The sequence below is a fragment of the Schistocerca piceifrons genome, chromosome 4 (genome assembly GCF_021461385.2).
Source record: "Schistocerca piceifrons isolate TAMUIC-IGC-003096 chromosome 4, iqSchPice1.1, whole genome shotgun sequence".
NCBI lineage: Eukaryota > Metazoa > Arthropoda > Insecta > Orthoptera > Acrididae > Schistocerca > Schistocerca piceifrons.
This window is the reverse complement of record NC_060141.1, coordinates 581,692,050-581,925,885: the sequence shown is the minus strand read 5'-3', so window position 1 is coordinate 581,925,885 and position 233,836 is coordinate 581,692,050. Positions and strand designations below refer to the sequence as shown.

Sequence of the window (233,836 nt, the reverse complement as noted above, 5' to 3'; positions counted from 1 at the left end):
GCTGACTCCCTCCCGGTAGAGGAAATAAAAGTGTGTATCTTTTGGTACCGGACGTAACTGGTATTGCTTTACAAAAAGAAGGGAAGTGAGTTTTAGTATTGGTTCCCCACAGATTCAGGCTGTCAGAAGGTAATTTTTTGTTGTTGATGTTGTTTGGACAGTGTAGGGCAACAGCTGAAAAATATACACTGTAGTTAAACTTCCACTGAACGTTACGATGATTTAATAAGTGGTGTATGTGAGATTAGGAATCTACTAATTAATGATGAGGTTTTATGAGCGTTTTCGTTTTTCTGATAGAGGGATATCTGCAACCAAGTCAGTATTTGAGGAAGGAAGCAAAGAGAGTGCTGTTAACCTGCTATTAACAGAACATGAGCAGCCACATTGTGGCAGTAGCATTAAAGCAGGTAGGAGGACTTACAATTTATACACTACTGGCCATTAAAATTGCTACACCACGAAGATGACGTGCTACAGACGCGAAATTTAACAGACAGGAAGAAGATGCTGTGATATGCAAATGATTAGCTTTTCAGAGCATTCACACAAGGTTGGCACCGGTGGGGACACCTACAACGTGCTGACATGAGGAAAGTTTCCAACCGATTTCTCATACACAAACAGCAGTTGACCGGCATTGCCTGGTGAAACGTTGTTGTGATGCCTCGTGTAAGGAGGAGGAATGCGTAACATCACGTTTCCATCTTTGATAAAGGTCGGATTGTAGCCTATCGCGATTGCGGTTTATCGTATCGCGACATTGCTGCTCGCGTTGTTCGAGATCCAATGACTGTTAGCAGAATATGGAATCGGTGGGTTCAGGAGGGTAATACGGAACGCCGTGCTGGATCCCAACGGCCTCGTATCACTATCAGTCGAGATGACAGGCATTTTATCCGCATGGCTGTAACGGATCGTGCAGCCACGTCTCGATCCCTGAGTCAACAGATGGGGGCGTTTGCATGACAACAACCATCTGCACGAACAGTTCGACAACGTTTGCAGCAGCATGGACTATCAGTTCGGAAACCGTGGCTGCGGTTACCCTCGACGCTGCATCACAGACAGAAGTGCCTGTGATGGTGTACTCAACGACGAACCTGGTTGCACGAATGGCAAAACGTCATTTTTTCGGATGAATCCAGGTTCTGTTTACAGCATCATGATGGTCGCATCCGTGTTTGGCGACATCGCGGTGAACGCACATTGGAAGCGTGTATTCGTTCACCCGGAGTGATGGTATGGGGTGCCATTGGTTACACGTCTCGGTCACCTCTTGTTCGTATTGACGGAACTTTGAACAGTGGACGTTACATTTCAGATGTGTTACGACCCGTGGCTCTACCCTTCATTCGATCCCTGCGAAACCCTACATTTCAGCAGGATAATGCACGACCGCATGTTGCAGGTCCTGGATACAGAAAATGTTCTACTGCTGCCCTGGCTCCCTCAGGGGACTTCCAACGACTTGTTGGGTCCACAGCAGGTCGAGTTGCTGCACTACGCAGGGCAAAAGGAGGTCCGACATGTTATTTGGAGATATTCCATGACTTATCTCACCTCAGTGTATTTGCTGGCTGTCTTCCAATTTCTGTCTGCCTGTATAATTTTTACCCTCGACTGCTCCCTGTAGCATCGTGGAAGTGATTTCCCTAACGTCTTAGCAGATGTCCTATCATCACTGTCGCCAACCAATGTGCGCCCCCTATGCATGCTAACGTATCAGATATTACAGACACATAGTACTGAGACGGATTCAAGACGTGTTTTAAGTTACATTTGAAGAACAGGCCCCCTCTTCTGCATCTGAAATCTGCGTACAAAGACAGCCAAAGACGGTTCGATTTTACCTGACCCGACTTCTGACATAGTTCCCAATTGTATGAAGTCAATATTAGTGCTTGTAGATAGCTGGGATCTGATTATAATACTGATGCATTATCAAATACATGTCGTTTTAGGAGAAAGAGGTGACACGCGACTGTATGTCTGTGATCAAACAAGTGACTTCCACTGAGTGCGCTGCAGTTCCGCGATGCGTGAAAGGTAATCGTGACAAAATGGCCTTATTTAGTCACTTCCTCACTCATTTCTAAGAATGGTTCACCATGTTTTTCGCTGTACTTATAGCGTTAGACTTTCCTGTGATTTATTTCTTGTATATGCTCAATACAAACGAAATGATATTCACTACACAAAATAAAATAAGTAACGCATGGGAATATATTAATTTATTCATTGCTTGAATTACAGTTTCTATCTAACACTCACAGTTAATGAAAGACAAACTGTTCACTTTGCTGAAATAAAAGACCTGTCTCCTTACTCTTCTTTTCATAAAATCAAGTGTTTATGGTGTAGTAACAATCTTCAATGATACTTAACGTAGAGTGGCTTAAGTAATGACTCTCACTGTCTTGTTGCTCCTGACATGCAATAGACTGACCTAAAGAACACATTGAGAAGAGAGATACAAATCTGACTGAAATGTATTAAGCCACTGATTGTTTATTTAGATGTAGGAGAAGTGCCCTAGTGGTTGTGTAACGAACCATTTGTCTTTCAATTAGTACACAAAACACATTTTACCATAAAGCAACAGGTAAGATCTCCTATCAAGATGTACTTTTAACTTATCAATGCAGCTTTGAGTACGTATACAGAAACAAAATTTAACTGAGCTTCAGTTACAATCAAAATTAGTCCTGGTCCTACTAGCTTCTGTTTTAAACAAACGCAAAAATGAGATAACAGTCTGACATGAAATAGAAAAACTGTTTATGTTGTCACAAGCCACACGAATATCGTTCAGTACGTAAGAAGTGAGAAACAGTAAACCACACATCCACACAGACACTAATCGGATAGGACAGTGGGGGACTTTTCTTTGTTAGGGATGGCTTCAAACTCCGAAGGTGTCACTAATTATTGGAGTGTTTAAACATAGTCATTAGTGTATATAGTCGACATTTCCATATAACGTTTCAACTGTGATGGGCAAATAAAGCAAAATTCCACAATGTCTTTGGCTCCAAAATCTATTTTAGTATTCTTAATTTACAGTATCCCGCATACGTTCATCAGTCGATGTTGGGCGATGGATTATGGACAATAGAGATTATGGCCGCCAACAGTTGTTGAAGGACTCCAGGGCTTTCAGTTGTTATGTTGCCGATATGGAAACATACCCATTATGTACTGCGCCAGCAGTTGTGGGGCTGTCCATGTAATACATTGGTACATACACTCTTGTATGGCCTCACATCACACTTCCTGATTCTGTAACATACTCATTATAGCCAACTAGTGAACATCAGTTCACAGGTCACTATAGTGCGTTATCTCTGTGAGCATCATGGATAAGTGATGTGAACTGGATTGTGTCATCTGTTGCCGAATTTTGTACATCTGTCCATCCATCATATGCTGCACTTATTGTCATAATGTCACATTCATTTTGTTATGTATATTTTTCTTACATTTTATGTCCTATTTCTTTACAATTGACATTGTTAGTATTACTCCAAGAATTACTGAAGAACAGGTCATCATAGGTGACCAGGGTCTGAAATGTTGGAGAGGCACTGAGTGTGTATTGAGATAGTACTCTTGATCGTCTGTCAACGGTTATAGTGTTTCTTAGCCTAGCTTTGATTTGTCAATTTCCTCTCTTTTCGTCTTTTTGTTCTTCAGTGTGCAAAGCAAAAGACCATAAGACTTAAAGTTCCTAAACATTACATGATCAATGTCAACAACACCAAACTTTATAAAACACATGAAGACATACTAAAAATAGTCATTAGTGTATCTAGTCGACATTTCCATATAACGTTTCAGCTATGATGGGCAAATAAAGCAAAATTCTTCACTCTCTTTTGCTCGAAAATCTATTTAGTATTCTTAATCTACAGTATCCTGCGTTCAACAGTCTCTCCACTTCAATAGCGCTTTTGCTATACCATCAAGATTACTAATACCTTATAGTTCAACCACTACAATACTCTGTCATACTATTACCAGTAAACTACTTCCTCTACTCAATTACTTCTAAGGGCCCAATAAACTTCGATGATAATATGTTTAAAAAATGAGCATGACTAATAATGATGCATACATACATGCCTTATCCATAGTTATTATTTCGAACAAATGCAAAAGCAATGTACATCCATCATTTAGTGATTGATTCAATCTGCCGATACAGGGATTAAGGAAAAAATATGCCATTATTACAATACTTCTATGTACACCTTGCTCTGAACGGAGATCAGTGATAAACTCTTTCCTTCACTAACGGAAGATATCACATCATAATATCTTATCTCCTAGATTTTACACAAAACTGATAAACCGATGCACTCCCGCAAGATACAAAACACAGGATTGTTATTCACTATCTGACATCTCGAACGTTACACTTCTACGTTTCCAGCATCATTCCCAAGATTTCCCACAACGATAGTAAGCGACACTATCTGACATCTCGAACGTTACACTTCTACGTTTCCAGCATCATTCCCAAGATTTCCCACAACGATAGTAAGCGAATAAGAATTACTGCACAGCACTAAGCACATAAAAATGTACCTTTAAGGCACATGATCACAGCTCCAACTGCTACCTTCGGAAACACACACTCAGTGTCTCTCCAACATTTCAGACCCTGGTCACCTATGATGACCTGTTCTTCAGTAATTCTTGGAGTAATACTAACAATGTCAATTGTAAAGAAATAGGACATAAAATATAAGAAAAATATACATAACAAAATGAATGTGACATTATGACAATAATTGCAGCATATGTAGACCCACCTTTTGTTGCAGTAGCAAAGTATACTCAGTGACGTTGGCACACATCAGTACCACTTAGATTATACTACTCTTTGTTACACTCAATTCTTCTTCGATCATCTGAACTTATTTATTTCCTTTCTTAATCATGAGAGAACTTTTCCTATTTTGTACCAGTCGTCACACAAAAGAATTACATCTACATTTGTTGATTCCCCAAATTTAAAATGAATGAAAAGGATTCTGCTGTCCACATTTCATCTGAAACTGATTCCACACATTAACATGAGACCAGTATGACATCTGCTACACTTATTATGATCTCAAAACTGAAACCAGACGTTTTCAGTTGGTGAGAGATCTGGGTTCACGGCTTCGATGTGTCTGCGTCACATTCGAACCCTACCATCAGCTCTTACCAACTGAAATCTGGACTCATCTGACCAGGCCACGGTTTTCCAATCGTCTGCGGTCCAACCGATACGGTCACGAGTTCAGGATAGCCGCTGCAAGCGATTTCGTGCTGTTAATAAAGGCTCTCGCATCGGTCGTCTGTTTCCATAGCCCATTAGCGCCACATTTGGCCGCGCTGTCCTAACGGACACGCTCTTCGTACACCACACAGTGATTTTTGCGGTTTTTTCACGTTATGTTGCTTGTCTGTTGGTATTGACAACCCTACCCAATCGCCCCTCCTCCGGATCGTTAAGTGAAAGCTGTCGGCCACATCTTTTTCTGTGGCGAGAATTATTGGCTGGAATGTTGTATCCTCGACAAACTCTTCAGACAGTGAATCTCTTAATACTGAATTCTTTAAAGATTTCCGAAATGGAATATCCCATGTGACTAGCTCCAATAACCATTCCGCGTTCAAAGTCTGTGCATTCCCATTGAGCGGCCATAATCACGCCAGAAATCGTTTCACATGAATTACCTGAGTACAAATGACAGCTCCGCCAATTCACCGCCCTAATATACCTTGTGTACGGGCTACTACCGCCATCGTATATGATCATATCGCTGTCCCATTACTGTCTCAGCGAAATTAAGGTCCGCCCCTGGTAGCTGAGTGGTCATTGCGACGGAATGTCATACGTAATGGCCCGGGTTCGATTCCCGGCTGGATCGGGGATTTTCTCCGCTCAGGGACTGGATGTTGTGTTGTCCTTATCATCATCATTTCATCCCCATCGACACGCAAGTCGCCGAAATGGCGTCAAATCGAAAGACTTGCACCAGGCGAAGGGTCTACCCAACGGGAGGCCCTAGCCACACTGCAGCGTAATTGAGGACGTAGGCTGTAAGTGCTGCTCTAAGTCGAAAAGGGTGGCACAAAAGAAAAATTCGTAGCAGGCTGCATCAAATCAGTCAGAAAACTGACTACTCAAAAAAATCTCAAGGCAGTTAGTTTCTTATGTGTTCCGTACTTCATTTGAACGACTCTTACATCGAAATGGTTCTGAACGAGTCAGTCCACACAAGATATGCGCAGATGTTTAGTGTTAACATTAGTGAATACATTATTTCTTAGTGTTACTCATGCAATTACACTTAAAAATAAATGTTGTTTGTGCTTTTGCAGCCCTTCTGTGGCGTGTTCATAAGTGGGGGGCGGGGGGAGAGGGGTTGAGGAGGCGACATTGGCATATGTGTGAATAAAACGGCAAAGGTCCGTTTGAGATCCGCCCAGTCTGGCAACAGCCTTGGTGCCATCTGCGTACCGTTGCTGAGTACTTCGAATATGTACCTGTAAAAGGACAGCTGGCCACTCATTACTAGGCGCTGGAGTGGCAGGCAGCCATTTCGACACCTTGAACTCCGTGGCACTATGTTGCTCAGCTAGCTCCTGCTGACTGCCTGTCACGCCGACGCCTACTCATCAGTGACTGGCTGTCTCTGTACAGGTGCATTTTTAAAGCTCTGAACAAAAGTCTGCGGATGATAACGAGGGTCTTGTCTAAGTGGGGGGGGGGGGGGAGGATCGGCTGGATCCTTCGCCGTTTTATTCAGCCATGGTCCCCAGTGGTTCCACAGTAAAAATTGATGTCACACATTCACTGATGTTGCAGGCCCGTGGTGTTCTTAGTGAAGGGTAGAATAGTGCGGGTGGTGTCATCAGAGTTAAACTTTCTCAAGAACTTTGTCCCATTGCTCATCGCAATGGCAACTGTCGTTCTGGACCGCAAGATGTGTGAGCATCAGTGGTTTCTTGGACGCCATTTGTGCCACCCCCTGAGGCCCTTTCGTGCTTTACTGAGCCGCCGAGTGTCTGAAATTTGTCCTCAGCCAGCCATAAAAAGAACGTTGGGCTTCGCGGTTCTGACCTCCATCGCAGAGACGTCAAAAAGGGGTAAAATGTGAGTGAGAGGGCGTGAGAAACGTGCACGGTGGCTTTGAGGAGAATTATGGTGAAATTTGGTGCTAATGTGACATCATTAATCAGCCTTACATCTAATAGGAACTTCTGAGCGTCTATCCAAATACATGCAACCAAGTGTGATTACAATCAGTTTTAAATTAACCTTGTGTCGACTACTCTTTTGTAAATAAACTATCTGAGCTACGTCTAGTTGGAACCTCCAGACGACGGTCTGTGAGCTAACATCCCAAAGATGTTCGGGCTCACATGCGATTCCTCTTCGTCGAAATGTCTTGGCTCAAACTCGTCTGGGGGTTGAACCGAACATGTCGCATTACGGGCACTATATTAGACACTTGTGCCCCTTTGGTTAAATTGTCTGGCTGATGACAAGTTTGCGAAGTACAAAATTAACATAACATACAATAGCAGTAATAATAATATCGGGAACTAAATGAACCACCCATAAATGATGTAGGTCACACAATTACGATTTGGTTAGAATAGTGTTTATTCAGAAAGCAGACTAATAGCGAAAGTGGTCGTATTTTGACTTACTGTTACACTCGAGCGCATATCCATTTGACACAGTTTGATTATTCACAATCTCATCGCGAATAGTTACAGTTCACACCAGGCGCGTGGCTGCTCACCGCTCAGAGTCCCGCGATACCACACAAAGCGAAATTTTCTAAGCCGTTTCACTTGCTAGCTGCCTAAATACCGACTGTCCGCTTTCGCGTCTGCATCCCAACTGTACGCTTTGGTGTCTCCAGCCCAACTGTCCGTTTTCGCGTCTCCATCCGAACTGCCCCTTTGGTGTCTCGACCTCTGCCCGTCTTCGACAGCGTTTCCCGCGCGCCGAACATCTCCGCTCAACTGACTAGCGCAGTTCCCTTTCCTGAAGCCGTCCATCTGATTGGCTACAGCTTATTCTACATTACTTTACATTTTAACATATTTAAATAATCAAAGCTTGACCACTTTCACGTTCTAAATAAAGTAACAATAGTATCCATTACATAATAAACGTTAAATTCTTTTACAGAAAACCAATACAATTTCCTTCTTAACTTTGAATGTCACCGACAGTAGCCTGCACCAATGTGCTTTCTGATAAATAAATAAAGAACGAAAGCAACTATTATGCACTAAACTTTACAACAAATATTCTATTACCTAATGGTTCAAGGTGTCATGCTGTCATCGTTCAATGTGTTTTGTGTTGAGGAAATGATGATCTGATGCTTAACTGAAAATACTGATAATTTAAATCTGCTATATCTTTTAAACAAATGAAGTTATTGAGTTCATACATACGTCATTTGTCATTTTAATGATGCGCTTCTATATGAAATGTCGATCGTTAAGATCGACCAAAGGTTCATATTTTAGCATTCAGATCTCTGTGACAAAACCTGTTAATTTCACTTTAATAGTAAATCCTAAACTATTACAGATATGATGAATATTCAAGTTTTGGGATCACCATGAAAATTTATGGAGGATAGCAGATTAAAATTACTGTGGCTTCATTCCCTGAATTACTACAGAATTAAATAGTTTCCATAAATGTTTCCCTTTATGGCTGATCAAAGGTACGACATATTTAACACTGCTACGTATCCCTTGCCACAAAAACCTTCTACTGGATTTCCCTATGGCGTAAGTTCTCGTTTGTCTCACTCGCACTGTCAATAGACAATAGATGCCTTTGAGTGTCCCCATCTCGTGGTGAATCTGCGCCCTTTGTGGCACGCGGTCCTGGACGACAGGTTTCATTTCACAGTTCCTGAAGGCTGATTCTTTCGACCATATACATTAATGAGGGCGAAATGCTCGTTAACTCACACATCCCTTCGAACATCATGAACTTCCTTATAAGACAGCAATCAGTTTCATGTTTGAAATAGATAACTCCTTAGTTCTAATAATTGTAATTTCTGTGAACCTACTAACACGATTCTGAAGAATTAAATGTCGTTGAATTCGTGTCGTTTAGAACTACGATATTAGCAACAGAAATTAGTATAGCTACATTTGAAAAAAATTATCTCCAAGCCGATACTTCTGCAATTCACATAGTTGTGAATAGACGCTACACGTCGTTTAGTGATAACTTTTTCGTAATTCATTTGGTTGGAAACTGCATTGCAATACCTTCAACGGTTCAGGAAACATCTGAGTCGGCTAACAGCTTAGCCGATTCATCGTGTAAATATATTTTATTGCTTGTAGTTGCAGCTTGTAAACTATGGAATGCAAAAGTTGCGTGTGGCGTTGCAGAAAGGAGACATGCTGGACATTCATAGTTATTTTTAATAATGGAAATGAAGTCACATGCTTCTTGACAGAGCGTAGGGGAACGATGCAGGAGATCCGCAATGCTGTACTAAACAAGGTCCTAATGGAGGTGGTTTGCCGTTACCTTCCTCCGACCGTAATGGGGATGAATGATGATAATGAAGACGACACAGCAACACCCAGTCATCTCGGGACAGGTGAAAATCCCTAGCCCCGCCGGCAATCGAACCCAAGACCCCGAGCTCGGGAAGCGAGAACGCTACCGCGAGACCACGAGCGGAGGACGTTTTTAATAGTACTGACGAAACTTGAAGAAAAGCAGCGAGCGACAATACATCCAATGCTCATCGCTTCATTTTAGAAACATAACATTTCGGCTACGAGAAACTCACTCCTAAAATACCATTTGGCTTACAGTCTTAACTTGAATTGGTTCGTTTAACTACCTACAGTAACTTTTCAGCTGGATCATTGTTAATCTTATGTCTGCGACGGTTAGTTGCCGTGTGATGTTCGACACAGATATTTTCTAAATAATCACTCAAGAGTGCTATATTTACTGTGTAAGACAGTTCTGCCTAATCTCATTTTACTTCGTGAAAACAAAATTGATCAACAATGAAAGTAATAAGTAAAATCGAAAACTGGATCAGGCAGTTTCTTCAAAGACAAAATTTACCGTCAGGTAATTTCTTTCGGTAGAGATGATTGCTCTGTGACAATGAATATATTTGAAATAGAAGTTCCACATTTACACCTTATTATTTCTGTTTTATTTCCTCGTATATTTCACAGTTGGCGACTAGTTTCGCGGTCACAGCCCCAATCTCAAGCGATCCTGGTATGTGTATTGAATCACATTATTTTTTCTTTTTCTTCTTTTCTTATATGTAAGCTATATGTAAATTAAATGAGCTATAAACCAAAGATGCCGCTAAACAGTAAAGTAACTAGTTGTTTTGTGGCAAGGATAATGTTTTCATACATCTTTAAATACCTCTATGAAGAAATACGCTCTTCAATTTTTTTAATTCATGTATCTTCACCCTTTCCTTTCGGGAAGTGGTAGCGTACGGACGTTTGCTTGGATCCGTCGTACCAGCATTGTTAAGAATGTGTTTTTAACCGTTCATTAAAAGTATTAAAAAAAGTTATTAGAAAAGGAATATTTATTCGCACGGTTGTAAGTTCAATTGCTATCTGTTCATCATTTCGCTCACTGCCGCGATCCTGCAGCAAGAAGTTCGGTGCAGACAAGAATAATTAACGCCGTATCTGGAGGAGAGTCCCTGGATCGACATTTGCACCCTCAAGACTAAACACAATGGAATTAATGTCAAGGTAATGACTCAGACTTGATAGGCACCTATTGAACTTGGTTCATTTACACTAAAAGTATTGTGCTTCTTGTGTTTACGAATTTATAGACAGATCGACAGTTTCAATGGTTGCGGTGATTATTTGGTACCGCACACTACTGGAAGCAGCAGTACGTAATAATACAAATTCCAGCAGTACGTAATAATACAAATTATGTTTGTTGACCTTAAATGTAGTGATATTCAAAGTCTGTTGATGTTGGTATCAGTTAAAGTTCACCCAAGATTGTAGACAGATTCATAAATTACCTTCAAAATTTTCTCAACTATTCATTCCAATCAGTTATCCTAATTATTCGCGCAATTATTAATCTCTTTCCATTTCCACATACTTATTCATATGGCACATTTTCCATGATCTTTTCCATTATTTTTGAAGAAAAATTGTACTAGTCGGCACTTCTTACAAAATGTAGCTCTGCAATTTCTATTTCTAAGGAAGGAGAACTTCATTAGCTATGAACCAGCAAATAAAATTCGTCTTTGAAAATAATGAATGACGTAAAAGAAAGTCAGGCAAGTGTGAGTAGGACTAACGCTCTGAGGGCTCCGTACAAGCTTGATTGTGTATGTAGATGATAATTTCGCTTGGCCCAACGGCGTGAGGTCAGTCTTTCCATTTGGCGGCTTGCATGTGTCTAACCTATTCCATTTATCCAGCCGGGGAAACGAGAAAGGGGACCTACAGTTTAACGTGGAAACTGAATCTCGGGCTGTTTCCGGCGACTCTTCACAAAGTTGAGAATTAAAGGTAAGTTGAAACGAAGACTGGAAACCCGTAGTCCGGTCGAAATTTGATTAAGACCAGGCCCAACATATATTACGTAGACCGTTCATCCATATACTTAGTGAGTTTGTTTGCGAGCCGGACAAAAAGACAGACATATGGACAACGAAGTAATCCTATAAGGGCTCCGATCGAGGTGCGAAACACAAAAAAGTTTTCAATGAAGTTGTATTGGTGCTGATCATCTCCATACCAAGGTCAGACACGAATATGAATTCTACTTTACTATTCAATACTAGCCTAGTAAAATGTGTTTTTTTTCTGTTTAAGATAGTGAGACAACTCCAAACACTCTCAAATTTTGGTGCAATTCTACGGCCCATGGAAGCTTACGATCGTCGCTCAGTGTAATACGTAATGTGTTTAAATGTAAACTGCTCGCCCAACGAGACTCTCAAAGATAAGTCTATGCGGATTTGTCACGTTCTTTGTAGAGAAAAAAATGGCTCTGAGCACTATGGGACTTAACATCTGAGGTATCAATCCCTTACAACTTAGAACTACTTAAACCTAACTAACCTAAGGACATCACACACATCCATGCCCGAGGCAGGATTCGAACCTGCGACCGTAGCGGTCGTGCGGTTCCAGACTGAAGCACCTAGAACCGTTAAGCCACACCGGCTGGTCTTTGTAGAGAATCTGGTATTTATAATCCTGCAATAAGTAATTCATTGGTGATAATACATATTACATTTTAGGAGAGGGGATGGAGTTTACAAACGGTTTGCTATTCAGAATTGCACTAATAGTCATAAATGTAAATGCACAAAGCAATCTGTGTTTATTCCAGTGAAACATATATTATATAAAAATGATCAGCATTAGCGATTCTTTTTATCCTTCGTTTTATCCATAGTTATCAGCAATGTATTCCCCATAGACGCGTACGGCTTCAAAGAATGGCGTCACCAATTTGAGGATGTCTGACGCTGGAGGATCGAAACCGTCCAGGCCGCCATAGGGAAGTTCGATGGTGTAGGATAGGGCTACTCCGCCAACGCCTTTGGTCCAGTCATCACTGCCGCCGGCACCTGCGTCTGTAAAAACATCCTAACCTTAGTGTCATTCAATATCGAAACAAATATGGAACAATTTGCACCCAAGAAAGCAACGACGAAATTTTTCAATCTGAATACAACAGAGTATAACAGCCTGGCGACCGATTCATTTCAGAAGAAAATGATACAATGCCGGGGAAAAAAGTCGCAAATCCAAAAAATAATTTATGTAGAGTAATTTGTCTAGGTAACATACTTAGGTGATTAACACTGCAAGATACGCCACTGCAAATATAAAATGCTGGTACATTAATAACCGGTGTAACCGTCTGAACTTTGAACGCAAGCGTGTTTTACAGGTGCCGGATGTCAGTTCCGTGCCTGTTGCTCTTCGTCGGTCAATATGGAGGCGATAAATGCTGGAAGGAATGACGCAGGAGTTGTGGTCCGACGATGTCCCATATATGCTCGACAGGAGACAGATCTGCTGGTCGAGCAGGACAAATCAACACGTCGACACTCTGTAGAACATGTTCGGTTACAACAGCGGTATGAGGGCGACAGTTATCCTGTTGGAAAAAAACCTCTGGAATACGTTAAATGAATGTCAAAAAATGGTTCAAATGTCTCTGAGCACTATGGGACTTAACATCTGAGGTCGTCAGTCCCCTAGAACTTAGAACTACTTAAACCTAACTAATCTAAGGACATCACACGCATCCATGCCCGAGGCGGGATTCGAACCTGCGACTGTAGCGCCTAGAACCGCTAGGCCACACCTGCCGGCCATGAATGTCAGCACAACGGGTCGAATCACCAGGTTAATATACAAATTTGCAGTGGGGATACGTGGGATAAGTATGAGACTGTTCCTGCCGTCGTACGAAATTGCACCCAAGACCATAACACCAGGTGTAGGTCCAGTGTGTCTCGCACGCAGACAGGTTGGCTGCATGCCCTCAACTGGCCTCTTTCTAACCAACAGACGGCCATACTGGCACGGAGGCAGGTTCGACTTCTATTAGAAAACACAACAAACCCCCACCCTGCTCTCAAGTGAGCTCTCGTCTGACATCACTGAAGATGCAAAGGGCGCTGGTTTGGGGTCAGCGGACTGAGCGCAACAGGGCGTCTGGCTCGAAGTTGTCCTTGAAGTAACCGATTTGTAATAGCTTGTTGAGTCACTGTGGAGCCGACTGCTACTCACACTGCCGCTGCAGACACAGTATGATGCACGAGAACCAAACGCCGAACACAGTGGTCTTGCTCTCAACAGTGCCACGTGACCGTCCAGAGTCCGGTCTTCTTGCCACCGACCATTATCGTGATCAGCGTTGTCAGCAATCAGGTATAGTGGCTATAGTCCTTCCAAGTCTTTCTGCAATATCGCAAAAGGAACATTCGAATCCCTGTACCCGTATCAGATGACATCGTTCAAACATAGTGAGTTGTCCATAATGGCGTCTTGTCGCCTTAAAGGCATTCCTGACTAGCATTAACTCTCCATGTCTAGTCACAAAGCTAACTGACGTTCACGACCATTACAGCGTGAGCGAAAGCGAAGCTGATTTGCATCCTCATAGTGGCACTACAAGCGTCAATCTTACGCCACTGGCACGAAATTTAACAGACATCATCTTTCAGATGCAGAAACACGTCTACCGACTTTCCTTTATGTCGCACAACTCTTTTTTGTTGTTGCGACTTTTCTTCTGTCTGTGTACTTTCGATTGGCCCGACATTTATTTCGTTAACTCTCTAGAAGGAGTCAGTTGCACAAACGCAACTTTCGTATCATTTTTGTGAAAACACAAGTAGTATAAGTCAAAGTAATTCTAAGCTGACAAATGTTTCTTCATCCATTCTTCTTCTGCTCTTTGCTTGTATCTATAACATGCAGTGTTATTCATTAGTACCTCCAGGGTTTTAGAAGGATACTGCACGAAAACTACAAGGCACATAGAAAAGTAACTCACATCAGTGGATAGAACATCTCTCTAAGATTCGATTCGTAATAAACATCGTGGGGTACTTGCATTAGGGAGTAGGTATGTCAGTACACGTAGACTAATCATCCTGTCCGTACTGTTGCATCGAATTACTTCGCACCTGCAAACTGGAACCCGATGAACAGAATTCCAAGACGGGCTTCTGTGGTGCCTTCCCAGGCAGTTCATGTCAGTTGTAGCGAGTGGGTTGGTTGGGAGAATAGCTGTAGGTGTGGGTGCGGTCTCTGTAATATCTCCTCTTGTTAGTCTGAAGTAATTGACCAACTATCATTGTTCCCTAGAAGATCATTCACCTGATGATCTCCTGTCCCAGGCGTCGGACTTTGTTTCTTAAAACAGGTGTTTTGTCACCTCGTAAAGAACTGATTACAGATACAGCAGGGAAGCTAGCTATCGTCTAGCTATGCATCTATTCAGAAATGGACATGTAAACAAGAGACAGCCCCTTCACAAGTTTCCTAATGTATCACTCACAATAAAGCAGCCGCGAGTTTAGTAATGGACTTGATGTAGGACAACCTAAAAGAACAAAAGTGCACAGAAACAATAATGTCTTCTGTATGAAGACCATTCTGAGTCACTACAACAAAGAAGCTAGCCATGAATCAAGAAGAGTAACAATAAGAGGGGTCAGACTATTGAGCTTACCACGCTAAATGTCGATTTGCAGTGTCCGTATCTCGCGGTGGAAATATAACGACAGCAAAGTAGCAGCGTGCTTCGTAGCTCTAAGTATTACGAGCAACTCGCGGATGGTTAATACAAGGCTGCTCCCGAGGATATGGAAGACACTACTTGCCACATAATGGCGGTAACTGCTGCACGATGAACATCTCGATGTCGACACCTTTAGCAGCCGCAACGGAATGGTGTGGAGAGCTGCTCTCCGTCCTAGTTAAAAACTCGGTCGATGCACTACAATGCACCTCCGGTCCTTGACGCCAACCTAACAGAAGTTGGAGTTGCAACCGTCCCAGAGTTGACGCCGACTGGAGCGACCCAGTTATTGCATTCAAGTTGGGTGGCCCGAAATGGCGGGGATTCCCAGATCGCAGAAGACTTTGTATGTATCCACCACCGCATGGCTTCAACGACGATTCGAAATAATGGCCAGGGTATCAAGCTAGATTTCGTCATCTTCAGCGGGGAATGCCAAAACTATCCTCCTAATTCCAACCAACGATCCCCTTTGTAGATAATAAACTGAGGTGACAGAAGCCGTGGGGCAGCGATATGCAGGTACACACATAACGCTGGTATCGGGTACGCAACGTATAAACGGGCAGTGCTTTGGCCGAGCTGTCACTTGTACTCTGCTGAGTCACGTGATACTGTAGCGACGGGATTGTGACCGCACGACGGGAATTAACAGACTTTGAAGGCAGAACGGTAGTTGGAACTAGACGCATGGGACGTTCCATTACGGAATTCGTTAAGGAATACCGTATTATGAGATTCATAGTGTCAAGAATGTGTCGACGATAATATAATTCAGGCATTACCTCTCACCACGAACAACGCAGTGGTCAACAGCCTTCACTTAACGACCGATAGCAGCGGCGTTTGCGTAGTGTTGTCAGCACCAAGAGAAAAGCAACACAGCGTGAAATAGCCGCAGAAATCAATGTAGAATGTACGACGAACGTATCAGTTAGGAAATGTGTCGTTAATGAGCTATGGCAGCAAACAACCGACTTGAGTGCCTTTGCTAACAGCACGACATCTCCTGCAACGCCTATCCTGGGCTCGTGACCATATCGGTTGGACCCTAGACGATGTAAAACCGTGGCCTGATCAGGTGAGTCTCTATTTCAAGTGGTAAATGATAGTGGTAAGTTTCCTGAGTCGGGTAGAACCCATGAAACCATGGACCCGAGTTGTCACCAAGACACTGTGCAAGCTGGTGGTGGCTCCATAATGGGGTGGGCTGTGCATGTGGATTGTTCCCAAACAACGATGGAATTTTTATGGATGACAATGCGCCATGTCATCGTGTCACAGTTGTTCACGATTGGTTTCAAGAACATTCTCGACAATGCGAGCGAATAACCTGGCCACCCAAATGGCCCGACGTGAATCCCATCGAACATCTATGGGACATAATGGACAGGTCAGTTCATGCAAAAAATCCAGCACCGCCAACACTTCTGCAATTATGAACACCTATAAAGGCAGTATGGCTTGATATTTCTGCAGGGGGCTACCAACGACTAGTTGAGTCCACACCACGAAGATTCAGTGAAGGGCAAATGGACAGCGGGGGACGGGATTGCCGGACAACAATGCGACGACAATGGTTACATTTTCGTAGTACAAACAGCGAGTTGCAGATGATGCAGGAAAGATCATTTACCCACTTACAGCTCCCGTTTTAGGAGAGCAAGTGAACACCAGATCAGTACTTACACAAGACGTTTGTAGAGCTGCCAATGGTGTAGCTGGGACCGCCGGCTGCTTCCTGGGCGGCGTTCGCTTGTTGTGCCAAGGCGTCCTGAGGTGGCGTGGAAACAGAATCATTAGTAACATTGAACGCTTCCACCACTCAGAGTGATAGTACTACACAATGAAGATGACCTATGATTTAAAGAGATCGGCAAGTACAAAAGAGGGCTTACCAAAGTTTCCCAGTCGTCAGGCAGTTCGCTAGTGTAACCCCACGGGTAGAGTATATACTGGAAAGAGATTGCAGGCATGTTATTCACATCATACTTAATTTATTAACTGGCAATAGAACATGACACGGTTTTGATAGGAAAATCGTTCAGCAGTATATTTGTGCTCAGCACACATTATCGACAATCACGTCTAAAATCACGTGAACAAAACTAAAGTGAATTCAGCAGTATATTTGTGCTCAGCACATATTATATACAATCACATCTAAAATCACATGGATAAAACTAAAGTGAATTGTGATCTGAAAATACTAAAAAAAAGAAAAAAATAGCTGATAGTGAGGAAAAAATCACTTCACGAATAAAGGTACATATCACTTCCGTTCAAATCTTTTTAGCTTTTTGGGGGGTTAATATGAAAATACAAGTGCGCACCCATGGTCTAAAAATAGCGTCTTCGATCAGTAATAAAACGTGCTTGGATCCAGTTCGAAACCAGTCACCGCTTAAATTTTGAATAGCAATCACCACTGACGAGCGAAGGCTTCCGATATAAGAATTCACTCTCATTGTGCCAATGGCCTTGTCAAAGAGGACGGAGGAGCGGACAGAGTTTCAGAGCACTCTCTTACTCTTGGGGTGGGAAACTGATCTTAAAGGTGGAAGAATCAGCAATGATCAACGGCATTAGGATGCAGAAGGCAATGGAAACCACATCATGTGCATCCACAGAACATATGACCGGTAATTGAAAAAGTGCCAGAATGACCTCTATATTGGCGAAAGATTCTGTAATAGTCCCCCATTCGAATCTCTAGGAGGAGACTGCCACGGGGAAGGTGACCATGAGAAAAAGATTAAATAACCAACGAAAGGATAACATTCTGTCAGTTGGGGTGTTGAACGTCAGAAGCTTGAATGTGGTAGCGAAGATACAAAATTTGAAAAGGGAAATGCAAAGGCTCAAAGTAGATATAGTGGGGTTCAGTGATGTGAAATGGAAAGAAGATAAGGATTTCTGGTCAGATAAGTATAGGATAACTTCAGCAGCAGCAGAAAATGGTATAATGGGAGTACAATCCGTTATGTATAGGAAGGCAGGGCGGAAAGTGTGTTACTGTGACTTATCCAGTGATAGGGTTGTTCTCATCAGAATCGACAGCAAACCAACACCGACAACGATAGTTCAGGTATATATTCCGACGTCTCAAGCTGAAGCTGAAGAGACAGAGTAAGTGTATGGGGATAATGAACAGGTAATGCAGTACGTAAAGGGCGGAGAAAATCTAATAAACACGGGGGACTGGAATACGATTGCAAGGAAAGAAGTAGAAGAAAGGGTTAAAGGAGAACGTGGACTCAGTAATGGGAATGAGAGAGGAGAAAGACTGATTGAGTTCTGTAATGAATTTCAGCTAGTAATAGCGAATACTCTGTTCAAGAATCACAAGAGGAGAAGGTAAGCATGTAAAAGGCCGGTAGATACGGGAAGATTTCAGTTACATTGCATCATGGTCAGCCAGAGACTCATAAATCAGAAACTCGATTGTACGGCATACCCACGAGCAGGTACAGACTCATACCACAATGCAGTAGTGGTGAATAGTAGGCTGGAGTTTAAGAGATTAGTCAGGAAGAATCAATACGCAAAGAAGTGGGAGACGGAAATACTAACAAGTGATGAAATATGCTTGAAGTTCTCTAAGACTACAGATACTGCAATAAGGAATAGCTCAGTAAGCAGTACTGTTGAAGAGGAGTGGGTCTCTCTGAAAAGGACAATCACAGAAATTGGAAAGGAAAACATAGGGTAACGAAGGTAACTGTGAAGAAACCATGGGAAACAGAAGAAATTCTTCAGTAGATCGATGAAAGAGGGAAGTACAAAAAAATTCAAGAGTACAGAAATACAAGTCCCTGAGGAATGAAATAAACAGAAAGTGCAGGGAAGCTATGACGGAAAGGCTGCATCAGAAATGTGCAGAAATCGAATTAGAAATTATTGTCGGAAGAACTGACTCGGCATATAGGAAAGTCAAAACACCATTCGGTGAAATTAAAAGCAAGGGTGGTAACACTAAGACTGCAACAGGAATTCCTCCGTTAAATGCACAGGAGAGAGTGAATAGATGCAAAGAGTACACTGAACGCTTCCATGAAGGGGAGGATTTGTCTGATGTGATACAAGAAGAAATAGGAGTCGATTTAGAAGAGATAGGGGATCCAGTATCAGAATCAGAATTTAAAAGAACTTTAGAAGACTTAAGATCAAATAAGGCAGAAGGGATAGATAACATTCCATCAGAATTTCTAAAATCATTGGAGAAAGAGACAACAAAACGACTATTCACGTTGGTGTGTAGGATATGTGAGTCTGGCGACTTGCCATCTGACTTTCGGAAAAATATCACACACACAATTCCGAAGAGTGCAAGAGCTGACAAGTGCGAGAGTTATCGTGCAATCAGCTTAACAGCTCATGCATCCAAGTTGCTGATAAGAATGATAAACAGAAGAATAGAAAAGAAAATTAAGGGTGTGTTAGGTGACAATAAGTTTGGCTTTAGGAAAGGTAAAGGCACCAGAGAGGCAATTCTAATGTTGCAGCTGATAGTGAAAGCAAGGCTAAAGAAAAATCAAGACACATTCTTAGAATTTCTCGACATGGAACAAGCGAAAAATGGTGCAAGATGTTCGAAATTCTCAGGAAAATAGGGGTAAGCTATAGGGAGAGACGGGTAATATATATAACGTGTACAAGAACCAAGAGGGAATAATAAGAGTGGAATACCAAGAAAGGAGGGTTCCGATTAAAAATGATATGTAGTCTTTCGCCCATACTGTTCAGTCTGCATCTGTACATGGAAGAAGCAATGAAGAAAGTAAAAGTAAGGTTCAGCAGTGGAATTAAAATCCAAGTTGAAAAGTCATCAATGATACTATACGCTGTCGACATTCCTATCCTGAGTGAAATTACAGGATCTGGAGAATGGAATGAACAGTCTAATGAGTCCATAGTATGGATTGAGAGAAAATCGAAGACAGACGAAAATAATGAGAAGTAGCAGCAGTGAGAACAACGAGAAACTTAACATCGGGATAAATGGTCACGAAGTGGATGAAATTAAGGAATTCTATTAATTAGGTACTAAAATAAACAATGATGGGCGAACAAGGAGGACATCAAAAGCAAACTGGCACTGGCAGAAAGGAAATTCCTGGCCAAGAGAAATCTGCAAGTATCAAACATAGACGTCAATCTGAGGAAGAAATTCCTGTGAATGTACGTTTGGAGCACAGAATTGTACGGTAATGAGATATGGACTTATGGACAAACCGGAACAGAAGAGATTCGAAGAATTTGAGTGTGATGCCGCAGATGAATGCTGAAAATTTGGTGGACTGATAAGGTAAGGAATGAGCTGAGGAAAGGAATATGGGGAAAACACTGACAAGAAGAAGAGACAGGCTGCTAGGACATCTGTTTAGACATAATGGAATAACTTGCATGGTACTAGAGGGAACTGTAGATAATAAAAACTGTGGACGTTGAAAACTGTAGAGGAAAACAGACATTGGAATACATCCAGCAAATATTTGAGAACGTGGGTTGCAAATGCTACTCTGAGATGAAGGAATGGAGAGGAATGTGTGGTGGGTCGCATCAAACCAGTCAGAAGACTGGTGACTATAACACAAAAAAAAAAATGAAAATAGATGCAAGAAGCTTAATCTTCAGAAACTTTTAGCTAGTATCCAGTTGTTATTGTTGTTGTTGTTTTTGTTGTCATTGTGATTTTCAGTACGAAGACTGGTTAAATGCCACTTTCCACGCTAGTTTATCGCGCTTCTTCACCTCTGTCGGATATAGAGAGTGGAGCTGTGGTGTTCCAAGTGGAGAAATCGAAACATTTCCGACATATTCTTCTGTATGATTTCAGTAAAGAGGAGGTACCAGTGAAGACATCCAGGAACATACGCGTAGTATATGGGAATAATGTCATTCGACAGAGTTCGGTAAGAAAATGGTTTTCTTCTTTTAAGGATGATCGTTTTGATATTAGTGACTGTCAACATTCAGGGAGACCTTGGGGGTTTGATGGATATCGCTTAAAGGCATGAATCCACAATGAGCCAGGTCGGTGTACTCGAGAACTGACAGATGTGATGGTATGTTGCGACATTTGCATGCAATAGGGAAGGTTTAAAAATCTGGTGTTTGGGTACTGCATGGTCTAGCCAAAATAACAAAAAGCGGGTAATCATACGTGCGTCTCTGCTTGCCCGTCATCAGTTGGCTCGTGAACAACATCGACCATTCCTATCCAGTATCGTTACTGGTGACGAGAATGGAGCAATGGTTGAGCCTAAGCAAAGCAGCATCTCCATCATCCACGAATGGTAATGTTGTGCAACCGGTAGAACAGCGATGGTATGATATGCTACGAATTATCCTGAGGTGTAACCATCACTGTTGACAGAATGAAATTTTCACTCTACAGCGGAGTGTGCGCTGATATGAAACTTCCTGGCAGATTAAAACTGTGTGCCGGACCGAGACTCGAACTCGGGACTTGCACTTGAGCACTTGCCCGCGAAAGGCAAAGGTCCCGAGTTCGAGTCTCGGTCCGGCACACCCTTTTAATCTGCCAGGAAGTTTCATCACTGTTGACATTTACTGTCAGCACCAGAGACGTCTTGCTCATAAAAACCAAGAACAACAACTAGAAAAACTGCCTGAAGTGATGCTACTCCACAATAACGCACACCCACGTTCTATGATGGGAATTCATTTCGCGTCCACCTTATTCGCCTGATCTTACGTTCTCATATTTTCACCTTTTCCGTTCTCAATCGAACAAGCTTCAACGAACTTCCTTTCCGCATCAAAATGCGTTCGAACGTGGTTCGACGAGTTCTTCGCCTCAAAACCATGTGGTTTCCACATCGTGGAATCGAAAAGCTGCCCAAGCGTTGGTAGACTGTTGTAAACAGTGGAGGGGACTATAATTTGCTGACTAAAGTCTCTATTATGTGTATCTGTTGTGTTTATTAAGATTATGGAAAAAAGCTAGGACCGAAGCTACGAACTTAGGCACCGACCCAGTACAACAATACCTAAATAATACTGTATTATTTACTTACGGGTCCGTAGCTATGGAACGTTAGGTAAAGTTTGATGCGGTCGGCGTTGGCCAGGATGTAGTCTCTGAGAGCTTGCGTCTCAGGCTCCGAGAACGCCTGAGGACCAGCGTAAACATCAGAGCAGGGATAGCTGTCGGCGCCGGCCTCTGAAAAAAAAGGAACCCAACACCTGGTGAGAGTTCAAGGCCTTCCATATTGTCTTGTGAGTTGGTAAAGACTAAAGTTGCAGCCGTGTCCTTTCCACTTGTTGACGAGAATAAGTATCCGAAAAGTAAGCATATTTTTCCGCCTACCATTTTTGAGCACCATGATGTGCGCCAGTTCTTGGATCAACCCAAATGCGTCTCCACAGTCTATCAGGAGGTGGGTCAATCGACAGAAATTGATTAAGAACATTGTTTGCATCACCTGCATAGCTGCGAACGAATGCGTTCTTGCCCGCATCTCGTGGTCGTGCGGTAGCGTTCTCGCTTCCCACGCCCGGGTTCCCGGGTTCGATTCCCGGCGGGGTCAGGGATTTTCTCTGCCTCGTGATGGCTGGGTGTTGTGTAATGTCCTTAGGTTAGTTAGGTTTAAGTAGTTCTAAGTTCTAGGGGACTGATGACCATAGATGTTAAGTCCCATAGTGCTCAGAGCCATTTGAACCATTTTTTTGAATGCGTTCTTACTCTAAAAAGGAAAAGGGAAATCTTATGAAACTGAAGAATAAGGATTCCTATCATAACGAACGACAAGTCTTAGCTGGACCCATACAAAATCAGTTACGTCAGAGATACTGCACGCTATTCCATTCGGTTGATTGCTATCTTCTCCAGGAAGGTGTTCCCGAGGTGGAGACAGTACGCTGGGGTATGATCACCGTGAGAGATGAAGTCATCGCCGAATTTTCATGTATGGCTGGACACTATGTTGCAGAATGCTATAGAAGCATGTGCAGCCAGACCTCACATTACACTCGACAGCGAAGACATGTGTCTGATAGCCAAACACGACACCGATGAAAAGCATGACTAGCCCACTTCCATGTTGAGAGCGCACTCGGAATGTGTTCCCAGATACGTCACTGGCTCTAATACTTCTTAAATAGTAGAATTTTGTACCTTCCACTGGACGGCGAGCTATTCACCTAAGAGTATGATCAGGAGTGACGCGAAAATGTCGTCGCTGAGTGACTGCAGAAGGACACAGAATGGCTTATACAGAATTTATATTTGGTGCGGTGAATAGCGGCTTCCCTGAATGCAGCAAAATGTCACTTAATCTGAATGAGTACGAAAACTAATACCGTTATGTTAGAATGCAGTATTAGTGGTGTGCCTCTTGACACAGTCACGTCTATTAAATATCTGGGCGTAATGTAGTATAGCGATATAGCATTGAACAAGTAAGTAATGACGGTAGTAGGGAAGCCGAATGGTGGACTTCGGTTTATTGGGACAGTTTTAGGAAAGTGTAACTCATTTTTAAGGGAGACCGCGTGTTGAATACTATTGTGGGCCATTCTTGAGAACTGCTCGAGTGTTTGGGATCCCCGCCAGGTCGGATTAAAGCGATATATTGAAGCAATTCAGAGGAATGCTGCTAGCTTTGTTACCGATAGCTTTGATCAGCATCCGAATACTGGGGAAATCGTCTGTGAACTCAAATGATAGTTTCTGCAAGAGATGGAAAATTAGTGTTTAACGCCCAGTCGACATCACGGTCATGAAAACGGGAGCAAAAGCTTGGATTAGTTATGGACAGAAGAAAATTGGCCGTGACCTGTCAGGCGAACCATGCCGGTATTTGCCTTAAGCAATTTACGGAAATCTAGATTGCCGAATGGGGAACTGACCCCTAGTTATCCAGAATCGCAGTGCAGAGCACCAACCAATGCACCACCTCACTCGTTGAATACCTGGAGGGAACATGACGTTCTTTTCACGAAACACTGTTAAGAAAATTTAGAGAACCGGCAATTGTGACTCGCTGCATAACGATGCTGCTACCTCCAACGTACGTAGAAGAGAATTACGGCTTGTACAGAGGCGTGCAGACAGTAGTTTCTCCCTAAGCCCATGTACGAGTGGAACAGGAAAGGAAATGACTAGCACTGGTACAACATAGATATCCACCATGCACCACACCGTGGGCTGCTGAGAGGTATGTAAATGTTGATGCATATTGCATGCTTGAGACGAACCTTCGCACCTCGCTGTCTCCACACTTGTCTACCATGATCGTCACGCATCAGACAAATACTACACTTGCTGGTAAAGAGAATACACGTCACTAATCCAGATTCAATGCTACGTGTTCCCTTTCCAAACTTCTACTTGGCGCTCCACAATACTGAGAGGTTTGTACTGTTATATACTGTTCCATCATGGCCAGGGGACATCGGCTGCTTAAATAATTCTCAATATCAAAGAAATTCTCCAACTGCCGTGTCACTGAGATGTTATTTTATTCTGAAGGCTACCAGTTTCGGCAATCCACTATGCCGTCTTCAGGCCCCATATGCATCAGTCCAAATAAACGAATATGTCATATAATGCCATATATCTCTGGATGTCGTGAATGCAACTGCTTCACTAGTGCTTCATTCGAAGACCTGCTATCAACAGTTACATGGCTGTTGGAGAATTTCACTGATATTGACAAGTTTGTACTGTTGTTCGTTGTGGACTCCTACTGCACAAACTGAAGTGCCAACACAATCCTGCCAGAACCCTGCAAAAAAGAGGTAGTATGCAGTTATGTTACATTCTCCTCGGGGTACACTACCCGATCAAAAGTATCCGGACACCCATATGAAATTGAGCGCTAGATGTCACGAGAGGGGAACCGACCATAAAAAAGGTACGGTGTGTGGTGTCCCCGCACTCCAACCGCGTGCTGATATTGTCGACGCCGTGGAGCTGCTACTGCCACAGCTCTCGTAGTGGAGTTGAGGCACGATGAGCGATGACGTAGGTCCCCGTTGGTGAACGGGAGACAGAAATGCGAACTCGTACAATGGATGCTTCTTCTGATTTAAGATTGAATGATTCATTGGCCGGATATGCAGTAGTTGTTAAAGCTTATCTCTTCCGCATCGTACACACCACCAATTGCGAGGACACACTGTAATTATCAGTCTTCTCGTACGTTGTTGGCTCGTTGCTATGGAGTTGTTGAACCTGTATGAAGCGAGATCCGCAGATACTCTCTGATCACGTCTGAGTGAATCTACGCCGTAATGTTAAAAAAAATGTTCAAAAATTCTCTTTTCACTTTGCAAAAACAGACATAATGTCTTATGGGATAACAGCAATCAGTGATTTTATGTTACTTTAAATCCGTCTTGATTGCAAATTTTTTATTAAATTTGCAATCAAGACGGATTTAAAGTAACATTCTCTTTTCAGTTAATGAGGTAGGTATTTTGATATTCACATTAAATTGTTCCTGCTGAACAGTCGTTGGTTAACAATCATTGAATAAATCACTTAATAATGTAGTCCACGCTTGATATTTCACTTGGAACGAACAGTTTATTCTTCCTTGGCCACTAAATACTTTATAACTTTCGCACCACACGCACACGCAGTTGGTTGGTAAAGTCAGTTCTATTAAAATTAAGTTTCTTGACAATTACGACAACTTGACTCTTCAGCGTAATTGTATTATCTTCTTGAAGTCGTGTAATTGTGTCCTACTCGAGACTAATCGAGTGTAGACCTTTGATATACTATCCACTCTTCTTTTAGTTCCAACTATTTGAAAGCCAAGTCCAATATTCACTAGTTTCGTCAATAAAGTTCAATTAACCCGTTATGCACGGTTAAACGCGTCTATCAGTTCCTGTCTCTGCTTAAAAAATCAGTTTCCGAAGTTCGTGAATCACGTCACGGAAGAAACACTTCTGAACGCAAAACAATCTCGTCGCGTTCCGTACTCTCAATAACTAAGACAAGAATTGTTCTCGCACGTCTTGACAGGACGAGAGCCAGCAAGTGACTTCTTCTGTGAAAGAGTATTGTAGGCGCATTGCATTTCTTCGTTGCGCTTACAACTCTCTTCCACATAAAAGTTATCTCTGATTAACATCACCTTGGACTTAGCTTTCAAGATATTAATTGCAGTTATCACTTGGATATTTGTCCATTAATTAAATCTGAGGTTTCTTCCTCCTCTTTTCATAACAAAAATTCCCAGTGATGTATAATGTTGTTGTATCAAAACTTCTTGGTCTTAGCTTATCGGCAAAGATGTTGTATTTGCCAAGATAACTCTTCCCTATTTCATATTATGATATTCTCTCTTAATTCACTTTAAGGGGGTCGTTGGGGTGTTATAACGGGGAGTATTGAGTTGTCAGCAGAGAACCAGTAACAGCAGAATGTGGCGAGCTGCTTCCCCTGCAGCTAATCCTTCTTGCTGTGAAGTGACAATGAGCACTCAGTCTAAGTTTCAGGATATTTTGATGACACACTGGACGGAGTTTACAAAACACGTCGTCCGTTCACGTCTGTATTCGCCATGAAAGCAGATCGGCTGCACTGATGTGTTTCTGTTTTTTTTTTTTTCTTTATTGTATTTCGATTCCCCCCAAAGGGGGCGGGCTGGCAGCAGCTTATTACGCTGCTCTGCAGCCTACAGACTTTTTAAAATGTGAGAAGAAGATAATTACAATAAAAGCAGGCGGTAAAACGGTGACTGAAATTGCAAAACGGCGGAAAATTGTGGAAAGTTAAAACATAAAGCAAGGGGTTGGCAAAGCTAATAAAATACACAGGAAGCAGACAGGTAACATAGTAGACAGACAATTAAAAAACATGGCGACAGTCTGGTTTCTGTTCGCTAGAGATATAAAGAAACACCCAGCGACAGTATGATGTCCGTTTGCAACACTTCGGAGAAGACAACAACACAGAACACTCACTGTAAACACTGCACTAAAATGTCGGCACAAAGATAACACACCATAGCCGAGGGCAGATGGGGGGGGGGGGGACCTGGACAGATGGGGGGAAAACAAGGAGGGAGGAGAGGAAAAACGAAAGGACAGGGAACCAAAGAAGGGAGAGGACTCATAAGAAGGGGGGGGGGGAGGGGCAGGGCAGACACGAGAGGGAATGTGAAAAGGCAGAGGAGGGAAATGCAAAAGGACTCGGTGGAGAGAAAGGGGGGCAGAGAGAGGGTAGGTGGGGAAAAAAGAGGATGGAAGGGGGAGAGAGGGAGCCAAGGAAAAGGTCGGAGGAAAGGAGGGGGGAGGTGAGGATCAGAGTTGATAGGAGGGTTAAATGGAGGGACAGAGGGCATCATCTGGGAGGGGGAGTTGATGGAAGCCGCCTTGGGAAAGGAGATGAAGGGTGTAGAGATGGAGGGTAGGGGGGACGCAACAGTGAAGACGTGGCAGGGGGTAGGGATGGGAGAGGAGAGGAGCAACCAGGGAGTGAGGGGGATCAAGGCGGCGGAAGATGTGGAGGATGCGGATATGTTCGAGGAACAGGAGCAGATGGGGGAAAGGAATGAGGTCATAGAGGATCCACATGGGGGATGGGAGGCGTATATGGAAGGCGAGGCGGAGTGCATGACGCTCAAGAATCTGGAGGGACTTATAGAATTTGAGGGGGGGAGGGGGGGGGGCAGATATCCAGGCAAGACTGGCATAACAGAGGATAGGACGTATTAAGGATTTGTAGGTGTAGAGGATTTTGTTTCTGGTTCTATTGTCTATGTTATAAAGTCCACTGCCAAAGTTTCTGTTTGTATGTTTGAACCAGTCTCAGGAAATACTGTAGCGATTTTAATACCGTTTTCACTATCAGATAGCTTGATTCACGAAGAAGGTTTCTGTATATAATTTATTATCTCTAAGTCATTATGAGAGTGTAATGTATGTATTTTTATCTGTTCCATAATTAATTGGCGTTTCGAGAGACATCTCCTGGTGTCGACAGGAGTTACAAGCCCGTCAGCTGGAGAGGAGGCCGCATCCGGCTGGGAAAGAGCAAACTAACTGCCGCCGTAAATCCAGAGAGCAGCGAAACTTGACCAGAATTTATAACTATTCTAATCTAGCTGACAAGCGTGGTTTTGCCTGGGTATTGATTTCGTCAGTTTTCTATTATAAACGTAAACAAAAAAAGAAATTGAGCTTGTAATGAAGAATCGAAAAAAATTCATTTCCTCATATTTGCGAAAATACCTTTGAAATTATGAAACAGCCGTACAAGAAAATATGCATAACGCAGAAATCCTAAAGTGCAGTATCCAAATTAATAAACGTGATCCCGGAGAGCTTCTGCACGCTGACCGCAGCTGCTTTGCCTGTCTCCAATGTGATTTTGTAAACGTCTGTCTCCATGACAACGTCTTTTCATAGCTCTATAGACGGCTATTGCTTCCTACAGCCATTTGCGCTTCGCAGTTGAAAGCTGCCAAAAACACTGTCAGGTGTCACGGATTTCTTGACTGATTGTAGATGTGTCTTAACAATAAGGGATAAATGTATTAACATTTCACACGTAATACGGCATTATTTCACGTTTAGCACGTCATATCTCTTGTACGACGACTCGTACATTGATATAATTTTGTAGATACATTCAGCAGTATATGACGATACCGTCTGCGAGGTAGGTTGCGGATTAAGTTAATAGCAAAGAGGTAATAAATTTAAACGTCATGTATGATTCGGCAGTTTTCACGCATCTCAATGCTTACATCGCCGTATCTCCTGAACTGTGATAGGTAGGCAGTTATTATCCCCATAGCGATTGTTGCTTGACGGTAAAGGATATGTGTACCTAGTTTGGTTGAAATCGGTCGAGTGTTTGAGGAGGGCATGCGGAACACATATACATACACACATAACTACTTTTTTATTGTAGAGCGTTTCCCACATGAAACCAGTACGCTTCGTGTACTGGCTAACTATTTCTATTGTGAAGTGGCAACACTGTCTCGAAAGTTGACTCCACTGCACTTTAGCAGAAAATTAAGTGCAGGTAACTAAGTGTTTTTTTAGTTAGTTCGTTATTACTTGAATATCGGGCGTGAGGAGTACCGGGCTTACTTGGGGCATTTGTATGGATTAAAGTCCCCCGACACGTTTCTATGTCGCTAAGTGAAGGCTCGCTGTCGGGCCGTAGATACTTCATGCTACCCTTGCTAAGGCGGGGCGGATCTCTAGCTGTTATTATTAAAGTATTCTCCTTGTCGCTGGACGAGATATTGAATTTAATTTTCCAATTATCGAAGTACCACCGCTAACTGTTTCTGCTTGGTAATGCGGTTTTCCCAAAGGTAGCGTTGGAGTCGGAATTGTTTACTGGAGGGTTGTTGAGAGTTTTCGTGACTAAGAAAAACTATTCCTCCCAATTTAATTTCTCCCATAGATGTTTACAAATGATTGCGAAGTAACTGCAGTTTGAAAGTAGACATCAAACAAAACATCAGGAACGAATAATTTACAAGTGTATTTATTGTCGAGATGCATCTCCGAAACTCCTGTACGAAGTACGTTCGTAATGTTTCTTAGACTTTTTTGTCCAGCGTATTTGTGTAGATTCAGGCATGCCGTTAGAAAATTGTTTCGAAATTCAAAGAAGCTAGCAATCGATCAGCGTTTGCGCACGAATGACATCTACCTAATTAAATCTAATGCAGTTTGGTGAATAGGCGAAAAAAGCGATATCGCTTGGCTACACAATAGGCGATAGTTGACTGGATACACAGCCCTCAAGCATCTGAGAGTAGTTGTACGGTGCGACACAACACAAGATGTGAACACTGGCAAGTATATTTATTGGATCGTACAAAGAAAAAGGAAAACGTAGCGCAATTCCGTGATCAGTATGAGCAAACTGTTCAGCTGTTCGCTGTAAAGTCAGTGTTCAGTATGTACGAATCTAATAAAATGCAATCGACGTTTAGTATGTAAAAGACAACTAACTGCTTCCTTACCATTCCAGTGGAAGTCAAAGTTTCTGTTGCCGTCCACTCCTGGGCAATCAGGAGATGTTCTTGTTGATCGGGTCTTCCTCCACATACGCTCCTGCGAAAAACAAAAGTATATATCAGTAATGGTGTAACCTGTGGGTGTCTTCGCCTAAGTAAAAGTGCAGACGGCAAGGTTTTATGAGCTTCCACGTATCGACAGTATCATTACAACCAAATTTTAAAGCACTAGCCAGCGGCTTGTAATTGCTCCACAGATGTAAGGAAGAAAATATTTAGACCACCTTTGGTTAATTTTATATTAAAAACTGATTGTTACCAAAATTAAATGGAAATTACACTTACATAGTCTGAAAAAACATACTTTGGGGTAGGACACACCTACTGCCCATACAGGTGCGGGTGAGGATAAAAAGGAACTGACAAAGAAGATTAACTCAAGAACTTCTGTAGTAATTCCAAAAAAATTTGAATAGTCTTATTATTTGTATTATTTGTGCAAAAATACTGCGGAAGTACACCCGCAGCAGTGGAGTTGAGGGTGAGGGGCCATGTCATGCAGGTAAATTCGACAGCGACCCATATTAGTATCTAATCCATAGTTTTCGGGGTCACTGGGATCAATGGTGACAGGTCCCTAGGAGAGGGGGAGGGGTAGGGGTATAAAGATAGTCACGTATCAGCGTACCTCGGTAAAATCTGAAGAAACTTTTTTGCCACACTTACTATGTAGAAAAAATTATTTGACAGGAAGACACCCCTATCATCCCTACGGCTGAGGGTGAAGCTGAAAATGTGTGACACGGAAACGTAACACAGAAACTCCTGGAGCGTATTTAGTAAACATGGTGTCCCGCAAACGTAGTGACAAATTTCGAGGAGTTGTATAGGATGTCTTGAGGAATAAGTCCAGGATAGGAGCCCGTGTCTGGAAACGTCACCCAACGACGCTACAGAGCGGCGAAGTTACAGGCGTCTGGCACTGAGCAGAAAACGTCACTTGGTACGCTGGCGAACAGTATGCGGAACGTCTGCGTGATTACTCTTCTATTCACAATAAAGTGCCTGGCAGAGGGTTCAATGAACCCACTTCTAGCTCTCTCTACCATTCCACTCTCAAACAGCGCGTCGGAAAAACGAAAACTTAAATTTTTCTGTGCGAACCCTGATTTCTCTTACTTTATCGTGATGATCACATCTCCCTATGTAGATGGGTGCCAATAGAATGTTTTCACGATCGGAGAAGAAAACTAGGGATTGAAATTTCATGAGAAGATCCCGTCGCAACGAAAAACGCCTTTGTTTTAATGATTGCCACTCCAATTCACGTATCATGTCTGTGGCACTACCTCCCCTATTTCGCGACTGTACAAAACGAGTCGTCCTTCTTCTCCGTCAGCCCCACCTGATGCGGATCCCACACCGCGCATCAATATTCCAAAATAGGGCAGACACGCGTGGTGTAAGCACTCTCTTTAGTAGACCTGTTGCACCTTCTAAGTGTTCTGCCGGTGAATCGCAGTCTTTGGTTTGCCCTATCCACAACATTATCTGTGAGATCGTTCTACACTCCTGGAAATTGAAATAAGAACACCGTGAATTCATTATCCCAGGAAGGGGAAACTTTATTGACACATCCCTGGGGTCAGATACATCACATGATCACACTGACAGAACCACAGGCACATAGACACAGGCAACAGAGCATGCACAATGTCGGCACTATTACAGTGTATATCCACCTTTCGCAGCAATGCAGGCTGCTATTCTCCCATGGAGACGATCGTAGAGCTGCTGGATGTAGTCCTGTGGAACGGCTTGCCATGCCATTTCCACCTGGCGCCTCAGTTGGACCAGCGTTCGTGCTGGACTTGCAGACCGCGTGAGACGACGCTTCATCCAGTCCCAAACATGCTCAATGGGGGACAGATCCGGAGATCTTGCTGGCCAGGGTAGTTGACTTACACCTTCTAGAGCACGTTGGGTGGCACGGGATACATGCGGACGTGCATTGTCCTGTTGGAACAGCAAGTTCCCTTGCCGGTCTAGGAATGGTAGAACGATGGGTTCGATGACGGTTTGGATGTACCGTGCACTATTCAGTGTCCCCTCGACGATCACCAGTGGTGTACGGCCAGTGTAGGAGATCGCTCCCCACACCATGATGCCGGGTGTTGGCCCTGTGTGCCTCGGTCGTATGCAGTCCTGATTGTGGCGCTCACCTGCACGGCGCCAAACACGCATACGACCATCATTGGCACCAAGGCAGAAGCGACTCTCATCGCTGAAGACGACACGTCTCCATTCGTCCCTCCATTCACGCCTGTCGCGACACCACTGGAGGGGGGCTGCACGATGTTGGGGCGTGAGCGGAAGACGGCCTAACAGTGTGCGGGACCGTAGCCCAGCTTCATGGAGACGGTTGCGAATGGTCCTCGCCGATACCCCAGGAGCAACAGTGTCCCTAATTTGCTGGGAAGTGGCGGTGCGGTCCCCTACGGCACTGCGTAGGATCCTACGGTCTTGGCGTGCATCCGTGCGTCGCTGCGGTCCGGTCCCAGGTCGACGGGCACGTGCACCTTCCGCCGACCACTGGCGACAACATCGATGTACTGTGGAGACCTCACGCCCCACGTGTTGAGCAATTCGGCGGTACGTCCACCCGGCCTCCCGCATGCCCACTATACGCCCTCGCTCAAAGTCCGTCAACTGCAAATACGGTTCACGTCCACGCTGTCGCGGCATGCTACCAGTGTTAAAGACTGCGATGGAGCTCCGTATCCCACGGCAAACTGGCTGACACTGACGGCGGCGGTGCACAAATGCTGCGCAGCTAGCGCCATTCGACGGCCAACACCGCAGTTCCTGGTGTGTCCGCTGTGCCGTGCGTGTGATCATTGCTTGTACAGCCCTCTCGCAGTGTCCGGAGCAAGTATGGTGGGTCTGACACACCGGTGTCAATGTGTTCTTTTTTCCATTTCCAGGAGTGTATTTTAGGTTATTTGTAATTGTAATCCCTAAGTATTTAGTTAAATTTACAGCCTTCAGAATTGTGTGAGTTGACGCGTTATAGAAATTTGGCGGATTTCTTTTAGTACTCATGTGAATAACTTCACACTTTTCTTTATTCACGGTCAATTGCCACTTTTCGCACAATACCGATATCTTATCTAAATGATTTTGCAACTCGTTTTGGTCATCTGATGACTTTACAAGACGGTAAATGACAGCATAACCTGCAAATAATCTAAGACAGCTAATCAGATTGTCTCCTATGTCGTTAATATAGATCAGGAACAAAAGAGGGCCTAAAACACCTCCTTGGGGAACGCTGGATATTACTTCTGTTTTACTACATGGCTTTCCGTCTATTACTACGAACTGTGATCTTTCTGACAGGAAATCACAAATTCACTTGCACGACTGAAGCGATATTCCATAGGGCGTAGTTTGGTTAGAAGACGCTTGTAAGGAACGGTGTCGAAAGCCTTCTGGAAATCTAAATATATGGAACCAATTTGACATCACCTGTCGATATCACACATTACTTCATTAGTATAGAGAGCTAGTTGTGTTTCACAAGAACGATATCTTCTGAGTCCGTGCTGGCTATGTGTCAATAAATCATTTTCTTCGATGTACTTCATAATGTTCGAACACAGTATACATTCCAAAACTCTACTGCAAATCGACATTAATGACATGGGCCTGTAATTCAGGCCGAGCAGTTCTAGACGCTACAGTTTGGAACCGCGCGACCGCTACGGTCACAGGTTAGAATCTTGCCTCGGGCATGGATGTGTGTGATGTGCTTAGGTTAGTTAGGTTTAAGTAGTTCTAAGTTCTAGGGGACTGATGACCACAGCAGTTAAATCCCATAGCGCTCAGAGCCATTTGAACCATTTTGAAGGAGTGAAGACAGTCTCTTAAAAAGGTATTTAGAGCATTTTATCAGCTTTTTTAAATAGATATACTTGGCTCTTCTTTCTTGTGGTTGTAGATGTTACGGTATTCAGCCTAACAGCAACTGCCTTGTGGTCGCTAATCCCTGTATTCGTCACGCTACTCCCTATTTGTTCAGTATTATTTGTTGCTAAGAGGTCAAGTATGCATTCGCAACAATTTACACGCCGAGTCGGCTCATGAACTAATTGCCCAAAATAATTTTCTGAGAAAGCATTCAGTACAATTCCAGATAACGTTTTATGCTCGGGTAAGGGAAATACGGGGAAGGAAATCGGCCGTGCCCATTCAAAGGGGCCGTCCCGGCATTTGCCTGAAACGATTTAAGGAAATCATGGAAAGCCGAAACCTAATGGCCGGACGCGGGTTTGACCCGTCGTCCTCCCGAATGCTGTAGCGAACTGACGACTGATAATTGTAGCACTTCCGAAATGCCTCTGCCGCAGCCGCTTCACGGGCTCTGCAATGTGTGGAGGAGCGCCATCTTGGATAAAAATGATTCTACCCACATATGGACACTGTTTAAGAGACAAAGAGGGGAGGGAGGGGAGAAGGCGGGGTTGGCAAGGGGGGAGGGGGGGAGGCTGTCGGTGTGCAGAAGACTCTAACAGCGTCGGATCAACTGGTTTCCTCCCTCTGGCACACTGCACTTCAAAAAAACTTGTCGTTTCGAATTTTGTAATCATTTTCTCCAGACTCTTAGCATAAACGGGGCAAATGTCTTTTATCACGCCCTGGAGTGTCCGAAACTTCTGCAGCTTTATCAGGAGCGCACGATCCTTCATGGACACAGTCAGTTGGGCGTCTCAGAAGCAAAATGAGGAAAAGCCGCGTGCCGCGTGTCTGTTGGTGTGCGTATTCTGGCGCTTACAGCGCCATCTACTGGCCAAATTTTCGTTTTCTTTTTTTCCTTGACGTTTTTCTCTGCGTCAATAATATGCAGTTCAAATTTTACGTCATTCTGAGCAGTGGCTCTCATTCTACACTGCTTTGAAGCTGGCACTTTAATCATGGAAACCCTTTACATTAGGAATGTGTTGACATCAGATTTTGTTGTTTAGTTTCCAAGTTTTTACATCATGTGTACTCTGTGGCTGTCAACAGAAATGAGCCATAAGTCTATATTAACACACTGACGTAAAAAAAAATCGCAACCAAAAAAATGATTAATGAAGTTTCGGGAATACGTTTGTCTAGGCAACATATGTAAGTGGTTAACCTCGCAAAATCACAGGTTAATGTAAGCGCTAGATGAGCCATTGCAAATGTGAAAAGCTGGTACATTAAAAACCGGTGTAACCGCAATAATGTTCAATGCAAGCGTGCACACGTACATCCATTGTGTTTTACAGGTGCCAGATGTCAGTTTGGGGGATAGTGTCTTATGTCTGTTGTATTTGGTTGGTCTATACAGGGACAGTTAATGCTGTTTATGGATGACGCTGTAGTTGTCATGCGTGATGTCCCATATGTGCTCGGCTGGAGACAGATATGGTGATTGAACAGGTCAAGGCAACATGTCAACACTCTGTACAGCATGTTGGGTTAAAACAGCGGTACGTGGGCGAGCGCTATCTTGTTGGAAAATGCACTTGGTATGCTGTTTGTGAATGGCAGCAGAACAGGTCGAATCCCAGACTGACGTAAAAATTTGCAGTCAGGGTGTGTGGGATAACCACTAGAGTGCTCCTGCTGTCACACAAAATCGCACCCCAGACCACAACTCCAGATGGTCCAGTGTGTCTAGCAAGCAGACAGGTTGGTTGCAGGCCTTCAACTTGCCTCCTTCTAACCAACACACAGCCGTACTGGCACTGAGGCAGAACCACCCTCCTTCCAACAAGACCTCCACCCAGTCCTCCAGTGAGCTCTCGCTTGACATCACTGAAGTCGCAAATGGTGCTGGTTTGGGGGCAGCGGAACGCACGCTACAGGGCATCTGGCTCGGAGCTTTCCTTGAAATAAGCGATTTGTAACAGTTCGTTGTGCCACTGTAGTGACAACTGCTGCTTAAATTGCTGCTGAAGATGCAGTACGATGCGGCAAAGCCACGCACCGAATACGATGGTCCTCCCGTTCGGTAGTGCCACGTGTCCATCCGGAGCCCGGTCTTCTTGCGACCATACATTCTCTTGACCACCACTGTCAGCATCCACGTGCATTGGCTACAATTCTGTCAAGTATTTCTGCAGTATCGCAGAAGCAACATCCAGCCACTGGTAGAAACACGCCTGCCAACTTTCGTTTATGTCACACAAGTCCTTCCTGGTGTTGCGATCTTTTTTCCGCCAGTGTACATCCGTTCATACGCAACATTAGGATGTTAGGGCAAGATCCGAACCAAATAGTTGTTCAGAATGTATATTTTAAACTAAGTATTCCGGTAAAATGGTGGCCTATAACCCTTTATGCGCTTACCATTTCAATAGTTGCTATGACCTAAGTTGTACTTAGTTATTATAAGTCTGCTGAATGTGCCGGTATAATTGGTTTTATGCTTGAAATGACCTGTGGGCATCGCTAAAATTAGTGACGGTTTGGTTTGAAAAACTATTTGGCGGTGTTCCCTATTTATTGCTTGTGCTGCGGATTTACAATAGCCTTTACTTACGTTTTCTCGTTCTCATTGCTGAATCCAGAATGTTACCACATTGCTGTGGCTTTCACTCACTTTTCACTGACATTTACCTTTCAGGTAGGCTGCTGACAGTCGTTTGTTCTACTGTGTTGTTTTCGATTGACGGCCGCGAAATTCGCGTGCGCGCACTCGAGTTTATTCTCTGTTGTTTGTTTGTTAGTTTACAGCGTTGCAAAATACTGCACGATCAATGACGACTTTGTCGCCCCATATGATAGCTTTTATGATAATCTTTGCTATTCTTGATGAACGATAGACATGATTATCGTGTTTGTAAATCCCCAACACAATCTATGAATCGTAAACCACACCAAACTGTTTTCTAAATCCAACCCTCAACGAAATATTACTGATGCCCACGATTCACTTTACCCATAAAAACAAACCAATACATTCAGCAGGCAAATAATCAGAGCTCAAGACAGTTCAACTGCAGCAATGATAAACTTCAAAAAGGGGCATCTACCAATATTTCACCGTTTAGACGTTATATTCTCGACAAAAATTTAACTCACGTGTGGCTCAGAAGCTGTGGATCATTTTTGTTGAAAGTCACACCCCACCCACAGCATAAAAAAGGTAAACATTATTTGTGATCTAAACAACGTCAAAATCTGATGTCCACATGTCCCTACATTGGACTCGCATTCGGGAGGACGACGGTTCAATCCCGCGTCCGCCCATCTTGATTTAGGTTTTCCGTGATTTCCCCAAATCACTCCAGGCAAATGCCGGGATGGTTCCTCTGAAAGGGCACGGCCGACTTCCTTCCCCATCCTTCCCTAATCCGATGAGACCGATGACCACGCTGTCTGGTCTCCTTCCCCAAACAACCAACCAATCACATGCCCCAACCTGCGTAAAATTTGTATCTTTGTATTTCACAAGCATTAAAGAAAATACGCACTGAAGATGCCACAACTGCAGTGAAACATGTTTGGGGACTGAACAAAGCAATAATTCTGCTCTTCCAAGAAGGCACACCCTCTGTAGTTCATTAATAAAACGGTAATTAAACAGTGTCATTAGAACTGAGTGGCTTTGTTGGAATACAGTTCCTCTATAAATAGCAGCCCTAGGACAGATATGAAGATAGCCAAGCAGTCATTACGTTTGTGAAAGTGTACTCGTAACCATCGGGGTTGAGCACGGGTATGATGTGCCAGTCGACGCTGGCTGTGAGCGCGCCCTCGGCTGCGTTCTCGACCAGCTGGTTGATGACGTAGAGGGCGGCAGCTGGCGCGATCCACTCCCTGGCGTGGATGCCGGCGTCGATCAGGATGACCGGCCTGGAGCCGCCGCCTCCAGAGGATATCTGGATGATATCCAGAGGGCGACCCTCGGACGTCTGTCCGATGCTCTGCACAGTCACCGTACTGGGATAGCTTGATGCCAGCTGCGACAGGTATTGCCGAATCTGTGAAACCCAAGTCAGAATGTTAGACGGGCGCATTGGTAACCAACGGGATGGCAGGCTATGATGGATGCTTGTGCAGTGTACAGTTGTGAGGTTATGGCATTCTGCTTATTGAATGGAAGGGAGGGGGTGAAGCATGGTGCCGAGACGTATACAACTCGATACTCGCTAGGCTACCCGTTTCGAATATCACTAACTGAGCTGACAAGCTAAGTGTCTCAGACTGGAAGGACATACCAGAGTCAGCTGTGTCAGATACTCGTAATGTCGCCGCATAGAAGATGAATACACTATTGGCCATTAAAATTGCTACACCACGAAGATGTACTACAGACGCGAAATTTAACCGACAGGAAGAAGATGCTGTGATATGCAAATGATTAGCTTTTCAGAGCATTCACACAAGGTTGTCGCCGGTGGCGACACCTACAACGAGCTGACATGAGGAAAATTTCCAACCGATTTCTCATACACAAACAGCAGTTGACCGGCGTTGCCTGGTGAAACGTTGTTGTGATGCCTCGTGTAAGGAGGAGAAGTGCGTACCATCACGTATGCGACTTTGATAAAGGTCGGATTGTAGCTTATCGCCACTGCGGTTTATCGTATCGCGACATTGCTGCTCCAATGACTGTTAGCAGAATATGGAATCGGTGGGTTCAGGAGGGTAATACGGAACGCCGTGCTGGATCCCAACGGCCTCGTATCACTAGCAGTCGAGATGACAGGCATCTTATCCAAATGGCTGTAACTGATCGTGCAGCCATGTCTCGATTCCTGAGTCAACAGATGGGGACGTTTGCAAGACAACAACCATCTGCACGAACAGTTCGACGACGTTTGCAGCAGCATGGACTATCAGCTCAGAGACCATGGCTGCGGTTACCCTTGACGCTGCATCACAGACAGGAGCGCCTGCGATGGCGTACTCAACGACGAACCTGGGTGCATGAATGGTAAAACGTCATTTTTTCGGATGAATCCAGTTTCTACTTACAGCAATATGATGGTCGCATCCGTGTTTGGCGACATCGCGGTGAACGCACATTGGAAGCGTGTATTCGTCATCGCCATACTGGCTTATCACCCGGCGTGATGGTATGGGGTGCCATTGGTTACACGTCTCGGTCACCTCTTGTTCGCATTGACGGCACTTTTAACAAAGGACGTTACATTTCAGATGTTTTATGAGCCGTGGCTCTACCCTTCATTCGATCCCTGCAAAACCCTACATTTCAGCAGGATAATGCACGACCGCATGTTGCAGGTCCTGTACGGGTCTTTCTGGATACAGAAAATGTTCGACTGCTGCCCTGGCCAGCACTTTCTCAAGATCTCTCACCAATTGAAAACGTCTGTTCAGTGGTGGCCGAGCAACTGACTCGTCAAAATACGCCAGTCACTACTCTTGATGAACTGTGGTATCGTGCTGAAGCTGCATGGGCAGCTGTACCTGTACACGCCATCCAAGCTCTTTTTGACTCAATGCCCAGGCGTATCAAGGCCGTTGTTACGGCCAGAGGTGGTTATTCTGGGTTCTGATTTCTCAGGATATATGCACCCAAATTGCGTGAAAATGTAATCTCATGTCAGTTCTAGTATAACATATTTGTCCAATGAATACTTGTTTATCATCTGCATTTCTTCTTGGTATAGCAATTTTAATAGCCAGTAGTGTAATTAGGGTAAAACTTTGCTAAAAATTCTGTTGAACTGGAACTTTAGGTAACACTCTTCCACTGCTTTAAATGTTGATGGTGAAAATTTCCCCTTTCTTCTGCATTCTACTTGGTTGAATCTCGGTGGCGACATAATGATTTCAGCAACAAGGGCAGAATCGTCATTTTTTCTATAAACAGATTCGTCGTTTTTAAAATAACGATTGTGGTTTGCTGGGGTATTCAGTACTACGAGTAATAGCCGCAGCTAAATTTTTTACTGAATGGACGAGTCACTTTGAAAGCCATCTTAAACATCAACTATAATTAAACATAATACACAATCAACACATTGAATAAAAAAATCAAATTAATAATGATGTCATAGAACCATATGACGTGGTATTATAGTTAGTTTTGCTGAAGAAAACGTTAGGTAGGAGAGCAAAATAAATAAACACAACAATAATAATTGCCTAACATTGTTAAGTGTTGTTTGGCCCACTACATAAGTTTGAAATTTTCTTTTTATGTCTGCCGTGAATCGATATAGACTAATTCCAAACTCTGTTACATATATGCTCCATCCTCATAAACTGACCCTGTGACAAGATACTTCTCAAACAAAGTTCTGTCTGTACAGTATTCTTAGAAATTAAATCTATAGCTCTATACAAATCCATAATTTGTAATTTAAGCCACAATATTTCAATTAATAAGTGAATAATAACAAAATAAAGGCCATTTGGAAAGCTAAATGAAGTTTCAGAAACTGTAACGTCTCTGAAACTGAAAAGCTTTTAGTCACTGTGTTTTCTTTTATTAAGGGTTGTTTACACTTCTCCTATTGGGTGTAGGCTGGCAGCTAACAAATTAACACTCTGTAGCCATTGCATACTTTAATTTATAATTTAGGTAGGCAAAATACACTACCTAACACAAAAGTTAAGTACCAAAAAACGGAGGAAAAGACGAAATGATACTTCACGGGTTGAGAGAATATGTTATTTAATTTCACTTATTTCCAAGTCGAGGCGAATCTTCAAAGAACTTGGCACTACAAGTCCACATATCTGTATGATGTTGCGCTCCCTCTGGCTAGAATGCAGGCACTAATTCGGTTGGGGAAAGTGTTGTAAACCTGTTGTGTCCTGTTCTGAGGCAAAATAGCCCACAACTACTGTATCTGATCCATGATATCCTTTATACTGACACAGGAATGGAGTTGACGTCAGAACTGGTCTCCTGCATATTTTACTGTGGAGAGATCTGATGATCTTGCTGGCCACATGAGTACATCAACATCCCGATGATGGGTCACAGGGACACTCGCCATATGTGGACGAAAACTGTCTCGTCCAAAAATGGCACAACGGTACTGTCGCATGAGAGATTACACGTGATCACACAAGATGTTCCTGGCGTTGTGTTATTCTGTCAGAGTTTCCTCACTACTACCAGCCATGAGCTGAAGCTATACTCGGTAACGCCCCACAACACGAGTAACACCTCCGTGTCTCTCCAAAACATTGGATAAATGGCAGCTCTTCCCAGGCGCCCAGCAAACTCGCCCACGATGGTCATGCCCTTCATCAGTAGTCCATGCTTCCCTGTCGCGTCACCACTCCAAACGTAGTCGTTTGTGTCACGGTGTTAACGGCAGCCTACGCGTGGGACCGTAATTCTCTAGTCCGGCCGCTGCTGTTATCCTACTGATAGTATGGAATAACACAGAACGTTGCAGGAAGTCCATTACTTCATCTCGAATGGCAGGAGCTGATGTGAAGGGGTTACGATGTGCTTGGTACACAGTACGTTGATCCACTTTTGTGTTGGTCAGATGTGGTTGACTAGAATCTTGACAACATCTATGTCTGTACTCATCTTCTCGTGCAGACCAACAACGGGCTACTGTCAGGTTCGACTGCCCCACAAATCTTGCCCGATTCGACCAGCTGGTCAAACGGAAACCTCAATGAGGTCCCTTTCGAACTCTGTCAGGCGCTGACAATTCTGTCTCACATGAGTACATGATAACTCAGTGGTTTTCACAGTGATCATTCAACATCTAACGTCGTCCACGCCCTACCAGACTTGGTAACAGCACTAAACACAAACAACATCAGTCTAACTGTCACAGAGAATTGCAAATCTCATCATTAACATACGCGCCGATGCTGAGTATGTGTGCGAAGTTACATTGACAACCGACCATGTCTTCTGGAGGCTTCACGTTTTCTGTAAGGCAGTGTAGATTATTTTCATGACACAATGATGTGACGTAGATTATATTCCTTACGAGAACTTCTTGATGAAGGCTCCTAGTAATTGTGGGTAGGGATTGTGATGTGGCAATTATTGCAAAAGATGTTAGATAAAAAAATATGTAGGATGGCCATGTGGGAAGGAAGTGATATTAGGAGTGTAGGTGTCAGGAGAAGAATAGGATGTCAGCTGGGCGAGGAAAGCGTACTTTTTAAGATTACATTTGAGATGGGATGGGAGGAATAGATTTCAGCCACGAGTTCGTGATATGGAAGGGGATGGCGTTGGAAATTAAACTGGGAGAGGATATGGTGTGTTTTTATGATTAAAAAATGGTTCAAACGGCTCTGAGCACTATGGGACTTAACTTCTGAAGTCATCAGTCAGCTAGAACTTAGAACTACTTAAATCTAACTAACTTAAGGACATCTCACACCCATGCCCGAGGCAGGATTCGAACCTGCGACCGTATCGGTCGCGCTGTTCCAGACTGTAGCGCCTAGAACCGCTCGGCCACCTGGGCCGGCTTTTAAGATTAATTAGGTTGAGTCGACTGTTGTAGATTCTCAGGTAAAGGTCTTTGGTGCAGAATACTCGGGTGATACTTGCTGCAATTAGTGCCTGGGGTTTTTGCAGGATTGATGCAGAGGTATCACTGATTATTTCATGGGGTAAAGTTGTTGAGATGAAGTTTCAGATATGAATGTAGGATACTATTGATTGCAGGGAAGCTCATGTTCTCAGCATACTGTAGTAGGTATGCAGGAGGGATGAGTTTTGGGACCTCAGCTGTGTATAGGAGTTAAAGGAGTGGTAGTCACACTGCATTACCAGCTTAGGTTTATAACAGTGAGACATAGATTTTCGGTTCGAGAAACATTCAAGCATTGTGGGCTGCTCAGCGAGATATGGACAGGAGCATGATGAGTATTCCTAAGGGAGTCAATGGAACAAGCGTGCAGAGCAGGAAAAAGACTGGAGTGGAGACCTTAATTATAACCATAGTGAAAAAGAAATGGAGCTGGATGACCACGAACTCTCCACGATGGTCTCATTCTTAATAAATAAACCTGTAATGAACACGATACTCTTCTTTAGAGCTTCTCAGTTTCCTCTAGTGGCTCTATATGACACAGATCCCAAACTGACAAGCAATTTTATAGTATTGGTCGAACAAGGCCTTAAATCGGTCTGTAAGTAGGAGGACTCTTTTAGAGAGCTGCTGGAATGGTTGAAAATAATCCATCCCACAATTTGAAATAGTATTTAGGTATGATAACGCCCACCACATTCGAATAAGACCATACGTAATCGTTTTCGGTGGCCCTAATGGATTTATTGGGGTCCTCCCTACAGTCCCGACGTGCCTCGATGTGATGTTTATCTCAGTGAACGACAAAAAAAGCGCATGTGTGGTAAGCGTAGGCATTTAACAGCGTACAAATATGTCACTTCATTAAGAGCACACTGCAACCCCATTAGCACTTTCCAGTTTATTAACGCCATGACCAGTTACGAGATATCCAGCGCGATTATCAATATCACGTTGTAAATAAAGCTTTCTTCGCCCTTTCGTGACGTGGCAACATTAAATACATCGAGATATTTCCGAACAGGAATTTATGCCTTGCTGTAGCGGTGAACAGACGACTGACAGCAAGCACTGTAACCAAGATGAAACGCTTGGCGTACAACAACCATGGTCCATGTTCTCAGCTTATCGTCTAGCCGTACGTAATACTATAACATGAGAAACAGTGTATACGATATTGTAACAGTTTCAAGAGAAATGTTCATCGTAATTAGCAGACAGTCGCAAGCGAATGAGTAAGGATTTTAAAAATTATGTTTAGGTAGCTGTGTCCGGCTCATATGTTAATATTAATCGTACTTAGTCATATAAAATTGTTGTAAATTTTGAACTTCCATCTTTTGGCTGTTACAGGGAGCCAGACAATGTAATCTTAGCTCTGGCAGTACTCACATCATCGTAGCGTTGGTATTCGGTGAATGACATGCGATCCTCGGGGCTTTTGGGGATGGATCTCACTAGCGTCAGATTTCGCTCCTTTTCTAAGATCCTGAAAATCGACATTGGTAGTACCTGTTCATCATAGAAGTAATTCTATTTATAATATAACGCATCGTTCTCTCAACACAAATAATAATAATAAGAGTAGTAGTAATAGTAATAATAATAATTAATTTTATTATTATTATTAATGCAAAAACAAGACATTACAATACAATAACAAAGCCAGAATATCTATATGCAAGCGAATGTCTAGCATTAAACTACCTTCATTTTCTTTAGACGTTATCCCGTACTTAATGTTAGAGGGTGGCCAGGTGCTATTCGTGTCACCTTCCCTTCGCCCCTAGGACGGAATCTGTGTACCCCAACTGTCTGAATCAAGTCATGTGAAAATGTTGGAACGTTTTCTAAACGTATGCGAATCGTGTAATTGAGGGGGACTTGGGTACCAGCCCAATATTCGCCTAGTAAGATGTGGGAAACCACCTAAAAACCACAGCCACGATGGCCGACACATTGGATCCCGTCGTTAATCCGCTGGGCGAATTAGATCCGGGGCCGGCACGCCTGCCCTAATCCAAGTAGAGGAGTGTAAACAGACGCCGCTATCCGTGCGGCTTGTAGCATTAAAACATATTCTAGATAAATTAGAAATACTAGAAATCCAAATCATTAGGAAAAACTGTGGCATTTTGGAAATTACACAGTAGTGATGAACTTTATCGAAACATTTATATCGAATACAAGACGTTATATTAACCAAAAACGACCAAATAGTTGTGGGATAAGACGTCTATAAGTTGTATTCATTAAGTAAAAGAGCATTTCGAAAAAAATAATAATATAAAAGGTGAAGATGTGACAGACAGAGAAGCGTTTAGGAGAAAAGTAATGAATATGAAAGGATTCCAAGCTAGGTGAGTGTGAAAATTGGTGTGAAATGGTCAGAAGACAGGAAGAAAAAACGTAGTGAATAGAAGAAAGAGTGCAGAAAGAAAGAACCAGGAGTAAGGAACTGAAATAGCACGTAGTCCTTAGTTGGCACTTCGGAGAAGGAAATAATAGTAATAATTATTATTATTCGCCCGTACGTTTCTACTGAACCACGCGATGTACGACACAGCACATTTTGAGAGTTTCGTTTTAATTTTTCATTGTACCGATGTCAGTTTAAGACAGGGGTGACAGGAGAGATGGTGGCGAAAATCGTGGAACTCTAGTCCTTGAGCCAAAGTCCTTCATTAGAATCCATATTTGTCAGCAGTGTCTCGTGAAGTGTTGATGGTGATACAGTGGTCGGATGGGGAGGTTAAGCTGGGGCTTCGCCCTTGGTCCTCTTCGACAGGAGTAGGCTTTGTGACGGCACCGGGTTTCACCCTCCCCCTTGTCTCATCGTTTCTGCGCGAACACGAGGCTACACTACACGCATACCCATTAGTGTCCCCTACACTTAACATACACATTTCCGCACACAGCTCTCGTACTTCAGGAAGGAAAGATGGCTGTAGGCGTGGTTGCATAGAAAACAACTCTCCAATTAGAATGCTGAACCTGTCCTTCGTGGTCTCCCAACAATACATCCAATACGACTATACTTCATTTTCATTGTCTCAGAATCGGCTCTTTCCCGTCCGTCAGGCCCAGACGTTTCCATCTCCTTGGGTTTTTATTGCAGCTGGAGTGTCAGCATCACCTGCGGGCTAGGGGTAGCGTACAAATGTTAGTAATCAAGACGTCCTCGGTCCTGGGTTCGAAACGCGCCCTTGCTTAAACTTTGATTAATAATCACCGTTGGCGGCTGAAGACTTCTGGCAAATCACTCTCATTCTGCCAAGGGCTTTTTCAAAGAGGACGGTGGGGTGGACCGGGTTTCAGGGCACTCTCTAGCCCTTGGCGTGGGAAACTACCCCTAGAGGTGGAATAATCAAAGGCATGAGTAAGCAGAAGGCAATGGAAACCACTGCAGTAAAGACAAATAACGTGTACTCACAGGACATGTGGCCTGTAACTGAAAAAGTGACATGATGATCTTTCCATTCGCAAACGAGTCCGGAATAGTCCCCCACTCGGATCTCCGGGAGGGGACTGCCGACGGGAACGTGACCATAAGGAAAAGATTGAATAATCAACGAAAGTATAACGTTCTATAAATCGGGGCTTGGACTGTCAGAAGGTTCAACGTGGTGGGGAAGCTGAAACATCTGAAAAGGGAAATGCCAAAGCTTAATCTAGATATAGTAAATGAAAAAGAAGAGATAGAGAAAGTATGCGAGGAGACTGAAACGGTAATACAAAGCGTAAAGGTATATGAAATCTAACAGTCGTGGGGTACTGGAGTGCAGATGTAGGGGAAGGAGTAGAAGAAGTGGTTACAGGAGTATATGGGCTTTGGACAAGATATTAATAAATTTCAGCTAGTAACAGCGAATCAAGAATCACAAAAGGAGGAGGTATACTTGGAAAAGGCAGCGTGATACGAAAAAGTTTCTGTTGAATTACATCATGGTCAGAGAGACATTCCGAAATCAGATACTGAATTGTGATGCATACCTAGGAGAAGATATAGACTCAGATCGCAATAAGCAGTGATGAAGAGTAGGCTGAAGTTTAAGAGATTATTCGGGAAGAATCGATACGCAAAGAAGTGGGATACAGAAGTATTAAGGAGTGACGAGGTAGGCTTTAAGTTACCTAAAGCTGTAGATACTGCAATAGGGAATAGCATAATAGGCAGTACAGTTGAAGAGGAATGGACATCTCTATAAAGGGCAGTCACAAAAGTTGGAAACAAAAACATAGGTGCAAAGAAGGTAACTGCAAAGAAACCATGAGTAACAGAAGAAACATTTCATTTCATCGATAGAACAAGGAAATACAAAAACGTTCAGGGAAATTCAGGAATACAGAAATACGAGTCACTGAAGAATGAAATAAGTAGGAAGTGCTGAGAAACTAAGACGAAATAGCTGCATGAAAAATGTGAAGATATCGAGGAGGAAAAGATTGCCAGAAGGACTCACTCAGCATACAGCAAAGTCAAAACAACCTTCGGTGAAATTAAACTCAAGGGTGAAAAAATTACCAAATACTTTATGTCAAAATTATATGAAAACCTAAATAATGTTTTTAGAACCTGTGCCGCCAACCGCTCACCACGAAAGCTGGCACGCCCACTAGTGGGTGCGAGGGAGCACGTTGACTGCCACTGACCTGCAGGTTTTACTGTATTATTTAACCTCGCGGTCGGACACTCTTCCTAGAGCCACAGTCGTCGAGGGAGGGAATTTGTGTGAGCATTTGTCAGTGAACGGCTTACACTTTGTTGTGTGCATTATCGTATTTTCACTGTTTGTTTGCCGTATTCTCTCAATTGGAGTTTGGGGGACAGCCCAGCATTAGCGTAAGAGTGGAAAACTGAATAAAAACCACATTAAGGTTGGCCGGCGTACCAGCCCACGGTCGTTAACCGGCGGCACGAATTCGGATCGGTTCTGGTGCATCTCCCCGTCTCACAAGCTAGCGCACAGTGCGTTACGCTGTACGAGCATGTCCAAGTTTTTTGTAGTAGTCTGAGGGGAAAAGAAAACAAAACAAACGTAGACCCTTCTTGAAATTCTCCTGCCGAAGAACAAAGAGAAAAAGAGTCGAACAGAGAAATCAAAGAAGCCTATGAGAACGCTATAGCGTACGTACTGTGTTTTAGTACACTGTTTACCAAGCTTATTGCTAGAGAAATTACGGCCCAGTGTACTTTTTATCTCCTACCATTTTCAACCTGAACTTTACACTCCAAATTATTGCTGTTCTCAAAGCATCGTATTTAGCTTACTGAGTAAAACAGCACACCGGAACGAGCGCAAAAAAATAACGTATAGTAATTTTATCTACACATATGTTTCATGATATAGACACAAATCAAATTGAAAGTCAGCACCACTCCCTGGACTAGCTTAGTGTTCTAACTGCTTGTTTCAGAACCTGTTAACGAATCATGTCATAAACATTAACAATACCGTTTAACTATTGTTACTATTAGTGGCCACATATCACTGTTGCACATTGTTTGCCTCCTTTCGTACATAAAATTTATTCGCTATGAATTAATATTGTTTCTCAATTTTCCTTTGTTGCTTTAGAAATCATCGTGGGTACAAAGTTATTTCATTTGATGCATGAACGCGACGAGTGGACTCAGTGACGTTGTAGACACTCGAAAGTCATCTGTATACAACATAGTTGTGTACATTACGCATATCAAGAACTTTTTTTAAAATGATAAAGTATTTTATAGCTTCTGTGAATATCTCCACCACACCCGCATACTTTCCTGCATTACCAGGTTAACTCCTGATAAATCAAGATATGTCCTCTTAATGAATCCCTTCCTTTAGTTAAAGTTTTCCATAAATTTTGTTTTACCTCAATTTAATTCAGTACATCTTTATTATTTACTCGAGATACCCACCTGATATTCAGCATTCTTCTACAGCACCGAACAAAACAGTTTCTGTTCACCTTTTGTCTGCATCCATCTGAGTTCCTGAAGCATCTCCGCAATACTTGCGTGCTGGTAGAACCTAACGGGAATATATATAGCAACACGCCTCTGAACTGCTTCGATGTTTTGCTTTTAATTCGAATTGGATCTCAAACACTCGAGCAATACTCAAGAATGGATAGCATTGGCGTTCAGTACACTGGCTCCTTCATAGATGAGCTACATTTTCCTAAAGTTCTCCCAATGAACCAAAGTCTATCATTCGCTTTCCCTACCAACGTCCTTACGTGGTCGTTCTATGTGACACCGTTTTGCAACCTCGAAAGATTTAATCGACGTGTCTGTGTCAAGCAACACACTATTAATGTTACATTAAAACTTTACACAATCGATATTCCCACTGATCTGCATTAGTTAACGTTTTTTTACATTTAGACCACGCTGTCATTCGTCACACCAACTACACTGGTGTCCAAAATTAATGCAACAGACCGCTATTTCCCCGTCCTGTGTCTAATTTACGATATAATCACATAAACTGTCAACGGATATCTGTGTGTTCGAGTTGTGCACGGAAGATGGCATTTCGGTCGACGGAAAACCTCACCTATGATGAAGTCAGGGCACCTATCAAACGGACTAGTGTTTACCGGGTAGTCCCACATCCAAAATCGCTGTGTACATAGTCACAGACGGTGCAGTATGGCACAGAGAAGACGCCTGCCAGATTCTCTGCGTGGAGGGCCATAGCAAGAATGGAAACAGGACAGTCGCAAATTCATGTAGCCGATGGCTTAACGGGAATCGTTGTGATGTTTCTCGGATGTGGCGACAGTTTATAGAGACCTATGCTTTATCCCGAAGACGAGAGCAGGGTTGACACGTGTTTCATCAGAAGGAGAGCACGGTTACTTGGCTGTGAGGGCACGAGTCACTGCCTTAGTACTGCGCAGCAACTGGCCTCGCAGCATCCACATCGTGGCAAACGATGCAGAGAAGGTTTCAACAGGGTGGCCTTTATTGTCGTAGACCTGCTATATGTGTGCCTCTGACACGTCTTCACAGAAGAGACCATCAAATGGAGCCGTCTACATGCCATCTGGACAGTCGAACAGTAGGCCAATGTTCTTTTCACAGATGAGTACCGATTTGGTGCGGGGAGTGATTCTCGGCGGATTCGCATCTGAAGGGGAAGTGGAACATGATTTCGAAACCCGAACATTGTGAAAAAGAGACCGATATCGAGGAGGATCGCTAATGGTGTGAGCAGGGATTATGTTGACTACTGGATCACCACTTCATGAAATTTTACGGGTGAATCAGCAAGATTTAATAGCTAACAGTTAAAGTGACGAGACCTTGCAACCTCATGTACGGTTGTTGCGATGTAGTGTGTGTACAGACTTCGTACTGATGGACGGTAATGCTCGACTTCATAGAGCACGAGTGCTTGTTGTTTTCTTGGAAACTGAAGATATTGCACGCATGGAGTAGCCTGATCGCTCTCCCTATTGGAATTCCACAGAGAATGTCTGGGATACACTAGACGTCAGTACCCACCAACCACTCTCCAAGACTTGGGAGCTGCTCCGCAGGAAGAGTGGGCGTTATAACATGACATTGTCGACTTTATTCGTAGAATGCGCCGACGTTGCCAGGCCTGTATTTTTACCAGAGGTGGTCACACGCCACGGTGAGCACCTTAGCCAGTTGTCGGAATTTGTGCGCAAATCTGTTAAGTTGGAAAAAAACGAAGAATATTTTTGTCTACTGGTATGCATTTTGCAGTTGTTTACATTTTCTATGCTTTACGTTGTTTGCACTTCACTACCCCCTTTTTACACTGTTTTGTGGCAAAATAAATGCACCCTTTGAAAACTTCCTTTATCGCTTTAATTTTGGACAACAGTGCACACAGAAAGTAACAGCGTTTACATCACACTTTCTGGGGCATTCCAGACGATGCACCTGTCTCTGACGAGCACTGGCTGGCTCTGAGCACTATGGGATTTAACTTCTAAAGTCATCAGTCCCCTAGAACTTACAACTACTTAATTCTAACTAATCTAAGGACATGACACACATCCATGCCCGAGGCAGGATTCGAACCTGCGACCGTAGCGGTCGCGCGGTTCCAGACTGTATGAGCACTGGCGGTCGAGAATAACTGATCTGTTTACCGTCTCCGTTTCATTTCCATACAGGCCTACCTTCGAAACAATTTTCTTCAGTAAATGCTTCTTAACACTTAAATTTATAATCGATGACAACAAATTCCTCTTTTCCAGAAATGATTTCCTTGCAATAATCAGTCTACATTTTACACCCTCTCAATTTCGGTCATCAGCAGCTACTTTGCTGCCGAAATAGCGAAACCCGTCTATTACTTTTAGTGTATCACTCTTACCTAATTCCCCCAGTATATACGCCACGTGTAGGAGAGATGTGAAATGAAAGAGGACTATCAAAGAGATTTGAAACTTACTGTTCGAGGTCATCAATGAGGACGATGTGCAGCACTCCTTGGCGATCGAGGAATGCTCGGAAGTGGTCTTGCATGTGGGGCGGCACCCTCACGTCCACGGGGTGGCCGGCACGGTGAGCTCGCGACCAGAAGTCGAGCGCCGGGTGCTCCCGCAGCTGAGACAGCGCCTGCAGCTGCTCCTCCGTCGGCACCAGACGGTAAACTTTGTGTCTGCCACAGAAAGACGACAATTGCCTCGTTATTTTCTTACAAATATCTATTTAAACATATGCATAACTGCGGAGGAACTGCCATATAATAGCGTTTGTGAAGAATGAAGCACCGCAGACGAAATGTACACTGCCGGAAAAAAAATTTATGCGCCTGATGACGCCATATGCCAACTGGGGATAGCAGGTGTACTGATAATAGTTTCAACGTCATCCGCCAATAGACGGTATAGTGGCATGATTACCACAGCGACATCTGTATCTACCCTTTCACAGAGAATGGTCATTGCCAGTCTCAGTGCGGTGCAAAGGTGTGAAGGAAGCAGACAACTACACTACTGGTCATTAAAATTGCTGCACCACGAAGATGACGTGCTACAGACGCGAAATTTAACCGACGGGAAGAAGATGCTGCGATATGCAAATGATTACCTTTTCAGAGCATTCACGCAAGGTTGGCGCCGGTGGCGACACCTACAGCGTGCTGACATGAGGAAAGTTTCCAATCGATTTCTCATACACAAACAGCAGTTGACCGGCGTTGCCTGGTGAAACGTTGTTATGATGCCTCTTGTAAGGAGGAGAAATACGTACCATCACGTGTGCGACTTTGATAAAGGTCGGATTGTAGCCTATCGTGATTGCGGTTTATCGTATCGCGACATTGCTGCTCGCGTTGGTCGAGATCCAGTGATTGTTAGCAGAATATGGAATCGGTGGGTTCAGGAAGGTAATACGGAACGCCGTGCTGGATCCCAACGGCTTCGTATCACTAGCAGTCGAGATGACAGGCAGCTTATCCCCAAGGCTGTAACGGATCGTGCAGCCACGTCTCGATCCCTGAGTCAACAGATGTGGACGTTTCCAAACAACAACCATCTGCACCAACAGTTCGACAACGTTTGCAGCAGCATGGATTATCAGCTCGGGGACCACGGCTGCGGTTACCCTTGACGCTGCATCACAGACAGGAGCGCCTGCGATGGTGTACACAACAAAGAACCTGGGTGCACGAATGGCAAAACGTCATTTTTTCGGATGAATCCAGGTTCTTCTTACAGCAATATGATGGTCGCATCCGTGTTTGGCGACATCGCGGTTCTCGCACATTGGAATCGTGTATTCGTCATCGCCATACTGGCGTATCACCCGGCGTGATGGTATGGAGTGCCATTGGTTACACGTCTCGGTCACCTCTTGTTCGCATTGACGGCACTTCGAACAGTGGACGTTACATTTCAGATGTGTTAAGACCCGTGGCTCTACCCTTCATTCGATCCCTGCGAAACCCCACATTTCAGCAGGATAATGCACGACCGCATGTTGCAGGTCCTGTACGGGCCTTTCTGGTTACAGAAAATGTTCGTTGCTGCCCTGCCCAGCACGTTCTCCAGATCTCTCACAAACTGAAAACGTCTGGTCAATGGTGGCCGAGCAACTGGTTCGTCACAATACCCCAGTCACTGCTCCTGATGAACTGTCGTATCGTGTTGAAGCTGCATGGGCAGCTGTACCTGTACACGCCATCCAAGCTCTGTTTGAGTCAATTCCCAGTTATATCAAGGCCGTTATCACGGCCAGGGGTGGTTGTTATGATTTGATCTGCATTTCTTCTTGGTGTACCAATTTTAATGGCCGGTAGTCTACACCACGGGGAAGGACCTTTGCTTCCTACAGCGAACTGAAAGAGCTTTAAAGGAGTAAAATTGTGGCCTTCCAAATGGCGGGATTGTCCTTTCGGAGAATTGCCACACATGTTGATGTGTTACGTCAGTAGTGCAGCGATGCTGATATCAGTAGTCACGTGACCGTTCTCACACCCGTAGACGAGGTTCTGGACGTCCACACTGCCCAGCCGCCCGCCAGGATCATCATGTTATAAGGACTGCAGTTGCAGATCGTACAGCTACCACAGCTCAGACAAGAAGGCTTGTGAGTCCAGAAGCGTTAACACTAAGTGTTAACGAACCGGTTGTTATCAGTGGGCCTCCGGCCACGCACACCTCTAGCCCGTCTTCCACTCACGCCGCAGCATCGACTAGTGCCGTCAGAGGAGCAGTTGGAAGATGGAATGGCGCGCCGTGGTCTTCAGCAATGAAAGCAGATTCTGCCTGCATGCAAGTCATGGTTGTTTGCGCGTACGACATAGACCTGATGAACGCTATCTTGTTGAGTGAATTCCTCGAAGACACACTGGCCCCACCGCAATTTTAGTGGTGTGGGGCGCGATAAGCTATAGCGCTTGTTCACGTTTGGTGTTTCTGGTTCAAAAAAATGGCTCTGAGCACTATGGGACTCAACTGCTGTGGTCATAAGTCCCCTAGAACTTAGAACTACTTAAACCTAACTAACCTAAGGACATCACACACATCCATGCCCGGGGCAGGATTCGAACCTGCGACCGAAGTGGTCGTGCGGTTCCAGACTGTAGCGGCTTTAACCGCTCGGCCACTCCGGCCGGCAGGGTGTTTCTGGAAGAGACGCTAAGCAGCACTCGGTACGTGCAAAATGTTGTTAAACCCGTTCTTTTGCCGTTCTTGCAACACGAAGGTAACGCTCGCCCACACACTTCCTGCGAAACACAACGTGCTCTGCAAGACGTGCAGCAACTTCCCTGGTCAGCACCATCTTCGGACTCGTCTCCAGTCGAGGGGGTCGAGAAGTGGCTCCTGCGACCTGTCAAACAACGACACACACAGAGCTAAGAGAACAGGTCGAGCAGCCGTGGCGTAGTATATCCTAGGACAGTATTCGTCATCTGTACGATCGACTGGATGCCAGAGTCGGTTCCTGCAGAGCTGCCCAGGGAGGCTGCACCACCTAATAACATGGGCGTCTCAGCATTGATCAATACTTCGTACTTCTGAACCACTTGTGCAACTGATATGTAAATGTAATAATTACATGTACTCCATGTAAACTGTTACAGCAGTACATCTTGGGTGAGCTGGAATCCTCTAAATGGGTGGACAATATTTTTGCCAGCAGTGTACATCTGGAATAAATTATATACAGCCCATCTGACGATTGTACTGACTAAGCTTGGCGTTAAACACTGACCTCCCCCGTCACGCAAAACAGTCTACTGCTGAGCCTGCCCCGTTAGTCCAAGAAGTTTAGTGACTGGATTAACAAAAAGTTTAAAATATGGTTCATATAGTTCTAAGCCCTATGGGACTTAACATCTGAGGTCATCAGTCCCCTAGACTTCGTACTACTTAAACCTAGTTAACCTAAGGACATCACACACATCATTGCCCGAGGCAGGATTCGAAGGTGCGACCGTAGCAGCAGCGCGGTTCCGGACTGAAGCACCTACAATCCCTCGGCCATAGCGGCCGGCAATAAAAAGTTAATATTGTGGTTTTAATGTTTCAGGTGTTCTATATAGTCCCCCCTGACTTAAATAAAACGCGCAGCATGTCCATTCAGCCACCGGATTCTCTAAGAAAAATATTTCATTGGAATATTGTTCAACTCGCATTGGCTTGAATGTCGGTTTTGTCGTCAAAACATCGATCCTTTATGTGAATTTTTACGCTTTGTCGTTTTATGGCAGATTCGAACTGACAACACCAAGTCTCTTCACCCACGGTGAAGTCTTCCAAAACAAGTATCCAAGAGTTATTTTTGTTCGGGAGTCAAGTTGTGCGGGACAACTTTGTACACGTTATTTTTCGTAGAGTATAACTCTAAACAGATAAATCAGGCCGGCTGGAGTGGCCGATCAGTCCTAGGCGCTTCTGTCTGGAACCGCGTGACCGCTACGGTCGCAGATTCGAATCCTGCCTCGGGCATGGATGTGTGTGATGTCCTTAGGTTAGTTAGCTTCAATTAGTTCTAAGTTCTAGGCGACTGATGACCCCAGAAGTTAAGTAGCATAGTGCTCAGAGCCATTTGAACCATTTGAACTCAGAGCCATTTGAACCTGCAAGGAGCCATGGAGGACGAGCCTGATTACTGGGAAGTTATGATGCAGGTTCTGTTTACTTTACTTGTACATGAGGTGGTTCTGTTGTATCGTATTTACATTATCCAATGAAAGAACGCGTTATGAATCAACGACAGACTCATTCATTAGTCAATGCTGTTCAGAGACATACAGCACAATACGATGGGGCAGCACCGGTACAATACTTCCCGGTCGCTGGATTGGAAAGGGAGGCTCTATTCCATGCCCTGCGATGTCACATGACCTGAATGCCTTTGATTATTCCCTTTGGGGATATCTAAAGTAACATTTGGATACGGAGATGGAATTAGTTGCCAGAATTATATCTGCCTGTGATGTGATTCGGAGTACACTAGTGATGTTTGTCAGGGTGCATCAGAATCTTGCTCGCCGATTTCATGCTTGCATTGAGCTTGATGACCGCCATTTCAGCACATTTTGTAGGATACAGTCCAAATGGTACGTTCATTGTGTTAATGATGGTATCTGCAGTGAACTAATGTAAATAAAAAAGTACACAGTAACGTTATTTTATTCCTAATATTTCCTTAAGATGGCTTCGCCAGCACCAAGTTCCCTATCTCAAATTGTTCAGTGCAGCATCCTGTATGTACTGTTAAATCTTTGCTCGCTCTTACGGTAACAGCCTGCATATGGTTGCTGAAAGACAGCCATGCTCAAAAGTATAAGAAAAGTTAAAGATGTTGCTCCATTGCATTTTGTGACAATGAACAACGTTGACGTACTACGAACGCACTTCAGCTACTTAACGCTGTCTACTGTCTGCACACAACTTGCTGGCCGAATGCGCACCTGTTGTTTAGAGTTGTTAGTTCAAGCTGCCATCGTAATTACTGCGCTGACGTCGCTTATACGCCACGAATAAAATCAGTCCCGGAAATTTATGGACTGACGCTGTGTGTGCTGGCCATTGATGTGAATCATTTACTGCTTAAAAACTGTTCTATATATCCTCCAAGATTGTATTTATTCTAAAGATTTGCGCAAGGTGCTCCGGTTTTCACACCTTTAGTGCATACTGTGTTGTAAGATTTATTAACACTCGTAATTTGACACAAATATACCATATGGACATATAGTTTACATTGGGAGGGACCATCGTAGTATACAGAGATACGAGGACAATGGAACTAAAACAAACCTATAAATATATGTAAATGCTACACAAAAAGCGTTTGTCGAAATGGGAATATATGAAGCTTTCAACGAGTACTAGAGCAGAATATTATCGAAGACCTCTCAGCAAATCCAAAAAAATTCACATCATTTGTTCTGCCTGTCGTTGGCACCAAAGTGAGAAACTCGTAGAAGAAACAGATACCGAAAGTGAAGGAAGCATGCATATTCAGGTAGCGTGACCTATGTTTTCAAATGCACCTTTACGAAGAAAGATGCAGGATTATTGCCTCAGTTCATCCTTGTACCATTTCTAAATTGAGTAATTTAGATATTAGTGTCAGTTCCATTAGAAACAGTTGAAATACTTAGAAGTGCGCAAGACCATGGAGCCCGTTGAAATCCCTGCCAGACACAATTTGGAGCTGAGTTAGCCCTTTTTCAAACCACAGTACATCGTAGATCCTTTTCACAAAGAACTGTTTCCAATAATTGGACGAAAGCGAAGTTCTGACCTTTGTGGAAGAAGCGCAATAGAACTGATTCCAAAACTACCATTTAGTATTGCCTACATCCGTATTTTAAGCCGTTTGAGAGAGTATTCTGAGCTCAAACGTAAGGAGCTATATCGAAAAATAGTACCTTGCACATGCCAAAGAGTATAGATCCCATACACATCTGTCACACGAAAACCAATTCTTTCTTTGCTCACTTGACATTTGAAAACTATGGACAAGGGAAATCAGGTAGTGTAGTATTTTTTTACTTAAAAAAAGAAAGCCTTTGACACAATATCAGACCAACGCCCATTAATTTGTATACAATCATATGTGGAATCAAACGAAATTTGTGGGTGGACTCAGGATTTCTTGGTAGGGAGAACCCAGTACGTTATTTTGTGTGGAGTGTCATCGACAGACGTAGAAGTAACTCAGTGAACGCAGATGACTTCCCAACACCTCGATTCCTCATGAAGCACTTGCCAATACCAACAGGTAGGTGCCTTCGTTGCTATTTACATGTAGATCACTCCACTCATGCGCTGTCAACACTCTCAAGAGTCTCACAAACATTAAAAACTTGTGAAATAGTGAAGTATTTCACAATAAAAATAAATGTTGTAAATCTGACCTGAAGTCCTGGTAGAAGTGTGTAACCGTAATAATAGTAACTGCGAAAGTGAATTTAAAAGTGCTGGTTAATCACATAAGTAATACAGACCCCGATGGTGCTGAATCCTTTAATGTGCTCATGACGCGTTTCGGGCTTAACCTATCATCAGATGACCATTTAAGATGATAGCGCGGACATTATCCAATGTCCTCCTTGTCTATGCTTTTAATGATCTGAAATGGTCATCAGATGGTGGGCTACTCCCGAAATGCGGCATGAGCACATTAAAGGAATCAATACTATCTGGATCTGTGTTACTTAAGCGACTTACCAGCATTTCTAAATTCAGTTTCATAAAAATAAATAGTTTTCTTTGTTTCAAGAGCGCTCAGGCATACATTTTTTTCGTTGTTCCTTCTGACACCTGATAGGGGTCTTTGCTTCTTCAGAGTAAAAACAAGAATTTGGCAGAGACCTGTCGTTAATAGGGCCTAGCCTACATACGACATACTTACATACGTTAATTCCTCCAATCAATGTTAACTGGTAATGTTATGTGAACCTAGCGGCTCAAACTATTTTTTCATTGGATTGTAAGAGTTAATCTCACAGGTAGAGATGTATCTCAATTAGAACATACGGGTCATAGCTTTGGTCAAAACTCATTTATTTCCGTTTGAAACGTCCTTCATTTTCAAAATTTAACATATTATTAATTATTTTCTTTTTCAAAAGTTTTCACTACAGCTTCAGTGGTGCAATTGTCAGTTAACAGTCTATTTTTGATTACTTTGGTGCATGTTTATCGTAAGTAACATTACATCAACGATGATTTCTGCTGACTTAGTGTTGCTGTCATCTGCTTACTATCTAAGAGATTACTCTGATACGTTCGCTCAAAATGTGTCGTGAGTCAAATCACACTGTCTGACATAGTACAGAAATGAGTTTTGGAGTGATTTATTTAATTTGCAAAATCAGACAATGTGAGGGAATCAGTTTGGCTTTTAATATTAGTTCCTCAGTAATGTTGTTGTTGCAGTCTTCATTCAGAAGACTGGATATGTAATTGTCCTATATAAGGGCGTTATCTCATTTTCGTCTCAAAATTGCATTGCATTTCAGATGTGATCTACATTCGATCAAGAAAGTTGATCGTCAACATATCATGAGAAACTATTATCACGACTCATGACGCCTTTTATAGTATTATCTAGCAGAGCTTTCAGCAGCAATTCTGAAAAATTCTTTCAACCTATAAGAAAAAAAAGGATCGAAGCTGATGGTAGGGCAAGATATCACATATGAAAAAAAATTCGGATGGGGAGGGGAGGGGTCACGCGGGGGAGGGGCGGTGTTCGCACATTTCATAACATCAAGTATTAAGTGTCGAATTTGTAATAAGCGGTAAATTCCACCTGTCATCCGCAGCTACTTATGGGAAGCCACTGGTTTTGAGATGGTAAGAATCTCAGTGTCAGTTATCCCTCATATGAAGAAAGCTGATTGTGAATTCCAATTCTGATAAAACAATGGCATTTTAAATTATTTATTTTATCTCCATATTGCTAAGATGTACGCAGTGTGTTACCTTTTCTTGATTTCAGCTTTATTTGATGGCCTCACAATTTGCAACTAATATCCTCTATGTCAATCGTTGATACTTATTGGAATACTGAAACATTAGAAAGCATGAAGGTAAGCATCCTGTAGATGTAAGGAGGAGGTAAATTTACAGTTCGTGTTGCTAGGAAACGATTTAACAATGGTTAAATGTATTGATGATGCTGAGCTCCTGTCTCTAGTTCTTTCTCTTGATCAAATTATTGTTAGTTTCATGGAAGTGTTACAGTATCGAGCAGCGCAGACTACAATGTATACACTGACGAAATTTCAAAGTTTCGAAACATTTCAGACGCTTCATCGATTCCGTTCCGACTCAGTCCTTTTGCAACACTGACTTACTATAAGAAATGAATCTAGTGTTTGTAAAAGTAAAGAAACAGTTATTAGTTTATTCTATCTTGCGTTTTCCAGCAATGTTTGAGGGACATATGCAACTTCAAGTATGTAATGATCTAACTTTCTTTACCAAAACACTTTGTGAAAAAAAGATTTTTTTTCATATTTAACTACATGTTGGAGCAGACCAGTCTGGCAACAAACCTTTCAGTTCTCTAGTTAAGCGTTTCGTTTTTTTCGAGCTGTGAGAGACGTTTCTAACAGTTCAGTACGTTTTGTGTACTTAGAACTGGTACCAACGTGCCTGCTCCCACTAACAGTACAGTAGACTTTATTTTCCATATTGATTTCAGTCTTGACGTGTAAAAACACTAAACTTTTTCAGATATATTAACTGGGTTCAATGCTGCCTGAAGGAAACTAAACACTTCATCATTAAGTTGATATTTTGGTTCTTTTCTTCGTTATTCTCCTTTTATTTGGGCATTACGTCAATCTGTCGGTGTGTCTACTGGAGACTGTACATTACATCGTAAATCAGTCTAGCGTGTTTTCATTAACTTAAATATGTGCAGCTTTTATTGATTTACATTTTTGTATATAACGACATGACGTCCATCGTATGTCATAAGGCACATCGATTCCATAAGAAATTCTATTGATTCATTACACTCACAGTAAGGTTGAGCGAATTTCTGATCACTGAAAATAGTTCCATCTTTATGGATACCCATTTCATCTTCTGTGTAGTTCTTTTTCCGTTCAGAGGATTCGGAGCGGCGACAAAAACAAACATCTGTGTAGAAGTATGTCGAAATATACGAGAAATGCTCTTAGTTCTCTCCGTAGCAAGTTTTTTTTTCCGAGAGTGGGCGTTTTCACGTGCCACACATCTTCTGAACCTATATTGACACCACCTCCATGTATAACAGTTTTCTTATGCCTAGTAATGATTCGAGGAAAATTACATTTGTTCTCAAACATAGCACCCCCTTCTTTTAGGGGTCGGGTCAGAGCAGGCAGGGGGGGGGGGGGGAGGGGGGCAGGTGTCGTCTCGCAACTCCTGGTCACGTTGTCCCCTTCGCACCAAAAGGAAGAACGTAGGGAAGGAGGAATCGGGAAGGAAAAGAACATACAGAACGCTATACAGAAGCAGGACTTTTTTTTAACCAATCAATGTATACAACATCACGTCGTGCCATGAAGAAAAGTAAAGAAAAGGGTCCTTCGCCCTCCGATTGAAAGAAAACTAAACATTCACTCCACTAGTATGTCGAAATATACGAAATATAGGGTCCTAATGTTGCCATTTCATCCTAGTGTATCTCCTTGTATCTTTTGTTCTGTCACTGTTGCTAGTTCTAAAGTCATCTGCATTGCAACATGCTCATCGTCTGTCGGCATTGATGATCCAGCTGTGTGGTGGGTTGTGTAGCATTCCAGGGTCAGAAGAGTACTGTCTATATTTGGTATTTCTATGTATCGCGCAATGCTGTTCCTGCATGAAGTTCCAAACATCAAGTACGTCCTTTGGGCCATCCCTTAATGAGAAGAAGAAGGTGAAGTGATGAGTGCCGGCGTTATCTGCAGTAGGAAAACAAACATTTCTTTGATGAAGTACATTTAGGAGGAGCTGTAGTACACATGCTTGCACAAGACGGCCTGCTGTTGGAACAACTTTCAATGTATCACATATAGCGAAGTGCGAAAGGCAGCGATGGGCACTGGTCTACACTACCGACACAAAGGATAGTAGATGTCTCAACGAATAACATGATATAGCCAAGGCTTTTGATAACCATTATTCTCGACTGCATTCAGCGCAGAAAGCAGATCCAGCGATCATCGTGGACGTGTCAGGGTTGATCCACAGCCCCGTACCACAAAAATTAGAATTGGACTCGTCAGGAGACGTGACTGAAGACGAGGTATCTGATATCATTGACAGAGGAGCGGCCAACAATACCCCGGGACTAGATGGGGTTTTATCGGGCCTTCAATCACTTTTAGCTATCATGCTGGACAGATATATGCCGTGAAACGATGTTTCCAGATGTTCCACTTCCCATCACCTTCTTAGAAGGACTGATAGTGCCTACTCATAAACCAAATGGTGGCTACCGCATCCATGATTACCGACCTTGACGCTGCTGAATAGTGACATGAAAATCTTCACCAAATTGATGGCTATGCATTTCAGGGGTATGGTACAGTATGTACTTCCGCAGGATCCAGCATATGCACAGTTCTGAGCGGATATATGGACATGATAATCTGGCGAAGCTGTGGCATTTACCTGATAAGCTGCCATCCATCGACTTTAGTTAAGCAGTTGATCAAGTTGACCACATGGTAGAAACAATCTTTGCTGTGGCCAGTTGACATCTGTATGTCCGGTGAAAACAGCTGATCGAAACAGTCCCTAAGGATGTAAAGTAAAAGTCCGTTGTGTGTCTGTGCCATGCAGCTGCTTCTCTACTGCATGCTATGAAGATTCTTCTGAGGACCAGTTTCGTGCAATCAATCCATCATCTTAAGGCCGAGTGGCACAGACCATGGAGGCGAACACACATTCCATGTACCTTCCTCAGCTACTTGACAGATTGGGAAGATCAAGTGGGCAATATTTAGCTTCCGTGGGCTTGCGCTTCTCCATTCCCTGAGTGAACTGAGGGTTATGGGACAAATGAAGGCCAAGTGATCAGAAAAGAGTGTTGGCCATACGTCCGCTTTGCATATCGCTGTCTGTAACAAGCACATGACATAAATCCGAGTCGGCTGGAGGAGTGACTGGCGAAATGAGTATAGCTGTGTCTGTCGCCATGGATATGGCGCCAGATTCCCACCATTTGAAGATTGTGGATGTCAGACTCACTGTACAGGGAGTGACGTGAGAGCTAGTCTGAAGGTACTTGTGTGCAACTCAAGTCTCTCCAAACCACCATGTCAACTAGTCGACACTGACGGAGCAGCGCGATGTCTTTGGCAAAAAACCGAAGCGTTCTTGCTGTCGCTCTGTACCAGAAGGGGCATAGATATTGATGATTCGGACTTAGTTCACTGTGGCAGCCATGACCAATGCATTGAGGATATATCGCACGTCATCTTCTGCCAAGCTCTCTTGAAGTAAGACAGTGATGATGCTGCCCATGGGCGAAGCATGGGTGACATTAGCTGTGTAACCTAAGAGATGGGGAAAGCTGGCTATGTAGTTCTCTTGCAAAAGAGCGATGCTATGTCTGCAGCATGAAACATTTCCTGCAGCATGGAGAATTTACTGCGCCTTCTCAGAGTGATGAGGTTGTTCGCTACCAGCTGAAAAGTTTTTTGCCTTGTCTTCATCTCAGGTGGTGGTGTTATGGACGACAATAGATGGAATATCCTCATCAAAAAGTCATTGACTCACTGCCACTTACTTGGGCGCCGTAACAGTAATAGCACACTGGGTATCACCCCTACCTTCCTCCGTGTCTTCTGTTAGAGCGCCACATTCAATGTTGACTGCTCACTTGCCAGGAGGTGCATGCCATCGTTCATTGTGTTTGTGATGCAATCGGTGCTTACGGACGTACGTTTCTGTGTCAGAGTGTGGAAGTTGATCAGACGCCATTGCTCCCTCAGTAAGGGAGGCCGGTTTCGTCACGACCCTGTTGTTGACGTCCATCTTTTCTTTTGGTTCACCCAGTTATGGTGGTTGAGGATGTTGCAAGGTTGTCGTCGCCTGAGGAGGCGGCGTAACCTGGGTCACGTCCTCATTCGATTCACCGGATGTCAGCACCCGCAGGTAATCCAGGTAATCACTCCAAGAAGGACGTCTCTGCTGCTTTGACATAGGCGATTGAAGGATGATCCTCACCGCTGCTGGATCCGATTCTCCGATTTATGTTTGCGTCAGTCGGCTTTGAATACTCAACGACCTGACATGACCTTCCTGTCCACAGCCAAAACATATGCGATGGTTGGCCATAGTACTTCACTATGGCATGGCAGGACGGTATGGCAGTATGTGTTTCATCAGTGCAATTTTTATTTAGTAGACATCATACTACATTTCATATTTTCGAGTCGCTAGTTAATTTTTCTTTTTTTAAATGAAGAGTTGACTGAAGAACAAATATTTACATTTTTATGTATACTCACTGTGGCTATAATCTTATATTATGCTGTTTGAGAGAGATGTAGTGATGCCAGAGTCATCTACATTTCTGAGCCACATGGCTGATCATATTTCCTTAATGTCGAAAGGCCACAATTACGACATTGGCGGGCACCTCAGGGGGAAGTGCTTAATGGTTCACAAGTCCAGACTCATACGGTCCACTGTAACAATTTCAATGTGACCACTGGAGTGTTTGAAATTAAATGCCTTAGTAAAATTGGTCACCGCAGTTGGGGAAACTTCAGCATTTATCATCTTATTGTGAATGACGCTGGCTGTAATTGAAAAGTGGATGCCCATGACATCCAAGGGATTCACACATAGATCGTGCCGCAGGAATATTTCAACCTCATATGCACGTTGTCTGGCGTGATCATGTTAAAAAGTGATTTTTGATCATGGCCGATCTATAGGAGCGCTTGATATTTAGAACTTGTTTCTAATGCCTCGCAAAAGCTGGGAAGTAAACAACTCCACCTGCACAGCTCCGATGATAGGAGACAAACAAGACATGTGTGCATCATCACTGCCAAGAGCAGAATGCCACTCAGGGCAGATGAGAACAGCGTTGAGACGTCGCAATAGCTATTGATTTCACTTTTAATATTTAAATGTCTTAATATTTAAATGTTTTGTCTCTCATTGACTTGCTGTGAGAAGGAGATATGAGAGACCAGTCTGGTCTACAGATTTCAGTGGGTACCATATTTTCGAGTCGCTAGTTAATTTTTCTTTTTTTAAATGAAGAGTTGACTAAAGAACAAATATTTATATTTTTATGTATACTCACTGTGGCTATAATCTTATATTATGCTGTTTGAGAGAGATGTAGCGATGCCAGAGTCATCTACAAACAGCAACGTGGACCATAGTTGTTGTTGGACGTCAATGCTGAGGTGGCTGCTAAATTTGAAGGCCATTAGAATTACAACTAAGGTAAGCACTGCTATTTACCCGTTTGAGGGTCTATGGAAGATTTCTGGAGAGAGTTAAGTCTGAACCTGCACGTCGAGCACTGTGTATTATATTCTGAACTTTATGTTAATACGCCGTAAGGATAGCGTGCTTTGATTCTCAGACGTTTTTGTAGATGTTTGAGTAAATTTACAAAACCTCGTGAAAAGTAATAGTGTGAACGTAGCGCAGCCATGTGGGATTAGAACCGACTTCTTTTTCATTTTTTCCAGCAGGAAGCATAGGCTTGAAATTCTAGAGGATTAGTAGATTTATCAGGCTTGCCTAGGAATCAGGGCTGTACCAACCAGTGTACTGAGCTAGATAAGAAAAAAAAATCAGTGGTCCAGCATCCCATGGCCATTTTTGTAGTCGTAAAACCGTTGCAGTTTTTACCACCAATGCAATTTTAATGTCGAAATGTTTCTTCGAATGTGGCAAAGATTTAAATCGTAAAAAGGTCTAACAAAAACATTCAGTCAACATCATCAGAAGATACAAAAGAAGTGAAGTTCAGAAACATACTTGAAAGATTTTGTACGTTTTTTTTTTCGTGAAATAGTGAAAGCGTTTATTTCTGTGCAGTCGTCTACGCTGTGATATCTCTAAAGAAAAGACAGTGATTGGGCAGGCAGACGCACTTTAAAATTATTGTCAGACCATCTGTGATTAGACATTTCAGAAGTTAAAAATTATAAGCTATCCCCCTTTCCATATAGAATTCAGAGTTGATCACAGTTTAATGGCTTTAATCAATACAAGGACGCACTGGACTCAACCCGTGTCATTAAAGAAGTGATAGAAAAAATCCGATTGATTTATCGTAGTATGATTTAGCAAATATCACTAGATGGTTCTTAAGAAACGATCATTTTTCACCAGTTACTATTATATCAGTCCTACTATTATATCAGATACTACCTCTTTCAAATTATACTGGGCCAAGAATATTGCCAAGGCTAGTGCAATATCTTTAACAGTAGTCATCAATGCCACATTACGTAGCTGGGATAATTAAAACAAAAAAACGGCGGGCCTATCTGATAGAAAGTGAAGGAAGGGGAGGCGTTAAAGAAAGAACATACGTTTTTAACAAATATCTAACATACAAAATTTTCAGCGTTTTTTTTTTTTTGCCATAAAGAAGCGGACTATCTTGAGCAGTTGTGTGTGTCGATGAGTTCTGTCGTCATTGCTCGTCAGAAAAATTACGTATTTATGAATGACAGCATACACTGTGAACCTCTAAAAATTGATTGATTTTGTGAAAACGATTTTGGTTTCCAAACAATAGCTGACAATCGTCTCCAAAGAACAAACTGGCGGTAGCTGTACCACATAAACAAGAACGTAATTGGAGGTTGCAGAAATTTCCACACGTGCTGAGTAAACGTCATAGATACCAGGCGCGCAGATAACAGGCACAAAAAGTCCGAAAGCTGACTTAATATCCGTAAACATCTGACAGCCGACACTTAACATTAAACGATCAAACTTAGGTTAGGACTTTCCCGCTCTTGAACTTCACCTCATCCTCTCATTTCGCTAGATTACCCACTTGTTTAATTCGCCTGCTTACCTACTTTGTTAAGAATTTACTTTATTGATATTTTTAAGAAATTCTAAATTCTTTGATATTCTTCTGATTTACCAGGTGCACATCATTTCGGTAGTTATACCTATTTCTATAATGCCCCATTTTATGTATTACTTGTGACTTGTAGGTAATTTCCTTGTTACAAATTTTGATTTAGTTGAAACGCCTTTTGAACTTATAATTTAAAGAGAATTCACTCCGTGCAACGATGATGACTTTTCGCCTGTGAGTTTTGCAACAGACCATTCATAAGTAATGTCTTTACCAATGTTCTTCACCAGATTGCTATGTGGCAGCGATGTACTCGTTACTGTCTGGCGACAGCCCTCTAAATGGAAAACTACTTCACGAAACAAGTAAGTAATAAAGAACAACAACAAGTTTTGTTTTCATTGAGAAATATGTGTGGAATTACAGTTACCTAACTTACATCCTGTTAAAGCTTAACGGGGAGGGGGGGGCTGTCCGAGTCACGCTTGTAGCACAGCTTCGTCATCATGATCATCACCTTCATCACCTTCCTTTCAAGGATTATTCTATTTCCTGTTCTGGACTCACAACCGAAATCATTCCTATCTTTTCTGCAGTCTTCCAATATCTCTTTTCCCGTTTGGATTGTAGTTTGGGATATTCTGGGGAATTCCGTGACCTGATATTCTCCCATTTTCACTATACTTTCCAATTTTTTTACTCATGTTGAAAATATTTCATCCTGTTCTAATATCTTCGGTTCTAATCATGTCTCTTCTTGTCCAACGCTTCGTTCTTCTTAGAAACCTCATCTCTACTGTTTGAATTTAATTTCTTGTTGTTGTGGAAACCCGGTTTTTGCTTTCATAGAATAGCACAGGAACCACCATCATTTTATAGACTTTCGTGATGGCCTCCTTTTGTACTTTATGGCCCAGTGTTCTGAAAATGCTGCCATGGGCAGTTTGAAATTTGTTGAATTTTATTTTCGATACGAGAGTCGAAAGCAAAACTTAAAGCACAAGCTAAATAAGAGATTTGAGATAGACTTGTTCTAAAACTGAATTGTCTAAAACAATTTTTGATCTGATTGGACATTTTCCTCAGAAGGCCATTGATTTCATTTTATTACCATAAACTTTCACGTTTCCATTTATGAACAATGAATTCAATGTAAGTGCTAAAAAGGGTAGGTAATAACCCATCCCATGTCTTAAACTGTCGTTAGTAATTACTTCTTTTAACTGATTTCTAACTGTGTTTTATTACAATGTGTGTATTTTTGTATCGAATTCTCGCTATCTCACTGGTAGCAGTGAACATAGCTATAACACCGTTTAAAGATAAGTCGTTGTTTTTTAATTTTATAACCAAAAATCTCGAATAGATCTTAATCTGTTCACTTCAGATTTTTACGCGACACTTTAATAAACCTTCAAACCGACATAAGCTACATATTTTTAAATATATGTAAAGAGGAAATGTTGTAAAAATTTCGAAAAGATAGAATACGTATTTTCAATTTATGTAGTATATATATATATATATATATATATATATATATATATATATATATATATATACTACTGCATAAGTATAAAAAGTATAAGAAGTTATTTAATGTTATTATCAACATTCTCGAAATGTTCTTTACTGATTTACTTCTAATTTTTCACGATGCTCTAATAAATGTTTGGATGGATATAGGGTACATATTTTTTTAAAATATAAATCTACACATATTATAAAAATGGATATGTGTGTGTGTGTGTGTGTGTGTGTGTGTGTGTGTGTGTGTGTGTGTGTTCCACATCTCCTTCTAATCAACTTGACCGATTTCAACGAAACTTAGTATACAAATACCATACTATCAGGCAACAATAACCGTGAGAGTCTGAACCACCTATATGTCAACTGGATGTGGACGGGCGTGAAAAAGAAGCGAAGCCCGTGACGCATGAATTCCCAGACTTCATTCATCCATGACAGCGATTAGCGACTTACAACAAATTTTGCAACAATTTCAAACAATTAGGAAATGTTTTCTCGCTGACTACTCCCACAAAATGATCAAAAGAAAAATGTTTATCGCTTACAACTTTTCTGCTTACATGCAGTTAAATTACCGGATAAGGCATGACGTTATGATTTATTACTTATTTTATTACTTCTTTACTACTAACTGTATTTGCGACACATTTTACAGACAGTATGCACATGTACCACTGAATGTAAATACCAAATTACATCACTGTATGACTCATAGTTCAGCAGATATGACGTAATAAACAATGAGAAGCGTGAAAAACTGCCATATCATGAATGACATTTGAATTTATTACTTCTTTGTTACAAATGCTGTTTCCATTAAATTTCTCAGACAGTACCACATATGCCTCTGAATGTACCTGAAATATTGTATCATTGTATGACACATAGTTCAGGAGATATTGGGTCATGAACTGTGAGTTGCATTTAAAACTGCCGCATTGTGCATGAAGGTTAAATTTATTACTTTGTTGCTACTAACTCCATTCGCAACACAATTTTTCAGACAGCATTCACAGACGTCGCTGAATGTACCTACAAAATTATACCACTGTACGACAGAGTTCAGGAGATATATGTCACACAATAAGCACTACGCCATACGCTGCGTGGTATTGGTATAGACGCACAGCTATAAGGCACGCCTTTCTCCGCTAGTGTATTATATGTGGGGGGAAACATCGTTAGCAAAAATCTAGAAAATTTCTTCACCTATTTGCTTCAAATTTTTACACAATACTCAAATAAACACTCAGACAGACATAAGCCACAATTCAAGTTGCAGTTTCAATACACTGTAGGAAAAGAACCACTCCTCAGAATGAAATTTGAACAGCATATTATTGACACTGAGGGGAACGTCATGGAAGAAAAAAAATTGACGAGAACTCTACCAATTTATGGCGTAGTACGCGGCGTCTTCACGTAAATGAGGTCAGCTACAAATGACAGATAAATCGCAATACAACTGCTATGGTTTGAGTTGCACGATACATCGTCCGTACTGTTCAGTGTGCACGACTGCAGAAATTCAGTAGTCAACAGTTGTGGCACTGATAGTTAGGCACGCCTATCCACCACGACAAGGTGGTACCACATCGGAAGGGGAAAATCGGTTTTTAATTATCCTGAGACCGGAAGCCGCATTAAAAACAAATTCACATCGTTTTTTAATTGTCCTAGGGCCAAAAAGCGGTGTCTAAGTGTCGCGACACTGGTGCTAGACATGTTCAATATACTGTCCACCTTTTCCCGCCACAAGTTGAATTCCAGAAACAGCTTGTTCCACAACAGATCGCAATGTCTCGGGGGTCGCATTCAAAATAAATTGTCACTGTGCGCTTCAGTTCAGCTACGTTCGGAATTGGAGCGCTCAACACAACTTCTTTCAGATAAACCCACAGCCAGAAGTCACAATGATTTAGATCAGGTGATCTGGATGGCCAGGCTGTAGGGAAATGATGGCTGATAGTTCTAGCATTTCCTAAATGTCTCTGCAGTAGCCGCATCACTGACACAGTACGCGGAGGAGCGCCATCTTGCATAGAAATGATCCTACCCACGCATCCACACTGTTGAAGCGTTGGAATGACTTTGGTGCACAAAAGATTTTCATAGCGTTTACCAGTGACGGCACAGGTAACAGGACCCATAGGACTCATCTCGAAAAAGTACGGCCCTACGAAAAACGATGCTGTCAACCTGCATCACACATCCTTATTGAATGAAGTGATAGTGGGTGATGTGCGTACGGATTTTCTGTTGCCCATATTCTGCAGTTATGTGTATTGACATGTCCCTGGAGATGAACATGGGCATCGTCTGCCCACAGAATGCTCCATGGCGATTCATTGTCCACGTCCATGTAAACAAGAAATCCCAGAGCGAACCTTTGTCTTGCTGGCAGGTCAGCAGGGAGTATCTCTTGAACGGATAGCAATGCAGGATTTTTCGTGGAATTTATGCACCTTGCTCGCAGGCGTGTGCAACATTCAGGCAATTCCCCGTGCACTGCGTGTTTGCACACCACCGCTCGACTCCTACTGCAATTCTGTGGCCACATCTCCGACGGACGTCCCATCGACTACTTTCCTCCCTCCGCCAAATTTCACATCGAAAAAACCTCAGCTGGCCTCTGTAGCCGAGCGGTTCTAGGCGCTTCAGTCCGGAACTGCGCTGGTGCTACAGTCGCAGGTTCGAATCCAGCCTCGGGCATGGATGTGTGCGATGTCCTTAGGTTAGTTAGGTTTAAGTAGTTCCAAGTGTAGGGGCTGATGACCTCAGCAGTTAATTCCCATAGTGCTTAGAGCCATTTGAACCATTTGAAAAAGCCTCTCTTTTCGAATTTTGCAGTCATTTTCTGGAAACACTTAACAGACATCGGACCAATGCCTTTTTTCGTACCCTTGAGTGTCCCGAACGTCTGCAAGGCTGCTGGCCCACAATCATCATTCTTATAAAAGAGCATTATCGGCAGTGTGCAATCCTTCGTGGGAAAAGTTCATACTGGGTGTCTTGGACCCAAACCAAGGAACAGTCGTGTGCCGCGCGTTTGTTTGTGTGCATATTCTGACGCTTACAGTGCCATATAATGGTCAAATTTTCGTTAGTTTTTCTTTGTTCTATGACGTTTCCCCCTGCCTCAACAATATGCTGTTCAAATTTGACGTCATTCTGAGCATTGGTTCCCTTTCTACAGTGTTTTGAAACTGGGTCTTTTATGGACACCATGTATATCCAGATCCTGCAGATGGGGAGATCTCTCTCATACACCAAGTTAGCAACCATTTTCCGATTCATTTTAAGCGACTTCAATTCCCTGAATTATCAATAAACAAAGCTGAAGGTCAGGAGGAGATTGGAAAGAGGATGGACAGAGAGAAAGGGAAGAGAGATAGGATGAAGGATATTATGGACAGAGAGAGGGCGCAGACGGAAGTTAGGGCATATTTCTAATTCCCCTACATATTTAATAATTACGAAGCATTGCCGGGTTCGCTAGTTTCATAGAAACGTTAAGCAAACTGGAAGAGTGTGGATGCTGTGATAATTAGATTGACAGTCATCAGCGAAATGAAACATTTATTACATTGTCGAAATGTGTGAAGTTAAAAGTCCATTTCTATGAACGGTAAATGAAGGACACTTGTCAGATTCACTCACCCCCTGCCGGCCGCGGTGGTCTAGTGGTTCTGGCGCTGCAGTCCGGAACCGCGGGACTGCTACGGTCGCAGTTTCGAATCCTGCCTCGGGCATGGGTGTGTGTGATGTCCTTAGGTTAGTTAGGTTTAAGTAGTTCTAAGTTTTAGGGGACTTATGACCTAAGATGTTGAGTCCCATAGTGCTCAGAGCCATTAAACTCACCCCCTGTAGGACACGGCTGCCAGCGCAGACGCCAACAGTGTTGCCAACAGCAGCAGGCCCAATCCTGAGGAGCGCATCGTGACGTTTGCATCTGTGGCGCGCAGTCTTCGTATATATAAGCGCCCTTATCACGGTCTTGCGTGGGCCGCCGATGGGCATTGCAACACCACCTCTCATTGTCCACTTTCAACCAATAACTCATCAGCTCTTCATAAACCTGACGTAAATACGTATCCAATACTGGGGTCATTAGGGTCAAGAGCACATCTCTACTCCCCCACCCAATTCTCCTATTCTCCTCCTAAATAACAATATAGTTAAAACCTTTCTAACTGGCCGAACGGTTCTAGGCGGTACAGCCTGGAACCTCGCGACCGCTATGGTCGCAGGTTCGAATCCTGCCTCGGGTATGGATGTGTGTGATTTGCTTAGGTTTAAGTAGTTCTAAGTTCTAGGGGTCTGATGACCTTAGAAGTTAATTCCCATAGTGCTCGGAGCCATTTGAACCATTTGAACCTTTCTAACTTACTTAAGAATTTCTATGTTTACTTACAACATTCCTATGTTTATTTATATTTATTTCCAAGTATTTCAGCCAACGTCGTAGACTAAAGTGCCAAAAAAGCTATGGGTCTCGATAATGGCAATGAAAAAAATTCCTAGATATACACGGAAGGAGGCAAAGAAACTGTATAGCACTAGTCTGCAAACAGGTGCTCACAATATTAGTTCCAAGGGAGATGTTGATAATAGCAAGTGCACACTTCGATTTTATATTGTATAAATCATGACGTTGTGAAACATGCGACAGTTCATTGTAACTATAGTTCTTAAATAAGTTGCATTGCTGGGGCATGCTCTTTTGATTTACGTCGCCTGCGATACGAGACTGTGGCAGTCGGTTTAGGTGTGATACCGCAAAGTGAATCAAAGTTTATCTTTCGAATGAGGTAATTTATTTTTTAATGAAATAACTTCATCTGACTTCAAAAAAGTTGTATTGTCGGTCCCCTGTAGTTTTCCAGTAAGCTCGTTCAGATGAGACGTAACGTCTACAGTGAAATGAAATTTTTAGATACACTGATGATTCGTTAGTTCTGGATAGTCAACAACCTACTCAAGAAGAAATGTTTTAATTTTTTTTAACAAGGAAACGAAACGTTTCAAAACGTATCCTCTTGATTACCAATGTACCTTGTTATGGAGCAAAAAATGAGTGCACTCAGCCACCATTTCAGCTAAAGATTCTTTTAATTGGTGATGATTATGAGCTATATCCATAACGCAGTTAATAATCATAAATTCTGCAACTCTGAAAACTTCTTCTAGAAATATCTGCATACAAAGTGCTTCGTGAAGAATGATGCAACGATAAATAAATAACTCATGATTTTTTTATTTCAAAATAACAACAAACGCGTTTCTTACGCCATTCATAGTCTGCACACGGCTGTTGAAAATGAGACAGTTTTACCCATTGGAATATGAAGTTTCTCAGTGCACACAGTTACTACATTTGTTAAAACCTCTCGAAATGTTTTATCATTGAACGGCTATAGATCCTAATAGTTCTTCCTTAGAACCTGTTGATGAAATAAACTGCACAGAAAGTGAAACATGAAGTGTATCATTTATGTCACAAGATTCTTCAGCTGCTATTGAGAATGTTAAGACCAACAGAATATCTTCGATTTGCTGGTCGGTTGTATTTAAACACATTTTAACTGTTCAACCTTGCACTGTTTTAGCAGACAATGGTAACTCTCGATTTTTAAATATCTGCTTTGTTCTTAAAATCCTCAAACATATTTTTGTATATTCGCCGTATTAATACATGGTTTTCCTCTGTTACAAATCTCTTGACTAAGCACCATACTTGCAATAGACCATTGTTGGAAGATTTCATCCAGTAATCAATACAGAACATTTTTCTTGACTCTTCTCAATTTCCTCAACTACATTCTTCCTTGTATCACCGACAGGATACTGAGTACTAAATGACGCGTGTTCAGTTGGAAAGTACCTCTCCAAATTTGATTTCCTGTTATGAGCCAATTTTTCCTAAATAATAACAAGGATTGGAACGCTATTTAAGTTTTGAACAAACGCGAAAGTCTCGATCGATTCAGCTTTAAATTCAAAGTGGTGTCTACCGTTTTCTGTGCTTCTTCTTTGTAGATCTGTCAAACAGGGTGCCTATTTTTTTTTTTAAGCTGAGATGACAATAGTCATGGGATACTACTTAATCTCGTATTGGACCTCTGTTTTCCTGGCGTAGTGCAGCAAGTCAACGTGGCATGGCTCAAGAAGTCGTTGGAAGTACCCTACAGAAATGCTGAGCAATACTGCCTCTATAGCTGTCCATAAATGCAAAAGTGTTGCCGATGCATGATTTTATGCGCAAACTGACCTCTCGATTACGCCCAATAGAATTCACGTCGGGCGATCTGGTTAGCAAAATCATTCACTCGAAATGTCCAGAATGTATTTCAAACCAATCTGCTAACAATTGTGGTCCGGTGACATGGTGCATTGCCATCCATAAAAATTGCATCATTGTTTGGAAACACAAATGGCTGTAAATGGTCTACCAGTAGCCGAATGTAACCATTTCTAGTCAATGATTGGTTCACCTGGACCAGAGAACCGAGTCCATTCCATGTAAACACTGTCCACACCATTATGGAGCCACTATCAGCTTCCAGAGCGGCTTGTTGACAACTTGGGTCCATGTCTTGGTGTGGTCTGCGCGACATTCGAATTTTACCATCAGTTCTTACCAAGTGGAATCAGGACTCATCCGAGCTGGCCACAGTTTTCCAGTCGCCTACGGTCCAACCGATATGGTCACGAGTCCAGGGAAGGCCCTACAGACGATGTCGTGCTCTTAGCAAAGGCACTCGCGTCGGTCGCCTGATATCATAGCCCACGAACGCCACATTCCGCCGCACTGTCCTAACGGATGCATTGATTTCTGCAGTTATTTCAGGCAGTGTTGCTTGTCTATCAGCACTAACAACGCTACACAAATGCCGCTGCTTTCGGTCGCTAAGCGAAGGCCGTCGGCCACTGCATTGTTCGTGGTGACATGTAATGCCTGAAATTTGGCATTCTCGGGGCACTTTCGACACTGTGGACCTCGGGATATTGTATTCTCTAGCGATTTCCAAAATGGAATGTCCCATGCATCTAGTTCAAACTACAAATCCGCATTCAGTGTCTGTTAATTACGTCGTGCAGCTATAAGCACGTCGGAAATCTTTTCACATGAATAGTTTGTATACAAATGACAGTCAGCCAATACACTGGCCTTTTATCCTCGTACGTTGCGTACGTGACACTACCGGCATCTGTATATATCTGTATCGCTGTCCCATGAGTTTTGTCACCTCGTTGTATAATAATAAACCTACCGAATACAAAATAATTACAGTTTTAAAACTGATGACAAAAATACCTGTAAGTGGATGGAAAAATATAGTTAGCGTTATCCTTCAGGTACGTACTTCTCTCTTACGCGCTCAGTATTCGGACGCGGCTAACACTAACCACGGCACAATAAGACTGCTGACTGATTGGCTAACGCGACTTACGCAGTCGTGCATGAATCGCGCGCGCCGCAGAGCGAAATTTGTTGTTGTTTTGGCTTCAGTCTAAACACTGGTTTGATGCAGCTTTCCGCACTACTCCAATCTGTGCGAGCCTCTTCATCCGCGAGTAACTACTACAACCTACATCCTCCTGAATCTGCATAATGTATTCATCTCTTGGTCTCCCTCTACGATTTTTACCCTCCACGCTCCCCTCCAGTACTAAATTGGTGATCCCTTGATGCCTCAGAAGGTGTCCTACCAAGCGATCCCCTCTTCTAGTCAAGTTGTGCCGCAAATTCCTCATATCCCCAATTCCATTCAGTACCTCTTCGTTACTTACGTAATCTACCCATCTAATCTTCAGCATTCTTCTGTAGAACCACATTTCAAAAACTTCTATTCTCTTCCTGTCTAAAGTATTTATCGTTCATGTTTCACATCCATACATGGCTACGCACTATATGAATACTTCCAGAAAAGACTTTCTGATACTTAAATCTATAGTCGATGTTAACAAATTTCTCTTCTTCTGAAACGCCTTTCTTCCCATAGACAGTCTACATCTTATATCCTCTCTACTTCGACCATCCTCAGTTATTTTGCTGCCCAAATAGCGGAACCCGTATACTACTTTAAGTGTCTCATTTCTTAACTTAACTCCCTCAGCATCACCTGATTTAATTCGATTACATTCAATCATTTTCGTTTTGCTTTTGTTTATGTTCATCTTACATCCTCTTTTCAAGACACTGTCCATTCCGTTCAACTGTTCTTCCAAGTTCTTTGCTGTCTCTGACAGAATTACAGTGTCACTGACAAACCTCATAGTTTTTATTTCTTCTCCCTGGATTTTAATTCATACTCCAAATTTTTCTTTGGTTTCCTTTGTTGCTTGTTCAATGTACAGATTTAATAACATTGGGGGTAGGCTACAACCTTGTCTCATTCCTTTCTCAACCATTTCTTCCCTTTCGTGCCCGTCGACTCTTATCACTGTCTTCTGCTATCTGCACAAATTGTAAATAGTTAACATTTATAGATTAAATTCACAATGTATTAGGAGATTTGCATTGTACACAAATTACAAGTAGTACTTAAAAATGGCAGCTGTGCAACACAATGGTGGCCGGACTACAAACAGTTAATTAATTAAATAAACCTGTGACGGAACTCTGTCCCCGCAAATACACTGAAGCGCCAAAGAAACTGGTAAAGACATGAGTATTCAAATACAGAGATATGAAAGAGACAGAGTCTCGGTCCGGCACACAGTTTTTAATCTGCTAGGAAGTTTCATATCAGCGCACACTCTGCTGCAGAGTGAAAATCTCATACGGGATAATACTGCCCCGCTGCTCGTGTCTGCTAACAAGTTGTTCAGTATATCTCGGCGTACTTAGCACACCACGATTGACTGATGCACGTCGTAATCAGGTTGCACACTACGAGAGCCGCTCCTCTCCCACTAAATTCACCTATAATAACGGTGAACGCTGCAGGAAATTGCGGGCCCCCGCTGCCCAACTGTCGCCGGTGTTAACTCGCTGCAATCGCCAGGACGCCAAGTACTCTACCACGCCCGCGCAGCTCCGTGCCGGCACACCACTCACCACCACGCAGCCCCAGAGGAAACACACAAACCAGCAAAGATAATACGACGAGGGCCAGAGTCGATGGAAAGCACCTAATCGTGGAAGCCGCCACGGCTCATATACTACACAGACTGTCATAAACATTTACGAAAACTATCACTGGAAGAGGGTGTTGTGCTGGACGATAGTTTACATAGGAACACATTGTGTTTCCTTCCTGATCGGTGTTTCAATCTAGTGACTGATTTTAGAACCATTCGAAGAAATGTACACTGGTAACAGCCTTAAGCAGTTTCCATTGATTTCTACTTTCTTGTTGTTGTGAGGCGTGGTTGCAATTTGTGGCCGGCCGGAGTGGCCGTCCGGTTCTAGGCGCTACAGTCTGGAGCCGAGCTACCGCTACGGTCGCAGGTTCGAATCCTGCCTCGGGCATGGATGTGTGTGATGTCCTTAGGTTAGTTAGGTTTAATTAGTTCTAAGTTCTAGGCGACTGATGACCTCAGAAGTTAAGTCGCATAGTGCTCAGAGCCATTTTTTTTTTTTTTTTTTTTTTTTTTTTTGCATTTTGTGCTGCATATGCGTCGGCGAGTTACGACTGTAAACAGAACAGAAACAGTGAATGGTCGAAGCTCAAAATGTGTAATATAGAGGTACCCGTAGCTATCAGCTCGTCGTCGTTGTGTGGTCGTGGCGTTAGACTGACGAGCGAGAGATTCGAGTTCAAATCTCGCTCGTGCACCAGTCTTTTTTTCTTCAGAAAGTTATGAGCTTTCTGTCCCGACACTGACGTGTCAGTTCTCCTATAGTCTTGGCAATTGTCGCACTATACATTGCTTAAAGAATATGATTCATGTGGTAAGAACATATTACCGTCGCAAGTAAATGTGACGAATAATGAAAGCAGGCGAGATGGTGCATATACCTCTCACAGAAATTAAAAACAACAAATAAACGATTGTGAACTGTGTTACAACAAAGGAATTGAAAAGGCAAAATTCCTAAACGGAAACCAAGTCGTAACATGTGGTACTTGTATAGAACGAATAGGAGGTACGTACGTCTTGAGGTCCCTTCATTAAACCTCACTGTAGCAAACGGACGTTAAACCACGACACAGACACACATTTGCGTACAGGGAACGGACCAGTCAATGACCGGATGACCAGATCGACAGCTCATAATTCTGTAAAGAAAAAGATTTGGGGCACGACTGAGATAAGAACACAGATCTCAGTCCAACACCACACCCCCACAGCCATAACGCCGTGGCTACGAAAGTATACTCAATAATGCACATCTTTAGTTTGGGCCGTTCAGTGTTTCCATTTTGCTTCTTTTTTCACAGTTCAGTACATCTTCTTCCTGTTTTCATGCCTGACCTGTGTTCAAATTTTCACGGGGTATCCACTGGGCCGTGTTACGACTAAATCTGAGGATGCGATGGGTAGTTTCACTTGTAAGCTACATGGACGTTGCTTCTGTGCTGCTCTCAGTGCTCTAATGTTTGTATCAAGATACTGTTGAATAAGCGTGTGGTTGTAATACATAATATATGGTCACACGTACTGCTACCGAAGCAGAGCTTCATCACTCCCCCTGAACGCACGCCGCTGCTTTAGTACAAATATTTGCTGATACCGGTCTTGCCAACGCAGGGAGGGTGTTGTTAGCATAATTTATAAATTCAGTTTAATAACGGTGGCTCAAAAGTATTTTGCTTCTGCAAATAAATATTACGTTCATGCATAAGTTCGTAGCGTTTTTCCATAAGTTCAATGAAAACAGATACACACAACGGAGACGTCACTCATCACTGATATATTCTCCTTCACTATTTGTGGCAATGTTTCAACGCTGAGATAACTCTTCGATTCCGCAACTGTAGAAATTGCGTGGTTCTGAAACGAAGAACTCGTTTAGCCATGTTCGGAGCGCATTTTCATCTGGAAAGGAAGTTCCTTGAAGGTTGCTTGATAGAGAGCGGGAAAGGGGAATAAATGAGGGCGCATTATCAGGTAAATAAGGTGGGTGCGCAAATGATTTCCAGCAGCAGTGTTTCTGCAGTCTAGCAGAATGCGGGCGGCCGTTATCATGGATTAGCATCACTTCATGTAGTCTCTCTCCCTAGTCGTTGTTCTTGGACTATGTCTGCAAGATGTCTCAGCTGTTGACAATAAATGTCAGCAGTGATGGTTACTCCTCGGGGAAACAATTCGTAGTACACCACACCGTCGTCGTTCCACCAGATGCATAACATTATCTTTTGTGGAAGCGCGCAGGTGTTTGTATGGGGAGTTGCAGCTTTGTTTGGCAGTAACGATACAGGATAGGAACGGTCGATGTTGTTCACGAGGCAACTGAAGACGAGCGAGTTTTCTGTGATTTTGCCTTAGAGCATACGGTACCCATGCACGCGACTTTTGAACTTTCTCCATTACACGCAAATGTCGCACGATGGCGGAATGATCACATTTCATCACACCTGCCAGTTCTCGCGTATACTGATGTGGCTCATTCTGGATTACTGGGTTTAAACGATCTTCATCAAACACCGAACGTCTTCCTAAACGTGGAGAGTCACTAATGTAAAAACTATCCTCCTTAAAACGTGAAAACCATTTGCTTGACATGCTGTGTAGAGTGGCATTATCCGCATACACGGCGCAAATGCTTCTGACTGCCTTGCCGTCACCCCGCTACTGAAGCCAGAAAGACGAATACGTCGGAAATGTTCCGATTTCTCCACTTATCACTCCATTTTCTAGCGCCCACTGCTACATTCACTATCTAAAAACGACAAAATGACAATATGTAAACTGAAACAGCATCTGTGAGGTTCAAATAAAAAATGATAATCGATCAATAAACCCAGAGTAACCGGAATATCAACATGCAAAACAAAAACGCTACGAACTTACGCACCAAACTAATAGTTATGGCTAATGTCTTTAAATTCTTCCTGCTGACGCTCCTAATCATTTTACTAAATATGCTAATGCCTCACTCAAAAGCAATTCTATGTATATTTCAATGGTCTTAAAGTTTCTACCACTACATTAATTGGAACGCTCAATATCTTATTTTAAATGCCGATATATTGCTGCTTCGGGACATTGTTTTTCTTCATTATAGAAATTCTTGTTTAAAAGCAACTTAAAGTAACGAAATGGCATGGCAAGTAGTGCAAGTAGTTAGCAGAGATTTAAAACGGAATGAATGAGTGTGTACTGTACGCTATCTGAATGTAGTTATCATTTCAAGTAATGTTTCAATTGTAAGCTCCTGTGTTTCATTTACTGTATCATTTGTGTCGTCTGCCTGCGTTGCCTAGCTGCGTTGTATTGATCTTGTTGTTGTGTATCTTGAAGGAGGTTATTGTAAGTGTGTTTTTAGCTCGACAGAGTAGTGGAATTGACGAGAGAATGTAGCTGATTTTTTGATCTCAGTAATGAAATGAAGATGAATTCGGAAGAAACGAGGGTGGAAATTCAGTGTACAATGGGGACGTTAGAAAGAAATGTGACTGTGACTGAGACAGATCATAGTGAGAGAAGAGAAGTAAACAGCGAGGAAACAAGTCACTCGAAAAATTTATTGGAAAAGGACACGTTAATGCAGTTGTATGCGAAAGTTGAAGGACGATGCAGACAGCAGAAAGGTACGGCTAATACATTACATGAGTTCAGAACTTCAAGAGGCACAAAAAGCTTTGTCTAATGATTTCAAACCGATGCGGGAAGAATGTAAGCGTAAATAGATCAGTCGTTACCAAACTCTGGGACGCGACCCTACACAAATATATCATTGTGCGACGCATATTTCAAGATATGACGTCATAAACATGAGATTAGTGAAAAAATACTGCATCATCCGTGAACTTTTAACTGCTAAGACACTCTTACACTTGAGTTAGTTTAAGGAAATTCCCGATACCTGTCAGAGTTTTTGATAGCTTTCAACTGCGAAGCGCAACCATCTGTAGGCGAAAACAATGGCTGCCTGTAGGGCTATGAAGAGGCGTGGCGATAGAGATATTTGCTAAATCGTGTTGGAGCTGCACCCAATGTGCAGAAACTGTCCAGATTACTGGACTTATTCATTTGTACTTTATGCATATTTTTTGTACGTCTGTTTCGTGATTTTTTTCCTTCAAAAGTGTTCTCAGAATACATGGAAATGATTTTTTTTTTAATATTGCACTACAAACACAGTTCATTTTTTGTTTTCATTTCTAATAGAAAATTGGGAAAATGATTACCAGGGCAAAGCAGAATTTGTCAGCTGATAATTAATAAAAGGGACGGTGGAAAGCTATAGTAAATGTAAAGCCTTTAGTGAAGTTAAACATGAAATTGCATTGTAAACTATAAGGAACATTAATGTAGGTAGCCCTGTGACACAATTACATTTAACCATTCCCAGTTACAAGTGATTTCACGAGCTGCCTTCCTGCCGTAGGCTAGGTTCAAATGTTCAAATGTGTGTGACATCTTATGGGACTTAACTGCTAAGGCCATCAGTCCCTAAGCTTACACACTACTTAACGTAAATTATCCTAAGGACAAACACACACACCCATGCCCGAGGGAGGACTCGAACCTCCGCCGGGACCAGCCGCACAGTCCATGACTGCAGCGCCTGAGACCGCTCGGCTAATCCCGCGCGGCGGTAGGCTAGGTATTACACATAACCAACGCATCAAGAAGTTCAACAAACACAACTAAATTAAAAACCAGTCGCCAGAGAGAAAGCAAGAGATAACTGAGAGCTAAACCTAAGAAACAGAAAATGTGAGATAAGGGAATCGAGATGCCTTAGCAGAAACAGCGGTGGCCCACTGCAGCTTATTGCGTTACTGCTGTCAGACTCGTGGTGCTGAATGAAAGCGAAGCGTCCGGTGTGACTGTACGAAAACAGCTACAGTAGCCCAGCTGTGCGGCTCGGTCGTTTGAAGTTCAGGTTGTAGGACCTGTTGAGGTGCATGGGCAAATGGTATCCCTACGTTCCAGATTGCCCTCTGATAAAGCTTGAAAGTAACGGCTCCAACTATAAGACAACTCTGGGTTTGGTTTTAAAATCTATGTTCAAATCTCCAACAACAAGGAGAGAGAAAAATAATCGTTACCGTTATTATCGTATAAAACTGTTATCGTATAAAGCAGTCTCTATGCATTGTACTGTAAAACAACTTTGGTTAGACGTTGTGGCGACCTGCAAACAGCAGTCAGTCGGACCTCGAAAATTTCAAAATGTACACGCCTGCAACGCAGCAAATTGTTGCCAATTGTCATGTTACATTGATGGGGCCAGAAGGAGAGCAGATTTTGGTTCTCACGCTCGCACAGCTGACGATGGCTACTGGGCCGTGCGAGTAGTGTACTTGACTATTGCTGCGTGCTACACCGGTGCGGTACACATACTCTCTACGAATCTGAAGAAGTACTATTAAACGTTAATCGATCTTTTCATGCTTTGTATACCAAATTCCATCGATAACACAACCATACTGTTAAAATTTCAAATTGATAACTTCAGTACTCTCGGAGATATAAATTTTTACGTAAAACACATAATAACCGTGCCAGCATTGTGAAACTGAGTTCGGACTGTACTGTACTCATCCATTGTATCAACTTAAACTACTACAAAGAGGATAGGTTCATAGAATCTATTTTTTTGAAATTTTCTTTAGTTTCATCACCATAGATTTCTGACGTAGTTAAAAGTCCCATGGAAAACCATTATTTCATTGGGTTTTGGTTGTGTGAGTGCTTTGCAGAGACTGAGGGAGTGAATAGAGGACATACGTAAAGTGAGAATGTGGCATTTTATTAAAACTATGTAAATGTATGCTTGAGAAAGTTGTTGTGCAATAGGGGAAACTGTGATGTATGTCCGAGAGAGCTTGATTTTGTAAAAGGCAGCCAAAAAGAGGCGTTGAGTTTATTAAATTTATTAGTAATTTATTTCGTGGAAAGGCATCCTGCTTTGTTTTCATTAAATTTTATTTACTTTCGAAATTACAAGATTTCTGGTCTTTATTACTTGTGGTAATCTGATTGGCTGACATTAGAAATAACACGAGTATAAAGGTGCTCGAGATGATCTGACTGGCTTCTTAACATATTAGCCAATGAGAATTCAGCATTTCCCCTGCTGTTGAGTAGGGCTTTGTGCCTGAGATTTATGAGGCGAGAGAGTTGCTCGGGAGTCGTCTTCTGGTAAACATCTATGTTAAATCGCGCATATAAAATTTGTACTAAAATGAAATTCGAGCGTTTGATCAGTCGTCGTTGACGAAAAGATACTGTAGTATCGAGTATTTTGGGGAAGTTTGAGCTTTGTGAGAGGTTTATTTTAGGAGATATTCGCGCGTGAACATTCCATGTCGCACATAAACTCCGCTGGCGTGTTTCGTGCAGATTACGAGACATTATGGCGAGCACTTCCTTACAAGAAGTCTACTGAACGATTGAGTGTGTTAACTCGGAAATAGTCGTGGGTCAGTGACCGTTTGGGACGTTCAACATATGGAGTTGGACTAATTATCTTCTGGTTGCTTTCGTTGTGAACTTATAACAGAGACAGTCACTAACATTGCACATGTGATGTCGGGATATTAAATACGGACTTGATAGCCATTTTCGTGTTTTAAAAACAATAAACCAACTTAACGGAAGTTTTAGATTCATGAAAAAATCCCGAACGCTCGATAGTTGAACTAACTTTCAGGTATTGCCCATGGACTGGAGTTACAAGACTTTGCGTGGTAGGTATTTAGTCGAATTTTCGTCAACGCTGCTTTTGTCAGCTAAATCTGAAGGGGCAGAAACCTAAAACCTAACCAGACTGACGGTTTAAAGGATAGTGAGAGATCAACCCGCCGTGCCACACGGACACAATGGTCGTTTGCAACGCCCTGGTTATTTAAGCAATACTTGTACATGATTCATATGTCACAGAATCCCTTAGATAGAATATGAGCAGTAGATCCCAAGATTGGATCTGCATTAGCTGCTGTCGGACAATCTACTCCGTACACCTCATCAGAACTAAAAGATTAAAAGAATCGCTACGACATTTCCATGTTCCAACAAACAGTGCAGCATGGGAAGGACAGGATCTGCGATGATGTCCCTGGCAAAGGAACTGTAGACCTTAGTACGTGGCATAAATTTCACTTTGATACGTCTACCCGTCCCCGAAAGAAAAGGGGTCTCAGTAGACAACAAAAATTATTTTTCGTGTGATATAATTACAAACTAACAATTTTCGGGTTTTTTTCCCCTTACCTGTACTGTGAAACGTTGTTTCTTGCCAAATTTCGTGGTTCTAGGTCAGCAGGAAGTATCCCAAAGGTTTTGATGAATGAGTTTGCAAGTATCAAAATACGTGACATAAATAGCCCTATCTTTTGATTGCACTGACTTAGAAACTTGAAGTTTTTGCGCTGCCGAGGGACCGTAGACCTTAGTATGTGATGCAAATTTCAACTTGATACATCTTCACGGCCCTGACAAAAAGGAGTGTTAACAGTCGACCTTACAGATATACAGCACACAGACAAACTGAGAACAAAGTGATCCTACAAGGTTTCCGTTTTTACTACCAGAAGTACGGAATCCTAAAAGCACTCCAGATGAATATTTCCAAGTTTAGCCTAGAAATCAGGCGCTGACACTTTATAATCAGGTTTCATCACTTTGAAATTTCACATTGCTGAGGATTCAGCACAGAAGAGTCGTTTTTGTCAGAGATCTATGAGACTTCATTAATTACGCATCTTACCAGAATTTTAAGCAGTGTAAATCGTTAAGCGGTCTACAAATAATCATCATTTGCTGGCTCTCTCAATTGTCTCTCGGGTTACTTCGGCATTCAGCACACATTCCCAAATTTCAGCTTTACTTTTCGTGGAATGCAGGGTCTCAACAGCCCCATGCGTCTAGCACCCGAGATGACAGACATACACTATCTTATCAAAAGTATCCGGACACCCTAAGTAATATGGAATTCATGCCACGATTCGTGGATCCGACAGTGTAAAGTGACGCGAGGAGTACTGTGTTGTCAGTAGAGAAGCAGTAATTGCAGAACGGGTTCGGTGATGACCCAGCTGCTTAGCGCCCTCCACCATAAATCATTATAATAAAAAAATCAGAACGGCTCGCTCAAGAGATCTCAGTGTCTTCAAACATGAAGTAGTCATCGGATGCCGCCAGAGTAACAAATCCGTCAAGGACATTTCAACCTTTCTAAAGCTGCTGGTGATGTCACTGAGAATTGGAAACGCGAAGGAACACCACCACCTAAATCAAGACCAGGCAGACTTCATTTATCGCCGGACAGGAACTGTCGTGTAATTGCAGAGAGTGGTTGTAAAAACCGCATACAATCAATGGAAGGAATCACTCGCGGGTTCCAGCGTGCTATCAGCAGTCCAGCCACCACAATGACTGGGCATATGGAGTACAACGGTTGAACTAGCAATCAAAAGCCACTCTGTAGCCAATGTTAAGCGACGATAGACGTGATTTCAAGAATGATGCCACTGGACAGTGGATGACTGAAAAAGTGTGATTTGGAATGATTTGTAATCACGCTACACCTTGTGGCAATTCGATGGAATGATATGGATTAGGCGAATGCCTGGCGACCGTTACCTGTGTGCACTATGTGTAATGCCAGCAGTGGACTATGGTGAAGGTGGTGCCACGGTATGTTAGGGTATTTCGTGGTCAGGGTGTAGTCTACTTAAGAAACCGCTAAATGTGGAAGGATGTGGACACATTTTACGGTTTTGCGTCTTGTGTATAGTAGAGGAACCGTCTGATGTTGATGACTTTATCAGCATGACAGTGCGCCCTGTCGTAAATAACCCTCAATGAGGTAATGGACTGGCCAGCCTAGCCTTGACCTGAACCCAGAGGAACTCCTTTGGGATGAGTTAGGTCATCGACTTTGCTCCGGACCCCAGCATCCGACGTCACTGTGTTCTCTACTTACAGCTCTCGTGTATGAATGGACGACATTCCTCCACAGACATTCAAACACCTAACTGATAGTGTTCCCAGCAGAGATAAAGCTGTCATAAAGGTTAAGGGTGGATACAACCCATATTAATGTCCACTAATATATGTCCCCCCCTCCCCCCCCCCACACCTATGAACCATAGACCTTGCCGTTGGTGGGGAGGCTTGCGTGCTTCAGCGATACAGATAGCCGTACCGTAGGTGCAACCACAACGGAGGGGTATCTGTTGAGAGGCCAGACAAACGTATGGTTCCTGAAGAGGGGCAGCAGCCTTTTCAGTAGTTGCAGAGGCAACAGTCTGGATGATTGACTGATCTAGCCTTGTAACATTAACCAATACGGCCTTGCTGTGCTGGTACTGCGAACGGCTGAAAGCAAGCGGAAACTACGGCCGTAATTTTTCCCAAGGGCATGCAGCTTTACTGTATGGATAAATGATGATTGCGTCCTCTTGGGTAAAATATTCCGGAGGTAAAATAGTCCCCCATTCGGATCTCCGGGTAGGGGCTACTCAGGAGGACGTCGTTATCAGGAGAAAGAAAACTGACGTTCTACGGATCGGAGCGTGGAATGTCAGATCCCTTAATCGGGAAGGTAAATTAGAAAATTTAAAAAAGGGAAATGGATAGGTTAAAGTTAGATATAGTGGGAATTAGCGAAGTTCGGTGGCAGGAGGAACAAGACTTTTGGTCAGGTGAATACAGGATTATAAATACAAAATCAAATAGGGGTAATGCAGGAGTAGGTTTATTAATGAATAAAAAAATAGGAGTTCGGGTAAGCTACTACAAACAACATAGTGAACGCATTATTGTGACCAAGAAAGACACGAAGCCCACACCTACAACAGTAGTACAAGTCTATATGCCAACTATCTCTGCAGATGACGAAGAAATTGAAGAAATGTATGATGAGATAAAAGAAATTATTCAGAGAGTGAAGGGAGACGAAAATTTAATAGTCATGGGTGACTGGAATTCGATAGTAGGAAAAGGAAGAGAAGGAAACGTAGTAGGTGAGTATGGATTGGGGGTAAGAAATGAAAGAGGAAGCCGCCTGTTAGAATTTTGCACAGAGCACAACTTATTTATAGCTAATACTTGGTTCAAAAATCATAAAAGAGGTTGTATACATGGAAGAAGCCTGGAGATACTGACAGGTTTTAGATAGATTATATAATGGTAAGACAGACATTTAGGAACCAGGTTTTAAATTGTAAGACATTTCCAGGGGCAGAAATGACCACAATCTATTGGTTATGAACTGTAGATTAAAACTGAAGAAACTGCAAAAAGGTGGGAATTTGAGGAGATGGGACCTGGATAAACTGAAAGAACCAGAGGTTGTAGAGAGTTTCAGGAATAGCATAAAGGAACAATTGACAAGAATGGGGGAAAGGAATACAGAAGAAGAAGAATGGGTAGCTTTGAGGGATGAAGTAGTGAAGGCAGCAGAGGATCAAGTAGGTAAAAAGACGAGGGCTGGTAGAAATCCTTGGGTGACAGAAGAAATACTGAACTTAATTGATGAAAGGAGAAAATATAGAAATGCAGTAAGTGAAGCAGGCAAAAAAGAATACAAACGTCTCAAAAATGAGATCGACAGGAAGTGGAAAATGGCTAAGCAGGCATGGCTAGAGGACAAATGTAAAGATGTAGAGGCTTATCTCACTAGGGGTAAGATAGATACTGCCTACAGGAAAATTAAAGAGCTCTTTGGAGAAAAGAGAACCACTTGTATGAATATCAAGGGCTCAGATGGAAACCCAGTTCTAAGCAAATAAGGGAAAGCAGAAAAGTAGAAGGAGTATATAGAGGGACTATACAAGGGCGATGTTCTTGAGGACAATATTATGGAAATGGAAGAGGATGTAGATGAAGATGAAATGGGAGATATGATACTGCGTGAAGAATTTGATAGAGCACTGAAAGACCCAAGTCGAAACAAGGCCCCGGGAGTAGACAACATTCCATTAGAACTACTGATAGCCTTTGGAGAGCCAGTCCTGACAAAACTCTACCATCTGGTGAGCAAAATGTATGAGACAGGCGAAATACCCTCAGACTTCAAGAAGAATATAATAATTCCAATCCCAAAGAAAGCAGTGGTTCATGGTGTGGGTTCCTGGTATCATGTCCTAGTTCATGAACGACAGGCAACGTATGAGTGGGCAAGTAAGTGGTCCTGACAGTCGGGATACCAGTTACTTTGGAATAAGGCAGGGCATCTCGGACATATTCCGAGTCGTGACCACACTTTGTGCTCAGACGGTAAATACTAACAAATCCCCCGGTTAGTCCCTCAACCGTTTGGGGTAAAACTCAATGGGACCTGGGGCAAGTAAGGCTAGCAAGCTGCTTCCCTGGTACTATAAATATGATGCTGGCAACAATCAGAGCAAAATGCCTCGGACCTTTGGAGGTGACGGAATCCCACCTCTAATTGACAAACCAGGGACTCCTAAGATACGACTCGGCAAACGAATGGTAACGAGATGGGGAGCTATTAATATCAATGGGGTCTACTCTGGGAAGAAGGTAGAGCTGTCAGAGGCTGCAAGTAAGATGGGGTTGGACGTTTTAGCTGTCAGTGACATTCGGGTAAGGGGTGAGAAAGAAGAGGAAGTGGGAGAATACAAGGTCTACCAGTCAGGAGTCAAAGCAGGAATAGCACAATGGGGTGTAGGGCTTTACATCAGAAAAGAAATGGAACCCAGCGTAGTTGCAAAAAGGTATGTAAACGAACGACTGATGTGGATAGATTTGACAGTGTCTAGCAAGAAAATTAGGATTCTGTCAGTATATACGCATTGTGAAGGGACAGATCAAGATAAGATGGATAGTTTTTATGAGGCACTCAGTGATGTAGTTGTTAGAGTAAAGGACAAGGACTGTGTTCTGCTCATGGGTGATTTTAATGCCAGGATTGGAAATCGAGCAGAAGGGTATGAAAAGGTTATAGGTAAATTTGGAGAGGATATGGAGGCCAACAGGAACGGGAAACAACTCTTGGATTCCTGTGCCAGTATGGGCTTAGTAATCACAAACTCCTTTTTTAAACATAAGAACATTCACCGGTATACTTGGGACGGCAGGGGAACCAGATCTGTCATTGACTATATAATAACAGATCAGGAATTCAGGAAGGCTGTGAGGGACTTGCAGTGAAATTGGGATTGTGAGGCCGAAAGTGCAGGAGGTTACGTCCATATGTAGGAGGATAAGAGTGGAGAAACTTCAGGATAAGGAAATCAGGCACAAGTACATAACAACAATCTCAGAAAGGTACCAGTTAGTTGAATGTAGTCAAGTACAGTCATTGGAGAAGGAATGGACAGGGTACAGGGACACAGTTCTAGAAGTGACTAAAGAATGTCTCGGAACAGTAGTGTGTAAAAGTAGGATGAAGCAAACAGCTTGGTGGAATGACACAGTCAAGGCAGCCCGTAAAAGGAAAAAGAAGGCGTATCAAAAATGGCTACATACTAGAACTCAGGTAGACAGAGAAAGTTATGTTGAAGAAAGAAACAAAGCCAAACAGATAATTGCCGCATCCAAGAAGAAATTTTGGGAAGACTTTGGAAACAGGTCGGAGACTATGGGTCAAGCTGCTGGAAAACCATTCTGGAGTGTAATTAGCAGTCTTCGAAAGGGAGGTAAGAAGGAAATGACAAGTATTTTGGACAGGTCAGGAAAACTGCTGGTGAATCCTGTGGATGTCTTGGGCAGATGGAGGGAATATTTTGAAGAGTTGCTCAATGTAGGTGAAAATACGATCAGTAATGTTTCAGATTTCGAGGTAGAATGGAATAGGAATGATAAGGGAAGTAGGATCACATTTGAGGAAGTGGAAAAAATCGTCAATAGATTGCAGTGCAATAAAGCAGCTGGGGTGGATGAAATTAAGTCGGAACTCATCAAATACAGTGGAATGTCAGGTCTTAAATGGCTACACAGGATAATTGAAATGGCCTGGGAGTCGGGACAGGTTCCATCAGACTGGACAAAAGCAGTAATCACACCAATCTTAAAACATGGAAACAGAAAAGATTGTAACAACTACAGAGGTATCTCTTTAATCAGCATTGTGAGTAAAATCTTCTCAGGTATTGTTGAAAGGAAAGTGCGAGTATTAGTTGAGGACAAACTGGATGAAAATCAGTGTGGGTTTAGGCCTCTTAGAGGTTGTCAGGACCAGATCTTTAGCTTACGGCAAATAATGGAGAAGTGTTATGAGTGGAACAGGGAACTGTATCTATGCTTTATAGATCTAGAAAAGGCATATGACCAGGTTCCTGGGAGGAAGTTATTGTCTGTTCTACGAGGTTATGGAATAGGAGGCAAACTTTTGCAAGCAATTAAAGGTCTTTACATGGATAGTCAGGCAGCAGTTAGAGTTGACGCTAAATTGAGTTCATGGTTCAGAGTAGTTTCAGGAGTAAGACAAGGCTGCAACCTGTCTCCACTGTTGTTCATATTATTTATGGATCATATGTTGAAAACAATAGACTGGCTGGGTGAGATTAAGATATGTGAACACAAAATAAGCAGTCTTGTATATGCGGATGACTTAGTTGTGATGGCAGATTCGATTGAAAGTTTTCAAAGTAATATTTCAGAGCTAGATCAGAAATGTAAGGACTATGGTATGAAGATTAGCATCTCCAAAACGAAAGTAATGTCAGTGGGAAAGAAATATAAACGGACTGAGTGCCAAATAGGAGGAACAAAATTAGAACAGGTGGACGGTTTCAAGTACTTAGGATACATATTCTCACAGGATGGCAACATAGTGAAAGAACTGGAAGCGAGGTGTAGCAAAGCTAATGCAGTGAGCGCTCAGCTAGGATCTACTCTCTTCTGCAAGAAGGAAGTCAGTACCAAGACTAAGTTATCTGTGCGCCGTTCAAGCTTTCGACCAACTTTGTTGTATGGGAGCGAAAGCTGGGTGGATTCAGGTTACCTTATCAACAAGGTTGAGGTTACGGATATGAAAGTAGCTAGGATGATTGCAGGTACTAGTAGATGGGAACAATGGAAGGACGGTGTCCACAATGAGGAAATCAAAGAAAAACTGGGAATGAACTTTACAGATGTAGCAGTCAGGGCGAACAGGCTTAGATGGTGGGGTCATGTTACACGCATGGGAGAAGCAAGGTTACCCAAGAGACTCATGGGTTCAGCAGTAGAGGGTAGGAGGAGTCGGGGTAGACCAAGGAGAAGGTACCTGGATTCGGTTAAGAATGATTTTGAAGTAATAGGCTTAACACCAGAAGAGGCACCAATGTTAGCACTGAATAGGGGATCATGGAGGAATTTTATAAGGGGGACTATGCTCCAGACTGAACGCTGAAAGGCATAATCAGTCTTAAATACGATGATGATGAAAGAGAGCAAGCGTTGACAGATGTGGAAATTACCGAACTATCAGTTTAATAAGTCACGGCTGCAAAATACTAACGAGATTTCTGTACAGACGATGGAAAAACTGGTAGAAGCCGACCTACGTGAGGCAATACTGACCCTACGACTTATCTTAGAAGCTAGATTAAGAAAAGGCAAACCTACGTTTCTAGCATTTGTAGACTTGGAGAAAGCTTTTGACAATGTTGACTGGAATAATCTCTTTCAAATTCTGAACGTGGCAGGGGTAAAATACAGGGAGCGAAAGGCTATTTACAATTTGTACAGAAACCAGATGGCAGTTATAAGAGTCGAGGGACATGAAAGGGAAGCAGTGGTTGGGAAGGGAGTGAGACAGGGTTGTAGCCTCTCCCCGATGTTACTCAATCTGTATATTGAGCAAGCAGTAAAGGAAACAAAAGAAAAGTTCGGAGTAGGTATTAAAATCCATGGAGAAGAAATAAAAACATTGAGGTTCGCCGATGACATTGTAATTCTGTCAGAGACAGCAAAGGACTTGGAAGAGCAGTTGAACGGAATGGACAGTGTCTTGAAAGGAGGATATAAGATGAACATCAAAAAAAGCAAAACGAGGATAATGGAATGTAGTCTAATTAAGTCGGGCGATGCTGAGGGAATTAGATTAGGAAATGAGGCACTAAAGTAGTAAAGGAGTTTTGCTATTTGGGGAGCAAAGTAACTGATGATGGTCGAAGTAGAGAGGATATAAAATGTAGACTGGCAATGGCAAGAAAAGCGTTTCTGAAGAAGAGAAATTTGTTAACATCGAGTATAGATTTAAGTGTCAGGAAGTCATTTCTGAAAGTATTTGTATGGAGTGTAGCCATGTATGGAAGTGAAACATGGACAATAAATAGTTTAGAGAAGAAGAGAATAGAAACTTTCGAAACGTTGTGATACAGAAGAATGCTGAAGATTGAATGGGTAGATCACGTAACTAATGAGGAAGTATTGAATAGGATTGGGGAGAAGAGGAGTTTGTGGCACAACTTGACAAGAAGAAAGGATCGGTTGGTAGGACATGTTCTGAGGCATCAAGAGATCACCAGTTTAGTATTGGAGGGCAGCGTGGAGGGTGAAAATCGTAGAGGGAGACCAAGAGATGAATACACTAAACAGATTCAGAAGAATGTAGGCTGCAGTACGTATTGGGAGATGAAGAAGCTTGCACAGGATAGAGTAGCATGGAGAGCTGCATCAAACCAGTCTCAGGACTGAAGACCACAACAACAACAACAACAATATATGTCAAGATGCTTTTAACCACTGTACTGTTTGGTGGGCTATTTGGGATTCTATAGACATGTTACATACCATGAGACAGTAAATCGGATTGTTTTCAACAAGCATTTATCCACATGTACTTGTGTCAATGTTAGGAGCAAGATATTTTACACTATATGGTGTTCACTTGCACTCCCAAAGTGGAAGACAGCAGACACGAACACCCTCTAGTGAAATGAATACTGACACATTCAAGTTAGTGAACATTGCTACAAACATTTATAGAAATGAATTGAAAACGTTCAGAGTAGCTATTAGAAACAGAGGTTTGATGGAGATTAACAGTGGTAGGAGTTTAACTGTAAGAAAGAAAATGCGAGTGACCAAGCGAGATGGTGCAGTGGTTAGCACATGGGACTCGCATTCTGGAGGACAACAGTTCAAACCTGCATCTGGCCATACCGATTTAGGTTTTCTGTGACGTCCCTGAATCGCTTCAGGCAAATGCTGGGATGGTTCCTTTGAAAGGGGAAGGCTGATTTTCCTCCCCATCATTCCCTAATCCGAGCTTGTGTTTTGTCTCTAATGATCTCGTTGTCGATGGGACGTTAAACACTAATATCCTCCTCCAAATGCCAATGAGAGGAGAGATGCAGATAGACATCAGTATAGCCGATCGTGAGGGATTGAGCGACTTGACGTGAAACACACGACAAGTAAAATCGTGTTTATAAGTTAACAAGTGTAGAAAAAACGCATGATCTATGAAGCACTATGCTGTATCGCAGGCCTACACCTACTCTGCCAGCAACCCACACTACAGTCTCCCACAAGGGTAGCCATCTTTCTTTCAGGCGACACATATTAGCCACATTTCGTATGGCCGCCAGGTGGCAACCTTGCCGCCATCAGATGTCGACGGCCCCACAGGCCTATTCCTTACTCGGGCCACCTGCCTGCAAATAGAATTAGCTGCTTTCTGGTGCCCAGGGTTGTATTTAGGCCAGCGTATGGACGCTGAAGAGCCAATTTACTTTGAGTAGGAGACCTGGGCCATGTGCCGATCTCTGTCACTCACTCCAGATCTTCCAACGTGGTCGCACCTTGAAGAAGACGCGACCTTGGCGCAGTGACCGATCTTACGACTTGTAATATTTAATTTAGCTTCATAAATTTAGATTCTGGACCGAGACTTTGATAGTTCCTTCAAGACTTTGATGATGGCACTCTCACTGATTGCCAAGACTCTTAGTAGTGAACTCTCTGTGTTTATTGTGCCTGTGTTGGCCTTCTGCCACAGCTCTGCTCAGTGTTCATTATTAAGAAGACTTCTTTTGGCTTGATTACTGGTTGCAAAACCAGCTACTGTCAGAGAACGTTGTGTTGGTCTTGCCTCAAGAAAGTTTGAGTTCACTGTGTACCAGCCTTTATTTCCTTCGCAACATTCGGCAAACACATTCCATTGTGTCTGTTGTGTAGCAGCATATGTAATGGCAAGTTAGTTCAGTATAAATACATTAGTAACCAGCAACCAGTAATAGGATAGTGTGTTCAACAACAAAGTATTGCGATGAATCGATGTTCTGCCAAGTCGCTCAGTAACTGAACAATTAATTGTAATTACGATATTAGATATGCCAGAGAAGTAGTATCGAATATTGCTGTGTAGAGACATATTATGTTATTTCAATGAGTAACTGAGTTTTGTGTACGACCATGTTGGAAGATCTGGAGTGAGCGACAGAGATCGACACATGGCCCAGGCGACCTACTCAGAGTAAATTGGCTGTTCAGCGTCCATACACTGTCCCAAATGCAACCCTGGGCACCAGAAAGCAGCCAGTTCTATTTGCAGGCAGGTGGCCCAAGTAAGGAAAAGGCCTGTTGGGCCATCGACTTCTCATGGCGTCAGGGTGGCCATCTGGCGGCCATCCCAGATGTGGCTAATGTGTGTCGCCTGAAAGAAAGACGGCTACGCTTATGGGTCTTGCTGTCACAAGATACATTACTGGCCATTAAAATTGCTACACCAACAAGAAATGCAGATGATAAACGGGTATTCATTGGACAAATATACTATACTAGAACTGACATGTGATTACATTTTCATGCAACTTGGGTGCATAGATCCTGAGAAATCAGTACACAGAACAACTACCTCTGGCCGTAATAACGGCCTTGATACGCCTGGGCATTGTCAAACAGAGCTTGGATGGCGTGTACAGGTACAGCTGCCCATGGAGCTTCAACACGATACCACAGTTCATCAAGAGTAGTGACTGGCGTATTCTGATGAGCCAGTTGATCGGCCACCATTGGCCAGGCGTTTTCAATTGGTGAGAGATCTGGAGAATGTGCTGGCCAGGGCAGCAGTCGAACATTTTCTGTATCCAGAAAGGCTCGTACAGAACCTGCAACATGCGACCGTGCATTATCCTGCTGAAATGTAGAGTTTCGCAGGGGTTGAATTAAGGGTGGAGCCAACGGTCGTAACATGTGAAATGTAACGTCCACTGTTCTAAGTGCCGTCAATGCGACCAAGAGGTGACCGAGAAGTGTAACCAATGGCACCCCATACCATCACGCTGGGTGATACGCCAGTATGGCGATGACGAATACACGCTTCCAATGTGCGTTCACTGCGATGTCACCAAACACGGATGCGACCATCATATTGCTGTAAACAGAACCTGGATTCATCCGAAAAATGACGTTTTGCCATTCGTGCACCCAGGTTCGTCGTTGAGTCCACCATCGCAGGCGCTCCTGTCTGTGATGCAGCGTCAAGTGTAACCGCAGCCATGGTCTCCTAGCTGATAGCCTTGCTGCTGCAAACGTCGTCGGTCTGTTCGTACAGATGGCTATTGTCTTGCAAACGTCCCCATCTGCTGACTCAGGGGTCGAGACGTGGCTGCACGATCCGTTACAGCCATGCGGATAAGATGCGAGTCATCTCGACTGCTAGTGATACGAGGCCGTTGGGATTCAGCACGGCGTTTCGTATTAACCTTCTGAACCCACCGATTCCATATTCTGCTAACAGTCATTGGATCTCGACCAACGCGAGCAGCAATATCGCGATACGATAAATCGCAATTGCGATAGGCTACAATCCGACATTTATCAAAGTCGGAAACGTGATGGCACGCATTTCTCGTCCTTACGCGAGGTATCACAATAACGTTTCACCAGGCAACGCCGGTCAACTGCTGTTTATGAGAAATCGATCGGAAACTTTCCTCATGTCAGCACGTTGTAGGTCATGCCACACGCCTTGTGTGAATGCTCTGAAAAGCTAATCATTTGCATATCACAGCATCTTCTTCCTGTCGGTTAAATTTCGCGTCTGTAGCACGTCATCTTCGTGGTGTTGCTATTTTAATGGCCCGTAGTGTAGCATGGCTATAGCATATGTTGCTTTGTACGCACGACAACAGTTCCTGTCTGTACTTTAGAATTACTCGTATTACAAGTATGAGTTCGAAGCTGACATCCCCTTGCGTTCTTAATGGTCGACTGACAAAGCAGCCTCTTACGGTAAATATTGCACTGTATAATTTGATCTGAAGATGAGTGGTAAACGCCGAGAACAATTATCAGATTTCCTATATGCGAAGTGGTTAATATAAACTTTACAAAAAAAATGGCAAACATCTATTAGTATCAAATAGATTTTGCATGAAACCCGTAGGCAGCTGCGATGTCTTGAGACTCAGTAAGTGGAGGCCTACTCATAAAAGATGGTTATAGTTAAAGTACAGCTACCCACAAAGGACCAGTGTGGACTGTAATTATCGTATGGCAGCGAAACTTGGAAGATGTTCTAACGCGTTAATTTGGAACCGATTTATGCTGGAAAAACTAGTTTCCATTTTGGCCACCAGGCGCAGATCTGGCGCTCTGAATGAAAGGAAGACGTACAGAAATATTTCCATGTGTAATGGATTACGAGCGGGATATGGACAAAAAAGTTCGAAAAAATGAGAAAGGTCGGTACATATGCAAGTACGTTTTTTGTTTAGCAATCACTTGCCATGATTATGTAAAGAATTTTTTTCTATATGCCTCTTAAAATATATACTCAGTGGCTGAGACTCTAATGTCTTTAGCTATAGTTTACCATTGTTTAAATAACGTTACTCATCGCTACCACTACTATACACATGTGTTGTCAATATTCCTAAGAGCCAAATTTGAGTACTTGGTTGGTTATGCTGTTGTTATTTATTGCCCTCTCCTTCTTTATGATACTAGCATTACTGATATACTAGGCTTCCAATTAAACACTGCAATGAAACTTTATTTACAGGTGCAAGTTTCCTTTAAATACAATAATTGTTTCACTACTGTAACCTAGGTGCATATGAACACTGACCTGTTTCTGAGAATAGCATTTTAGCTTGTTTTAATGTTACAGGTGCAATTTCCATTATGTTTATGATATAATTGAAATTTGTTTATATATATTTCATCATATATATATAATGAATATCATAATGTGTAACATATGGGTTTTATAATGTTTTCTACCTTGTATTGTAACATCTATGTTATCTTAAGCTTGGAGATAGCAACTTCGTTTTCTGGTTACATGTGAAACTGTACCAAGGATCTTCACCAAAGATAGTCTAGTTCTCTACATTATCAGGTAACTTATCGAAATATTTTATACTATACGACGTAAATATTCTTTTAAAGATCTTTGACCAGCTTCTCAATATTTTGTATAAGTAACACTTACAGTCCTGATCTTCTCTTCAGTACTGCTCTGTATACATTTAGTATTCGTATGTTTTCTGTATCATATATTTACATTCATGGTATGCACTACACATTTTAACCCTGTAAGTATTCATGTTACTTTGCACTATCTTTTTAAAGAACTGTCAACATTTCCTGTATACTACATATAATTACTTGTATCTTCGGATAGCATCCGTGAAGATGGTCCTAGACCGAAACCGATAGATACTTGGGTTTAAAATAAAAACAGCTGATGGTGCAAATATACATTTTATACAGAAAGGTATGACGTTGATCTTATTATTAGCCACCACTTACACGGTTTGTTCAATATGAGCAACACAGACGTCGACGAGATGCTGTATCCGTGAGAGGGTGTAACCAACAGTTGCTTGCAGCAGTCCACCGGAATCTGAGCTACGTGCTCCTGTGTACTGGCCTTCAGATTATGTAGACGTAACATGTGCCTGGTAAACACGTTGTTTTAGGTCTCCTCGGAGCCAAAACTCACATGGATTCAGATCCGGTAATCTGGAGGTCATGCAGCCTCTGGAGATAGAACATTCGTGGAATGTTGCATTAAGTAGATATTTCAGTAGGCGAGCCTCTTTTTTCACGGAACCAGTGGTGCCTAAACAGTTGCGCTCTTGGCTCAAATGGTTCAAATGGCTCTGAGCACTATGGGACTTAACTTCTGTGGTCATCAGTCCCCTAGAACTTAGAACTACTTAAACCTAACTAACCTAAAGACATCACACACATCCATGCCCGAGGCAGGATTCGAACCTGCGACCGTAGCAGTCCCGCGGTTCCGGACTGCGCGCCTAGAACCACTAGACCACCGCGGCCGGCAGACAATACTTCCTAGTTGCGCTCTTGCAGAGCAGGAGTCACATGCTGTACAATGGGGTCTCGATAACATTCAGACGTCACGCTACACATTACAGGCCCAATAAGGGTATTCTCTTCAAATAAGAACGGACAGAGAATAAAGTTGCCTTTGAATCCACACCACACAGTAGTATACGAAAAGTGCAGTGTGTCTTCGTACGCAACACCCGGTTTAACAGTACCCCAAATTCGGCAGTTCTATGTATTCACTGCACTCTATAGTCAACTTCGAGTCGTACCACATACCGAAGAGCAAACCCAGAACGTTGCTGCGAAACATGAGGTTTCAGTTGCTACAATGTTTGGATCTTGTACAGGTACCTGTGTGAAATACACCACAAAACTTTCCGTACTCTTGACCATGGGACACTCAATTCTCGTGACACTGCACGATCACTAGCACTGACCAGGGAACGTGATGCATTGTCAGTTAAGTTACAGCAACAGCAAACACTTCAGTAATTTCCACCATGATAGGACGCCTTCCTCTTCCAGCTGTCACACAACAAGCTCATCCGTGTTTTCGAATTTCATATTATCATCTCACTTAAACCGATTAAAGGCATGGGGCCTCTCCTCAGAGCTTTCAGTTCGCGATACTCTCTCAATGCCACAAGGTAATTTCTGTCGTTCACATGAAACTACACTCCTGGAAATTGAAATAAGAACACCATGAATTCATTGTCCCAGGAAGGGGAAACTTTATTGACACATTCCTGGGGTCAGATACATCACATGATCACACTGACAGAACCACAGGCACATAGACACAGGCAACAGAGCATGCACAATGTCGGCACTAGTACAGTGTATATCCACCTTTCGCTGCAATGCAGGCTGCTATTCTCCCATGGAGACGATCGTAGAGATGCTGGATGTAGTCGTGTGGAACGGCTTGCCATGCCATTTCCACCTGGCGCCTCAGTTGGACCAGCGTTCGTGCTGGACGTGCAGACCGCGTGAGACGACGCTTCATCCAGTTCCAAACATGCTCAATGGGGGACAGATCCGGAGATCTTGCTGGCCAGGGTAGTTGACTTACACCTTCTAGAGCACGTTGGGTGGCACGGGATACATGCGGACGTGCATTGTCCTGTTGGAACAGCAAGTTCCCTTGCCGGTCTAGGAATGGTAGAACGATGGGTTCGGGGACGGTTTGGATGTACCGTGCACTATTCAGTGTCCCCTCGACGATCACCAGTGGTGTATGGCCAGTGTAGGAGATCGCTCCCCACACCATGATGCCGGGTGTTGGCCCTGTGTGCCTCGGTCGTATGCAGTCCTGATTGTGGCGCTCACCTGCACGGCGCCAAACATGCATACGACCATCATTGGCACCAAGGCAGAAGCGACTCTCATCGCTGAAGACGACACGTCTCCATTCGTCCCTCCATTCACGCCTGTCGCGACACCACTGGAGGCGGGCTGCACGATGTTGGGGCGTGAGCGGAAGACGGCCTAACGGTGTGCGGGACCGTAGCCCAGCTTCATGGAGACGGTTGCGAATGGTCCTCGCCGATACCCCAGGAGCAACAGTGTCCCTAATTTGCTGGGAAGTGGCGGTGCGGTCCTCTACGGCACTGCGTAGGATCCTACGGTCTTGGCGTGCATCCGTGCGTCGCTGCGGTCCGGTCCCAGGTCGACGGGCACGTGCACCTTCCGCCGACCACTGGCGACAACATCGATGTACTGTGGAGACCTCACGCCCCACGTGTTGAGCAATTCGGCGGTACGTCCACCCGGCCTCCCGCATGCCCACTATACGCCCTCGCTCAAAGTCCGTCAGCTGCACATACGGTTCACGTCCACGCTGGCGCGGCATGCTACCAGTGTTAAAGACTGCGATGGAGCACCGTATGCCACGGCAAACTGGCTGACACTGACGGCGGCGGTGCACAAATGCTGCGCAGCTAGCGCCATTCGACGGCCAACACCGCGGTTCCTGGTGTGTCCGCTGTGCCGTGCGTGTGATCATTGCTTGTACAGCCCTCTCGCAGTGTCCGGAGCAAGTATGGTGGGTCTGACACACCGGTGTCAATGTGTTCTTTTTTCCATTTCCAGGAGTGTAGTAGCGCCCAGTCTCTCTTCTTGATGCCGCACGGGATAGCCGCGTGGTCAGGGGTGCCTTGTCACGGCCGTGAGGCTCCCCTCCCCCCCCTCTTCGGAGGTTCGAGTCCTCCCTCGACGGTTCCCCTCCCCCTCCCCCCGTCGGAGGTTCGAATCCTCCCTCGGGCATGGGTGTGTGTGTTGTCCCTAGTGTAAGTTATTTTAAGTTAGACTAAGTAGTGCATAAGCTGACCGATGACCTCAGCAGTTTAGTCTCATAAGACCTTATCACAAATTTCCAGATTTTCTCGTCTTGATGACACACAGTTCAATCACGTTACGGCTTGTCAAATGACAACTTGGATGTCATACCATCACACAAACAGTGTACAGCGCCAGATTTGCATCCGACAGCCACAACTGGAGCTAATTTTTTTTCAGCTTAAAATAGTCCTGCATCAACACATTAGCACATCTACCTACTTTCGCTACTATACGATAATTACAGCACACACTGGACCTCTGTGAGTAGCTGCACTTTAATTATAAACAGCCGGTGTTACAGAACACAAATAGACCTTTTTGTCACCAGTCCCCTCACAGGTTTGCTGAGCTTATCACGATGATGATTATGATGATGATGTTTGGCTTGTGGGGCGCTCCACTGCGCGGTTATCAGCGCCCGTACAAATTTTCAACCTTGTTCAGTCCAATTTCGACAATTTCATGAATGATGATGAAATGATGAGGACAACACAAACACCCAGTCATCTCGAGGCAGGTGAGCTCACCACGATTTCCTCTCTCGTGCAAACATTTTCACCACAGAATAACATTCAAACCCAACGTGGTAATTATTTGTGGGATTGAAATCTCTGCCTAACACTGTATTTTGTACCTCCCATGATTCCTTTAGTACTGTGGAAATTATTCTTTGATGGCTTAACTCACGCCCTATCATCTTGTCCTTCTTCTTTTTTAATTCTACTGTCCTATATGGAGCTAATATTGGCAGAAAATGCACTTTAAGCTGTAAGTGTAGGTTATTTTCCTACTCGATGCAGGCAAAAGTTGAAGATGTACCAATGTAGCTGCAAAACGAAGGGCAGCGAGAGCAGTTCCCAGAAATCCACAGAAGATTAGCCACCCCGTCAAAAGGGTATACTGCTCACTTTGAAGCACGTTAGATTGTGTGAAACTGGTGCCTGGCGGGAGTGTGATTCTCCAACACGGATATAACTCATGGCTGTGAACTGGTGTGGATAACCGAATGAGGCAGCACCAGTTCAAAGAGAATGGAGGATCCAACCAGTATCTGGCCATTCGCGTATTCCATAAATAACTTCTGTCTAATAATAGGATGTTTCCTGGATCATTGATGATGTAGGCCGCACATGACGTCATTATAATGACACCAACACCTCGATCAGCTGACTGGTGGCGACATTCACTAGAAGGCAATTCTCGAATACTGTTCATTTTCTCTCTCTCTCTCTTAATTGTAGTATTTTTAGTAATGAATACTGCATTGCAACGATGATATCCTGTGAAGCATTTGGTTGCACCGAAAGATAATTGAAAAGAAGTAATATTTCATTCCACGGGTAAAGTTGTTTTAAAAATACGAAAAGTTACGAACACATTTTTCGAGTGGGGTCACTGAATTTACAGACTGAAGCTAACGAGTAATGTCGTTACCAAGGAGATGCATATAGCCTTCTACTTGAGCGTATTTATTTGCGGCTAGGTATTATTTGTGTCTAAGCATTACTGAATGATGCATTTTCTCATAAAAATACGTGCAGAGCGTAATATTAATTGTAAGGATTTTTTTTCCAACTTCATAACTTGCGTTTACATAGCCGCAAAACTCGTTACAGTTTTCCTCTGATGAAGTAAGGAACGTTTGGATCCTTCATATCAAAAGGGAGAGTTTTATGCCAAACAATTACACAAAGTTATGAAACAAATATATTTCAATATCTTTGCAGAAATATTTCCACAGATTGAGTGTTGGAACGTATGTTGGTCCTCGGATCTAATACTCGTTGAATGACGAAGGCATTTAAGATTCAACTTCCTGTAAGAGTTTTCTCTATAGTCAACTGAAACTTGACGATAAAAAGTAAGAGATAATGACAATGTCATACATAATGAAAGGCTGCCTGTTAACGTTGCATGCAATAAAAATTAACCCTTGGGGTGACTATATTAAAGTGATGATTGAATTCAGAAGGCAAACAAGATTTAGTTTACTGACAACATTTATATTTCCAAACACGCAAAAAAAAACAAAAGAAACAAAGACAGGTCTACTTAATCCTAAACTGATTATTTTCGAATAGCGTAAACAAGTAACAGGTGATTTAAGACCACAATGGACAAGGGTCCTGGGTGGGAAGGGTGAGTTAAATACACTGGCCCTAAAAAAAATGTGGATAGCGCGATATTTATTTGTTCTGACGCTGAGCAGACGTTGACTGTTCAATCTACATTAGGCAGCAAGGAGCAAGTGGCGATTGGGGCTTGTACGCCTAGACAAGGCCAGAGCAGCAGTCCTTTACCCTGTTTGCTTCGTGCAGCGATGTGTCTTGCAGCTGGCGAGTCGTGTGCGGCAGTGGTGAGACGTAAGGCGGCACCTGTGAGTCAATTGTGCCAAGAAAGAAATGAAAGCCGGCCGGTGTGGCCGAGCGGTTAAAGGCGCTACAGTCTGGAACCGCACGACCGCTACGGCCGCGGGTTCGAATCCTGCCTCGGGCATGGATGTTAGGTTTAAGTAGTTCTAAGTTCTAGGGGACTTATGACCACAGCAGTTGAGTCCCATAGTGCTCAGAGCCATTTGAACCAAAGAAATGAAAAATCCCACGAACTAGCGATCAGGCAGACGGATCGCAATTTACTACCTACTAGAGCCCTGAAATCACGGAAGATTTCGGTGTGTGATACACCCATTCGCTGGTCGTACCAAGGACCAATTCGGCTCACTTATACGACAGAAAGCACATGGATGCCAAACGTCGAGACTGGTAAACCATATCGAATCAGTGTGCCCTCAGCAGACGAGTAGTCCGAGACGTTTGAAGTCACACTGTCGGTACAGTGAAAACTTCACCACCGGCTCTCCAGTCTAACTTCTCGCAGGCTGAGTCAGTCTTTTTATGGGTCCCAAGTACCAACCACACCTGCCAGAGCTTCGACCAGAAATTGCTTCCAGACCGAAGGCAAGAGCCAGAGTGCTTCGCAGACCGAAGTCCTCAGCCCAAGAGTCTCGCACCTCCCCAGATAGAAACAAAATTCCTGTTTCTCGGCACAGTATACGAATGACAACGCCTTCCATTTCCACTTCAGCCAATCGCAGAGCTTTAGAGGCGCTAAATTTCCCCTCCTACACTCCGACACAAACTCACGACGAACCGGCGCAAGAATTAAGAGACCTGCATCTCTGAAAAAATAAGAAACCGCCAATTACAGCCATTTTTAAGATTCGAAGTGATAGAAGATGTTTTTACCCGAAGTCGCGTCGCTTCCCACGGCAGCAAGCGAACAGATACAATCTTACAGATTTTTATCTTAATTGCCCGTGCCTTGGAGCAAGTTAGTCCCAGCTATGTGGTGTAATAAAGATACTATCTCTAAACTTTTCCCAGACGCCAGCGTTTTCTTTACGACCAAGGTGGCCGATGGAAGTGGGTTTCCGGCCCATTTGCAGTTTTCGGTGAACACGAAAACTTGTAAATTTTTATTAGGCGTAGCGCAGTCCACAATGCCTTGTTTACGACCCCAGTGTGTGGACGCGTCCCTTCAGTCCGTTGCCCGCAGCAGAGCTTTGGTCTGGCGCCGATGCAGGTAAAGGGGACACTGATCTGCTGGAAACTCGTCTCAAATGGGGGATGCTCTCGTTCAAATGTTCAAATGTGTGTGAAATCTTATGGGACCTAACTGCTAAGGTCATCAACCCCTAAGCTTACGTACTACTTAACCTAAATTATCTTAAGGACATACACAGACACACCCATGCCCGAGGGAGGACTCGAACCTCCGCCGGGACCAGCCGCACAGTACATGACCGCAGCGCCTAAGACCGCTCGACTAATCCCACGCGGGTAGGGGACGCTCTGTCGGCACATTTGCAACCGTGGGACTGTCCGGCAAGGTCAACTAAGGGATGGCTCGCCGCCACTTGCATTCAACTTCAAACATGCTGTTTCTAAGAACTAATAACCATAAACATTCCTCATGCGTCTACCTCCATCAGGTTGTTAACCTCTGGGGTCTCGCACCGGTTGCGAAACGTTGGAACAACAATATTCATTTCAAACAAAATATTTATGAAAAATCGGTGAGAGAGATGGTTCAAATGGCTCTGAGCACTATGGGACTTAACTTCTGAGGTCATCAGTTCAAAAAATGGCTCTGAGTACTATGGGACTCAACTGCTGAGGTCATTAGTCCCCTAGAACTTAGAACTAGTTAAACCTAACTAACCTAAGGACATCACAAACATCCATGCCCGAGGCAGGATTCGGACCTGCGACCGTAGCGGTCTTGCGGTTCGACACTGCAGCGCCTTTAACCGCACGGCCACTTCGGCCGGCTGAGGTCATCAGTCCCCTAGAACTTGGAACTACTTAAACCTAACTAACCTAAAGACACACACATCCACGATTCGAACCTGCGACCGTAGCGGTCGCGCGGTTCCAGACTGTAGCGCCTAGAACCTCTCGGCCACCTGGGCCGGCGGTCAGAGAGAAACTTGTCCTCTCTCACAACGTTTTCTAATAAACTATGCTTCTTTTATTGACATTTTTTCGGTAACTGACTGAATTAAGCAGATGTCACGACACATAAATGCTTATCTTGTGTCACAACTGCGAGTCATAGATATAAAGGAATTTCACTTCTTACACGAAAAATACAAAACATTTCATAAGTAATGCTGAGGAATCGTTAGAAAACAAGATGTTTTCTACCAAAGTGACACTTAGTCATCTTCTCCTGTGGAAGTGGTGAACTAAATGACTCCCACTGTAACAAAAAACGTAATTCACCGACACAGTTCTTTCGTTTGCCAAAACAAATAACCGTCAACACAATGTTTCAAACTGTTTGTTGCCCTTTCACCCGGTCAAATGTAAAAACGACAACCACCGCGTTAGAACTGGGACAGGTGTACTACACAACGAGTCGTTTAGGTATTAAAACCTATGATTGACTTCAGTTATAAATGATAAAAAAAACTGTATCTGTCGGCTGCGCTTCACATAGTACGTGACAACATTTTTGCCCTCGTCACGTAACTAAGATGTTGGATTCAAACCTTTACATGGCAAAGATAAGTGCGTGTGCGGTATACACGTACGAGGTGTGATAAAAAGTATCGGAAATTTTGTTTTTGTTAATAATCTTTATTTAATCGTCAGCATCAGCTATTCCACATTCAAAGTAATCTCCCTGAGATATAACTCACTTGTGTCACCGTTTTTTTCCAATGTTGGATGCGCCTCTGGACTCACTTTTCGTTATGATGTTCAACCGCATCAGAGATTTTGTTTTTAACTAATCAATAGTCGCAAAACGACGTCCTTTCAGGGTTCTCTTCAGCCTCGAGAATAGAAAGAAATCGCAGTGGACCATTTGTAACTAACGGTTTCGACTTCTGCGAAAGAATCACCAACAAGCATTGACAATGAAACTCCTGTACTCATGATTTCATACACTACTGGCCAATAATACTGTTACACCAAGAAGAAATGCAAATAATAAACGGGTATTCATTGGACAAATATATTATACTAGAACTGACATGTGATTACATTTTCACGCAGTTTGGGTGCATAGATCCTGAGAAATCAGTACACAGAACAACCACCTCTGGCCGTAATAACGGCCTTGATACGCCTGGGCATTGAGTCAAACAGAGCTTGGATGGCGTGCACAGGTACAGCTGCCCATGCAGCTTCAACACGATACCACAGTTCATCAAGAGTAATGACTGGCGTATTGTGACGAGCCAGTTGCTCGGACACCATTGACCAGACGTTTTCAATTGGTGAGAGATCTGGAGAATGTGCTGGCCAGGTCAGCAGTCGAACATTTTCTGTATCCAGAAAGGCCCGTACAAGACCTGCAACATGCGGTCGTGCATTATCCTGCTGAAATGTAGGGTTTCGCACGGATCGAATGATGGGTAAGGCCACGGGTCGTAACACATCTGAAATGCAACGTCCACTGTTCAAAGTGCCGTCAATGCCAACAAGAGGTGACCGAGACGTGCAACCAATGGCACCCTATACCACCACGCCGGGTGATAGGTCAGTATGGCGATGACGAATACACGCTTCCAATGTGCGTTCACCGCAATGTCGCCAAACACGGATGCGACCATCTTGATGGTATAAACAGAACTTGGATTCATCCGAAAAATGACGTTTTGCCATTCGTGCACCCAGGTTCGTCGTTGAGTACACCATCGCAGGCGATCCTGTCTATGATGTAGCGTCAAGGGTAACCGCTGCCACCATGGTCTCCGAGCTGATAGTCCATGCTGCTGCAAACGTCGTCGAACTGTTGGTGCAGATGGTTGTTGTCTTGCAAACGTCCCCATCTGTTGACTCAGGAATCGAGACGTGGCTGCACGATTCGTTACTGCCAAGCGGATAAGATGCCTGTCATCTTGACTGCTAGTGATACGAGGCCGTTGGGATCCAGCACGGCGTTCCGTATTACCCTCCTGAACTCACCGATTCCATATTCTGCTAACAGTCATTTGATCTCGACCAACGCGAGCAGCAATGTCGCGATACGATAAACCGCAATCGCGATAGGCTACAATCCGACCTTTATCAAAGTCGAACACGAGATGGTACCCATTTCTCCTCCTTACACGAGGCATCACAACAACGTTTCATCAGGCAACGCCGGTCAACTGCTGTTTGTGTATGAGAAATCGGTTAGAAACTTTCCTCGTGTCAGCACGTTGTAGGTGTCGCCACCGGCGCCAACCTTGTGTGAATGCTCTGAAAAGCTAATCATTTGCATATCACAACATCTTCTTCCTGTCGGTTAAATTTCGCGTCTGTAAGACGTCATCTTTGTGGTGTAGCAGTTTTAATGGCCAGTAGTGTATTTATTTGGCTACTAGTTTCGACGTTGTGTCAACGCCATCTTCAGGCCCTAAGCTTCGATGATATCAGTTGTGTGTGGCTGAGTACTAGAAGCCCGTGGTGAGACCAATACGTGCTCCACATGGATGGCGGGCAGTAACTACTGTGACACACTGGTCTCGCCGCGGACTTCTAGTATTCAGCCACACACAATCGATATCATCAAAGGGTATGGGCCTGAAGATGGCGTTGGGGCAACGTCGAAACTAGCAGCCAAATAAATATGAAATCTTAAGTACAGCTGGAGGAGTTTCATTTTTAATAAAAATTATACCAGCTGATGTCCCACCATCATCCAATTTAAATATGGATGTACGAGAACAAGCACTGAAGTGCGAGCGGGAGAATTATCGGGTTGCAGTTTCTACAAGTGGTTTTGTCACAATTCTGGTCGTTTTCTTCGGAATGCTTCATGCAAACGGTGCATAGCTTCCAGGTAGTATTCCTTATTGACCGCACGACCGCAAGGCAGGAGTTCATGATGCACTATCCCATTGCAATTGAAGAAAACAGTGAGAAAAACCTTCACATATGATCGAACATACCGAATTTTTTTCCAGATTGCGCTCTTCAGGCAGTTTCCATTGTACAACTGGGTCTTGCTTTCGACGGCATACCCGTATATCCATGTTTCCTCACCTGCTATAACGTCCCCTAGAAGTTCTGGATCGTTGTCAACTTCATTCAGCAGTTTCTGCGCAATATCTAGGGGACGTCGTTTTTGGTCGAAATTCAACAATTTCGGAACAAACTTTGCTCCTACACGTTTCATTTCCAAAAATCGGAAAAAAATTCTTGGCATGAGTCAAAGGATATGCCGACATCATCAGCAACATCTTTGATGGGGGCTCAGCGATTTCGCAGAGCTATTTTCTTTACTTCTTGCACATTGTCATCAGTGACTGGTGTGCCACTGCGTTCAGAGCGGTAATCGTCTGATACGTCTTCTCCACCCTCTCTTCAAAGTCTTTAGCACTTGTGAACTCTTATCTAACTCATAGTAGATTCGCCAAAAGCCACAGTCGACATTTCGAATGCGGTGCTTCACTTTTTTCCATTTTTCAAACAACATTTGATGTAAATTTTTTGATCCACGTTTTCGAAAGTAAAAACTGACTGAGCACCCGCAAACACATACAACCTTTTCGACTGTCAATAATAAACTATGAATTCAAAATAGCTGAAAATGCAAACATACATCAGGAACGTGTGTGCCAACGAGACAAAAAAAAAAGAAATAGGATGTGTAAAGTTCGTATTTGTTGTTCGTAAATTGTAATATCATGACATGTCCAATTTCTTTGCGAAAATAATCAGTTGATGAATAAAACTACCACTACCAAGTGCCAGTCGGTCTATGGAATCAACGCATTAAAATAGGTCGATAGAACAAAATAATGGAGTTGTCGCATTTAAATGACCTCTCCTTGAATGAAGTTGCCCCATGTGTTGGCGTATCAAGTGAACTATCCTACGTGCTTTTTTGTTGTGAGTAAATCCGTTCAAGTTGTACTTTATAAAACGCTTATTAAGATAAAACTGTCCACACGAACTGTGTTTCAGGATGTAAATCCCATCTTCAAGCAGCACAGAATACAAGGGAAAATAAGGGGATAATATATTAAATTAATTAACATTAAAAGGAACCATACAAATGTGAGCATCAGGTCATACCTCGATTGCGTAAGAGAAAATCGTACCAGACTTGTAAAAATTCCAGAAAATTTATCAAATGGCATGTCAGATCCTGTGCAGCTAAGGCCTGAAAAGGTTCTCAGTGTCAGCCAATACCACACCGTGTAAACGGGGCCTAACCGAGAAAACCGTGACTGTAACAACAAATAAGTACTCATTGTCAGCGTAACGTAACCTGCGAACCAACTACGAACGACTAGACTTGTGGCATGCGCTTAAGAAAGTGAAATGAAGTCGTTCATGGCGTACAATGCCAATCTGTGAACATCAAAAGTAGCTTACCATGTAATTGCCTAGCCCGCTGCATGTCGTGAACGCCCAACAAGACCGGTCAACAGACTGCCCCATGAACCGCAACGATGCGCCTCGGTACACACGTGCGTCAGCGAGTGTCCGCCGCCAGAACTAATACCGAGGGAGGGGAACTAAGATAGGCCTGGTACAGAGTAAGCAACACGAAGTGCACAGGACTGGGCATCTATACTTCTAAGGTTCACAAATCGGCATTCTAGGGCGTCTACGCCTTGATTTTATTTTCTTAAGCCCATTCCATATGTCTAGACGGTTGCAGTTGGTTCATAGGTTACATTACGCTGACAATGAATGTTTATTTGCTGTTACATTCACGGTTTTTTCGATTAGGCCCCGTGTACCCGGTGTCATACTGGTTGACTCAAAGAACCTTTTCAGATCTCACCCGCAAGGGATCTCGCTTACTACTTAATAAATTTCCTGGGTTTTTACATGAGTAATACGATTTTCTCGTACGTCATGCTCACATTTGTATGGACACTTTTAATATTAATTAATTTTTTGCAGTATCCATCTCATTTCCATTGTTTTTTGTAATGCCTGAAGATGGGATTTACGTCCTGAAACCCGGGTAAGGTCTACAATTTTATCCAAATAAAGGTTCTATCCATTACAATTGGAGCGGATTTATTCACCACGAAAAAAAAAAATTCACCAACAGCTGTCCCCCAAAGAGTCTATCCCTCATGTCTACAAAGAAACGTATACCGCTCGCAGCATTGTAAAACTGCGTAAGAACAGTGGTTATAAGAAGATCCTATCAGGAACAAATGCGTTAAATCGGATTTCCACAGCAGTGAGAATTTGCCGCTATCCTTGGCCTTCTTCGCTTACATCCAATATTTCCCCGCGGAGGCTACTCGCGAATTACCACTTACCCCCCCCCCCCCCCCACCATCGTCCCCAAAGATGTTCAAATGGTTCAAATGGCTCTGAGCACAATGGGACTTAATATCTGAGGTCAACAGTCCCCTAGACTTAGAAGTACCTGAACCTAACTAACGTAAGGACACAACACACATCCATGACCGAGGAGGGATTCGAACCTGCGACCGTAGCAGCAGCGCGGTTCCGGACTGAAGCGCCTGGAACCGCTCGGCCATAGCGGCCGGCCCCAAAAAGGAACAACTTCTCATCGCCCTCAAGAGAGCACACCGTGGTCAGACCAGTAGGCGTGCTTCTGCGCAAGTTGAACTATTATTGGATTTCAGATACTTTGCATATGAGGTATTTGTCATAAAAGAAAAGGACGGCCAACGAGCTGTAGTTCGTAAAGATGTTAAGCATCACAGCGCGAGAGTAAAGAGACGAAATATTTTTTTTTTAATGTGCTCCTATACCAAGACGCGCGTCCATCGTTTAAATACTCTAAATAAGCACTATGACCCTCTGGGCGCAGATATTTAAAATCATTGTCGCAGCGCTTGACAGCAAGAAGCTGCGAAACAGAAGAAAGAACAACCTATCTTTTGTTAAGAAATATTCTAGAGACTTCATTATCCTTTGTACTTTTGGTCGCCGACATGTTAAGACGTACTACATAGCATTGCTACAAGTTGTATTTTTATTTTGTGTAGAAACTATGTGAAACGACGAACAAAGATTTCGGTAAATCTGGTGAGGATATAATGTACTTACGCACAGGCAAGTACATTTAATTTTACGAAGGAACGGACTGACAGAGCAGCGATCATTGGACTGCGCCAGGTACAAAAGAAATATCAGATGTAAGTCATGCATTTATTGCGTATTTGTCAATGTCTAGAAGTTTAAAGACAATTTGTACAAAATATATTAATGTTTTACGATGCAGTAATTTTCTTCTTATTCTTTTGTTTCACTAATCAAAAGTGATGTTCAAATTGTATATGAGCTTTGTTACAGGTTCGCTCTTTATCGCGGTGTCTCGATTGTATTTGGGACACTACTAATGTGTTCAACTTCCTATCTGTTAATCTTTCTCTTACGAAATTCCACTGATTTGCTTTCATTTCCATTTTTATATTCAAATAGGTCCCTTGGTACTTACATCGAAGATTCTGATTGCGTGAAGGCAATCCGGGTCAAAAGGTCATGTAAGAAAACCCCTTCACGTAATCAATCCGTACGTCTCCTGAACACAATCGAGAACCGATGCATCGGTGATCAATTAATAATCTCTCTCTTTTTAAGTCGTACTAAAAAACGGCTATACAGGACAGCTGTAAGTACCCAATCTAGCGTTATGTTGCATTTTGTCAGTAAATATTACCAACCAACAGTTACAGCATCACTATTATTATTTACTACTATGTCTTATACAGAATAAGCAAGCTCCTAACGTCAGAAAGAACAACACTACATGGCTAGTACGAACATAAAACTCTGTATTTCTAGAACTTCAACATTCCAGACGTGGTAGCATAAGTAAAGGCAGCTGTAGATTATTTAACGATCCTCCTACGTAACATATGGCCAGAGGGTAGGCACACTTTACAAAGATTTGTTTCATACTCCAGTGAGTAGTTTTACGAACTGGACGACGGGGGTAATGTTTTCGACGTTTGGTTCTCAATGTAGAGTAGTAGGACTTGAAAGCTATCCACCTATCCAGATTAAGGTTCCTTGTGGCTTCCTTCAGTTAGCTAGAGCGAATTCGCAATATTTAATTCCTCGACCACAGTCGGTAGCTTGATACACAGTGACGCTCGGCCTCCAATCTACTCTTCGTCAAAGAAGGTTAAATTCTAATCTCGCTTCCTTCTCTGGTGAAATTTGTGTTCGTATCAGGCTCAGTGAACATTGTTGTTGGCTAATGTTGTTATACACGCTCCAGTCACATTAATGTGACCACTGTCTATTTCGACGACAACTTTCAGTACCTACTCCCAGTTGGCAGGTGGCAGCACTAGCGGTCAAGGGTATACAAAGCGAGCTGAGGGGGGGGGGGGGGGGGGGGGTGAAAACAGCGCAGACGTTGTCGTAATGCGGAAACGGAATGATTTATCCCTCGTCCACAACGGCATGATTCTCGGTTTTCGGGTCAAGGATGGAAGAATTTCAAAAATGGCTAAGTTTTTGAACGGTTCGCATGCCGCCGTGGTTAAAGTATACCGTGTATGGCAAAATAGCGCTATCCAAAATCGGTGCCGTGGCAGTTGTGGTGCACCACGGGCCATAGATGACATGTGTGAACGACAGGTGCGGAGATGTGTACAGGCGAATAGACGTGCGACTGTTGAGCAGCTGACTGCCCATATAAATAAGGGGGCTATCAACAGTGTCGCCTGAAAGACCGTTCAGCTAACGTTGCTGCTTTCGGGCCTCCGCGGAAGGCACCTGGTATGCACCGATGCGACGAAGGGTTGGATTTGCTCTCCAATACTGCAGCTGGACATCCACTGATTAGCGACAGGTGACCTTTTCAAAGGAATCATGTTTTATGCTCCATCAGACACATGGCCTTTGGCATGTATGGCTTGAAACGTCTCAAAACAAACATCCTGCAACAACTGTCGAAATATTATGTTCTGGGAAATGGTTTGGTGGGTTTCTCTGGGTGATCCTGTGATTCTGGAAGACACAATGTATCAACACAAATATGTATCTACCCTTGGGGACCGTGTCACACCTACGAGCGCGATGGTATCTACAAGGAGGACGACGCATCGTGTCACGCAGCTCGCAGTGTACGTTCGTGGTTCGAAGAGCAGCGGGATGAGCTTGCCGAACTCCACTGGCCACCAGGCTTCCCGGACTGAGGCCCAGTGGAGAGTCTATGGGACCATCTCGATCGAGCTGTTCGCGCCATGGATCTTTCACCGAGAAACCTATACTATCTGGCCACGACACTGGAGTCGGCGTGGCTCCACATACCTTCATACCTGTCGGTGCCTTCCAGAACCTCACTGACTCTTTTCCCTGCACGTCTTGCAGCAGTCCGCGCTGAAAAACGCGTTTATTCAGGTTTCTGACAGGTGACTACATTAATGTGACTGGACATTATACTACTAATGGAATAGCAGGAATACAATTTACTGAACTAACGCTTCCTTTTATTTTTATCACCGCAAGAGAAATTGTTCCCTGGAATTTTCGTACTGGGTGAAATAGTGTAAGTTGCAGCTTTTATAACGTACAGCCCTGACCTCAGGAGACAGGAGGTCTCCTGGTTTGAGAATCCTTTATCAAGGGACTTGGAAATTGTCGATGGCCCCTGACGAACAAATCTCTTGACAAGCAAGTTGTGGTCCTGTTCACTGTGCGGAGACTGGCAGATCAGTGCTGAAGTGGAGGCCACTTGGGTGTAAGCCATTATCGCCGGGTGCACATGTCGCCATTTACTAATCAGTTCAAAAAATTTCGCTCGTTAGTGCTTGCGATTCTCCGCTGTGATTAAAATTTGGATGTAATCTTCTCAGCGTAGGGCACGATAAAATCTCCCAGTAGGGTAACGTGTCGGCCTCCGATGTCGTTGATAAAAACTTCCCATATTGCGTCACATCCAGTGGGCAAAGAGGGTGGGTATATGTCGATAAAAAAAAGTAGGTCTTGTATCTGTACTGCAGTTCTTTTACGTTTTGTACAAGCGGTAGCGTTTCGCACACAGTCCCTTCTTCGTATGAGTGCTGTCCTGATTTCACTCTCTATATTAATCACTAGTTCATCCCTCTTCGCGAGTAAATATTATTTAAAACTAAAGATATTTGCGTCAGGCACTATTTGCTTTACATTTAGAGTAGCTGCTAAGTATGTGTGTATCTTCGAGGCAGCCACACCGAAGTGTCACTACCCGCCGACAAAATTAGGTTTCCATCGTAATCAGAGAACTTTATTATTTCTATCGTTTCCTCAGTTCGATATTCCACGTTGGTACTGTCTGAAATACGATATTGGCCTTGACCATCCTCGAATCCGTATCCATTTTCCCTTTTTTTCTTCTAGTTATACTTGTTCGCCGATTTTGCCGTTTCCTTCCCTTTGTGTCTGGCTCGGTTTGTTTGTGACCGATTCGTTTGTTTCGATTCTGCAGCGCTTCAGGGCGACTGTATTTAAGTTTCAGATTCAAAACGCTTTAAAATAATTTACCGCTGCTCAGAATAACGTCAAATTTGAAGAAATACTATCGAAGAACGGATAAACGTTATGGAAACCAAAAAAAATTGAACGAAAATTTTTCCCTTAGATGACACTCTAAGCGCCATAACATAATAGATCTGCCTACAAATGGCAGACGAATCGCAGCGCGACGGCTATGTTGTGAGTTACAGATTAAACCAGCCATAATGTGCAATGTACATGACAAGTTTGGCAATCTTCAGTTGTGGCACTGGGTTAGCCCACCTACCACAGCGAGATCGTACCACATCGGATCGGAAAGTTGGTTTTTAATTGACCCTAGGCCAAAAACGACATTAAAAATAACAGTGACATCAGTTTCTAACTGCCATGAGACTAACAAAAGACATTTTCAATATGGTGCCCACCGTTTTCTGCCACAAGATGAAATCGAGAAACACCACACTCCACAACAGGTATGAGTGTCTCAAGGGCTACATTCAGAACGCGTTGCGCAATGCATTCCTTTAGTTCAGCTGCGTTTGTAATCGGCTCATTGAACATTGCATCTCTCAGATAACTCCACAGTCAGAAGTCACACGGATTAAGGCAGGTGATACGGATGGCCAGGCTGCAGGGAAGTGGCGGCCGATAATTCTAGCATTTCCAAAATGCCTCTGGAGCAGCTGCTTCACTGGCTGTGCAATGCGCAGAGGAGCTCCATTTTGCATAAAAATGATCCTACCCACACATTCACGCTGTTGAAGGTTTCAAATGAATTGGTGCGCAAAAGACTCCTATAGCGTTTACCAGTGACAGGACAGGTAACAGAACCTGCTGGACCCATCTGTTCGCAAAAAATGTGGTCCTACGACAAAAGATGCCGTCAACCCGCAGCGTATGAAGCAGCTGTGTAGAATGAAGTGGAACCAGTGGACATGCAATCCGATTTTCCTTTGCCCTTATCCTACAGTTCTGTGCACTGACATGTCCTTGGAGATGGAAATAGGCTTCGTCTCTCCACAGAATGTTGCATGGCCATCATTGTGCACTTCCATGCGAGCAAGAAATTCGAACGTTTATCTTACTGGCAGGTCAGTATGAAGTAACTCCTCCCTCGGGCATTGGTGTGTGTGCTGTCTCTAGGGTAAGTTAGTTTAAGTTAGATTAAGTAGTGTGTAATCTTAGGGACCAATCACCTCAGCAGTTTGGTCCCATAGGACTTACCACAAATTTCCAATTTTTTTTTTTTTTTTCTTTTGCTACCGGGTGCCATCACTGTGTGTAAAACTGCAGCCCTTTACGCGAATTACAGGATCTGAGCGTAAACATCTAGAGCCACATACCTCCACAAACCTACTAACAAACACTCATATCCCTGATACGCACACTCAGTGATGTATTTAGTTCCAAACTCGGGCAGACAAGCTATTAAGCAGGTGGTCGGAATGCTTTGGCTCATCAGTGTAGAGTTCGTTGTGTGGCGTAATACTAAGGATATTTCAGTGCCACTACTTCCACACAAAAACACATTTACAAAATTCCCCATCCAACGTTTCTTTATTTTTAGTAGTATCTGTTTCACTTCCACTGGTAGTGCCAATTGATTCACTGTCCATTTGCAGAATCAGCAATGTTTCCATCGCTCTCAGTGCCACTATTCCCACATTTATGATCATGTCCAGTGCTTGGTCCAGTAAATCTTCACTTGAAATATACGCGGTGATTATTATTAAACTTCCAAAACGCTGTATAAATAACACCACTGGTAAGAATGACGTCAAATTGCAACGGAATATTATCGGAGAAGGCGGGAAACGTATGGCAGAAGAAAAAAAGTTGTGTGAAAACTGATCAGTAGATGGCGCTCTATGTGTCAGAATATGTAAATTACGTAAATGAAAACACCTGTCATGTGCACAACCCATTGAAGTTGGTATAAATACGCAGGGTACACGGCTTCTCCTCTTGCACGCCCTGACGACGCTACTCTTTTCATCCCGCCTCCTCCCCTGCTGCACCTTGCTCTCTCGTCCTTTTTCATCCTTTCAGGCCTCTCCCTCGGCAGGTCCCTCCAGGCAGTTTTATTCTTCGTCGTGTGTGCTTCATCTCACCAAGTGGGTTTAAAGTGTCTTATTCTGGAGTGTTTTTAATACCGTGGCCACCTTTTAACCTGTATGTGCGACTTCGGAGTCTTTTTTGTGCTCTACGAATCGCTGGCTGTGTTTTTTTTTTCACTTTATGTCGACTTCTTTAATTTTCCTCCCATCTACATCTCCATGTCAGTGTTACCTCCATTATCTCCCCTTACTGTGTTTTTATGTCCCCCATTTTTATCGCCTTTCTATGTATCATTTTCTTCTCGTATTAGCTGTCATGTCACTCAGCTGAAGAGTGGCGGATTGTGCCGCTGACAGCCCTCCCATGCCCATATAGGTCAGGGGAAAGAAGTCACAATAAAGAAAAACAAAAGGCTTTTCCTCCTTTTTGCGTGTGCGACGTTCGCCATGACCATCTCAAAGCTAGATCATGCTCTGCTTGCAAAGCTGTATCACAAGAATGATGACTGTGCACACCTCGCTCTGCAGAAGTTCCAGACACTGCAGGGTTTAAAAAAGGCGTTGGTCCAATGACTTCCGTGGGTCTGGAGAAAATGATTCCGAAATTCGAAAAAGATGGGTTCTTTTGGTGTGCAACCTGGTAGAGGGAGGAAACGAATTGATTCGACGTCAGCGGAAGCAGAGGCCATAGCAATGCAGGAGGAGACGAATGGTGGTGTGCAAACGTGTAGTGCACGGAAAATTGCCCGAACATTGGACATACCTCTGAGCACTGTGAGTAAAATCCTACTAAACATCCTTCTTTGCTATTTTGCTATCCATTCAAAACTACCCATGAGCACGAGTTGCTTCCTGTTGACCAGCCAGCAACAGAGACCTTTACTTTAGAATTTCTTGCTCGCATGGAAGTGGATAATGATTAGCCATAGAAGATTTTGTAGACTGACGAAGCCCACTTCCATCTGACAGGAAACATCAATACACAGAAGTGTCGAATATGGGTGACGGAAAATCCACACGCAAGTCAAACAGTACCACTTCATTCTGAAAAGGTCACTGTGTGGTGCGGGTTTATTTTATCATGGGGCCATATTTTTTCGACGGGACAGGTGCTTCTGGTCCTGTTACCTGTGCCGTCACTGGTAAGTGCTATGAGTGGCTTTTGCACAACCTCGTCATTCTAGCTCTCCAACAGTGCGGATGTGTGGATGGGATTATTTTTATGTAAATCCTGTTAAGCAGCTGCTGAAACGCCATTTCAGAAATGCTAGAATTATCAGCCGCCATTTCCCTTCAGCCTGGCCGTCGCGATCACCTGATCTTAATCTGTGTGACTTCTGACTGTGGGATTGTCTGAAAGATGTTGTGTTCAGTATTCCGATTGCAAACTTAACCGCACTGAAGGCACGCACAGCGCAACACATTCTGAACGTGACTGCCAAAATACTTCGATCAGTTGTGGAACATGCTGTTTCTCGATTTCAACATGTTGCAGAAAATGGTGGATAGCATGTTGAATATATTTTGCGCCAGTCACACAGAAATTAATAATCCGAATTGATTTTGATTGATGCTTTTTATGCGGTTTTTGGCCTCAGGACAGTTAAAAACCGATGTGATTGATGCTTTATATGCGGTTTTTGGCCTCAGGAGAATTAAAAACCGATTTTGACCATCCGATGTGATATGACCTTGCCGTGGTGGTCGGGCTTACGTAACTAACAATATAACAACTATACACCCACGCACACTGAGTAGTACAGTTTGTTTAACGACAAACGTACACCTTCGGCACTGTTGTATGATTCATTTGTCATTTGTACTCGACCACTGTTAAATTATGATGCTTACAGCGCCATCTATTGCTACATTTTGTAACTATTTACTTTTCTTCTGTCATACGTTTTCCTCCTTCTCCGATAATATTGCGTTGCAACGTGACGTCGTTCTGACCAATGGTGTTATTTCTACAGCGGTTTGGAAGCGTAACTTCAATTATAATCACCCTGTACTGTTCTTCAATATTCTTTACGTGCTCACAGCATTTCTTCCACGTTTCTTTCCTTAGGAAGGCACTTTGATCATCAGTACGGCCATTCTGAATGTCGCATTACTTTCAGAAACGCCTTTCTTGACTCTTGCTCATATCAGCCCTATAAGACTCAATGCTGGGTAGTTTGGAGGAAGTCGTAGCACAGCGGTTAAAACACTGAATATATTGTAAAGGATGTTGCTCGGTTTGTTCCCTTTGATCAGTGAATACAATTGGCTTCTCAGCATGACCTTGTGATTGAGATCATATCTCTCCTTGTAGACTTTGAAGTTGAAACACATCTTAGCTCGTCACTGTGGTAAGTGGTGTTACCTACAACGAGGACAGTATTAGGTAGTAGATTACTTATTGATCATTCCCTGAGACACTTTTCATAGTTCGAGAAGCCTAAATCGTTACGATAATCCGCAGTTTTCTGGTCAGATTTAAACCTTACATAGGAATTACAAAACCGTTCTCCCCACCAGCATGGGTGTTGATAACTCTGCTTCCTTTCGAAACAAGTTTCAGCTGACTCTTTTGTTAACTGTCACTCTGTCCATATGCTTCTCTGTGACAAATGTGAACGTATTTCTCGACCATACAGACCGATGACTGACACTCACGTCTGTAGTCTCGGATGATTTTTCAGTTAGCATTTCGTTTTGCCCTGATACTAATTTGTCCCTCGAGAACTTTTCGGTCATTCGCCGCCTTCTTCCTCGTTAATCCTAGAGTGAAAAGAATTTTACGAAGTGTGTTTTTGCTTCTTTCAAAATTTATTATGCTCTGTAATATTTTATAAGTTTCCTTCGAACTGGGTCTCCTTTTGTCTGTAATGTATAAATTATTCACCTTGCGGCGGAAGATTTGCTCATTAAAATTGTCTAAACTGGCCTTCCACCGTCTTCCGGACCTTTCCTTATGAGATACAGAAGATATCGAGTATTCACCTGCCTCGACTCTTTCCAGTTCCCTATTGATTCGCCGAACGGAAGGAAACTATACACCGGTTGCTTCGGTCACTCTTTTCAGTGTGGATTGTAGTTTCAATGGAACACCTAGCACAGCTTCCTTCCTTGTAAACTGGTAGACATTTGCAACCACTCCGCAAGACTGACTATGAAGAACTTTGCCCTTTAATTTACTTTGTACTGGTGGCATTTTCAACTTCGTACGTCTTCTCCCAGAGCATTTATCAGTGGAGTGCTCCACGTAACTCGATGGTAACACGTCCGCCGGCCGCTGTGGTCGAGCGGTTCTAGGCGCTTCAGTCCGGAACCACGCGGCTGCTACGGTCGCAGATTCGAATCCTGCCTCGGACATAGATGTGTGTGATGTCCTTAGGTTCGTTAGGTTTAAGTAGTTCTAAGTTCTAGGGGACTGATGACCTCAGATGTTAAGTCCAATAGTGCATAGAGCCATGTGAATCATCTGTAACACATCCAGCGCCGGCGGTCGACTAAGAGGGGTTTACTGGGCACAGTCTTCACGGTGTTCACGTCTGTCTGCATGAACTGTGGCAGACGAAGGTTTTCTGCACTGCTAGTGCCTATCCGGAGAGGACGCGAACTTTCTTCGATGACTAGCTAAAAGAGAAACAACAACGGAATACTAGCGAAGGCGAATCTAACATGACCGAAGCTCACGCGCGCCTATTTTATATACCAGAGAGCAATCTCGTTCACCTTTCACTCGTGTTCATTTCGGTGTAAAATAGACTTCACTGATTCAAATACAGCGTACAGCCCGAGCGTAACGCGAATAATTCATAAAACATAGTCAGCAAACAAAAATTATCTTTGCTACTGGATACACATTAACCTGCTTCTGCATGATTATCGATACTCAATATGCAGCCAAACTAAAGGGTAGGCTTAAAAACTGCCAAAAATACTAAGTGATACTTGTGGAAATTCACACTGAAGCGCCAAAGAAATTGGTATAGGCATGCGTATTCAAATATAGAGATATGTGAACAGGCAGAATAGTGCGCTGCGGTCAGCAACACCTACATAAGACAACAAGTGTCTGGCGCAGTTGTTAGACAGGTTACTGCTGCTAAAATGGCAAGCCATCAAGATTTAAGTGAGTTTCAACGTGGTGTTACAGTCGGCGCATGAGAGATGAGATACAGCATCTCCGAGATAGCGCTGAAATGGGGATTTTCCCTTAAGAATATTTCACGAATGTAGCATGAATACCACGAATCCGGTAAATCATCAAATCTCCTACATCGCTGCGGTTGGTAAAAGATCCTGCACGAACGGGACCAACGACGACTGGGGAGAATCGTCCAACGTGACAGAAGTGCACCCATTCCACAAATTACTGCAGATTTCAATGCTGGGCCATCAACAAGTGTCAACGAGCGAGCCATTCAACGAAACATCATCGATACGGGCTTTCGAAGCCGAAGGCCCACTCTTGTACCCTTGATGACTGCACGACACAAAGCTTTACGCCTCGTCTGGGCCCACCAATACCGACATTGGACTGTTGATAACTGGAAACATGTTGCCAGGACTGACGAGTCTCGTTTTAAATTGTATCGAACGGATAGACGTGTACGGGTGTGGAGACAGCCTCATGAATCCATGGACCATGCATGTCAGCAGAGGTCTGTTCAAGCTGGTGGAGGCTCTGTAATTGTGTGGGGCGTGTGCAGTTGGATCGATATGGGGCCCCTGATACGCCTAGATACGACACGAACATAAGCATCCTGTCTGATCATCTGCATCCATTCACGCCTGTAGTGCATTCCGACGGACTTGGGCAATTCCAACCGGACAATGCAATACCCCATATGCCCCGAATTCCTACAGAGTGGCTCCAGGAACACTCTTCTGAGTTTCAACTCATCAGCTGACCACCAAACATCCCAGACATGAACATTATTGAGCTTATCCGGGATGCTCTGCAACGTGCTGTTCAGAAGAGATCAGAAGAGATCTCCACCCTCTCATACTCTTACGGATTTATGGAAGCCGTGTAGGGTATGTGTTGTCAGTTCCCTACAGCACTATTTCAGATGTTAGTCGAGTCCATGCCATGTCGTGTTGCGGCACTTCTGCGTGCTCGCAAGGGCCCTACAAGACATTAGGCAGGTGTACCAGTTTCTTTGGCTCTTCTCACAACCTAATTACTGTTTTGCAAACGATCTAGCATAGAATTAGGTGTATCAATTATAGCTTTTTCAATTGTACCCTGTGGCATAATTTGTTCTTTCAATTGTGAGCCATTGTAAAAATTGCTGTTTTGAAGAGCGCGCCGCAACACGTAGTGTGAAGCAGTCGCCCTCCATTTCTGGCGGTGGCAATCACAGCTTTGGTGTCTCCCTCTGGTGGGAAAGGGGAAAGGTTGCCTGTTCATGTGCATTTAAGGGGCGCTATGAGCTCGCCAGGGGTCCAGTACTTGGGCCACACACCACCATCTGAACTTAACACTCCCATCACTACAGAGGACATCAGCCTCACGCTCCGCACTAAACGCAACACTGCTCCCGGCCACGACTGCATTCCCTACCGCCACCTCAAACACTGCCCTCCCTCCTTCCTTTCAGTCCTTGCCACCCTCTACAATGTCATCCTGGCCACTGGCTTCTACCCTGACCAGTGGAAAACCTCCCGTATCCTGATGTTCTCCAAACCCAACAAGCCTCCATCTGATGCCTCTTCCTATCGTCCTATCTGTCTCACATCAGTGTTCAGCAAGATCTTGGAATCCATCCTTTCCCGGCGCATCCATCACCACCTCCACCAAAACCACCTCCTCCCCACCACCCAATGTGGCTTTCGACCCTCCTTCTCTGCTGATGACCAATTCCTCCGCCTCACTCATCTCCTCTCCCTCCAGCTTAACTCCCGTCGCTCTGCCATTTTAGTCTCCCTTGACCTCCAAAAGGCCTACGACCGTGTCTGGCATCCCGGTCTCCTGTTTAAACTCCAAACCTACGCCCTTCCTATCAACTACATCCGTCTGATGGCCTCCTTCCTTTCCCACCGCCCCTCCTATGTTACCATCCATCATGCCAATTCCCACACCTTCTACCCCTCTGCGGCTGTGCCCCAGGGCTCTGTCCTCTCCCCTCTCCTCTACCTCCTGTACATGGCAGATATGCCCCAACCCCCCCCCCCTCCAGTACACCTCTTGCAATATGCTGATGACATCGCATTCCTCGCCCTTGCTCCTAACCTCCAACGGTCCCAATGCCTTCTCCAGAATCACCTTGACCTTTTTGCTGCATGGTGCAATCAGTGGCTCCTGCAAATCAATCCTTCCAAGACCCAGGCAATCATCGTAGGTCGTACCACTCGCTCCTTCCGGCTCCTGGATTTCTCCCTTACTGTCTGTGCCCGTCCTGTCCACCTCACCCCCACCCTCACCCTCACCTACCTTGGCCTCACCATTGACCGTCATCTCACCTGGATCCCTCATCTCCGCTCCATCCAAACCAAAGCCCACAACCGCCTCCGACTCCGCAAACTCCTCTCTGGCCGGACATGGGGGTTGCACCCCTCTACCATCCTCCACACCTACAAATCCTTAATCCGTCCCATCCTCTGTTATGCCATTCCTGCCTGGATATCTGCCCCGCCCCCAAATTCTATAAGTCCCTCCATATCCTTGAGCATCATGCACTCCGCCTCGCCTTCTGTATATGCCTCCCGTCCCCCACGCGGATCCTCTATGATCTCATTCCTTTCCCCCATCTGATCCTCTTCCTCGAACATATCCGCATCCTCTACACCTCCCGCCGCCTTGAACCCCCTCACCCCCTGGTTGCTCCTCTCCTCTCCCATCCCTGCCCCCTGCCACGTCTTCACTGTAGTATCCCCCCTACCCTCCATCTCTACACCCTACATCTCCTTTCCCAAGGTGGCTTCCATCAACTCCCCATCCCGGATGGTGCCCTCTCTCCCTCCATTTATCCCTCCTATCAACTCTGATCCTCATACCCCTCCTTTCCTCCGTCCTTTCCCCGGGCTCCCTCTTCCTCCCCCCTTCCATCCTGTGTTTTCTCCCTGCCTACCCTCTCCCTATCTCCTTTCTCTCCCCCCCCCCCCCCACCCGAGTCCTTTTGTACTCCCCTCCTCTGCCTTCCCCACTCCCTGGCACGTCTGCTCAGCACCCCCCGCCCCCTCTTCTGGATCGTCCTCTTCCATTGGCTCCTTTCCCCCCTCCCACTTCACTTTTCCTCTCCTTCCCCCCTTTTTTCCCGTCATCTGACCAGTTTCCCCCACCTGCTCTCGGGTGTGGTATGTCATATTTGTGCCAACTTTTTAGTGCAGTGTTTAAGTGAGTGTTCAGTGTTGTGCGTCTTTCCACAGTGTTGCGAACGGAAATCATGCTGTCGCTGGGTGTGCATTTTATATCTCTTGCGAACAGAACCCAGACTGTCGCCGTGTTTTTTAATTGTCTGTCTATTATTTTTCTGCTTCCTGTGTATTTTATTAGCATCATCAACCCTGTGTTTTATGTTTTAAGCTCCAGCATTTTCTGCCATTTTACCTGCAAGTTACCGATTTTATCGCCAACTGTTATTATTTTTTCTTATCTTCATCTTTTTAAACTAAATTCTGTAGGCTGAATGGCGGCATAATAAGCTGCTGCCAGCCCGCCCCCTTTAGGGGTCTGTCTCTCGTCCACATTTGTTGGGTTGTTAGTGTCTGTCTGTCGTTCAGAGTGCTAGTATGTCTGTCGTTCGGATAAACCTTTAAATCCGGCAAAATGAGAGTCTTTCCACTCCGCCATTAAGAGAACTCAGCGAGTTGTCGCCCAGTGGGGGCTTAGTTCCTGCATCTGAGTCTGCGCGTTAGGCCGCCAGTCTGCTCGAGTTTGCTCAGGCAACGGTCATTGGCGGTTGGATCGATCGGTTGGTCGGTCGCGCAGTGAGACACAAGATGACTTGTCCGTCTTGAGCGTCGGCGCATGTGAGGTCGCCACGTGAGTCCAGTGGGCCGCGGCGTATAGCGACGGGTAGTGACTTCGCGGTCGACACGAGAGCAACAGGAGTCAACCCACGACATCAGTCTGGCCGGTGCGAGCTGCGACGCCCTGAGACGGGAGATCGGCGCGCCTTCCTGCGTCCGTTGAAGCGGCTGGCAGCGGACGGTTCGGGAGAGCGATTTGGGGGTGCTGCGCTAGGTCTTCTCGAGAAATCGCAGTTCATTAGAACTTAAGTGATTGGTGATATGTTGTTTGATTTACTCTTGTTAAATTCTACTTGTTTTCTTTGGTGAGGTCACCAGCCGTTTTGCTTTGGGGTCGTCCCACCACTCTTCTCCGTTTTTCCATCCGCAGGAAGGTGGTTGTTTATAAATCGGGTGGTCCGTTTTTCCCTTGTGGAGTTGGGGTGGGTTAGAGAAACCTACGGTTCGGGTTTTTAGGTAATCTTCCTATCAATCTACCGTACGTTAGTAGCTACCTCTGTCATGTTTGTCGGATTTGGTGTGTTAACGAATTTATTGCTTGGAGTGTAACGGCGTAATACCTGAAATATGTTTTGATCTTTGGAAACTTTGATATTATTGCCTATCATCTTGAGAGGCAGTATCCATCTACTGTAGAGCATCTTAACTTGTTTGGCCAACCTTGTAGAATTTTATGTAAGACTGCATTTCATGGGCTTTTGTTTAAATGATCATTTTAATATATAAAGTTGCTACCCCTTCACCGTAAGACTTTTCTTAGAAGTTAAAATCAAGTTGCACCTTCGATAGCAAGGTTAATATTGTAATTGTTAGTGTTTTGTACCATTTCCATCCCTCCTACAGGGGGTGCATAGTTTGTGTGCTTGTGTAAATTGTTAAAACTCTTAGTTAAAGTTATCTGGTGTGTTGCAGATTAGCACCAGCGTAGTCTTTCAGAGGCTGTTGTGAGCGGTCTAACTACGGCCGCGTCAAAAGGGAGCGGCAAGGTTCTCTGCCCAAAAGCTCATAGTCAAAACTTGTTTCTTTCTGCCTCTGAATAAATTGTAACTTTGATATTTAGAGGGTGCTATCTGATTATAATTTTAAATCTGTTTCTTTTAAAAAATGCTTTTAGGCACTATTAAAGTGAATAAAATTCCCATTTGTTAAAAGGAATTTGGTTATGATTTCATCAGTTACTCCCTGGCAACTACTTCCATGCTTACATAGTGTGATTAAATGTGTTAATGTTCTTGATGGATAATAAATTCTTAAGAATATTCTTTGAAAATAAATCACGGTTCAAATTGCAAGTCTGCCTACGCTCTCTGAATATGGAGGTACTTCTGTTGCATTTCCGTCGTTTGACCCTGTGCAGCTTCTTGTTGTTGTCTTGGATGTACTGGGAAACGACTAATCTGCTCATAGTGTGGCTGGGTTGTCTTTATCAGCTGCGTATTGTCGTGTCTTTGATACCTCTGGGCTGTTTACCGGTTGTGTACGGTTCATTTTATGCTCGTACATAATGGTGTTTTCTGCGCTGGATTGGATTCTCCCTCTTGAAGTGGTGCCGTGCTGCACTCGTTTCTAGTCGCAGGGACGCGGCTAACATTCATATTCCGTCGCTCCGTTATTTCTGGTAGTACAGGGCTTCATTCACATATGTAGTCAACTAATAAATGAAATTCCAATAAACGAAAACTTCACTTTCTTAATCTGTGTAAACTACGGCTTATAATTTCTTAAATTACGTGGCAAGACAGTGTTTTCTTAAATAAGATTGCAATGCTTAACACTGCCGTGTCTTTAATACTCGATCACAACATAATTGTTGGATTTCATTAATAATATTGTAACTCAGTACTTTGTGGGCTATCACTTCTGCTTTTAAAGTGCTTACAGATGCTCTTGCGAGTTAGCAACGACTATTGCGGTTTAGTTAGGCAGAGTTAGTTACCATAACTGCTTCAGCTTCTTTTTCAGACACTCTTTCGAATTCATTGTCATTCTCCCATTCCTTCCGTGGAGACCTCACGAATTCTCTAAGGGATAAGCTTTCGCGACTAAGGTGGTGTTTGAATGAGCAGTTAAATGAAGTTATTCCTTTGCAAGGTGACACTTGTGTTTTGAGTCATTATCTTGGAAAATATGAATGTAGATGACCTAAACTCCAACTTTTCTCTGTGCCTGTCCAAATTTTGTTACGAGTAGTTGAGGTATCTCTCCTCGTTTCACGTGCTGTCAATAAAAGTAATCTCTCCCACACCAGGTGACAAATCACAGTCCGATACCAAAATCCTCCCTCAGCCCCCACCCCTTGTATCTTGCAATAGGTGCAAATGTTTAGCCTGCAGCAAGTCAAATAGTTTTTCCACGTTATAGTTGTTCCATTTGTTGAAAATAAATTGTATTTGCTCTCATTAGCAAATATAACATCAGTCCATCACTCTGATCTTTTGCAAACACGGTGCAATAGCAAAATCCCGTATATCACTCATTGGTGTCTGGAAAATACGCCACACGTTAGACGGTTTGTAAACGAAAACAGTTACTGAATATTTCGTGAGTGAAACTGTTAATGTGGACAAGAAAAATTTTCGTATACCGTATACATCTAATTCTGCCTCTGCATCCACGATTATCGACCTCTAGTTTTAAAATGAAAATAATCCTAATGCAATACACACACACACACACACACACACACACACACACATACAGGGTTATTACAAATGATTGAAGCGATTTCACAGCTCTACAATAACTTTATTATTTGAGATATTTTCACAATGCTTTGCACACACATACAAAAACTCAAAAAGTTTTTTTAGGCATTCACAAATGTTCGATATGTGCCCGTTTAGTGATTCGGCAGACATCAAGCCGATAATCAAGTTCCTCCCACACTCGGCGCAGCATGTCCCTATCAATGAGTTCGAAAGCATCGTTGATGCGAGCTCGCAGTTCTGGCACGTTTCTTGGTAGAGGAGGTTTAAACACTGAATCTTTCACATAACCCCACAGAAAGAAATCGCATGGAATGAAGTCGGGAGAGCGAGGAGGCCATGACATGAATTGCTGATCATGATCTCCACCACGACCGATCCATCGGTTTTCCAATCTCCTGTTTAAGAAATGCCGAACATCATGATGGAAGTGCGGTGGAGCACCATCCTGTTGAAAGATGAAGTCGGCGCTGTCGGTCTCCAGTTGTGGCATGTCCAGATACACGTGTCCTGCAACTTTTTTTTCGCAGAAGAAAAAGGGGCCGTAAACTTTAAACCGTGAGATTGCACAAAACACGTTAACTTTTGGTCAATTGCGAATTTGCTGCACGAATGCGTGAGGATTCTCTACTGCCCAGATTCGCACATTGTGTCTGTTCACTTCACCATTAAGAAAAAATGTTGCTTCATCACTGAAAACAAGTTTCGCACTGAACGCATCCTCTTCCATGAGCTGTTGCAACCACGCCGAAAATTCAAAGCGTTTGACTTTGTCATCGGGTGCCAGGGCTTGTAGCAATTGTAAACGGTAAGGCTTCTGCTTTAGCCTTTTCCGTAAGGTTTTGCCAAACCGTCGGCTGTGGTACGTTTAGCTCCCTGCTTGCTTTATTCGTCGACTTCCACGGGCTACGCGTGAAACTTGCCCGCACGCGTTCAACCGTTTCCTCGCTCACTGCAGGCCGACCCGTTGATTTCCCCTTACAGAGGCATCCAGAAGCTTTAAACTGCGCATACCATCGCCGAATGGAGTTAGCAGTTGGTGGATCTTTGTTGAACTTCGTCCTGAACTGTCATTGCACTGTTATGACTGACTTATGTGAGTGCATTTCAAGCACGACATACGCTTTCTCGGCTCCTGTCGCCATTTTGTCTCACTGCGCTCACGAGGGCTCTGGCGGCAGAAACCTGAAGTGCGGCTTCAGCCGAACAAAACTTTATGAGTTTTTCTACGTATCTGTAGTGTGTCGTGACCATATGTCAATAAATGGAGCTACAGTGAATTTATGAAATCGCTTCAATCATTTGTAATAGCCCTATATATATATATATATATATATATATATATATATATATATATATATATATATATATATATATATATATATATATATGGGAACATCCAATTTGGATGTATATACATCACATAGAAATTATCCGAATTGGATGGAGATTTGTAGAAGTGTTGCACGTGTACAAATAAACAAATGATTATGGAAGTCAATAACGATTTGATCCAACTGTGGACCTTGTACTATGTATAAGTGCATGATGAAAGACAGCCAGGATGCCGCAAAGTTAATAATTATTAAAGAACAAAACAAATATAAAACACCGATCGACCAGAAGCATTAGTAAAGACGTTAATTATGAATGCGCGGTAAGGCGCAGACAAACGAAAATATTTTTTCATTCATTTTTTTACAGTTTTTTTGTTTTAGACACAGTCAGACTCTCTCGTATGTAGAAGGACGATGAGGATGTGCGATTTTAGATATGAAGTATTGCGATCTCGATGTATCTTATGTGTGCATGAATAATATGATGTTAAAAACAAGTATCAAGCATTTTATTAATTTAAATGAAGAAAAACTATGGGAAGAGGACTTTCGTGATTACGACAAGCGCCGGTGTTCCCGGAATCCTCTGCCAGGACCTTCAACTAAAGAGTAAGCGGTAAGCGGAGTCCGATCGCCAAGAAAAATTAAGATATAACTAGCATTTATTCACCATGGAACTGACGGACAGAGTTTCCATTTCTCTATGTCATTTATGGTTTAATTTAAGGGACAGTGTAAACTGATAACACAAAAATATCTTATTTGTCAAAAAATTATTGCGCAAAAAACTGAGACAGCCTGAGATTTCAATTTTTTTCAGTATCCATTGACTCATTTTCTCCGCACATTTAAGTTCTGTATACAATATAAACATACGTTTTAGATGGTTCAGTATAGTATAAACGTTAAATAGAAAATAACTTATAAAACAGCGATGGGATTTCATACATACTGCTTTTTTTTTTTTTAAACGTAACTAAGCTTGAATTTACTGACTCCTCAGCCGTGGGTAGAGTGAGATAAACCACTAGGCTGGAACTATGGAGATATGTTGACGTTTAAAACGTGGTAGCGGGATTCATTTGCTTATGAAGAATATAATCAGAAGTAAACGAGACGCTCTTTGTGCGTTAATAAACTGATAAACGTTTGATCTCTCAGGTTTTATCAGCGTGATTGATCAATGGTGTACTGGAAGATCGCAGTGTTCAGCCGAGTTATTATTTCCATTTTATGCATTAATAATGGAAATGACAGTTCCGCTGAACATACTAAACAACGCCATTAAGTGATGAAAGTGTTAAAGAAATGAAGGCGTCCCGGGTGTATTGGTTTAATAGACACAAGAACAACACATACGTGAATTTTATACATAATGGATGCAACTGAACCCCGTGACTGTTCCTTTGTAGGGTGTAGAATAATAACCGCTACCAGTCACGATAGAAAGTGGTTTTATTTTATGCCCATCTTTGGGTGGTTTACATTCAGTTATATGTTTCATTGTTTAATGTTGGAGATCACTGTTTAAATAAAAAATAATGATCATTAAATAGGCCCAAGCGAAACAATTGGAGTTTGCCAACCGACCTATGTTGTAAAGTATTATAGTATTTACATTCAGCTGGAGCGTTCATGTCGTTTCCGCATTACATTCATAACATTTTCTACAAAAATATCTCGATTTTTTACAATTTAATTCTATTTATACATCACGGAAAATATTGGAACTTCCAAGTCATGTCTTTGACCTAGTAGATGTTAATAACTTGAGAAAAACATTCACTCACAACCCCTGACGTGCTTACATAGATCTAAGCTTTTTGACCATACCGTAACCTCTGTTTTTCTATGTAAATACGTTATATATTGTGAAAGTATGTGTTCCTGAAGTTATTAACATCTGCTGTATCAAATTCATAACATATCAGTACAGATATTTACCACTATGTATAATATACGGTTAAAGTGTAAAAAATCGAGATATTTTTGTAAAAAACGTGACGTAGTGTGTAAACGACGTGGATACTCCAGCTGTACGTAAGTACTGTTCTACACTGTTTTACAACACTTACCCCTAAGCAAGTTCCAGTTGTTTCTTCAACTTATCAATATCCAGTTGTTTCTGTCGCGCCTGTTTAGTCATAATCACATTATTTGCTTTTTATTTAAACAGCGATCTTCAACACTGAGCATTGAAATAAGTGACTGAATATATATCACTTCAAGAGGGACACAAACCCGAAACCGACCGCGCATTAAATAAAATCACCTTCTGTAGTGACTGGCAGCGATCATTATTTTACCCTATAACAGTAAATGTACGGTGTATCAAAAAGAATCATCCGGATTTAAAAAAATCATAACTATTACGTTATCTGAGATATATACACGAACAACGTACTGTTAGAAAGAGCAAACTCTCGCGTTTTACGTGGTTCCCGCTAGACAGCAGCAGTGTACGCTCACTTCAGTTCTAGTAAAATAGTGTCGAGACAACAGAAAGAGTTTTGTGTTCTACGTATTGCGCGGTACGGGTCAGTAATAACTGTTCAGTGTACTAGGTATGGTGTGGATCCTCCTACACCACAGAGAATTAGACGATGGCATGAACAATTCCGGGAAACAGGTTGTTTGTCTAAAGACAAATCGCCCGGCTGTCCACGAGTGTCTGACACAGACGACGAACGCATCTGCTATAGTTTCACAAGGAGTCCGCACAAATCTGTTCGCCGTGCAGCTCGACAGCTCAGCATGCGTCCGATGTCCGTCTGGCGTGTGACGCGTCCACGTTTACACATGAAACCAGCTACTGCAGCTCTTCGTGAAGGTAGAAAACATCAACGTGTGGAGTTCTGTAGTTTCGTTCTTGGCAAAATGGAGGATGACTTAGTGTTAGAGACGAAGCAACATTCCATTTAAATGGAAAGGTGAACCGTCATAATGTGAAAATATGGGGTACGGAACAACTACATGAAGTGGTACAACATGAGATGCACTCTCCAAAATTTTATGTGTTTTTTGCAGTTTCACAGTAAAAGGGCGTAAGGTCCATTTTTATTTGCCGAGAATACATGTGTCGATACGCTTGAGAACTTTCTATTCCCACTGTTGGATACTGATTCGAAAGACTTCATTTAACAACAGGATGGGTCACAGCCACACTGGAATCTGGAAGTGTGAGAATTTTTATATCAAATGACGGATCGGTCGCACGGGCCCAAATGATTCAGCCTTACATTACTGGCCTCCAAGATCACCGGACCTGACTGTAAGTAATTAATTCTTGTGGGGGTTTAGAAAAGACTCTGCTGATGTGCCCCTGTTACCAACAACAATCAATGAACTGAGACATTGCTTAACAGCAGCTGTGGAAGCTGTAACTCAGGACATTCTCGCTGCAGTGTGGGAACAATTTGAATACCGCATTAACATATGCCGTGCATCTCAAGGGGGGCATATGTGACGCATATCAAGAGGTATGAAAAAGAACTTTTGAGTTTCCCATGGAACAAAAAACAATGTTTATTAGTTTCAGAAATATAGACGTGCCAAATCGGATGTATAGAGCCATTAAGACTCGCAGTCAAATCAATATTGATGAGCTACAAGTATGTATTGAGAACGCAAATTATATCATTCGTAGTAGTCAACGAAATATGGCACTTTCACGTTGATATACACACACACAAACACACACACCTGGAACTACTGATGCCGATCAAAGTGACAGAGGTTTCTTTGGGATGACAAGCGAATGCCCGAGTTGAAAGTTCTCCAGCTGTCCCATTCTCCGAGTTTGCTGTGACATACAGCTGAAAAGAACTGCAATTCTTTAGAGGCCCACTCTGCACCTTGGAGTAGAGAATATATTAAAACAAGAAGGATATATCGTCATAATAGCACAGTCACATAGACACACACACATACACTTGGTCCCTAGGTCCAACCTAGGTCTTCAGGGGGTTTCCCTTGGTCATCAGGCGAATGTCAGAACTGGAAATCGCCTCCCAAATATTCCCAGTTGGGACTGCCGCACCCCATTCCCAGCTGAAAAGAACGAGGTTCTTCAATAGGATGTCCAACTCTCAAGACGTAGAAAACAGCAGTATAGATACACCATCCATGTTGAGAAAATCGACTTTATTGTAAATACACACAAATACAGCTATATTTTCACAATGATTTATATTTTTTGTTTGGGACACAATGTTCGGAAATGAATTGAAAACAATGCCATTTCCCGGCTCTGACATAGGTTTTGGGGGGTTTGCCTTGGATAAAAGGCTAGTGCCTGGGCTGGAAATTTCCCCCTAAATATTCCCAGTTAGGGAGACTTTTGATTCACTGTCAGCTATTCTGATATTTGGTGAGAAGTCGCTGAATCTTATGGATCATTACTCGAACAACAAGGTCTATCTTCATCGTTACAAAAAGAAAAATAAACGTAATATTGAATTCTTTTCGAGCAATAATATTGCTTGAATTGTATTTGTATCCTATAGCCCTCAGTACGTGTAATCTGAATTAAATGTACTACAAGCCAAATGTCATCGAGTGGCGTTTATTGGAGCTTACACTATATGTTCAGAAATATCCGGACACCCCTATGTAATCCGAAAATGGCCAATTGATGTCACGAGAGTCGAATCCGCCCGTATAAAAGCAGGCAGGGAGAGTTGTGTTGTCAGCAGGAAACAATTAACAGCAACATGGTTTGTTCAGGAGAGCTCAGTGACTTGGAACGTGGACTAGGCCTTGGATGTCACGTTCAAATGTGTTTGAAATCTTATGGGGCTTAACTGCTGAGGTCATCTGTCCCTAAGCTTACACACTACTTAGCCTAAATTATCCTAAGGACAAACACACACAACCATGCCCGAGGGAGGACTCGAACCTCCGCCAGGACCAGCCGCACAGTCCATGACTGCAGCGCCTGAGACCGCTCGGCTAATCCCGCGCGGCGGATGTCACGTAAGTAACATATTCATAAAGGGACAGATATACCCTTATAAAGCTTCACCCGTTTTCTAGGGATACCGGCATGGTAGCTCAGCGTGTTCGATTAGAGGGTTAGCTGCCATTTGTAATAAAAAAGCTGAGTGAACGGATCAACAATGAACTTGGACAGGCGTCGTGGAACATCCACCCCGGACAAATGCAACGAAAATTAATGAGCAAAATGAGATCAGCAAAAAAATGGGGGTAGCGTCTTTGACTAGTAATCAGAACGTCCACGGTCCCGAAACCCGCTACCGCTTAAACTTTGAATGATAATCAGCACTGGCGAGCGAAGACTCAAGATGTAAGAAGTCGCCCTCTTTCTGCCACCGGCTTGTCGAAGAGGACGGAGGAGCGAACGGAGATCCAGAGCACTCTTTTGCCCTTGGGGTGGGAAACTGCCCCTAAACGCGGAAGAATCAGCAATGGCCATAGACGTGAAGATGCAGAATGCAATGGAAACCACTGCATTAAAGACACATAAGTCTATCTACAGGACATGTGGCCTGTACTGAAAAAGTGTCATGATGATCTCTCCATTGGCAAAAGTTTCCGGAATAGTCTCCCATTCGAATCTCCTGGAGGGCTCTGCCAAGGCAAAGGCACCAGGGAGGCAATTCTGACGTTGCGGTTGACAATGGAAGTAAGACTAAAGAAAAATCAAGACACAGTCATGGGATTTGTCGGGCTGGAAAAAGCGTTCGACAATGTAAAATGGTGCAAGAGGTTCGAAATTCTGAGGTGTGTTCAAATCTTTGTGTACGTTTGGGTTTGGGATTTTCTTGATCCCAAATGTGGCTATTTCGGGCGTTCAAAACACCCTGCCTGTCGAAAGGCGCTTGGTCAGTGAACCAAATTCGTCTTGGAAATTGAGGAAAATCCACACAATGGTGTAAAAACCAAGTACAGAAAGTGACACGCGGCACAAATTCCACCGGGAGCATGACATCTACCTTCTGAGAACGGTATGAGTGGAGTTACTGTTCATGCAGAACACGCCAGACGGACGACTGAAACACATGCAAGTCACGTGGAATGGCTCGAGTACCCGTCGATGAGTGATTTTCGCCTTGGTGAAGCACTTCCTGTTCCAATACGACACTGCACCATCTTCTTGGACCACCACAGTTTGTGAATTTCCCACTTTCCCGTAGCCGTTGTTCCACTCTGGCAAGCATGGGATGGTGTCACACGATTTAGAAAGTACTCGTCATAGAGACGTCCTTTACGGCGAGTTTCACCGTAAATTAACGACATATCGACGTACTCTGCGGACATGTACTCAGGCATTCTGTTACTGCAGTGCTAATCGCCGTAATATAAACTGACGCATCACAAGGATGTATGAAAACAAGGAAGGTGGAAACAGAGGATATCACGTGACACTGCGTCATCCTACCGTTCACGAATTTGGGTAGCCTACCATAACAGGCGATCTGAATAAGTAACATATAGCGAGCGATTGAGTAGCTCTTGTTTTGCTAATAACATAAAAACAAACCGTTTCAGGGCAAGGGTTCTTATGTAAAGCGTGATCTAAGTCCTCTCTACAACCTGTAGAAGTAAGTAACATGAATTTTGAAACATCCTGTAATTGTTGTTGTAGTTGTTGTTGTGTTCTTCAGTTTGAAGATTGGCTTGAAGCAGCTCTCCATGCTGCGCTATCCTGTACAAACCTCTTCATCTCCCAATAATTATTGCAACTTAGATCCTTTTGAATCTACTTACTGACCTGGCTTCCTTTTACGACTTAACCCCCTCCCCCCCTCTCACTCACACACACACACACACACACACACACACACACACACACACACACACACACACACACTTCATTTCTCCACTAAACTGGTGACCTTTTAACGTCACAGGATGTGTCCCATCAACTTAGGCCTTCTTTTAGAAAAGTTGTGCCATAAATTCCCTCTCTCCCCAATTCTGTTTAATATCTCCTCGTAGGTTACGCGATCTATCCATCTAATTTTCAACATTCTTCTACATCACTACATATCCAAAGTTTCTATTCAGTTCTTGTCTAAATTGTTAATGTTTATTTTTCACGTCCATACACAGCTACACTCCAGACAAAATACCTTCGGAAAAGACTTTATGACATATAAATCCATTTTCGATGTTAACCAATTTCTCTGCTACAGAAACACTTTTGTTGTCATTTGCAGTCTATATTTAATATCCTCTCTACTTCAGTTATCACCAGTTATTTTACTGCCTAAATAAAAAAAACTTGTCTACCACATTTAATGTCTAACTTCCCAATCTGATTTCTTCAGCATCATCTGAATTAACTCGACTACATTTCATTATTCTCGTTTGATTTTTGTTGATGTTCATCTAATATCCTACTTTCAAGGCACTATGTATACCGTTCAACTTCTGTTCCAAGTCCTTTGCTGTCTCCGACAGAATTGTAAACCTCAAAATATTTATTTCTTCTCCCTGTGCTTTAATTCCTCTTCCAAATTTTCCTTTGGTTTCCCTTACTGCTTGCTGAATGTACAGACTGAATAACGTCGGGAATAATCTACAACCCTGTCTCACTCCCTTCCCAATTACTGCTTCCCTTTCATGCCCCTCGGCCGCGCGGGATTAGCCGAGCCGTCTCAGGCGCTGCAGTCATGGACTGTGCGACTGGTCCCGGTGGGGGTTCGAGTCCTCCCTCGGCCATGGGTGTGTATGTTTGTCCTTAGGATAATTTACGTTAAGTAGTGTGTAAGCTTAGGGACTAATGGCCTTAGCAGTTAAGTCAAATAAGATTTCACACACATTTCAACATTTTTTCATGCCCCTCGACTCTTACAGCTGCCGCCTGGTTTCTGTACAAGTTATAAATAGCCTTTCGCTTCTAGTATTTTACCTGTGCTACATTCAGAATTTGAAAAAGAGAATTTCAGTCAACATTGTCAAAAGCTTTCTCTAAATCTACAAATGGTGTAAAAATTGGTTTGCCTTTCGTTAATCCATCTTCTAAGAGAAGTCTTAGGTTGAGTATTGCCTCTCGTGTTCCTGCAATTCTCCGGAATTCAAATTGATCTTCGCCGAAGTTAGTTTCTTCCAGTTTTTCCATTCTCCTGCAAAGAATTCATGTTAGTATTTTGCAAATATGACGTACTGAACTGATACATCGGTAATATTCACATCAGTCAGCACCTTCTTTCTTTGAAACTGAAAATATTACATTCTTCTTGAAGTCTGAGAGTACTTCGCCTGGCAAAATGACTAAGCAGGAATGGCTAGAGAACAAATGTAACGATTTAGAAGCATATTTTACGAGTGGAAAGATAATACCACCTACAGGAAAATTAAAGAGGCCTTTGGAGAAGAGAGAAGCATCTGTATGAATATCAAGAGCATATCAAGAGCTGGTTTTGCCATGGCTGTCTCTCCCAAGGGCAACAATAGTTCTGAGGGAATGTCGTCTACTCCCGGGGCTTTGTTTCGGTTTAGGTCTTTGTGCTCTGTCAAATCCTTCTGGCAGTTCCGTATCTCCCATGTCATATTCATTTACATACTCTTCCCTCTCTATAATACTGTCTTCAATTTCATCTCCCTTATATACTCCATCAATATACTCCCATCTTTCAGTTTTCCATTCATTGTTTAGGACTTGTTTCCCTTCTGAGCTCTTGATAAGCTCTTGATATTCATACAGATGCGTTTGCCCTTCCTGTCACTCTCATGTTTTAGAGGTTTGTATTTCCTTTCACCTACTTAATTTTCTGCATTTTTTATTTTCTCCTTTCATCAGTTAAATTCAATATCCCTCGTGATATCCAATAATTTCTACCAAACTTTATCTTTTTTCCTATTTGATCTTCTTCTGTCTTCACTGCTTCATATCTCAACGCTACCCTTTTGCCTTCTATTGTACTCCTTTCCCCTACTGTAGTCAATCGTTGCCTAATGTTCCCTCTGAAACTCTCAACAACCTCTGGCTATTTCAACTCATCCAGGATCCACCTCCTTAATTTCCTAGCTTTTTGCAATGTCTTCAGTTGTAATCGCCATTTCATAACCAATACATTGTGCTTAGAGTCCACATCTGCCCCTGGAAATGTCTTACAGTTCAAAATCTGTTTTCGAAATCTCTGTCTTGCTATTAATACTTTGTGTACAGAACGTAAATGGCATTACTTCGATGTACACATACCAGGCAGAAAATTATGACCACCGACCTACTATCGATATAAACCCGTCCAGGCGATAGCAGCGTCACGTGGTGAGAGATGACTGCTAGTGCGACTTATGCACGGTGCATTTAGCATAGTGAGCGCGCAATCCGTGTGTTGAATGGGGGAGGTGCGTGATCTCTCTGAGTTTGACCGATGGCAGATTGTGATGGAGCGGAGGCTCGGCATGAGCAATTCGAAAACTGAACTACCTTTCGGGTGTTCGAAGAGCGCTGTGGTGAGTGTCTTCAACACGTGACGAAATCAAGGTGACCACAGTCCAAACGCTGTGGAGTTGTGCGGCCACCCCTCACCGCAAATGTCGGACGTCGTAGGCTGGGCAGACTGGTGAAACAGGACAGGCGGCGAGCTGCGGAAGAACTAACATCATATTTTAATGCTGGGCGGAGTACAAATGTATCTGCACACACAGTGCGCCGAATACTCCTAAAGATGGGTCTCTGCAGCCGACGACCCATGCATGTGCCAATGTTAACACCATGACATCGGCAACTACGACTGAAATGGGCACGTGACCATCGGTACTGGCCGTCGGCGCAGTGACAAAGCGTTGCATGGTCTGATGAGTCCCGGTACCTCCTTCATCATGTCCATGTGAGGGCGCGAATTCGTCGTCTTCAAGACGGACAGCTCCTTGAGACCTGTACTACGGTACTGAGACAAGCTGCCGGCGGCTCCATTATGCTCGGGAAACATTCGCGTGGGCATCCATGGGCCCTGTGGAGCTCGTGCAATGCAACATGACGGCAAAGGAGTGTCGTTGCAGACCACGTACTCCCCTTTATGACGATCATGTTTCCCGACGACACTGGCATTTTTCAACACACTAATGCGCCATGTCACAAGGCCAGGAGTGTGATGGAGTAGTTCGAGGAATACAGTGACGAGTTTCAATTGATGTGCTGGCCCCCAAGTCGCCAGATGTGAATCCGATGAAACTTATCTGGTTCAAATGGCTCTGAGAACTATGGGACTTAACATCTGAGGTCATCAGTCCCCTAGAACTTACAACTACTTAAACCTAACCAAACTAAGGACATCACACACATCCATACACGAGGAAGGATTCGAACCTGTGACCGTAGTGGTCGCGTGGTTCTGGACTGAAGCGTCTAGAACCGCTCGGCCATAACGGCCGGCGAAAGAGATCTGGGATGTGATTGAACGTGGCGTCAGAGCTGATCGCCCCCCCTCGGCGGAATTTACGGGAATTAGGTGAATTTACGGGAATTAGGTGAGTTGTGTGTACAGATGTGTTGCCAACTCCCTCCAGCGACCCATCAAGGCCTCATTGCTTCCATTCCCCGACGCGTCGCCGTTGTTACCCGTGCCAAAAGTGGACATACCGGCTATTAGGTAGGTAGCCATAATGTTCTAGCTGATCAGTGTAGCTCTGTGCGCTTACAGTGAAATGCTAACCATTTCCACAGCCAAACATGTACTACACTTCATGCCAATTTGAAGTTTTTTGCAACTGTCTTCATGGCGCCGCAGTTGTTAGCGTCCAGCTGTGTATTTTGCGCTTATCAAGCGCTTTACAGATATTTAAGCTGATAGTCCGTTCTTGTCTGATTGCGAAGCTCATGCGTAAACCCGTTGAGATAACTTACTTATATCTTAGGAGATCATTCATGATTTTGTGATTTGATCTTTCTACTAAACAGGTTTCGAGGTGATTTACGCAACCGACATTACCCAAGCACCCAGCACAGTTTACTGATACCATCAGTTCGCGATATTGCAATCCGGCACAACTACAACAGCACATTTTGTAAGAAGTGCCACTTGTACCTCGCACTATTGAATTAATTTCTTATCAAATACCGTATTTTTCATTTCTATACATTTTCAAGTGTTCATTTCCTATATTTGCAATTCCTTTTAGTTTTATTTATCTATTTTTTGTGACCTATGACTCGGGTTGTGCACTGTTGCTCGTAATGTAGTAATAGAAGGCTAGTAGATCATTAGAGGCGAGTAGAGCAGACTAATTTCGCATTAATTTTTTTAATCATCGAACTCGTTCAAGTACTCATCACCATCAGGTTATAGTGCTTATTCTTCAGTGGTGGCTCTACAGTCACAGTTATCAGGAGATGTTCAGTACGAAATCGCTGAAAACAGACGTGCGTCCTTAAACTTTAACTAAATAAATTTCAAAAACTTCATTGTCGCTGGTTGCTCCACCTGCCAGTAGGTCAGGCCTTCATTGATCTCCTGTTACCAACTATTGCGATAAGCGTTAGCCTACTTGTCACATATCAGGAGAATAACACAAAACATCCACCGCAAAATTCCAAAGGTTGAAGTATACAACTAACATCCTACTTCCACAGAGTGAAAGCACACTACTGGCCATTAAAATTGCTACACCACGAAGATGACGTGCTACAGACGCGACACCTACAACGTTCTGACATGAGGAAAGTTTCCAACCGATTTCTCATACACAAACAGCAATTGACCGGCGTTGCCTGGTGAAACGTTGTTGTGACGCCTCGTGTAAGAGGAGAAATGCGTACCATCACGTTTCCGACTTTGATAAAGGCCGGATTGTAGCCTATCGCGATTGCGGTTTATTGTATGGCGACATTGCTGCTCGCGTTGGTCGAGATCCAATGACTGTTAGCAAAATTTGGAATCGGTGGGTTCAGGAGGGTAATACGGAACGCCGTGCTGAATCCCAACGGCCTCGTATCACTAGCAGTCGAGATGACAGTCATCTTATCCGCATGGCTGTAACGGACAGTGCAGCCACGTCTCGATCCCTAAGTCAACAGATGGGGACGTTTGCAAGACAACAACCATCTGCACGAACAGTTTGACGATGTTTGCAGCAGCATCTTCTAAGCCATTGTAATCAAAATATACGGTTATTTATGTTACATAGTTTGATACACGGAGTCCATGGCTGCGGTTACCCTTGGCGCTGCATCACAGACAGGAGTGCCTGCGATGGTGTACTCAAAGACGAACCTGGGTGCACGAATGGCAAAGCGTCATTTTTTCGGATGAACCCAGTGTCTGTTTACAGTATCATGAAGCTCGCGTCCGTGTTTGGCGACATTGCGGTGAACGCACATTGGAAGCGTGTATTCGTCGTCGCCATACTGGCGTATCACCCGGCGTGATGGTATGGGGTGCCATTGGTTACACATCTCGGTCACCTCTTGTTCGCATTGATGGCACTTTGAACAGTGGACGTTACATTTCAGATGTGTTACGACCTGTGGCTCTACCCTTCATTCGATCCCTGCGAAACCCTACATTTCAGCAGGATAATGCACGACCGCATGTTGCAGGTCTTGTACGGGCCTTTCTGGATACAGAAAATGTTCGACTGCTGCCCTGGCCAGCACATTCTCCAGATCTATCACCAACTGAAAACGTCTGGTCAATGGTGGCCAAACAACTGACACGTCACAACACGCCAGTCACTACTCTTAATGAACTGTGGCATCGTGTTGAAGCTGCATGGGCAGCTGTACCTGTACACGCCATCCAAGCTCTGTTTGACTCAATCCCCAGGCGTATCAAGGCCGTTATTACGGCCAGAGGTGGTTGTTCTGGGTTCCGATTTCTCAGAATCTATGCACCCAAATTGCGTGAAAATGTAATCACATGTCAGTTCTAGTATAATATATTTGTCCAATGAATACCCGTTTATCATCTGCATTTCTTCTTGGTGTAGCAGATTTAAAGGCCAGTAGCGAAGACATAGGCACTACCAAGCTAATTTTTATATTGGTCCCTATAGCGATAAAGAAAATGTTTAATAGCAGACAGTTCATTTCCTTCAAATAGAATGGAATTCAGTTTTTGCTATGAATCGGGGTATTAATTTTAATCACAATGGAGTTTCTAGCAGTAAGCTGATGCTGTAGTTTGCAAGATGTTGTCATTACATTGTAAGAGTTTTCCTTTCAGGCATTCGTACCTTTATCGGTATAAACGGAACCCTTATAGGATCAGTTTGTTATCCGTCTGTCTGTCCACCTGTAAATACTCCATTTCTCAGGTATCAGGTTGAATATTTACGTCATTTACGAAGGTCTACGGTCCCTTGACGGTGGGAACAATGTAATCTTCTAAGCCATTGTAATCAAAAGATACGGTTATTTATGTTACATAGTTTGATACACGCGAACTCACTAATCAAAACCTATAGATGAACTGTGCATATAGATAACTGAGCTTTTACGGAACCCGTAGAGAGTGTGTTCTACTCGCATTCGTCCGTTTTTTCCCACCAGACACCAAAAACCTCGAATTGTCTATATTACTAAGCAACTAACCCGATTCGGTTGTCTGTTGCGTATGCAACGGCTTCCAGGAGCAACAAAAATTTGATTTTCATTACTTCGTATAATAACTGACCGAATTTGAAAATTTAAAATGCTGTCACAGTCTGCTCATTAAAAGGTACCATCTGACGTTAAAGGTTTGACGCAGTAAAACAAGTATCACGGGTAGAAACTGCGTATATGTCTTGAGCGAGCGCAGCTCATTGCGCGTAAATACCCGGACTATATTGGCTCTGAGCACTATGCGACTTAACGTCTTAGGTCATCAGTCGCCTAGAACTTAGAACTAATTAAACCTAACTAACCTAAGGACATCACACACAGCCATGCCCGAGGCAGGATTCGAACCTGCGACCGTAGCAGTCGCTCGGCTCCAGACTGTAGCGCCTAGAACCGCACGGCCACTCCGACCGGCCCGGACTATATTCATCCAGTATTTGAGAGTGAGAGAACTAAGCGAGTCAACAATTTTTACACCTAATTTCAAACCTTTACGGAACTTTTTCTCGCTGACACCTACCATAAAATAATGAAAGGAAAAGGTTTATCGCTTACTCATTTACACTGTTCACGCAAAAAATCTTCAGCATTAGGAACGACGTTTCAGTTTATTACTTCTTCACTGCTAATTCTATTCCCAGGTATCCGGATATACAGCTGAATATACCTGCAAAACTTTATCATTGTGCGACACATAGCTCAGGAGATATGACGTCATAAATGATGCGTAAAAAAACTGAGAGTTGTTTAAAACGGAACGAAAATTACCCAGAATGTACTCTTCCAGTGTTTGATAATAAGGGCGCTTAGCAGCTTCCAATAAACACTAAACCTAAGTTCAGACGTTTTCTAAACCTTCTGCCGCTTACATGCTTAACGTCAAATATTTAACACATTTGTACAGTAATGACATGTTTTACGCTGATTCATACTTGGAACTTCGATTCCTTAAGGAAACAGCGATGGGGCTTTTGTTTTTATCTTAGAATTATCGTACTTGTAAACTTTCAGACTCTCTGTGTACACTTAACTATGATTTGAAACAAAAAACTTCATATGGGCATATGCCGTATTCCGAATAGTTTCCGAGGCAGAATACATTTAATGTACATTATTATTTTTATTCTGTCTTATTCAGAGCCTTTTTAGGTTTGCACATGTACTTATACAACAGTTAGTAAACATTGCAACATACATTTTACAAAGTATTAATTGAAAATACATGTTTTTTTAACACATTCACCTCTAAGCATTATTATGCACGTCATATTACAGCAAATTAACAGTTCACAATAAGTGTTCAAATATCCAACGGTCAACTTGAATGTATTTGTGCACTCTTGGGAAAATGTGTTGCTTGATGGCCTCTGTAAATTCCCTAATAAGAGCAGCAGCTTCATGATGCGACCAAGTAGCTTATACAAATATTTCATACGAAGACCTGGCAGCAACTCACTTGCTGTCAACGTCTTCGTATGAAGTATTTGTATAACGATTGGAATTCACGATATCAAGTGTTTATGGCGCTACACGATATGTTCGTTATTTGGATAAAAGCGGTTGGGGCCTGAAGACGGCAAAATGAATTGCCGAAACTGGTTGCTTTCAGAATAAAATAAAATATCTCAAGTTATAAGGCTGTTGATGAAGTTTATTCGACATTGAAAAACATCAAATATCCTTTCTATGAAAAACTCTCAAATTTGTGGTTCAACATAGATATTCCATCTTCGACTTTTGATTCGCTCAGTCGAGGGAATTTTTCCGTCGAGTGCTTATAGGACTCACCTTCGTAATTCACATTCCTTACAGAATGTTTCATGAGTTCTACAAAATCACTTTTGAACGAAATATATAGACTAATTACAATCACAAAGTAACGTACTGAACCCGTTTGACCTGAGCATTGAATAATATTTCCCTGATATTGTTTGATTTTTGCCATATGCAGCGTGATTCAGCATAAACCTCAAGGTTTTATGGAGCTCACAACACCTTCAAATACCACGCTCAAGATATTCATGCTCTTTCGCTCGATGTGTGCATACTCTCAGTCCTAACAAAAACTAACAAGACCCTTTTGTAGGAAATTTAATGTAGCTATTTTTGTACAGGGTTACGTGTTCACTGGAGGCCACAGTCTTAGAGTTGTGCAAGCAAAACGCGTTCGAATGTCAGTTTAAGTTTTTCTTGAGTAATTCGAAAACTACGCCCTCTAGCGAAAATGCATCCCAGTACAAAACGTAACCATCTTAAATTTCCTACAAAAGGGTCTTGTTCATTTTTTAGTTTACGCATATCGAGCGAGAGAATATGAAAATCTTACACTTGTATTTGAATGTGTTGCAAGATGCCAAAACCCAGCAGTAGGAGCAACTGAATAACCATGTATAATAATAGTAGTACATACGGTGACAACAAACTCCTTGTTTTCCTTTATGGTCGAAATTCTTTGGACAACGAGAAAAAGTTACAACTTTCTTCTCGATATTCCTTTGCAGCATAATGTGAGTGATGATAATTAGTTAAACGAAATTTACCCTGCACACGGTCCATCTTGACACTGAAAGCCGGCTGCTGACACTGCGGGTACGCTATGCTGTCAGGAAAGTTCACAAGCGGAGGAAAGGCGAACGGTGGATCATTCTAGCGACAATACGGGTCCCGAATGTGGAAATTTGCTGTCATAAGCGACTTTGACAAAGGGCAGAATGTTATGATGGCCGGGTGCATCTGAGGAGCTGCGAAACTCATCGGCTGTTTGTGTGCTGCTGCTGTGGACGGAAAAGGACGACGAAAACACGAGTGGGCGACAAGGTGGTGGACGTCCACGGCTCATCACAAAACAAGGAAGTCAAAGGCTCTCTCTCTCTCTCTCTCTCTCTCTCTCTCTCTCTGTAGGGCATGATACGCATCGATCTGAGTAACTGACGATGTAATACAATACTGGTACAGATGCCAAATGTTCCGGAGCACGCCGCTTAGCGCACACTGAAGAACATGAAGTCGTCGGCACACGGACCGTGCATTCTAACGTCAAAGTTGAGCGTGCCCCTTCCAACATGCTGCTGAATGAACAGAACTGTGCGGCTCGCGTGTCTCAACGTGGTACACGCGATTGCAGTGCACTCTAGCGGCGGTTGTCCGCTCTATCAGGCTCGCAAATCACACAGTTTATTTAAAGCACGGAAGAGCGTAAAATTCCTATATCAGCTTCATTAAAACGCACATTTCCTCCCTTGTACATATTCCAGTCATGTTGATATGTCATACATGGATGAAAACTTCAGTATCCATGAAAATGTTGTAAGGTAAAAAAATGGAAGTTTCCATATACAGTCAGTAAGGACATCAGGTTATCAATGTTCCGTCACAAATAGTGCAACACAAATTTACGATAGTCTTCCACGTAACTTATCAATTAGTCGTTATCCTCACTTTTCAATAAAACTCTAAGGTCATTCATATTTCATCACTGTTCAGCAGCAGTATCTTTAGGCCATGTGAAATGCAAGACTTAATAAGAAAGGGTAGTATATCTCGCTGGAAGTAGTACAAAATCTCTTGCAGATAAAGCTGTATCCAACAAACGCTGTGTGTGAGAGAGAGAGAGAGCGAGAGAGAGAGAGAGAGAGAGAGAGAGATAGCATGTGTATACATAACAACGAATATTGTAGAATACACTTTTAATAAATTAATAATAAAGTCTCCTATTAGAAATCGCAAAGGTTAGTAAAAACAATTTGGATTTTGTGAAACGTTAACCTGCAACTTATCACACATCACATGGTAATTCAGCGTCTCTATCCAATAACATACTCTCAAATACAATACCATGTAACTTTATCTTGTATGTAACTCTCTTTTGAAGGCTTCAGTCGCAGGTATGTTATAAATAAAGCTTAATTTTTACAAAACGTGGCAAGAAAAATGCATTTTTGATGGGTCTGCCTTGAAACGGCATGCTTTCACAACACGCGAGCTACAATTCGAAAATTCTTTAACTTCCAATGTGACACATTGTCACAAGCAATCGTATCACTCTTCTGGTGCTTTGAAACGACATATGTTAACAAGAAGTAAGTCACTATACACACATCAAAAGAGGTTTTGCATCATCTCGGTTCCGAGAGCTCCGGAACCTGTACAGAAAATTGGAATAGAGATCACCATAAACATTTCCGTCCTTTTTATTGATCATGAAAACCACAAATTGCAAGTTGTACCACCACACAGCGAGACCTTCAGAGGTAGTGGTCCAGACTGCTGTACGCACTGCTACCTCTAATACCCAGTAGCACGTCCTCTTCCATTGATGCATGCCTGTATTCGTCGTGGCATACTATCCACAACTTCTCCTCAAGGCACTGTTGGTCGAGATTGTCCCACTCCTCAACGGCGATTCTGTGTAGATCCCTCAGAGTGGTTGGTGGGTCACGTCGTCCATAAAAAGCCCTTTTCGATTTACACCAGGCATGTTCGATAGGGTTCATGTTTGGAGAACATGCTGGCCACTCTACTCGAGCGATGTCGTTATCCCGAAGGAAGTCATTCACAAGATGTGCACAATGGGAACGCGAAATTGTCGTCCATGAAGACGAATGCCTCGCCACTGTGCTGCCGATATGGTTGCACTATCGGCCGGAGGATGGCATTCACGTATCTTACAGCCGTTACGGCACCTTCCATGACCACCAGCGGAGTACCTCGGCCACACGTAATACCACCCCAAAACAGCAGGGAACCTCCACCTTGTTGCACTCGCTGGACAGTGTGTCTAAGGCGTACAGCCTGACCGGGTTGCCTCGAAACACATCTCCGACGGTTGTCTGGTTGAAGGCACATGCGACACTCATCGGGGAAGAAAACGTGATACCAATCCCGAGCGGTCCATTCGGCATGTTGTTGGGCCCATCTGTACCGCTCTGCATGGTGTCGTGGTTGCAAAGATGGACCTCGTCATGGACGTCTGGAGTGAAGTTGCGCATCATGCAGCCTATTGTGCACAGTTTGAGTCGTAACACGACGTCCTGTGGCTGCACGAAAAGCATTATTAAACATGGTGGCGTTGCCGTCAAGGTTCCTTCGAACCATAATTCGTAGGTAGCGGTCATCCACTACAGTAGTAGCCCTTGGGCGGCCTGAGCGAGGCATGTAATCGACAGTTCCTGTCTCTCTGTATCCCCTCCATATCCGAACAACATCGCTTTGGTTCACTCCGAGACGCCTGGACACTTCCCTCGATGAGAGCCCTTTCTGGCACAAAGTAACAATGCGGACGGCATGGCATCGAACAGCGGAATTGACCGTCTAGGCATGGTTGAACTACAGACGACATGAGCCGTGTTCCTCCTTGCTGGTGGAACAACTGCAACTGATCGGCTGTCAGATCACCCCCTCCGTCTAATTGGCGCTGCTCATACATGGTTGTTTACATCTGTGGGCGGGTTTAGTGACATCTCTGAACAGTCAAAGGGACTGTGTCTGTGATACAATATCCACAGTCAACATCTATCTTCGGGAGTTCTGGAAACCGAGGTGATGCAAAACTTTTTTTGATGTGTGTATAAAACCCACCATATATGGGCGTCAACTGAAAGCCAACATAGCGTCTCCTAACTCTGAAGACAGTGTGCGTGTGACGTCATGGCGTTCTTCCATTTCATTGGCCTATGTTGAAAATAACTTTCAGAATATCTGTTTGATATTGCTCTACGCCTTGAGAAAAAGGCCGCCCCCGGTAGCTCAGTGGTCAGCGTGACAGAATGTCAATCCTAAGGGCCCGGTTTCGATTCCCGGCTGGGTCGGAGATTTTCTTCGCTCAGGAAGTGGGCGTTGTTCTAATCATCATCATTTCATCCCCATCGACGCGCAAGTCGCCAGATTGGCGTCAAATCGAAAGACTTGGACCCGGCGAACGGTTTACCCGACGGGAGTCCCTAGTCACATGACATTTACATTTTACCTTGAGAAAACACTCCAATGTGCTTTTTCGTGCTATGGAGTCAGAAACTCGGCATGCTCAAAACTGAAATTCAAATGTACAGTCAGTGTGCCGATGGCTTAAGGTTACGCAGCAGATTACAACTGCAGTGGGCACGGGATCATCGGCTTTGGACCGTGGATCAACGGAAGTGTGTCTCGTTACACCAGGTCGACGATTGTGTCCGAACACGCCGTGATCCACGTGCACGGGTGCTCGGAACACAGGCCGGTTGTGGCAGAATTATGCTGTGGGGACATTCACTTGGACTTCTATCGAACTTGTGGTAGGAATGGAAGCCACCTTCAACAGCTATGGACTACGTGAACATCACTGCGGATCACCTGCAGCGCTTCGGCTTCATGCGTAACTCAGTGATGGCGCTGGAGTCTTTCAGCAGTATAACCGTCCATGTCACTAGGCCAGAAAGGCGCTAGAGCGGTTTTTGGAACATAACAGTGATGTCTCGGCCACCAAATGTGCCTGGTCTGGACCCGATGGAGTACATCAAGGACACTAGGACACCAGCCCCGCAGCCACAAACCACCAGCTCATGATTCACGGTAATTATGTGACGACCGTGTAGACGTCGGGTATTATATACCTCCGGAAACCTGCAGAGGAACTGTAGAAGAAAATTGTGGAATTTGTTGTAGGACATCGCCACACTCCCATTGAGTTCATGAAGTTCCAATAGGTGGCTACGCTATAAATAACCTTCAAAATAGTGTCTGTAACGGAGGTGCGGTCCAAGCTGACTACTGTCATTGTCTTTCTTTTGACAGAAAACTAGAACGTCGTAGATGTTTATAGACCCATCCAGAATGTCTACGGAGACCTGGCAGTGAACAAAAGCACGTTGAGTCGCTGGGCGAGGCGTCAGTCATCATCTGAGCAAGGTCGCGCTAACCTGTCGAACCTCCCGCGTGCCGGCCGGCCGCACACAACTGTCACTCTTGCAGCCTTGGAACTTGCGAATACTCTCAATCGAGGTGAGTTCAGCGAGTTTGTCGCCATAAAAATGCAAACGAACTTCTCCTTCCCCATGACAACGCAAGGCCTCACATGAGTCTGCTCACCCAACAAGAACGCACAAATCTTCATTGGATCATTCAACCACCCTGCAGCTCTTAATCTCGCACTTTCCGACTTCTCTCTCTTAGGCCAATGAATGATGCACTCTACAGGAAGCATTGCGTGGATGGTGGCAAGGTTATTGATGTAGCAAGACGCTGGCTGTGATGTCGATGAGCAGAGTGATACCTAGAGGGCATACAGGCCTGCCATAAGGTGGCGCAAGGCCGTCACTTGTGTTGAAAAATACGGTTCTGAAGCCAAAAGAGTTGGTAGAAATATGGTATATTCAATCCTGAAGAAACCGAAATTGGTTTCAGCAAGGAAATGTGTTGCATTATTTACTGAATACCTCTCGTATTTCTTTTTCTGATATTGCGACTGATAACAATACGACCATCTTCAAGATGAGTCGGTGGCAGAATTTAAACCACTTGGCGTAGTACCGTAGAGCAAACGCGCGTCCGTCAGAGATAACACTGTCGGCAACAGGGCCTTCAGTCGCAGATAAAACTTCATGTATCTAAGAGTAAAACAAAGGAAGCAAATTTACAGTACTTCAGAATTAAGTGGTTGATTATCAAAATAGATGGCATGCGCCGGAGTACCAGGCAGTGAAGACTCAGAACGATAATTCCTTCGAGGGCGCAGACGTGACAAGTGTGGTTCCCATGATTTGTCCCGCTGGAGCCCTCGGCTCGGTTCAGCGCAATGTCTGCTAATTGTATTTCCCTAGCTTGCTTGATCACTGAATCCCAAGAGGATGGGCTGGAAACATGTATCCATCAAAATACCACCTGGCCCCTGGATCCCTTTATCAGAACTACAATCATTTTTTTAGCACAGTTATTCTGGGAGTTGTAAATGCCAATTACGAGTTGTTAATGCTGGATGTCGGAACGAATTAGATAACGATGTCCGCCCCCGGTGGCTGAGTGGTCAGCGCGAGAGGAGGTCAATCCCAAGGGCCTGGGTTCGATTCCAGGCTGGGTCGGAGATTTTCTCCGCTCAGGGACTGGGTGTTGTGTTGTCCTAATCATCATCATTTCATCCTCATCGACGCGCAAATCGCCGAAGTGGCGTCAACTAGAAAGACTTGCATCCGGCGAAGGTCTACCCAACGGGAGTCAGTAGTCACACGATATCAGATAGAGGTATTCTTTGTTATTCGAAATCTGGAGACTTGCTTAGATCGAACAAACGTAGCATCCTACCGGAAGAAGGCCTCCCAATCAGTGTCATCTCTGCTTCGTTTGTGTTCGCCAGGGATGAAGCATTTGCAATGACAGATAATTTATTGAAACCATACAGTCAAACAGGACTGACTATGGAACAAAGACTTTCCAACTAACAGTCTCAGTCGTAAAAGAAGATTGGGTTTAACGTCCCGTCGACATCGAGGTCATTAGAGACGGAGTACAACCTCGGATTGCGTCAAGGATGGGGTCCAGGACTCGGCGACTTGCAAACCTAAGGTGTGGTACAGGTACGTCGATGACACTTTCGTGGTGTGGAGCCATGGTGAAGAACAGCTCGGGGACTTCCTAAGACACTTGAAAAGCCTCCATGCCAATATAACATTTACCATGGAAGTAGACAAGGACAAGAAACTGCTATTTCTAGATGTGCTGGTCACAAGGAACGGCGAAAACCTGGGACACAGCGTGTATCGAAAACCGACACGCACGGACCGATACCTGCACAAACTGTCAAACCACCACCCGAGCCAGAAAAGAGGCATGATTAGTACGCTCGTAACGAGAGCAGGACGAATATGTGAGCCGCAACACCTCAAACGAGAAATGCAACACCTGGAAACTGTCCTGAGGAGCAATGGGTACTCCATAAATTACATTAGAAGTCTAACAGAGCCATACACTAGGCGAAGTAAGGAACCAGAAAAAGAAATGTCGGGTACGGCCTTTCTGCCATACATTCCCAGAGTGACGGATAGAATCGGCCGTATATTGCGCAAACATGGTGTAAAGACGATTTTCAAACCGACAAGGAAGATCAAAGAGTGTCTTATATCGGCGAAAGAGAAAAGAGACCCACTTGCAATGTCAGGAATATACCGTATACCATCCACATGCGGAAAAGTTTATGTCGGAATGACTGGACGATCCATTAACACCAGGATCAAAGAACATAAGCGACATTGCAGGTTGGGGCAGGTGGAGAAATCGGCCGTGGCAGAGCACGCACTGAATGAGACCGACCACGTAATAAAATTCGCCGACACGGAAGTTCTGGCTGTAAAGAAGCATTATCACACGCGCTTGTTCAGAGAAGCTGTAGAAATACAAAAGCAGGCGAACAGTTTGAACAAGAAACAGGAAAGCCTTAAGGTGAACGGATCCTGGCTCCCCGTACTGCAGCGAACGACCGTCGCAGGTAGCAAGAGGAGAACCGCACCGGAAATGACCGCGGAGAAGCCCTCGGACGTTGGCGCGCCAGGTACTTATAGTCTGCGGCCGTGAGCTCGGCTCCCACACACCGAGTCGGGACGCCGTCGAGAGGAGACCTGCTAGCAGAGCGCAGATGAAGCGGGCCAGTCTGCCCCACCACCCCCTCCACTCCGCGCCGAGACCAGTGGAGCACCGCGCAGCGCCCACAGTCAACGGGCAGCGGCTGTAGCGTGCGAACGACGTCCAGCGCGCTCTCCCCTCCACCCAGCAGCGCGGCGCCGAGCAGCGCAGCGCGCTCAGTCGGCTGGCAGCAGCTGTAGGGTGCGGAGTTACTCCGCTGCGCGGCACCCACCATCTGGCGGAGGGTCACCCATCTGGCGGAGGGTCACACGTGGCGCAGCGCCTGCAGTCGCGGCGCTACAGTGAAACACGTCTCTGCACCGACGACTAACGGCGGCAGACCGGCACCTATCACCTCACACAACCCACTGAAACGGCGGTGTCACCCGGGGTGTAGCAAAATTTGTCGTCTCACAAAAAAGCAATGTCGCGTTCACACCCAGGGTTCAGCCTCTCGCCTGGACTCGCTCTGTCGTAACTCAACGACGAGCCGCCACCGCCGAGTGATCACTCACTCGACACCCGAAGCACTGAGTTCTGTCTCAGCCTCAACACAGTGTCGCACCTCCCCTTAAAACAACTAGGGCATTTACTGTGCCAGGGCCTGGTGGCTTGCCCCCTCGAACTAAACAGATCCGAGGCGGCCAGCACCCGTCTCCCGCGCACGCGGAGCAAGTGTAGAAGACCCTCTCTCCCGTGGAGATCCTCGATCCCCCAAGGGTCACAGGAGGTGCTAACGAAGCGGGAGAAGGTCTAACCCACTCTTCTGCGACCACCCCCCCAATCCGTCCTTCCCCCTCCCACCCCCTAGATGGCGAAATACCAATCTCGTCAACCCAAGGACAAAGGCAACCCCCCAGATGCCAACATGGATCCTTCAAGCAGCGCAACACCAGCAACTCCAACCGACCCCACTCCTACCACATCCTCAAATCCCCAAAGACTATCCCTCACACTTCATCTTGACCCCGCACTGCAGTTTGACTCCACCCAAGAAAGCCAACTACCAGAAGAGGAAGGTTGGCAAACAGTTCACCGCAGAAAAAAGTTCTCCAGAAAGCATACCTCACTGGAAGACATATCCCTCACCCCCTCCTCCCCCCCCATCAACGACTCCATGCTGGGAGATCCCAGACTCCGACGTAACAGCCTCCCCACTCCCCCCATCCGCTCTCCTATCGCCCTCCGTCCCTACCACCTACTCAACACAACATCATCCCCCACCCACTCCCCAATCCAAGAACCCTTAAAACCCTCTGTCCCCTCCATATATTTCCTAAAGAACCTCCCAGACAATTCCACCAACAAGACCCTATCCCTCACCCTCAGAGAACACCTCCCCTCATTCCGGAATTTCAATGGCTCCCTCAATGTTTTCAGAGATGGCAGGATGGCCAAGCTAACATCATACAAAGATATGGACCCAAATCAACTGCAACAAGAACTCAGGAAACTCCTGAACTCCAGGGTGACAGTGGAGAGAAAATCCGTTAGGGAAACCGCGGCCCCCCCACACCAACCGAAAAACCCCACAGTCAGCGCAGTGATCAAGGATGTCGGCTTCGACATTCTTCCTGAAGATGTCAAAGCCGAACTCCAACGCCAGGGAATCCCAATTCTAAACGCATGGAGAATCAAATCCCGAAAGACAGGAAATTTTGGCCCCATGATTCGAGTCCTCTCGAACAGTCAGAGGGACATCGACTTCATGCTCGAACATGGAGTCCACATCTACTTGTCGCACCATAGGGTAGAACCTTCAAACCCACCCAGTCCCCTACCAATTCAATGTCAACGATGCCAGCAGTTTAACCACAGAACCGAACAATGCTCCTCTTCTCACAAATGTAGCCGCTGTGGCAAGAACCACCCCCTATCTTCCTGTGAACTGGACCCTTCCGTCACTCCCACCTGCGCCAACTGCGGCGGCCCACACTCCTCCCGCTCCTTCCGTTGCAAAAACCGCCCCCAACAGGCCGTAAACGACCACCTCCAAGCCCCCCTCCACCTCGCTGACACCCCCGCCACCCAAGGTCCTCACCTTCTCATCGAGGACTTCCTTAAATCCATCACATTCACTCTCGCGTCCCTCTTCCAAGGCCGGCGGCAAGAGATAATATCTACTCTCCGACAGGTGGCCCAAAAATTCTTTCTCAAAGACCTTAAGTGCAATCAAGCAGGCAATAACGTCACCACAACGATAATCAAAACACCGTATTCGCAAGCACTGAGCAGTTAAACACACTTGCCAACACCCTCATCCCCCCCCCCCAATCTCATTCATGGCAGTACACCCCATTAGAGAACCCACCAACCTCCTTTTTGTCAACATAGAAGGCATCCACAGCCACAAAGCCCTCCTCAACGACTGCCTCTGCAGAAACGACATAGACATCCTTGGACTAGCAGAGACCTGGACCAAACCTACCGACAATATGAGACTCAACCGCAACTACGACCACTACGCCAAACACCGACCTGACGGCAGAGGCGGCGTTGCTATATACACCAAGACTACCCTGGCCACCCAAGAGGTTCCACTCCCACCTCAATATCAACATCTAGAGGCAGTCATGATAGCCATACCCCGCCCCAGACGTAGACGCCTCATCATAGCCTGCCTATACAACCCACCAAACACTCCACTCCCAAGATCCTTCCTCCGCTACCTAACAACCTTTAAAGAATACTTCCTCCTAACTGACCTGAACGCAAGACATGAACTACTAGGAGACACAACACACAATCAAAATGGAACCGACCTACTTGACTTTCTCACCACTGAAAACGCGACAAGACTTCCCATCAATACCTTCACCTTCATAGGACACAACGGTTGCTCCCTCCCCGATCACATCCTATACAGCCCCTCCCTCTCTGATACCATCACCCAGTATTCAATAGGTGACACCCTTACCAGCCCCCACCTACCCATCCTCTTCAGCACCTCTGCCATCAACCCCCCTCCCCCAGCTTCCACATCCCGGACGATAAAAATCTATAGCAAAGCTGACTGGGCAAAGTACAAAGAGACCATTAACAACAACCTACTAGCCCCACTAACCATTACCGACACCGACGACCTTAACCGCATCAACGACAGAATAACAGACACCATCAAGACAGCCATCGACACAGCCATCCCCACCAAAACCATCGCCTGCTTCAAACCCCACCTTCCCCCTGAAATTCTCAGACTTATCCGAGAAAAAAGAAAACTCTACCGCGAAATCAACAAAGACAGAAACCCCGACCTTAAAACAATCTGGAACAGGCTAAACAACGAGATTAAGCGACTCACCTCCGAACACCGACAAAAACAATGGGACGAAACCTGTTCCAAACTTGACTACAGACAAGGACGCAAATTTTGGAACAAATTCAAGACACTCACGGGACAAAACACTGACGGGACATTCAAACTAAAGGTAGACGACTCCCCCACCACCGACCCCACCCAAGTAGCAGAAGCCTTCAAAACCATCCTAGAAGACACCCACAAATTCCCACAGGACCCCCTATTTATCGAACCATTCCACCACACAGTCACCACAGAACTCCCCCTTCTACTCGTCTCCCCCACCGCCCCCACAGAAGAAGACATTAAACTGCAGAATGTAATTACCGAGAGTGAAATTAAGAAGGCCATCTTCTCTGGCAGAAACTCAGCCCCTGGCGAAAATGGGATACAGCGTCTACACCTCCGCAACTGCCCCCTCAACACCATCATCCCCCTCCTGTCCCTTCTATTCAACTTCTGCCTCTCCCACAATACCATCCCCACAGCGTGGAAATCCGCCAAAATCATCATGATCCCCAAACCAGGCAAACCCAAATCTGATCCTAAATCCTACCGCCCCATATCCCTCCTCGACGTCCTCCGCAAGACCTTTGAAAGAATAATTACAGACAGACTCACGCACTTTACTGACAAACTCCAACTCATTCCTCACCTCCAGTCTGGCTTCCGAAAACTCCATTCCACCAATGATCCCCTTCTCAGACTCACTTCAGACATAACAAGACATCAGAACCTTGGACAGTGCACGCTCGCTGTCTTTCTGGACATCGAACGGGCATTCGACAAAATCTGGCATGACGGACTTCTATATAAGCTGCTTAAGACAGGCTTCCCACCGCAGACAGTACGACTAATCCAAACCCTATTAAACGACAGACGCTGCCAAATCCACGTCAACCAAACCACCTCGGCCCCCTTCCGCCCCGAAGCAGGAGTAGCTCAGGGTGGGATTATCTCCCCCCTGCTCTACTCCCTTTACACCATTGACATCCCCACCCCGACAAGAACTAACGAACAACTCCAATTATACGCAGACGACACAGCATACTGGAATTCTGGTCCCTCGACAAACACCATCAACAACCAGACAGCGACCTACCTGACAAAACTAGAAGACTGGATGCGACAATGGCGCATCAAACCCAACCCCACCAAAACCCAACTCATCCTATTCAAACACCGCAACATCCCCAAAAAGACAAACCAAAATCCCGACCACATCTCCCTCACGCTGTGGGGCACCCAGCTCCTCCCCTCTCCCAATGCAAAATACCTGGGCGTCCACCTCGACAAGTATCTCAACCTGAACAACCATATTAAGGAGACCCTCAGCAAAGTATGTCAACGACAACAACTCATACGACGTGTTCAAGGAAAATTTACAGGCTGCAGTGACAGGACAGCTGTAAACACCTACAAAACATTCGTCCGCCCACTGTTTGAATACGCAGCAGCGCCTCTCGCCTGCATCTCCAAAGCCCAAGCTGAAAGAATCTTCCGCACCGAGAGACGAATACTACGCAGCATCCTTCGCCTCCCACCCTCCACCCCCAGACAAGGGGTCTTTGAGGAAGCTAAAGTCACCCCCGTTCAAACAAGGCTAGCCATCCTGAGAGCCCGCTATGGGAAAACCATCCTCACCTCCCGTCCTGACCTACACACAATATACACTCACAGAACCAGACACAGAAACAAACCAAAACACAAATACACCTACCCACCAAGAACAATCATAAACAACACCCTCCACATCTTTCCTGACACAATACACCAACACGAACACGAAAGACAATTACACATACAGAATAACGACACTCCCACCCCCTCCCATCTCCAGGCACTGAACCCCGACCGCCCGCCACCATAAACTCGACCTAATCGATTGCAACAAAACGTTCAAGTGCAACAAAATGGCACATAAATCCGCCTCCACTGTCACCCCTATCTCCATTTCTAATTCTATTTCTACCTCCTTTGCTTGAAAATTTGTAATTAGTTCTTAAGATAACAAAACATTTATATATGATCAAACAATATTTTAAGAAAATTGTAATTAGTATGTAATTTAGCAATAAGTACAAAATAAATAAAGAAAACCAAAATGTAATACCCTCATCTCTGGCCCCAATAGAGCAACAAGCTCTCCAGCGGCCCATCCGCCTCCCTTTAGGAGCGGAAATGAATAGTTTAAAAAAAAAAGCTCGGCTCCAGTTTACCACCGGCAATGGAGGGTGAAGCTTTAACAATGCCAGCCACTCGTGCTGGCGAAACTTCAGAAAAATCATTAGATGAACGTCGGCCGAAGAACCCGAGACAGAAGCCAATAGGCAGTTTGTCAACAAGTGGCCACGAAAGCCTTAACAATTTTGTACTTTCAAAGAATATTGTCAATACTACCCACAGACGTTACCGTATTTCCGGCCAGCACAAAGTGTTTCAATTGTTTTTGATCTTCTCAATTTTATTGCGCAACTCCTCAATCTCACCCCTAAATGACCAATAATACTGCGCTAAAGGAAAAATTATGCAATATTATCGACTACCTACAGGGCGCTTAAGAGTTCCGTACTATTCCCAGATCCACTCGTTGGTCACTAAGAAATTATATAACATGAAATCATTAACATTCAAGGCCCTTCTATCTCGCACTTCTGATTGATATCGTTTGCGTTCACTTCTGACTGCTTACTTCTGAGGAGAATGTAAGTTTGTGCAATATTCGAGCTTAAATAAAAATCTTAAAAGAAGTGTCTGTGTATTATCTTAACTAGTACCTCAGTATTGATTTATGAAATATTTAATCAATATTCTGCAAAGATCAGATACATAGCATTCACTTCGTGGAATATTAGTCTGTTGTGCATTTGTATCCTCTCTGGTGGTAACTAACATCCCTCAATTATTATTTTGCTCAGTGACATTATAAACTGAATTTCCGTAACGAGTCCGATTCACAGATCAACTTTAACACTAACGTTATTTGAGTTACTACAGAACTTTGATAACAATTTATTTCACCAGGTAGAATGAATAGGGTATACTATTATTCAGGGTGACTCACTAACTATTACCACTAGAATAATTCCGAAATTATAATAGGAGCTGAAACGTCTGTGGGACAAATGTTGCATGGGACAACAGGGGCCGTAATATGACGGTTTTTTGTTGCTACATGAGTCGCGTCACAGATATGAAGGTCAACATTGTTTTTTTTAAATGGATTGAGTGGCATTCCTTATTTCTTAAGCACTCACCGAAGCAAATGCTTTGACAATTCTCTCTCGTATATCGTGAAAATAGTAAATATTCGCCAAATACGATGTATCCATCTAATGTGCCATTGACATGTAAACACCATTCGAGAGTTTCGCAATACAACACTAATAGGAACGGTAAGACTAGTATCGTCGAACAAAGCGAATGTGGATGATGTATTCCTTTGAAGAACAAGTCGATATGCTTCTCATTTATGGAGGATGCCAAAGAAATTCAGTGAGAGGTAGAGACTTATACGCTGAGAGATATCCTCAACGTACTCATCCTACACGTCGACCATTTAAATATGTCTATGATAAATTGAGAACAACTCGATCTTTAGCGCATAGGAAACATATCTGACAAAGGAAAGTTACTAACGAGGAAATGGAAACTGGTACTCTTGCCACTGTGATCCGAGATCCTTGTGTTGGTTCGCGTCAAATGGCAAGGTAATCTGGCATAAGCCAGAGCAGTGTTGCTCATGTTCTGCATTGCCATAAGTATCATCCTTACCATAGTCTCCACCTCTCCACCAGGCATTAACTGGTACGGATTGTATGCGTCACACTGAATTCTGACGATGGGCTTGGTGCAACGATGGGTTGCACATTAAAAACCGTGATCGGTGAATGTATGGTGTGGGATTCTGAAGGAGAGAATTCTGGGCCACTATATCATCGAAGTAAATCTTAATAGTTGGAAGTACACTACATTCCTGCAAGAAACATAAGGTCTGTGGAAAAAATACCTTTAGGAAGAAGGAACAGAATGTGGTAGCAAGACGATTGGTGTCCGGCACATTTTTCGCTAATGCCTAGAAATGAGTTTCAGACACAATTGCCGGCCGGTGTGGCCGAGTGGTTCTAGGCGCTTCAGTCTGGAACCGCGAGACCGCTAAGGTCGCCGGTTCGAATCCTGCCTTGGGCATGGATGTGTGTGATTTCCTTAGGTTAGTTAGGTTTAAGTAGTTCTAAGTTCTAGGGGACTTATGACCTCAGATGTTAAGTCCCATAGTGCTCAGAACCATAGTGCTCAGAGCCAATCAGACACAATTCCCAAATCATTGGATTGGACGCAGAGGAGATGTGTCGTGGCCGACTCATACGCCATACTTCACGCCTCTGGATTTTTTCTTGTGGGGATTCGTAAAAGACATTGTTTGTAAAGACGTTCCAACTACACCTGAAGATATGTGAGAGAGAATTGTCAGAGCATGTACTCAGATAAGTATCGATGTGATTAGGAATACCACTACAGCACTACATTGATACCAATGGTCATCACTTCGAACACTTTCTGTAAATGGACGTTCACGCCACCTTTGTGACCGTCGTTGACATTCAAAGACCTAATTGTTCCACATCATTGGATTCGTCTCGATAGCCGTTATCAGAAAATAAGTACCAATCTATAGCATCCGATTTAAAGAAACAAAGTTGACCTTCATATCTCTGAAGTGACCCCACCTAGCAACAAACTCCAACGTCATATTATGACCCCCGTTGTCCCATGCAACTTTTGACCCACAAACATTTCAGCTCCTATCATACTTTCGAAGTTATTTTTGGTGGCAATAGTTGGTGACTCACCCTGTATGTATTCTATTCGTTTGTTGCATAGGCACGCTGTACCGTGTGCAATTTAAACATTTGGGCAACAAGAATCATTCTCTCGTGGGTAATTCAACTTTGGAGTGCGTTTCTAGCAGTGCACCATTTCACTCACACACTGAACTGCAACTGTTATCCATACCACAGCAGAACTGCCTCTGCAGGAAATGAAGAATGCGTACCGCATTATAAACAAGGTGCCACTCTTGTCGCGCGATGGTCTTCTCGTGGGACGACATGCGTAATCATAACTAAGAGTGAAAAGTGAATAGCGAAAGTACAGAATAATACCAGGGTCTTTCAATAAGCAATGCAACCTTTTTTTCTGATACCAGGTTGGTTTTATTCAGGATTCCAATACACCATTTATTGCCCGCCTACTGGATACAAAAAGTATTTTTCAACAGAATATCCGTTCAATGCCACCTTACTTGGAGGGGCTGTATGCTCGCATGGTACCACTCGATTGGTCGAAGTCGGGACCAAGGCCTTGCTGCATCATTAAATTCTGCATCATCCACGTACCGCTTCCCGCGGAGTGCATCCTTCATTGGGTCAACCAAATGGCACTTGGAAGATGCGAGATCTTGGATACAGGGTGGTTGAGGAAGAACAGTTCAGTGAAGTTTTGTGAGCAGCTCTCAGGTGTGAGACGTTGCCACCCAGTGGGCACAGACTTTTGAGTACCCCTACTGGTGGACGAATGTGGCAGCAGTACCAACAGAGATTTCCAGTGATCCGTGATTGTGATCCGTCGATCACCTCGAATGAGAATGTCAGCACGGTCCAACATGGCAGTAGTCAGAGCTGTGTGCGGTGGATAGGCACGCGTAAAATCGGACAAGTTTGCTCGACCTGATTGCGACAATGACAGACGCCTCGTCCAATGACTCATCGTGCTTTTGGTTACTGCTAGGTCTCCGTGGACATTCTGCAAGCGGCCATGAATATCTGTTACGCTCCGGTTTTCCGCCAAAATAAACTTAATGACAGCTCTCTGCTCTAAACGCTCCTCCACTGCAGACGCCATTCTGAAGGCTACGTATAGAGCTGTCGCCTGTCGGAACTTCATGAAACTATAGCGGCTGAAGCGGGAGTATTCTGCGATGTTCCTCAACCAATTTACGAATATTTTCAATCGAAATTAGCAGAGGAATAAAATGTGTTGTATTACCTATTGAACACCTGTCGTAGAAGTAAAAAGTATCCGTAAACATTAGTCCACGAACGAACGATTAGCGAGATAATTAGCAACTTATATTTACAAGCCACCAATGTCTTCACTATGAAATAGTGCCCTTATTAGGCCAAATGCTTTTAAAATATAAACTACATGGTTAATCGCACCTAACTGGGCTCAAATTTCACACACTGCCACTCTGATCGAAAGAAATACAGTACTACTTCAGTGCATTATATGGCACTGTACAGTGGAGCCTGTTAAAATGAGGTCTCTCACTTTTAAACATCACATTTGGATACTACACTACACTCGTATCTGCAGTGAATTACGAATCATTTCAAACAAATCTTGATCATTTCATAATGTTTAACAGGAGTGTACGAATCACTGGTCCAGTTTTTAAGCGCATCAACGTGAGTGCTGTGCACATCGATTCCTGTGCAATCATCAGAAGAAGAAATTCGAGTATCTAACGAGGATTATCCATGGCTCGTGGAGAGGACTGGATGCACGTCCAACCGTTGTAAGATTTTGTAAATTTGTGATAAGATCTTATGGGACCAAACTTCTTAGGTCATCGGTCCCTGAGCTTACACACTACTTAATCTAAGTTAAACTAACTTACGCTATGAAGGACACACACACCCATGCCAGAGGGAGGACTCGAACCTCCGACGTGGGGAGCCGAGCGGACCGTGACAAGAGGCATCTGACCGCGTGGCTACCCAGCGCAGCCGTTGTAAGACATATCGTCGCAGATCATCAGTGAGATAGCAACGATGATACTGTCCAAGGGGCTAAACTTCGCCTTTAAGCATCTCCCACGGAAGATATTATTCAGTCTGTCGAAGCGCCGCCCCACGTAAGTTCCACAAGTTGAAGTCGAAAAGATAAGACCAGGAAGAGAGTTCTACAAAGTGTGAAACAATCCAAAAATAAAAATGCAATGTGAATCGAAAATGATCTATTTGTTGATCTATCTACAAGGAACTTAGGAGTGATCCAAAGTTGAAGATTATTAAAAAAGACACAAGCTCTAATAGAAGACTCCACAGTTGATCATTGTAATGTAAGGGGTCATCACCAAAGTTCCGGCAACACCAAAAATTTGTGGAGTACTTTATGTCCTTAAGGACGTCCCTTTGTGGGAAACACACAGCCGCATGTGAACGACTCCACTCACTCCGTTCAACGTACAAAGGATTAGCACACGTAGTGAACTGATATATTGGTCAGTTTTGACATCAAGTCTCTCTTCACCAAAGTATTAATAGAGGAGACTACTAGCGTTATTAAGGAACGAATATCACCTAAAATTCGTGACCTGGTGCCAGTATGTTTATCGTCAATCTACTTCACTCCATGTCTGAAATAATATCGACAAATGGATGGAGTGGCACTAGGATCCCCCATCGTTCCGATGGCAGTGAACACCCTTACGAAAGTATCTGAGCAAACTGCCGTAAGCTCTGTGCAATTTCGCCCACGCCCTTGGCTGAGAAAAATAGAAGATACAGTTCTCATCTGCCTGTATTGAGAGGCAGAGCTGCATAAGTGCCATTAGTATATTAGTAACCTGCATAAGAACGGCCAGTTCACTACAGACCAAAAAAGAAAAGTTGCGAGCCCGTTCTTGGATGTTATAGTCTACGTAAGTCCCAACGGCAAGCTGACTTAAACAGAGAAAGGGATACAGTAGAAGACAGATGGGTAGCTTTGAGCGATGAAATAGTGAAGACAGCAAATGATCAAACAGGTAAAAAGACAAGGTATAGTAGTTATCCTTGGATATCACAGGAGATACTGAATTTAACTGATGGAAGGAGAAAACATCAAAATGCAGCAAATGAATCTGGCGAAGGAGAACAAAAAAGTCTAAAAATTAGATTGATAAAAAATGCAAAATGGCTGAGAAGGAATGACTAGAGGACAACTGTAAGGATATGGAAGCATATATCACTAGGGAAAAAAGATAGATACCGCCTATAGGACAATTTAAGAGAGGTTGGGAGGAAAGAAAAGCAGCTGTATAAATGTCAAGAGCTCAAATGGCAAACCATTACTAAGCAAAGGAGGGCAAGATGAAAGATGCAGGGAGTATACAAAAGGGCTGTAAAAGGAAGTGTACGTGAATGCAATGTCATAGAAAGAGAAGAAGGCTAGATGAAGATAAGGAGATATTATACTTCGACAACAATCTGACAGAGCACTGCTAGACGTAAGTCAAAACAGCGACCCTGGAGGAAGAGACATTAACTACTGATACACATGGGAGAGCCAGGTAGGTATGCACTATGTATCAGACAAGGCGATATACCTTCAGAATTCAGTAAGAATGTGATAATTGCAGTTCCAAGGGAATCAAGTGCTAATTACCGAACTATCAGTTTAATAGGTCATGGTTGCAAAATACTAACATGAATACTTTTCAGAAGAGTGGAAAAGCTGGTAGAAGCCGACCTCGGGGTATGAGTTTGGAACACACGAGGCAATAATAATCTCGCGACTTCTCTTAGAAGATAGCTTATGGAAGGTAGACGTACGTTTATAGCTGTTGTAGATTTGGAGAAAGCTTTTGATAATGCCGACTGGAATACACACTTTGAAATTCTGAGGATAACGGTGGTAAAATAGAGGGAGCCAAAGGTTGTATACAATTTGTACAGAAACCAGGCGGCACTTACAAGAATCGAGTGGCATGAATGGGAAGCAGTGGTTGAGAAGGGAGTGAGACAGGGTTGTAGCCTATCCTCAATTTTGCTCAATCTGTACACTGAGCGAGCAGTGAAGGAAACCAAAGAAAAATTTGGAGAAGGGATTAAAGTTCAGGGAGAATTAATAAAAAGATTGAGGTTTGCCTATGACATTGCAATCCTGTCTCACAGAGACAGCAAAGGACTTGGAAGAGCAACTGAATGAAATTGCCAGAGTGTTGAAGGGAGGATATAAGAGGAAAATTAACTAGAGCAAAATAAAAGTAATGAAGTATACTTGATTAAATCTAGTGATGTTAACGGAACTAGATTAGGAAACGAGACAATAAAATCAATAGACGAGATTTGCTATTTCTGCAGGAAAATAACTGATGACGGCCGAAGGAAAGAGGGTACAATATATAGACGGGCAACGGCAAGAAAAGCTTTTCTCAAGAAGAAAAATTTGTTGATATTTGATGTATATTTAACTGTTAGCAATTTTTTTCTGACGGTTTTTGTCTGAAATGCAGCCTTGTATAGTAGTGATAAGTACACGATAAAAAGTTCAGTTAAGAAGAGACAAGAAGAATATTGAGGACTGGATGGGTAGATCATGAAACCAATGATGAGGGACTGAATATACTTGGGGAGAAAAGAAATTTGTGATACGGCCTGACTAAAATACGGGATCGATTGAGAGGACACGTTCTAAGACAGCAAGGGATCACTACTTAACAGTACTGGAGGGAAATGCGGAGGAGTAAAAACAATCGTTGGAGGCCAACAGGTGAATACAGAAAGCATGTTCAAAAGGATGTAGGTTCCAGTGCTAAACAGGTCATGAAGAGGCACGGAATGAGTAGCATGGAAAGCTGTGTCAAACCAGTCTTCGGACTGAATACCACAAAGCAAGAATACATATTTTAGCTACGTTATATACAATGAGGCGAAAAAGGTCATAGGATACCTTCCAATATAGTGTCGGCCCTCCTTTTGCCCTGTATAATGCACCAACTCAACGTGGTTTCGACTCAACAAGTAGTTGGAAGTCCCTCACAGAAATATTGAGCCATGCTGCCTCTATGTCCGTCCATGCGATAGTGTTGCCAATGCAGAGCTTTTTGCACGAACTGATCTCACCAGTATGTTAAAACATTCGATGTAATTCATGTCGGGCGATATGTGTGGCCAAATCATTCGCTCGAATTGGGCAGAATGTTCTTCAGTCCAATCGCGAACGACTGTGGCCCAGGGACATGGCGCATTGTCATCCACAAAACATCCATCGTTGTCTGAGAACATAAAGTCCATGAGTGGCTGCAAGTGGTCTCCAAGTAGCTGAACATAACCGAGGACCCAGCCCATTCGAAAGTTAAGACAGCCCACACCTTTATGGAGCCAGCACCAGCTTGTACAGTGTCTTGTTGACAGTTGGGTCCATGGCTTCGTGGGGTCTGCACCACAATCGAACCCTATCATCAGCTCTTACCAACGGGACTCTTCTGACAAGGCTACGGTTTTCCAGTCGTCTAGGGTCCAACCGATACGATCCTGGTCCCAGGAGACGCGCTGTAGGCGATATCATGCTGTTAATAAGGGTACTCGTGTCGGTCGTCTGCTGCCATAGCCCATTAACGCCAAATTTCGCCACACTATCCTAGTGGATGCGATCGTCGTGCATCCCACATTGATTTCTGTGGTTAATTCATGCAGCGTTGCTTGTCTGTTAACACTGACAACTCTACAGAAAATGCCGCTGCCCTAGGTCTTCAAGTGAAGGCCGCCGGCCAGGGTGTTGTCCGTTGTGAGAGGTAATGCCTGAAATTTGGTATTCTCAGCACACTCTTGACACTGTTGATCTCGGAATACTGAATTCCCAAACGTTTTCCGAAAAGGAATGTCCCATGCGACTAGCTCCAACTACCAATCCGCATTCGAGGTCTGTTAATTCCTTTGTGAGGCCATAATAACGTCGGAAAAGTTTTCGTATGAACCACCTGAGTCCGTCTGTCAGTTCCGTCAATACACTGCCCTTTTACACCTTGTGTACACAATATGTGCATACCGCTGTCGCATGACTTTTGTCTCCTCAGTGTATACACATAGTCACATAGTATTTAGGTGCACACAATTAGATGTGTAACAATGGATTTAAGTAATATTAATTTAATGATATTAAGTAAATGAATGTCGACCTGATAGATTAGCTTCTACAATATTTCCCCCTTTTTCACTTATCTCCTTTGGTTATTTTTAAGTATTAGGAGACGCGGCCGCCACTGCGATCTTCCTCTGTTGTCTGGTAAATCCGGAAGAGTGTACTGGGCTACTGAGAGCAGCATCGATCTGCAGTACAGTTAATACTGTAAATTGAAGGAGAAGGGGGAGAAAGGAAAGGAAAGGGAAGGGACTAATGTTATCAGTTGCATCGGGACTTTGTGGAGAATCAGCTGCGACGAGTGAAAATGTGTGCCGGACCAGTACTAAAATCCGGAGTCTCCTGCTTCCTAGGCAGCTGCGTTAGCCCTACGCCACACGGACAGTGTGTTTATTGCAAATTCGTTAACTATCTCGGTAAGCACGCCGGTCGACTCATACTCCGACATAGCGCCAGCCATCCTCAGTTCTTATCCGTGTCCTCCATGCACCCTAATTTTAGATTCCCGGGTTCGAGTCTCAGTCAGGTACATATTTTCGCTTGTCGCCGCTGATTACGCACAAAGTCTAGATGCTACTGATATTATTAGCCTCATCCCTTTCCTTTCCATTCTCCCTCCTCCCCCTTCTATTTACCTAATAAGTGTCACGGCTGCGGTATCTGCGTGCTGTCCGTTCTTTCGGACATGTCCGAAAAACAGACACCATGCTTTCATATAACTGAGTCGCCTTAATGGGCAATGAATCTACACTGAAGAGTAAAAAATACAAAAAACTGGTATGCCTGCCTAATGTCGGGTAGGGTCCCCGCGATCACGCAGAAGTGCCGCAATACGACGTGGCATGGACTCGACTAATTTCTGAAGTACTACTGCAGGGAACTGACGCCTTGAACCCTGCACGGCTGCCCATAAATCCGTAAGAGTACGATGGGGCGCAGATCTCTTGAACAGCACGTTGCAAGGCATTCCAGATGCGCTTAATAATGTTCTTGTCCAGCGAGTTTCGAGGCCAGCGGAAGTGTTTACACTCAGAAGAGTGTTCCTGGTGCCACTCTGTAACAATTCTAGACGTGTGGTGTGTCACAATGTTCTGTTGAAATTGCCCAAGTCCGTCTATATGCACAATGGACGTGATGCAGGTGATCAGACAGGACGCTTACATACGTGTCACCTGTCAGAGACGTATCTAGGCGTGTCAGGGGTTTCCTAACACTCCAAATACACACTCCTGTCACCATTACAGAACCTCCACCAGCTTCAACAGTCCCTGCTGATATGCAGTGTCCGTGGATTCATGAGGTTTCTCCATAACCGTACACGTCCATCGGCTAGATACAATTTAAAACGATGATGATGATTAGTGTTTTAGGGCGCACAACAGCGAGGTTATCAGCGCCCGATTTAAAACGAGACTCGTCCACCACGCAACATGTTTCCCGTCATCAACAGTCCATTGTCGGTGTTGACGGGTTCAGACGAGGAGTAATGTTTTGTGTCGTACAGTCATCAAGGGTACACAAGTGAGCCTTCTGCTCCGAAAGCCCATATCGATGATGTTTCGTTGAATGGTTCGCACGATGACACTTGTTGATGGACGAGCATTGAAATTTGCAGCAAATTGCGGAAGGGTTGCACTTCTGTCACGTTGAACGATTCTCTTCAGTCGTCTTTGGTCCCGTTCTTATAGGATCTTTTTCCGGCCGCAGCGATGTCGGAGATTTGACGTTTTACCGAATTCCTAATATTCATAGTACACTCGTGAAATAGTCGTGAGCGAAAATCCTCACTTCATAGCTGCCTCGGAGATGCTGCGTCCCATCGCTCGTGCGCCGACTGTAACACCACCTTCAAACTCACTTAAATCTTGATAACCTACCATCATGGTCAGGCAGAAATTCCGAAATCAGATACTGGATTGTAAGACATACCCAGGAGCAGACATAGACTCAGATCACAATACAGTAGTGATGAAGAGTAGGTTGAAGTTTAAGGAATTAGTCAGAAAGAATCAACATGCAAAGAAGAGGGATACGGAAGTACTAAGAAATGACGAGATACAGTTGAAGTTCTCTGAGTCTATAGATACAGCAATAAGCAATAGCTCAGTAGGCAGTACAGTTGAAGAGAAATGGACATCTCTAAAAAGGGCCACCACAGAAGTTGGGAAGGAAAACATAGGTACAAAGAATGTAACTCCGAAGAAAACATGGGTAACAGAAGAAATACTTCAATTGGTCAATGAAAGGAGTAAGTACAAAAATGTTCTGTGAAACTCAGGAATAGAGAAATACAAGTCACTGAGGAATGAAATAAATAGGAAGTGCAGGGAAGCTAAGACGAAATGGCTGCAGGAAAAATGTGAAGACATAGAAAAAGAAATGACTGTCGGGAGGACAGACTCAGCTTACAGGAAAATCAAAACATCCTTCGTTGACATTAAAAGCAAGAGTGGTTACATTAAGAGTGCGACGGGAATCCCACTGAGCAGGTAGGTGAAAAGCCTCTATGAGGGTGAAGATTTGTATGATGTAATAGAAGGAGAATCAGGAGTCGATTTAGAGGAGATAGGGGACCCAACATTAGAATCAGAATTTAAAAGAGCTTTGGAGAACTTATGATCAAACAAGGCAGAGGGGATTCATAACATTCCATCAGAATTTCTAAAATCATTGAGGGAAACGGCAACAAAATGACTATTCAGGTTGCTGTGTAGAATGTATGAGTCTGGCGACATACCATCTGACTATTGGAAAAGCATCATCCACACAATTCCGAAGACGGCAAGAGCTGGCAATTGCGATACTTACCCCACAATCAGCTTTTTTTTTTTAAAAAAAAAAAAAAAAAAAACAGCTCATGCATCCAAGTTGCTTACAAAAATAATATACAGAATAACGGAAAAGAAAATTGAGGATGCACTATCTGACGATCAGTTTGGCCTTAGGAAAGGTAAAGACACGAGAGAGGCAATTCTGACGTTGCGGTTAATAATGGAAGCAAGACTAAAGAAAAATCAAGACACGTTCGTAGGATTAGTCGACCTGGAAAAAGCGTTAGACAGTGTGAAATGGTGCAAGATGTTCGAAATTCTGAGAAACGTAGAGGTAAGCTATAGGTAGAGACGGGTCGTATACAATATGTAGAACAGCCAAGAGGAGATAATAAGAGTGGACGACCAAGAACGAAGTGCTCGGATTAAAAAGGGTGTAAGACAAGTATGTAGCCTTTCGCCCCTACTATTCAATCTGAACATCGAGGAAGCAATGATGGAAATACAAGAAAGATTCAGGCGTGGAATTAATATTCAGTGTGAAAGGATATCAATGATACGATTCGCTGATGACATTGCTATCCTGGGTGAAAGTGAAGAAGAATGACATAATCTGCTGAACGGAATGAACAGTCTAAGGTGTACAGAGTACGGATTGAGAGTAAATCGAAGAAAGACGAAGGTAATGAGAAGTAGTAGAAATGAGAACAGCGGGAAACTCCGCTGCAGAGTGAAAATCTCATTCTGGAAACATCCCCCAGGCTGTGGCTAAGCCATGTCTCCGCAATATCCTTTCCAGGAATGCTGGTTCTGTAAGGTTCTCAGAAGAGCTTCTGTGAAGTTTGGAAGGTAGGAGACGTGGTATTGGCGGAATTAAAGCTGTGAGGACGGGTCGTGAGTCGTGCTTACGTAGCTCAGTTGGTACAGCACTTGCCCGCGAAAGGCAAAGGTCCTGAGTTCGAGTCTTGGTCCGGCACACAGTTTTAATCTGCCAGGAAGTTTCAAAATAATCAATGACGGACGGAGCAGGGAGGACATCAAAAACAGACTAGCAATGGCAAAAAGGGCATTCCTCGCCAAGAGAAGTCTACTAATATCAAATATCGGCTTCAATTTGAGAAAGAAATTTCTGAGAATGGACGTCTGGAGTACAGCATTGTATGATAGTGAAACAAGGACTGTGGGAAAACCGGAAGAGAAGAGAATTGAAGCATTTGAGATGTGGTGCTACAGACGAATGTTGAAAATTAGGTGGACTGATAAGGTAAGGAATGAGGAGGTTCTGCTCATAATCGGAGAGGAAAGGACCATGTGGGAAACACTGATACGGAGAAGGGACAGTATGATAGAACATCTATTAAGACATCAGGGAATGACTTCCAAGGCACTAGAGGGAGCCGTAGACGGCAAAAACTGTAGATGAAGACAGAGATTGGAATACATCCAGCAATTAATTGAGGACGTAGGTTGCAAGTGATACTCAGAGATGAAGAGGTTAGTACAGGAGAGGAATTCGTGGCGGGCCGCATCAAAGCAGTCAGTAGACTGATGAAAAAAAAATAAGAAAGAAAAAAACTGCCATTGTAGCAGCAGTAACCAAGCTAACAACTGCGTCAGACTCTTGTTGTCTTACATAGTCGTTACCCACCGCAGCGTCGTATTCTGCTTGTTTACATAACTCTGTATTTGAATACGCATGCCTATACCAGTTTCTTTGGCGCTTCAATGTACAACCTTCAGTACAGTTGTACATTACGTTCGACCTCCAGCAGGAATCTAAAATGAGCGAGCATGGAGGTCATGGACGTTGGCTGCGGATAGGTGGTTTTAGGTGGGAATTTGAGGCGGCCGGGGAGCGTACCGAGATAACCTGTGCATTCGCGATAAACACTGCATCCGGGTGGCGCAGTGGTTAACGCAACTGCCTAGTTAGTAGGAAGGAGATCCAGGGTTAGAGTCCGTGCCCGGCACATACTATCACTCCTCGTTGCTGGTACAGCACAAACTGATGCAGGTGATCTCAGTAGTCCCTTCCTTTTCCTTTCATTTCTCCTCCTCCAACTTCAGTTTATGTAATATGTATCACACCTACGGATTCCTTGTGGTGTCTGTTCCTTCGGACGTCTCCAAAAGAACAAAAAATGGTTCAAATGGCTCTGAGCACTATGTGACTTAACTTCTGAGGTCATCAGTCCCCTAGAACTTAGAACTACTTAAACCTAACTAACCTAAGGACATCACACACATCCTTGCCCGAGGCAGGATTCGAACCTGCGACCGTAGCGGTCGCGCGATTCCAGACTGTAGCGCCTAGAACCGCTCGGCCATCCCGGCCGGCCCAAAAGAACAGATACCACGCATTCATATAACTGATTCGCCTCGATAGGCAATGAATCCATAACGATCCAGTTTACATTCGATCTCCAAAGCGGGAATCTACGCTATCAAAAAAAGTTTTGCATCACCCCGGTTCCCAGAACTCCTGAAGACAGACGTTGACTGTGGATATTGTATCACAGACACAGTCCCGTACACTGTTCAGTGATATCAATATCGCGCCCAAAGATGTAAACAACCATGCATGAGCAGCGCCTATTAGTCGGAGGGGGTCCGACAGCCGATCAGTTCCAGTCATTCCACCAAGAAGGGGGTACACGGCTCGTGTTGTCTGTATTTCAACCATGGCTAGACGGTCCATACCGCGGTTCGATGGCGTCCGCGTTGTTACTTTTTTGCCAGGAGGGCTCTCAACAAGGAAAGTGTCCAGGCGTCTCGGAGTGAACCAAAGCGATGTTGTTCGGACATGGAGGCTTTTATGACGGCTCCCAAACCCAAGGTTCTCGGCGGTACTTTTGGGGCAGCCACCACAAATTGTATAAAGGATGTAGCTATGTCTGTTGGCCGAGAAATAATTAATGACAAGAATTGCGCCAGCTAGAATGAAGAGATAACTTATCTTTATTTCTGACGAAACGTGCACCAGCAATACAAGTCAAAGTAATATCCAAGAGTAATCCGTGTACTGAGCCTAGTCGAATACAACAGCAAATATCACACTGCAATGGCTCCTCTATAAACTCCACGAAAGGCTAGCAATAGACAATCGACAATAGACTGTCTGTCTCGGGGCCAGCGCTCCTCCTTATATGCAAAAGGCAGAGGGCGCTGCGGACCCGAGCTCAGCCGTAGCGCGACCTCTTCCGTCGGCGCTAATGCCCTGAGACGTCGACGACCGCGACAGGAACTGTGGCCAGTGATGTCACGGTCTGGGCGCGCGTGCTCGAGTTGGTTGGTTGGTTGGGTCCGTGCATACAACAGAGGAGATATAGAGAGAGAGGAATTGTCAGTGACATACCTCGCTCTGGCCGCCCAAGAGCTACTACTGCAGTGGATGACCGCTACCTACGGATTATGGCTCGGAGGAAACCTGACAGCCACGCCACCATGTTGAATAATGCTTTTCGTGCAGCCACAGGATGTCGTTGTACGACTCAAACTGTGCGCAGTAGACTGCATGATGCGCAACTTCACTCCCAACGTCCATGGTGCGGTCCATCTTTGCAACCACGACAGTATGCAGCGCGGTACAGACGGGCCCAACAACATAGCCGAATGGACCGCTCAGGATTGGCATCACATTCTCTTCACCGATGAGTGTCGCATATGCCTTCAACCAGACAATCATCGGAGACATGTTTAGAGGCAACCCGGTCAGGCTGATCGCCTTAGACACACTGTCCAGCGAGTATAGCGAGGTGGAGGTTCCCTGCTGTTTTGGGGCGGTGTTATTTGGGGCCGACGTAAGCCACTGGTGGTGGAAGACGCCTTAACGGCTGTACGATACGTGAATGCCATCCTCCGATCGATAGTGCAACCGTAACGGCAGCATGTTGGTAAGGCATTCGTCTTCATGCACGACAATTCGCGTCCCCATCGTGCACCTCTTGTGAATGACTTCCTTCATTATAATGATATCGCTCGACTAGAGTGGCCAGTATGTTCTCCAGACATGAACCCTATCGATCATGCCTGGGATAGACTGAAAAGGGCTTTTTATGGACGACGTGACCCCCCAACCACTCTGAGGGATCTACGACGAATCGCCGTTGAGGAGTGGTACAATCTGGACCAACAGTACATTCATGAACTTGTGGATAGTATGCTACGACGAATACAGGCATGCATGAATGCAAGAGGACGTGCTACTGGGTTTTAGAGGTACCGATGTGTACAGCAGTCTGTCCCATCACCCCTGAAGGTCTCGCTGAATGGTGGTACAACATGCAATGTGTGGTTTCCATGAGCAATCAAAAGACGTCAAGCAGCATCAGATTCCATTTAATTTTTCTTTGTTGTGCACGGTGACGTACTGTAAAAATTTCACTCTCAAATTACTATTAATAACGAACAACAGCTCCTTTCCTTTTCACCCCTGGCAACCAGTCAGTCAAACAAGACGAATTTTACTTACGCTCCGTTCAATGAATTATTCAGCAGTTGTGAATATAGCATAAAAGATTCAAGTAGCGTTGGCCCAGTATTACAAGGTCGTTTGCAATAGTGGCCGTAATGTTGGTTCATAATTTTACAGCATGACACGGTCTAAAACCCAGATGAATTTTGTAAAATCTGAATTATTTATATTTTAATTAAAGTTCAGTCTTGATCACAACACTTATGTCTCAATAACATATGATTTATCGTTTTCGAAGCAAGTGAGAAAACGTTGCCAACAGGGCAAGGGTTCAACCTCCAGATAGCAAGAAACAATTACAATAAATTCTTATCGTCCAGGTAAATGAGAAGTCTGCTGTAAACACGAACTTTAGCTACGAGTAAGCCATTGTGAAGTAACTTTATGCAACACTAATACTCGAGATAAGAACTTCGAGGGCTTTCGAATTTCACAATCGATAACTAATACGGTTATTTCGCAAGCAAGCACAATATTCTGAATTAAAATTTCAATGCTGTTTATTTAAGATATATCATAAATACTGTATGTCCTTTGGTACTATGGTCACCTGAAAATACCATGTTCGAACGACCTGCTCTGCATATTTAGTAATAAAATGTTTCTGTTGTGTGCAATATCAGCCGCACTATCTATTTTTAGTTCGTTCTCTCATCCTGTAACGCGACGATTGATGTATAAGACCGGATGTATGCTGTTATACTTCGACGATGAAAATTCGTTTAAACATAACGGACATATTGTTGTCTTTTTCAGCTTTGCACCATAAAACGGCTGTAAAGCTCAAACCACGAAACTGTGTTATAAATTAATATTTTAATATACAGTAAAATGGCAGAAATTTCATTCAAAAAGTTCTACGTCTTGACTATTTTCCCGCTTTCAGCGGCTCTCGAATTCTGTTACAGAACAAGAAATACATTACATCGTGGAGGAGAAAAAGAAGGCAATTTCGAGTCGTTTCTAAATATCACCAGATATGAAAGTTAAAAGTTTTTGTATATACCAAGAAAGACTTGCATTTGAGAGGAGCGACATTCAAGTCCCCATCTGGTCACAAAGCTATACATTTTCAGTGTTTTTCCTAAACCACTTGTGGCAACTTGTTTCTTCATCTTGAACCTCCTATGAATTACTGAGAAAGTTCACAGCGCGTTCACTGCGTTATGGGTAGTTATGGGTAGAAAGTGGATCGCGAAAGGAATTGCTGGCCCTGTTCGTGTTACCAGCAAATTACTTTTGGACAAGCACAAAATGGCTCTGAGCACTATGGGACTTAACATCTGTGGTCATCAGTCCCCTAGAACTTTGAACTACTTAAACCTAACTAACCTAAGGACATCACACACATCCATGCCCGAGGCAGTATTCGAACCTGCGACCGTAGCAGTCGCGCGGTTCCGGACTGTGCGCCTAGAACCGCGAGACCACCGCGGCCGGCTGGACAAGCACCGATGATGTAGTATGTACTAACGGTATGTGGTTACGAAGGTTATATATAAATTGCTTCTAAATTCTCAGTACATGACATGATTGTGGGATTCAGCCAAGACCAAAGATATACACTACTGGCCATTAAAATTGCTACACCACGGAGATGACGTGCTAAAGACGCGAAATTTAACCGACAGGAAGAAGATGCTGTGATATGCAAATGATTAGCTTTTCACAGCGTTCACACAAGGTTGGCGCCGGTGGCGACACCTGCAACGTCCTGACATGAGGAAAGTTTCCAACCGATTTCTCATACACAAACAGCAGTAGACCGGCGTTGCCTGGTGAAACGTTGTTGTGATGCCTCGTGTAAGGAGAAGTGCGTACCATCAAGTTTCCGACTTTGATAAATTTCGGATTGTAGCCTATCGCGATTGCGGTTTATCGTATCGCGATATTGCTGCTCGCGTTCGTCGAGATCCAAAGAATATGGAATCGGTGGGTTCAGGAGGCAAATACGGAACACCGTGCTGGATCCCAACGGCCTCGTATCACTAGCAGTCGAGATGACAGGCATCTTATCCGCATGGCTGTAACGGATCGTGCAGCCACGTCTCGATCCCTGAGTCAACAGATGAGGACGTGTGCAAGACAACCACCATCTGCACGAACAGTTCGACGACGTTTGCAGCAGCATGGACTATCAGCTCGGAGACCATGGCTGCGGTTACCCTTGACGCTGCATCACAGACAGGAGCGCCTGCCATGGTGTACTCAATGACGAACCTGCTGCACGAGTGGCAAAACGTCATTTTTTCGGATGAATCCAGGACATCGCGGTGAACGCACATTGGAAGTGTGTATTCATCATCGCCATACTGGCGTATCACCCGGTGTGATGGTATGGGGTGCCATTGGTTACACGTCTCGGTCACCTCTTGTTCGCATTGACGGCACTTTGGACAGTGGACGTTACATTTCAGATGTGTTACGACCCGTGGCTCTACCCTTCATTCGATCCCTGCGAAACCCTACATTTCAGCAGAATAATGCACGACCGCATGTTGCAGGTCCTGTACGGGCCTTTCTGGATACAGAAAATGTTCGACTGCTGCCCTGGCCAGCACATTCTCCAGATCTCTCACCAACTGAAAAGTCTGGTCAATGGTGGCCGAGCAACTGGCTCGTCACAATACGCCGGTCACTACTCTTGATGAATTGTGGTATCGTGTTGAAGCTGCGTGGGCAGCTGTACCTGTACACGCCATCCGAGCTCTGTTTGACTCAATGCCCAGGCGTATGAAGGCCGTTATTACGGCCTGAGGTGGTTGTTCTGGGTACTGATTTCTCAGGATCTATGCACCCAAATTGCGTGGAAATGTAATCACATTTCAGTTTTAGTATAATATATTTGTCCAATGAATACTCGTTTACCATCTGCATTTCTTCTTGGTATAGCAGTTTTAATGGCCAGTAGTGTATACATCCGACCCGCTGACCACCTCTGCTGAATACCTAGCTGCGGAGACAATTGGCTCGATTCTCCATATTATCTGCCAATGTCTACCGCAACATGAGAGAGAACGTTTGATAGAATATACTGGCTGAAAACTAGAAAAACCATGTCACAGTAAATACAGGTCTTCAAAGGCAGCATCCTATCATCTTATTTGGCGGACTAAAATTGCCTATCTTCTGTGCTAAAAGGTTTGAGGTACTGCCCACTGTTGAAAGTACTTCTGAGCCAGCAAGGGCGCCTGTTGCGGCAGTGGCCGGTCTTCCTGAGAGGTCCGGACAAGCAGAGAGGGTGGGATTACTTGTCATTGGGAGCTCCTATGTTAGGCGGGTGATGGAGCCCCTTAGAGATACGGCAACTAAGGACAGGAAGAAAGCCAATGAGCACTCCGTCTGCATACCTGGGGAGAGTCATCCAAGATGTGGAAAGGGTCCTTCCGGATGCCATGAAGGGTACAGCGTGCAGCCAACTGCAAGTGGCGGCTCATGTCGACACTAATGATGTGTGTCGCTATGGATCGGAAGTGATTCTCTCTGGTTTCCGGCGGCTATCTGAGTTGGTGAAGACTGCCAGCGAGATGAAGTTAGAGCTCACCATCTGCAGCATCGTCGTCAGGACCGATTGCGGACCTTTGGTACAGAGCCGAGTGGAGGGTCTGAATCAGAGGCTCAGACATTTCTGCGAACTTTTAGGCTGCAGATTCCTCGACTTGCGCCATAGGGTGGTGGGGATGATATCTGTAGTTCCGCAAGGTAGTGTCATAGGCCCTCTGCTGTTCCTGATTCATATAAATGATCTAGGTGATATCTGAGCAGCCCCCTTAGATTGTTTGCAGATGACGCTGTAATTTACCGTGTAGTAAAATCATCAGACAATCAATTCCAATTACAAAATGATCTAGAAAGAATTTCTGTATGGTGCGAAAAGTGGCAATTAGCACTAAACAAAGAAAAGTGCGAGGTCATCCACATGGGTACTAAAAGAAATCCGATAAGTTTTGGGTATACGATAAATCGCACAAATCTAAGGGCTGCCAATTCGACCAAATACCTAGGAATTACAGTTACGAGCAACTTCAATTGGAAAGACCACATGATAATATTGTGGGGAGGGCGAAACAAAGACTGCGCTTTGTTGGCAGAACACTTAAAAGATGGGACAAACCCACTAAAAAGACAGCCTACATTACACTTGTCCGTCCTTTACTGGAATATTGCTGCACGGTGTGGGGTCCTTACCAGGTAGGATTGACGGAGGACACCGAAAAAGTGCAAAGAAGGCAACTCGTTTCGCGTTATCGCGAAATAGGGGTGAAAGTGTCACTAATATGATACGCGAGTTGGGGTGGCGGTCACAAAAACAAAGGCGGTTCTCTTTGCGGCGAGATCTATTTACGAAATTTCATACACCAACTTTCTCTTCCGAATGCGTAAACATTTTGTTGACACCCACCTACGTAGGGAGAAATGATCGTCATAATAAAATAAGAGAAATCATAGCTCGAAAGGAAAGATTTGGTGTTCCTTTTTCCCACGCGCCGTTCGAGAATGGAATGGTAGAGAAGTAGTATGAAAATGCCAGGCACTTGAGTGTGAATTGCAGAGTAACCATGTAGATGTAGATGTAGATGAAGTAAATTAAAAAAAAATTAAAAAATAAAGAATAACGTATTCCTCACTCCCACGTAATCTAGGTGAATCACCAGTGTGTTTACTAGATGTGGAAAAAATAACTGCATTGGAGTAAATAACCGATTACTGAAAAAATCACAATAATCGGTATTTAGGAGTTACTATAATAACTGACAATACTGGGTGTCATCCGTTAACCGAAATGCGCATTGACAACGCAAAATTCGTATTATCGTAGAATTAACCAGTTACTTCCATATTGTTACAATTACTGTAACACAGTATTCTTACATTTGTGGGAATACGATGCTCTCCTCTCATCGGTACACACTCTAAGGTCTCTCATCTTATTCTCGTAGTCCCTATGCGATATTACTGTGTTGTCAGTACAACCTCAAAACGATACGTATAGAATGGCTGATGTAGGAAACAATTTAAGTGCCACTTCTGACAACATTTTCACAATTAGCGGATTAGGTACAGAGACAAATCCAGCCCAAAAGAAATGAGCAACGAACATCAACGGAAATATAGCCTAAAAGCTTATTTCGATATAACTGAAATGAATTATACATCAATACGTATGCCTATTTTGGACATATATAGATGATAGATAAACTCCAGTGGAAGACTCTGCAGGAGAGACGCCCAGTAGCTCGGTACGGGCTTTTGATAAAGTTTCGAGAACATACCTTCACCGAACAGTCAAGCAGTATATTGCTCCCTCCTACGTATATCTCGCGAAGAGACCATGAGGATAAAATCGTAGAGATTAGAGCCCACACAGGAGCATACCGACAATCCTTCTTTCCACGAACAATACGAGACTGGAATAGAAGGGAGAACCGATAGAGGTACTCAGGGTACCCCTCCGCCACACACCGTCAGGTAGCTTGCGGAGTATGGATGTAGATGTAGATGTAGATATCAATATGACTTTATTTCTATTTTTGACTAGTACTGTCTCGTTTAGGATGATAGGACACCTTCTCTAAGCACCCTGCGTTTTATATACCCAATACAGATGATTTTTGAAGGAACCAAGCACCCGGAAAGTACAGTGTAAGAAAATGAAACACCTACAGCGGTCCTCATGATGTCATTTGTTGTACGGCTAGCTGTTTCGGTGCTTCATTGCATTATCTTCAGGCCTTGGCTGATACTGACAGGGCTAACACCATTCGTATTCACGATGCATCAGTGGCCAACATCTATAACTGGTTTTCGCGGACTACCTGTAACCGCGATGTTGTTTCTCCAGCTATCAACTAGCAATAGTTGAACACAAAAACACAGTCCCCGAGAAAACAACATGGGATGGTGGTATTCACATATACAGATGACGGTAGTACCTACCGCGTACACAAGTTACAAAAGAGCAATGCATTGTAGGAGCTGTCATTTGTACTCAGGTGCTTGATATGAAAACGTTTCCCACGTGATTACGGCCGCACGAGGGAATTAACACACCTAGAACGCCCATTGGTAGTTGGACCTAAGCGCATGGGTCCATCACGGAAATCGTCAGAGAATTCAATATCCCGAAATCCACAGTGTCGAGAGTATCTGCCGAGAATACCACATTTCAAGCATTACCTCTGGCCACGGTCAATACAGTGCTAACAGACAAACAACACTGCGTGATGTAATTGCAGAAATCAACGTGGGACGTACGACGAACGTATTTGTTAGGATAGTACGATGAGATTTGGCGTTAATGGGCTATGGCAGCAGACGAACAACGCGAGTGCCTCAAACGCCTCTCCTGGGCTCGTGACCACATCGGTTGGACCGTAGACGACTGGAAAACCGCAGCCTTGTCAGATAAGTCCCGATTCAGTTGCTAAGCGCTGATGGTGGGATTCGAATGTGGTGCAGACCCGACGAAGCCATGGACCCAGATTGTCAACAAGACACTGTGCAAGCTGGTGGTGTACCCATAATAATGTGGGTTGTGTTTGCATGGAATGGATTGGGTCCTCCATTATGTTCGGCTAGTTGGAGATCATTTGCAGCCAACATGGACTTCGTGTTCCCAAACAATGATGGAATTTTTATGGATGATAATGCACAATATCACTGGACCATACTTATTCAAGATTGGGTTTAAGAACATTCTGGAAAATTCGAGCGAATGGTTTGGTCATCTAGATCGTCCGACATGAATCCCATCGAGCGCTTATGGGACATAATCGAGAGGTCATTTCGTGCGGAAAGTCATGCACAGGCAACACTTTCTCAATTATGGATAGCTATACGAGGTGCGACAATAAAGTAATGGGACTGATGTGAAAAACAAATGTTGCTTACCGTTTTAGTCAAGTTTAGTGTTGTCTCCTTCAAAGTAGTTCCCTTTTGATTGCACACACTTCTTCCGGCGCTTCTGCCATTGATAGTGACATTTCTGGAACTCATCTTCTGTAGGCTAATATTCTCCAGGGCCCTCGTCACAGCTTTTTGGACATCTTGTTTTGTTTGAAAAATGTTGTCCCTTGACCGCCGTTTTGACTCTTAGAAATAGAAAAAAGTCGGACGGAGCGATATCTGGTGAATAAGGTGGCTGTGGTAGTACTGAAATTTGTTTTAAGGTTAAAAAGTGCTGTACTGATAGAGCAATATGACGCATTATCGTGATGCAGAATCCAATTATTAGAAATGTTGGAACAGACACGGAAGAACGTTTCTACGAAGTCTTTCTAAAATTTCTTTGTAAATGTGGTGTCACCGCCAGACACCACACTTGCTAGGTGGTAGCCTTTAAATCGGCCGCGGTCCGTTAGCATACGTCGGACCCGCGTGTCGCCACTATCAGTGATTGCAGACCGAGCGCCGCCACACGGCAGGTCTAGAGAAACTTCCTAGCACTCGCCCCAGTTGTACAACCGACTTTGCTAGCGATAGTTCACTGACAAAATGCGCTCTCATTTGCCGAGACGATAGTTAGCATAGCCTTCAGCTACGTCATTTGCTACGACCTAGCAAGGCGCCATTACCAGTTACTATTGATACTGTGCATAATGTACCGTCAAGAGCGACGTTCACCATTAATGGATTAAAGTTAAGTATTCCACCAGCTACGTCCGTTTGTTCTAAATTCTAATTTCCTTGTCCTGTTCCAGACCTCACGCCAGCCTGCGTGAGCTAAAACGCGTGCCTTTCGGCTTCCTCTTGTAACCCGGTGTTGGCTCTTCTGCCAACCCACAACAGTAAATATTGGTTAACTGTGTGTCCAGGAGGCACCCACTCTTTATGAACAATTCCCTTGGAATCAAAAAAGCACACAAGCATGCATTTCACTTTTGACTTTGACATGCGAGCTTTTTTTGGTCTAGGTGACCCCTTTGAGCACCATTGTGAACTTTGGCGTTTTGTCTCTGGATCGTACTGAAAAAAACAACTTTCATCACCAGTGATAACACGGCTCAACAATTCTGGATTGATTTCCGTTTTCTCTAACAGATCGGCTGCCACATTTTTCCGTGTTTCTCGCTGTTGTGGTGTCAGATATTTGGGGACCATTCTTGTATAAATCTTTCTCATACCAAGATCTTCAGTGATTATTAGACGAACCGTTTCTCGATTGATGTTCAGTTCTTCTGCAATCATTTTCACGGATAATCTTTGATCAGATCGTACGAATTCACGCACCCTGGCCAAGTTGACATCCGACCGTGAGGTTGATGGTCGTCCACTACGGTCTTCGTCTTCAACATTCGTTCTGCCTTCACTAGACATTTTATGCCAACAAAAAACTTGAGCTCTTGACATAATCTCCTCTCCAAAGGCCTTCTGAAGCTTACCCTAAGTTGTCGTCACGTTTTCAAGAAATTTAGCGCAAAAAGAAATGGCATACCGTTGCGCAATATTATGAGGTTCCATTTCCGTGACGAGAGACACAAACACGTGTTAACTTATTACAGCACAACTCACGACTGAGCAGTTCCATCGATGTGCCACTTGGACTAGAAGCAGCTTATAGACCAAGGTCAAAGATATTGTGCCAACGCAAGCCTGCCACATCTTGCAAAGAAAATCAGTCTCATTACTTTATTGTCGCACCTCGTATAGGCAGTACGTGCCACGTGGAGTTGCTGCACTATGCCAGGAAGAAGGAGATCCAACACGATATTAGGAGGTATCCTGTGACTCTTATCACCTCAGAGAATAAGGAAACGACGGCAATGAAAATTTGCCAGATTAGGACTCGAACCCAGATTTCTCACTCAACGCGAGTCATCGACTGAACAGCTTTTGGTATCAGTGCACGACTCACGACCAGACACAAACTTCCATATGTCTTGGTATCTGCATCACAACCTGTACTCGAACACACATTATGTAATTCCCATACAAGGGAGGACATTTTAATTGAAAGCCCCCGCTTGGTATCGCGGATAAATACGGTGTTGCAGTGCATGCATTGTAAAGAAGAACATTGCATCGTTCTCTTTAACAACCAACGACACAGGCACTGCAATATTAGATAGAACAAGTGCCGCTCTAGCACGGCGCGATTCTTGAACGTATCAGAGCCGGCCGGAGTGGCCGCGCGGTTCTAGGCGCTACAGTCTGGAACCGAGCGACCGCTGCGGTCGCAGGTTCGAATCCTGCCTCGGGCATGGATGTGTGTGATGTCCTTAGGTTAGTTAGGTTTAAGTAGTTCTAAGTTCTAGGCGACTGATGACCTCAGAAGTTAAGTCGCATAGTGCTCAGAGCCATATGAACCATTTGAACGTATCAGACAAGTCCATGTTCAAAGTTTGGCTATTCTGCAGAATACCTACTGGAACGCCACTGCTGGAGCAGCGGCCGTAGCGCAACTGGCTGAGGTGGCAGACTATTCTTCATATACAACATGACAGTCTCGTTATGTACGAGGCGTATTCCGAAAGTAAGGTCTGATCGGTCTCAAAATGGAAACCACAGTGAAAATCAAAAGTGTTTTATTTGCAATAGTTTGCCACACTTTCCAACAACGTCTCTACAAAGTCGCCGCTCCGTCTGAGACATTTGTCATAGCGCTGTACCAACTTTCCAGTACCCTCGTCATAGGCAGCCGCAGCCACTTTTCTCCGTTTCTCTACACTGATCTGCAATTCGTGGTCTGTGCCAAAATGTTGAGTTCATAGTCATCGGCTCATGTCAGCAGAGATGAAAATCAGAGGGAGCAATGTCCGAGTTGTATGGAGGGCGATCAAACTCTTCCCATTGAGAACGCTACAGGGCTTGCTCATTGCCCCTGGAGAGTGCGGCCAAGAACTGTCGTGAAGAAGGAAATGCATGAAAGTTACGTCGTGTGGACTGCATCAGATCAGCGAAATCTCTCACAGGCACTCAAACTTGGCGGAAGACAGTTTTCTAGGTATCTTTACGTGCTCACTGTGCGCTCAGAACTGAAAAGACAGACGTGACACGATCAACGGGCAGACTAAAGACACTGTCCGACACATCTATACAAAGCTTTATCGGATTTTCACTGTGGTTTCCATTTCACGACCGATCGGACCTTACTTTCGGAATACACTTCGTAAGTCAGTATCTGGCTAACCTGATTCATAGTTCACGGTGCACCGCTCCAATTGCAAGTTACCCATCTAGTGTCTTCCAAGCGCAACAAAAAATTTATTTTCAATATTTCATATAATTGTTGACCGAATTTAAAAATTTAAAATGCTGTGATAATGTGCTAAGTAAGAGGTTCTTTCTTATGCAAAGGTTTAACACAGTAAGGCAAGTATTACAGTTAGATACTCTGTACATGTCTTGAGGAAACATAACTCACTGCGCACATATACTTAGATTATTCCTCCAGCGTTTGAGAATTCTAACACACTTTGTGCTAATCTCAAACCATTTATAAACTTTTTCTCACTGACACCCCTCATAAAATGATGAAAGAAAAATGTTTACTGGTTACAGCATTTTCGCTGTTCGTACAGTAAAACTTCAGCATCAGAAATGAAGTTTTAATTTATTACTTCTTTACTATTAACTCTATTCGCAGGACATTTTGCAGAAATTGTAAGATGGGGTGGTTGTGGTTGTAGTAGTGCATACCCCTGAGATGCAAAATTAAAGTGCCTCTGATCGGAGAGTGGATGAATGTCCCTCTGCAGGCTTGCAAATTTACTTTTGAAAGGTAATGAAACAAGTCGCGCTACGGATAACGTCTAATTAAACTTGAATTTAACAGGGGAAGGCCGACCTTTAAAAGTTAATAAAATGGCTCTGAGCACTATGGGACTTAACATCTGAGGTCATCAGTCCCCTAGAACTTAGAACTACTTAACCCTAACTAACCTAAGGACGTCACACACATCCATGCCCGAGGTAGGATTCGGACCTGCGACCGTAGCAGTTGCGCGGTTCCGGACTAAAGCGCCTAGAACCGCTCGGCCACCACGGCCGGCTAAAAGTTAAAAGGCATGCATGAAGTACACAGGTCAAATACACAGGTCAACGCTACCACCTATCAGTTAAGGGAGCCATCTAACTACTGAACGAAAATGCACACTTATAAAAGATGCTTATTACTTCCCTAAATTTGCATTCGGGTGGGAAAACCTTCAACAAGATGACAATGAATGCAAAGTTGAAGAAACAATTACAGATTGCTTACCTCCGGTCTCTATACCAATTCTGGGTTCGCGTAATGACTGTTGCCAGAGGTTAAGCGAAAAGCGTATCAGAAAGTGCTAACGTAAACTGAACTCTGAAGAGCACACACCGTTCAAGGACACAAAGTGCATCAAACAACCAAGTGCGTTCATCAGCTACTGAAACGACTGCAAGGTTAAAAAATACAGCACCCCCTGAATTATACCACGGAAAAGCATTGCCGCCAGAATGTCACCAAATAACTTCCAGTACTTCTGATAACGTGCGCGTCGGCCGTGTGCGGCAGTTAACAGCGTCTGGAAACCATCTTCGGGTCTGCGCCCCCAGAGGCTGAAGCAAGACAGCCCTTTTGGAGGCAGAAGGCAGAGAGAGTCCATACCAAAATTCTGTCTTCTATCTGGTTTTGGAAAAGCTCCAAGTCACCCACCAGTGACGGTAATGATCCCGAGCGCCGTCCAATCTCTTGCCAAGTTTCGCCGAGATTGCGACCACTGCACCAATGACATTTGAACATTTCGACAGAGCGTCTGCAAGGGGGAGACTTTTCGTTTCATTTTTACACTGAAGCGCAAAAAATATTGGTATAAGCCTGCTTATTCAAATACACAGACATGTAAACAGGCAGAATACGGCGCTGCCGTCGGCAACGAGTGTCTGATGCAGTTTTTAGATCGGTTACTGCTGCTACAATGGTATGTTATCAAGATTTAAGTGAGTTTGAACGTGGTGTTATTTTCGGCGCATGAGCGGTGGGACACAGCATCTCCGAGGTAGCGATGAAGTGAGTATTTTCCCGTACGACCATTTCACGAGTGTGCCGTGAATATCAGGAATCCGGTAAAATATTGTATATCCTACATATCTGCGGCCGGAAAAAGATCCTGCAAGAATGGGACCATCGACGACTGAAGAGACTCATTCAACGTGACTGAAGTTCAACACTTCCGCAAATTGCTGCAAATTTCAATGCTGGACGATCAATAAGTTTCAACTTGCGAAACACTCAACCAAACATCATTGATACAGGCTTTCGGAGCCGAATCCCCACTCGTATACCCTTGATGACTGCACGAAATTAAGCTTTACGCCTCGCCTGGGCCCGTCGAAACCGACATTTGACTGTTTACGACTGGAGATATGTTGCCTGGTCGGAAGAGTCTCATTTCAAATTGTACCGAGCGGATGGATGTGTATGGTATGGAGACAACTTCATGAATCCATGGACCCTGCATGTCAGCAGATGACAAATTAAGCTGGTGGAGGCTCTGTAATGGTGTGGGACGTGTGCCGTTGGAGTGATATGGGACCCGTGATACGTCTAGATACGACTCTGACAGGTGACACGTACATAAGCATTGTCTGATCATCTGCATCCATTCATGTCCATTGTGCATCCCCAAAGGAACTGGGCAAATCCAGCAGGACAGTGTGACACCCCACGCGTCTAGAATTACTATAGAGTGTCTCCAGGAATACTCTTCTGAGTTTAAACCCTTCTGCTGGCCTCGAAACTCCCCAGACATGAACATTACTGAGCATATCTGTGATGCCTTGCAACGTGTTGTTCAGAAGAGATCTCCACCCCCTCGTACTCTTACGGATTTATTGACAGCTCTGCAAGGCTTATGGTGCCAGTTCCGTCCGTCACTACCTCAGACATTTTATCGTATTGTATTGAACTTGAGACATAAAAACGACGGAGAGGCTTCGTCCCCGCCATAGCCTGCAAGGTTCGCAGGAGAGCTTCTGTAAAGTTTGGAAGGTAGGAGACGAGATACTGGCAGATGTAAAGCTGTGAGTACCGGGCGTGAGTCGTGCTTCGGTAGCTCAGATGGTAGAGCACTTGCCCGCGAAAGGCAAAGGTCCCGAGTTCGAGTCTCGGTCGGGCACACAGTTTTAATCTGCCAGGAAGTTTCATATCAGCGCACACTCCGCTGCAGAGTGAAAATCTCATTCTGGAACCCCACAACAAGCTAAGCAGTCCACTCACCCCACCACCGCCGCACCCCGAAGCCAGGGTTATTGTGCGGTTCGGCCCCAGTGGACCCTCCGGGAACGTCTCATACCAGACGAGTGTAACCCCAGATGTTTGCTTGGTAGAGTAATTATGGTGTACACTATCGTGGAGACAGTGTCTGCGCAGCAATCGCCGACATAGTGGAACTGAGGCGGCATAAGGGCAACCAACCTGCATTCGCCGAGGCAGATGAAAAACCGCCTTAAAAACCATCCACAGACTGGCCGGCACACCGGACCTCGACACTAATTCGTTGGCCGGCACACCGGACCTCGACACTAATTCGTCGGCCGGATTCGTGCTGGGGACCGGCACGCCTTTCCGCTAGGAAAGCAGTGCGTTAGACCGCACGGCTAACAGGGCGGGCACTTCAGACATCAGTCGAGCCCATGCCTCGTCGTGTTGCGGCACTTCTCCGTGCTCGCGGGGTCTTTACACGATATTAGGCAGGCTTATCAGTTTCTTTGACTCTTCAGTGTAGATGGGGACAGGTCGGAAGCTTAGTCACGTATCAAAGCAGCCGTTCGGACGCTGTGTCTTTCGGTTCCCAAGGCAGGCTTCCAACCGCCGTTTTTTTTTAAAGTAAAGGAGACATTCCTTCACATAGCCCTCCCGTCTTCGCCCGAGGGCTTGCTGGCCCGCGGAAGCGCTACCTCCAGTCGCGTTAACATGATCAGCCCCAAACTGGCGGTCAGCTGCGGCCCTAGAGCTCACTTTTAACTACACATATACGGCTGTGTCTAACTTCAGTTGCTTGCTACCCTCTGCCATCTCTCTCTGCTAGGCTGTTTTTCAAAATAAACGCAAAAATACAGATTCTCACAACCAAAAATGAACAGCAATTCAATTCCTAGATTGACCGTAGGCAATATGTGGAGTTACATATGCATTTCGCAAACAATTAATAAAATGATACGGGCTATTATGCCGTGGTCGAATGAATTTCACTTTAAGACCCGATGTTTCGTCACCATCTGCGGAGCACATTTTCAAGGGGTATCGTAGCTTCGTTGAATGGCCGATTCACAACCTGGCTCGCTACTGACTAAAGCAAAATTCCGCTTTCGCGAACTTTTCTGCAGTGGCGTGACGTCACATGTATTGAATACGCGAGCGCAATTGGCCGTTGTCGACTGCCATCGCCCTCTGTTGCTATCCTCCCATGGTGGAAGACATGTACACATGTTCTTTAGTCTACCACAATGGGATTATAGCAACAGCGGACGACGGCAGTCGACAACGGCCAATTGCGCTCGCGTATTCAATGCATGTGACGTCACACCACTGCCCGGCGCGGACTGCAACAAAGACAGGCCGCGGCTCGTACGTCACGAAGGTAGGCCTGCGCTCGCTCAACGCAGCAGACAGACTACGTCTCTACACCTGTTAATCCGTAACTCAGTGTGTACGTACAAACGAGAATTGCATCTTCCACTGGAATCCGCTATTATGTAGTACTACTGTTATTAGTCCTACAATGATTGGAAGTCCATAGGACTACTTATAATTTGTTACAGCTGTTCTGGGGTACAATAAAATTAAAATCGTGACAAAATGATTATCAGTTGCATAAGGTACCACTTCTTGTATGAAATGAGGACTGTTAAGCAGTCCGCAGCTCGTGGTCGTGCGGTAGCCTTCTCGCTTCCCACGGCCGGGTTCCCGGGTTCGATTCCCGGCGGGGTCAGGGATTTTCTCTGCCTCGTGATGACTGGGTGTTGTGTGATGTCCTTAGGTTAGTTAGGTTTAAGTAGTTCTAAGTTCTAGGGGACTGATGACCATAGATGTTAAGTCCCATAGTGCTCAGAGCCATTTGAACTGTTAAGCAGAAGAGAGTAAATGCTGTAAACAAGCCTTATGCCATTTATATCGAGTATTAATCTTAAATTAGATTTTGTTATAGTGCTGTTAATAAGTAAGACTTCATAATAGCAGATTCCAGTAGAAGATACAATTCTCGTTAGTACGTACACGCCCATCTGCGAGTTAAAAGGTTTAAAAAAGCATTTTGTCTGCTGAGCTGAGCGAGCGACCGTGTTCAGGCCAATCTTCGTGACGTACGTGCCTCGGTCTGTCTTTCTCGTGGGCCTCGACTGAGCGGAAGCTCGCGGAAGCGGAATTTTGTTGTAGTCACTAGCGAGCCAGGGTGTGTATCGCACATTCAACAAAGCTACCACCTCCCTTGAAAATGTCCTCCACGGATGGGAATGAGTCGTCGGGCTTTAAAGTGAAATCCAATCGATCACGACATAATAGCTCGGAACATTTTATTATTTGTGACATTTCCAGCCGTAAAAACTTTACATTTTACAATTTCACAAACAGTAATACGAATTACGAAAAGAACATCTCAGTTATCCATTCATTATGTCAACAGACCTGGAAAGTACTATGAGAGCATAGAAATATGAATACAATTATGTAGGGTGGCTCTACATGAATAATTAAGCCACCTTACAGTATCCACATATACCACCGAATGTGCCTGTAAAACTGTATAATCGTACGACACATATTTCAGGAAATACGACATCATAAACATTGACGTGTGCGAAAAACTAGCTTTTGCTTCAAACGGATCACAACTTATCCAGACTGCACTCATCCAGGGTTCCATAATGAGAGCTCTTAACAAACTTTTTTAACATAATTTCAAACGATTTCAAACTTTTTCCTCCCTTACCCACGTAGTGTCAAACATTTAGCAAAATAGTTCATTTTAAAATTAATCAGACGTTTGAAACTGTACCATTCTTTAAAGAATCGAGGACTGCGGTTCATTGGGTTTATTCTAAACTGCTCAAAGGAGGCTTCACATTACCTGCATATGTGCAAATATGTGTGTGCTAGAATTTATAGCATCATATATGTTAACCACAAAATATATTAATGCAACACCCATCAAACTACATAAACCTATAAAGAATGAAATAACGGTACACCAACGAAAACATAAAACTATTGTAATACTACACATTTCAAAAAAAGTTTTGCATCACCTATGTTCCGACAGTTCCGGGACCTGTACAGAAAATTGGAGTAGAGATCAATATATACATCATTGCCGCCCTCTTTATTGTTCTTGAAAACCACAAATTGCATGTTGTACCACAATAATACAGCGAGACCTTCAGATGTGGTGGTCCAGATTGCTGTATACACTGGTACCTCTAATACCCAGTAGCACGTCCTGTTGCATTGATGCATGCCTGTATTCGTCGTGGCATACTATCCACAAGTTTATCTAGGCACTGTTGGTTCGCCGGCCGGGGTGGCCGAGCGGTTCTGGGCCCTACAGTCCGGAACCGCGCGACCGCTACGGTCGCAGGTTCGAATCCTGCTTCGGGCATGGGTGTGTGTGATGTCCTTAGGTTGGTTAGATTTAAGTAGTTCTAAGTTCTAGGTGACTGCTGAACTTAGAAGTTAAGTCCCATAGTGCTCAGAGCCATTTTTTAACCATTTTTTTGAACTGTTGGTCCAGATTGTCCCACTCGTCAACGGTGATTCGGAGTAGATCCCTCAGAGTGGTTGGTGAGTCGCGTAGACCATAAACAGCCCTTTTCAATCTACACCAGGCACGTGCGATAGGGTTAATGTCTGGAGAACATGCTGACCACTCTGATCGAGCGATGTCGTTATCCTGAAGGAAGTCATTAACATAATGTGCACAAAGGGAGCACGAATTGTCGTCTATTAAGACGAATACCTCGCCAACATGCTGCTGATATGGTTCCACTATCGGTCGGAGGATGGCATTCACGTATCGTACAGCCGTTAAGGCGCCTTCCATGACCACCAGCGGCGTACGTCGGCCCGCATAATGCCGCCCCAAAACAGCGGAGAACCTCCACCTTGCTGCACTCGCCGGACAGTGTGTCTAAGGCGTTCAGTCCGACCGGGTTGCCTCCAAACAAAATGTTGTTGGGCCCATCTGTACCGCCCTGCATGGTGTCGTGGTTGCGAAGACGGACCTCGCCATGGTCGTCGGCAGTGAAGTTGCGCATCATGCAGCCTATTGCGCACAGTTTGAATCGTAACACGACGTCCTGTGGCTGCACGAAAAGCATTATTAAACATGGTGGCGTTGCCGTCAGGGTTCCTTCGAGCCATCATCCGTAGGTAGCTGTCATCAACTGCAGTAGTAGCCCTTGGGCGGCCTGAGTGAGGCATGTCATCGACAGTTCCGGTCTCTCTGTGTCTCCTCCATGTCCGAACAACACCGCTTTAGTTCACTCCGAGACGCCTGGACTCTTCCCTTGTTGAGAGCCCTTCCTGGCACAAAGTAACAAAGCGGACGCCTTAGAACCGCGGTGCTGACCGTCTTGGCATGATTGAACTATTGACAACACTAGCCGTGTACCTCCTTGCTGGTGGAATGACTGGAACTGATCGGCTGTCGGATCCCGTCCGTCTAACAGGCGCTGCTCATGCATGATTGTTTACATCCTTTTGCGGATTTAGTGACATTTATTAACAGTGAAAGGGACTGTGTCTGTGATACAACATCCACAGTCAACGTCTATCTTCAGGAGTTCTGGGAACCGTGGTGATGCAAATCGTTTTTTCATGTGTGTATATGAATTTCTGTTGTTTTTTTTTTTCTTTGTGAAATTATTCATATAATCAAAATCTACGTAATGACGTTTGGCCAGAGACATTTGCTAAAGACCCGAAACGGACAGTAACACTGTGTATCTTTTAAATAAATTGTATTACATTTTTTCACGGCATATTTAGGCTCCTTTCATCGTCTTGCTAAGTAATATACCATGTTTCTGTGTGCCGTAATTTTGACTGAAATAGATGGTATTGTTATAGCTGTGTAAGTGGAATTCTTGTAGTAATATTAGACCAGATTATCTCTCATGCTGATAACCATAATTTCGTACGAATTTTTGGATTGCTTCATAGGCTATAAGAAAAGGATTGCTGACGAATTGTTAGAGGATATAATGACCAAACGCTTTACACGTTGTTTCGTTATTGATGTTTCATCGCTAAGCAGGACATTCCTGAGATCGACTTGCCGATCATTTCTTTCAGTTCTTTGCATATATTTTTTTACGTAATAATTTTTGTTACTTTGATCAGTCCTTGCCTTCGAACAATGACGTCGGCAGTTGCTACAATAACCTGATGTGTCTAGCATCACAATACGAATGGGCAGTGGCCTGACGTATTACGCTAGTTCCTAATTATCTGTTATCATCAGCAATCATATTTTCTTTTCTCTAAAATTCTGGATCAGGTTTATTGTCATTGCGGGTTTCTCTTTCTTGCTGTAGTATTAAATTCAGTGGTTTGATAATCACATTTCATAATTGCCGTGACTTTGTGAGGAAACTTTCATTTGAAAATATCTCAGCTTCTTTTTTCTTAGTCACTAAATTATCTGAAAGAGAAACACTTCAGATTCAAGAGGACTGAAAGAAAAAGCCGTATGAAACTAAAAAAAATTCTTTATTTGGAAGTACAAACAGAACGCTAATCGTAATAAATGTAGTCTGTTCACTGGTGGACATATGTCAGATCAATATCTGCTATTTGGTAGCTTTCAATAGAGCGTCGGTTCATCTCGTGCTTTAGAGCATGCTTAGATGCTCGTTGGCATGCTGTCCAGAAAGCGGTCGAGACAATGTTGCTCAAGTCCGTCGACTTTTCGGCTGAGCCCTTGCTTAAGTTATGTAGTGTATGTTTGTGTGTGTGAGTGTGTGTGTTTGTAGAGTGTTTCTGCTACAGCACGTTGCTAGATTCAGTGACTCCCATACATGCTTCATTGGATTCACGTCAGTAAAAACTGCGAGGCATTCCATTCGGCTGATTCCTGACTCCTGCGAAAGGTATTCACGAGATGGGTCGTGTGTGATCATACATCCGTCAGAAAAGGACTGGACAAGTTCCTGTCCAGAAGTTGTACAGCCCTTAAATAACCCTCGGCGCCGATGGAAAACATCTGACAGCCATACATGACACTAGCCCGAAACATCACTGACTCGCCTCCCTGTTGAAGTCATGGGGCTGCGTGCATGAGACATGCTTTGGTACTCCTCAAAGCACTTGCAGGCGCGGACTTCGCGTCAGGTGGAACGACCGTCTGGCGGCCTAAGGTGGGAGGAAAGTGTTCGCTCTTTCCTCGTCCAGTTGTCTTGACTTTTCCGAAGCTTTCTCATCGCCTTCGTTACTTTAGCATACAATTAATCGCTTCTTCTCGGTTTTTATTTCGGTTTGCTTTGTGGCTCTGTTGTTTCGCTGTTGACGGTTCTGGGTTTTCAGTCTTTGCGTTACTCTCTGCTTGCGCTTTCATACTTGTGTACTGTTTCTGCTGCCGTCGACCAGTCAGTCCATTGGGACACACCCCGTTTTCTCAGAAACTGACTCCTGGCATTCCCATATCTGTGTAGTGGGTTACTAAATAAACTCTTCATCTGTTGGTAAAAACGCGACGCCACTGATCCCCGATCCATTTCAGGTGTTGCTTTGTCCCCTACGGTGCTGCGGTGACGGTTGTATTGTTGGTTCCAGTGGATGCCTAGAGACTAAACTGACGCAATTGCATACGTCTGCGTCGACACTGTTCTTCCAGTTGCCAGAAGAAAGGTAGCACGCAGTTGTTTACCATTCTCCTCGCAGTAACTACGGGCCAAAATCTATAGGTAGTGATATATATATATATATATATATATATATATATATATATATATATATATATATATATATACACTCCTGGAAATTGAAATAAGAACACCGTGAATTCATTGTCCCAGGAAGGGGAAACTTTATTGACACATTCCTGGGGTAAGATACATCACATGATCACACTGACAGAACCACAGGCACATAGACACAGGCAACAGAGCATGCACAATGTCGGCACTAGTACAGTGTATATCCACCTTTCGCAGCAATGCAGGCTGCTATTCTCCCATGGAGACGATCGTAGAGATGCTGGATGTAGTCCTGTGGAACGGCTTGCCATGCCATTTCCACCTGGCGCCTCAGTTGGACCAGCGTTCGTGCTGGACGTGCAGACCGCGTGAGACGACGCTTCATCCAGTCCCAAACATGCTCAATGGGGGACAGATCCGGAGATCTTGCTGGCCAGGGTAGTTGACTTACACCTTCTAGAGCACGTTGGGTGGCACGGGATACATGCGGACGTGCATTGTCCTGTTGGAGCAGCAAGTTCCCTTGCCGGTCTAGGAATGGTAGAACGATGGGTTCGATGACGGTTTGGATGTACCGTGCACTATTCAGTGTCCCCTCGACGATCACCAGTGGTGTACGGCCAGTGTAGGAGATCGCTCCCCACACCATGATGCCGGGTGTTGGCCCTGTGTGCCTCGGTCGTATGCAGTCCTGATTGTGGCGCTCACCTGCACGGCGCCAAACACGCATGCGACCATCATTGGCACCAACGCAGAAGCGACTCTCATCGCTGAAGACGACACGTCTCCATTCGTCCCTCCATTCATGCCTGTCGCGACACCACTGGAGGCGGGCTGCACGATGTTGGGGCGTGAGCGGAAGACGGCCTAACGGTGTGCGGGACGGTAGCCCAGTTTCATGGAGACGGTTGCGAATGGTCCTCGCCGATACCCCAGGAGCAACAGTGTCCCTAATTTGCTGGGAAGTGGCGGTGCGGTCCCCTACGGCACTGCGTAGGATCCTACGGTCTTGGCGTGCATCCGTGCATCGCTGCGATCCGGTCCCAGGTCGACGGGCACGTGCACCTTCCGCCGACCACTGGCGACAACATCGATGTACTGTGGAGACCTCACGCCCCACGTGTTGAGCAATTCGGCGGTACGTCCACCCGGCCTCCCGCATGCCCATTATACGCCCTCGCTCAAAGTCCGTCAACTGCACATACGGTTCACGTCCACGCTGTCACGGCATGCTACCAGTGTTAAAGACTGCGATGGAGCTCCGTATGCCACGGCAAACTGGCTGACACTGACGGCGGCGGTGCACAAATGCTGCGCAGCTAGCGCCATTCGACGGCCAACACCGCGGTTGCTGGTGTGTCCGCTGTGCCGTGCGTGTGATCATTGCTTGTACAGCCCTCTCGCAGTGTCCGGAGCAAGTATGGTGGGTCTGACACACCGGTGTCAATGTGTTCTTTTTTCCATTTCCAGGAGTGTATATATATATGCTGTAGCTGCGAGCCAAAATTTGTAGGTAGATAGTTATCGATTATTTATATATATATAATCGCTATCTATAAATTTTGGCTCGTAGCTACTGCATATATATATATATATATATATATATATATATACTCCTGGAAATGGAAAAAAGAACACATTGACACCGGTGTGTCAGACCCACCATACTTGCTCCGGACACTGCGAGAGGGCTGTACAAGCAAAGATCACACGCACGGCACAGCGGACACACCAGGAACCGAGGTGTTGGCCGTCGAATGGCGCTAGCTGCGCAGCATTTGTGCACCGCCGCCGTCAGTGTCAGCCAGTTTGCCGTGGCATACGGAGCTCCATCGCAGTCTTTAACACTGGTAGCATGCCGCGACAGCGTGGACGTGAACCGTATGTGCAGTTGACGGACTTTGAGCGAGGGCGTATAGTGGGCATGCGGGAGGCCGGGTGGACGTAACGCCGAATTGCTCAACACGTGGGGCGTGAGGTCTCCACAGTACATCGATGTTGTCGCCAGTGGTCGGCGGAAGGTGCACGTGCCCGTCGACCTGGGACCGGACCGCAGCGACGCACGGATGCACGCCAAGACCGTAGGATCCTACGCAGTGCCGTAGGGGACCGCACCGCCACTTCCCAGCAAATTAGGGACACTGTTGCTCCTGGGGTATCGGCGAGGACCATTCGCAACCGTCTCCATGAAGCTGGGCTACGGTCCCGCACACCGTTAGGCCGTCTTCCGCTCATGCCCCAACATCGTGCAGCCCGCCTCCAGTGGTGTCGCGACAGGCGTGAATGGAGGGACGAATGGAGACGTGTCGTCTTCAGCGATGAGAGTCGCTTCTGCCTTGGTGCCAATGATGGTCGTATGCGTGTTTGGCGCCGTGCAGGTGAGCGCCACAATCAGGACTGCATACGACCGAGGCACACAGGGCCAACACCCGGCATCATGGTGTGGGGAGCGATCTCCTACACTGGCCGTACACCACTGGTGATCGTCGAGGGGACACTGAATAGTGCACGGTACATCCAAACCGGCATCGAACCCATCGTTCTACCATTCCTAGACCGGCAAGGGAACTTGCTGTTCCAACAGGACAATGCACGTCCGCATGTATCCCGTGCCACCCAACGTGCTCTAGAAGGTGTAAGTCAACTACCCTGGCCAGCAAGATCTCCGGATCTGTCCCCCATTGAGCATGTTTGGGACTGGATGAAGCGTCGTCTCACGCGGTCTGCACGTCCAGCACGAACGCTGGTCCAACTGAGGTGCCAGGTGGAAATGGCATGGCAAGCCGTTCCACAGGACTACATCCAGCATCTCTACGATCGTCTCCATGGGAGAATAGCAGCCTGCATTGCTGCGAAAGGTGGATATACACTGTACTAGTGCCGACATTGTGCATGCTCTGTTGCCTGTGTCTATGTGCCTGTGGTTCTGTCAGTGTGATCATGTGATGTATCTGACCCCAGGAATGTGTCAATAAAGTTTCCCCTTCCTGGGACAATGAATTCACGGTGTTCTTATTTCAATTTCCAGGACTATATATATATATATATATATATATATATATATATATATATATATATATGCTGTAGCTGCGAGCCAAAATTTATAGGTAGATAGTTATCGATTATATATATATATATATATATATATATATATAATCGCTATCTATAAATTTTGGCTCGTAGCTACTGCATATATATATATATGTGCAGTAGAGTGTGTGTGTGTGTGTGTGTGTGTGTGTGTGTGTGTGTGACTAATGACAAATAAAAACACTTTCAGAAATGCTTCTCACAGAAGGGCAGAATGGGTTTCGGGTGGGAAGATTGTGCTTAGACAGTGTTCATCCAGCCTACCAAATTAATGAAAACAGAAAATACAATCGTTCCACGTACATACGTTGCATAGACCATGAGCAAGCATTTTATTAAGTTATCAGAGTTAAATTCTGAAAAATTTTAGATAAGGACAGTATACCTCAGCAACTAATATGTGTCATGGGAAATACCTTTATCTACAACAAGATCAAACTGCAAAAAGGAAATCGGTTTGTGAGAATTACCTCTCAAGGGGTGAGATGAGGGTGTCCTTTACCACCCTCATTATCTGCTCCGCCGAAAAAAAAAATAGTAGGCCTACATCTGGAAAGACGATGTCGATTTCGATGCGATGATGGCATATGCCACCTGGGGGATAGTAGATGTACTGATAATGGTTTCAACGTCGTCCGCCAACAGAAAACGTAGTGGCATAGCTACCAGAACACCATCTGTGTCTACCCTGTAATAGGGAATGCTCACAGCCAGAAGGCTCAGTGTGGCGGAAACATGTGAGGCACGCAGGCAACCATGCCACGGAGACACACTCGTGTTTCCTATAGCCAACTGAGCAAGTTTGAAAGGGGTCAGATGATGGCTTTTCTAGTGGCAGGATGATCTTTTCGGAGACTGTATACCAATTAGGTTCCTTCCGGGGTATGTTGACGCATTAGCTCCATACTTAACAACAATCATAGTCAACCGTTCGCTCGACGAAAGATCCGTACCCAAAGCCTGGAAAGTTGGACAGGTCACAGCAATATTCAAGAAAGGTAGTAGGACCAATCCACTAAATTACAGGCCCATATCGTTAACGTCGATATGCAGCAGTATTTCGTAACATATATTGTGTTCGAACATTATGAATTACCTCGAATAAAACGGTCTATTGACACACAGTCAACATGGGTTTAGAAAACATCGTTCCTGTGAAACACAACCAGATCTTTATTCACACGAAGTTTTGAGTGCTACTGACAAGGGATTTCAGGTCGATTCAGTATTTCTGGATTTCCAGAAGGCTTTTGACACTGTATCACACAAGCGGCTTGTAGTGAAATTGCGTGCTTATGGAATATCGTCTCAGTTATGTGACTGGATTTGTGATTTCCTATCAGTTCGTAGTAATTGACGGAAAGTGATTGAGTAAAACAGAAGTGATTTCTGGCGTTCCCCTTTGCTGTTCCTTATCTATATAAACGATTTGGGAGACAATCTGAGCAGCCGTCTTCGGTTGTTTGCTGATGACGCTGTCGTTTATTGACTAATAAAGTCATCAGAAGATCTAAATAAACTGCAAAACGATTTAGAAAAGAAAAATGGTTCAAATGGCTCTGAGCACTATGGGACTTAATATCTGAGGTCATCAGTCCCCTAGAACTTAGAACTACTTAAACCCAACTAACCTAAGGACGTCACACACATCCATTCGCGAGGTAGGATTCGAGCCTGCGACCATAGCGTTCGCGCGGTTTCAGACTGAAGCACCTAGTACCGCTCGGCCACACCGGCCGGCATTTAGAAAAGATATCTGAATGGAGCGGAAAGTGGCAGTTGACCCAGTGTACGAAAAGTGTGTGGTCATCCACATGAGTGCTTAAAGGAACTCGTTAAATTTCGGTTACACGATAAATCAGTGTAATCTAAAAACCGTAAATTCAACTAAATACCTAGGTATTACAGTTACGAACAACTTAAATCAGAAGGAACACACAGAAAATATTGTGGGGAAGGCTAATCAAAGACTACGTTTTATTGGCAGGACACTTAGAAAATGTAACAGACCTCCTAAGGAGACTGCCTACACTACGCTTGTCCGTCCTCTTTTAGAATACTACTGCGCGGTGTGGGATCCTTACCACGTAGGACTGATGGAGTACATCGAAAAAGTTCAAAGAAAGGCAGCGCGTTTTGTATTATTGCGAAATATGGGAGAGAGTGTCACAGAAATGATACAGGATTTGGGCTGGACATCATTAAAAGAAAGGCGTTTTTCGTTGCGACAGAATCTTCTCACGAAATTCCAATCACCAACTTTCTCCTCCGAATACGAAAATATTTTGTTGACACCGACCTACATAGGGAGGAACGATCACCACGATAAAATAATGGAAATCAGAACTCGTACGAAAAGATGTAGGTGTTCATTCTTTCCGCGTGCTATACGAGATTGGAGTAATAGATAACTGTGAACGTGGTTCGATGAACCCTCTGCCAGGCACTTAAATGTGATCTGCAGAGTATCCATGTAGATGTAGATGTAGAATTGCCACATAAGTTGAACGTGCTGCGTCAGTTGTGGAACGATGCTGATATTAGTGGTCGATTGAACATTCTCACACTCAAAGATAAGGTTCTGGACGTCTAAGCATAGACGCCCGCCGGAATCGTCGAATTGAAAGGGCCGCAGTGGCAGATCGTACAGCTGCCACAGCACAGATAAGGGTGCTTGTGAGCCCAGACGTGTCAACACGAACTGTCGCGAACCGGTTATTATCAGTGGGAGTACAAGCCCGCACACATCTAGCCTGTCTTTCACTTACGCCACAGCTTCAAATTGCACGGCTCGACTGATGCCGCCAGAGGTATCACTTCAAAGTTGGAATGCCGCACCGTGGTCTTCGGCGATGAAAGCCGATTCTGACCGCACGCAAGTGACGGTCGTTTGCGCGTACGTCGTAGACCTGATGAGCGCTGTGTCGTACAGAGCATTCGCTCAAGACACATTGGCTCCACCACAGGCCTTATGGTCTGGGGAGTGGTAAGCTCCAACTCTCGTTCGCCTTTGGTTTTTTTGGACAAGACGCCAACCAGCGCTCGGTATGTGCACACTCGTTCTTTCGTCGTTCTTGCAACAGGAAGGTGACGTGTTGTTCTAACAGGACAATGGTGGCCCACACACTCAACGTGCTCTGCGAGACGTTCAGAATCTTCCCTGGCCCTGGGCGATCTCCGGACTTGTCTCCAGTCGAACACATGTGGGATATGATGGGACTCGTCAATCTTTACATAACTACTTGAATAAATCTAGCAAGCATGGAATAATGTATCCTAGAACCGTATTCACCATCTTTACGATCGACTGGATGCCAGAGTCAGCGCCTGCATTACCACCTGTGGAGGCTATACCACTTACTACATAGGCGTTTGAGCTTGGATCGATACCTGATACTTCGGAACCGCTTGGGCTGTTGATCTGAATATGTTATCATTTAATGCACTTCATATCCATTGCTGCAACAATAAATCTTGACCAAATTGAAAACCTGCAAAAGCGTATAATATTTTTTTGCGCAGTGTAATATACACATGGAAAACGACGTGAAATCTTGCCAGAATAAAGTGGTATACCATTATAAGATTAATAATAGAGTTATAAATACACCCCTATTTGCAGATGATCAAGTAACTTTAGAGGACACGGAAGATAAATTACAGAGAGGACATGATTATAATATGACTATCTCTAAGGGTAATACTAAGATAAAGGCATTCCATGGTAAGGAAAATTTAAGAACGAAAATGATAATTTGTGATAAACCGCTAGAACAAATAAATACTTTTAAATTATATCCAATTATGAAAAAAGTAATTGTCAAAAATTTTGACAGTTGGTAGCACTACAAGTCACACTCTCCTCAAAAAACATTAGAGAGAGACGATACTATAATTTTATAATGTGTGCCAGTACCAGTTATAATGTTTAGGTCAGAGACTTGAACTGTAATCGCCAGTTAACAGAGGAAAATTGAAACAACAGAAATGAGACTTCTAAGACCACTAGTTGTTTACAGACTCATAGGGCGGATAAAGATTAGTGGCTTCATAAATAAATTGGGTATCAGAACATAGAGGAGTACAGAAATCAATGACACAGCCACATTCAAAAGATGTGAGATGTACAATTGGGATTACAGCGTGATAATAAATTCAACTGAGAGGAGCGCACCACAGAACTGCTGAAGCGTCTTAACAAATCTCTGTTTGCAATGCGAATTATGTCAGACATAGGGGATACAAAAATGAAAAAGCTGGCATACTATGCTTACTTTCATTCCATAATGTCATATGGGATTATTTTTTGGGGGAAATTCATCAAGCCAAGCTAAAGTTTTCCGGTCATAAAAAAGTGCAGTAAGAGTTATGTGGTGTGAACTCAAGAACATCTTTCAGAAGCCTGTTTAGGGAACTAGGGATACTAACTACTGCTTCCCAATATATTTATTCCTTAATGAAATTTGTCATTAAAAATATATGACTTTTTCAAAACAACAGCTCAAGTCATGGAATCAATACGAGAAATAAGAATAATCTTCACAAGGATTTTCAGTCAGTTAACCTTGTACAAAAAGGTGTGCATTATTCAGGAACACACGTTTTCAATAACTTGCCAGCAGCCATAAAAAGCTTAACAACCAATGAAATTCACTTTAAGAGAAGCCTAAAGGATTTATTGGTGGCCAACTCCTTCTACTCCATTGATGAATTTCTCAGTAGAACGAACTGATATACAATTTCAGTGCAGTAATGTGTTCATTGTAAATAAGAGAGTGTGTGTGTGTGTGTGTGTGTGTGTGTGTAAGTACAATCTAACTTCTGCACCAGTTCAGTGCAGTAATGTGTTCGTTGTAAATAAGTATTTAGTAGTTGTATTACACGTTTATTACCTTACAAATAAATAAAAAACTTTTTTATTTTAAATTCAGTGCATTAGTATTTGTAAAATGATTCTTTCATATAGTGTTCATTAAAAAATGACGACCATGCCACTTGGGACCTGTGGAATGGTACATTAGCTCATTTGTTTGAGTTGTAAATATTTGTCATGTATTGTTGTTTTTCTGACATGTTCTACATCCTGGAGGACCTCCTCACTACGGATCAATTGGAATGAAAGTAAATCTAATCTAATCTAAACGAAGGCTTAAATTAATAGAGTACATGCGACAAGGGAAAAGAAATGTTGGGCGTCCGGAGAAGAGATTGAAAGATCAGCTGCAGTCTACTTCAAACTGGAACTGGCAAAACTGCTTAAGCCCAAACTGGACGTGATGATGACGTTGTTCAAGTTCCGATATTATTGAGAGCGAGAGACCACTACGACTCGAGTCATATCTTCAATATTTTGTTTTTCGCTATGTCGACTGAATGCCCGAATAACGTCGCTGTAGGGTACGCCTATTTGGGGGACTGCCTTTCTTGCCATAAATGAGAATGGGCACTCGGTCTTACCTTGGAACGACCCTTTGATAAATGTTGACAGAATGAACAACGTACGCAAGCCACTGCTAGTTCTAGTCAAAACACTATTGCGAAATAAATTTACAACCAAAAAGACACAATCTATGCAAATCTTTGGAGTGGTGAGGCCTTTTCTTGAACAGCTTATTATGAAAGACAGTAAAAACAAATGATGCAATTATTAAGAGAATCATATCATTCTGAATCACAATCGTAATAGGCCATGTAACTGTTAACTTCTATCGTCTGTTTACACTTGTGAAGCATCGTACTGGAATCATCCACCAAACCCTTATCATCCAAATATGGAAAAGCAATGCTACGAGTAGAAATAAAAAAAAAACTCATCATCATCCAATGTAATGGAGAAATTAAGCCCCTTTGTGAAGTCTTTTCTAACAATTGCACAAGCACAGGGAGTTTGATGTAAAATAGATAAATAAGGTTAGGTAAAGGTTAAAATGCGAAGCTTTCCGACTTACAATGAAGTTAGGAGTGATCTTAAAGTAAGCCGGCAGTGAAATGTCAATATAATTTTAACAGCCAGATCAAAGTTGAAATTGCAACTCATAAAGCGTTTATAACTACCTGACGTACAATGCATGGCCGATTTTCTGTATAGTTTATACAATGTTAATTTAATTAGCAACAGACTGCATAATACACTTATAGACCAGATATTATTCAAGCTGTAATTTATTATTATTCTAACTACAAAAGAGGGATGAGTGTTATACCTTGAGTATAGTATACTAAGCAACACATGACGTTTGCAGATCGGAGTTGCATTCTAGTGACGGCTTTTAGAATCACGTGGTTGAATGCGCACTAGAAACAACCTTAAGCAGTTTCCGACTTTTTCTACCGCTTTTGTGGTTGTAAGAGAAGAGGTTGTGTTTTATTCAGCGTTTGTAAATATTACGAGCTCTACTCATATAAGTGGTGTTTAATATACACTCCTGGAAATTGAAATAAGAACACCGTGAATTCATTGTCCCAGGAAGGGGAAACTTTATTGACACATTCCTGGGGTCAGATACATCACATGATCACACTGACAGAACCACAGGCACTTAGACACAGGCAACAGAGCATGCACTATGTCGGCACTAGTACAGTGTATATCCACCTTTCGCAGCAATGCGGGCTGCTATTCTCCCATGGAGACGATCGTAGAGATGCTGGATGTAGTCCTGTGGAACGGCTTGCCATGCCATTTCCACCTGGCGCCTCAGTTGGACCAGCGTTCGTGCTGGACGTGCAGACCGCGTGAGACGACGCTGCATACAGTCCCAAACATGCTCAATGGGGGACAGATCCGGAGATCTTGCTGGCCAGGGTAGTTGACTTACACCTTCTAGAGCACGTTGGGTGGCACGGGATACATGCGGACGTGCATTGTCCTGTTGGAACAGCAAGTTCCCTTGCCGGTCTAGGAATGGTAGAACGATGGGTTCGATGACGGTTTGGATGTACCGTGCACTATTCAGTGTCCCCTCGACGATCACCAGTGGTGTACGGCCAGTGTAGGAGATCGCTCCCCACACCATGATGCCGGGTGTTGGCCCTGTGTGCCTCGGTCGTATGCAGTCCTGATTGTGGCGCTCACCTGCACGGCGCCAAACACGCATACGACCATCATTGGCACCAAGGCAGAAGCGACTCTCATCGCTGAAGACGACACGTCTCCATTCGTCCCTCCATTCACGCTTGTCGCGACATCACTGGAGGCGGGCTGCACGATGTTGGGGCGTGAGCGGAAGACGGCCTAACGGTGTGCGGGACCGTAGCCCAGCTTCATGGAGACGGTTGCGAATGGTCCTCGCCGATACCCCAGGAGCAACAGTGTCCCTAATTTACTGGGAAGTGGCGGTGCGGTCCCCTACGGCACTGCGTAGGATCCTACGGTCTTGGCGTGCATCCGTGCGTCGCTGCGGTCCGGTCCCAGGTCGACGGGCACGTGCACCTTCCGCCGACCACTGGCGACAACATCGATGTACTGTGGAGACCTCACGCCCAATGTGTTGAGCAATTCGGCGGTACGTCCACCCGGCCTCCCGCATGCCCACTGTACGCCCTCGCTCAAAGTCCATCAACTGCACATACGGTTCACGTCCACGCTGTCGCGGCATGCTACCAGTGTTAAAGACTGCGATGGAGCTCCGTATGCCACGGCAAACTGGCTGACACTGACGGCGGCGGTGCACAAATGCTGCGCAGCTAGCGCCATTCGACGACCAACACCGCGGTTGCTGGTGTGTCCGCTGTGCCGTGCGTGTGATCATTGCTTGTACAGCCCTCTCGCAGTGTCCGGAGCAAGTATGGTGGGTCTGACACACCGGTGTCAATGTGTTCTTTTTTCCATTTCCAGGAGTGTATTAAAGCTATTTGGAGGATATTCTCAGATCTTAAGTTACAGCGTTTTATGGTGAGCAAATTCAGTGTATTTTTAAAACTAGTTACGTCATTTGTGGACGTTTAAGCTATAGTTTGTCGGTCGTGCACCATGTTGTATCTTGAAAGGAAGAAGGTGATATTAGCACATGATCTGAATTTCTGTAATGTCTTAACAATTTTCCCTGCCCTGAAAACGGAAATTTATGTTACTTGCCAATGGCTTCTATTTCAAAATATCTTTAACCTGTAAAATATCTTTGCCAATACTTCTTCTTAATAGTGGTGTATAGAAGATAAGCTGTTAAATACAGTATTCACAAGATTTTCTAGATCGCAACACTTTTACATTTAGGTAGAACATTTGTATCTGTGTATACCACTATATTGTATCTTAAATCGGTTTTTCATATTACGAAATGCCTTACTTTTCTAGAACAATTTTTGTGATTTCAGGAAGAGACTGCAGTACACATAGAGAGTATGGTACCGTCCAAAGATCGTGGATCCATACCACAGCCAGCAATGCACATCGATAGTACAGACATTAGCGGCGACTCGCTCTAGTCTGCAGTGACAAATGGAGAGGCTAGAGAAGACACATCCTCCCTCTCATTGTCAGTGCAGCAGCGCCCTCACTCGGAGGTCAATACAGAAACCAAGCAGAGAAGTGCTCTGCCCCATTTGATGACCTCAGCTGAAGCACTCAGCATCATAAATGTACTTCTGTAAATCATCAATGATAAAATCAACCACATTCGCAAAACTTATTTATTTCTAAAAAGTAAATCGCAACCTAGTTTCAGGACATATGTCCCATCTTCAGCTGCATCTGCAAAATTATAAATCAATGCGTGTACCAGATGGTTGAGATAATCAAAGCTGAACAGAACCAACAGATATTCTTAGGAAAAAAACAACATACATTAAACTCTGAGTCCACAAAAGATACATAACTAAGGTTAAAATATTTTAAAATAGTGCATCCCTGGTACATGGCATGCAACAAATAGCCTCTTCAATCCTAGGTCTGCCACAAAGCCTCCCACATAAGAGGACGTACATAAAATGACAAAGGTCCCAGCTAAAACAGCGGAAACCGTTATATGGAATAAAGTAAATAAAGCATTAACGCCCCGACATGCCGAGTCCCCAAGACAAAACCTACAGCCGTCTGAGCTTAAGGGCGTGCCACACGTGGATACGTATGAAGACAGGTAGCTGGTCTTTCGAACACTGAAAGATCGAAAAATGGATGTTATACGGACTGTGCACCTGCAGAAATGAGACGAAAACAATGTAACCCCCTGGGTAAAGTTTGCGTCTCACCAGTGCTGCATAGACACCTATTAGACCCGTACGAAGGAAAATCAGAAGTTGAAACGCCAGCGGGAGCGGCCGTGTACTCATAACGTTAGCGAGTGGACTGCCTCCGCCATCTGACGGTCAAAATTTTGATTAATGTACTCGCCAACAACAGTCTAAGAAACAGCAAACTTCATGCTCTGCAATGAAAGCTAACTTCTCCAATGCATCACTAATTACCGATTACCCCGTCTGCACGTGAATACGTTGCAAACCGACTAATAGGGTCAAACCACACTAAATTAAGGTAATGCCTGCAATTTCGCTCAAGAATTCACACAGTATGCTTAAATAGTATAAGCCCAAATTTTCACTAATTTATCCATGTACAAAGTAGTGGAATAACTAATGACGTTGGAAGAAAACCTATAAAGCACTTACAGCCTACCGGCAATTATAGTAGAATGAGCTAAGTTAGAACACTACTTATCACATTAAGAAAAACTCTTTTGTAAATCTTGAACATTGCTCTTCCAGAGAACAGTTTGTTAATGGTGCAAGCGATGCTTTAATAAACAGTAGTCAGTAACAGTTGTAAAAAATAGAGCACTCCTGTGGCAAAGGATTCTATCAAGTTAAGTAAAACATTCATGCATCTGGTCATAGCAAATACACTACTGGCCATTAAAATTGCCAAACCAAGAAGAAATGCAGATGATAAACGGGTATTCATTGGACAAATATATTATACTAGATAGAACTGACATGTGATTACATTTTCACGCAATTTTGGAGCATAGATCCTGAGAAATCAGTACCCACAACAACCACCTCTGGTCGTAATAACGGCCTTAATACGCCTGTGCATTGAGTCAAATAGAGCTTGGATGGCGTGTACAGATGCAGCTGCCCATGCAGCTTCAACACGATACCACAGTTCATCAAGAGTAGCAACTGGCGTATTGTGACGAGCCAGTTGGTTTTCAATTGGTGAGAGATCTGCAGAATGTCGAACATTTTCTGTATCCAGAAAGGCCCGTACAGGACCTGCAACATGCGGTCGTGCATTATCCTGCTGAAATGTAGGGTTTCGCAGGGATCGAATGAAGGGTAGAGCCACTGGTCGTAACACATCTGAAATGTAACGCCCACTGATCAAAGTGCCGTCAATGCGAACAAGAGGTGACCGAGACGTGTAACCAATGGTACTCCACACCATCACGCCGGCTGATACGCCAGTATGGCGATGACGAATACACGCTTCCAATGTGCGTTCACGGCGATGTTGCCAAACACGGATGCGACCATCATGATGCTGTGAACAGAACATGGATTCATCCGAAAAAATGACGTTTTGCCATTCGTGCACCCAGGTTCGTCGTCTAGTACACCATCGCAGGCGCTCCTGTCTGTGATGCAGCGTCAAGGGTAACCGCAGCCATGGTCTTCGAGCTGATGGTCCATGCTCCTGCGAACGTCGTCGAACTGTTCGTTGGTTGTTGTCTTGCAAATGTCCCCATCTGTTGACTCAGGGATAGAGGCGTGGCTGCACGATCCGTTACAGCTATGCGGATAACATGCGTGTCATCTCGACTGCTAGTGATACGAGGCCGTTGGGATCCAGCACGGCGTTCCGTATTACCCTTCTGAACCCACCGATTCCATATTCTGCTAACAGTCATTGGAGCTCGACCAACGTCAGCAGCAATGTCGCGATACGATAAACCCCAATCGCGATAGGCTACAATGCGACCTTTATCAAAGTCGGAAACGTGATGGTGCGCATTTCTCCTCCTTACACGAGGCATCACAACAACGTTTCACCAGGCAAAACTGGTCAACTGCTATTTGTGTATGAGAAATCGGTTGGAAACTTCCTTCATATCAGCACGTTGTAGGTCTCGCCACCGGCGCCAACCTTGTGTGAATGCTCTGAAAAGCTAATCATTTGCATATCACAGTATCTTCTTCCTGTCGGTTGAACTTCGCGTCTGTAGCACGTTATCTTCGTGGTGTAGCAATTTTAATGGTCAGTAGTGTAAGTGAATGGCTGCAAATGGTCTCCAAGTAGCCATACATCACTATTTCCACTCAATGGTTGGTTCAGTTGGACTGGAGGACATAGTCCATTCCATGTAAACTGAGGCCTCACCGTTAAAGAGCCACCGCGAGCATGCACAGTGCCTTGCTCACAACTTGGGTCCACGGTTTCGAGGAGTCTGCGCCACAATCGAAGCCTACTTTCAGCTGTTACCAACTGAAATCGGGACTCATCTGACCAGGGCATAGTTTTCCAGTCGTCCATATACGCAAACGCTACTGCTCCCGGTCGTTAAGTGGAGACCATCGGCCACTGTGTTGTCCGTGGCGAGAGGCAATACCTGAAATTTGGTACTTTCAACACATTCTTGACACTGTGTAGCTCAGAATATTGAATTCCCTAACGGTTTCCGAAATGGCCCATGCCTCTAGCTCTAACTACTACTCTGCATTTAAAGTCTGTTAATTCCTGTCGAACCGTCATAATCTCTTCGGCAACCGTTTCACGCGAATCACCTGAGTGCAAATGATAGCTCCGCCGATCCACTGCTCTTTTGTACCCTGGGTACCCAATACTACCACCGTTGATGTGCATATCGCTATCCTATGCCTTCTGTCACTTCAGTGTATATCTTCTGTGATATTTACCTCGGTTGCTCTGGGCAACATCGTATTTTCTTCTATTATTGATTCAAAAGAGTTCTTATTTCTGCAGCAGCTCTCTTCTTTAACATCTCTTATACGCGTCCTTTGTCGCCAAAATGAAGTGTTACGCGATTGGTTTTGAATTTTACTCCATGTACTATCTGTCTCCCTGAAGCGTGTCTGTTAACTTTACCTCGTATTTAATTTCCAGTCGCGATTCTCGAAGTTAATTCCCTTCGTGGCCCTGCTACGCAATGCCGCAGAGCTGTGCTGTTGGACTTCTACACTTTGTTATTATGTGTGGGTGCTGGCAGAGAGTTCCAATCTGCCGAAGTTGCTAAATGGCGTGAACAGCTTAGCGGTAACTGTTCTGTTAGGGCTGGGCAGACGACAATTGCGCTCGAATGGGCTCGAGATTTCCTGATATGGCCCAGCGTTCGATACAGTATCGAGCTTTTTGAACAATCACGTGAGATTTGACTCGTGCGGCGAGAGTGCTAGGGATACGCAACAAACTACGAACTAGCCACAACAGTAGTCTATTTTTCTAAATAAATTTCACAATTTCTTGAAACAGTGGAGGAAACAGCATTAAATCCTACCATTGCACAAACTTCTGTTGTGTCTGAACAAATTTACAGTATGGGTTCTCATACACCATGCAGACATTTACGCCAATTTTTAAAGTAACAGGCAAAGACGAAAATGTTTTCCTCCAAAACATATAGCTGGATTGTACACAGTACAATATTTTATTTGATAATGACAGGTGGTATTGATCTACCAAGCAGGTTGCAAATGAGAAATTCAATCCCTGTTCACATATTTGAATAACAAATAAAACTTTTCCAGATTTTAATCAGTTCGAGAAAAAAAGACGGCGGCATTCAGATGAAACAACAGTCAAGACAAGTAATCAAGAATTAAATGTCGACCAAACGAAAAGTATCGTAATACAGTGACTGTAATTTTCATCGCGAGACTAAATTACGGCGAAATCACCCGTCTTGGGAATATTACCAGAAGACCTCATCAGATCGCAGACCGAACGAAAGCTCGAAAATTACACAGAATCTTGATTGCAATCTCTTATTTATTTGTCAGCAACCGCTGATGAGCGCGACCTGCAGCCTAGAAGTTATTTCAGTCCGTGTTTCACAGTATTTTTTTTATATCCACAGTGCATTAAAACGCTAAGACAGGTTGTTGTGATAGTGCCAACCAATCACTAAATCGTAGGTTGATCGACAGATCGAACAGAACCCGAGATTTCCCGAACTGTGGCGTAATCTCTTCGAACAGTTCGAGTCGTGTTCAAACTCATCCCTATATTCTGTATTTAAACCCAATCCTATTCGTATACAGCTTCAGTTACTATGATTGGTGAACAGATCTCTTTTACTTCGTAGTTCATGACAGACTATTACATACCTGTCTCCTGCTTTGACATTAACAATCGAGAGAGAATGGCAATTCTTAAAACGATTCTTGCGTTGATTTTGATCACTTACATTCTTGCGCGCGTCTTTTTGCTCCTTGACCTCCTAGGCTCCGCCAAGGAATGACGTCCAAAGAACAACCGCTAAATTGTGACTGGTAACAGTGCGCTTATTGTTTCAATCGATAACTCTCATGGTAAAGCATAACTTCAAATGTGCGCAAGTAAATATCAGTCCAGTCATTCACTCAACTGCTTTTGACAACAATATTATCTTGTGAACAGCAACAGATAAAAAGGTACAAGAGCAATGCAGCAACATCATTCATTTGAGAAACAAACACTGTATTTATACTCTGTTCCGTATTGGCACTGCCACTGTCTGTGGCTGTTTCTATTATGAGCGGTTGTACTGTCTTCTAAAGATAACAGCAACTGTTAATCATTTACAACTCGTTATGAATTATGTGCCGGTTGGCACGAGTTAGCTAATCGATAGCGAATATGGATCGCTTAGCTTTGAGAGTCGATTGCAAGAGGGATTGATAAGGTAGGCGGCATTGGCAGGTGGATGGGGAACCGCCAAGTGGCAACAGCAAAGGACGTCTGTGCTGATGTCTGAGCTACAACGGTGGACAGGGAGTCCATTCACTACGTGAGAAGCCTTCTTTAACCACTGGTACCTATGAGATACAAAACAGAATGTATCATGGGCTTTAGTGGTATGTCGACCTCTAACGAAAATTTTTGATGTGAAAGTGAACCCGAATTCTGAACTAGTGCTGTTGGACCGATTTGAAGGTGTAGCGAAAGTCTGTTCCCTAGCACGATAATGCTTGACCGCCATTATTGTTACCCTTGAACAGTGTCTGCTAGCGTTTCACGTCCTGTCGGACTGTCACGTTGCCTTCTGTTTGCATGTGCTCAGTAGTATCCATGTGTCAGAGGAAGATTTTGTTGTCCCTTTCAGGTAATTAAGCTGTCAATAGAATGGCGAGGAGACTTCTGGCCAAAAACGTTGACTCAGCATCCGTCAGAACTTTTTTCCAGTGTTCTATTACAGTTGAGACAGTTGCACATGTTATCTTTTGCAGACAGCAGCATCAGCTCTTCCTTATCTTCAAAGTCATTCCAGAAATCATGACATCCAGCAATATGTCAAGTCCAAGGAGGGGAGGGAGAACCCATGCAGCCTCCAACCCCTACGCTCCTACAGTCAATTTGCAACATCCCCCCCCCCTCCCCCCAACCTGCAGCCAACGCCAAGCGCGTTGTCGACATGAAGTGCAGCACTGTGTTCACATTTTCATGGGAGTGAGAGTCGACTGTAGTTCACATGCTTCTCATATTTCACTGACATCAGCACCAGCATCGAGCCACGAGCACCCCCCCCCCCCCCCAACCCCCCATGCTCCTACAATTTGCATAAAGCATCTCCGTCCAGGTGCGTGCTATATTTCACGGACGCCTTCGTGTCTCTTAAGGCCATACCAGGAACACAGACACTGCAAGCACGTTGCATTTTGCAGACACCAGCATCAGTACTTTCGTATCATTCCAGGAATGCAAACGCCTCAGACCCACTTGGGCCCTGCACTTCCATTCCCATGACTTCACGATGCTATCAAATTCAGTAAGTATTCATTATCTATAATTGTTGTTACGTATTGTATTACCTTATACTTAGCGGTTTTTTGTTACTATCATAGCGGCAGTAGGCTGTAGGTTTTTCTTTTTTTTATATCCAAGCGCAGTGCTTTCTCACTGCATTTCGTGTAAAGAAGCAATCAGTGCGCTACCTCTGGCTCTGTGACGCTTATCAGGCATGCAGTGAGATATGCCACATAAATGTCTTACCCACATGAGCAGAAACGCAGGTAAGATTCACTACTGGCCATTAAAATTGCTACACCAAGAAGAAATGCAGTTGATAAACGAATATTCATTGCACAAATATATTATACTAGGACTGATATGTGATTATATTTTCACGCAATTTCGGTGCATAGATCCTGAGAAATCACTACGCAGAACAACCACCTCTGGCCGTAATAACGGTCTTGATACGCCTGGGCATTGAGTCAAACAGAGCTTGGATGGCGTGTACAGGTACAGCTGCCCATGCAGCTTCAACACGATACCACAGTTCATCAAGAGTAGAGACTGCCGTATTGCGACGAGTCAGTTGCTCGGCCACCATTGACCAGACGTTTTCATTTGGTGAGAGATCTGGAGAATGTGCTGGCCAGGGCAGCAGTTGAACATTTTCTATATCCAGAAAGGCCCATACAGAACCAGCAACATGCGGTCGTGCATTATCCTGCTGAAATGTAGGGTTTCACAGGGATCGAATGAAGGGTAGAGCCACGGATCGTAACACATCTGAAATGTAACATCCGCTGTTCAAAGTGCCGTCAATGCGAACAAGAGGTGACCCAGACACGTAACCAGTGGCAACCCATACCATCACGCCGGCTGATACGCCAGTATGGCGATGACGAATACACGCTTCTGAAGTGTGTTCACGGCGATGTTGCCAAACACGGATTCGACCATGATGATGCTGTCAACAGAACCTGGATTCATCCGAAAAAATGACGTTTTGCCATTGGTGCACCCAGGTTCGTCGTTGAGTACACCATCGCAGGCGCTCCTATCTGTGATGCAGCATCAAGGATAACCGCAGCCATGGTCTCCGTGCTGATAGTCCATGCTGCTGCAAACGTCGTCGAACTGTTCATGCAGATGGTTGTTGTCTTGCAAACGTCCCCATCTGTTGACTCAGGGATCGAGACATGGCTGCACGATCCATTACAGCGATGCGGATAACATGCGTGTCATCTCCACTGCTAGAGATACGAGGCCGTTGGGATCCAGCACGGCGTTCCGTATTACCCTCCTGTACCCACCGATTCCATATTCTGCTAAATAACAGTCATTGGATCTCGACGAACGCGAGCAGCAATGTCGCTATACGATAAACCCCAATCGCGATAGGCTACAATCCGACCTTTATCAAAGTCAGAAACGTGATGGTACGCATTTCTCCTCCTTACAAAAGGCATCATAATGACGTTCCACCAGGCAACGCCGGTCAGCTGCTGTTTGTGTATGAGAAATCGGTTGGAAACTTTCCTTATGTCAGCACGTTGTAGGTGTCGCCGCCGGCGCCAACCTTGTGTGAATGCTCTGAAAAGCTAAGCATTTGCGTATCACAGCATCTTCTTCCTGTCGGTTAAATTTCGCGTCTGTAGCAAGGTATCTTCGTGGTGTAGCAATTTTAATGGCCAGTAGTGTAATATTGGCAGTCGAGGTCACAAATGTATACTTATAGCAATCGATAAATAGTTCACCCACTTGTGAGAGAAACGTCATACGGTAAGGCTGTCAGTATGTACATCAACACTCCCTCCTATAAGGCAGAGTAAGTATTAACGCGGATGGTAATGAATAGGGGGAAAAAAACAGACAAGCTTAACTAATAGTACATGTTTCCTTGCAGGTATGGTGAAGTCATTGCAGCAGCAGCAACCTGACGTGAACATAATTTTGCTCCGTCAAACTTACTGTTTTAATACCAGTGACCGTAAGCGTGTCAGTGTCGGTATGATATCGAATATGGAGCTATACCTATTAGTAGTTATTGAAAGCTTTCAGTTCAATGATGTCAAAGTAATATTACCCACGGTTAGACGGCATCGACTATGCGATGTGTCAATGCAGATTTCAACCTTGTTCCAGGGAAATGTTACTCTCCATCGGTGATGCTGGCTGAGTATACAACCTCTGGAGGAGACTTCTTTGGCACAGCCAAAATATTTAATAACAGAGAGCATACATCTACATAAGCAGGCTTTTAGAGTTTACTGAATGCCATCTATGCAATACAGTATGAGCTAGGGTCTTGACAATGATGGCAGTCATATGCCTATCGCTTCAATGAGACATTGTGGAGCAATCTACTTGAGTTAGCTCACCAGACTCTCCTCCCTTCGGAAGAAACCATAGTTAAGTTTTCTGATGAACGCTGTGCATCTACGGAGGTGGAAGCATATGCGTCAACAATACTAGATATGAGCACAGAAATACAACCTGATTTACGTTTGTCTTCATACCCAGTTATATGTAGACGTTTTTAAAAAAAGAAATAGCATCCCAATGCAAATGAACAGTTACCACCACAGCCGAGTGGAAGGAAAAGCATCACCACAAAAGTCTTGTAGTAATCGATTGGTCCTGCACTGATGATGCTGGAAAAGGAAGAACAAGATGAATGGATTGCTTTGCTTTACTTTTTGGGCCATCGAGTTGTGAGAAAGCTAATCTTGTTCTGACTCTGTTAACACATCCTGACGGGGTGTGCTTTGAGCATGTATATATTTTTTCAAACACCCAGTTTCATCCAAAATATCAACTATTACAGGAGATCTTGCATGCTACTGAGGGAGTAACGTACCAGACGTTCACAGAAAGCAGTGATATTCTGCTGCCTGAAAAATTAAAGTCAAACAGCATATTCATATTTGACTAAGTCGCAGTAAAAAACCTGTAGATATTTCTGATTTTTTCTGTTTTTTTTTTAATTTAAGCCGGACATACTCAAAGATCCCAAAGCAGTTGGTATGATAAAATGTGAACCTTTTTATCCCTTTCAAACAGGACAATTTGAATTTAGAGCGTATTTACCAAGCCTACGTAGGAAGTGGCTTAATGAAATTGTTACCATATGCGTGGACTGCTAGTAGTATGGCTTTCTGGTTATAGAGATAAACTAGGAAATTCAGTGCTGGCTGATATAGACGAAACTTCGATGAGATTCTGCATAAAAGGTAGTGTATCAAAGCGTAATTCTGTCAGTATACTGTAAACTATGGACAAATTTGCAAGTGTGTCACACACCAGTTCAGAGGATGCAAACCACAAGGTTCTACAAGTTGACAGAAAAATCGAGTCAATCAATGCTAAATTAATGATACTCGAAAATCTTATCTAGGCGGGGACTGTATATGTCGAGAATCGAAAGCTAGAATACAGCAACGTGAACTATGTATCAATGAAAATAATTTTGAAGTCAACACAAAACTAATGGATATGTTTGGGTATGTCAAGGCGATAGCTAAGACACTTGACTTCCACCATCACGTTGTCTCAAAGTATATATGAGTTGTATCCTATCTCAGAAAAAGCTTAGTACACAGCACCACGTCGTCGACAAAGCGTGAAGTTATTGAGCTGCAGAAGGCTATTCAGAGGAAGTTAGAACTGACAGAATTAGGGTAGCTACAAAGAGATCAGCGTCTCTCGGAAACGTTTCAGCCAGTAGCTCACAGTCTGAAACGGCTGTCACACACTATGAATGGAGGCAGAAAAGCAGTAGAAGAAGAAGAAGAAGAATGACGAGAAGGATATGAGGGAGTATATGCATTTACTGTCTTTCCTTAACCGCTCCAGTAATTCTGAGTAAGACACAACAAACGGCTTCCAACAGGACATAACCACATGTTCAACCGAGAATGCAGTATGAGTTAGGGATAAGGAATTTGAAAGAACGTCCAGTTTATTAGAGCTAATACTCTTAAAAACTTAGAAAACCAAAACTTACTTCATGAAAGAAACGAAAGCGTATGGTCTAATATTACATATGACTAACGCACATTGGGTCTCAGAAGGATGAACGAAAGCCTTAGTGACTGACAAATACAAGACTATAATGAAGCCAGCGTTAGGAGCTGCACACACTGTAGCACAGGTAAAGGTGTTGAAATTCAGCAAAAAAGACTGATCGATCTACCTCTGGAGTATGTGCAGGTTATACCAGAAATCTTCAATTGATTACAAATGCGCATAAAGCAGAAAATATGACACATAAGCACCTATCTTTTATCTTGAAGTGCAGTTTTTGTATACGTACACAAACGTGATTAATAAATTACTATGTGTTGGTCTTTCATTGCCCGGAGAATATCCAGGTGATAGACATTCCAATCCTACCCATGTGTTGGTCAACATTTCGTGAAGGATGGATATTATGACATCAGTAATTCTCCGCCGTAATGCTGCGATGTTGTCCACAGGTGTCTGCTATACCTGGTATACTGTACATCTATATCTACATGAATACATCGCAGATCACATTTAAGTAACTGCCAGAGGGTTCATCGAACCACCTTCTCAGTTCTCTATTATTCCAATCTCGTCAATCTCGTATAGAACGAACACCGATATCTTTCTGTACGAGCTCTGATTTCCCTTATTTTATCATGGTGATTATTTCTCCCGATGTAGGTGTAGGTCGGTGTCAACAAAATATTTTCGCATTCGGAGGAGGAAGTTGGTCATAATTTTTGACAACATAGTCTACAGAGAGCAGCGATCTGAAGTTATATTTAACTTAAAATGAACAGTCGAGATCGCAGTTATATTTCTTTATTGACCGGTTTCGGCTTATATGCAAACCATCTTCAGATTTTTTTTGGCTCCATGTAGCTGGTTTTGACGACTTCCCGTGGTTCTCGTGATACCACGATCGCACCACGAGAAATCCGAGGAGTCATCAACTCCAGCCATAGGGGGCCAAAATAATTCTACATCTACATCCATACTCCGCAAGCCACCTGACGGTGTGTGGCGGAGGGCACCTTGAGTACTTCTATCGGTTCTCCCTTCTATTCCAGTCTCGTATTGTTCGTGGAAAGAAGGATTGTCGGTATGCTTCTGAGTGGGCTCTAATCTCTCTGATTTTATCTTCATGGTCTCTTCGCGAGATATACGTAGGAGGGAGGAATATACTGCTTGACTCTTCGGTGAAGGTATGTTCTCGAAACTTCAACAAAAGCCCGTACCGAGCTACTGAGCGTCTCCTGCAGAGTCTTCCACTGGAGTTTATCTATCATCTCCGTAACGCTTTCGCGATTACTAAACGATCCTGTAACGAAGCGCGCTGCTCTCCGTTGGATCTTCTCTATCTCTTCTATCAACCCTATCTGGTACGGATCCCACACTGCTGAGCAGTATTCAAGAAGTGGGCGAACAAGCGTACTGTAACCTACTTCCTTTGTTTTCGGTTTGCATTTCCTTAGGATTCTTCCAATGAATCTCAGTCTGGCATTTGCTTTACCAGCGATCAACTTTATATGATCATTCCATTTTAAATCACTCCTAATGCGTACTCCCAGATAATTTATGGAATTAACTGCTTCCAGTTGCTGACCTGCTATATTGTAGCTAAATGTTAAGGGATCTACCTTTCTATGTATTCGCAGCACATTACACTTGTCTACATTGAGATTCAATTCCATTCCCTGCACCATGCGTCAATTCGCTGCAGATCCTCCTGCATTTCAGTACAATTTTCCAATGTTACAGCCTCTCGATATACCACAGCATCATCCGCAAAAAGCGTCAGTGAACTTCCGATGTCATCCACAAGGTCATTTATGTACATTGTGAATAGCAACGGTGCTACGACACTCCCCTGCGGCACACCTGAAATCACTCTTACTTCAAAAGACTTCTCTCCATTGAGAATGACATGCTGCGTTCTGTTATCTAGGAACTCTTCAATCCAATCACACAATTGGTCTCATAGTCCATATGCTCTTACTTTGTTCATTAAACGACTGTGGGGAACTGTATCGAACGCCTTGCGGAAGTCAAGAAACACGGCGTCTACCTGGGAACCCGTGTCTATGGCTCTCTGAGTCTCGTGGACGAATAGCGCGAGCTGGGTTTCACACGACCGTCTTTTTCGAAACCCATGCTGATTCCTACAGAGTAGATTTCTAGTCTCCAGAAAAGTCATTATACTCGAACATAATACGTGTTCCAAAATTCCACAACTGATCGACGTTAGAGATATAGGTCTATAGTTCTGCACATCTGTTCGACGTCCCTTCTTGAAAACGGGGGTGACCTGTGCACTTTTCCAATCCTTTGAAACGCTACGCTCTTCTAGAGACCTACGGTACACCGCTGCAAGAAGGGGGGCAATTTCCTTCGCGTACTCTGTGTAAAATCGAACTGGTATCCCATCAGGTCCAGCGGCCTTTTGCTCTTTTGAGCAATTTTAATTGTTTCTCTATCCCTCTGTCGTCTATTTCGATATCTACCGTTTTGCCATCTGTGCGACAATCTAGAGAAGGAACTACAGAGCAGTCTTCCTTGTGAAACAGCTTTGGAAAAAGACATTTAGTATTTCGGCTTTTAGTCTGTCATCCTCTGTTTCAGTGCCATTTTGGTTACAGAGTGTCTGGACATTTTGTTTTGATCCACCTACCGCTTTGACATAAGACCAAAATTTCTTAGGATTTTCTGCCAAATCAGTACATAGAACTTTACTTTCGAATTCATTGAACGCTTCTCGCATAGCCCTCCTCACACTACATTTCGCTTCGCGTTATTTTTGTTTGTCTGCAAGGCTTTAGCTATGTTTATGTTTGCTGTGAAGTTCCCTTTGCTTCCGCAGCAGTTTTCTAACTCGGTTGTTGTACCACAGTGGCTCTTTTCCTTCTCTTATGATCTTGCTTGGCACGTACTCATCTAACGCATATTGTACGATGGTTTTGAACTTTGTCCACTGATCCCCCAACGCTATCTGTACTTGAGACAAAACTTTTGTGTTCAGCTGTCAGCTACTCTGTAATCTACTTTTTGTCACTTTTTCTAAACAGAAAAATCTTCCTACCTTTTTTAATATTTCTATTTACGGCTGAAATCATCGATGCAGTAACCGCTTTATGATCGCTGATTCCCTGCTCTGCGTTAACTTTTTCAAATAGTTCGGGTCTGTTTGTCACCAGAAAGCTGTCAGCTACTCTGTAATCTACTTTTTGTCACTTTTTCTAAACAGAAAAATCTTCCTGCCTTTTTTAATATTTCTATTTACGGCTGAAATCATCGATGCAGTAACCGCTTTATGATCGCTGATTCCCTGCTCTGCGTTAACTTTTTCAAATAGTTCGGGTCTGTTTGTCACCAGAAGGTCTAATATGTTATCGCCACGAGTCGGTTCTCTGTTTAACTGCTCAAGGTAGTTTTCAGATAAAGCACTTTAAAAAATTTGACTGGTTTCTTTGTCCCTGCCACCCGTTATTCTGCCGATGGCTTGTATAAGGCGAAACCGATCAATAAAGAAATATGATTGCGATCTCGACTGTTCATTTCAACTTAAAAGGAAGTTGGTGATTGGAGTTTCGGGAGAAGATTCCGCCGCTACGAAAAGCGCCTTTGTTTTAATGATGTCCACCCCAGATTCTGTATCGTTTCAGTGACACACTCTCCCCTATTTCGCGATAATACAAAACGTGCTGCCCTTCTTTGATCTTTTTCAATGTAATCCGTCAATCCTAAATGGCAAAGATCCCACACCGCGCAATAATATTCTAAAACAGGACGGACAAGCGTAGTGTAGGCAGTCTCCTTAGTAGATCTGTTACATTTTCTAAGTGTCTTACCCAATAAAACGCAGTCTCTGGTTAGCATTCCCCACAACATTTTTCATGTGTTCCTTACAATTTAAGTTGTTCGTAATTGTAATTCCTAGGTATTTAGTCGAATTTGTGGCCTTTAGATTTGTCTGATTTATCGTGTAAACGAAGTTTAACGGATTCCTTCTAGCACTCATGTGGATGACCTCACACTTTTCGTTATCAGGGTCAACTGCCAATTTTCGCACCATACAGATACCTTTTCTAAGTCGTTTTGCAATTTGTTTCTATCTTCTGATGACTTTATTAGCCGATAAACGACAACCTAAGACGGATGCTCAGATTGTCTCCCAAATCGTTTATATACACTCCTGGAAATTGAAATAAGAACACCGTGAATTCATTGTCCCAGGAAGGGGAAACTTTATTGACACATTCCTGGGGTCAGATGCATCACATGATCACACTGACAGAACCACAGGCACATAGACACAGGCAACAGAGCATGCACAATGTCGGCACTAGTACAGTGTATATCCACCTTTCGCAGCAATACAGGCTGCTATTCTCCCATGGAGACGATCGTAGAGATGCTGGATGTAGTCCTGTGGAACAGCTTGCCATGCCATTTCCACCTGGCGCCTCAGTTGGACCAGCGTTCGTGCTGGACGTGCAGACCGCGTGAGACGACGCTTCATCCAGTCCCAAACATGCTCAATGGGGGACAGATCCGGAGATCTTGCTGGCCAGGGTAGTTGACTTACACCTTCTAGAGCACGTTGGGTGGCACGGGATACATGCGGACGTGCATTGTCCTGTTGGAACAGCAAGTTCCCTTGCCGGTCTAGGAATGGTAGATCGATGGGTTCGATGGCGGTTTGGATGTACCGTGCACTATTCAGTGTCCCCTCGACGATCACCAGTGGTGTACGGCCAGTGTAGGAGATCGCTCCCCACACCATGATGCCGGGTGTTGGCCCTGTGTGCCTCGGTCGTATGCAGTCCTGATTGTGGCGCTCACCTGCACGGCGCCAAACACGCATACGACCATCATTGGCACCAAGGCAGAAGCGACTCTCATCGCTGAAGACGACACGTCTCCATTCGTCCCTCCATTCACGCCTGTCGCGACACCACTGGAGGCGGGCTGCACGATGTTGGGGCGTGAGCGGAAGACGGCCTAACGGTGTGCGGGACCGTAGCCCAGCTTCATGGAGACGGTTGCGAATGGTCCTCGCCGATACCCCAGGAGCAACAGTGTCCCTAATTTGCTGGGAAGTGGCGGTGCGGTCCCCTACGGCACTGCGTAGGATCCTACGGTCTTGGCGTGCATCCGTGCGTCGCTGCGGTCCGGTCCCAGGTCGACGGGCACGTGCACCTTCCGCCGACCACTGGCGACAACATCGATGTACTGTGGAGACCTCACGCCCCACGTGTTGAGCAATTCGGCGTTACGTCCACCCGGCCTCCCGCATGCCCACTATACGCCCTCGTTCAAAGTCCGTCAACTGCACATACGGTTCACGTCCACGCTGTCGCGGCATGCTACCAGTGTTAAAGACTGCGATGGAGCTCCGTATGCCACGGCAAACTGGCTGACACTGACGGCGGCGGTGCACAAATGCTGCGCAGCTAGCGCCATTCGACGGCCAACACCGCGGTTCCTGGTGTGTCCGCTGTGCCGTGCGTGTGATCATTGCTTGTACAGCCCTCTCGCAGTGTCCGGAGCAAGTATGGTGGGTCTGACACACCGGTGTCAATGTGTTCTTTTTTCCATTTCCAGGAGTGTAGATAAGGAACAGCAAAGGGCCTATAACACTACCTTGGAGAACGCCTGAAATCACTTCTGTTTTACTCGATGACTTTCCATCAATTACTACGAACTGTGACCTCCTTGACAGGAAATCGCAAAGCCAGTCACATAACTGAGACGATATTCCATAAGCACGCAATTTTACTACGAGCCGCTTGTGTAGTACAGTGTCAAAAGCCTTCCGGAAATCCAAGAATACGGAATCGATCTGATATCCCTTGTCAATAGCACTAAGCACTTCATGTGCATAAAGAGCTAGTTGTGTTTCACAGGAACGATGTTTTCTAAACCCATGTTGACTGTGTGTCAATAGAGCGTTCTCTTCGAGGTAGTTCATAATGTTCGAACACAATATATGTTCCAAAATCCTGCTGCATATCGACGTTAATCATACGGGCCTGTAATTTAGTGGGTACTCCAATTACCTTTGTTGAATATTGGTGTGGTCTGTGCAACTTTCCAGTCTTTGGGTACGGATCTTCCGTCGAGCGAACGGTTGTATATGATTGTTAAGTATGGAGCTATTGCATCAGCATACTCTGGAAGGAACCTAATTGGTATACAGTCTGGACCAGAAAACTTGCTTTTATTAAGTGATTAAGTCGCTTCACTACTCCGAGGATATACACTACTACGTTCCTTATGTTGACAGCTGTTCTTGATTTGAATTCTGGAATATTTACTTCGTCTTATGTTGTGAAGGCATTTCGGAAGGCTGTGTTTAGTAACTCTACTTTGGCAGCACTGTCTTCGATAGTATCTCCATTGCAATCGCGCAGAGAAGGCATTGTGTCTTGCCTCTAGCATACTTCACATATGACCAGAATCTCTTTGGATTTTCTGCCAGGTTTCGAGACAAAGTTTCGTTGTGAAAACGAGCACTGTAGTCCGCGCTAAATTTCGAGCTTCTGTAAAAGATCGCCAATCTTAGGATTTTGCGTCTGTTTAAATTTGGCATGTTTGTTTCGTTGTTGCTGCAACAGTTTTCTGACCCGTTTTGTGTACCAAGGAGGATCAGCTCCGTCGTTTGTTATTTTGTTTGCTATAAATCTCTCAATTGCTGCCGATACTATTACTATGAATTAAGCCACATCTGATCTAAACTTATATTGTTAATTTGGAAGGAGGTGAGATTGTCTCTCAGGAAGGCGTCAAGTGAATTTTTATCTGCTTTTTTCAATAGGTATATTTTGCGTTTATTTTTGGAGGATTTGGTGGTTACATTATTCAGTCTCGCAAGACAACCCTGTATCCACTAATTCCTGTATCCGTTTTCATGTTCGGCATTAACTCAGGATCATTTGTTGCTAAGAGGTCAAGTGTGTTTTCACAATCGTTTACCGGTACTATTCGTATGGACTCATGACCTAACTGCTGGAAATAATTTTCAGATGATGGTTTATGCATACCTCCATATTTAACCATGTATTTTCGCAAACATATCGAGGGTAAATTAAAGTCACCACCAACTATAATTATATGAGTCGAGTATGTATTTGAAATAAAACTCAAGTTTTCTTTGAACCTTTCAGCAATTGTATCATCTGAACTGGGAGGTCGGTAAAAAGATCCATTTATTAATTTATTCCGGTTGCCAACAAGGACCTCTGCCCATACTAATTCACCGTACCATAAGCTGGGCTTAATTTGGCCCTTTGTGGGTAACTTTGGCCCACTTGTCGGAAAAAGTTTAACATTTTTATTCCCGCGAAATTAACATCGCTAACATGGAATTAAGAGGGCAGTATGCATTCACAATATGAAACGAACGATCTAGAAGGCTGTGAGTTTCACGAAGTGAAATTGTGTTGGCACGACTGGAATTTTGATCGATTGTAAAAATTTTAGCAGCTTTTATACGTCCAAAACATCTGCCTGGGGAGATCACACCAGTTAAAGCTAAATATAAGGCAAGTGCAATTTTGCATTCTGCCTTTATTAGATAATATGGTGAGAAACTGCCGTTTGTGTGAAATACAATTTAGATAATATAATTAAATGTTATGTAAGATGGTGCACATTTTTGCAGAATTTGGGGATACTTCGACCTGGGCCAAAATAATCCCAAAGTATTCTGCATATATCTGTATCTCATAGTTAATAACGTTGTATTTATTTTTGTTTCAGATCTTATAGTCTCAAAATGCCTGAGAATATAAACAAGAACTTGGATCACGAAACTACGTGAATTATAAACCGGAAATTTTGGAAGATTGCTTTGAGAAGATAATGTCAGGTGAACTTTCACAACTAAGAGCTGCTGCTGCATTCTCAATTTCTCACAGTACAATAAAAAATAAACTAAAAGGACGATATCAATAACACATAGGACATCCTACAGTATATAATGATGCCGAGGAACAAAGTTTCATCCATCACTTGATACAGCTGAGTGATTGTGCTTACCCAACTTACCCAATCACTGAATTTGACTTTCGAATGACAGTGAAGGAGTACCCTTCAAGAGGCGGTGCTACTGTTGAACAATTTAAAAATAATGTACCAGGTTGTGAATGGTGTAAATCATTTCTGAAAATATATAGTGAACTTACTACTAGAATGAGTAAATTAAAAAAGTTAGAGCCACATTAAATGAAAATGACCTGAACAAATATTTGATGCACCTAGAAACAACTTTGAAAGATGTTCCTCCTGGCAACATGTGGAACTTTGATGAAACTAATTTGATAGGTGACCCAGGCATTAATAAAGTGTTACGTGAAAGGGGCATGAAATATGTTGAAACTGTTTGCAACCACAGTAAATCTGCGGTCTCTCTAATGTTTTGTTGCAGTGCAGGTGGAGAAATACTACCTACTTATGTTGTCTACAAAGCTGAACATTTGTGGAGTACCTGGGTGGAGAATGGACCCTGGGGAGCATGGTATAATCGCACAAAATCTGGAATATTTGACAGTGTAGTGTTGGAAGACTGGTTTAATTTTCTTGTGTTACCCCACTTACGTCGTTTACTAGGAACAAAAGTATTTATTGGAGACAATCTTTCATCTCATATAAGCCCATCAGTTACAAGTTTGTCTCAAGAACATGATTTCAAATTTATTTGCATTCTGCCAAATTCCACTCACTTGACGCAGCCACTTGATGTTGCATTCTTTTCTCCCATGAAACTGGCATGGAGACAGATTCTCAGATCGTGGAAAGTCTCCTGTGACAGCGATTCCTACTCAGTCCTTCCGAAAGATGTGTTCCCTGCTATGCTTTCAAAACTCCTAGGTGCACTTGAAGAAAATCAGGCTGAAAATTTGAAAGCCAGTTTTAAGAAGTGTAGCATTTATCCCATAGATAAATCTAAACTTTTGTCCCGACTTCCAGGAGTTCATACTGTTGACAGCTCTCTTGTGGGAGATGTATTTTTAAAGGCCTTGTATGACAAACAAAAAAGTGTATTAGGTGGCACATCGATAAGAAAACACAAAAGGAAAATTGATGTTACTGCAGGGAAAAGTATAACACCAGAAGACATTGTACAGCCCAGTCAGAGCAGAGATGTAGCTGATAGCATCAAAAGAAAAAAGGGAAATCCATGCAGGACTCTTTTCAACTCAGATTCTTCAGAAAATGAAGATGCAATCGTGTTAGAATCTGACGCTGAATCTGAAACTTCATCAGATTTGGAAGGTGACATCCAGCAACAAACAATTTTGAAGGGAAAATCATCAGTTGAGGAATATGTTATAGTTTTGTGGAATCATGAAGAATGTTCTGGAATTGTGTCAGAGGTGAGTGAGGAATTAGCTAATGCAAATTGCATGGAAAAGACAAAATCATGTTACAAGTGGCTAGAACAAAAATATGAACTATTTTATCCATGAGAGGATTTGGTGAGAATTATCAATCCACCACAACCAATCAAACATGGTTACTTTCAGGTGCCAGGGCTTCAGTTATTTATTTAATGTGTATCAACTGCATAGTGTACTATAGTTTAAACATATGATAATCCCTTTGTAAACACTGGAGAACATTTTCTAACCTTGAAAGGGAATGTAAAATGCTAAAATATTGTATGACATCATATTTACAGTAAATTTATTATATTTTATTATGAATAAAGTTCAATATTTCCTGTTCTTCTCTTCAAAATTAAGTGTTTTATTTGTCCATCATGCTCCTCTTTGTCTACACTAAAGATATTTATTAAGGTTACTTTGATACAATAATGTTTAATCCTTTTTTTAAAAAAAAGGAAATGATCGAGTGGGTCAAAGGAACCTTGAGTGCGGGTAACATTGGCCCACTTTTTTTATGGCACCACAGCTACAGATGTGATGCATTTCATTTGATATTTGTATTAAATGATAGCTCAAGTCTTTGACAAGGCTAGAAAAAAGTATTTGAAATTTTCTCAACATTGTTATCCTTTGTTTTCTTGACACATATGAAAAGACAAGCAAAAATTGGACCAAAGTAACCCCAGTTTACGGTACCATGGACATAAGCACAAAGGAATATATCTAGTGGCATTATAACTGACGATCATGCATGCCAACTGATGTGACCATCATGCCCAGTCCATCTTCCCAGAAATGTTATATTCAAATAGGCATGAACATCTTACCCGCAGTGTGGTGGTGCACCAACTTGTTGGAAAATTAAGTCTGGAATGTTCTGAATCTGTGGCACCACAAATAATTGCAACATATCAGGGTATATATTGGCTGTGATTGTCGTTTCACTGAAAAAAATAGGTCCTATGATTTTATTGTGCATAAGACCGCATCCACTATTTTTGCTTAGGGCTGCCTTTGACAGTCTGTCTATGGTATGCCATCTGGAAGTTTCTCTGGACTGTTTTTGGTGACTATGTCTATGATACTGGAGGACACATTAGGCCTTCTCTTGGTTTGAGTCGTGTTGTTTGCAAATGGTGTCCAATTCTGCTGTTGTTACATCACTGGACCATGTAATAAACAAGATAATTCTAATATCCATGTACACAATAACTTGAATATGTCACATGCAATTCAGTATAAAAAGTATTTGTCTGCGTTTATATTTTATGCATTATGAATGTTTGTAATCAGGGAAAGACTTCCAGGACACTTGGTATACTACGATGACCAAATGAAATCATAGATCGATTACAACTACTCACAGCACCAGCTGTTGTAGGGAATACAGGTCACTAGAACGAAATAATATCAATCATATCTGTGCTGTGAGAGAGACACATCATTGAGTAATTATGGGGACCATTGATCTTTAGCTTAACAAGCTGGCACACAGAACATTTCCGCGCAGACATGATAGAGTACAAGGATTGAATGATGTAGGGCAGGCTGATTCCGTAGTTTACAAGACAACTTTTCATCGAATAATGGTTTCAAGTACACTGTAATGGTCATAGAGACATATTTCAAATTCACTTGTGCTCTACCTGAGAAGATAACGATGTGAAAGAATGTTTCAGAGGTTTTTGACCATTACTGCAGCCTGGAATGAAACAGTGTCCCAACAATCTTCAGATCGACCATGGAGGCGAATTTTACAAAAGGGATCTCAAAGCGGAAATGGAATAACATGAGATAAATCATTGCTCAACATCCTCCATTTGAAAACTAGTAATGTTGACCGGTTCAGTAGAATGATTAAACACTGGATGTAGGAGCAATTTAATCTTGAGGGGAAGTATTGACAGCTAAACATCCTACTCCAAATCACTGGCGACTATAACCGCACTATTCACCAGCAATGAGGAAGAATCCTGTTGACGTCCATGATAACACACTTCTAAATACGGTATACAACTGCATTAAGGTAGAGGATCCATGCAAGCAGAAGTTCAGCATAGGTGATTTGCTACGCCTTTCGAAATACAAAACCGTGTTTGAGAAGTTCTACATACTGAACAGGTCGACAGAGATATTTACAGCTTCCACGGTGCACCACACAAACCCGAGAATAAACACCTTAAAGGATAGTGATGGCGAAGAACTTGCAGGGGGTTTTTACACAGGAATATTACACAAAACTCTGAATCAGGTCTCTTCCTCGTAGAGTGGGTCACAAGGCGAGGGAACAAGGCTTAAGTGAAATGCGTCTGCTTCTCATCAAAACACAACAGCTAGGTGAACACTCGCAACTTGTTATACAGTATAATAGGACATGCTAACGTCAAACCATGCATTAGAGCGAGTTGAGCGTTAGGAAACAATCAACATATGTGGAGGTAGTATTCTTGAGAATATACCATTCGAACTTCATATTCTTCGATACAATTTGTGTGGATCTGGAACGAAACTGAAATCGTGCGTCGCTCGTGCCCATAAGGGAATTAATATCCTAGATGACATACGCAAGGAGTACGGCGTTGCTTACGCTAGAAATAAAGATCATCACATTACAGATCAAATATTAGCTGATAAGGCAAGACATATACAATGAAGAAAGGACGATTGTGTAGGGAAACGTATTAGTACATTTGTGGTCGGTAAGGGAATGGGCGCCAAATTAAATTGGATGCTGAAATATTCAAGCAAATAATGAATGCAGCTCGTCGCACACTAAAGAAGAAGAAAAAACCTACGGGATGTTCAAAAAATGCATCTAATCAGTAGTAACATTGGCTAAAGGTGCCTTGAGGCAGAAAGGAGGAAGGAAATGACGTGATAAAATGCCCAAGGTCCTGTCAATACCAAAGACATCTGGCAGAATAATTCCGTTCCCCATTCCTGCATTTGCTGGGCTATCAGCCATTGGCCCATTAGCTGAGAGAGCTGCTACCATAACCAGTAAATTATGCAAAAAACGCTGAGGAACAACTACATGAGGTTAAAAGGCATAATAAGATCATGGAGGTCATCACTAAAGGTAAAGGACTGCAGGGAAGGGTCTCGGTTGTACACATACAAAAGCAAGCCCAGGGCGTTAGTACTGGACAGAATGCTTATAACATAGTTCTGCATAAACTTCTCAGAAAATTCAAAATCCCGAGATTTTATGGTGTGGTTATGTGGGATACATTACAGGAGGTGATGCGGAAATCCAAAGAAAGTGGAATTGTCAATTTAGATGTTGTGGTGGAATTAGGGAACTCACCGACAGGAACCAGGTGTACAATTTTCGACGCTACCAAGACTTCATTTCTCTGTGGAAATTTCTGCCTGATATTTCCGCTGCAAATTATATAAAAACAAGTAATATGCAAGACAGTGGCTCATTTGAGGTCGAGATGCGATGTCATTCACTCTAATTCTAAAAGAACGTTCACCTAAATTAAAAGTGAACTAAAGTAGCGCCCCAGTAATTCGAGTCCCGGTATTTCGAGTTTCCGTGTAATTTGAGCTGGTCTTAAGAAAATTAAAATTTTTCATAAAACCCATTTTCGTACATTGTCCACATGTACGTTTCACGCACTTTCGAATTCGTTACGTTTTGAACTTTCTTTCAGTTTTCCATATACTATACAGATAAAACTGTCCTACTTAGGGTTTTCGTTCATAATGCACAGAAATAACCTTAGCCTCAGACTGTAAAACGCATTCCTATTATAGATGAACAGGTAGCGTTAGATTTTACGAGTGCACTTGCTCTTTTCTTTGTCGACCATTCAATAACTCGGACCTCTTGACAATCAGTTGTACAGTGCATACCATTCATTTCGTTACGCCTATCGTTGTGCCCAGTTAGCAATAGTGGTCATTAAAATACAGTACGCTAGACTTGGCCACTGTTTCTATGTTTCGATACAGTGCATCGATACGTGGAACTGTTTCAGTGTTTCGGAACGGCTGTGGTTCATTGTTTAGAAACAGTGGTGTTTCATTCCGCCCCCTGTCTCGGATAACCGGACCAGATTCGATCTCGAGTCGGACAGAAACTGTATCGTTGTTTCAAAATAAGGCTGTTTCAGTCCACCTGTGCTTGGAACAGACTAATTGTATCGAAACAGTGATGTTTCATTCCGCTCTGTGTCGGACGAGATTCGGGTCGGCACAGGAACTGAAACACAACATACCACTTCATGAAACACTTTCAAGAGTGTCGAAATCTTTTTGACAGGCAATAGCATGAAGCTTAAGATATCCGAAAATAAAGTTTCGCTTCTAGCTGACTGTCCTATTCCGAAATGGCGTAACATCTGCTTTATAAACACTAACCAAACAATAAAACAACGCATACTATTCACATTCAAAATAATAAATATGTGAAAATCATTCAGTTAAATTACACTTCTTTTATAACATACGCTTCTCTGTTCATGTACAGTAATCATATTAAGAAACATAAGTAAACCTACAACATTTTGAATAAAGACGGCGTAGAGCGACAGTTATTAGACACATACATAAATCTGACGTAGGTATAATTGCAAGCAATCTGTTTGACATATCACTTATAGTGTAATGGTGGACGGGAAGGGCTGGGGAGCATGGTGAATTTATAGTAACGGTTCTAAACACCTTGAAAGACAAATTTTTTTTCTGTTATATTTTGTTATTTATTCGAATTATCTGTGAGTCAATGTGCCTATTATCCACAATGATTCCCTTTATGTGCATGGAAATTAGCAGGATGGGTATATTACCCGCACTAACGGAATGTGGGAATCCCAGCAGCACGTCCGTAGTTTCTGCAGTTTGCTCCCACCTCCAGTTCCGTTCGTGGTGGTTCTTCTGTCTTCAGCTATGACTGTCCTCAGCCAATTGAAAAGTATGAAAGGCACACGACACGAAAGCAGTGCATTTGCTGCAGGAAATACGAAATGCCTATACGCCTAAGTGATAGTTTCATACTTTCTGCAATATGATTAGCGCTCTCGCTCCTCATTTGTGTTTATATGGACATACTTATATAGCAGACATTCAAGATGATAAAATGTGTAGCTTTATTAGATTACTAAACACAAACTGTTTCACTGTTTCGAAACAGCGTATCGAAACATTGCATTGTACTGTTTCATTTGTTTCGAAACAGTTACGTGTTCTCTACAGTACGCCTAAGTAACAATACTGTACACATTTTACAACGTTGTATGACCATTATTGTATGTACTGTTGTTGATTGTGTAGTAACATCTGTACAGCACTGTATTGTTCTGTACTGTGCCACATTACTTTTAAATTGTTGTATGTATGTGTTATAGTGGAAGTGGAAGTTTCAGGAAAAGTATACCATCACTGGTGACAGCGCACCTTTACTAGCCCATTTAGTGAAAGTGGATACTGATTTCAGTTCTGTCAAACAATACACATTGTCTAGGGACAGTGCACTATCACTAATATTCAGTCACTGCCAAGAGGTAAGGAATATGAACCATGGCTGTAATAACAAAACAGTCGTACTTGGAAAGTAGCATTTATCACCAGTAGTTTGAAAACATAGCCATATTATGTAAATTTCATTTATTGCAGCAAGGAAGTACATGATCCCACTTTCATTTGCACAACACATTTTTGTTTTTGCAAAAGTATCTCAGAGTCTGACATTTTTGCTGACAGTTGCATTTGAAGAATCCCTGGCCGCTTCCCATCGACTGAGACGTCGCAACTGTCCTCAGGGCAACAGTTTTCTCTGCTGGAACTTCCTCCCCTGAGATTATTCTTAGACGGCGAGTACTGAAATGGGACCTGAAACAAAATATTGTAGTTGTAGACGCAGTGGCATATCGTACCGCCCCTTTCATAATTATTTAAAAACAAACAAATTATTACTGTGGATATAGTTGGCTGAGCACACCATCTCTCGTCCCGATTCGATAGAAGCCATCGGCCGTTGTCTCGAGGACGACACCCAAGATCGACCTAGCATCTCCTCTTCCTCTGTCGAAGTCGGGAACTGGATCTCTCACAGTACAACCCTTTTCCACTGTTGGTAATCAGCGATCTGAACACTGCCGCATTCTTTGGGCTTTGGGCTTGTTCTTCTAAGCACTTGTACGCTTCATTTCTGTAGTTCTGTGTTTTTTAGTAGTACGAGTTGACACGTCTAAATCAGTCAGGCAGTAGTCATTATTGTTAGGAATACTTTCTTTCTCTCTGTTCTCAACCTCTATTCCTGTTGATATGGTACCCTCTTGCAATAGATATTTACTGTGACCATTATCCTGCAACGTTTCAGTCCATGTCACTGCTAACACTCACTTGATTAATTATATTTTCAATATCATTCTCAGAGTGAACGTTCATCAATGCTTCAAGAGATAAACTTGTTGAAGACAAACCATATTTAGGAGGGCAGCCAAACATCGCATCGTATGGAGATCTTTTAATTCGAAAATGTACAGCGCTATTTTTCATTAGCTGCACAAATCTTAATGCACAGCTCCACTCCACCATGTTAAGCTCCTGCATACATGTAGTTAGCATATTGTCTATGTCTTGATTTGCTCGCTCTACGCTGCCTTGGCTCTGACTGTGTCTAGGTTTACCGTGGACAATCATAAAATTGGGCCATAGTTCAGTTAAGCTGCTCATTATTTTGTTAACGAACTCCCTTCCATTGTCAGACTGCAATACTGAGGGAGCGCCGAACAATGAAAAAATGTCAGTAACGTTATCACATACCTCTTCAGCTGTTTTGGGCTTCAGTGGCCTGAGAACAAGAATTTAGTGAGGTTATCCTGATAAATCATTAAGAATTTGTAATCTCCATCTGGTTGCAATTGGGTGTCGATGAGGTCAACGTGACATCTGGAATTACCTTCTTGAACAGCATTGGCTTCACTACTATTCCTTTTTTCTGACCTTTTTGCTTTTGTAAATAGGACACACACAAACTAAGATAAAAATGGTCATCTCTGTATGTTACATTACAGAACTTTGACTTCAAGTATTTCATCATTCAGCCACGTCCACCGTGGCCAGTCATTACATGAGCATCATGCAGAATATCATACGGTTCTTCATCGTAAACACGGTATTTAATCTTACCTGCTTCCGTTACTGGTTGTATTCATTTGGTTACATTACTTCCAGCACTTCATATCTCATCAAAAACTTGTAGTCGTTTCTGTCCCTCTTTCGTCCAGATTTTAGTGATTATTTTTTCTGATAAGTGACTCATACTTTTTCTCTGTCCATGAACAGAATTATAGCTGAGATTTCCTCATACCGCTGTACGATGTTCGTAGAGCTTCACTGATTCATCCATAGCTGCACTGACGTGGACCGTAACTGCACTACTGTCAACCACACCTGCTCTACTGTTAGCTATAACTGCACTACTGTCAGTCATAACTGCACTGCTGTATAACATAACAATAACGAGCTGATCACAATTACATTCATGCTGAAGCGTGGTAGCATTGTTGGATGTGCCATTAATAAGCCGGGAGCAGCGATGGGACTCCTTCACTAGTGGATAATATGCTACTATACACTTTCTCTAACCAAATACAGTAATGGTTCACCTTCACTAGTGAATGTGGTTTTTTTTCGTTTATGGTAAGCTCTCACTGATCATTTTAGTGATGATGTACATCCACTAGGCAAGATTTACCTTCCCTAATCTTCCATTTATTTATTTATTTATTCATGTTTCGTAGATCCGGTATACAAAAGAATTGCATGGATATGGAACGAGTCACAATACAAATTAATATAGTAGCCTACTTGTATATGCTAACAAATGTAAATTGCAATTGGTGTATAAGAAACAAAGTATGTTAATAATTACAGGCTTAAAGCATTTTCTATGATAAAACAGAAGTATAAAACGATAAAATAATAAATTACAATTTTCCATATTGCAAACTATACATTAGCAGGAATTTGATAGTGCTAATTGCCTGAACACGAATTCCCATACTGGTGTAAGATGTATTAAGTTACAAAGTGGCAATAGCAAATATTACAAGTAAAGTATTACATCTAAGTTACAATGTTACATCAAAGACTTCATTAAGAGAGTAAAACGCTTTTTCCAGAAGATATTCCTTCAATTTACTCTTAAATTTTGGCATTTCACTGGTAAGATTTTTTATGTCAGATGGGAGTGCATTAAACACCTTTATGCTTGAGTAGTGTACTCCCTTTTGTATCAGACTCAAGTTTTTTCTGTCAACAAGAAAGTTATGTTTTGTTCTTGTGTCATAGTTATGATAAGAAGTATTGGTTATGCACATGTGTAGGTACTTAGCTGAAAAGCACGTAAGGGATAAGATATATTGTGAGGTTATTGTTAATATTTTGTGTGTTTTAAAAAGATTTCTGCATGAATGATTCCTGTTAACTCCACTTATAATTCGAATTGCTCTTTTCTGAGTTACAAATACTTTATTTGCCATTGGCTGGTTACCCCAGAATATTGAGCCATAGAATAACAATGAATGGAAATAGCCAAAATAAGCAGCCTTAACAGCATCACTATTAACAGTTGTTGGTATATGGTAAGACCAATTTAATTTATTGTCAATGTGGGGGCCTAAAAATTTTGTTGAATAAACTTGATGTATATCTTGATCATCACAGTTTAGAATTATGTCATCCTGAACTTTGTGACACCCATGTAAATGTATGAACCGTTTTTTTTTTTTTTTTTTTAGATTTAAACTTAGGCCATTGCATCTGAACAACTTATGCGGGTCATGGAACACCAATTCAATTACAAGGGATATATCATCTGCGAAAAGAGTAAATTTGATGGTAACCTTAGAACAGTGAGGAAGGTCATTAATAAAAATAAGAAAGAGCAAAGGGCCAAGTACCGAACCTTGCAGCATGCCTACACTAACTGTTCCCCAGCCAGATGAAGCTTTTGAGCCATCTTCATGATTCAGCAATACCCTCTGCTTTCTGTCAGTCAGGTATGATCTGAGCCACATTCCCACTGTGTCACTTGCACTCTCTCATATGTACAGTGAACTGTGTGTTTCTTAATGTTTTAATTCACACATTACAATGTGTGGTTGGAGTATGAGAAAACTTGTGCATTGAACATGAAACTGGAAGCTTTGAAAGGATTAGACAAAGGAAAAACACTAAAAAACCTTGCTGCTGTGGAGTCAGTGAAGTGACAGTTGGAGATTGTTGTAGAAGCAGAGACAAAATTTAGAAGTTTTCATCAAACAGGTGTCTATTTCGTCATTTTAACGGAACTCAATGAAGAAATCTGAGTATTAAAAAAGAATGAAGTGTTGTTTGTTTGATTTACCAGACAAAGTTAAAAAGGAAATCCAGTGTCAGGAACAATTCTGCAAGAAAAAGCTGTGTTTTTTAGAAATAATTTAAAGGAAGCTGAGGATGATTTTACTGCAAGTT

General features: G+C 43.6%; 1 protein-coding gene across 1 annotated transcript; it reads right to left on the bottom strand.

Moving 5' to 3' along the window:
- Positions 1-12,474: 12,474 nt before the first annotated feature.
- Positions 12,475-151,900, bottom strand: LOC124796024 (carboxypeptidase B-like). Its single transcript, XM_047260108.1, has 9 exons — positions 151,635-151,900; positions 51,284-51,493; positions 44,250-44,346; positions 38,037-38,342; positions 30,331-30,421; positions 22,396-22,541; positions 17,251-17,307; positions 17,042-17,126; positions 12,475-12,665 (listed from the first exon to the last, which is right to left on the bottom strand). The coding sequence occupies exons 1-9, from the start codon at positions 151,898-151,900 to the stop codon at positions 12,475-12,477; spliced, it is 1,449 nt and encodes a 482-aa protein (XP_047116064.1).
- Positions 151,901-233,836: the final 81,936 nt, after the last annotated feature.

Excerpts from the sequence above, each read along its gene's own strand:
- LOC124796024 (XM_047260108.1), bottom strand. The coding sequence starts at position 151,900 with ATGGTGGGTGCCGCGCAGCGGAGTAACTCCGCACCCTACAGCTGCTGC. Across the intron at positions 22,542-30,330 it reads CTTTGACTTCCACTGGAATG|AGGCCGGCGCCGACAGCTAT; the intron begins GTAAGGAAGCAG and ends CTTTTTTTTCAG. Across the intron at positions 17,308-22,395 it reads CGTTCCATAGCTACGGACCC|TATATACTCTACCCGTGGGG; the intron begins GTAAGTAAATAA and ends ATCTCTTTCCAG.